The 226,330-nt window shown below is 55.5% G+C and overlaps 7 protein-coding genes and 2 long non-coding RNA genes across 16 annotated transcripts; 6 read left to right on the top strand and 3 right to left on the bottom strand.

Moving 5' to 3' along the window:
- Positions 1 to 2,672: 2,672 nt before the first annotated feature.
- LOC142818828 (uncharacterized) lies at positions 2,673 to 22,524 on the bottom strand. The gene is made up of 3 exons (XR_012896467.1): positions 22,217 to 22,524; positions 17,256 to 17,625; positions 2,673 to 5,972 (listed from the first exon to the last, which is right to left on the bottom strand). It is a non-coding gene; the product is annotated as an uncharacterized LOC142818828 (long non-coding RNA).
- On the top strand, positions 20,480 to 31,206 carry PDYN (prodynorphin). Of its 2 annotated transcripts, none has more exons than XM_014578249.3 (3): positions 20,480 to 20,644; positions 28,906 to 29,053; positions 30,409 to 31,206. In XM_014578249.3, exons 2-3 carry the CDS (start codon positions 28,925 to 28,927, stop codon positions 31,003 to 31,005), a joined length of 726 nt encoding a protein of 241 aa, XP_014433735.2. In that variant the 5' UTR covers positions 20,480 to 20,644; positions 28,906 to 28,924; the 3' UTR covers positions 31,006 to 31,206. The 2 variants fall into 2 exon arrangements, with proteins under 2 accessions (XP_014433735.2, XP_014433733.2); XM_014578247.3 differs by lacking the exon at positions 20,480 to 20,644 and adding an exon at positions 20,879 to 21,578 and having other exon boundaries at positions 30,409 to 31,205.
- Positions 31,207 to 43,630: 12,424 nt separating this feature from the next.
- On the bottom strand, positions 43,631 to 80,232 carry LOC142818822 (tyrosine-protein phosphatase non-receptor type substrate 1-like). 2 transcript variants are annotated; one of them, XM_075900913.1, is made up of 9 exons: positions 79,792 to 80,232; positions 79,596 to 79,686; positions 57,546 to 57,890; positions 53,939 to 54,253; positions 52,460 to 52,810; positions 50,880 to 50,993; positions 47,742 to 47,763; positions 46,938 to 46,977; positions 43,631 to 45,735 (listed from the first exon to the last, which is right to left on the bottom strand). In XM_075900913.1, the coding sequence occupies exons 2-9, from the start codon at positions 79,675 to 79,677 to the stop codon at positions 45,478 to 45,480; spliced, it is 1,527 nt and encodes a 508-aa protein (XP_075757028.1). In that variant the 5' UTR covers positions 79,678 to 79,686; positions 79,792 to 80,232; the 3' UTR covers positions 43,631 to 45,477. The 2 variants fall into 2 exon arrangements, with proteins under 2 accessions (XP_075757028.1, XP_075757027.1); XM_075900912.1 differs by having other exon boundaries at positions 79,956 to 80,231.
- LOC142818827 (uncharacterized) lies at positions 75,916 to 129,738 on the top strand. Its single transcript, XR_012896466.1, has 4 exons — positions 75,916 to 76,141; positions 95,196 to 95,293; positions 126,894 to 128,712; positions 129,348 to 129,738. It is a non-coding gene; the product is annotated as an uncharacterized LOC142818827 (long non-coding RNA).
- Positions 129,739 to 135,557: 5,819 nt separating this feature from the next.
- On the bottom strand, positions 135,558 to 150,543 carry LOC102451216 (tyrosine-protein phosphatase non-receptor type substrate 1-like). Of its 4 annotated transcripts, none has more exons than XM_075900924.1 (6): positions 149,485 to 150,527; positions 146,415 to 146,765; positions 140,972 to 141,124; positions 140,850 to 140,871; positions 139,724 to 139,766; positions 135,558 to 136,006 (listed from the first exon to the last, which is right to left on the bottom strand). In XM_075900924.1, the coding sequence occupies exons 1-6, from the start codon at positions 149,555 to 149,557 to the stop codon at positions 135,869 to 135,871; spliced, it is 780 nt and encodes a 259-aa protein (XP_075757039.1). In that variant the 5' UTR covers positions 149,558 to 150,527; the 3' UTR covers positions 135,558 to 135,868. The 4 variants fall into 4 exon arrangements, with proteins under 4 accessions (XP_075757039.1, XP_075757040.1, XP_014433748.2 ...); XM_075900925.1 differs by having other exon boundaries at positions 140,972 to 141,103; positions 149,485 to 150,526; XM_014578262.3 differs by having other exon boundaries at positions 140,972 to 141,082; positions 149,485 to 150,526.
- A 7,013-nt stretch (positions 150,544 to 157,556) lies between these two features.
- Positions 157,557 to 167,793, top strand: LOC142818884 (signal-regulatory protein beta-1-like). The gene is made up of 6 exons (XM_075901547.1): positions 157,557 to 157,781; positions 157,894 to 158,068; positions 158,965 to 159,315; positions 160,170 to 160,292; positions 161,434 to 166,158; positions 167,134 to 167,793. Exons 1-4 carry the CDS (start codon positions 157,557 to 157,559, stop codon positions 160,286 to 160,288), a joined length of 870 nt encoding a protein of 289 aa, XP_075757662.1. The 3' UTR covers positions 160,289 to 160,292; positions 161,434 to 166,158; positions 167,134 to 167,793.
- An 8,049-nt stretch (positions 167,794 to 175,842) lies between these two features.
- On the top strand, positions 175,843 to 181,514 carry LOC142818826 (signal-regulatory protein beta-1-like). The gene is made up of 5 exons (XM_075900928.1): positions 175,843 to 175,977; positions 177,487 to 177,652; positions 178,193 to 178,543; positions 179,470 to 179,592; positions 180,778 to 181,514. The coding sequence occupies exons 2-4, from the start codon at positions 177,580 to 177,582 to the stop codon at positions 179,586 to 179,588; spliced, it is 543 nt and encodes a 180-aa protein (XP_075757043.1). The 5' UTR covers positions 175,843 to 175,977; positions 177,487 to 177,579; the 3' UTR covers positions 179,589 to 179,592; positions 180,778 to 181,514.
- Positions 181,515 to 195,569: 14,055 nt separating this feature from the next.
- LOC112547376 (signal-regulatory protein beta-1-like) lies at positions 195,570 to 204,498 on the top strand. 2 transcript variants are annotated; one of them, XM_075900920.1, is made up of 7 exons: positions 195,570 to 195,682; positions 197,274 to 197,441; positions 197,990 to 198,328; positions 199,382 to 199,696; positions 200,360 to 200,710; positions 201,353 to 201,445; positions 202,563 to 204,498. In XM_075900920.1, the coding sequence occupies exons 2-7, from the start codon at positions 197,369 to 197,371 to the stop codon at positions 202,706 to 202,708; spliced, it is 1,317 nt and encodes a 438-aa protein (XP_075757035.1). In that variant the 5' UTR covers positions 195,570 to 195,682; positions 197,274 to 197,368; the 3' UTR covers positions 202,709 to 204,498. The 2 variants fall into 2 exon arrangements, with proteins under 2 accessions (XP_075757035.1, XP_075757036.1); XM_075900921.1 differs by lacking the exon at positions 202,563 to 204,498 and having other exon boundaries at positions 201,353 to 201,456.
- A 7,916-nt stretch (positions 204,499 to 212,414) lies between these two features.
- LOC142818823 (signal-regulatory protein beta-1-like) lies at positions 212,415 to 219,617 on the top strand. Of its 2 annotated transcripts, none has more exons than XM_075900914.1 (6): positions 212,415 to 212,580; positions 213,323 to 213,661; positions 214,746 to 215,060; positions 215,738 to 216,088; positions 216,734 to 216,826; positions 217,946 to 219,617. In XM_075900914.1, exons 1-6 carry the CDS (start codon positions 212,508 to 212,510, stop codon positions 218,089 to 218,091), a joined length of 1,317 nt encoding a protein of 438 aa, XP_075757029.1. In that variant the 5' UTR covers positions 212,415 to 212,507; the 3' UTR covers positions 218,092 to 219,617. The 2 variants fall into 2 exon arrangements, with proteins under 2 accessions (XP_075757029.1, XP_075757030.1); XM_075900915.1 differs by having other exon boundaries at positions 216,734 to 216,858; positions 217,946 to 218,084.
- The last annotated feature ends 6,713 nt before the right edge of the window (positions 219,618 to 226,330 follow it).

Here is a 226,330-nt window from a genome sequence, read left to right as displayed (position 1 = left end):
CAGCCGGCTTTTAAGCTAGTTCCTCACGGGCACTGGCTCCCGCTCCCCACCTTCCCTTGCTGCCTCTGATACAGAGGCAGCAATGGTGCGAATGCATGTAGTCGACAGGATTAACGGATAAACCCAGTGTAGTTGTCTATATGCTGACATCCCTAGACTAATACCAGACCATCCCTGATAGATGTTTATCTAACATGATCTTAAATATCTCCAGAGATGGAGATTCCACAACTTCCCTAGGCAACTTATTTCGGTGTTTAACCACCATGACAGAACAGGACACAACTGAGATCTAATCAGCGCAGAGTGGAACAGAAGAATGACTTCTTGTGGCTTGCTCACAATATTCCTGTTAATGCAGCCCAGAATCATGTGGGTTTTTTTTTTTTTTTGGCAACAGCATCACTCATTGACTCATATTTAGCTTGTGGTCCAATATAACCCCTAGATCCCTTTCTGCAGTGTCTTTCCTAGACAGTCGCTTCCTATTCTGACAGAGGCTGTCAGTTCCACATTTAAAAAAGGTAGGGTTGCCAGGTGTCCGGTTTTCACCCGGACAGTCTGGTAATTGCATCTTCTGTCTGGTAAACACCCCCCCCCCATACTATCAGACATGTAAAATGTCAAGTATTTTCTGTTTTTCTCAGACGGAAGGCCAGCGGAGACATTTTCCCCCTGTTGTGTCTGGTGGGGATGGGGAAGTGGGGGAATTTAAAGGTGCAGCAACCTTTTTTTTTTTTTCGCTCAACCAATTTTTTTCCCTGTCATGTTCGGGATTTTTTGTGAAGGTATCTGGCAACCCTAAAAAAAAGGCAAAGGTGGTGGCACATTTCAAGGGAGAATGAGAAGCTGAGTAGGCCCGGGAGGTTCCAGTCCTGGGGGTCGAGGGGACGCAGTGATGTTTGACGAAGGGAGGGGCAGCAGAACAAACTCAAAGTGGAGGAAGTCTCCTAAGAGTGGGATTTCCCTCGAACTTCAGCAGAACATCCAAGAGGATGAGGCAGATTTATCCTCCTGCTCCGAGTGAGGCCGATTCAGGCAGCATGGAACACAATCCTGCGCCTGCCAGGGCCTCCCACGGACTGTAGAACCGCATGTTTTGCCAAAAAGGGAAGCCCGTTCCTGTGCTCATTTTGTCAGAGCTCCCTTTCTGGGGTGAGCAACCAGCCAATGAGGGCTTTTGTGCAAAGCCTTCCCTCGTCCAGCTACTTGCCCTATAATGCTGTAGCGAGAGCTGCCTAGAATTACAGCTGGTCGCCTGTTGTCCTGGCTTACTTTCTGGCCCGGCCTTGCTTTCCGTGAAGCCTGCTAGCGCCTTGTCCTTTATAGCACGTCCTGCAAGTTTACAAATCCTGCCGCAACAAAGCTTCTTATGTAATAAGAAAAGAGAAAAGCGGCTTTTTGCTGTTTTTTTTCATTCCTCTTTCTTTTCTCTCCCCTCCTGACATTGAAGGCCTTTAAAAATGGGCACAGATAGTTGGAGGCAATTTCCTTAAAAGTGAGGTTCAGGGTTGTTATTTTCTTGGCACATTTTTTTTCCCACTTGTTGAAACACTGCCCTCCTGACTAGAAACTCGGGCCAGGGCGCTCGGCCTGTAGCAGCTTTAAAGAGCTACTCTAAAGATGGTGTTAGGCTTCGTTGCTGGGTTCAAACCAGCACTGGCGATCAGTACCTGAGAAAACCAGGTGCACTTGGAAGATGGTCCCTTTGTGAGAGCTGTGGTCCAAGTGTGGTTGGATGGATTTCCGATTGCACAAGCTGTATGGCCAGTGTTGACGCGTGTGTGTGTGTGTGTGTGTGAGAGAGAGAGAGAGAGAGGTGTGTGTGTGTGTGTGTGTGTGTGTGTGTGAGAGAGAGAGAGGTGTGTGTGTGAGAGAGAGAGAGGTGTGTGTGTGAGAGAGAGAGAAAGAGAGAGGTGTGTGTGTGTGAGAGAGAGAGCGAGAGAGAGGTGTGTGTGTGTGTGTGTGTGTGAGAGAGAGGTGTGTGTGTGTGTGAGAGAGAGAGAGAGGGGTGTGTGTGTGTGTGTGAGAGAGAGGGGTGTGTGAGAGAGAGAGAGGTGTGTGTGGGGGGGGAGAGAGAGAGGGGTGTGTGTGTGTGTGAGAGAGAGAGAGAGAGAGAGGTGTGTGTGTGTGTGTGTGTGAGAGAGGTGTGTGTGTGTGTGTGTGTGAGAGAGAGAGAGAGGTGTGTGTGTGTGTGTGTGTGTGTGTGTGTGTGTGAGAGAGAGAGAGAGAGAGAGAGGTGTGTGTGTGTGAGAGAGAGAGAGAGAGAGGTGTGTGTGTGTGAGAGAGAGAGAGGCATGGCAGCCTGGCCCTGCTTGGGGTCTCTCCCTTCGGCTGCCAGGGGGCAAAAGGGGCCTTGCAGGCCCCGTGCTCTTCCCCCTGGCCCTCCCTCAAGCTGGCCCTAGCTCTTGGGCCCACTGCCCCCGCCTCTTCCCCCCCTGCCCCGCAAGGCCCTTGCCCCCCCCCACCGTCCCTGTTTCTTTGCTCCCCCTACCCCTGGCCAGGGGGGACGGGGTGCAGCTCCCAGACTATCCCCGCTCCCCCGGCGAGGGGGTTGGGGCGTGGTTCCCGGACCACCCCCTCTCCTGCCGCAAGGGAGCACGGCCTCATGGCTTCTCCCCCCCCCCCGCTACTCCAGCCCCGGCTGTCCCCCACCCCCCAGCCGCGCCAAGCTCCATGCTCTCCCCCAGGTGTGCTCTCAGAGGAGGCAAGGCCCAGGTCCCCCGCTCACTCCCTCCGCCCCCCCTGCTGGGACGGGGTGAGGCCCAGGCCCCTCACCGGGCCCCGCAGCTGCCAGGAGGGAGAGGGTGGGGCCCAGGCCGGAGGACCACAAATTAAAACTCTGGCAGCCACCCACCATGTGGCAGCAGCCAGCGGTCCCCAGTCCACCCCCGCACCTGCAGCAGACCTCCTCCAGCGGCCCCCCTGTCCCCTCCACCATGGGCCTCACCTCCACCTCCCTGCCACTGCCAGATCATTTTCGGTCCCCCCTTGCAATGGCCCCTACCCTGCCCCCTTCCTCACTGGAAGAGAGGAGGTGGGGCAGCTGAGGGGGGAGGGGCTGCGGGGCGCAGAGTGATGTCATTACCCCGCTCTGTCATCCCACAGGAAAAGTTTTCTTTACTATAGAGAGAGCCGTCCAAGCAGAACTGGCAACCCTACCAGGATGGGGGGGTTGTTCCTTAGCTTTTCTGATGGGAGCTTGAGAAGAAATGGGAAGACGCGTTTGATCTTCACCCATTGAAAAGACATTGCCTGAGCATCTTCAGACCACTTGCTGCTGGACTGAGTTTAATTTGCCTGCACTTTTCATACCAATGTATCTAATTAGTCAGTTGCATGCACAGTTAACTGCTTGGTGTGCACACTAACCAGTGTGTGTTTAAATTGCACATACTGCATTTTGCATGCCTACCTTTTTTTCCTTTCTATAAGATCTAGCCAGTCATGTCCATACAGATTAGCTCGGATCTCTGTGTTGACAGTGTCATCCAAAAGACACCTATGTCGTGAATGACGTCAGCCTCAGTTTATCTACTGCACCGCAGAAGGACAAAGCGTTTTGGAGAATACGCCCAGCCAAGAACTGAATCAGTGGTTTCAGGGAATCTGGGACCAGCCCCACTTAGAAATCCTGCCTCTCAGCCAGCGATAGGCAAAATAAGGCCTGCGGGCCAGATTCGGGCCGCCAAACCGACAGACCCAGCCCGCCACCATCCTGCAGCCCAGTAGGAGCCTCAGGCAGGGTCCCTTCCTGCCCCGCCCCTGCATGCCACTCAAAACAGCTGGCTGCAGGGCCCATGGGCATCTGTGCTCTGGGTTCCCTTGGGAGGGGGCTTTGTGTGCTGCTCCTGCCCCGGCCAAAGGGAGCTGCCTGGGCCGTGCTGGTGGCACAGGCAGCATGCAGGGGGCCCCCATGGGGATGCACATGGCCCCAGCAGCCGGCCCTTTGACAGCGTGCAGGGGTGCAGCAGGCAGGGCACTTGCCCACGTGTCCTGCTGGGCTGCTGGCTGGGAGCCGCCTACGGTAAGAGCATCCTGGTCAGATCCTGCACCTGGCACCTCCCCCTAACTCCCTGTCCCAGGGGGCGGCTCTGACCGGAGTGGAGTGCCCCTGTCTGCAGCACAACCCACAGGGCTGGAACAGCCCCCGCCAGTCGACCGTAACCGGTTAACGGTTAACGTCTCTAGTGGCAGTGACCGCTCGGTGGTTGAGAAGCTTGTGGTCAGTCCCCTGGGTGTTCTCTCGATGCCGTTCCATCTCCACTGAGGCAGCAGAGACATCTCCTCCCTCCATTTCTGCAGAGCACCTCCATAAGGAGGAGTCGTCATGGTTCCCTCAATTCCTGCAGGGCTGCTCTCTCCCCACGTCTTCAAGTCTTCAGACAGGAGACGGCGGCGGTTAAACAAAGACATTTAAAGGCTTTTGAAGTGGAGAGGTTAATGGGGAGGGGAGGATGCTGCCTTAAATCTCCTGATACTTGCCTGCCGGCTCCGTGTGCCTTGGCGGCTGGCAAGGGAAGGGCCTCGCAGGCCTAGTTGCGCGTGTGTGATGCCAGAGCAACCTTGTAATAAATTACAGGGATGCCGGAGCGCCCTGCCAGTGGGAGGACTGTTTATCAGGGCAGGGCATTCTAATTACAAGGCTGGAAGGGCTCGTTGGTGCAGCCGGCAGCGCCTCCGCCAGTTAATGTTATAGGAAGGAGAAAGGTGATGGATGGAGATTGCCGCGCGGTGTCAGATCACTTGGCACAGGCTGTGATGGAAGATCTGATTACGCTTCCATTGGGCTGAAGTTACAAAGTGAGAGGAGGTGGCTGCAGAGATCATCTGCTCAAACTTTTAAACTCAATTCCCTTTTCAACAGAGGCCACTTTATCTCCTGCTTCAGAGTGAGAGGAGCCGCCGTGACTCTCTAATGCAACTAACCACCCAGACCTTGCAGTAATGCCTTGTTAGCAAGGATAAAGTACCGAGTTCAGGGCATGGGAGGCCGGCATCCTTACTTTTAAGAGGCTCACAATATTCTCAGTGACATGTCAGGCGTAATGGGAGTTGTGCGATTCTTTTTTTTTTTCTTTTTTTTTCCGGCTCATCTTTTCAGAGCCGTGTAACACCGCAGCCTGTGTTTTATTGCACATGCGAATTGTGCACTTTGTGTGCACGGCTGCACAAACGATGTATGCACATGGCTAATCAGCACAGGTACGCTACGCGTGTGCGTAGGCACGCTTGTCTTTGCACATTTACGGTGGGTTCTATAAAGCTTTAGGTCATTTTTTTTTTAAACCCAGTCATAGAAACCAGTTGCAGATTCACTTTGAATTTATGGCCCGTGGGGCTGTTTTTATGTGATGTGCACAGAGTCATCACCCTGCACATCCCCTCTCCCTTCTCCTGAAGGAACACTGCCATTTTACTACTACAGGTTGAATCTCTTTAGTCCGGCACCGTCTGTTCTGGAAACATCCATCGTCCGGAATGATTTCAGTTAGCCGGATGTCCACTGTTCTTGGGTGTAGCCAAGTTTCCCAGCAAGCAGTGGAAATGCTGGTAATGCTGCTAGACCATATTGGCCTCCCGTGCTCTGGCAAATTCTGTGGTTCAGAACCGGTCAGGTCCCAAGGTTCTGGACTAGAGAGGTCCGTGTACCGTGTGTGGCTCTGTGGGTCGCATATGGGACTACAAAGCAGAGAATTCTGACTTCTTGCCTCTACTTCTGCTGAGATGCTGAACACCCTCTGCCGGCGCTTCCTGCCTTGCTGTGTGTGGAGGCATTTGCTATATTGCAAGACTGGGCCCTTAATCTGTGTCAAAGGAGGCATTACCCTTACCTCACGGAGCGGCTACATACCCAGTGATGAGCTGGGGGTCCTGGTGGGGAGACAGTCACCTCCCATCTCTCCGTGGCCCTTACAATGGGGGGTTCCTCTCGGTGAAGGACCCACGGCGAAGAGGAAAGGATCAGGCACCTGTGACAAGGAGAAGACAGGAGAAATCTAACACATGGCCACCAGCCTTTCAGGGCTCTTCCAGTATTGGCTTTGGTTCTACAACAAATTCTTTTGTGCAAACACTCATCAGGGATGGGTAGGTTTTGAACCAGACAGTCCAGTGTTTGAGCTTTCTGTCCGGGAAACAAACTGAGAAAATACCGGACATAGAAATGTCTGTTTTTTTCTAATTAAGTTTTTATTATCATCATGAGTATCAGTGCGTAGTTGTGTACTGCCTGGCTGGTAGACACACTCACACTAGGTGAGCATGTCTACCAGCCAGGTAGTATGCGACTACGCAGTAGAGAAGTGGGGGGCGTGGGCGGGGCCGGGGTGGGATGGAATCCCTGGGGCCAGACTCGACCATGCGTCCCACTGGGACTGTGTGAGGGACAGGCAGCACCCCCCGATCTGCATGTGCCCGGGCCAGCCCTGCCGGCTGGTTCTCCCCTGGCCAGCCCTGCTCCCCCCAACACGCTCCTGGCCAGCCCCCTCCCTGCCTCCCCCGCTGCGATCTGAGATCAAGTGTGTCCAGTATTTTTTTTAACCATCTGGTAACCCTCGGGATGGGCTCAGTTTACTTGGTCTCGCCTGAGTGCAGGGAGCTGGACTTGAAGGCCTCTTGAGGTCCCTTCTGGCCTGATCTTTCTGTGGGTCTGTGGCTAGCAGAGCAAGTGGGAGCAACAGGTGTCTTTGCTGATGGGGCCTGTACAGGAGCGGGGAGTGGTCTGGCACGGAGGGCAAGCTGCCCCAGTGGTCTCTGCAGTCAGGGGAGGCCATGCTGACAGGGCAGCGTGGGGGAACCTGCCTTTCCGCAGCAGGGACTCTACAGCTAGGCAGAGGGCTGGGCGCCAAACTCGCCCTCGGCAAGTGAAACCAGCGGGCTTGCACCAGGGTTTAATTTGACCCTTTTCTAGGGCCACCGGTCTGGCGCCTTCCCCCAGTATTGACCTGAAGCGGAAAGGCACCCACGGCTGTTCTCCCCACGCCCGTTAACAAGGCAGCGGCTTGTTTTAGCTGGGCGCAGCCTTGCAGAGTGACATGCCGTTGTGGTAACTAAGGAACCGGTCACTTCTGAGCCTCTTGTGAGGCCTTCGCTTCCTTCATTAGCGGCCGCCGCTCGTTCACGCTCACGTCACTTCATCCCAGGCTCCGGCATGCGAGTGCCGCTGAAGAGAGCCCTTAATGACGGCTCCGAGCGAGGTGTCACCAAGATCCTCCGTTCCCCAGGCTGGAATGAGTCAGTGGCAGAGAGCGCAACGCCGTCAGTGGCTTCATGGCGGCGGCAGGGCAGGAGGCTGAAGGTTTGACTCATCCCAGGGGACTGACCCCTTTGCCTGTGCCATTGTTTCTCTGGGAATTCTCCATCTTGCCCACACAGAGGACTTGCCCATGTGATTGGAGACAGGCTACTTCAGCACTTTCTTCCCTAAATCTTACCACCCCACCCGGCAAGGCTGCCGCGTTCTCGGTTGGATTCCCCATGGCAGCTGAACCAACTCTCCTCCCGTCCCGTGTGTTCATCAGATTCGATGGGAGTCGTTCATGGGCGGTGGGTAATGCAGGCAAGGGAGGGCGTTGCCTTCCCCAAACTGCCCCGGCCGCTGGGGCAGCCCAGCTCTGCAGATGCCTGGGCAGGACTGGGGCCACGGTATGGCAACCCCAGCCCTCCAGGTGGGCAGGAAGGATCAGGCTGGGGTTGGGCGGGCCTTGGTGCCATAGGGAGCGGGAGAGGGGTAGTTAAAGGGGGGGGCCTCGGGCAGAAGGAGCGGGGTTGGTGCTTCCCCAACTGGGCCTGGACCCGCTGCCCACGAAGTCTTTTGACTGACATCAGAGGCTTTCGATCCGTTTTTCAGAGGGCACGAGCGATGCAGCCTGTTCCTTCAGCTGCTCAGCGCCCCAAGGGAGAGGTGGCAGCTCCGGGCAGCTCCGGGTGTGTGTCAGAACTTGGGCCCGCTCCTCAAACGTGCTTAGGTGCCTCGCTCCCATTGATTCTCAATGAGAACTAGGTGCTGAAATACCATTGAGGATCTGGGCAAGGTGGCTGGATTGGCTTGGCTACCAGGCAGCTACCACATGGGCAGCAAGAGGGCGAGTGGCTACAAACCCATCCACGCACCTTAGCCCTGCCAAGAGAGGAGAGATGCCAGTTGTCTCCATTGGCTTGGACTGTCTCGGACACGGTGATGCTGATGCTCCGTGTCTCCCCGTCAGTCCCTGGAGCTGCCTGTGCTCCCAGGAACTCACTCACTTGGGTTTTCTCCCCCCGTTGCCTCTCACCACATGCTGAAGTCGCAAGCAAGTTGGGGCAGGGCCTGTCTTTGTTCTGTCTGGTCCAACGGGTGCAGAACCCTGGCTGTGGCCATAAGATATGCACCCCCCAGTGCCAGCCTCATTCCTCGGAGGACCTCCAAGCACTTGGCAAAAGCCAGGGCAGGCTCAGGCCACACTGGTGAGGCAGAAGCATGTTCCCCAGCCGCTGCCCCAAACAGGTGGTCTGGAAGGAAGATTTGTGCACCCTGCGGCTCCGTGCCATGACCAGTGTGGCAAATCCAGGGGTGCGTCCACGGGCCACTCGTGGTAGCACTCGGAGGCGCTGTCCCCTTTTGCCCCCACCAAAATCTTACTTGCTAAATAGGGTGGGTGCCTCCTCACACCCCCTCTCTGTCCTCGGTGGCCCTCCTTGCACCCCCTCCCTCCACAGGCACCAGTCGCCCATGGGTGCCCACCTGTAGAGTGCGGGGAATCGCTGGCTGCTGAAGCCCACGGAAGGAGGTTCCCTCCCATCCTTTACCGCTGTCCTCCCTCTTCCACCTCTCCCTGTCTAAACCAGCCCCACACCTTCTGTCCTAGGGCCGCAGGTTGCATCTGCTCAGGGACAGCGGGGGGGGGGGGGGGGGGAACCAGCTACTTTGCACAGGTCTTGTCTGGGAATGTGCAGAATGCAGCAGGACTGAAGTCAACAGAGTCCTTTAGCAATTGCTTTTCAAACCTGAGCAGCAGCTCCTTCCTGCTCATCAGCGCAACAGAATTACAATCATAGAACCCTAGGACGGGCAGGGCCCTCGAGAGGTCATCCAGTCCGCTCCCCTGCCCTCTCGGCAGGACCGAGCACCGTCTAGATCATCCCTGCCAGGTGTGTGTCCAACCTGCTCTTCAATATCTCCAGTGATGGAGATTCCACAACCCCCCCCCAGGCAATTTATTCCAGGCTTTAACCACCCTGACAGGCAGGAAGTTTTTCCTAATGTCCAACCTAAACCTCCCTGGCTGCAGTTTAAGCCCATTGCTTCTTGTCCTGTCCTCGGAGGCCAAGGAGAACGATTTTCCTCCCTCCTCCTTGTAACACCCGTTTAGATACTTGTATTGCAGCGGAGCAGCGTTTACTAGAGAATGTAGCTCCCTGCTGTGGAATGGCCTCGAACCTGCACCCCAGCGGTCTCCCTTCCTGCTCAAGCCCACAAGCCTGGACCGGTGGGCACCTGCCTACTGTTCAGTGGCAGCTCCCGCAAGGAGCCGGTTTGCAGAGCCGAGCTGCAGCCGCGGTTGTTTTCTTTGTCTCAAGCGTCGGTGCCGACGGGGTAACTTTGTGGCTTCAGGCCCACGAGGGCTGGGAGGCTCCTAGCCCCAGCTCAGCTCAGCCCGGCCCAAGGGATGGTCGCTGCAGTGGGGAAGGTGGGGGGGGGCCAGGAAAGAGGCCACTTCATTCTGCGCAGAGCCATTCGAAAAGCCGCAGCACGCAGCTCCCCCTGCTGGCCTGTTCCACAATGCCATGGGGGCTTGGCTCCCTATCCCCAGCACTAGCACGCTGGGGTGGCCGGGGGGTTCCCGGGATACTAAGACCTGCCCTGGCCGTGTAGTAACTGGAATATTCTGAGCCAGCAAAGTCTGATCAGCTGCGACTAGACAGTGCTTGGCCCTGCCGGGAGGGCAGGGGGCTGGACTTGACCCTTCCAGTTCTAGTGTCTGTGATTCTATGACCAGTGCTGGGGCGGAGGCAGCCTATAAAGCAGGAGTCTCTCACCTGGCTAGCTTGTGAGCTGGTCCAGTGAGTCGCTGGGTTTCACTGTACAATGGAAAATCTGGCTGGTGGGATCCCAAACCAGCCCAGTTTCTCCAGCCTCTCCCCTCGCCGCCAGACAGATCCGTTCCCTTCTTCCAGGGGAAGAGGGTTGCCTGGTTGCTCCAGAAAGGCACCTCGAGGAGCCGGGGCAACAGGCCCGCTGAGAAAGGAGCAATTTGGCCAGGAGCTGCTGGAATGGGGCTGGGAGAGGCACGGGATGGAGGGGCCCCAGGCTTTGGGGATGTTTCGTTCCACCGATGCAGGGCAGCTTTGCTTGAAAACCAGCCCCGGTGCTGTCCCTCTCCGAGCAGACCCCCTCGCTAGACAATGGACACTGAACGGGTGTTGCGCTGCGTTTCGGATTCCACCAAACCTCCGGGGCCACCAGACCTCTCCAAACGCCTGACTCCTCAGCGTGGCGCCTCCTTGGCTGATGCGACCCGGAGGGGCACCTTGGTTCTCCATTGCTCGAGCTCCATCCCAGCAGGCCTAGATGTGGCTGCTCGGCTCTCCTGTGGCAGCCGCACGGCAGGAGCTCTGTGGATTCCTTTCCCAGGTTGGGTACCGCCCCACTGTGCCCTCGTCCGACCCTAGGAATGACCCCCCCCCCTCCATCCTCCCGGGAAGCGGCTCTGGCTCTTCTCCGGTGTGACACCGGCACTGCCCCAACTTGGAGACTGATCCAGACGTCTCTTCACGCGCTCCTTGTTCTACAGCCCTTATTTCTCCTGCCCTAGGAGTGGACACCAGCAGGGAGGTACCGGGCATGAGACCAGTGCCAGCGGCGCTGTCAGGCAGCTGACAGGGGAACCCACATGCTGGCTGTCACGATCCTTTCCTACACTCTGCACAGCGTGCCCGCTCGCAGCCAGCCCCCCGGAGAAAGTCCTCCGCCTCCTTCCCAAGCTGGACGTGGGCTTCCCACGGAGTCCTTTAACCTCCCTTTCTCTCCCCTCTGCTGCTCCCCTTCCTTGCCAGCTCTCTGCCTCTTGGCGGGGCCATTTTGCCATCCTGGTGCTTAAATGAATCCCTGACCTGCTGCACTGCCTGTCTAAGCGGGGAAGGCGGAGATGAAGGCCGGGGGCCTGGTGAAGTGAAAGAGCAGAGAGCTTGGTGCCAAGGCTCCCTTTTGGGTAGGAACGGTGCCCCTGGCCTCTATTTGTCAGGCCAGGGAATGGGTGACATTGCCGGGACCACTAGGGATTCCCTGTTCTGTTCACTCCCTTTGGGGCCCCTGGCCTGGGCCACTGTCGGCAGACAGGAAACAGGGCTGGATGGACCTTTGGTCTGACTCAGTCTGGCCGTTCTTCTGTTCTTCCTGAGCCAATATTGAAAGATCTTCTGAAGGGCTGTGTATTTCCATTGCCCCCTTAGTCTCGTGTGTGTTGAGAGGAGATCACTGCTCATAGCCTACTGCCTCCTTCTGCCTGTGTGCTGAGGCTGCCAGCCACAGAGCAATTAGGGCCAGTTGTCATCTTTAGTTTTTTGGGGTGTTTTTAATGATACAGGAACTAGGCAGAGGCCACGACAACTCATTTCCCATTCGGCGTGATGGGTGGTTGGATGGTAGCGACTCTGGGTCGGGCTCAGTGTGGACGGGAAGAAAGCCGGCCCTCCAGAGATGCCAGATCCCCATAACGAGGCCTGCGAGCCACCCAGTCTCCAAAGTTTCCGGTACATCCTGCGGTTCCTCTGGGAAGCAGCGGGTCTCTTGAGGACGCCACGTTCTGTCGCCAGGCCTGCCAGCCAGCTGTGCCTCTTGGCTTGCCTGCAGATCGCAGCAGAGACCTCCCTTTCGCGGGCCACTCTTCCCAGAATCGCTCCACAGTCGGGCATGCTGGTGGCTATCGCCTGGGGGCTTGCGGCGGAAAGTTACCCGCGCCTGCCTGGGGGTCAGTGCTGGTTCTGGGGGCTTCATCGGCCTGGGGAAATATCCATCGCCCACAGCCAGCATCATGCACACTGTGGAGCCATGAGATGCAGTCGCGGGAGAGGGCCAGAGGGGCTAGAAGCGCCTCTCTGAACTGAGTCGTTTCCCAGCTCCGATGCCATCCCTGCTTTGTTTAAGGATAGCCTCATAGAACCATAGAGCTGGAAGGGACCTCAGGAGTCATCAAGTCCAGCCCCCTGCCCGAGGCAGGACCAATCCCAACTAGATCAACCCAGCCAGGGCTTTGTCAAGCCGAGACTTAAACACCTCTAGGGGTGGAGATTCCACCCCCTCCCTAGGGAACCCAGCCCAGCACTTCTCCACCCTCCTAGGGAAAGAGTTTTTCCTAATATCCAACCTAGACCTCTCCCACCACAACTTGAGACCATTGCTCCTTGTTCTGCCACCTGTCACTACTGAGAACAGCCTCTCTCCATCCTCTCTGGAACCTCCCTTCAGGATGTTGCAGGCTGCTATCAAATCCCCCCCTCACTCTTCTCTTCCGCAGACTAAACAGACCCAAGTCCCTCAGCCTCTCCTCATAGGTCATGCGCTCCAGCCCCCGAATCATTTTGGTCACTCACTGCTGGACCCTCTCCAGTGTGTCCACACCCTTTCTACAGTGGGGGGCCCAGAACTGGACGCAATACTCCAGATGGCGAGGAGTCCCGCTTTTGCAGATTCAGACTAACACAGCTACTTCTCTGATACGATACTCTAGATGTGGCCTCACCAGGGCTGAATAAAGGGGAATAATCACTTCTCTGGATCTGCTGGCCATGCTCCTCGTAATGCAGCCTAATATGCCATTAGCCTTCTTGGCTACAAGGACGCCCTGTTGACTCATCTCCAGCTTCTCATCCACTTCATCCCCAGGTCCTTTTCTGCAGAACTGCTTCTTCTTAGCCAGTCGGTCCCTAGCCTGTAACAATGCTCATAAACCTCCGTCTATCTGGGTAGATCTGGGAAGCAGCCCCTCGAACTTTGCTGGATTTGAAGTGAACTCACGACAGTAGAACAGCTCTGAGTGCTCTCCCCAGACTCGCTCTCTCCTGTTTCCCAGAAGGCATTGCACCGGCTCGTTCTATTAGACTGGTGCTTCAATACGCTGCCTCCAAAGTAAGGCAGCAGCCCCTTCACGTTGGGCTACACCTGGTGTTGCGTGGGCCTCGGTGTCCACCTCCATTGGCTGCTGGTGGTGGGGGCCTGTTGTCCTAATGGCCACGCAGTGATCCCTTAGGATTTACCAAAGGTGACACTTCCTGTTCTTGGAGGAACCATCTGGCCACCCAAAGGGGAAACTCAGCCAGGAGCCGATTTCTTTCAAGGATATTTGGAAGGTTCTAGGCAAGACCTCAGGGCTTTTGGAGGAGCTGCTGGCTGGCCACGGCGAAGAGGCGCTGGGTGACAGTAGCTGTATTGAACTCCCACTTGCTTCTCCACTAGCCTGCGACTCTTGCGAATCCCTCCTCCCTCCCAACCCGCTTTTAACTGCGCTAGTTAGGAAAACTTAACTTTTCTATTACTGCACATTTGTCTCCCGTACCCAGGTGCTTAATTACCATTGTCCCAGCGAAATGTCAGTGTGAGTCAGAGACAGTCTCCCATTAGGAAGAGACAGATGAATATTAATTACGCTCACTGGTGGGTGGGTTTTCATTTTTGTCATTTCCCTGACTCCGCTGAAGACCCTGCAGCTATTTGTTCCCTGGCCTGAGCAGCGGAGTGGGCCCCAGCTGGTCGGTGACCGGGCAGCGTTAGACGAAGTCAGGCTGCGGGAGATGGAGGGGCACCCGGGGAAGTGAGTCGGGAGGAATTTCAACACTAGCTAGAGCAGAGGCTGTTGAGGAGACGCACACAGGGAGAGAGAGAACCTGGAGCATAAATTGCAGACCCGTACGCAAGAATTTCTGGGAGGGGGGTGTGCCAGCTGTGGGAGGGGCTGGTGGCTGCCCCGCCCCTGCAGCCCTGCCCCGCCCCTGCAGCCCTGCCCTGCCCCCAGCCTCACTCCTGGGGAGGAAAGGGGAATCAGCTTCAGCCTTCCCCCGGAGCACCAGGGAGGGAGGCTGGGGCCTTGTGCTTCCCCTGCCTTCCCCAGGCTGGCCAGAATCGGCCCCATAGCAGACCATGAAGGATGGGGGGGGCTCACACCCTTTGCACCCCTCCCCATACAGGCCTGAATTGAGAGTAATAATAAACTCCATCTGCTCTAGGAACAAAAGCAATTTAACCTTCCCCTCTAGCCAAAGGAAACGAACGCTTATGAAGAAATCTCATTACCAACAACTTTAATCTTTGGGTGACTAACCCGAGCCTGGGACTTGGCCTCCCACAGCTGGCTCTCTGTGGAGGACCTAAACGGGTGCAAAGCAAAGCAGCCGGGAGGACGTTTGGGTGCCCCCGTTTGGGGGCTGGATTCCGCCTGCCCTCCAGGGCGCTCTGTCAATTCTGAGCCGCCCCGTCGTTTGCGGCCCTGACGCGTTAATGGGGAGCAGGCGGCTCCTCTCTCCCTCTTGTCCTGGTTTGTGAATTGCACCCGGCCCGCGTGCATTCGAACGTGTCATGCGTTAGGGGACAGATTGGGAGAAAAAACTCCCTCCCCCCGGCTTCTCGCTTTTGCACTTACGGTTGTGTGGGCACAACAGATGTCATATCGATGTTTGATTAAGTGGTGCGTTACAGTCAGGTAACAATGTATCTGACAGCCGTTTCAGCTCGCACGACAGCTGGTGCAACGTGGAAGGCTGGGGTGAGGTTCTGCTTTGGGCCCGTAGGCAAGGGGGGGCGAAGGGTGCAAGAACAGCCCCCCGTGACCCCCCAAGTAAGCATGCTCTGGCCACCCAGGGGAAGGCAGGAATGGCGGTGCCCGAGCCTCCCCCCCATGCTTGTGGGCTGGAGGAAGGCTGGGGTTGATTTCCCTGCTTACTTGGATGACCATGGGGGGGGTGCATTCACACCTTTGTAGCCCCCCTCCCTCCGAAACGCCTGCGTTCAGGCCTATGCTTCAAGTCAGGCCTCACCTGCTCTGTATTTCATGTCCCGAGCTGTGCAGGGGAACCAGCAGCTGATGTCCTGGAGGCCAGGTTTTAATCTGGGAGAATTAGTTGCCAGAAATGACAGCTTTCCAGATACGGAGACTACGTTTCGGTAGCAGGAGTTATATTCCCACAGGGCACGTCTACACGGCAGGGCCAAAGCCGAAATAAGCTACGCAACTTGAGCAACTTGAGCTACGTCAATTGCGTAGCTGAAGTCGAAACAGCTTATTTCGGCTTTTGGCGCTGTCTCCACCGCAGGAAGTCTGAGTTAGAGACCGCTACCCCCGACTGCCCTTACTCCTCGTACAATGGGGGTCACAAGAGTCGGAGTAAGCCGTCCTCCAGCTGGACATAATGTCGAAATAACGGCTTGTAGTGTAGACACGGGCGATGTTATTCCGGAATAACGCCCGTTACTCCGAAATGGCGCTGCTGTGTAGACGTACCCATCGAGTACATTGAAAATGTGAGTCTTTGGCTTGCCCTCAGTAGCCTTTGAACCACGCCCCTCCTGCCTAGCAGCAGGGTTAAGTCTCTCCGGGGATAACTATGATCTTAACCAGCCAGACCACAAAGTCAGGGAGTTTGTAGTTTGCTGCTGCTTTTTGCTACACTGGTGCCTGAGAACATCTGCGCAAAGCCAAGCAGAAGAATGGGAGGAGTCAAGATAGTGGTGCCTGGTGCTTGTGGGTGGGGAGGGGAAGAGGATGCAGGGAGGGGGCATGTAGGGGCACCCCACGAGCGCCTCCATGGTGCCAGCCTGTCGGTCGCATTCCGACTCAAGGCAGATCTCCTGTCTATTAACGTTAGTCAGTCAGCTGTGAGCAGCAAGCAGGACTCCTCGAGCAGGGGAGGGAATCCGTCTTTCTAACTCCGTAGCCAGAGACGGGCTCTGGTCTTTCCCATGGAGAAATGAACCCCCCTGAGCTATCTCTGAGGACCGTGTTTGGAAACACTCAATGCTTTGCCATACCCTCGGGACTCCTTGCCCCTTTCCCAGAGTATCCATGTGAGGGCATTTGCCTGCTGCCACTTGAAGCATCTTATGGAAAGGTGCAAATTGCTGCTGCCCCTGCAGGACCGCGCTTGGCCTGGTGAGCCAAAGGCCCTGCATGCAAAAGGAGAATCCCATCTTGAAGGGTGGTGTCCCCCAGCTTTCCCCTTCCCCTTGGCTCCTTTGGAATAACAAGACTTGCACCGAACAGTCTTGGAATTCGGTGCCAAGTAACAATTCATCCCCATGGGAAGGGTCAGCAGAAGATCCTATGCCCCGAGTCCGAGTCCAGCAGAACGTAGGTGGTGCATGGGCCTCGTTGCTGAATCTCTGGGCAGGAGAGCGATTGCACAGATGTTCCATGGCACCGGCTCTGAATTGGGGCTGGATTTCCAGAGGGCCTGCCAGCTGAGCACCTGCAAAGTTTGCATGAGCAAAGCTCACGTGGACTCAACCATTGGGTGGTGGTGCATCTAGCAAGCTGACCTCTGTGCACAGATCATAGAATCACAGAACACTAGGGCTGGAAGGGCCCTTGAGAGATCAAGTCCAGTCCCCTAACCTCATAGCAGGACCAAGCACCATCTAGATCTGTGGTTCCCAAACTTTTCGGCATCATGCCCCCTTTTTGATTTTTGAGAAACCCTTATGCCCCACCCCCAAATAGCAGCAAAACTTGTTGAGCAAAAAAAAAGGAACTGACTTGGGCTGAAAAAACACCGGGCTCTTTCTTGGGGGGGGGGGAGAGGTTGGGTTGCCTTACACACCCCCAGTTTGGGAACCTATGATCTAGATCATCCTTGACAGGTGTTTGTTTAACCTGCTCTTCAATATCTCCAGAGCTGGAGATTCCACAACCTCCCCAGGCAATTTATCCCAGTGTTTAACCACCCGGACATGCAGGAAGTTTTTCCTAATGTCCAACCTGAACCTCCCTTGCTGCAATTTCAGCCCATTGCTTTTTGTCCTGTCCTCAGAGGCCAAGAAGAACAATTTTCCTTGATCCTCCTTGTAACACCCTTGTAAATACCCGTCGGCAGTTGGCATATGCAAAAGGCTTGACTTACTGGGGGCAAAATCACCCTCGCTTTGTGCATGTCCCGATAAGAAGCTCTTTGAAAGGATGGGCAGTTCCACTCCTTTTGCTAAAAGCGGAATGTTTCTGAAATCTCATGGGCCCCTCTCCACCCCGCCAAGTGCCCTCCTGAGGCTTTTAAAGAGAACTAAGATTTACCTGCTCTTCCAATCCAACTCCTTGTTCACAGGAAGGCACTTCAGGTATCCAGCAAGCCAATTTTCAAGCGAAAGGGAAAGGAGGGTTGCTGGGAAACGACCCTCTGGAGAGAGAGAGGTGGTAAAAATAGTACATTCTTCAGATCCCGGGTTAGCGCTGCTATTTGGAAGGCAGCATGTGCAGCCCCATGTCAGAACCGCTCCCGTTTTTAAGCTTTAAGCTTTACTTGGGTGCGGGGGGACTTTTCCTGCTTGGACCCAGGTGTCTGTGCTGGGACGAAGAGGATGTTGATTTGCAGCCTCTGGAGCATCACCCGAGTGGGGTGTCTCCTGCTCTGTGGTCCCTCCTGGTTTCTTTCATTGGAGATTTGCTGGGAAGAAAGAGAGAACAAGATGGTGAGTAGATTTCCAGGAGGTTCCCCTTCCCCGCCCCCCTCCCCCGCAACACTTATCAGGAAGAGGTAAAGGACAATGCCCAGGTGTGACGTCGCGTCGGGGTTCCCACGACTCCTGCACCCCCGTGATGGCATGAACAGACTCCACCAGCCAGTAGAACAGAGGGAGTTTATTGCTTCTCCAGGATACAGCACAGCACAGATGTAATCTGGTTACAGGAACTGGGCCTAGGAGGCCTCAGTGCCCCCCCCTTGAGATGGGGGGTGGCTGGCCCCCTAAATCCCAGCCCCCTCCCTAGCTCCTTCTCCCCTGCTTCCCAGACAGAAACTCAAACTCTCTCCAGCCTTGCCCCCCAGCCAGGTGCTGGTCTCCGCCTTCCTCCCTTTGTCTCTTCCTGGGAGGCTGCGCCTGGGTGTCTGGGTTAATCCCCCTTTGGGAGAGTCAGTGAGAATCTCCCATCCCAGTGCAAGGGGCCCCGGGTCACCCAGCAGGCAGCCCCCCCACTACGTCACACAGGTTACCTGCCTGACCCATCAGCTACTCGGCTGGGCCGTGGTACAGACAGCAGCCAGTGGGGGTCACCCACAGCCCAAGCCTAGCAACCAGCAAGGTACCCGCACTGCGTCACACCAGGCACGACTGATGAGCTGTAACTTCAGCCTGTTTTTTGTGGCTCCATTTGCTGCTTGAGATGAAGCATGGCACTAAGGAGATCTAATGATAAAGAAATGCTCCTTGTGTAGCTTCTTTCACCTGATGCTCTTACATGGTGAATGGCCCCTCTCAGATACATTGAATACCCATTTTACAGATGGGAAAACAGAGGCCCAGAAGGTTTGGGTGACTTGCCCGCAGGCCCGGATATTGCACAATGTACTTTAGGCCAGGCTGATCTTCTCAAGCTTAACCCCTGCTCAGTGTTCTCTGTAATCTGTGCACAGGAGAGATTCAAAGGCCGCACAGCTGATGAGCAGTGTCCACAGCTAGGCAGTTTGTTTCCCCTGGTGGTGCACCTTCACACATGCCTTGGTGCACATAACAATGTATTCCGCACATGGATGGAAAAAAATCTGCACATGGGTGGAAAAGATTAGAGGGACCCTTGCCCCGATGCCTGTGTGCAAGTCAAGGCTTGTACACGCCAATCGTAGCTTGTGCGCCCGCCTGGAGGACGGGTGTACATTGAACAATGCCCTGACGCCAGCCTGGGGCCTAGTGAATCAGTATCAGGGCTGGGAATAGAATCTGGGCACGTTTCTGCCCTCCTCCCCCGGTCCGGCCACCTCCCCTTCCCCGCAGTGTTCGCGGTATTCTCATCGCTTTGTCTGTTTTCCAAGGTAACTCTCACTAGCTGGATGTGCCGGGGAAGGGGAGGTGGAGTGTGTGGTAGGCCAGCCCCTGGCTCTGAATAAAGCCCTGCGTTTCAATGGCGAGCGCAGGTGGGCGCTTTAGAACAAGTGAAGAGGCTTGTTCCGTACACCGCCTCGGAAGGTCAAGGTAAGGGACCGCTGCATGCACAAAGCCGGGAGGGAGGCGAGAGCTGAAGCCACCGAGAAGCGCCCCTACGGCTGCGGAGTCCCTTTGCCTCAGGCACACTCGGCCCTGGCTGGTTCCCCTCTGGGTCTTTTTGGAGACGAAGGCTGGAGACGGTCGGTGTCCGAGTACCGCCCCCGGCAGATGTAAGTTCTGGGGAGGGTCTTTTGAGGCCTCCTGGCATTGTGACAAATGTCTCCACCACAGGAAGGGGCTGGGTGGTGGGAGTGGGGTGGGGACGGGGTGGGCAGGAATCGGAATCTACTGGGGAAGACACGTCCAGTGCGTTGAGTCAGGCCTCTCCCCAGAGTCCACGTCCCTGTGCCTGCTCTCTTGTCTCTCCCATCGCCCCAGGAGCTTGACGCCGTCTCCGGGACGTTGCCCATCAGCCGCCGAAGGCTGCCTGGCGTTTGGAGAACAGGTGAGGGCAGGTGGCAGCTTCCTGGGTTTGCACTCGGCCTGGGTGACGTTTGAATTGAGCTGCTGAGCGATCCACAGGCCTGGAGCCTGAATTCCACTATCGAGCCACGGACAAGGGCCACGCAGGGCGCTGGCAGCACCTTCTCCCCGGGCTGCCTCCTGCCAAGATGGCCGCCCCCTCATCCGCAGGGGCCATTTGTGGGGGTGGGTAGGGAGGGCAGATCAGTTCTGGGCGTCTTTGCCAGCTGTGTTCACAGTGAGTTTCCTCTGTCCCCTGGAAGCTGGGCTGAGACCCACCCAGGTCGTCTCACACCAGGGTGGCTTTAAGGGGACTGCCAGTCCAGACTGGATGTGAATCCGCTGCCTGAGGTGAAGTGCGACAGCCCCCCGACAGCCTCCGAGCACAGTCTGACTGGCTCCAGCCTTCTCCCCGGAAAGTTCCAGGCTGCCATGGAAGGGCTTGTCTTTGTGTCTGGCGCAGCCTCTGTCTGGTGGTGCCACAGCCCAGCAGTGTGTGTGTGTGTGTGTGTGTGTGTGTGTGTGTACACACCACTCCCTTTGGCACACTCCTGCCTGGAGCAGGTGCCTTTTGTCGGTTTTGAGGTGTTACTGGTCAAAGGGCCTGCGGATCGTGGGGAGCCCGACTCAGGGAGGCGTCAAGGCGTCTGTGTGACTGATTATTCAGAGCTTCCCTCTCCCCCGATTGGCTCCGGAGAGCCTGTGCTGAGCTGGGGCTCGATGACAGGAGGAGGCTCCGTGTCAATAAAAAGAGGGGGTAGAAAGCGTGGAGCTGCCATTCCAAAGGGGAGACTTGCAGAGCTCGGCCGTCCTCAGTACCGTCGGCTTTCCCAGAGTCGGGGCTGACCGAGCTGAAAAGCGACAACTGAGAGGAGGGAGCAATTTCCATCCACCCCACCCTCACTGATGGCCAGATTCATCTAGAGCCCAGGAGAGCTGGTGGACAGAATCTGCGGAGACCCTCAACTTGCCACAGGAGTCTGCGGCTCCCAGAATAAACTTTCCACCCAAACTCTGCCACAGGTGGGGAGCTCTCCAGGTACTGGGAGGAACTCACAGGTTAGACACGTGTGTGTGTGTGTGTGTGTGTGTGTGCGTGCACGGGCCAGCTCTCTCTCTCTCTCTCTGTGTGTGTGTGTGTGTGTGCACCAGCTCTATGTGTGTGTGTGTATGCACCAGCTGTGTGTGTGTGTGTACCAGCTCTCTCTGTCTGTGTGCCAGCTCTCTCTCTCTCTCTCTCTCTCTCTCTCTCTCTGTGATGCATGTTCCTGAATCCAGCACTTTTTGGAGTTTATTCTTTGCTTTCAGGTTAGCTTTCCCTTTCCTCGCCTTTCAGCTTCTAATAATGATTCACAGGCTGCAGCTTGGCTAGCGACTCTGTCATTAAAACGGCTCTTGATTAGTTTAAAACCCCCTGGTCTGATGGTTCCTAGTGCCAAGTGCCTCTTACCAGCTGCTAAATTATGTAAAGACCTGCAGATGAGGCTGCTTGTCCCCCGATCTTTTTTTCGTCCCTAGAGCTGCCTGCTACCGAGCCGGGCTAGCTGGGTAACGCGTCTTTCCAGAGGGGACAGAATTACTTCAGCCGAAGCCAATGCCCTCGCAAACTAAGCTAGAGAGCTGATGTGGAGGGGAAGGGTAGCGCCTTGAAAAGAATAATCCCCTGATGAAAAGACCCGTGTCCCGCAGCAAGAGCTCCCAACTCGGAGGTGGCGGGGCTGGAAGTTGCGAGGAATGGAGCGGTCCCGTGGAATTGCGCAGTTTTGCTTCCAAAGGGCTGGTGAGCGGGCAGAGCGAACGCGCATTTCCACCTGGTTCCGAAAGAGGCCATGGGGGCGAGCGAGGGGGAGGCGAAACGCGGCTCGAAATGTTCCCAGTCTCCTAAAACGCGTCTAAAACGATCGATCTTCCGGAGAGGAGCCCCTGGCGCACCCGGGCTGCGCACAGGGGAGCCGAGGTAAGAGCGCCGGGTCGGAGCTGCGGAACCGGGCGGGCGCGCTGCCCCTACCCCGGCAGGCGCGCACAGTACGAGCTGTTCTCTGCAGCTCGTCCGCACGTTTGATCCTTGGTCCCGCTGGGCCGCGCCGCCTGCCCACCCAACAGGTCCCCGCCGCCCATATTTGCTCCCCACTCGGCTCAGCGGTGAAAGACTCTGTCCCCGGGGGTGATTCTCCAACCGGCGGCAGGGGAGAACTTTACAAACAATCCACTTTCCATCGGGAGCCAGCGGGGAAGAACACGGGGCGCGGGTAACTGAATTCTAAGGCGCTGCGGGCAGAGGGTCAACCTGTCCCCCCCCCCCTTCCCCGCTGCTCTGGTTTCATCGCTCACTTCTCCGGCTGAGCAGCTAAGCCCGGGGTGGAGCCCTGCTCCCGAATCTCGGGGAGGGGGTCTCGGGCTGCCTGATGTCCGGGGACCGCAGCAGGCCCCCAGCGGGGTGTCATGAAACCCCCCGTCCCCGTCCTCCCTTTGTGCCCGAGCCGCTAGGGTACCACCGGGCAAAGCGTCCCCCTCTGCCCAGCGCGGCTGCAATTTGGCACGTCGGCTTCGAAACGCCCGTGGGCTCCATATTCGCCAGCGGGCCCGGCCTCCCACCTGCCGCAGCGGCTTCTGCTTTTCTCATCTCCTCCCTGCGAGCCAAGGCCAGCGCGCCAGACACTTAAATCACCGCTCGAGCGCTTTGCAAGGGGCTTTACATCATGCGCGTAGGAATCGATATTCTCGGTGGAAATCAATCGCGGGAGCTGAGCGCCAGCCGCGCAGGGACAGATCCGCGCCCGTTCCTGGGCTCCAGACTCAGATCCACGGCGGGGTCGGCGCTGGCTCAGACGAAGGGATGCGGACTCCCGGCCCCCAGGCTGGGTCCTCACCCGTGACGCGTCTCCGAAGCCAAGAGGCGTCTGGCCGCGCCTGGTGTGAACTTAGCCCTTTGGACTGGCTGGGGTGAAGGGAGAGGCAGCGCCGGGACCCACGTGTCCGAGCAGAAGGAAGCGGGGGGAGGCGGGGGGGGAACTGACTTGGTCAAATCAGGATTCGGATCAAGCCGCGTGGAACGGAGCGACCCCGGTCTGGGTGGGCCGCGGGGCGTTCAGTCCCGAGGCTCGGCCAGCCCAAAGGCCCGGCCCTGCTTACAGATGCTCCGCTCCGCGCTGGGCGGCTAAGCCAGCCAAAAGCCCGTCATCCTGCGTCAGGCCCAGCTGCCAAAGCCCCATGGAGATCCCTCTCTCTCTCCCCTCGGCCACAGGCCTTGTCGTGGCTAGGAAACAGGCACGTTGCTGCCTTTGTTCTCTGTGCAAAACCTTCCTCGGTCTTCTGCGCCATGCCAGGCATAGGATCCTGCTAGGCAGGTGCCTGGGGGGCCTTGTGGCCCTAAGGGCCTATAAGAACTAAATGAAATTAATAGGCAGCAGGTTTAACACAAACAAAAGGAAGTTTTTTCTTCATGTAGAGCACAGTCAACCTGTGGAACTCCTTGCCAGAGGATGTTGTGAAGACCAGGACTTTAACAGCATTCAAGAAAGAGCTAGATAGATTCATGGAGGTCAGGTCCATCAGGAATGGTGACCCTAGCCTCTGTTTGTCTGGAACCGGATGACAGGAGAGGGATCACGTGAGGATTAGTTGTTGTGTTCCCTCCCTTTGGGCATCTGGAATTGGCCACTGTCAGCAGACAGGACACTGGGTTAGCTGGACCGTTGATCCGACCCAGTGGCTCTTTTGTTCTCATGCTCGGCCCTGGGGTGAGGAGCTGAACACGGAGCTGTGATTGCCAAATGGCGGATTTGTCTTTTTCTCCCTCTTTTCGTTCACTTCCTCGCCTCCATCCTTTTCACCATTTCCAGGCCGGCCCCCTCTCTTTGTTGCTTCCCTTCCCTTGCGGAGCCAAGAGCACCCGCATTTCAGTTTTCCAGAGGGAGAGCACGTTACATCGCACAATTAACAATCCGTTTGGTTTTCATACCGGACCCGGCTTCCTTGTCCCAGCTTTGCACCAAGCTTGGCTTCTGCAGAGTTCTCTCTGGCCACTGCGCTTTGCGGGACTAGCAGAGAGGCCATTTGGTAGCTAGCACTCTTAATGAAGGGAGAATGACTTAGTGGTTTGAGCAGGAGCCTGGGGACAGGGACTCTTGGGTGCTTTGTGACCCTAAGCAAACCACACTCTCTGTGCCTCGTATTACCCACCTTCAAAGCGGCGATGACGCCTGTCGCAGTCCAGGTGGGAGGTTTCTTGGCGTTTCGAGTGCGTCGACATCCGCAGCTGAAGGGCGCTACACGAGTGCAAAGCATTGTCCTTATTCAGCCACTCATTTACCGAGCGTCCTGGAAACAGCGTTGCGGCTGGTGAATCGGGTGATCTATTAATGCAGATCGTTTGGCATACGATAATGCTGATCATTCAAATGACATTAAAGCGGAGCCTGACTTAATAATTGGAACATTAACATAATTTCTTCATGAGTGCCAATTAGGGTGCATTAACAGCTACTGACTGGGAGTGCGAGCGCCTGCAGTAATCCCAGAAGGGCTGCTACTGGGTTACGCCACTGTCTGGAGGCAAAAGGGGCCACGAAGGTAACAGGACACTCTTATCATGTGCTCACAACCGGTGGCTGGGTCTCCTGTGCGGGAGACAACTAAACTTACACGCCAGGTCCACCGGACAACATTTCCAAAAGCGCCTAACTCCTGTTTCAAGTCAATGGAACTTAGGCTCCCAACTCCCATGGGTCCTTAAATAATGACCGAGGGAAGGAAGGTTCCAGCGTTGGGAGTTGGGTGCATGTACACAGCAGGGCTTAACTCGAAATAAACTCTGCAAATTGAGCTACCTCAATTGCTTATTTCGAAACAGAGCACTCTCCCTCCGACCTCCCTTACTCCTCCTACCATGAAGGTTACAGGGATCGGAGTAAGAAGTCTTTCAGCTGGACGATATGGCTGTCTACACTGGTGTGATCTTGTGCCAGAGATATGCAAATGAGGCTAAGCATGGAATATCGCCAAGCCTCATTTGCATATCTAATGAGCTGCCATTTTTGCGGAAGAGGCTCTTGTGCCAGAAGGAGCTGTCTACACTGCCCCTTCTTGCGCAAGAAAAACCCTCTTACACAATCCTGTTATTCCTGAAAATAATCAGCGTAGCAGCATTGCGCAAGAGGGTTTTCCTTGCGCAAGAAGGGGCAGTGTAGACAGCTCCTTCTGGTGCAAGAGCCTCTTCTGCAAAAATGGCAGCTCATTAGATATGCAAATGAGGATCGGCAATATTCCACCCTTAGCCTCATTTGCATATCTCTGGTGCAAGATTGCGCCAGTGTAGACATAGCCTATGGGTACATCTAAACTACCCCGCTCTGTCAGCAGAGGGATGTAAATTAGATGTATCGAAATTGCAAATGAAGCCGGGATTTAAATGCCCTCATTTTTTGAGGAGTACAGGATCTTTCTAAACAGGGCATTTCTGTCAAAAATGCCCCATCTAAACTGCTGGGCTTTTCTTGAAAAGCCCCATTTCGAAAAAAAGCGGCAGCTGCCATTATGCAAATGAAGCGCGGGATATTTAAATCCTGGCTTCATTTGCACTTTCGTTGTGTCTAATTTACATCCCTCTGCCGACAAAGGGGTGTAGTTTAGACACACCCTATGTTGACATTATTGCGAAATAACAGCCGGCTGTGTAGACACGGAGTAAGTCATTTCAAAAGAATGCTAGTTATTTTGAAAGAATGTTGCTGTGTAGACGTATCTTGGGCTTCTGACCTGCTGTTCTTCTAAACTCTGCAAAAAATGACTTAGCCCAGGACATGTAGGGATCATGTGGTGGAGGGCTGTGGGGATAGTGCAGGTGATCTCACACTGGCTGGGGGTTGTAGGCAGCATGGGTTAAACAGCATATTCCAGCTCAAAGCGGAGTTGTTGCACGTCCTCTGCCTCTCAGGTGGCTGGAAAATAAAGCGCCTCTTCTGTTATTTTCCTCCTTGGTGAGGTGCGGTGGGAGCAGGAACCTTCGCTCCATCCCTTGTCCATTCTTCGCGTAGCCGAGGAATCTAGGCAGGACCCAGGTGTCTCATCAAACTCCCTGCTCCTCTGGGGCAGCTGCTGCAAACTCGTAGGAAGTCCATGCTGACTTCGGCCCTGTCTAGTTGTCACTTCCTCTGTCCCTACTGGGTGTAAGGGCTTTGAATGCACGTCGGGGGGCTGGGGAAGGAAGGTGTTTGGTGGGACGCAGCATTCTGTAGGTATGTCGAGATTGCATAGACTACAGAGTTTATCTGGGATACCGGTGTCCAAGGAACGCATCTGCTTTAAAAAAAAAATTGGAAAAGCAGATGTGTTTTTTTTGGCATCCTTGTAAACCTCGTTCTATGAGGAAGAAGGGATGTTCCGAAAGAAGCTTCCCCCCCCCCCGACATTTGGCCCAGTGTAGATAGACCAATTGTCAGAAAATGGAAATATGGAAATGGAAATTACGGTTCATAATTTGCATATCTTTTTCTGAGAGAGAGAGAGAGAGAGAGAGAGAGAGAGGACACTTGTGGTGAGGACGAGGGGCATCACCAGGCAGGTAGGGGCATTTCTGGGGTGGCACTCTCCAACTGATATGGCTGCTGCTGTTGGCCAGTGCTTCACATGGGCCCTCATCGGATGGATGAGGAATCCAACATGCGACTTGGAGGTAGGTTAGGTTCAGAGCCTGGTTTCCCAAGCCCCTCCCCACCCCTTCGCCCCCTTCCCGCAGGATCCAGGCCCAAGCAGAGGGGATATATTCACCAAGTGGGAAAGGCGGAGGCGGGCGTTGGAAAGGTACTGCCAGAACACAAAGACCTTGAATTCCCCCCTCCCCCTGCTCTCCTGTGATGCATCGCGGCTGTGGATTTCATTGCCTTTCTTTTCCAAGGCCACGTAGGAGACACAGTGATTCACCCTCCAAGCCCCCCGGTAGTGCAGCGAGAACAATGCAGCCCAGAAACCCTTGCAGCTGCTGGTTAAAAACAAAGACTCTTTTTCCAAGGATACAGAAAAGGCGTCGGGATAAATGGGTTCAAACCGCTCTCCCGCACGCACCGGCAGGGGCAGGTTACTGAGCAGCGCCTGGGAGAGCGAGGCCCGCGGCTTCCATCAGAGATGTGATGAGAAAGGTCCCGCTTATGAGAGATGCGCTGTCCCGAGGCACGTTCGAACTGGTCCCTGAGACGCCAGGAACATTGAGAGATGGGGCAGAAGCTGACCCAATCCTGCTAGGGCTTCCTAACATCTATTGGGGCAAAGAGACGGGACCTGGAGGCAGTAGATAAAGCGATCGCTCTATTGACATCTGTGGAGATGTGCAGGATGGGGGCTGAGATTCTGGGCTAAGGGGTGTGGTGGGCCCGTGCCAAAGCTGGCAGCTGGGTGAAAGGGAAGAGCTTCTGAGCTAGATAGGTGGGCAATGTGTGTGTATGTGTGTGTGTGTGTGTGTGCGCATGTCATTGTGGGGGTGTGGCTGCGCAGGAGTGCTGGGAGTGTTTATTCCTGCCTATTTCACGCAGACATATTTTGCAATGCTGCATGGTGCATCAGTGCATCTACACAGCACCCTAAACTCAAAATAAGACACACAATTTGCACTACGCAAATTGTGTATCTTATTTTGAAACTATTTTGAAATTTGAAATGTCTACACAGCACCAAATTTCAAAATAACACACTATTTCTAGCCATTCCTTATCCCTCCTGCAACAAGATTTACTGTGATGGCGAAGAAGTGCACCTGTGTGTCTCCGCTGCACCGTTTTCCCAGAATAATGGCTGTTATTCTGGAAAAACAATACTAGCGTGCACACTGCAATTGCATTATTTCAAAAGAAAGTCAAAATAACGGATGGCTTCCCCCAATGTTGGCAAACCTCATTCCATGAGGAATAATGCCTCTTCCAAAAAAACCCCCAAAAACCTCTTTTGGAAGATGGGGTGTGCGGATGCCCCACTGCTGCTATGTTGAAATAGCTCCTGCCCAGGGCCATTCTAAAGTTATCCCTCATCAGTGCTTCCTGGGGCTCTAAATCGAGGTAGCACGTCTACATTAGGGGAACCTGCCTTGGACTAATTTTGAGGTTTCCCCACAGTGTAGAAAATATTTTCCGGAATGGCTTTTTCTGAAATAAACTTGCAGTATAGACATACCCTGTAGACACGGGGTAGCTATTTTGGGATAGCTCTGGTATCCCATCATAGCCATGCAGTGTAGACGTATCCCTAACACTCAAAGTGAACCCCGATGGTGCTGCTCACGCCCCTGCAATCCCTAAAGCAGCTCAAACAGCCTCCAGAGGAAATTTCTCTGGTGCTGCTGCTGGCCAGCGGCAGCCAAGGCCTGGGCATGGTGGTGTGTCTGATGTGAATGGGATGAGCACAAGCTGCAGGGAGCACAGCTCTCCCCACTCTCGCACAATCGGCTGGAGGGTGTCTCTGGGACAGGCTGCAGGGAAGGACAGCCTCCCAGACCAGGTCCGGGGCAGGGATTCCAGAGATCGGGGTTCAAAGATGCCAGCTCTGCTGCAGATGGCTGTGGTGGCCTTGGGCAAGACACAATCTCGCCGAGTGGCACAGGCCACCGCATTGGGGTCACCTGCACATGGGCGCTGTTGGTTAAGTGTGACATCGGCACAATGGCCTCTCTCGGGACTATCACCTGCCCTGCAGGGGCATTTGCCCCACTGCGTTTTGCTCTAGAAGTGACGCTAGGATCTCTGTACGTCTACACTGCACTATTTCGAAATAAGCTATTCCAGAACAGTTATTCCAAAAGAGCTTATTCCAAAATAGCACGTCTACACTGCAGGGAAGCCTCAAAATTAGTCCCAGGCAGGCTCCCCTAATGTAGATGTGCTATCTCGATTTAGAGCCCTAGGAGGCACTGGGGAGGAATAACTTAGAATGGCCCTGGTGAGGGGCTATTTCGAAATAGCAGCAGTGGAGCATCTACACACGCCTCATTTTGAAACAGCTATTTTGGAAGAGGGGTTATTCCTCATAGAATGAGGTTTACAGATTTTGGAATAAGCCAGCTCTTATTTTGAAATGATTTTGAAATAAGGGAATGGCTGTGTCCACACTCCTATTGTTATTTCGAAATAAGGCTGGCTCTCTCAAAATAACGGTGCAGGGTAGAGCTCCCACACACAGGGGAGGTGGGCGTGGCCAGGTGCTGAGTTGGCTCCCCGGAGGGCGCCCCCTGGCGGCGTGAGTATGATTTGCAGCTGCTGCAGAAGGATCATTGGTCTCTTGCGGTTTCTCTCTCCCCCCAGGCAGTGCCCGCGGGGCAGGATGGAGTGGCAGGTTCTGGTGCTGGCCCTTTGCCTGAGCCTGGCTCATTCGGCCGCTGCAGACTGCGCAGCCCAGTGCGCCACGTGTGCCCTGCAGAGCCAGGATCTGGAGCAGCGCATCAATCCGCTGGTGAGTGCCGGTCCCGCCCCAGGCGCAGTTCGGAGCCCAGAACACACAAGCGCTGTAGCCAGGCTGGCTCTTACTTCAGCCCATTGCCAGGCCGGGGGACACGCTTGCTGCACAGACCCAGATTTTCCAGACGTGGGCCTCTGCGTTTGTGCCTGGTGTGGGGGTGCAGCTGCCATGGGCGGTGCGCGGGTCACGGTGCACCCAGTTCTTCTTGCCTTGCACGGGGCGGGGGCCGGGCTGCTGAAATCCGGCTCGGCGGGGGAGGCTGGGTCCAGAGAGCAACTGCTCTGGGGTCTGAGAGCTCTAGCAGAGAGCGGAGACCAACCCCCCGGGGCCAGTTTCAGGGCCCTACACGTGGTGGGTCCCATGTACGCCAGTGCACAGCGACCGGTCTGCTCGGACCCGGCAGAATCGGGGCCGTGCGGTCTGGGGCGCCTTTGAATCTCGGACGATCTTGCCCAGCGTGTCCCCGCCCTGGGTGTTAGAGGTGGGGAAGAAGCTGCTTCTGGGGGACCAGAGAGCTACGCTCCCCTCTGCACGGGGGTGGGACGCAGGCCCTTACAGTGAGGCAGTTATGGGACGCCAAGAGCTAGACCCCCTGCCAGGGCTGGAAGGGGATCCCCGGAGACTCCGCCCTGTAGAGGGGCGCTGGAGGCCGGGCGGGGCCGGAGATTCCGCCCTCTAGGGGGGCGCTGGAGGCCGGGCGGGGCCGGGGATTTCTCCCTCTAGGGGGGCGCTGGAGGCCGGGCGGGGCCGGAGATTCCGCCCTGTAGAGGGGCGCTGGAGGCCGGGCGGGGCCGGAGATTCCGCTCTCTAGGGGTGCCCTGAAGGCCGGGCGGGGCCGGGGATTTCTCCCTCTAGAGGGGCGCTGGAGGCCGGGCGGGGCCGGGGATTTCTCCCTCTAGGGGGGCGCTGGAGGCCGGGCGGGGCCGGGGATTTCTCCCTCTAGGGGTGCCCTGAAGGCCGGGCGGGGCCGGGGATTTCTCCCTCTAGGGGGGCGCTGGAGGCCGGGCGGGGCCGGGGATTTCTCCCTCTAGAGGGGCGCTGGAGGCCGGGCGGGGCCGGGGATTTCTCCCTCTAGAGGGGCGCTGGAGGCCGGGGATTTCTCCCTCTAGGGGGGCGCTGGAGGCCGGGCGGGGCCGGGGATTTCTCCCTCTAGAGGGGCGCTGGAGGCCGGGCGGGGGCGGGGTTTTCTCCCTCTAGAGGGGCGCTGGAGGCCGGGCGGGGGCGGGGATTTCTCCCTCTAGGGGGGCGCTGGAGGCCGGGCGGGGCCGGGGATTTCTCCCTCTAGAGGGGCGCTGGAGGCCGGGCGGGGCCGGCCGGTGTCAAGGCTCCGCTCCCTTGGTGTGTTGCAGATCTGTTCCCTGGAGTGCCAGGGCGCCCTGCCGTCCCGCGTGGAGTGGGAGAGGTGCTACCACGCTCCGGCGGCGGAGGGCCCGGGCCTGTCCCCGCTGGAGGCTGAGGCGCCGGCAGAGCCAGAGGGGAGCCCCCTCCCCGGCGGCCTGGCCAAACGCTACGGCGGCTTCATGAAGAAGCTGGACAAGAACCGGCTGGTCTCGCTCCTGCGGGAGAGCGCCCTGGGCAAAGGCGGCGCGGCCAAGAAGGACGCCGGCTTCCCCCGCCTGCCGGGCGAGCGGGCGGCCGCGGAGGACTACCCGGCGCTGGAGACCGGGGAGGATCCCGAGGACGGCGAGCCGCGGGACGCGAGGAAGCGCTACGGAGGCTTCCTCCGCAAGTATCCCAAGCGGAGCTCGGAGCGGGCCCCCGGCGCGGAGGGCCCGGAGCTGGAAGACCTGCACAAGCGCTACGGGGGCTTCCTGCGCCGGATCCGCCCCAAGCTCAAGTGGGACAATCAGAAGCGCTACGGGGGCTTCCTGCGGCGCCAGTTCAAGGTGACGACGCGGTCGGAGGAGGACCCGGCCGCCTACTCCGGGGAGGTCTCGGACCTATAGGACCCCGCCCCCCGCCCCTCCCCGCACGGACTGCCTCGCTCACCCCGCCCCATGCCCGGCCCCTGCTCAGCCAAGCGCGCCAGCCGAGGGAGCCAGATGTTTAGCGCCAGCCACCGCCCAGGGTCCTCCCTCGCCCCTGTCTCCGCTCCGGGCCTGCGTCGTTCACCGACTAGTGAGCCCCAGAGAGGAGCCCGACGCAACCCCCCTCCCGCCCCAGCTGGAGTATCCCGAGCGCGGAGGAAAGTTCCGTTCCGGATCCAAACTTCGGGGCTGGCCCCTTTGGTCCAGCAGGGCCCAAACCCGAGCTCTAGGCCCAAATGCTCCCGGCTTTGGGGGAGTTCGGCCGGGACCCAGTCAGCTGCCGCTGTTTGCTGCCGCAGCCCGTCCCCAAAGGGCCGCCAGGCCGGCACCAGGTGCTGCCAGGCGATTCCAATTGAAACGGTCTAATGGAAACAGAGGCACCTGCTCCTCGCCTCGCGTCTTTGCATTCAGGGGGCCGCTGCAGAGAGCAGCCCGGCCCCCCGCGGGACCTGCCTCGCACGGGCTGGCATCCTGCCGGGACGGCCTGCTCTGCAGACCCCCGCCTGGCTCCATGAGAACCCAGCCCTGGCGCAGCTGTGGCCGGCCCCCTGCGCACGAGAGAGGCGCACGTCCCTCGAGGCGATGACATCACAATGGTGTGGCGCTTCCGACGGCGCCAACCTCTCCCTGCTCCCCCGGGGGTTTCTAGGCCCAGGCGCGGAGGGAGGGGAGGGGAGGCGGTGCGCCCCCCCGATTGGCTGGCACAGCCCCGTGCTCTGCGCCTCGGAGCGCCGGCGTGCACAGAATTGCAGGTGCCAATAATTAGGCGCAGGAGCGGGCACTAGCGGTACACGGGGGATCGCGCTCGCCCAGAATGACGGAAAGCAATTAGGAGCCGTTTCTGAACGTTTGACTCCTCGTACAGCTCTCTCGGCAGCTGGCAACGTCCCCCCCCCCTTGCCTCCTCCCCGCTAATGCTCAATTGCAAGAGGCTAGGGAAACCAGGAAAGTAAGCCACCCGGGCTGTGTCTACACTGGCGGGTTCTTGTGCAAGAAGGCCATTCTTCCGCCGAGCATCCACCCTGCCCTTCCGCTCTTGCACAAGAAGATTTACAGTAAAGTGTGTTGAGATTCTTGCACAAGAAATATGCTCTTTTCTAATAAGTGTAAGCCCTCGTGCACTAGAGGGCAGTGTGGACGTGCGGCAGGGGTTTCTTGCACAAGAAAGCCCTATGGCTAAAATGGCCATCAAAGCTTTCTTGAGCAAGGGAGCATCCACACGGCCATGGGTGCTCTTGCGCAAAAACTCATGGCAGTGTGAATGTGTTTTTGCACAAGAGTTCTTGCACAAGAACCTGCCAGTGTAGACATAGCCCCTGAGGCCTCTGGGCTTGGTTCTGAGCGAACGAGCCTCAAACTCACTGGGGGAGGGGAGGTCAGAATTAGGCCTACCCCTTGCAGGGGCATGAATTAAGCAGGACCAGACACTCAAGCAATCCGATTGGCTGCACATCCCTCCTGACTTACCCGGGGAGGGCCCATGGGAGAGTGGCGTTCCCTCTGGCGGCCGGTGACAAGAGGACCCAGAGGCAGGTGGCCGGTGCCAAGAGGACCCAGAGGCAGGAAGGGGCGGGACTTGGCAGCTCATCCACCAGGGGCAAAACTGGGAAACTTTAAAGAAAGATGCCGCCTCCCAGAGCAGGTCTGGCTCCGGCTTGAGGTGCAGCGTTTGGCTGAGCACGGCCCTTCATCAGCCTCCCCTGCTCCCTTCTGTGCTCTGACATGTCCAGGTTGTGCTGGAATCCAGTTACTTTCCATTATCACCTCCACAAGAAGATACAAAAGTCGGGTCTGTCTTGAGATGGGTCATGCTCACCCCCTCCCTTTTCTGTACAGTCAATAAAAAGATGTGAGTGAGTCTGCGTCTGGGGGTGCCTCTGTGCACAGCGCGGGGGCTGGCCAGGAGCTGGGCTCACCGCAAGGCAAAGCAGGGCTGGGCTGGGCAAGGAGCTTGACTAGAAGAGCTCTCGCTGTGGATCCTTTGGCCATACCGGGAGAGCAGCCAGCAATTCACCAGAGGGAGCTCTAGGACCGTGGGTGCTTTTAGTCACACTCCTGACTAGTCCAGGGGAGGGAGAGCAGCACACGTGAGGACAAGGACCCGGAACCCCATGTCCAGTTCCCCCCCAGAGCTGGACCTAAAGCACAGTCCATCAGGGACACAACGAAGGCAGAGAACACCCGGGGGGTTATGGCTCTTGTCCAGGACAAGGGAGGAAGAAGCCCCTACCCAGAGCTCTGCTGCTCCCAGCGGAAAAGGTGTCCATGTCAGTAACAGTAATTCCAGCCTCTCCCCCACACATCAGGATGGGAAATATCAGCAGGTCCTCACCGTCTCCACGGTCCAAGTAGGTATTGGGCTGGGAGCTGGTGAGAGCTCCTGGGAGTTTTGGGCTGATTAATACCGCAGGGCCCCACCTCTGCCCAGACACACCCACCCCTCAGCCTGCCTAGCTGGTGTCCTGCCCAGCAGAGCAGCAGCTCTCTGTGGCGAAGAAGAGCATGAGAACAGCCATACGGGGTTAGATCGAAGGTCTATCTAGCCCAGGATCCTGTCTGCCAACAGTGGCCGATGCCCAGGGCCCCAGAGGGAGGGAACAGAACAGGGAATCAAGTGATCCTTCTCCTGTCAGCCAGTTCCAGACAAACAGAGGCTAGGGACACCATTCCTACCCATCCTGGCTAACAGCCATTGATGGACCTAACTTCCATGAATGTATCTAGTTCTTTTTTGAACCCTGTTAAAGCCCTGGTCTTTACAACCTCCTGTGGCAAGGAGTTCCACAGGTTGACTGCGCTGGGTGACAAAAAGCTTCCTTTTGCTTGTATGAAACCTACTACCTATTGATTTCATTTGGGGACCCCCTCGTTCTTGTGTTATGGATGCACCTTTTCCAGGTGCTTTACCTGCTTTGAAACAAGCCATCCCCCAAACTTTCCAGTTGGAGCACTGTGGAGCTCTGCCCAGCAGAGACAACTCAGTCTGCTGGGGAAGGAACACAGCCCTTGTCACAACAAAGCCAGCAATGTCCTGGAGACCCCGCGCGGGCAAGAGCAGTGTCCTGGAGGGGAGGGAGGGTGGTGTACGGGACAAAGCAAAGGGCTGGAAGGCAGGAGCCCTGGTTCCGCCAGTGATATCAAACGGGAGGTACCAGCCCCATGCAGCAGCCAGCACCTGCTCTAGACGCTGCATGCCACTCTCAGAAGGCCTTTCCCCGGAGGATGGAGGTAGGTTGAATTTCACCGTACACAGCCGTGAACAAAAGCCTTAGCCCCCTGCCCTGCGTCTCTTGGCCCATACACAGCAGTGGGCTCCGGAGGAGTCTCCAGAGGCATCAAGCGACGGGTGAAACGCGCAGAAGTGCCAAGTGTTCATTACAAGGAGCATGAGACAAGGGCGGAGGGGCTCTCCCATGGCTCCCAGCCCTAGCCAGGTGCAGGGGGGCCGGCCCCGCTTCCCCTGGGCCAGCAGGGGGGAGGCTCAGAGAGCTTGACCCTGATTTTTCACCCAAGGGTGACCGCCCCTCCCCCCCAGGAGTTGTTCCTCATTTACACCAGTGAAAGTGGGATCAGGATCAGGCCCCTTGCTGAGGGCTCACCTCCCCCCTCCACCTTAATGACAGAGTAAAGCTAACGCACAGTTCCCATGGCAACAGCTGCCCATCAGCAGGTGTGACTCAGAACAGGAAGGGGCTGTCATGGCCTTCACAAGCCAGCGAACCAAACACCATCGCCAGACGGGCTTTGGGCAGGGGGCCGCTGGGTGAGTGGTCACGGACACCCCCTCAGCAGGAACTCTGTGTGTGCATCATGGAGTGGGCACTCATCCCTCCTTCTGCTCCCAGCACCTCCAGTTAGCCAGAGTCTGTAAGACAGTGCCCTTGGTTGCAGGGGCAGCACTGCCTAGTGGCCAGAGTTTTAAAAAATACCTCCCTGAGTTACAGGCAGCATGGCCTGAGTCTATTAGATAGCCCCCTTGTATCAGTGTGGGTGTGTTTGCATGTGCCCATGTTCTCCACCACACGTCATGGGGCAGCCACTCACCCCCACCCTGTCTCCAGTTGGTCATTCAGGGAAGTTGTTCTCCTACCTCGGTTTGTGCCCTCTGCTGGTCAGGATGTCAGCTGCTGGTGCAAGTCTTCTGCTGGTTCAGTCCAGTGTCCCTGTACTCTGGGGTCCTCCCCTCTCTGGGAATTCCCAATGCCTCAGTGACCCACCACCACTCATCATCTGGCCCCTACCTCAGGGCAAACTACAGCGTGAAATGGCCACTTACCATGGGCAAGGGGTGTGGACCTGCTGCCTTCTGCAGCCCTGGCTGCCTCCCCACAGCCCTAGGACCCCTTAGCCTGGGAGCTTGCCTGGCCAGAGCTCCCCAGCTCTGCCTGCCTTTCCCCAACCTTGTGCTGTCTCAGACAGCCGCTAACTTCCCTAGCAGCCAGGCCCCTTCCGCTCCCCAGCTAGAACAGGAGTGTGGGGTGTTCTCCTTCCCTTCAGGAGCCCTTATTTATACAGGCTGAGCTGGGCCCTAATTGGCTGCAGCTGCCTCAGCTGTGGCTCCAGACCTCTCCCAGGGCTAGGTTTTAATCTTCAAAGAGCCAATGCAGGGCAGACACCCCTCTCAGCTTGTCACACCCAGTTATCCCAGGAAGGCATTAACAGCTTGCAGAGAGAGAGAACAGCTACACCCTGGAGCACCCACCTGGATTGTCTCTGGGGGTGGGTTGGACCATGCTTCAGCTGGGCTCATTAGCAGAGGGGGAGAGGATATAAGGAGAAGGCAGGATCCACCCAATCAAAGCTAGGGTTTCCAGAAAACTGGAGCCTGCTGGGTAAGATGCAACCAGCTGGTCCCCTTGGGAGGGAGGGGGGGGGCAATAATTTTTGATAGAGGCCCCACCCCAAAGTTTGGTAAGTGGTCAGGGGCTGCAGTTCTCTATGGAGGAGGTGCAGGGTCTGGGACAGAGGTTAGGTGCAGGAGGGATCTTGGGGGTGGAGAACTGGGTTGTGGGGTCTGAGAGGGAGTTTGGGTGTAGAAGGGGGCTGTGACCTGGGGCAGGGGACTGGGGGTGCAGGGTTGGGGAAGGGGTGGGGTGCAGGAGAAGATCTGGTTTGGGGGAGGGATGTAGGAGGGGGTGCAGGCTCTGGAGGGAGTTGGGACAGGGGGAGGGTGCAGAGGATTTGGGTGGTGACCAGGGGCAGGGAGTTGAGGGGTGGGCAGGGCTGCGGTGCCAGGTGCAGTCTCAGGCTGGGAGGTGCTTACCTGGGTGGCTCCTGGACAGCAGCCTAGTGGGACCCTCCGGCAGGCCCCTGTCGGCTGCAGGCCTAGGCTCAAAGGAGCCAGCTGCTGGGGCCACATACCTCTGTGTGCCCTGGGCGGGGAGACTTTGTGCCTTGTCCCCACCCAGTGCAATCCTGTGGCTCCCATTGGTCAGCTTCTGGCCAATGGGAACAGTGATGATTGTACTGGGGGTGGGGACAATGCACTCCCTCTCCTCCCCCCCACCAGGGGCCTATGGTACCTAGAGGCACATGGCCACACCTGGTGTCTGCTTTGTGCCTGGGGCTATGGCAAGCAGTAGCCTGCCTGAGCATCCCAGTGGGCCAGATCCAAAGGCTCAGTGGGCCAGCCCATCCCTAGTTTAGTGCCTGGAAGAGCAGCCTGGCTTGGCTGGAGAAGACCCGCCCTGCCCCTGGAGCTCGGCAGTAGGGCCGGTCCCAGGTCCTTGGGGCTGGAGCTGAGGGAGGGTTGGGGGCTGGGTGGGGTTACCTATGCCAGGGTGTGCGCACACAGGGCGGCTATGGCCTGTCATGAGGCTTAGTGGGGTGGCCATTCGGAGCAGGGCCCCGCTGTGTCAGGTGCCCACACAAGCGTGGCTGCAGGCAGGCTGGGGATGAATGCTGGGGGCTGGCCCTGAGAGTTGTGGCTTTCCTGCCTCCCTCCCTCCCTCCCACCCTCCCCGCCATGACACCCTCTGCCGGGCCGCCCAGCTCTCCCGCTGGTGTGATCACTGCTGGGTGGCGCTCTGCCATGCTGCCCGGCTCTGGAGACCGGTTGTGCGGCAGCCCGTTGGGGGACACTCGGTGCCTCTGCTTCACAACCTGGGCTCAGGACTCTGCTGGGGCTGCCCTGGGAGCTAGTCACTGGGGGGGCTGTAGGTGGTGGTGGGACTGCAGGGAGCCTGCAGCTGGTGAGCAGTAACAGGAGCCCAACAGCTGCAGAGTGGGCTGCGCCTTGCTCACGGCCCTGCTGGGAGTGAGCTTCTGTGACTAGCTTGGGCCCAGGGCACCCTGTAACCCCCCTCTCCCCAAGGGGCATGCTGGCAGGGGTGCCCCTGGCAGGGAAGGTGCCCAACCTCTGGAGCAGCACTGCAGGCAGCTGCCAGGCAACTTATCCTGTAGCCTCCGAGGGAGAGAGTGAGTCCAACCTAGGACTGTGTCACAGGGCACGTGAAGGTGGGTCTGACTGAGCCCTCCCCTCGGCCAGGCCGTGAACTGTCCTCCAAGCATTACCGGTTCCTCCAGCGGGGCTGTCGCTGTCCAGCTGTTGTCGGGCTGTCTGCCGACTGATGCCCCGCTTGGTGGCAGTACGTGACCGGAGCCACACGCTGTTCGGGCCCGACCTGCAAGTCACAACAGCAGCACGTGGTGGCGCCTTCTCCCCAGTGAGGACAAGCGCGGAGCTCTCCTCGGCCCTATGGGGAACCCAGCAGGCTGCCAGGGGAAAGCCCAGAGTCAAAAGCTGAAATGCGACAGGGTCCTGAGGGAAGCGAGGGCGAGAGGGAAAGTCTGGCAGAGACAGCTCACGTCGAACAAGGCCGGATTACTGCTACTGGCAGGTAACTTCTTCTCTGCTACCAGTTCTGGGTTCCTGGGATTTCCAGTCCAGCCTCCAGCTCCTCCGAAGAAACGGGTTTTGCCCACGAAAGCTCACAACACTGCGGATATTGGTGTCTGTCTCTAAGGTGCCACCGGGCTCCTCGCTTTTTTAAAAGTTTCAGACTAACCCGGCTACCCCCTGACACCTGGAATAAAGAAACCTCCCTCCCCTAATCCAATGCTGCTTCTTGGCAGGGGTGTGTGTGTGTGTCTGATTGGCAGGGATGTGTGTGTGCTTCCGTGTGTTGCTTCTTGGCAGGGGTGTGTGTGTGTGTGTGTGTGTGTGTGTGTCTGCTTGGTAGGGGTGTGTGTGTGCTTCCGTGTGTTGCTTCTTGGCAGGGGTGTGTGTGTCTGATTGGCAGGGATGTGTGTGTGCTTCCGTGTGTTGCTTCTTGGCAGGGGTGTGTGTGTGTCTGTGTGTGGGTGTGTGTGTCTGCTTGGTAGGGGTGTGTGTGTGCTTCCGTGTGTTGCTTCTTGGCAGGGGTGTGTGTGTGTGTCTGTGTGTGTGTCTGCTTGGTAGGGATGTGTGTGTCTCCTTCAGGAAACCCTGCCCCTGCTTCGAAACACTGCCACTTTCTACTGTTTTGCCCCGACAAAGCAGCAGGGAAGTTTGAGCGTGGCCCGGCCACATCGCTGCAGGGGGACCGGCTCGCATGGGCAGCTGGGTTCCTACTGGGACGTCAGCCCCAGCGTGTGGGCCTCTGGCTGCAGCTCCCCTGCTAACAGGCAGGCAGCCTCTTCTCCGGCCTTGGCCTCAGCCTTCTCCTGGGGGCTCGCCAGGGCTTGCCAGGGGCCGGCTGAATAGCTCGCTGGGTTCAGCAGCCCTGTTTCCCCCCCCCCCCCCCCTTCTGCCAGAGCACTAGGTAACCCCTCTGCCCGGCAGCGCTCAGCTGCAGCTGGCTTCAAGGGCAGGGTCACCCAAGCAGCCTGCCACACGACTGGCATATGATAATTCACTGCTGCAGGGGCCAGATCTCTCTCCCCCCCCCCCTTCTCAGCCCTGCCACTGTCCCACAGTCTCCCTGGGGAAGGAGGCAGCAAGAGCAGGAGGTAGCGATGGACCTGCGGTAGGACAGCAGCATGCAGGAGGGCTGTAAGTAGGCACGTGGCCCTAGGGCAGGGAAAATAGCCCTTGAGGCCTGGCACCCAGCACAGCTGGTCTGGAAATACCTCGGGCTTCATAGCAGCTGGGAGTCAGGGAGCTGCTCTCTCCCCTCCCCTGCCCCAAGACCTGTGGCTGCATTTCTCTCCTCTTCTCCCCTCCCTTCCCCCCAGCTACACCCAGCAGCTTGTCTTGCTCTTGCTGCAGGCCTTCGTATTTCCAGCATCCTGCCTGCCCTGCTCTCTTCCTCCAGGCCCACCTCCCCGACCCCCAGCTAAGGGGACTCCTGCCTGGACTCCTGCTCCCGAATCCTTCTAGAGGCCACACACCAGGGCCAGGTCTCTGCATTCAGCCCCTGTCCCCCCGCACCATGAGCCAGTCTGCTACTGCCTCCTGGGCAGCACTTGGAAAGTTTCCAGCTGCTGGGTCTCTCCACGCCGTGGCCCTGGCAGCTGCATGGACAGGGGAGTGGCGAGCATCAGTCCCCTGCTGCTGAACTGCCCTTCCCCTCATCCTGGGGCTGGCTTGCTTCACGGCCGCCATTGCACCGCGTGGATTGTGGCACCAGCATCTACCACTTCCTCCCTCTCAGCCCCATGCAACGTCCTGGCAAAGCCCCTCCCCAGAGGCCCTGTTCCCAGCCCTCCCCCCGTCTGCCCCACCTGATGCTGCCTCGAGTCCTGGCCCTGCTGAGTCTCTGCTGCGAGGGATGGGCCTTTGCTAGGGTGGGCATGTTTCCCAAGCTGAATAGGGGACAGCTGCCGAAATTACTCCTATTCAAGCCACTTCAATGGCAATCACGCAGAACGGTGCAGCACAGACATTCGCATTCACGGCTGATTGACTGAGAAATGCCACGTCGCTGGATTCTGTAAAAGCGACGAGGAGTCCTGGGGCACTTTATAGACTAACAGATTTATTGGTGCATAAGCTTCTGTGGGCAAAGACCCCCTTCGTCAGATGCATGTAGTGGAAATTCCAGAGGCAGGTATATACATACAGGCATAAGAAAAGAGTAGAAAATGAGAGAGAACAAGGTCAAATCGGGAAGGGACAATGAGGCCCACTTCTAGCTGCTGATGTGAAGATTTCTCCTCTTTTGGGCTATGTCTACACTCGCGGCTTCTTGCGCAAGTAATAGGCAAATGAGGCTAAGCGTGGAATATTGCTGAGCCTCATTTGCATACCTAATGAGCCACCATTTTTTTCAGAAGAGGCTCTTGTGCAAGGAGAGTCTACACTGCCCCTTCTTGTGCAAGAAAAACCCTCTTGTGCAACGCTGTTATTCCTGAAAAGTACTAGGTGTAACGGCATTGCACAAGAGGGTTTTCTTGCGCAAGAAGGGCCAGTGTAGATGCTCCTTCTTGCGCAAGAGCCTCTTCTGAAAAAAATGGTGGCTCATTAGGTATGCAAATGAGGCTCGGTGATATTCCACGCTTAGCCTCATTTGCATATTACTTGCACAAGAAGCCACGAGTGTAGACATAGCCCATATGGTGTTCACACCTTCACATCAGCGGCTAGAAGTGGACCTCATGGTCCCGGACTGAATGACCCTGTTAATTGACTTTATCTCTAGCCTTACTCTTGATTGCTACTCTTTGTGTGTGTGTGTGTGTGTGTGTGTGTGTGTGTGTGCGCGCGCGCACACACACACACACACACACACACACACACCTGCCTGTAGAATTTCCACTAGATGCATCTGATGAAGTGGGTCTTTGCCCACGAGAGCTTATGCACCAATAAATCTGTTAGCCTATAAGGTGCTGTCGCTTTTGCAGATCCAGACGAAGACGGCTACCCCTGATAGTTGGATTCTGTGTTTACCCTCTAATCTCTTGGCTTTTGGAGGTCAAAAGGGGCCCAGTGACACCCCCCCTAGACACACGGGAAGAGGACACACACACCTGTACACCTCTCTCACGTGGCAGGGGGCTAAGTGACCGATCCCACACTCCCTGCCCTGGCACACTCCACACCCTGCCTGGCAGACCCATCACTCCTGGCTCCAGGTCTTCCCAAGGCAACCAGTGGGAAGTCACATGTCTGCTCATGCCAGCCGTCTGCCTCGGTTCCCGCCACGGTGTGGCCAGCAGCGGCCTCGCACCACTGTGGGCAGGAAGGAACAAGAGTTGCTTCTATTCATGGAGGAGGATGGGTTGGCCTGGCCTGTGGTTTTGCAGAGCTCATCTCTTCTTCCCCCGGCCTACGGGGCTGGAAGTAGCTTGGCCTTTCCCACGCAGCGTCGGAGAGCAGCTGACAGCTCCAGGTGGCCACCAACGTAACCCAGCTGCCTCCCGACCCCAAGCTACAGCATGGCCAGGAGGGAGCTGAGCCCCACAGAGGCATGGTGCAGCGGGGCCCAGGGAACCTGACTGCAGGGGCATCCGCAAACCTGGCCAGAGGTGGCTCAGCAGGGGATGGAGCGGCCCTGCACTCCCGCGAGCAGGACTCAAGGGCTAGGTCTACACGCGCAGCTTCTTGCACGAGAAACATGCAAATGAGGCTAAGTGTGGAATATCAGAGTCTCATTTGCATACCTAATGAGCCGCCATTTTTGCGGAAGAGGCTCTTGCACCAGAAGGAGTGTCTACACCGCCCCTTCTTGTGCAACAAAACCCTCTTGCGCAATGCCGCTACACTGATTATTTTCAGGAATAACAGGATTGTGCAAGAAGGTTTTTACTGCGCAAGAAGGGGCAGTGTAGACAGCTCCTTCTGGCGCAAGAGCCTCTTCCGCAAAAATGGTGGCTCATTAGGTATGCAAATGAGGCTCGGCAATATTCCATGCAAAGCCTCATTTGCATATTTCTCGCGCAAGAAGCCGCGAGTGTGGACATAGCCACGGTGGGTCTCTTGCAGACCTGAGGTGAGAACAGGATGGAAATCACTCCCTTGTCCCCGCCCCCCTCCAGAGCTTAGCTGGGGGGCAGAGAGGCTGCTCCAGAGCAGATGCAGGGCTCCACTTTCTGGCCAGCACCCCGGGCCAGAGCAGCTTTGCCTTTCCCAGGGCGCTGACCCCGCCAGAGGCAGTGGGGGAAGGAAGGAGCCTGCCGGCCAGGCTGTTGCTGTGCTCAGTGCTCTGACCAGGGGAGAGGGACATGCTCCCGGGGAGGGGATATGGAGGAGCAGCAGGGTTGGGGGGCTGAGCAGAGCAAAAGGGGGAGCATGTCAAGAGTCAATGGGTGGGCAGCGGAGGCGACGTGTCACTGGCTGGAATTGGGATGGGAGGGCGGGGCTCTGCTCTCCAAAAGCCCCGCCCCCACCACGCAGGCTGTGATGGACCAGCAGGGGAGCAGTCAGCCCTGCATGGCAGCCAGCCTTGCACACCCCCCCCATTGTCGGCCACCGGACGCCCCACTCCCTGCTGGTGGGCAGGCAGCTGGCGAGCAGGGATCCAATCAGCAGCAGACCAGGCCAGTACTGATTGGGGGCAGAAAAGACGGGACACCTGCAGGAGGGCTTAAATACGGGACATCTGGTCCCTCTAACCCAGTGGTCCCCAACCTTTTGGGGCTGCTGGGCATCTGGGAGCAGGGCTGAGTGTGCACCATGTGCCCAGGGCCGCGCGTGCACCACACACCCGGGGCCGCACATGCTCCGCGTGCCCAGGAACGGCTTAGGCTGGCCCTGATCACTCGGCGGGCGCACATCTGGGCCATGGCGCCCGCGGTCACTGTTGGGGATCACTGCTCTAACCTTTGCCACCCTCCAACCACTGGGCTTCCGCTCAAACTGACAAACATGAGCCACTAATTGTGATAACGGGTTTGGGGATTTGGCAATAAGCCACCCCCTCCACAAGCTGCAGCGTCATTTACAAGTGGCCCCACCAGTGTAACCACAGGCAGATGGTGACGGCTACTGGCCTTTGTCTGAGCTCCAAGCACAGAAAGTCGCAGAAAGCTAAACAACGAGAGGAGGAACAAAAGTTTAATGCATCCAGCTTGCTTTCGACACAGGTTTTAACGGCCTCTGTTCCCGTGATTTGATGCTTTGCTGTGGACGGAGCAGGCAGCCAAACCAAACGACCGTCGGGAGGGAGAATGGGGGAAAGGGATGGGAGGGAAAAGGAGGGTGGGCTGGTGTTTAGAGAGGCCCAAGACTGATCTGGCTCCTGAATTCTACCTCTGACTTGGGAGGGCTGCTGTACAAGAGGTCGTGTGCATCTAACTCCCCCCTGCAGCTGTGCGTGCAAACTGGTCGGAGTTGCACATGCAGTTGTGGTAACTGAGCCCAATTGCATGTGCATTTTTGAGGGATGGATTTGTTCAAAAATCCGGCTCTTGGACGCACTGGGGTTTATCCCCGTATGGCCATTGGGCAGCCTAATACTGACCCACCTGCACAGGGACCAGGAGGCTACTCTGTGAAGCCCTTGCAGTGAAGATGCTGGACGTACAAAGCAGCCGTGCTCAGCCCTGCAAACTCTTCTCCGTGAAAGCACCACGCAGGAGAGGGAGGAAAACCCGGCAGCCTACAGACCAGGGCTGAGAACCCGCGTAACTCAAGGTAGCTTCCTCCTGGCACGGAGCACAGCAGCCAAAACTGACACATGGGCAAGAGCGTTGAACTTTTTTATTAAAAAAATATCCTGCAAGCAAACCTGACAGTGTTGCAATCTGTACACGTGGTCACCTTGCTGGTTTGGAACTTCCTGTCGCGAACTCCTGGCTCCTCTACCTTCCCCCCGGCCCTGCGCTTTCAGGATCGCGTAGCTAGCAGATGACCTGGTTTCCAACCTATCTTAGTGCTAGATTTTCCCCCTCTGCCGCCCTCCTTCCCAGGAACGGTACCAGGAGCCCCGTGTGTCCCCACCAGCGCTGCCAAAAGCAGGCAGTGAAAAGGCATTTGGCCATCACAATACCCAGGCAAGAGGGGCCCCATTCAGGCCTGGGGTAAGCAGCTGTAATCCACGGCACGAGAGCCCGCTGCCTAGCCCTGCTTGGTCTTTGGCCCTGGGAATCCTGAAACCCAAATCCTAGGGACACGGTGGAATCCAAAACAGGGCGCGAGCTGCAACCTGCCGCACAGAACAAGAGGAAGACGGCTGCTTCGGAAATGCCGCTTGTGGCCGCGTTTCGGCGCCGTTTGTCTCTCCTCTCTGCCGGGAAGCCGGCGCTGGCGGAAGGTACCTTGCTTCGCGGGACTTCCCGCGGCAGGGCCGGGCGCTAGCATGCCGACTCTCCCACTTGGGCCTCCCACTAGTGATGAACGCACAGCACTCCACCCACGGACGACACAAGCATTGGCGGTTAGCGCGAACGACGAACAGTTACATGTCAAACAGTCAACACAGGGTGGTGGTAACCCTCCCCCTCCCCCGAGCATCAGGCTTTCCTCTTCCGCGGAGGGACGGAAACCGGCAGCGAGGGTCCCGGGGGGGTGGGATGGACTGGCCAGCAGGCAGGGCAGAAAGGCAGCCTCGCCCGGGGATTAGCCTGGGCTCTGGCATGAGAGGCTGGCCAGCCTCTTCCCCCACCTGGCGGCATTCGGAAGCCCCTTTGTGCCCGTCCGGGGCTGGCAACGAGGCTGCTCGGTACCATGGGACCCAGGCCGGGGAGCTGCGGCACCCAGGAGCTCACAGCGAGCGCGACTTGTGATTAGTGCAAAGCTCTGCTCTGCCCAGGGAGTTCTCGTGTGGAGAAACGTCGCTGCTCTCCTTGGAGCGTGAGACACCACCGCCCGGCTCCCTGCCCTCCAGGGCGCGAGGGGGTGATCGGCCTTAAGGCTGGGATGGGCAGGGGGAAGCTTAAGGAATTACTTACGACACTGAGTTTGGGAGGTGGGGCAGGAGGAAGGGGGAAGAGGAGAGGCAGGGAGGTGTCATCCTGGACGGAACAGCGTCCTCTCCTTGCAGGGGGCTGCGACAGGCCAGTTAGCTCGGCTGCTTGGAGAACAGGAGTCCGGAGCCTCCTGGCAGGCAGCTCTCCCCGCCTACGTCGCCTCCCAACACAGCCTCTGTGCCTCAGGTGTCTGATCGCAGGCAGCTTGGCTGGTTCTCCCACACAGGACACACACCACGCTGGCTGCAGGGGAGCGCCAGGGCTCGCTGTGCGGGGGCAGCCCCCGTCTGGATGCAGGGTGGGCCACCGCGCCGGCGGAGCCCTGAAAAGTCTGTCCAGCGAAGACACGTGGAAGCAATCGGGGCACCACGAGCGAGGGAGCGTCCCAGCCTTGTGGTGAATCCCCGGGGTGGCGGGGAGGGGAGGATGTAGCCGAGCCACTGGTCCAGAAATAAAGCTGCACTGTGTGAGGGTCGTGGGTCAGCGGGGGCCTCTCTGGGCCGGCGGACGTGGCTGTTAACTCAAGCGAGGCTGCGGGAAGCATTACAGGCCCCGCTTCCACCGTGGTCCGTGCCGCCAGGGGCCAGCCAGACTCCACGCGCCCCGGCCGGTTAGCCCCGCTCACTTCCTTTGGATCTGGACGCTGGCGTACTCCGAGGCGCCCTCCTCGGGCCAGGGGGCGGGTCTCTTGGGCGCCTTGCTGAGGTGCACCATGTCCAGGTCGGCGTAGGTCAGATTGTTGTCGGCGGCTGCTGGGCGGCCCTTCTGGATGCAGGCGTACTCTGAGGGCGGGCTCGGCTCCGGCGGCTGGCGCGTGCTCCTCTTCTTCGGCTTCTCAAAGTTCAGGTCGGCGTAGGTCAGGTTGTTGGGGTCAGAGTCCTGAGTCGGGAGGGGGGAGAAAACACGGAGTCAGGAGGGAGCCTTTCCACCTGCCACGGGCACCCCGGGGAGACGGGTGCGAAGCCGTTCATCCAGCCTGCGGACGGAGGGGGAAGGGAGCAACGGCCTGTGTCCCAGTGATTTGAAAGCAACCGGGGCGCTTTAAATTGCTGCCAGAGCCCCACTGGCTCTCCCGGGGTGGCACTGAAGGGCTGGCTGGGGGAGACTAGCCCCCACACCCACCCCTTTCCCGAGGCCCTGCCCCATCCCAACCCCCCACCATCCCAGCTTGCCCAGGGGCCCGGCAATTCTCCCAGCCCCTCTGGGTCTCTCCTTAGCGAAGAGCCTGCTTTAGTACCAGACGGCATGTGAAAAGCTAGGTTCTGCTCCCAGCTCTGCTGCTGACGGACCCTGGCCTAGTCACTTGGTAGCCTGGTGCCTCAGTTTCCCCAGCCACACACCGGGAATGCAATTGCTTCATTAATATCTGAAGTGCTCGGAGGTCCTTGCACGGGCTGGGCCAGGGCAGCACAAGGACGTGTGGGGAAGCAGGCTAGGCCTCAGGGCCCGAGACTAGTCAAGGCCTTGGCTGACACCATCAGGCCTCTCCAGCAGCAGAGCGGCCCCAGCACCATCTGCTGCAAGAATTCCCCCGGGCTGCGCGGAGGGAAGAGCCAGCCGGCAGCACCGAGCCAGCGTCTGCACCCCGGGCAGCAGGAGACCCCACTGGAGTCAATGGGATTTCTCCCGCCCTGGAGCGCTGCGAGCGAGAGCAGGGTCCGGGCCGCGAGGCCCTGAACGGACGAGGCCCTGCCAGCTTCGGGCCTGTGCGCGTAGGACAGCGGGTGCATGCGGATGGGGACAGAGCTCAGTTCTGATCGATAAATTACTCACAGCCGCATCCCCAAGTGCAAAACAACCCTTGAAATAGCTTCCCTGGCTTATTGTACAGCTGGCTCTAGTCACCGTCGAGCCAAACGCCCCCTTTGCGGTGGGAGGGGGACAAGGAGAAAGGAAAATCAGAGCGATGGAGGCAACTCGGAGGGAGTGTTTGTCCTAAACGGTCTCCCATCCCCGGCCACAGACGCAGGCTGACCAAGCACTTAAACCGGCCTGGTTTTAGCCCCACGCTCGTACTCTCAAGGCGTTTTCAGTCACTCTCCCCTCCCCGGTTCCCCCAAGAAGCTAGTCGAGGTACGCACCTGCAGAGCTGCACTGGGGCTCTTCTCCGGCTCCTGTAGCCTGCGGAAAAACCAAGAGAACAGTCAGAGCCTGGCTGCGTTGGAAAGAGGCAGCATGGCTTGGCGACGGAGACTTGCAGAGGAGTCGCCGGTTAGGGGGCTGGCTGGCACTCGCAGGACAGAGGGGAGTTTCACTGGGCAGCCTGTGGGATAATGGAGAGCTAATGGCGCTACGCAGAGTTTCACAAAGCCCAGACTTCAACAGCCAGAGGCTGACGACCTGGATTCCCCAGGCTGCCTGTGCGTGGTATGGACAACAGCACCAGGTGGCTGGAGGGTGAATGCTCGGCCAGGAAGCTCAGCTCAGCAATGCTAGGGGAGAACCATGTCCAGCGAGGGCGGCCTGCTTGCTCGTAGCCGTGTTTGTGCAGCGAGTGACTCTACCGAGCCGCGTCTGCAGAAACTCCCTGTAACCGTCGTGCTGTATCACGCATGAGCTATTCCCGACCTTACAACGGCTCGTGGGCATCCAACCCCTCCATGTCGCTAGACCTGGCTCTCCTCTGCCATCCACCCCAACCGAGCATCATGTCAACCCTCGTGTACAGGCAAGGAGCTTTCCAAGTGAGGCATAGACCCCCCCCCCCCCACTCTCCCCAACCACATCTGCCTGCCTGTCGCACGGGGATTAAAGTGAGAAACTTGGAACCTCACTAGAGCTCGACCCCAACTCATCCCTGGTGTAACCGTGACTGCATGGACCCCTGTGGCGTTCCCGCACCCTTTACCCAGCCGTGCCGTGGAGACGTGGAGAGCTGTGCTTACCTTACAGAAGCGGAGCTTTTCCCTGTCCAAAAGAAAAACACGACTTAGAAAACCTTGTTGTACGACCATCCCCCCACATTGGCCATTTCGAGCTGACTGGGTTTGTAGCTCATTTGCACACACTTGGCTTTTTTCTATCTTTGCTGAAGCTGCTAGATCCGGTTTTCTGCAAACCCAATAGCAGCCTCCTCCTGAAAACTCTGCCGGACTTACTGTCCTTTCATTGGAGAACAGCATCTCTCGCAGGGTGGAGTCTGCTCCTGTCGTGTTTCAGGAGTGTCTTGTGCAAGATGGAAATTGCATCAGATACAATATTGTGGGCAGCCTGGGGTTTTTTTTTTAAGAAAGGGCCCAGTTTCGGTCTATAAAGACGGCAGCAAGCTGGAGGAGTGAGGGGGAGCGAGGCCGAAGACCACAGTGTCCTCAGAGTTCGGAGAAGGCCACGTTGCTCTTGGGGTGCATCTACACAGCAGGGCTCAAGTCCAATTAAGCTACACAACTTTTGCTATGTCAATTGCATGGCTGAAGTCGAAACAGCTTAACTCACTTTTAGGGCTGTCCACACCGCAGGAAGAACACTCTCCCTTCGACTCCCCTTACTCCTCGTACAATGAGGGTTACCGGAGTCGGAGTAAGAAGTTCTCCATGTCGACATGATGTCGAAATAACGGCTTGTAGTGTAGATGTGCACTACGTGACTTTGGAACAACATCAGTTACTCCAGTTACTCCTGTGTAGACCTACCGTAAGTTTTTAACCCGTTATCGGGTCCCCTTGATGCATTTCTCCCTGGTAACGCCCCTTATTTTTGTCATGTTCGGGTTTGGGGGGGATCACGCTTCCAGGCACAGGCTGAGCTGTGACTCTTGCAGCAGAAACGCCGGGGGAGATGGGAGCAGTGGGGCTCTTCCCCTGTAGCCTTTTACCCGACCCAGTGGGATAACTCTACTGAGAAACCCTGCGGCCCTCACTAGGGCTGAGGTTCGATGCATTAACGGGGTGCCGCAGCCTTAGGCAAGAAGATGCTGAAACGCCCTGAGCGTACGATAAATACACGACCGCCCAGGGCCTGGTCTGGAACCCGGACAAGGGACTGGCCGGCTGCTGCACCCGGAATGAGGTCGCTAGCGTCCCTAGCCTCTGCCGGAAGAGGGAACGAACAAGGGCGGGATCACTGGAGGATTCCCTGTTCTGTTCCCTCCCTCCGGGGCGCCTGGCCCTGGCCGCTGTCGACTGACAAGACACTGGCTAGATGGACCTTCGCTCTGACCCAGCCTGGGCATCCTTAGCTGGGGCCCGGCAGAGCCAGCTGGAATCCCGCTCGTGGTCCTGCCCACAGGGCAATGCCCAAGTGCCTGCCCTCCTGCCCCAAGCCGGGGCCCTCGGGGTCGGTGCGGTGGCAGGGTCAGAACGTGCTGGTGCTGGTCAGTCTACGCGTGGGCGCTAGTACCTCTCCCTCCCTGCCCCCTGGACGTGCTGCGCCCCTCGCAAGGGACACCCTGACCCTGTCCGCGCTCTGCTTGATCAGGGTCATGCAGCGGGGCCCTCGGGTGGGGTGGGGGGGTGCTAAACCCAGGCTCCGTCTGCTCATCATCAATGCGGGAGGCAGCCAACTATCTCCTGGGAATTCCTTGGGAGCCCCCGGAGAGAGCCCCGGTGTCCTGGCCAGCACGGGCCCCCTCAACTCCCGCCACAGCCCATAGACTCTACAGCCATTGCCGCACGTCGGAGCGGACAGGTTGGAGGGTCCCTAGAGATGATGAGTAGCTGTGGGGTAGTGGGGGGGCTGCCTGCTCTGTGACCCGGGGCCCCCTGCGCTGGGATGGGAGATTCTCACGGACTCTCCCAAAGGGGGATTAACCCAGACACCCAGGCGCAGCCTCCCAGGGAGAGACAAAGGGAGGAGGGCGGAGACCAGGGTGGGGGCAGGGCTGGAGGAGAGTTTGAGTTTCTGGCTGGGATCATGGAGGAAGCAGCCTAGGCAACGGGCTGGGATTTAGGGGCCCAGGCTCCCCCATCTCAAGGGGGACTGAGGCATCCGAGGCCTGCCCTGGAACCAGATTCCATCTGTGCTGTATCCTGGAGAAGCAATAAACTCCCTCTATTCTACTGGCTGGGGGAGTCTGTCCGTGCCACTACGGGGGTGCAGGAGATGGGAAAACCCCAACGCGCCGTCACAGTAACCACAAGAGCAATGTAAAGAGAGGAGCATCAAGTCTGACCAGCGCACACAGCGGCTATTCCAGTGGCTGGTCTCAAGCTTGGTTGATCTTTTCCCTTCTAGCTCAGGGGCGGGGCAAACATTTTGGCCTGGGGGCCACACTGGGTATTGAGATTGTATGGAGGGGCCAGGAAGGCCGGGGGAGGCCCCAAACAGCCAAAAATGCTCATTCCCCGCCCGCTGACCAGAGGTCCCTGTAAGTTGGGTGCTTGTGTGGCCACCCCAAAGAAATTCAAGTGCCTTGCAGATTAGCAGTGCGCTCACTGCTCGGTTTTCTCGTGTCTGGGGTGGTGGTGCACATTCACGCCTGTCTCCGTGTGTGTAACACTATTGTGCACATGGATGGAAAAAATCCGCACGTGGATGGAAAAAATTAGAGGGGACACGGCCCCTGACCACCACCCTCTGGGACCTCCCCCGCCCGCCCGTGTCACCCAGAGCACCGGGGCAGTGCTGAGGCTGTGGGAGAGGGGGCGGAAGGGAAGAGGTTGGGGACTAGCCCCCCCACGCTCGCTGCATTGCCTGGGAGCTGGGCTGGCTCCTCCTGGCAAGACTGTCCCAAACCTGCTCCCTGGCAGGAGCTCGGGAGCCGGGCTGGAGACTGGACGTGGCTTGTGGGCCACGGTTTGCCCCCTCTGCTCTAGCCGCTCGTTTCCTCCCCCAGGACAAAAGCCCTCGGGTGGGCTCGGTCTTTGTCCGCTCGCCTGGTGTAATGTCATTGTCTGAAGGGGGTCGGGATGCTGTGAAGTTTGAGCGCGGCTGGGCTAGAGAAACTGTCCCCCCTCCCCCGGCCGCTCTGTTCATCCCATCGCCGGCTGGCGGTGGCGCATGGCAGCCACCCCGCACAGCTGTTTGCAGCCCTGCCTGTTTGCCTGGGCAGTGGCCAGCAGCACCCATGGAAAGCGATTTGGTTTCACCTTTGCGCTGCCGTACTCGGATGAGGCAGACGACGGCAATCAGCAATATAACCAGCACCACGCACACCACCGCCACGGCGATGTAGATCATCTTCTCCTCGGGCAAGGGGCCTTCTGCAATGAGAATGAATATTCAGACAGAAAAGAAACGCCTCCCCAAACTGTTGGATGGAGAACCTATGGGCTTACGAGTAAAGGTGAAGGCAAGCGTCACAGGAGCCTAAGGGAGTTAGGAGCTCCAGCTGCAGCGATTCACACTCTGAGGCCAAAGGAGACTCTCTCAACTGAAGTCCAGAACCAAAACCTGGTCCACATGGGAACTTCCCTGGATTCTGACTCTCCAGACCTAGGACTCCCGTTGTAGAGGGGACAGGCCCATCCTACAGAATCGCTCGTCTGTTTCACCCCCAGAAGTTGGTGCAATGAGAGATTCCTCCCCCACCTTGTCTCTCCAGGCCTACCCTGTGGGGGTCAGGGGAAGGTTTGGAATCCAGGTTGTCAGGGGCTCCGAGAGGTCTAGATAAAGTTACCGCGCGTGGCTGAAGTTTGGTTGGGCTCGTATTATAAAATGACTTGTGAATTCAGCAAATGCTTCCAGCTGAAAAAACGACAATGCCTTGCTCTGGTCATTTCCAAGCCAAAACGGGACCTTTTGTCTAGGCATTTTGCTCGACCCTGTTCTGCGTAAAACGCAGACCCACCCAGACCACAGAATTTCATTGGAGGGGCCGGAGGGGAATAAACAGTGGTTTGTGTTTTGCCCCTGCAGCAAAAGCCAGGCATTTACTGAACTCTAATACTGACCAGTCTCAGCCCTTCCGGCAAGCGCAAAAGGCAAAGAGCAGGAACTCCATGTTAACGTGTCCCCATTAGACCATCCCATAGCTATAGAATGGGGGGGGGGGGGAGGGCATGGGTCTCGGAGTACAATGTAACTTCCTCTGGCAGCCCTAGATAGCAACCCCCCCGCATATGACACAGCCGGGTCTATAACTGTCCGTCTCAGCCAGCACTGGGCTGGAGAGGGATAAGGGGAGGCCCTTCTCCCACAGACGCACCGTGCAGAGCGTAAGTCAGGCCTTGGATCCCGAGGAAGCAGACAAATTGCGGGCAAGTGCTCAGCTGTGCAGAATGCTCCCCACAAAACCTCCCCCGGGGAAATCGGAACCCACGTCCCCAGCCAAGCCCACCGGGGCTACTTCACCGCCAGCCGAGCGCTAAGGTTAGGGAGCTGGCAGAACCCTGCTGTGTCCACCTGGCTCAGGCTGGCAGCTGTCTGCATACGATACTGGCGAGTCACACAGGACCTCAGCCTCAGCACTGCAGGAGGGACCAGGTCTGAGCCTCTCTCCAAGGGGCCTGCAGGGAGTATCTGCCCTGGCACATCATGCAGCCACAGGGACACTTCCTGCCCTTAACCTTCCCTCTGGCTGCTGGAGAGCAGAGCTAGACCCCTTGATTAAGAGGCACCGGTACCCTGAGGAGCTGCACTGGGGGGCTGGGTGAAATGGCCCCTGGGCTCCGCAGGGGAGACCCGGCGTTTCCTAGCAGGAGCAGGGAGGCGCCAGCTCCACGTTTACCTCCACCAGATGAAGCGGGATCTTTGCCAGGCTCCGCATGCGGCAGGGAGACTCTCAGCGTCGTGCTGTCACTGACGGGGGGCTGGGAATCGTGCACAGCCCGACAGGTGAACACAGACTGGTTCCTCTGCTCGGTTGCTCTGACCTCCAGGAAGCTCTGGAGCGTGAACGTCCCATCTGGATTCTCCGTCGGGCGGGAGGGTTTCCCCGGATCCGTCTCATTTCCATTCTCCAGCCAGCTGAGACTGGCCCCCTGCGGGTAGAACCCCTCCGCGCGGCAGGTGAACATCACAGACTCGTTCCGTGTGACCGGCCCCGCCGGGTCAGAGCTCACTTGCAGCCTGGGTGGAACTGACAACACACAAACACCCTGCGCTCGGCATCGCCTGAAATTCCCCTTCTCCTGCGGGGCTGGAGGGAAATTACAGGGCTGGGCCGATTGACCTTCCCGCTGCGCCCACGTCCCACCTGGCCCCAGGGCCCTGCCTGGAGCATCTTCAGCTCTGACTGGAATCTCTTCCTTAAGCTGGGTTCGTCCACTGCCCCACAGGGAACAGCCAGCATCGATCTGGGCATCCTGTCCTCAACGCCAGCCCCAGGGGCCCCTTTGCCCCACACCAGACAGGGCCTCCTCCAGAGCCCTGATCCCCAGAGGCCCTGCTGTCCCGCACGGGGACGGGCTCCCTGGGACTGTGATGACACTTGGCCCGTCCACAGCACCTCCCCAAACGCAGGAACTAGCCCTCCCCCTTGCTCGGCAGGTGGGTGATCAGGAGCCAGGCAGCCCTGGGACCCCTCCTGGAGGCTGGCAGGCAGATCTGAACAATGATGAATCTATTGCCCACCCTTGGTGCACAGGGACCCCTCCCCCCGTGTCCAGCTGATAGGAGCAGGGGCTGGAGTCCCCATTCCCAGCTGTTTGGGTGGGAGTCGGCATTTGCTGGGTGACATTTTTCCAAAGGCAAAGAACTGGCAATTTCTAAGAACGTAAGAGGGGCCAGGCTGGGTCAGACCAAAGGCCCATCCAGCCATGTCCTGTCCGCCCACAGTGACCAAGGCCAGGTGTCCCAGAGGGAGGGAACACAACAGGGAACCCTCATGTGATCTAAGCTGCCTTCTCACAGGTCACCTGCTTTGGCCCCTTGCAGGAATAGATAGAGGGGAAGGAGGATGTTTTAAAATGAGAATGTGAAAACCCAACCCTAGTGGGTCCCCCATCTCCCGCCCCTTCCCCTGGAAACCCCCAAAGACCTCCAGGTACATAGCAACGGAGAGCGGTGTCTTAGCAGAGTTTAAACCAAGTCACACTTGTTCCAGACCCAGGGGAGGGTTCTCAGTGTCTGAAGGCCTAAGAACAGGAGACGGGCACAGGGCAGAGCTAGATCTGAAGCTGGATTTCAAGGACTGCCCCCACCCCCACCTAGGGCAAAAAGTCCATCCCAGCTCCCCACCAGAGGTCAGCCCCGGCTGGGCTCCTACCTCGCAGGGCGTGGCTGAGGTTGTACGTCCCACGCAGGGGAGCCGCTAAGGCGCTGTGCTCTATCTGACAGGTGAGCTGGGAGCGGACGTCTCCTGCGCTCAGATTCAGCCCCACGGTGCTGGACACGTTGTAGGAGACGCTCTCGTGTTCAGGGAGAACCCGGGTCTGGGGGGCCGGCAGTGGGGCCCCATTTTTGAGCCAGGTCACAGTGATGTTTCTCGGGGAGAATCCTCCAGACGTGCAGGTGAAATTCACTGGGGTGCCCGGCTCTGCCCTGCTGGGAGGGCCGGACACAGACGGGGCCGACGGCCTGGCTGTGGGGAGAAACATCACCAGTCAGATCCCTCTGCTACTAAGAGACTGTTCCTCCTCCACCTGTACCTCCACCACATGGGACTGCTTCCACACAGGGACCGCCTGAGATTGGGGAGCCACAGCCCCGCCTCAGAGCCTGTGCCAAGGGCTGGGGTCAGGGAGGCTAGAGCCATGGGAGGGGGGAGAAAAATAAGAGCCCCCCAAATCCTGGCTAGCTCTGGACCTTGGCGTGCAGGACACAAGAGCCCAGGCCAGGTGGGGAGCTACCCAAGCAAGGCCTGGGGAGAGGCAGAGGACGGGGTGGGAGGGAAGTGATTGACAGCAAGTCAGGCCTGTAGGGTGGCACCCAGCTCTAGAAGTGACTCCTTAATGGGACCCCACCATGGAGTGGGGCAGCGCAGGCTTCCCAGGGGGGCCTGGTGGGGAAGCGCCAGGCAGGGGCTTAACTCCACACCCAATGGGCAATTTTGGGGGGCGATGGTCCCTCCAGCCTGGGCAAGAGCACTCAGCTGGGTGAGGAGAGCCAGGTCCCATCCCCTCGGCCCGAGGGGGAGAGGGGGTGAGTGGGGATCTCTGGGTGACGTGGTCCCTGGTGGATAACTAGTCACAGGGCCAGGATGAGGCTGGAGGTTGCTGGTTCGGGCAGCCAGGCGGGAGACCCAGGGCCCGGGCCCCCTGCTCCACGAGTCTCTGTTTGCCCAGCGGAGCGGCTGGATGCAGGGGCCGAGGGGAGTTGCCAACCCTCCTGGTTTTGCCAGAAAACTCCTGGAACCAGGCTCCATCTCCCAGAGGCTGCGGCAGCCAAACTGGGAGATTTTCAGGCACTGGGCTGCCAGTGGTGCAGTGGGGCTAAGGCAAGGAACCTGCCTGCCATGGCCCCACATTGTTCCTGGAAGTGGCCAGCATATCCCCGGGGCCGCTAGGTCGGGGAGCCAAGGGGTTCCACATGGTGCCCATGCCCCGACTCCACAGCTCCCATTGGCTGGGAACAGGGAACTGCAGCCAATGGGAGCTGTGCGTGCAGGGAGGGGCAGCACGTGGAGCCATTTGTGCCCATCCCCGAGGCTGCAGGGAGGAGCTGGGCATTTCCAGGAGCGGAAGGGAGCCAGGGCAGGCAGGGAGGCTGCTGTAACCCTGCTGCACCACTGACCGGGAGATGCCAGAGATAAGCACTGTCCAGCCACAGCCTGCACCCCTCAGCCCTCTCGCAACCCAGCCCCCTCCCAGAACCTGCATCCTGCACCTCAACCCCCCACCCAGCCCTGAGCCCCCGCCACACCCAATCTCTTAACATATGAATGTAAGAGCAGCCATACTGGGTCAGACCAAAGGTCCATCCAGCCCAGTATCCTGTCTGCCAACAGGGGCCAATGCCAGATGCCCCAGACGGAGTGAACAAAACAGGGAATCATCAAGTGATCCTTCCCCTGTCGCCCATTTCCAGCCTCTTACAGAGGCTAGGGACACCACTGCTGCCCATCTTGGCTAATAGCCATTGATGGACCTAACCTCCATGAATTCATCTAGTTCTTTTTTGAACCCTGTTAAAGTCCTAGCCTCCACCGCATCCTCTGGCAAGGAGTTCCACAGGTTGACTGTGCACCGCATGAAGAAAAACCTTATTCTGTTTGTTTTAAACCTGCTATCTATTCATTTCAGTTGGTGACCCCTAGTTCTTATATTATGGGAACAAGTAAATAACTTTTCCTTATTCACTTTTTCCACACCTGTCATGATTTTATAGATCTCTATCCTATCCCCCCTTAATCTCCTCTTTTCTAAACTGAAAAGTCCCAGTCTTTGCAATCTCTCCTCAGATGGGACGTGTTCCAAACCTCTCATCCTTTTTGTTGCCTTTTTCTGAACCTTTTCCAATGCCAATAGATCTTTTTTAAGATGAGGCGACCACATCTGTACGCAGTATTCAAGATGTAGGTGTTCCATGGATTTATACAGAGACAATAAGACATTTTCTGTCTTTTTCTCTGTCCCTTTTTTAATGATTCCTAACATTCTATTTGCTTTTTGACTGCCGCTGCCCATTGAGTGGATAATTTCAGAGAACTACCCCCAATGACTCCTAGATCTCTCGAATAGTTGTAGCTAAATTAGTCCTCATTGTAATGTCTAGTTAGGATTAATTTTGCCAATGTGCATTTCCTTCCCAGAACTTGCCCCCTCTTCCCCCCCCAGCCCATGTCCCACATCCTTGCCCCAAAACCCGGTGTTTCCTTCTGGAGCTAGCACCTTGCCCCCCCCACCCTGAGCCAGCACTCCAAAGCCCTGGACCCCAGCCTGGTGAGTGAGGGTGGGAGGGGGGATGGAGTGAGCAGGGGCGGGGTCTCAGGGAAGGGGCGGGGCAGAGGGAAGGACAAGGGTGTTGGGTCAGTTGATTAGACAGCTGGCGACCCTCCTGCAGGGACCCCCGTTGGCTCCAGTGGCTTGGTGGTTGAACACTCTCCTGAGAGGGGGGAGATGAACCTGGGTGCCACCTTCCCCGTTTGCAACTCACGGGGGGCTGAGGCATCTGAACGGTCGGCGAGAAGAAGAGGCCAAGTGACGTTCTACCCTGAGCACGGGCACCATGCGAGTCCAGGTGTGTCCTGGGCTTGGTGGGAGCTCTGGGGCCACAGGGGAGCCTGCGTCCGGATCTAGGAGGCCAGGCCCAGCTTAAGGCCCCCACTTGTGGGATTTAGGTGCCTCCGTACCCTTGTGAATCTAACCCCGAATGCCCCGGACCCCACTCCCCGGCCAGAGCTCAGGCTGGACTGTGAGCTCCAGGAGAGGGAACTCACGAATGGGAAAGGGGGAGTGAAATCACCCCAGGACTGCGTCTGGCTGCAGTTCAGTGGGGCAGGCAAGGGGTGAACTAGGGATGGATGCTCCAGCCGCCTAGCTCCTGTGGGCTTCCCTACACTGCTGTAGAGGGCAGGAGAAGGGCCCATGTTACCCTGGCATCATGGGAATGACTGTGTAATTAGCGGGCCAATGTCAGCCGGTCCTGCACTGGGGGGAGAGGAGGCATTAACCTGGCACCCGCTTCCTCTCCCCACATCCGCCCTGGGGCCCGCTGCAGTGTGAGGCCATTTTCAGAGGGTAGGAACAAAATGGAGATTTTGCCTGGAGCCCAGATCCCCCTCCCCCGTCCCCGGCCTGAGTCAGCCACAGTCTTGGTGGGTCCATAGGAAACCCAAATCCCCGGTGACTGTCTGGGCTGAGCCGGGTTTGTTCCCCTCCCTGGTACCGGCCCCGGGTGGAGGGGCGTGTGGCCGGCTGGGAGCTCGCACTCACCGCTCACAGACACGGCCGTGCCAGCGCCGGATCCCATCTCCTCATCGACTCGCAGCCCCTTCTTGAACTTCACACAGCGATAGGTCCCGGCGTCCTCGGGGCGGGTGTCACTGATGCGGATGGTCAAGTCGGTGTCAATGTTGTTCACCTTCGTCACCCGGGGGAATGATCCTTTATCTGATCCCGAATCTGCATAAACCAGCTGGCGGGTGGGGCCCTTGAACCACTTCACGGGTCCTGCCGGAGGGTTCCCAGTGACAGAGCAGTTCAGGGTGAGATTCTCTCCTGCTGACACCGACACGGCGCCCTGGGGCTGCAGCACCTGGAACTCCTGGGCCCCGGCCCCTGGAACAAGAGGGAGTTTTGTAACCAGCCCTTCCTCTCCCTTCAACACCCCCCGAAAGTCGGCTCCCAGTCGGCGGAACCAGGCGCTTTTATCCTCCAGCTGCTTTAAATGGCTTAGAGCGGTGGGGTTATGGGGTGGGGTGTAGTACGATGAGGGCCGTAAACATAAGTCAATGCAGCACAGGTAGGGTCACCAGGTGTCCGGTATTCAGTCCCGTATTTTCGGCTCCTGTCCGGTAAAAAAAATCCGGAGAATACCGGACACCTCTGATGTTCGGTATTTTCTGATTTTTTCCCCAGCCAAGAGGTGAAAATGCCGGGCACCTGGCAACCCAACAAACAAACACTCAGCGCCCGGCCTCCCCAACACCCCAGCCCTCCGATTTCCCTGGTTCCCCAGGGCTGCCGGCACAAAATGGCTGCCGGCCAAAAGACCTAGGAGAAGCAATGCTTTCCCCTGGGTCTTAGTGATCAACCGCTCCCCTGTTCTTATCCCTGCATGAACTCTTAAAGGGGGCATGCTGTTTTAATGCTGCTTTATTTACAAAAAATTTTTTTGCTTACTTGGAGTCCTTTTTTTTTTTCTTCCTTTTTTTGCTTAGCAACTTTGGTCTTCCCCTCATAAGTCATATGCTCCAGCCCCCTAATCATTTTGGTTGCCCTCCCCTGGACCCTCTCCAATGTGTTCACATCCTTTTTGTAGTGTGAGTCCCAGAACTGGACACAATACTCCCGATGTGGCCTCACCAGAGCCGAATAAAGGGGAAAGCCGAATAAAGGGGAACTGCATGGACGCTCTCTTGCAAGACAGCTCTGATGGCCATTCACAGAATGGCCACTAGGGCACCTGTGCATCTTTCGATGGGCTATTTTTACGCAAAACCCCTCTGCTGCCCGTCCACACACACCTTTTTGAGCAATAACTCTTGTGCAACAAGGAGTTATTCCTCGTAGAAAGAGGAATACCTATATTGCAAAAACCCTTCTGTTCTGTTGATTCACTGTAAATTTACTCTCACAAAAACGCACTTGAAGTGTGGATGCTCCGCAGGTTTTTGTGCAAAAACCCTGTAGTGTAGATGTAGCCTTAGTTACAAGTTCTGGAGCTGTAGGACAGAAACCTGGGGCCGTGAGCCCTGATGGGGCAGAAACCCCGAACTCTAGTGCCCCCTGCAGGGCTAAAGTCAGGAGCCCAGAAGTGGAGCTGGGAGGGTGGGTTGCCGGGTGTTCATAAAATACATGGAATCCTAGAACACTAGAACTGGCAGGGATCGGGAGAGAGCATTAAGTCCAGTCCCCTGCCCTCCCAGCAGGACTACGCACCAGCTAGATCATCCCTGACAGGTGTCTGTCCAAACTGCTCTTCAATATCTCCAGTGATGGAGACTCCACAACCCCCCCAGGCAATTTATTCCAGTGTTTAACCACCCTGACAGTTCGGAAGTTTTTCCTGATGTCCAACCTCAACTTCCCTTGCTGCAATTTAAGCCCATTGCTTCTTATCCTATCAGAGGCCAATGAGAACAAATTTTCCCCTTGTCCTTGTAACACCCTTTTAGATACTTGAAAGCTGCTATCTTGTCCCTCTCAGTTTTCTCTTTTCCAAACTAACCAAGTCCAATTCTTTCAGTCTTCTTCCCTCCTAGGTCATGACTTCTAGACCTTTAATCATTCTTGTTGCTCTTCTCTGGACCTTCCCCAAATCTTTCTTGAAGTGTGGTGCCCAGAACTGGACACAATACTGATTGTACACAGAGCTGGACACAATGCCCCGCAAAATCCGGGGCACCAAACTGCTCCACATTTCAGAGCGCCCTAAGCGGTTGGGTGCTATATTTGGGCTCCGGTGGCTTCAATCCCCATCCCCCAGATACCGCCCTCTCAGGCTCTGCACCAGCTCCTGCTAGGGTTGCTGGGTGTCCGGTATTGAACTGGACAGCCCAGTATCTGGACCTTCTGCCCAGTAAAAAAAATTCAGAAAATACCGGACGTGTGAAATGTTTGGTATTTTCTGTTTTTTCCTGGCTTGGGCGTCTACCGGAACACGTGCAGCTCAGGCTGGTTGGGACAGGGGGAGGATGGAGTATCCTGGGCAGGGCTTAATGTAAAAGAATGCAGCATACCGGGACCTCAGAGAACAGACTTCAAAAAATGGCTGCCTCAAAAGGGAAAACTTTTTTTTGTGTGGTCAGCTACTGTAAACTTTTTTTTGTTTTGTTTCTCAACAGATTTTTTTCCTGTTTTTTTTTTTTGCAGGGGTGGGTGGGGGTTTTCGGTATTTTTTGTTAAACCATCTGGCAACCCTAGTTCCTGCGGCCGGCCCCATTCCTCCTCCCGCCCCATGATGAGTCCAGCCCCCACTGATCCGGCAGAGGTGAACAGTCTGAGCTCAGGCTGGAGGACGCAGGGGGAGCAGAGAAGTGGCGATATTCCCCTCAAAATGCCGCTTCTCTCTGGCTGCCCGCTGCGCCTCCTGAGTCCTCCGGCCTGTGCTCGCCCCTCCCTGCTCCACTGAGGCTGCAGTCGAGGCCCTGCACTGCTTCTGCCCCCCACACCTCCTGCCCCTGCAGCATCCCTGGAGCGGTTGCTCCCCACAGGGCGGGTGCTGGGCTGCGTAGGGATTAGCAGGGATGGTCCTGAGCCCAAGCCCTCCAACTCGAGGAGGAGGCTCTCCCTGAAGTAGACGTGTGTGGAGCTCTCCAAACCCAGAAATGTGCAGGTCAAGTAGGCAAAGGAAACCAGCTTGCTGGCTCCCGGTGAGTGGGTCAGCGCAGGAGGAGCCTTAGCCTGTGGGCTTGGAGGGTGGGGAGGGATGAGCCCCTCCCCCAAAGCAGGTTGCAGGGAGTGAACCTAAATCTGGGCTGCATTGCCTGCCTCCAGCCTGCAGTCCTGACAAGAGGGAAGGAAGCACCCACAACCCGATCCTAATTGGCCTGGGGGTGGGGAAGCAGCAGGGCCTCTGTGGGCCAGATCAACCCGCTTGGGAGGCTGGATACGGTCCACGAAAGCCCTTTTGCTCACCACTGGTGTAAGGTGAAGGGAGCAATCCCTGATAGAAAAAAATCCCCATTGCCTTGTGCGTAGCCGGGGGGGGGGGGGGGGTTTAAGGCCAAGGGAGCAATCTCTGACAGAAACCCCTCACTGCCTTGTGGGTGAATCTGGAGAACGTAAGGCTTTGGGACTCAGCAAGTTAGGCTTAAATCAAAGCAAACGGGCAGATCTAAAGTAAAAGGACGCCCTCATATTAACGTCAGTAGACCAAGAAGTCTCAGCAGCACAATAACTCACTACAGCAAGTCCCCGACACCAGTGCTTGCGCCACACGCGCCCACCTGAAGCAGGAGCAGGTGAAGAACCCACTCAGGAATCCTGCTCCGTCAATCGCCGGGAATAAAGAAAACGGACCAATGCCCAGGTTGACACATACTCCGGTGTGTTGCCACCAGTCACAGAGGCCAAATGCACAGCCCAAACCCGTCACAAGAGAGACCCTAATGGGAAAGGCCTTATAAGAGAGGGACAAGAACCAAAGTACAACCAGCAGCCTGATGTTGCGCCAGTGATTAATGGTTGCACGTATGTGAAAGCATCAAAGTGGCAGCTGACATGGGCAACACCGGAAACATGCCTGATGGGCTCACAAAAGACTTGGGTCCAACTTCAAAGATGACAGCCCCATTGAAATCAACAGGGGAAACCAGCAGTGACCGCCCCAAGCAGATGCCTCACAAGGTAGAACGCTACTCTGAGCTTGACTCTTATGGAAAATATCGGCGAGGAGTCCTGTGGCACCTTATAGACTAACTGAAGTGTTGGAGCATAAGCTTTCGTGAGCAAAGACCCACTTCGTCAGATGCATGTCAGTGGGTCTTTGCCCACGAAAGCTTATGCTCCTACACTTCAGTTAGTCTATAAGGTGCCACAGGACTCCTCGCCGCTTCTGCAGATTCAGACTAACACGGCTACCCCTCTGATACTCAATATGGAAAATATCATGGCCAATGCTGCCATCAACGCCGTCGACAGCCTGCCTGCCAGGAACCAAACTGGCGATGGACCAAGTGTCAAGGAGCTTAGCTTTGCTGTCAACAACCTCTTTGGGGGGAAAGGCCTCTGGAAAGATCGAATACCCTCAGATCTCCTAAGGCCTACTTCACTGCAACATCCTTCAGGAGTAGCTTTGCCTGTGCTGGAAAGAAGGCCAAGTACCACTAGAAATGAGAGACGCCAGCATTATCGCTCTGAAAAACAAGGGTGACAGGAACGACTGCAACAACTATTGTAGCATTTCCCTTCTTACTATTAGCGGAAAAACCTTTGCCTGAGTTGTCCGGAACAGACTTCAAACCCTTGCAGACTGAATCTATCCTGGATCACAGCGTGGATTCAGAGTAGGGATGTTAAATATCGGTTAATCTAATAGTCAAGTAGCCTCATGAATTCTTATCGGTTAGTCGACTATTCTATAGTACCCGGGGGTGGGGCTGGCAGCCAGTTCACTCTGGCCCCACTCCCAAAGGACCCCCTGCCACTCCTTGCTGCTTCTGCTCTATCAGAGGCAGCAGCATGGGGTGCCAGGTGGGAGCTGGTCTGCGAGGGGAACCAGTTTAAAAGCCAGCTCCCCTGGCAGACCGGCTGCCTGTCACCCCATGTTGCCTCCGATACAGAGGCAGCAGCGTGGGGTGGCAGCAGCCCCTGTCCAGAAGTAAGCCAGGCTGCCTGCCAACCTAGCTCTTAATACACTTTAAGTGCAGAGCCGCTGCAGGGCTATGTCCCAGACCCGTGGCAAGCCACGACTGAGCCAGGTTGCCGACCAGCCTGCTAAAAGATTTACTTGAGGAGGGGGGAGGAAATGCATGTTGTCTATAGCATTAACCTATAAGCTTTTGCTTATTGGTTGATTGACTACATTGTTACATCCCTAATTCAGAGCTGAAAGGTCTATTATCAATACGATCTTCTCACTGAGACAACTCCAAGGGGAATGCAGAGAACAAGACAAAGCCCCTCTACCCAGCCGCTATCAATCTCACAAAGGGTTTTGACTTTGAGAACAGAAGTGGACTATATACACCATCGCCCCCCCAGCGGGATTCGATCCTTCCCTGACAAGGATTACGGCACAGTTCAATAGGACGGCTCTCTCTGGGAGGCCTTCCAGATTCAGAGCAGACTTACGGAAGGTTGTGTGCTTGCCCCATCTTTGTTTGGGATCGTCTCCCTGCTACTGAACCAAGCTTTGGGTTCCTCAACTAAGCAAATCTACTTGCACATGAGATTTGGTAGGAAGCTGCTCAACCTTCCACTTGAAAGACAACCCAGCACCCGCACTGGAAAAAAGTGCCACAGCGAGGTTGAGGCTGAACAAGAGGCTATGGTAAAACAACGGAGAGAACCCACGAAAATCAGAGTGCATCCAGCTAGGAGTGTGAAAGGTTAACTGGTAAACAGCGGATGCTTACAGGTTCTGGTTAACTGTTCAATGGTGGTGTCGGCACTTCCCGGGGGGAGGGGCTTTTTTGGGTCGGGGGCCACTGACCCACAGAAAAATCAATCGGGGGCTGCACACAAGGGAGAAAAAAAACTACCCCTCTGCAGCGTGGGCTCCCCAATACTGGGGGGAGCCCCAAGCCTCACGGCTGGATCCAGGCAAGCTGGGGACTGCATCTGGCCCCCCAGGCCTTACGTTCTCCACCCCCGCTCTATGGCTAACAGCATGTGGAGAAAAACCCACGGGATAACCAAGTTGTGTTTCAAAGATGCATGCAAATAAGGCCTCCAAAAAATGGACATGGATGTGAACAAATAGGAAGATACACTCCAGAGCGCAACCTTTGGAAACAAGAGCTTCACAAAAGCCTCTGGAGTTATGAGCGGAAGCCACCCAGCTTAGCAGAGAAAAGAGCTCACACAAGACAAAGCACAAAGGTTCAAAAATCACCTTTAAATGTGACAGATGTGGCGGATACTCTCTCTAGAGTGGGTCTCTTCTGCCACCTTTGGGGCTGCCCCAGGGGCACGTACCCACACTCCCTCAAGACCAAAAGATGCCTTTTACTACTGTAGCATTTACAGCGAGCTTTACAATTTCAATGCACTGTAGGAAGAGAATGTGTTGATCCCTGTGTCAGCCCCACGAGGCAGGTTGGTGTTATTTCTTCTCAATCAGCCAAGCTGGATGGGCCATTTAAAAAGACACCCGGCAAACTTAAGGGGTTGTGTTACTATGTTGGCTAACAGGCAGTGATGCTCCTGACCTCTATGAACGTCTTTTTTTTTTTAAACCCAAGTACAGGCAGTGTTTGCGATAAGTCTCACAAAAAACTTGGGACTTACAGTGAAACAATGTAAAGCAGGGAATTTTTTCCCACAGCAGACTTCCATTTGCACAAATTGTTTTGTGTGTGTGTGTGTGTGTGTGTCTTAAAAGTGGGGAATGGGAGGATCTAACATGCATCAATTCCTACAAACGTCAACTTTAATGCAGAACGGATATTTATCGGGGACACCCTGTATATTTCTGCCCTTAAAAATATCCCCTGGCAAAGAGTTCCACAGGTTGACTGTATGCCTAGTGAAGAAATCCCTCCTTCTGCTTTAATTGCTGCCTATTAATTTCAACCTTAACTCTTATTTCCTGCATTTAAATCTTTACTTGGGATTCTCTTGAATCCAAATACTGGATCTTAGAATAGCAGCTCCAGGAAGCGCCATTTGGCACTAAGTAGCCGTGATATTTATGCCGATGCTTCCCAATTAACCAGAAGTTACTACCATTCACTGCCAATAGGCTGTCTGTTCCCTAGGAGACACCCCAGTAAAGCAGCTTCCCAATTAAGCTGAGTATGCTGCCTTAGTTAATGCAAGTGGGCACTTCAGCACAGAATTATCTACTTTGTGAGACTGGGAAGGGGTGGACCAGCTCCGGACTGCGAAAGCTGGGCTTAAACAGGCTTACTTGGCTGTAGAAGCCCTGCTGAGCATGCTCAGACTGCAGCCCGAGTATAAAAGCCTGGAGGAGGCCTGGCCCAGAGAGACCGGGAACTAGAAACCAGCCAGCGAGATGTGAATACCCCAGGTGAGGACCAGGAGGAAGAAGAAGCCACTGGAACTCCTGCAGGAGACCCACCAGAGATGGGCCCAGGAATCCAGGCAGCAGGACACTGGCGCTACAGAAGGGCTGGAGGAAGGACCCTGGAGGGAATTCAGCAGAGTACGGTAGGAAGTAGCCCAGGGCGGGGGATTGAGTCCTGACAAGTTCAGCGTATTTTGGGGGGATTCCCCGCTGAGCGAGCAGTGGCCTATGCCTCTGCTACTAGGGCCCTGGGCTGGGACCCGGGTCTCCCTATGCCCCCCCCTACCTTTGCCTCACCACTCTAACCAGTGGAGTCCGTACCTGCTTTATACTGACTCCAGCTACTAGGCCGCACTGCCTCAGTGAGAGGGGTGTTGAGTGCTAACTGCTGCAGTTAAGTCCTATGATCATAACAGGAGGGCAAGGGGTTTAAGACTGAAGAGAAATTGCTGGACGTGGAGGGTTGCAGTGTAACTTTAAAAGCCGTAGGGACCCCTCCCTGGGGGCGGGGGAGAGGAGAGGAGTGAGCATACAACCCCGTGACAGAGACAAATGTGCATTTTCATCCCAAGGCTGCGTGTGTGTCCACATGCATGTGCAGAAGCAAGTATTTGCACTGGTCAGCTCTGTGGGAACTTTTTCTGAGATCTCCAAAAACATCCCGACCGTTCCGATTTACCTTCCAAAAGGAATGATGATGATGATGATAATAAAGCAGCCTTAGATGAAACGCCATTGTAACTCCGTGGCATTCAGCTACCTGGTTATTTAAAATACATTAAGTGGTGCAGTGCCCAGGCGCAGTGGGGCCTGCAAGGTCAGAGCTCACAACTACCAGAAATCATGAAAAATGCTGTAGTCAAGGAGAACGTAGAAACATAAGAGCAGCCAGACTGGGTCAGACCAAAGGTCCATCTAGTCCAGTGTCCTGTGTGCTGTCAATGGCCAATACCAGATGCTCCAGAGAGAGGGAACACAACAGGGAATCCTCACGTGATCCCTCCCCTGCCACCCATTTCCAGACAAACAGAGGCCAGGGACACCATTCCTACCCATCCTGGCTAATAGCCATTGATGGAGCTAACCTCCAGGAATCTAGCTAGCTCCTTTTTTAACCGTTAATGTCCTAGTCTTCACTTAGTGCAGTCAACCTGTGGAACTCCTTGCCAGAGAAAACGTTGTGAAGAAAAACTCCCTTTTGTTTTCCCTAGTTCTTGTGTTGTGGGAACAAGTAAATAACTTTTCCTTATTCACTTTCTCCACACCAGTCATGGTTTTATAGACCTCTATCTTATCCCCCCTTAGTCTCCTCTTTTCTAAGCTGAAAAGTCCAAGTCTTTTTAATCTCTCTTCATACGGGACCCGATCCAAACCCCTCGTCATTTTTGTTGCCCTTTTCTGAACCTTTTCCAATGCCAATATATCTTTTTTTGAGATGAGGCAACCACATCTGTATTCAAGATGTGGGTGTTCCATGGTTTTATAGAGGCAATAAGACATTCTCTGTCCTATTCTCTATTCCTTTTTTCATGATTCCAAACATTGTTTGCTTTTTTGACTGCCGCTTCACACTGAATGGATGTTTTCGGAGAACTCTCCACAGTGACTCCAAGATCTCTCTTGAGTAGTAGCTAAATTAGTCCCCATCATATTGTATGCATGGTTGGGATTATATTTTCCAATGTGCATTACTTTGTTTATCAACATTAAATTTCATTTACCATTTTGTTGCCCAGTCACTTAGTTTGGTGAGATCTTTTTGAAGCTCTTCAGTCTGCTTTGGTCTTAACTATCTGGAGCAATTTGGTTGACTACGCGTCTTAAAGCAGAAGACACGTAGAAGTAGCAGCAATATAGGTAGAGATGTTTTGGTACCCTACACAGACACTTTGATGTATTAGTTTGGGCAACACTTGTCACGCTTGCTGTGCCAATAGTTTTTGAAACTGAATTGAACAAGACTTCTATACATGCCGTTGGTTAAGGTTACATTTTTAAATGCTGCATGGAGGGAAATGTAATTTAGTTGCACAGCTTCTGTGGATGTTAATGACACTCACAGTTAGAGTAAATCACTGCCTACCACATTATTACTGGGAGTCAACAGATGACACTATAACAAATGGTGTTAAGTTCTGTTTAACCAAATCTGAAAGCAGTTATCGCTTGAGGAAATGCTTAGTGTTAGCTGTGATGAGCTTTTAAACAACATTTCACAGTAAGGTCTGTTCTTGCTGCCTGAATCCAGCAATTGTCTGTCGTGCAGGAACTGCCCACCAGAAAATATCCCCAGAAAATTATATCCCCACCAGAAAATGAAAGACTTGGACTCAGTATTGCCCTGTGAAGAGTTCTCTTTGCATTGCTCCAGCACAGTAAAGGGATTCACAATTGCTGTAGAGGCCAGATGATTTCTTCAGCACAGGGAACTTGCAGCTAGGCTAAAACCAGTATAATGCTAAGCACTTTCCCACCGTGATGTCTGATGATGGCCAATATCAAAATGCTTCAGAGGATGGTGCAAGACACCCTGTGCTAGACAATTATGCAATGATTTACCAGAGGGGAAGTTTACCACTAGACCCTGTTACTTAATGGCTGGTTGAGGTCCTGCCACAACAGGCTTTTTATCGTGAATAATTGGTCTCCTCTACCGTAACCCATTGTTTATGCATCTACAGTCTCAAGCCTTTGACATCTGAGAAATTCTTGGCATCAATATTTCTTGTGACAGTGAGTTCCAGAGGTTATTTGTGTGAAAACAACCATTTTTGGTTGGTTGCTTTGGGTTTGGATGTGTCTAAGAACATCTGCACATTGATATTTCCCCAAAACAGAACGGGGCTGGTGCAGCGTCAGCACTTTGATATTGAGACACAACTGTGTCCAAAACCCACAACGTTTGAAAGGTGGAAACCTCCCATGTCAGCAGATGCTCGTTGGGAATGAAGAATGTGCAAGCTCAGTATGGCAGGCATTTCATGCAGCGGTGAGTGGTGCCAGTCTGGTATTTCTGGGCTCATACAACGTTCAATGTTACTTTGTCGCTGCGTTTCTCAGATACCCTTGCACAGCAGTGTCCCTCTCTGCAGTGTCCCTTTGGGGTGGGAGAGAAATTCTCTAAAGGACAGAAAATTGCTTAGTGGAGAGACTGGGGCACGTATGAGCGGTAAGGAGAGAACATTAATCTCGGCTGTAAATGCCTGTGAAGCAAGACATCACACAATCAGCTGCTCGACTCAGACCCACCTCCCTTAGTAGCACGGATATCACTGCTCCAAAGCAGCCAGCCATTCAGAGCCACGTGAAAATGGATGTTCACAGAAAGCAAATGTGAGCAAGCCGCACGTGTGCTCATGGGCAGAGAGCCAGTTTTAAGCTGGGCGTTTTAGGGATGTTAAATCGGTTAATTGAATAGTCCAGTAACCTCATGAATTCTTATCGGTTAGTCGACTATTGTATAGTCCCTGGGGGCAGAGCCAGCAGCCAGTGCGCTCCAGCTCCATTTCCGAGGACCTCCTGGCCACTCCGCGCTGCTGCCTCTGTATCAGAGGCAGCAGAACAGGGTGCCACGCAGGAGCTGGTCTGTGAGGTGAGCCAGTTTAAAAACCAGCTCCCCTCATGGACCAGCTGACTGTTGCCACATGCTGCTGCCTCTGATACAGAGGCAGCAGTGCAGGGTGGCAGCAGCCCCTGTTGGGGAGGGGTGTGTGGCACTCCCAGACCCATTGCAAGCCAGAGCGGAGCTGTGTTGCCTGCCCACCTAGCTCCTAATGCACTTTCAATACAGAGCCACAGTGGGGGTAGGTCTTGGACATGGCATGAGCCGGAACTGAGCCGGGCTGCCTGCCTACCCGGCTCCTAACACACTTTAATTCAGAGCCGCAGCAAGTATGGGTCCCAGAGCTGTCACAAGCCAGGACTGAACTGGGCTGCTGGCCAGACTGCTAAAAAATTTACTGGCGGGGGACTGGGGGAAATGCATGTAGCATTAACTTATAAACTTTTTCTTATCAGTGAATTGGTTAATCAACTATCCTATTACATCCCTAGTGCATTTGCACAGTCTCTGCAGAAAGAATGCTATAGAATCACAAAACACTAAAACTGGAAGGGACCTCGAGAGTCATCAAGTCCAGCCCCCTGCCCTCACTGCAGGACCAAGCACCGTCTAGAATATCATCCCTGATAGATGCCTATCTAATCTGCTCTGAAATATCTCCCGAGATGGAGATCCCACAACCTCCCTAGGCAACTTCTTCCCGCGTTTATCCACCCTGCCAGGTAGGGAAGTTTTTCCTAATGTCCAACCTAACCCTCCCTTGCTGCAATTGAAGCCCATTGCTGCTTGCTGTATCCTCAGAGATCCAGGAGAACAATTTTCCCCCCTCCTCCTTGTAAGACCCAATTTGGAACAAGTGTTCCTCAAGCCCCAGAACCCAGCTCGGAGGCTGTGAAGAGCTGACACAGATGAGCTGTGCATCTTGGCACTTGATCTCTGAGCGTAGGAGATCAGATAGGGCATTCCTGTAACACCGCCCGCTAAGCAGCCCAGATAAGCATCTCACCACACTGGTCCGTCCTAGCGAAGTCTGCACACAGGCAGTTACTGGTGTGCATACACAGGGAAAGTTACATTTCTGCTCTGCGCCAGTATCTCCGACAGCCTCATTTCCCTGAAGCAAGGCTTGTGCCACCCTGAAAGTAAGAGATCCTCATCCCAAAGCTTTCTGCAGTATCGACTCTCACCCCCACCCCCCGGCTGCCTCCTGCGAGGCAATTCCCCCCACCAGCTTCTCCAAGCCGCCTACAGTCTCCCAGGAAATAGAATCCATGGTGAGCGGCTTGTGACCCTCTGAGCAAACGCAACAGCTTGAAGTTTGACGGTAGAATCCCTACAGCAAACCAATCAATTCAACGAGGAAAAAGCAGCAAGAATCCTACAGCCACCGCGCGCGAGGACATCACAACCGTGTCTGCGAGCACAGGGAGGCCAAGCGCCGCATGTCAACTCTCTGCCATGAAACGGTCACTCAGCTCTGCTGCATATGCAGGTATTGTCAGCGCCTGTTCCATTTCTGTAAATCACGGCACCAACCAATCGCCTTGAAACACAGGGGGCATCTCTCCCACCTCACTAGTGGCTGTTTTTCATGCAGGTCTTTGTCTTACCTCTCTCAAATAATCCCTTTCTCTAGGCATCTCTGTAATGGGTGACACCGGCTGAGTTTCTCGCTGACAGTCACTACATAAGAACGGCCAGACTGGGTCAGACCAAAGGTCCATCTAGCCCAGTGTCCTGCCCTCTTACAGTGGCCTATGCCAGGGGCCCTAGAGGTAGTAAACAGAACAGGGAATCAAGTGATTCCTCCCTGTGATCCATTTCCAACCTCTGACAAACTGTGGCTAGGGACACCATTCCTACCTGTCCTGGCTAATAGCCATTGATGGACCTAACCTCTATGCATTTCAGTTTTTTTTTAAACTTTGTTGCAATCCTGATCTTCACAATATCCTCTGGCAAGGAGTTCCACAAGTTGACTGCACTGCGTGAGGAAAAACTCCCTTTTGTTTGTTTTAAACCTGTTATCTATTCATTTCATTTAGTAATCCTTAGTTCTTAGGTTATGGGAACAAGTAACTAACTTTTCCTTATACACTTTTTCTATACCAGTCATGATTTTATAGACCTCTATCATACCCCCTGTTAGTATCCTCTTTTCTAAGCTGAAAAGTCTCAGTCTTTTTAATCTCTCTTCCTCTGAGACCTGTTCCATACCTCTCCATCAGTTCTGGTGCCCTCTTTCTGAACTAGAGCGATGTGTAACTTGTTGGAGAGTGTAGAAGAGGATATAAATTTCTAGAGAGCATTGGCTTTTAGCTCTGGAGGTCTCTGGTTCACTCCCCTCTTTGTGGTGCAAGAAGTGGCCATAACATACGCTCTCGAGGCATGGAGCTAGGGCGCCCTTGGTGGATGGCTCCCTGCCATGGAGCTGTGTGACGTAGTGGGGGTGCTGTCTACTTTTGTAATCCTATGTTCACTCTGGTGTTGCATTCACCGTTTGTCTTATGGGGTTCTATGTGATCCTACTGTCTTATGCTGCTCTGTAGTTACACTGTGCGGGGGAGTGTGCATGCCTCAGTTTACCCAGGCCCGCAGCACTGGCTGCATGAGGAGGGGGAGGCTGGGTTTGACACACTGGGGAAGTATGTGCAGTCTCTCACCTCCTGAGGCCCAGGCGACAGCACATGGCACCTTGGGCCTGGAAGGAGGATGATGGAGGAGGCGGGGCTGCTTGGGGCGAGTGAGGAGTGGCTGTGGGGGTGAGGCAGGCCCGGCTGGTAGGATGAGGAGAGCAGACAGAGCAGGAAAGGGGGCCTGTGAGTCCCGCCCCTCCCCACCCCCCCCCCCCCGCGAGGAATAAGGCTATCTGCTCTCGGTGTTTGAGCTAACATCGCTCTCATGCTGCGCTGTGTCCCTGAGAAGCAGTAAAACCTACTCTGACTGGCTGAGAGTCACATCTGGCTGAGCATGGGGGTGCAAGGTCGGGGGCTCCCCGACACGCCATCACAAACTGGCACCAGAATCATGCCAGGCTTGTCACTCTGACTACTCATCGGCTGGACTGGAGGCTCATTTCTCAAATGGAAACCTAGAGGCTGGGACGGAGAACTGGGGGGACGGTTAGCACTGCTGGCGAAGAGTCAGGCGTAGATATATGCACTGTTCCCAGAAGCCATGGCAACAAGTCTACAGTTAGTACAATAGAAGTAGTATTAAATTTGGGCCTTAGCACGGCGCACACGAATTGCTTTGAAAACGGACCTCATAGGCTAGCACAGCTGTTCTCTGCCACGATCGTTTGGCAGTAACAAGGAATGCAGCTTCCACTATAAAAACAAGAGTTTCCATCATACTGTCAACTTCTAGGACTAGAGCCTCTTCTTGAAAGAGTTCTAGAACATAGGTGTCCACCTCCCCAGCCCAACGTTCACTCGCACCCCAGCTCAGCAATTCTCCCGCAGGTCTGACTCTCAGCCCTGGTCCGCACTAGGACTTTATTCGAAAGAGCTCCCCTTAGGTCGAATTCTTAAGTGGACTGTCCGCACTACCAAGCCCGTTATTTTGAACTAATGGGCTAATTCATTCGAAAAGAGGAGTACAGATTTCATCAGGAGTCACGCTAATTCCGAACGATTTATTTCAAAATAATGGGAGCGTGGACGCTCCGGTACCACCATTTCAAAATAAGAGTCATTCGAACGAATTACTTCCCAGTGCTTCCTGGGACTCTAAGTCTGAGGCAGTGCCTCCACGTTAACCGAGCCTGCCTTGGACTCATTTCGATGCTTCCCCATAGCGAGGATACGCTATTTCAAATTCGTTAAATCAGGAGTTAGTTAAGTGGAATTTAATAATTTTGAAATAGTTTCCTAGTGTAGACATGTGGCAGTTTGCCTTGGAGATCTTCCCATTTTATCTAGGTTCCCATACTGACAGGCAGCACGGTACAACCTGACCGGGGGACGGGGCCCTGAGGAGAACCCGCCGGAGTGGAACTAAATGCTCGCCACAGCCTGTCATTTGTATCAGCATTTCTCCAACGAAAGTTTGCAGAGAAGAGATTTCCCTTCTGCATCATGCTTGCCACAGCAATATTTGATTCAATCGCATTTGCCAAAGAGGGGGAAGTTTCCAACGTTGCATCAACTGTCTGAAACAGCTTCCTGCTGCTCTCATCAGCCAGCAAAACAAAATTCTACTACATCCAGAGGAAAGATCCTAGATAAAGTTTCCCAGTAGGAATGAACCTGTCGATAGCAGGAGCCCAAGGCAGAGGGAATGTGTAGGCTAGTCGAATGTACAGCGTGTAATGGATTTGAGAGCGCTCTTCTTCCTCCTCCCTCTCACCATCTGTCGATCTCTCGGAAAGGCATGCACTGTACCCAGAGAAGAGGAAGATGGGGGAAGTGCCTGCGCTCGAATCCTGGGGGGGTCTGTGGAGCCCTGAGAACAGACATCTATTGGTCTGGATGTGATTCAGCCAAGTTGCATGTTGCTCATCTCTTTCCCTTGCACAGGCAGACTTCCAGAGGTACATAACCTGATCTCCGGTACACCAACGTAAATCTAGAGTAACTCCATAGATGCTAATGGAACTACTTTGGATTTACACCAGCAAAACTAGGCCTACACCAACAGCAAAACGATAGCCTGGATCAATACTCTGAGATCGGTCCGTGGGTGAGCCATTTAGCAGGTCTAGTTAAGACCCACCAAATCGATTGCAGATCACTCTCCTGTCAACCCTGTTACTCTACCCTGGATGAGAAGAGTAACAGAAGCAGATGGGAGGGTTTCTTCTGTCAACGCCCAGTGGACCGTAGACCCAGTGGTAACTTGACTTAAAAGTATGTTGACTCCAGCTACGTTATTCACATTGCTGGAGTTGCATGGCTTAAGTCAACATACTGTTGTGGTGTAGTTGTAGCCTAGGGAAAGGAACTTGGGCCTTGAACTGTAATTGTTAGGTCACAGTGTGTTGAAACCCACTATACATAATCTTCAGTTGGGATGGCATTTCCCTACCCCGCCCCCCCATCTTCAGGCTACTTGGCATGGATAGGAAGTGGCAGAGCTCTCGAAACTTCCCTTCGTGCTCTGGGAGCTCAAGCCATCTGTGTTTTGAAGTTGGGATCTTCAGGCAGTTAGTCCAACCCCCGTCCAGCCCTATTCTGGCCACACATGTGCATCCGAGTGGCCGTCAGTGTCTAACCGGAGAGAGAATGCGGGGAACGAGTCTGTTCATTGTTGTGGAGTCCGACGGGCGACTCACGTTCTGTCGCGGGACGGCCCATTCTGTTGTCGCAGCTGGCGAGGTCACCGCATGTGATGTGGCTGTTTGCTTCAGCTGGAGCTGGCACTTTGCAAAGAACCATCAGTGTAACTGTGAAACAAACTGCTTCACACCATCCCTGCTGTTGGCTGCCAGGCATTCATCTGGCGGCTTCGGTTTCCTAGTTGTCTCTGTCAACGCAACACAGCCGTGCCCTCTTCGGGAACGTATTTCAAATGTTGCCTTTGCATCTGGCCTTCACCCCACACACAATCTCCCAAATCTGCCAGTTCTCCATCACCTACCATGACCCGGCTGCTCTACAGGTCCAACCCAAGCTACTGCAGATATGAAGATGCACTGCAATGGCTCAGACGCGTTTGCAGGATATGCCTAGCATGCAGGCGTCTGATGTGATCTGCCATGTTAGCATTTCCTAGCTTCAACTAGGCGTATTTACATCACACATCTTACAAGTGCCCAGCTGTCACTGTGCAAAATGGGCCTCTCTCTGTGTGTCTATTGACATAGCCGGCTAATTAATTCCTGGCACAAGTCTAAAGGTGTCAGCGGAGTATTCAGGGGATGTATTTGGTCCAGTATTAGGTCTGGAAGTTTTTGGAGCTGTCTCTGAACTATCAGTGTGAGTCTTTTTCCGCCCTCAGCACTATGAGAAAAGAGGAAGCTGAGCTGAAAACCTCTATGCATACCAGAATAGTGATAGAAATGTAGCCGTGTTAGTCTGGGGTAGCTGAAGCAAAATGCAGGACATTGTAGCACTTTAAAGACTAACAAGATGGTTTATTAGATGATGAGCTTTCGTGGGCCAGACCCACTTCCTCAGATCTTCTAGGGACCTAGTAGTGTAGTTGATTAACCGATAAGCAAAAGCGTATAGGTTAATACTATAGACTACATGCATTTATTCTACCCGCCCCTGGTCGGCAACCTGGCTCAGTCCTGGCTTGTCCGGGACCTACCCTCACTGCGGCTCTGCATTTAAAGTGTATTAGGAGGTAGGTTAGCAGGCAGCCCAACTCAGTTCTGGCTTGTGCCGGGTCTAGAACAGATGACCACCCCCCCCTCGCTCATCCCTCGACAGGGGCTGCTGCCACCCCGTGCTGCTGCCTCTGTATCAGAGGCAGAAGCACGGGGCGACAGGCAGCCGGTCTACGACGGGGGCTGGTTTGTAAACTGGCTCCCCTTGCAGACCAGCTTCTGCCTGGCACCCCATACTGCTGCCTCTGACACAGCGGCAGCAGCAAGGAGTGGCAGGGGGTTCCTCGGAAGTGGGGCTGGAGCGCACTGGCTGCCAGCCCCTCCCTCGGGTACTACAAAGTAGTCGACTAACCAATAAGAATTCATGAGGTTACTCAACTATTCAATGAACTGATATTTAACATCACTTCAACTTACCAGAAAGAAAATGCAAAGTTTAGGCTGGAACGCCATTCCCCGCCACCCCTTGGTGACTGGACATTTTCTCTTCCTCTCGTTATTTTTCTCACTATTAAAACCCACTTCTCCATAATCTCTTCCCCTCTGCATTGTCTCCCCAAAGCAGAACCCAGGCACCGCTACAGGTGAGCTTCTTGAACCCAGCAGGATTTAAAAATCAGGCCAAAATTCACCCCTCCCCGTTCACGAAGGCTCCTACGGCACAGCGCGGAGGCACTGAGTGGGAAGCTGTTTGGAAAGTTTCATCTACTAGTCTGTGCTACACAGCTACTGAGTCAGACACCGATCCTGTGACACGCAGACGGCACAGAGACCGAGATCATGAGCTCCTTCTGCCGCATCACACCCATGCGTGCACACAGCCAAGATCCACAGCTGAAAGGCAAGATGCCTCTCCCAAATGAACACGCAGTCAGCCACAAACCACTTCCCAGGTACACCACTGATGCTTTCCTTAGAAAACCTGTTTTCTTAGGAAACCTTTAATGCCTTTAAAAAAATTAGTATTTAGGGCGAGTCCAGGATCAGGCCTGCCCTTCCCAACAGCTGTAATCTACTTTGCTAATCTTGAAATTTTACATCCTGGTAAAGTGGTTTTTTTTTTTGTTTTTTTTTAAATAAAGCACTACATTGCATCACATTACTCAATATTCTTGTAAGTGTGGAAGAAACCTCAGTTTACTGGCCCAGAACATATACAGGAAAGAATATGTAATGGGGGAAGTGGCAAAGGTTTGAGTGAATGATACTCCTAGCCCAGCAAGGAGACAGCAGTGTGTCCGACACCACGACCTCAGCAACATATCGCCTCATCATGATTTTTGCTTGGCTTAGAAGACCAGTACGTTTTTTGATACCTGAGGTTTAAAACTTCCTGTTTTGTGAGTCATGATTTTTTTCTTTCTCCTGATTTTCAAGTAACGGATGCTAAGTGGGTTGGGATGGGTTAAGCTTTAATTGCTGGAGAGCTGCAGCGACTGTCTAAATTCTGGGCCATAAAAATAGCTTTTCTTCAAAAGCAATTTAAAGCAACACTGGAAGCAGCACTGTGAGTGTTGCTAAGAGAAAGGACCTCACGCTAGTAAAGAAATGCACAGCTGGCTGGAATATTTGCAGTCTGTGTCACTGTCACTAGAAAGAGATAATTTCAACTAGAGAAAGAGCCCAAAAATAATTCCCTGCTACAATGCTTAAAATTTCCCTCTGCAATGAGGCTACACAGCTAAGAAAATTAGCAGGTGCTTGCTATAAATGAGCCTGGCATTTGCAAGTCAGAAAAAGGAAAAGAAAGCTAGAGATATATTTACACAGGGCTATATGGGGCCCCAGACAGGATTGCAGGGTTGCAGGAAGGGTGTATTTCACAGGAGTGGTATGAGCAGAAAGCATGTGTAGTTCATGAGGGCAATGTTCTTCACTTCAATAATTCTTACTTGTGATTCTCCCCCACTCCCTTCTCCACAGCACTGGCAGAACCACAGAAATGTGGATTTGAATCTCTTATGCTTAGATAAATGGGATCCAGAGAAAGCAGCCCGGTTCGGGAAAATTGTTGTTGGGGAGGTGAAGGGCAGTAGTGGCCTTGATTTGGCAAATTTCTAGTTTGAGGGCAGCTTTACTAGCAAGCAGCTGGTGTCACTTTTTGGCAGGAAAGAAATATTCTGGGTTGTGTCTTTTCCCCCCACCCACTCAGAAACCTCGTGGCAGCTCTCCCGGGAACCTGTCTACCTTTGACTGAGCAGTGGCCACAGACTAGTGCATTCAAGTGTATGAAAATGGACAGACACCGTTGAAAGAACCCCTCCCTGAAAAGTTTGCACAGAATCCTCTCGCTGACAGACTAGAGAGAGGTTCTCTCACTGTCTCCTTTGAGTCATGATCAATGACATTGCCTGGCTCATGGACTGGCATTAGAGGTGGCTGGACATTAGTGTGGGCTCGCTACTCCAGCATACAAAGGCTTCCTAAGAAAGCCAGGCCTTGATTTCGGTCACACAAGTGGCCTTCCGTGGTGGATTAACTAACTGCTCAGAGCTGTCAGAGAGGGAGCCGGGTTAAGGAGTGAGTTGCAATTCAAGCTTCTGCCATGATAAAATTGTGAGTTTTGAAGGTGTCGGCAGACTCCTTGTTGTTTTTAATGCTGAGAGATACAGATAAAATTACAGCATTTCAGCTGCAAGCGAAGCACCATCGAAATGCAACAGTAACTACACGGTTCTATTCTTGGTGGAGGAGGGAAGTTTTTACTGACACTGATGGAGGGAAGGGAGTGAAAAGAGGGAAGTGCAAAAGGCAGGAGAAATAAACAAATTGAGTAAAGAAATGCACCATGATAGCGCCGTCCACGGAGCTCAAAAGTCTTTTGTGAGCATTAAACAAATCATCTGACAGAGTCAGTATTGTGAGCCAGGCACAGTACAAGTGCCTAGATTAGGCTTTGTCTACACTAGCAGAGCCCTACACGGATACAAAACTTGTGCTCACATCTGCAAAAATGGTCCAGGGATATCTGCAACCCCCTCTGCGGGTGTGGAGTGGCTATAAAGTGGCTATCTGCAAATTTGCACCATTCTAGAGAAAAAAAATTGTATCCGCAACCATATCCATAAAAACGCGCCACGGATGTCTGCAGCCACAGGTGCGGATGCCCACGAATACAAATTGCAGGGCTCTATACACTTTTGCTGGCAATTTTTTAATCTGTCAGGGTGTGAAAAAAAACCCCACACCCCAACTGCCATAAGTTTTGCTGCCAAAAGTGCCGGTGTGGACAGTGCTATGTTGGTGGGAAAGCTCATTCTGCCAACATAGCTACAACCGCACCTTGAGGGTCGTTTAATTGGAGTGGCTGAAGAGCTCTCTCCTATCAACATACAATGGCTACATAGGAAGCTGTACAGCAGCACAGCTGCGCCGCAAGAGGGTACCTAGCCTAGACCGGGTCAAACTCAGCTTCAAGTCAGTGAGTGCAATTCCCCTTATGATACAAACTTCATGGTGGATTACTAGAGCCAGAAAACGGATGCAAAGTGGTGAAAGTTGCGCTGACTGGGCATTCAGTGATTGTGCAAAGTGAGTGAGATTTGCACACTCTGAGCTGCAAAAAGGAGGGTACGGCTCGCAAAAAGCAACTAGCAGGACTGTGTAAGAAATCAGACAATGACAGCGGTGCCTGTTTTACAGCTTCCTGAAAGGGCTCATGAAAATCAGTTTGGAATATGATAGGATGTATTTAAAGACATTCCCGAATAATTCCCCATGTGAATTCTCTTATTCTGGACTAAGACTATCCACACGTGGAGTTAACCAGGAGCCACGTCCTGCGTATACGTGCCCTCGCGGCTGCCGGTTGGTGTGTAAAAAACACAGTCCGAGTGGCAGATTTGTGCCATTTTGACCAATTCACCCAGCCTGCAGATCGCAGCAGCCATATGCACCAGTGACTCGTGGTAGCATCCCAGTGCCCTCCACCAAAATTCTCACTGCTAAATGGGGTGCCCCCTCCCTGCACCCCTCTCACCTCAAGCACTAGCTGCCTATAGCTATCCCAGCAAGGGGCCAGTTCTAAGCCTGCCCAGTTGAACCCCCAGTGCCCGGTTTTCACCAGACCAGGGGGTGTTTACCTGGTGGCACAATCTCTAGATTACAGAAAAATCAACTCCTCCCCCCCCCACCACCACGCACATTACACAGCGCAAGCCAGACCCCCGTGGACCCAGGGGAGAAGCGCCCAGGTTACTCCCACAGCAGCCCAGTTACAGCCCCCCCCCGTCTTTAATGTGCCCCCTCCCCGGCTAGGGCGCTGCGGCAGCTAAAGATCAACAGACAAGCTTGCTGGGGGGGGGGGGCGCCAGACACTCCCGGGGGGGCAGGGAAGAGTCGGGGAGCAGACACTCCCGGGGGGGGGGCAGGGAAGAGCCGGGGGGCAGACACTCCCGGGGGGGGCAGGGAAGAGCCGGGGGGCAGACACTCCCGGGGGGGGCAGGGAAGAGCCGGGGGGCAGACACTACTGAGGGCAGGGAAGAGCCAGGGGGCAAACACTCCCCGGGGGGAAGATACTCCGGGGGGCACGGAAGAGCCGGGGGGGGGGCAGGGAAGAGCCGGGGGGCAGACACTCCCGGGGGTCAGGGAAGAGCCGGGGGGGGCAGGGAAGAGCCGGGGGGCAGACACTCCCCGGGGGGAAGATACTCCGGGGGGCACGGAAGAGCCGGGGGGGGGCAGGGAAGAGCCGTGGGGCAGACACTCCCGGGGGTCAGGGAAGAGCCGGGGGGAGCAGGGAAGAGCCCGGGGGGGGGGGCTCACGCCAGCCTGCCCACCGGGAGCAGCATCACTTACCGGGCCAGGCGAGCAGGCCGAGGAGCAGCAGGCAGGTGAGCCCCCGGGCCGGGGCGCGGGCGCGGCGGGCGCCGGGCTCCATGGCGGGCGGCTGGCGGGGACAGAAAGGAGGAAGAGTCGCATGAAGGGGCCGGCTCCGCTCGGGCTCAGGGCCGCCCCCCGGAGGAGGAGGAGGAGGAGGCGTCGCGCCCCCCACCTGGGCAGCCGGCTCGGGGGACCGGGCGTCGCTCGCCGGCCCGCCCGCTGCAGCCCGGCCCCTGCGGCGGGTGTGTGGCCGCGGCGCGGGCTCCCGCTCCGGTTCCTGGCGCTGGCAGCCCCCCCGGTTGCCTAGCACGGAGGAGGCGGCTTCCAGGCACGTACCCGGGCGCAGGAACAGCCCCCCCGGGCCGCCCCGATTTAAGGTCGCTCGCCGGGCGGGTGCAGCCCCGGGCCGGGCTCCACACCCCCCTGCTGCGCTACGGTCATCCCGGAGCAGCCCCGCGTTGCCGGCTTAAGGTGGGCCGGGCGAGTTCCCTCCCCCGCGCCTGGCAGCTGCTTCTGGGGAGGGCGCGGAGCGAACCGCGTGCCCCCGGCGTCGCCCTTTGGCTTTGCCCGCTGCTGTCACTTCCTCCGCCAGGGGAGCCCTGGTCTGCCCCGAGCCTGGGGAAAGGCTGAGGAAGGAGGGCGGGAAGCAGAGGGAGTGAGGGGATGGGCTTCCCAGTGGTTAGAGCTCCAGTCTGCAACTTGGTAGACGGGGGGCGCGAGTCCCTGTCGTACCACAGCTTCCCTGCGTGCCTCGATTCCCCCTCCGTGCACTGGGGGTGGCAGCCCTGCCCTGCCCCTCAGGAGGACAAGCAGGTGGAATCACATTCTTGAGGAAGGGGCTCAGAGATGTCAGTGGGCAGCATGGAAGTGCTGTGGGGCAGGGCCTGGCTTGTTCTGTGTCTGTGCAGCACCTATCACAATGTATCCAAGGGGTAGCTCAATGTATCCAAGGGGTAGCTCAATGTATCCAAGGGGTAGCCTTGTTAGTCTAAATCTGCAAAAGCCATGAGAAATCCTGTGGCACTTTATAGATTAACAGATTTATTGGCACATAAGCTTTCGTGGGCAAAGACCCACTTGTCAGATGCATGTAGTGGAAATTCCAGAGGCAAGTATAAATACACAGGCATAAGAAAAGAGTAGGATCAAGAGTAAGGCTGGAGATAACGAGGTCAATTCAGTCAGGGAAGATAAGGCCCACTTTTTTAGCTGCTGATGTGGAGGTGTGGAAAACCAAGAGAGGAGAAACTGCTTTTGTAGTTGGCTAGCCTTTCACAGTCTTTGTTTAATCCTAAATGGATGGTATCAAATTTGCAGATGAACTGTAGCTCAGCAGTTTCTCTTTTAAGTCTGTTCTTGAAGTTTTTTTGTTGCAGGATGGCTACTTTTAAATCTGCTACTGTGTGTCCAGGGAGATTGAAGTGTTCCCCTACAGGTTTTTGTATATTGCCATTCCTAATATCTGATTTGTGTCCATTTATTCTTTTACGTAGCGACTGTCCAGTTTGGCTAATGTATATAGCAGAGGGGCATTGCTGGCACATGATGGCATAGATCACATTGGTAGATGTGCAGGTAAATGAACACTTGATGGTGTGGCTGATCTGATTAGCTCCTGTGATGGTGTCGCTGGTGTAGATATGTGGGCAGAGTTGGCACCGAGGTTTGTTGCAGGGATTCATTCCTGAGTTAGAGTTACTGTGGTGTGCTGTATAGTTGCTGGTGAGAATTTGCTTTAGGTTGGCAGGTTGTCTGTGGGCGAGGACTGGCCTGCCTCCCAAAGCCTGTGAAAGTGAGGGATCATTGTCCAGGATGGGTTGTAGATCACTGATGATGCATTGGAGAGGTTTTAGCTGAGGACTGTAGGTGATGGCCAGTGGTGTTCTGTTTGTTTCTTTGTTGGGCTTGTCTTGTAGTAGGCGGCCTCTGGGTACACATCTCGGCTCTGTTAATCTGTTTCCTCACTTCCTCAGTCAGGTATTGTAGTTTCAAGAATTCTTGGTGAAGATCTTGTAGGTGTTTGTCTCTGTCTGAGGGATTGGAGCAAATGCAATTGTACCTTAGTGCTTGGCTGTAGTAGACAATGGATCGTGTGGTGTGTCCGGGATGGAAGCTGGAGGCATGGAGGTAGGCATAGAGGTCAGTAGGTTTTCGTTGTAGGGTGGTCTTTATGTGACCATCATTTATTTGCACCGTAGTGTCCAGGAAGTGGCTCTCTTGTGTAGATTAAACAAAGGATTAAACAAAGAGGATGTGTCTAGACTAGTCAGTTTTTCCGGAAAATCAGCCGCTTTTCCGGAAAAACTTGCCAGCTGTCTACACTGGCCACTTGAATTTCCGCAAAAGCACTGACTTCCTACTGTAAGAAATCAGTGCTTCTTGCGGAAATAGTATTCTGCTCCCGTTCAGGCAAAGCTTTTGCACAAAAGGGCCAGTGTAGACAGCTCAGATTTGTTTCCGCAAAAAAGCCCCGATCGCGAAAATGGTGCTTTTGCCGCAAAAGTGTTTTTGCCGAAAAGTGTCCTTGCCAATCTAGACGCTCTGTTCCGAAAATGCTTTTAACGGAAAACTTTTCCATTAAAAGCATTTCCAGAAGATCATGCCAATCTAGGCGCAGCCAGACTGTGAAAGGCTAGCCAACTACAAAAGAAGTTTCTCCTCTCTTGGTTTTCACACCTCCACATCAGCGGCTAGAAGTGGGCCTCATCCTCCCTGACTGAATTGACCTCGTTATCTCTAGCCTAACTCTTGATTGCTACTCTTTTCTTATGCCTGTATATATATATACCTGCCTCTGGAATTTCCACTAGATGCATCTGATGAAGTGGGTCTTTGCCCATGAAAGCTTATGCACCAGTAAACCTGTTAGTCGATAAGGTGCCACAGGACTCCTCGTCGCTAGCACAATGGTGTCCTGCCCGGACGGGGACGCTCAGGTGCTACCATAATACACATTTAATAGTCAGTTATTAGAAGTGGTTGGCACTGCCTTAGCGAGAAGGGTAGGAAGATGTGGGGGGCTGGGAACAAATGGGGTGAGAATGGAGGAGTTGTGGTGGAGGGAGGGGGAGTCTCTTTGCAGCCTACTGGAGAGAGCCCCCCGCCACCGGCAGCCTCTTGTTAAATTCTGAGGGGAGAGGAAGAATCCCTGCCCCGATGGCGCTGACCCCACTCTCAGACACACCCACCCGCAGCAGACAAATCCCCGGCACCCCATCCTTCCCCCCCGGTGATAGGTCTCCATCTCCCCTCAGACACCTCCAGCCACACTGCCCGCCCCTCTGACGCCTCTGGAGCTAAGCGGGAACCCTTCCAGCCAGGGCATTCAGAGGCGTTTGGTTGCCAAGTGGTACCAGGTCCCTCCCTGGTGTGGCGATGAGAAGAGCTTTGTGTGAGAGGGAACGATGAACAGCTTCCCAGCTGAGCACCCTGCGACGTGCCGTTTGTCACAGGCCGGCGAGGAACATTGCCCACCAAGGGAACAAAAGCCCCAGGTGGCGAGGGAGAGAAGGGGGGAGGAAGATGGAGGCGCTGGGCGGGTGAAAAGCGGCGGAAGAACAGGGCAGAGGAAGAAAGGGAAGGGAGAAGGCAGAGTCTGGTTTGCTCTTCTCACCGTGCAGTGTGTTTCAGGGTATGTCTACACTGCCATAAAAACCCATGGGGATGAGTCCCAGCGGCTAGGTCAGCTGATTCAGGCTCGGGCTATGGGGCTAAACATAGTGTGGACATGTGGCTCTTAGCCCCACCCGCTTTGGGGTGTCAGACCCTGAATATCTACACTGCAGTGTCATAGCCCTGCTGTCCCAGCCTGGAGAGCCCAAATCAGCTGACCTGGGCCAATGGCAGCCACATCACGGGGCTTTTCTTGCAGTGTCACCACACCCCCAGTGATGCGTGTCCTGCGGGATTCCAGGCCCACAAGCATGGCATTGCTATGCTACCGCGCTTCCGAGAGACCCTCCGGAGTGGAGGGAGGCAAACAGTCTCCACTGTTCAGATCTTGGCTTTCTCTCTGCACTTGGAAAACAAGGGGCCAGTTGTGGCCTGGGCGTGCCTACCTGGAAATGAGCAATGATTAACTCCTTTAACAATGGGCATACCATCTACAGACATGTTTTTGTTAGTCTATAAAGTGCTACCAGACCATTTGTTGCTTTTTTCTGTAACAGATTAACTCGGCTACCCCCTGAAGTTCCTTTAACAATGGTTAGCTGCAGTGTTTCCTCCTTTTCCACCCCAACTTCTTAAAGTTTTCCCAGCTACAGGCTAACTCGGCTCCCCCTCCGAAGCTTTTTTCCACTCATGTGCAGAATACATTTTGTGATGTGCACTGAGGCATGGGCAGATGTGCACCACCATTAGAAGGACACGCTGCTGGCTGCGTGCAGCTGTGCGTGCTCTGCTAATTAGCAGGGTGGCATTGGAATGTCCCCCGGGTGGCTGCCCAAGCACTTATAAGGAACACTGGTCACAGTTGTCATTTGCGACCGATTTGGGTCAGAACAGATGGCGATGTAAGGCTGTGTCTGCCCAGCAGGCCCTGCAGGAATTCACTGCTGTACCTGAACCTATCCAGCAAGCAATATGAATGCACAGCACAGCAGTCATAGGGAATCAAAGCTGGGGAGAGGCAAATATTTGGGGGAGTCTTTGCAGCTGTCTTAGCTGCTTGTCTGAAAAAAAATCCTTGATTAGGGCCAGAGAGACCAAATATTCTTATGCTCACACTGAACACAAATCCCAGCTAGCGACTGTCCCATGCTAGATTTCAGCTAGAGAGTGGCTGCAGACCTTGCTCCATGAGTGCTGTCTAGATCAAGACTAATTCCAAAGTTCTGGAGAAGTTTGCTGTAATTCTTCCAAGAGCCTGGCTTGCAGCCTCCCTCCGCCCCCATTAACCGTAACACTCCCCCTTGGGAGGATGAGAGAGTGCCGCATTTACTCTCTTGATTAGTATCGAGCTGTAAACAAAAAACAAAGCGGTCTCAAGTGATTTGGAACCCCCCAAGCCATGCATATTATGACTTCATGTTCTTACCACCGCAACCCCTCTCTCTGGCCTGTTGTTTGCTACACCCACGGGTTGCATCTGGTCTGAATTTAATTTGCATGCTCTTGAAAATAGGGAACATGTTTTCCGGTGCCTGTGCAGCCCCGTGAAACTCTTCACACCTGATTAATGACTGGGTGCTACCTTAATTATACAAATATGTGTGATCAGTGTTATTCCAGCGGAACCAATCGCTGTCCTAGGTGAAAAGAAACTTGCTCCCACTGTTTTTTATCTCCCCTTTCTGGCAAGTGTGCGCATTGGAAACATGTCCACATTTATGCTCCATTTGAGGCTTTTTGTAAGGGGAGTGGGGAGTGGTCTCTGCTTAAAAGAATTCCTTGTACAGAGATGGGCATGTGGGATCCCACGGAAAGCTGGGTTTGAACTCCTAAAATTGATCCTCCTATAGAAGCATTAGTCAGCCTCGTCCCTAGATTTTGATTCATTGACCTCCACCCCCCACCCCCCCATCCCGAGAACTGAATTCTGGAGCAGTCGTTTTGCTGGGCAGACCAGAAGGAAGGGGGGAAGATAGCGGGGTGTGATGCATACAGCTGTCTGCAGCATTTCTCCGCCCTAATGGTTATTTTTAAATGGAGCCAGAATTCCTGGAGGCCTGTTTGACTTCGGCGTGTCTGGGCTGTTCTCCTGCGCCGTGCTGAAGGTTCAGACAACCTGTTTTGAGGCAATTACAAGGCGGAGACCGCCTGCGTGCAAGCAACCGCTACAGAACAGTTAGGAAGGAAAGTTACAGTGCTAAAAAAAAATAAATAACAAGGGGAAATGTGCTGAAGCAAAGCAGATGGCTGTAGCATGCGTGCTGGTGTTGCTTCCCTAAAAAAGGATAAGGTTGGGGGGGGGAGGGTCAGCAGTCTGCCCCCTCTACTCCCATCTCTCTTGCCCCAGGTGGTTTGGTTTGGTTGTGCCAGAGCCTAGTAAAAAGCCGATGGTGTTTTCTGGGGCCCACCGGAGCAGGGCTGCAGGTTAACAATCTGCTGGCAATGAAAGCGCCATTTCCCCCGGCTGCTGAGCGCCCGCGATGGAGCGGGAGAGCTCGGAGCCTTTCAGGAGACAGAATGCATAATTGGTCGTTTCCTTCGGACGCAAACCCCCACCAATAGCGGGCGGTGTACGGTGCTATTCATCAGGGGTGGGTTGGCCCTGCAGACATTCCAGACTATTATCGGGCAGCCGGGCTCTGCTCCGCAAGGTTAGCTCCGGCGTCCTAATTTAATCTGAAACTGCCACTTGAGTCTGGGCGGAGGCATTCGCGATTAAAGGCCATTTTTGCCTTTGTTGGCCCGGCTGGCCTTTCCTGTCTGCTCCGCAGCCATAGGGCTAGGTGGCTCCGTCATCCTTTGATGTTTAGCTGCTCCGAAGCAATGCGGACCGGGTGCAGGGAGAACTCGGCGCGTTCGCAGCCGCTCTGAGAGCTTGCGATAAGAGCTAACCCACTGCCAGCAAGGTTTGGTTGGCCAGGAGATAGAGTTGCCAGGTGTCTGGTTTTGAACCGGACAGTCCAGTATTTGAGCTTTCTGTTCGGGAGACAAATTGAGAAAATTTCACTGCTCTTTTTTGTGATGGTTCTGCCCGGTACACAGTACCAGCACCTCCAGATGCAGTACCGGCACCTCCAGTTAGAGCTCAATAACTTTTCCACTGGAGTACCGGCACCTTTTTTTTTTTTTTTTTTTTAAACAAAAAAAGCACTGGAAAATATAAATGAGAAAATAGAAATGTCCGGTATTTTCAAAATAAGATGGAATGTCGGTTGTGATGTCATGTCAAGTATGTCTGGTATTTTTGTTGAAACCGTCTGGCAACCCTACCAGGAGAACTGGAGAAGAGGAAGTCCCGGGGTTTCAATCCTTAAGGGGAGCTTTTCAGGAACAGATTCACTTTCGTAGCTTCAAGGACAGGAAGTGGGAGGCCTCTCTGCCTGGGGAATGCTTTAGAGTGATAGAGAACAGTGTACTGGATATTTTGAGCCCTCCAGGTCTACGGCTGGATCACTCATTATGTGCGCATCAAGTCTTAGAGGGTTTTTTTCCGGGGACCCCTGAGAATCTGACAGTCTCCGTTCTCTTTTTAAGAGGTTGGCTGGCATTTCAATTTGTTCCCTGTGACACCAGAGCATGAAGGAGACCCGGTAAATATCTCCAGGGAGGGAGATTCCTCAACCTCCCCAGGCAGTTTATTCCAGTGCTTACCCACCCTGACAGTGCGGAAGTTTTCCCGAATGTTCAGTCTCACCCTCCCTGGCTGCAATTTAAGCCCATTGCCCTGATGCATCTTGGGAAGAGGCAGCCGCAGGGTTCTGAGCACAGAGTTGATCCAGCTGGGGGGACACTGACCCATCAGGCAGCTTGACAGTGACGTGGGGTCCCCTCCCGAGAAGGAGGAGGTAGAACCCTGGCCTGCTGCAGCATCTTCCGCACTGAGTCCCTGCTCTTCCAGGCTCCTGTCCTTTGCCTGCCAGGCCTCAGGCAGCTGACAGCAGATCCCTCCACCCACTTGCCTGCCGGGTGGAAAAGGAGAGCGCCTGTCTGCATGGGCTCACGGCTGGGCCGGCCCCTTTCAGTCTGGATGCATGAGACGGGTGTAAGCCGGAGCTGGCATAACCAGCGGCCCCCAGGCTGTCATAGAGGTTTATTTATTACTGCAAATGCAGACAAGCAGGTGAGGCCAAAGTCACCAGCCATGTGGCGAGGTTGCCAGATGGTTTAGCCAAAAATACCGAACACCCCTCCCCCCCAAAAAAATCAAACCACCAGGGAAAAAATTCTGTTGAGGGAAAAAAAAGGGGGGGGAGACCAAAGTTGTTGAGCAAAAAAAAAAAGGGCTTTTTGCTGGCGGCCATCTTGCTTACTTGGTCGAGCCGGAAGGGAGCTTCCCTGCAGAATCAGGTAAGCAGGATGTAGAAACCGTTTTATCTTTAGCTAGAAGCCATCTTGTATAACAGAAACCATTGCAGCTTTTCTCGCAAGCACGTAGACCAGAGTGAACTTTCTGTCACCCCATGAGAAGAGGCCTACAGGATGGGCTATTGGTATGTGTTAATTGGGCTGGTTGGGACAGGAGATGCACTCCCTCGAACCTGTCCGCCATCTTGTTGATAAGGCTTTGTTGACTGGCAGGGTGCACCTTGCACCCAGACCACTTGTGGTGCAGCTCTGATGGCCGCATTGTTGCCCCAGTGGTCTTGCTACCTCACCTTGCCTCCGTGCTCCCTGGATTGTTGCACGTTGGCAAAGGGGGGGATGGTAGCAATCGTTAAAACAAAATTGGCTTGCTCCCAAATTCTCCCAAGCAGCCAAAGATTACTGTCTGGCTTGCCTTGTCTGCCAAGCCCACAACGTGGGTAAACCTATAAAGACAGTTCCGGAAACCAGACCTCCGCCTTTGGGACCATTTCTGAATTTACGATTGGACTTTATTTAATTGCCTAACTGTCAATCCTTTGAATATGTGCTGGTTATTGTTTGCTTGTTTCTGCGATGAGTAGAAGCTTATCCCTGCAGGAAATTTGATGCCATCACAGTGGCAAAGAAACTTCTAAATCATTACATCCCAGCATGGGGAATACACCTTGTCATCTCCAGTGATAAAGGTACACACTTTACTGGACAAATTGTTCAAAAACTGGCAAAGTACTACTCTATCAGACAAGCACTGCACTGTGCACGACACCCGGAGAGCACAGAAGCAGTAGAAAGATGAAACAGGATTTTAGAGAACAAACTTGCTAAAATATGTGAGAACTCTGGCTTAACATGGGTAGAAGCATTCCCGATTGCCCTAATGAGCATGAGAGCCACTCCGAATTGGAAAACTGGACTCAGTCCACATGAGATTCCATGTAGCCGACCTATGAAACAGTTAAGCAGCCCAGACATTGACCTGGCTGATGCCACACTTGTTAAAGGAAGCATAGTCAAGTATTGACAGGAATTTATGAGGTGTGTACAGTCTTATAATTCACAGGTTAAGGACGCCTTCCCAGAGGCCCCGACTGAGCTGTGTCATAAACTACAACCAGGAAACTGGGTTTGCGTAAAGGTTCACCAGCAAAGGACTGCCCTGGAATCCAGGTAAAAGGGTCCCTACCAAGTCCTTCTGACCACTCATCCTGCTGTAAAGTGCGAGGGATTGCCCGCCTGGATTCACGCCTCCCACTGCAAACCGGTTCCAGCCCCTACAGAGGTTGGCTCCACTAAGGAGCACCGCAGACCTGGTACCAGAGACCCAGGTCCAGAAGCAAACGGGGATCACCGCCGACCTGGTGCCAGAAACCCAGGTCCAGAAATAGACAGGGATCAGCGCAGGCCTGGTACCGGCAATCCAGGCCCAGAAGCAGACGATCCTAAGAGACCGAGGCCAAGGTACCAGCTGCGGCCCAGAAGAACTTGCCAGCGACAGGTGAAGCAAACTACGAAGTCCTGAAGAAGAGCCAGCATGCGGCTGGACAAACAATTCATGTTGAGCTTATGCTTAATCTTGTTTTTAATACCCAGCAGTTATAACCTATATGGTTCAAATGTATTTATGCTTTTAATGAACCAAGTTTCCCAAGAATTTAATTCCACAGGTTGCTGGATATGTGCTCACAGTCCTGTACATTCAGAAGTAGGTATCCCAATAATTCCAGTCCCACTAAACAACACTCAAATATGGCACACTGTTTAGTGAACTAAAGCCAAATGATACTTGGCAGGATAAAGGGTTTACTAACCCAGGGTATATCCTCCTAGCCCTGACCCCAATTGGAAAGTACTGCTGGACATGTAATGGTTCAGGAGCCAGGGTGGGAAAAAGCCAAAACCGAATGGCCCTAGACTACGTCCTAGCTAGTAAGGGCGGGGTTTGTGCCTTAGTGGGAAGAGAATGCTGTGTGTATCACTGACACCAGCAAGAAAGTAAAGGAAGATGCCTCAGAGATTGAAAGAACTGTGGAAAGCCTAAGACAGGAGGAAAACTGGACTCTCTGGGGTTGGTTGGGAGGCTGGTTTGGACATGTGGGAGCTTGGATTCTGCAAGGTGTAGTTTTAGTATTGGCTATATTCTTTTGTGCTTATTGCTGTTTCTTGTTAATCAATTGCTGTATTTCTTGTATTCTGGAAAACACAAGACAGACCCTTACCAAAGGGAATGTGGAACTCATGATGTTAAAATATGATGAGCAGAGAAAGGAACAAGAAATGTACATAAATACTTTAATGGAAATGGAGATGTAAAATGGTTTCACGGTTAGCCTTTAAAAGGCTAAAAGGGGAGAGTTGTAGAAACCATTTTATATTTAGCTAGAAGCCATCTTGTATAACAGAAACCATTTCAGCTTTTCTCGCAAGCACGTAGACCAGAGTGAACTTTCTGTCACCCCGTGAGAAGAGGCCTACAGGATGGGCTATTGGTATGTGTTAATTGGGCTGGTTGGGACAGGAGAGGTACTCCCTCGTACCTGTCCGCCATCTTGTTGATAAGGCTTTGTTTTTCCAAGTTTAATTGAGGATTTCTGTAATTGGATGCCCTGACGTCAGACTGTTTGGTTAAGGGTATAAAGATACTAGGATTGATTGTATTAGCAGCCTTACTGGGCCCGGCTCTGCTGGGACCACGTTTAGCTCATGCTGTGCTTCATTAATTAATAAAGCTGTTTGTTAGCTGCCTAAATAGAGAGGAGCGTTTTTGCTTCGACAAGGAGGTCCAGGGGTGGGAGTTTGGGAGCATGGGGGAAGGGGGTGGGAGGAACTGGGGGCTGGGCCCAGTTTCTGAGTGTGTCATAGGGTTGCCAGTAGGGTTACCAGGTGTCCAGTTTTCTACCGGACAGTCCGGTATTTGCACTGTCTGTCTGGCAGAAAAATTCAGAAAATACCAGACATGTGCAATGTCCGGTATTTTCTGAATTTCCCGCTGGGCGCTGGACGGAACCCTGGCGGGGGACTAACTGGCAGGTGGGGTGCGATTGGCGCTAGGAGCCCTGTGGTCATGCGCAAAAGCCGGGTGGGGCAGGGCGGGGCCGGGACTCCCAGCCACTCCCCCCGCCTGGCTTCTGCACGTAACCAGCGGCTCCCAGCGCCAATCGCAGCCCCGCCTCCCAGCTGAATTTTCTGAATTTTTTTACCGGACAGGAGGCGAAAATACCAGACTGTCCAGGTCAGTACCAGATACCTGGCAACCCTACAATACCGGACTGTCCAGGTCAATACCAGACACCTGGCAACCCAACGCATGGCCAGACCCCACAATGTGGCTACATCTACACTGCACGTTTATTTCGAAATATTCCAGCATAGCTATTCCAAAATAGCTTATTTCGAACTAGCACATCTACACTGCAGGGAAGCCTCAAAATGAGTCCGAGGCAAGCTTCTCTAATGTAGATGTGCCATCTCGATTTGGAGCCCCGGGAGGCACTGGGGAGGAATAACTTAGAATGGCCCTGGTGAGGGGCTATTTGGAAATAGCAGCGGTGGAGCGTCTACACACGCCTCGTTTTGAAACAGCTATTTCGGAAGAGGCGTCATTCCTCGCAGAATGAGGTTTACAGATTTCGGAATAATCCGTCCGTTATTTCGAAATCATTTCAAAATAACAGAACGGCTGTGTGGATGCTCGCGTTGTTATTTCGAAAGAACACTCGCTATCTCGAAATAACGGTGCAGTGTAGACGCGCCCTTTGTGAGCCAAGCCAGTCACAGGGCTGGGTGGGCGGCTGGCGTTACCATGCAGATTACTGGCTCGATCAGCTATCACACTGCAGCCCGCCTGGATTCCTCATGTAAGGGGGAGGGTCGCTTGGATTCATCTGCCTGCCCCTCGTTCATCTCCAGGTTTACTCCCCTGTTTTCTCGGGGGTCAGAGCAGACTGTGGAGTCTTTTTTGCCTAACAGAGAAACACACCCGGGATCAGACAGGGGAAGCATTTCATCCGGTTGGATCCAAAGGTTCAAGTCTTTCAGCACCGGCCCCCACCAGGTTTTCTCATCCCATCTTTGCCACGCACCCCTCACTGGCTGGCTTCAAGCCACCGAGAGAGAACCATTCAAAATTACACCCAGCTGCTGAGAGGTTTTCGATTCTTGCACGGTGGGACCACCCACTGACAATGCCGGCAAGTTCTCCTTCTCTAACCCTGCACGGGTGTATCCCTCCTGGCAACATTCCCGTCAGCCGCACGCCAGGGCTCGTTCCTTTAGCAAGGAATATTTTGCAATCCCATTAGGACAAAGCTATTCATATTATGGTGTACTAGGGGCCTGCCTTAGAGCTGTCAGTCTTATTCTGCGTTACGCCCAGCCTCTACTAAAAGGCACCCGTATGACGCCCCATCACCCAGCCTCTTGGGTCTCACAGTTTCCTTAAGTTTCTCAAAATCGCAGGTCGATGGGAATGTCTCTTAAAAATTATAACCAATACACAAAAGAGGAAAAGTACCACAAGCTAAGACATAGGGCCTGAAATCTAGGAGGGAATCCTTTAAATCAATGCCACAAGAAGGCCTCAGTACAGGATCAAAAGACAGGACTATGCAGCACTTTCAAGACTAACAAGATGGTTTATTAGGTGATGAGCTTTCGTGGGCCAGACCCACTTCCTCAGATCAAATTGTGGAAGAAAAGTGGCATGACCATATATACCAAAGTGATGCAATCAAAAAAAAGTGAACACACATAAAATAGACAAATCAGATTTTAGAACAGAGGGAGGATGTGGGGGAGAGGTTAATGTCTATGAGATAATGATATTAGAGGTGATAATTGGGGAAGCTATCTTTGTAATGGGTAAGATAATTAGTGTCTTTGTTAAGGCCCATTCGTAAAGTGTCAAATTTAAGCATGAATGACAGTTCAGAGGCTTCTCTTTGGAGTCTTGTGTTAAAATCTCTTTGAAGCAAGATGCAGGTAATCAGGTCCTTGAGACCATGCCCATTCTGGCTGAAATGGCAAGAAACTGTTTTTTCCTTGTGAAACTGTCTGATGTCTGTTTTGTGGGCATTGATTCTTTGGCAAAGTGTCTGAGAAGTTTGTCCAGTATACATAGCAGATGGACACTGTTGGCACATGATGGCATAAATTATATTTCTGGAGGAACAGGAATACGTGGTCTTGATCTTATGACTGAAATGGTTAGGATCTGATTCAAAGCCAGAGGAAGTTAAATGAATGATGCTCATTAACTTCAGTGGGTTTTGGATCAGACTCGGGAAAGTTCCTGGACCTCCCAAGCACAGCAAAGAGCGGGCACAGGGACCCCTCCACGATTTAACCATGAGCTCAGATGATTTTAAAGCTAATGTTGACACACCAGGCTCTATTCTCTCTCCTCCCCCCAGCCCAAATTCATGCACTTGCGAAGGAAGTTCACTTTTCCGTGACGGCGTACGACTGTTGGCCACGCTGGTAGTGGGGTGAAGCCCTTACACTCACGCCAGGGCATTTCTCTGTCTGTAGTGACCAGAGAGCTTTTGAACGCTGCCGCCAATCCACTCCAGCATTTCAGGGGATGTTCCAGCCTTCACTGGTCAGGACCCTCTTGGGTTTTGGGCCACACGGCAAACCAGAAAGGGGAAACTGGGGGACGGATGAACCCCCTGCCTGCTCTTTAGCACAGCAGCACCTCAAACCTCTAGCCCAGGGGGTGGGGAACCCACAGCCCAGGGGCTGGATCTGACCCCTAGCTTGCCTGGATCCGGTCCCCGAGGTTTGGGAATCCCCCCCAGCATTGGGGAGCTGGTGCTAGCGCTCCAGCCCTGCAGCCCCCTCCCCTGCCCAGACCCCAGCACCCGCTCGGCTCATCCACACTCCCTCCTGGCAGCTCCCACCCACCCTCGACTCCTCATTTTTGGCCCTGCCCTAGAGAGTTGGGGGGGCCACAAAATCTACTAGCCTGGGCCCCGTAGGCTCTGATGTGCAAGGGGATGTGGGGAAATTCTTGGTTTTTTTTAATTTTTTTTTTGCTTCTCACTTTTGTGTGGCCCCCGACCCAAAAAAGGTTCCCTGCCCCCGATCTAGCTCTTAGGCCTTTGGCTGTAGATCTCCAAGAACTAGCTGGTGGCTCCGGTTCACATCTTCTTGCCTCCGCCTTACAATAGTAGCCTCGCTCATCTCTGCTCATGCCGAAGAGCAGCTCCCGTCAAAGCGCTGCTCTCCCCCACCCCTTGCCTCTCTAACCTCCTGGGACCAGCCTGGCTGCAAGAATATCGGTTCACAGGCTGAAGGAGCCCTCTCCCGGTTAGAAAGAAGAAAGGGAGGAGGGTGCCCAGAACAGGGGACCCTCCTAGGGGAAATGGGGCCAAACAGACCCTAGCAGGGAAGAGACGGGGGAGGGGAATTGCAGGGCGTCTTGCAGACGGGGATGCCCGAGTGGCGCACAGGGAGCTGAGGGGACCCCCGGTGTGCGCAGTAACCTCAGCCTCCATGAACTACTCTTTTCTAGCCATCTCTTCCAGCTCCGGGCACTGCGCAGAGCAGCAGGCCTCTGCCGAGCCCTCACGTTAAATCACTGCTGCGTTTTCCCACCCAGAACCAGGCCGTGTGCTTAGACTAGCAGCTACGCCTCACGCAGCTCCGTCTCCTGCCCTCACCCCCAGCGCCCTCACTGCCTCCCGAGGCAGGAGCCTTCGGGGCAGGTTTTGTCACGAGCCCTTTAAAAACCCGGCACTGCTGTTGCACCATGGATATTTAGCACCTCTCGGGAGCCAAATGTCGCTTCCGCCTTGCTGGGTAGCCTGCCAAATTCAACCAAGACACCCCGTACAGACGGCGCTTAAATTAGTTGTCTCTGATGTTCGCTTGTACTAAACAATATGTTAACGTGCCGATGGAAAAACACCCGGGTGCTGGTTTCGAAGGAGTGATGCGCAGAGCCTGCTGCGGGAGCATGTGATTTGTGGGGGCAGGGAAGGCGCAGGCCTTCGTATCCGCGTGAGGTAGGGTTGCCAGGTGTCCAGTATTCACCTGGACAGTCCAGTATTCGTGTCCCCGTACGGTAAAAAAAAAAAAAAAAAAAAAAAAAAAAACAGAAAATACTGGACATGTAAAATGTCTGGTATTTCCTGTTTCCCTCAGATGGAAGCCCGGCGGGGACAATTTTTTCCTGCCGCGTCGGGCGGGGTAGTGAGGAGCGCAGGGCCATTTAAAAGGGCAACGCTTTTTTTTTTTTTTTTTGGCTTAACAACTTTGGTCTCCCCCCCCCCTTTTTTCCTCAACAGAATTTTTTCCCTGGTGTTTTTTTGTGGGGGAGGGAGGAGTGTTTGGTATTTTTGGTTAAACCATCTGGCAACCCTAGAGTGAGGGTCAGATGTTAGGGTTCCTAAGGAGACAGTGTGGCAGTCACCCATTTCAACAGCCCCGGATCAGACACACCTGGCCTCCTCATCACATGCTCACTGAGTGCAGCTGGCTTGTTTTACACCACAGCAGCAGCCTCTCTGTTCTAATGGGCATCTCCTAAACAAGACTAATTCCAGCAAGAGTCTCTGAGCCTAGGGCTGTGGTTCTCAAACTTTTTTTTCCCACCCACAGGCCACTTGAAACTGGAGGAGGGTCTTGGCAGATCACTTTCCAAGTGTGGTTTGTGCGGTTAGCGAGCGATTACAAAGCCCTCTGGATAAACGTGACAGGTAAGAAACCCCTTATTAATAATCAAAGCTGTTTTGTTCTGCAAACAAAAGCCCACAACCAACAGTCCCGCTAATCTTTTCCATCCATGTGTGGATTTTTGCCATCTATGGGCGGGATAAATTTTTCTGTGTGCACTCAGACATGTGTGAATGTGAACCCGCAGGAGAAACAACAAACCGAGCTGCGGGCGCTCTACAAATCAGCTGGGTGGCATTGGAATTTCTCCTGAGTGGCTGCACAAGCTCCCAGCGGACAGGGAACACTGCTCACAACTCACTCGTGTGCGGTGGCCCAGGTGCATGTCTTAGGCCAGGGCTACTCAACTTTGGAAGCCCCGGAGGCCACAATGATACTCACAGCACATGCTGAGGGCTGCAACTTAAATGTGGTTGCATATATATGCAAATAAATATATGCAAATAGCTTCTTTCACACTTACAGGCACAAATACAAAGATTAAAGCACGACTACACAACAAGCAGGCCCCATTTAAGTCAAATAAAATGCAATATTTACCCAATTTCCACCCATAGGACAGAACTTTTAAGGAGCAATGACAGTCCAGGAACTGAACTACTAAAACACATCTCAACAGAAGACCATCATATTGACTTGCTGTTGGGGAGTGTTTTCCCAGTGGAGGTTCAGAGGATCTAACCCGCAGGCTGTGTGTTGAGCCCCGCGTAAACCCAACCCGCACTGCAGGCCACAAGCAAACGGGCTGCGGGTTGAGTAGCCCTGCCTTAGGGGGAACTATCTGTGGACCACTTGGATGAAGCCTGCGGACCACTGGTGGTCCATGGACCACGATTTGAGAACCTCTGGCCCAGGGGAAAAAAGGGTGAATAAGCTACAGGTGCTGCATTAAGAATCTGTTTGCTCCCTTCCTCCTTCCCCTGCCTACAGCTGCCTTGTGAAGCAGAAGGATTGTCTGATGGTGGCTTTTTTCTCCATCTTTCCTAATGGGCCTTTGCGGGGTTGTCAGAGGTGTCACTGGTCTCTTTATGTAAAGATGAAGGGCAAAGTCAAGAAGCTTGTGTTCTCATCTCTTTGCATGGTGGCCTCACAGGAATTCTCTCTCATCCCTCCAGCCAGGGCTTTTACCACTTGATTTGCTTTTCAGCCTCCCAGCTCCTCTCTGCTGAAGGACTCTGGCAGTCAGTCCTGGGAAGCGGTGGACGGTGATTACCGCTGGAGACTGACACCTGAGCCGTACCACTCCCAAAATGGGGAGGGGGAGGGAAGAGAGGATCCACGCTCCTGTGTCTAGCTGCAAGCGTCCCAAGGAGCAGTAAAACTGGGACGCGGCAATATAGCTCCCTCCGAAGCACCCCCCATGATTACAGCAGGCTAATTGGGGAGCAATCTTTCTGAGCACCTGCCGCTTACTTTTAGTAACACTCATGCTCCCCTAGGTGCATGTGCTCTTAATGCCCCGGGCCAGCGACTTCTGCAGAGCTACCTCCCTCTGATTGCATCATGTTAGAGCCTCTCTCTTAGTTCCTGGAAATAAATCCTCCCCGCTCGTTTGCTGTCCCACCAACTGCAGCCAAAATCCACCTCAGCAGCCAAGCCCACAGAGGCAGCCTTTACTCCATGCAAATCATTCAACCCCCCTGCCACGGTTACTACAATGTTACTCATTGTTTGTGTTGTGGTCGTGCCTGGCGACCCCGGTCAAGACCTCGGCCTGTTGCCCTGGATGTCACACATACAGTGAGCTGTTCCCTGGAGGTGTGACTGGAATCTTAGCTGGGTCGGTGCCTCTCGAGCTGTGCAAGGAGCCGTCGGCCGGGTCAGGCTCTGGCGTTTGCTGGAGGATGGCATTTGCAGCAGGGGAAACAGAGGAATTCATTCAGGCTTCCTTAATTTATTGATGCAAGTTTCCTGCTGGGGAATTCCTATTGGCCTATGTCACCGCAGGAAAGGTGGCTGTATCCTTTTAAGAGGAGCATTGCCAGCAGATCCAGAGATGTCATTATTCCCCTTTATTCGGCTCTGGTGAGGCCACATCTGGAGTATCGTGTCCAGTTCTGGGCCCCCCACTACAAAAAGGATGTGGACGCATTGGAGAGGATCCAGCAGACAGCAACCAAAATGATTAGGGGGCTGGAGCATATGACCTACGAGGAGAGGCAGAGAGGTGGGTCTTTTTAGTCTGCAGAAGCGAAGAGTGAGGGGGGATTTGATAGCAGCCTTCAACTTCCTGAACGGGGGTTCCAAAGAGGATGGAGAGAGGCTGTTCTCAGTAGTGACAGGTGGCAGAACAAGGAGCAATGGTCTCAAGTTGTGGTGGGAGAGGTCCAGGTTAGATATTAGGAAAAACTATTTCACTAGGAGGGTGGTGAAGCACTGGAATGGGTTCCCTAGGGGAGTAGTGGAGTCTCCATCCCTAGAGATGTTTAAGTCTCGGCTTGACAAAGCCCTGGCCGGGTTGATTTAGTTGGGACTGATCCTGCCTAGAGCAGGGGGCTGGACTTGACCTCCTGAGGTGTCTTCCAGCTCTATGGTTCTGATTCTGTGATCCTGCCTGGCACCCTGGAAGCCTGTACGGACTGGGAGTGGGACCGGCGATAGAGGCTGTGTAGAGCCCAAGGCCCGGGGCACTGCTGCAGCCGCGCTGGGGAACATTCAGAGCCAGGAAGGGGCCAGAGGCGGAGGAATTTGTGTGGCTAGTTGCAGGGAGCAGTCTCTGGCTGGGCTCACCTGGCAGGGAAGGCTCTGGGCAGGGCCGGCCTTACCATGAGGCAAACTGAGGCGGCCGCCTCAGGTGCCAGACTGTGGGGGGGGGGGGGGTGCCACTAGGAGCCAGAGTGTATAAAATTGTGTCTGCTGCTGTTAGTTCTCCTTTATTGGGGTCGGTAGCAGAGCAGTGCCCTGAGCGGAGTAGAACAGGAAGAAGGCAGAATTGAGACCTTGCAAAGTTTTGGCCCAAGCGAGGGGGAATGGGGGCGTCATTTGAGCTCCCCGCCTCCGGTGCCAAAATGTTGTGGGCCAGCCCTGGCTCCGGCGTCCCACTCCAGTCTCTCCCCCTGCCCCATAGCGCCCTGTGCGCAGAGCAGAGCATCAGGGCACAGTCCCACCGAACCCCTCAGGCTGGCAGCCGTGCGGCAGCAGACCCTGCGCCTCGGAGTGGGAGCCCTTCACCGCCCCGGGCTGGGCAGCAAACTTCCTGAGAAAACAGCGTGTTTTCAGAGCCGCCTCTGCTTCTGAGCTGCACCTCCTGCCCCCATCTGGCACAGGGACAGGGACCCCACGGCTCCTGAGCGGCCTATGGTGCTCCCGGGAGGCTGTGCGGGGCAGCCATTTTGAATTCCTAAGGCCTGGTGCCATTGGAGGGCTCTGTGTTCTTGTAGGCACGGTGACAGGCTGCTCCTCCGTGAAGATCCCGACTTTATAACTTGGGCTCCAATTTAGATAAATGTGTGAAGGAGACGTCCATCAATGGCTATTAGCCAGGATGGGCCGGGATGGTGTCCCCACCGTCAGTTTGCCAGAAGCTGGAAATGAGTGAGAGGGGAGGGATCACTGGATGATTCCCTGTTTTGTTCACTCCCTCTGGAGGACCTGGCATTGGCCATTGTTGGAAGACAGGACACTGGGTAGATGGACCTTTCGTCTGATCCATTATGGCCGTTCTTATGGTCTTAGGGGCCAGTGTAAACCCAACGGCACCTCCCTGGAGACACGCTCAGTTTTTGCGGGTGTAAAGAAGACAGAGTCTGATCTTAGTTGGCAGGTGTCACACATGGAGGGGCTCTGGGAGCCTGCTGGCGTAACCGTGATCAGAACCTGGTCCAGAAGCTCCAACGAGGCGCTATTCTCAGGCTTGGCTCCGTGCCCACCGCTGGCGCTGCCCTCCGTCGTGTGACCTTCTGCCTCTGGCTGCCAAGACCCAACTCCAGCCTCGCATCCTGTGTTGGGAGCAGACGGTTCCACATTTCTGGACTTTGGGGAACGCCAGTCCCTGCGGAATTTTTAGTGCCACCTAAAAACATCCCCAGCTCTTGCAGGAAAGCTCTTTTGTTCCGGCTAGAGGGAACAGCTTCTGCCATGTGCCCGAGAGCTCTCTGGCTGCTTTACAGCAGGCCTGACCTACTCTCCCTTATCTCCTCATCTATGTGAAGCCATTGTTTCTAAGAGCCCTGCTTGCAAAACAGAGGGACTTCCTGGCTTCCTGTCCTGCTGCGGGTAACCAGAAATGTGTAATCTGCCCTTAGCCACGGGACACTCGGCTGAGGCCAGCTCCGAGAAGTGGTAAATGCTGGGGACAGGAGGTGTGACTGGCAAACATACAGAGAGTCCCCAAGCCTCCCAACTCGGGGTTGCCAAAGAGCATGGAAATCTAACGATCAGTTCCTCGTTCCCACCCTCCCACCCACGCGCAGGCCGAGGTCGTATTCTTGGCAAGCGCGAAAGAGGGAAGTCTGCCTGTGCCAGCAGCCGCGCGCTTGGTGCATGAACAGACAGAGACAAATACTCTTGCCAGGGGTGTAAAATCCTTCACTCCCCACAAGTCCTATTTCCCACCAACAGCCTGTAATTGTTCCTGATGGCTCGCTGGGCTCAGTGTGCGCCGGGAGGGATTGCTAGGCTGCCGGCTGTCACCCGGGGAGCGGGGCTATCCAGAAAGAAAGCCGAGAAGCAGGAGGAAGGGAGGGATCGGAGCCGGCGCCTGCTGTGGTTGGGGCGGAGGGTTATTGATTTCCATGAGAAGGGGGAGATCAGCTGTGACGGCGTAGCTGGAAGGAATAACGCGGCAGGGAATCGGGATTGGTTCGGGAGCGTTCACGTCTGCCAGTGGGCAAATGCGAGCGAGGGTGGCGTGTCCGACTGACTTCCAGCGCCCTGAGGTACAAGCACACCTGCGGCACCAGGGACTGGGGGACAGGAATATCTGCTGGGCTCCGGGGTAGCAGGCAGGGGCCTGACACGGAGAGGAAAGCACGAAGCCGGGAGCTGGGGGCTGTGGCAGAGTCTGGGCGAGGTGTGATCACTAGTATCAGTTCCGGGTGTGTAGGCAGCAGCATCCCAGAGCTGCCCGTCTCTCCTGTGAGGAGTCCTGGTGCCTTTGATCAGTGAGGAGGAGTAACCGGTGCTGCCGGAGCCTTTGATCTTGCTGAGCAGAGTCCTTTTAACTTTCCCTGGCTGCCTGCAGTGTCTCTGTGGCCAGCGTTATTTTATCCCGGTGTTTAGCTTAGTTTTGCAGCAGCGTTCGGCTGTGGCCTGCACCTGACCAGATCACATGTCCCAGTCGCCCTGGACCATCTCTGGGGACGTTGCCAGGCCTGGACCCTCCTCTAGCTAGGCACCATCCTTAGGGCAAAACCAGGGCTTCTGCCAGGAGCTACTCTGCATTTTATAAGGAGGAGTGTCTGGATCCAACCTGTTCCTGGGATTTTGATTCCAGGGGAAGCCCAAGGCCGGGTAGGGGCCTGATTTCTAGGCCAGAGGCAGCTACAGGTTGAACTTCTCTAGTCTGGCACCCTCAGGGCCTGACCGGGGCTGAACCCGAGAATTTGCCAAAGCCTGGGAGGTCAGTATTGTCTAGCAGCATCGCCAACACGTCCATTGCTTGCTGGGCTCTTGAACATTGAGTGGTCAATTAGAGCTAAATAAAGCACAGAACAGGGAGAGCCGGGACTGGGGGCTGTCAACAAACTTTATGGGATTGCAGGAATCTTGGCCACACCCATGATCAGTGGACATCCAGGTCACTGACATGATTCTATGGCCTTATGCTGTGATGCAGCACGTCTAAGGCGAGGGGGAGACTGTCAGGGTCCCAGGAGAGAAATTAAGAGCATTGGCTTGAGGCAATGGGGAGGTGGTGACACGCCCCTGCCCCTTGCAGATGTGCACATTCCACTCCAGTCCTTTGTCTTGCCAGAGTCGAGACGACCAAGCACGTGGCGGACTGAGATGGGGACTAGGAAGAAGCTGCCACGTTCGTTTTCACTCATGACCAACCAAAGGATTTGGGCCCAGTGTCTAGAGATGCTGTACATGGTCAGCAGCATCCTCTCTCACTTCCTCAGATGAAGGAAGTCGTCTCTGGGGTCTAAGGCTTTGTCTACCCGGGGAAGTTTGGCAATAAAAGTGCTGTTGACATGCAAAAGTTGCTAAAAGCGAAACCTGGTCTAGCTAGTTTTTTTGCCTTACATTGTTGACATTTCCTGGCCACATGGCTAGCTCCCTGTTGACATATAGAGCAAAGCATTGTGGGGAAGCATCCCGCAGTGCAGTGCGGTGGGAAAGCAGAGCTGATCCCTGAGCTTCTGAGATTCCCTCATCGCTCTGTGAGCTCTCCGTGCTGAAGAATGTCAAAGCAGCACAGCAGCCTCTCCAGCCTTCTCCCTGCAGCAGCAATCTGCCAGCTGCTGTTTTTCTAGTACAGGGCACAACAGGAACATTCCAGTGGTTTGTTCTTCGTTTGTTCCCCAAACCGAGCAGCTTACTCAGCTGTCAGATACTTCCCAGAGCTTTGCAAGGGGAGGGGGCGCATGCCTCCGGGGCAGCAGAGATCACAAAACACTGAGCCCAGCCATCAGGGCAGGCATTGAGGGATACTGGCAGAAGTCAGTTCTCTGGACAAAACAAACAGCAGAGTCCACGCTGGCTTTTTGTCGACAGTAAAGTGAGGGGACAAAGACAAAAGTCTCTCACTTTTTGTCACCTGAACTGGGTGTTGCGGTGTAAACACTCTCACTAGTTTGCCACCAAAAGGCAGTTTTGTAGACAAGGCCCAAGACACAAGGTTGGATTCTGTCCTCCGCTCAGCTACAAACTGTTCTGGGAGCAGGCACCAGAACAGCTCCACACCTGCCATTTCCCTCTCTGTGAAACAGTTCAGCTCCTGCTTGGCAGTGTCTGGGCAGTGCTTGGAGCTCCTGCGAGATAGGGTGCTGCATGCTGTCCACCCCCTTTCGATGCCTCCAGGTTCTGCAGTGGGGTCCGGCACAGCCCAAGACTGAATGATACCGTCTTGATCCTCTCTCCTCCCTCAGACCCCTTCCTGGATTGCAAAGCATTATCAGGAGAGAACATCCATCGCCAATTGTGCTCTTCCGCGTTCCAGGCCAAGGAGCCTGCAGCTCATGTCTGCCTGGGCTGCCCGATAAGGTCTCGTTGCCGTTGCCGATAACTCAGCTTGCAGCTGCGGGGGCATTTATCACTGTTGATCTCGCTTCCTGCTTGCTAGGGCTCGCTGCTAAAGGGGGCCTGTGGGATTTTGAAGTCCTGGCGTTGAGACGTCTCTGTTCTCGTTGGCATTTTTCAAAAAGAGCCTGGACACCCAGCGGGGGCCACTGGAAGTGGGGGCGCAGCATCCGCTGAGGATGTGGCCGGTGTCCTGGCTGTGTCCCAGGGTGGTGCCAAAGTGCCGGGGGTGGAGCGGGGGGTCAGGCGGAGGCGTGATGGCAGCCACAGTGATGAGAGGCTGCGCTACCAGCTCTGAGGTTATTGGAGGATGCCATGGCACAGCTGTTAGGGCAGGACTTGGGTGCCCATGTGACAGCCAAGCTCCTGTGAAACATGGATCGGTTGTTTTGCAGATTCCCTCCAGGGTCGATGGTGGATTTGCTCCCGTTGGTGCCTGCCTCCACGCTGGGGCGGATGGGTCAGGGACAGGACCCCCAGAGAGATGTGGCGTTCACCCCAAATGCCTGATGCTTAGAGCCTCCAGTCTTGGCGGGCTCAGTCCAAGGCTGGTGTGTAGCAGAAGTGGGGCTTGTGAGCTGTTTGCTTCAGAGCAGGAAGCGATTTCCGTGCATCCCGCTGTCAGGGAGGCTGCTCCTGGCCCGTGGCAGGGACACCCTGCCCTGCGACATCGACCCGCATGCAAGCACTTTGCTGGCATGCTGGCCCCAAGGCCAACAGCTTTCAGGGGCCTGGCACGGCCTAAGTGACATGTCCCAGCTGGCCGACACCACCATGACCCACCACTCGCTTGGCTGGGACGCATGCCCCAGAATGCTGGACTGCAGGCCGCCTGGTGGCAATGGGGATAAGTAGGCAGGGGGTCTGTGCTCAAGGGGGAAGGGGGTTCCTGGCTGGAGGGCTCGGGGTCCGGGGTGCACATGGCCTCTGTGCAATGTGGGCAATATTGACCAGGATTAGCCATTCCCTGTTGTGAGCCAAGTCATTCCAGGTCCAATGTACCCACGGGCGAGCCAGCACCAGCTCCCTGCTTGGGGTGCGGACTGCTTCCAATCAAGAGAGGGTCCGTTCGGTGCGACTGGCAGCTGCACTGAGGCTCCTGCACTGGCAACGTGCTCTGACATCTGCCCCCGGCCCACCCCAACCCCAGGATTCAGACACTGACCGGCTGTGTCTAGACTGACAAGTTTTTCCACGAAATCATCTGATTATGCGGAAAAACTTGCCAGCTGTCTACACTGGCCACTTGAATTTCCGGAAAAGCACTGACGATCTCATGTAAAATCATCAGTGCTTTTCTGGAAATACGATGCTGCTCCCGTTCGGGCAAAAGTCTTTTTCCAAAAGACTTTTGTGCGAAAGGGTCAGTGTGGACAGCATAGTACTGTTTTCCGCAAAAAAGCTCCGATCGCGAAAATGGCAATTGGGGCTTTTTTGCGGAAAAGCCTCCGTGGCCAATCTAGACGTGCTTTTCTGAAAATGCTTTTAATGGAAAACTTTTCCATTAAAAGCATTTTCGGAAATTCATGCCAGTGTAGACGTAGCCACCGTGTGTGTGAGCGTTGCTGAGTGTGGACCCCACTTTCCTCCCACGGTCAGACCCTTGAACCTTGGACACGTCGGCCGGGGAGAAGGGGCCCCCTGTGCATGTGGACAGAGAGCTCTAGTTATGGTGGTGGGGAGTGGACCTCCTCAAACCGCGCTCTCTCCACCCGTGTTATTGTAGTGGGGAATCTTTCGCCGTTCCTGACTGACCGACGCGTCCCTGCTTCCTGCGCGTACACAACCCCTTGCCTGTCGGCCTCTGCGTCTGATGGATTATTTGGCCACGCCGAGGGGGGTGCATTTCTATGCCTGACAGTGACTGGAAGAAACGCCACGAGCAGGCCTTGCTAAGAGCAGTTCTGCACAGTCTCGTCTCTTTCGGCCCCCAAGCTTCTTCCCCACCGGGCAGTTCCGTAACTGACTCCGGTTTAGAGAAGTTGCTGGTGCCCGCTGTTTGTTTACCACGGTGGTCAGTTTTGTGGAAGAAAACTCGGAAGTTCTTCGGGGTTGCTACAGGGTGTGCTGAGCCAGACTAAACTGAAGGACTTCTGCTAAAACTGCGTGGGTGGGGGAATTTTACTTGCCTGCTAACCTTGACTTTCCCTGAAGTGAGGTCCCCTGGCGTAAAAAGCCCTGTGTGAATGCACAAGGTGATTAGGGACTGCGGCCAGGCTCTCTCAAAAGGCAGGAAAACTGGAGGTGGCCAAACAGAAGCTCAGTAACGGGAGAGGAAAAGAAATTCCCTCATGCGAGCCAAGAAAATGCTACTGCGACCCTGCGCGTTCACCACCGCTCCTAACCATGCGCACACATGATAGCTGCCCAATTAGCTACATGTGAACTCTCTGTAGCCTAAAGGATTAACACATGAAATCATCATCTTAATGTGCGCAACCATCACAAAGCATAAGCGGTTCTCTCCATTAATTAGTCACTGCATGAATTCTCACCCAGACACCAAACCTTCCCCAGCACATGGGCCGGGGGACTGTCTGCCCCGGCGAAAAGGGGGAAATGATCGATCATGTGGCCAGCTAGTGTCACAACACACAACGCGTGCACAGCCACTTCTGCGCAGGGCTGGACTTCCTCAGAGCACAACCCGTCACTGCGGAGGGTTAAGAACAGATACGTCTTGGAACGTGGGCAGTTTCTAGTTGATGTGTGGCAACCTGTTATTATCTAATGAAAGCAAACCCATTCTCTCCCGGCCGTCCCTGTCCACATCTCGTCTCCATGAGCATCCTGCCGGTTTCCACTCCTCTCAGTAACTGCCGTGCTTTCCTCAACAAGAAGCGAGAGGGTGGTGTTTTAAAAAGCACTGTGCTGAATTCGTCGCTGGAACTCTCTGCATGGTATATTAGGAACATACAATCACAGAATACCAGCTGATCTAGAGACGTAATTATTCCCCTTCATTTGGCTCTGATGAGGCCACACCTGGATTATTGTGCCTCTGTCCCTACCACAGAAAGGATGTGGACGCTTTGGAGAGGGTCCAGCAGAGGGCGGCCAAAATTATGAGGGGTCTGGAGCGCATGACCTACGAGGAGAGGCTGAGGGACTTGGGTCTGTTTAGTCTGCAGAAGCGAAGAGTGAAGGGGGATTTGAGAGCAGCCTTCAACTTCCTGAAGGGAGGTTCCAAAGAGGATGGAGAGAGGCTGTTCTCAGTAGTGACAGGTGGCAGAACAAGGAGCAATGGGCTCAGGTTGCAGTGAGGGAGGTCTAGGTTGGAGATAAGGAAAAACTATTTCCCTAGGAGAGTGGTGAAGCACTGGGATGGGTTCCCTAGGGGAGTAGTGGAGTCTCCATCTCTAGAGGTGTTTAAGTCTCAGCTTGACAAAGCCCTGGCTGGGTTGATTTAGTTGGGATTGGTCCTGCCTAGAGCAGGGGGCTGGACTTGATGGCCTTCTGAGGTCTCTGCCAGCTCTAGGATTTTATAACAACACTAGAACTGGACCTCGAGAGGTCATCAAGTCCAGTCCCCTGCTCTCACGGCAGGACCAAGTATGGTCTAGATCATCCCTGAGGCTGTGTCTCGACTGCACTGTGAAATCAGAAAAAAGATTCAGTTTGCTGTACCGCAAGTTGCAAATCTGTTTCCAATTTACTTTCGAAAGAAGCTGTTTCGAAATTGGCACGACTACACAGCACCAAATTGCGAAAGGAAGTGCTCTTTTGAGCCACCCCTTATTCCTCGTGGAATGAGGAGTACAGCTAGTTCGGATTAGGAAGCCTAATCCGAACTAGCTAGTCCGTGCCACGTGTAGCCGTGCGGCACGGGGTTCGAACTGCCAGCATTTAAAAATGGCACCGGCTGGCTTCATGCAAATGAAGCCCGGGAAATTCAAATCCTGGGCTTCATTTGCGAGTGCGGTATGCCTACGTTACCCTCCTAGTTCGAATTAGGAGGGTAGTGTAGACATACCCTGACAGACAGGAAGTTTTTCCTTATGTCCAACCTAAACCTCCCTTGCTGCAATTTAAGCCCTTTGCTGCTTGTCCTGGCCTCAAAGGCCAAGGAGAACAATTTCCCCCCCTCCTCCTTGTAACACCCATTTAGATACTTGAAAGCTGCTCCCATGTCCCCTGGCAGACATAAAGAGCTTGATGGGATTCAAAACAGATTAACCATTTATGAGTAATTAAAATACCTGCCATTTTATTAGGCACGAGCAAAATGTATGAACCCACCTAAGCCAAGCACTGCCTTTCACGGCAGGTGATAGCATAAGTGACATAGCACAGATTTTTGTAATTTTCATTTTCATTTGTATTACCCCAGTGCCTAGGAATCACAGCCACAGAGATGGAGTAGGACCGCACTGTGGAAACATCTTGCATTTTCTAGCTCCTTCTGAAGCAGCTGCGACTGCATCAGAAACAGGACACTGGACTAGAAGCAATGGCCCCTCTAATTTTTTCCCCCATTCATGTGCAGAATAAATTTTGTTGGGTGCACTGAGGCATGCACAGATGTGCACCACCCATGCTGTCGGGTATGGGAGGGTGTGGGTGCTCTGCCAACCGGCTGGGCGGCATTGGACTTTCTCCTGGGTGGCTTCCCAAGCACTCAGCTTACAAGAAAAACTGGCCCAGTATGGCAATTCCTGTGCTCTGGACCATGTCCTAACATGAACTAACATGAACATGAACTAACAATGCGTTTAAGGACTCTACTACTTTACATAGTCACTTCCTCCTGCGCCCATGTGCTCATGCAGAGCTATTCTGGTCAGAAGGAAACCCCTAGATCTCAGCAGAGGGTTTCCCCATTGGACTGATAGGGTCTGCCCCATCAGCTTTTTTCTCAATCTGCCCTGAAGGTTGTCACGGGACATATGAGCCATGTGAGCTAAGAAGCTGTTTTTAAATCCTTACATTAAAATCTCCGCTCCTCGAGAGGAACCGTGTGTCGGTCAGTTACACTTTACTCCGGACGAGTGTCTCCCCGTGGAGATGGAATTTCCATGTAGAACAGTCTGTTCTCCCTGTTCTGGTCAGGACCTGCCCTTGTCATCAGGCTAACTGCATCTCTGGGTCTGTTCTGCAGTCTTTCCTCTTCCTTTCCCTCCTGGCTGCCGTGACAAAACCCAATGTCCTTTGTGTCTCACTCCAGTTAGCCCAGCTGAGAGAGAAGGACAAGGATTGATGGGATTGATCACTCCCAGGGTGATTTGCTACGTTCCAGTTAGAAGGCCCGTCAGAGACATTTGTGCAAACCCAGTCAAAGTCACGAATGTCGCACGGGGGTAGCCTGGCGTGTACTTTGACCCGCAGAACCCAGAACCGTTACTAACCGCTGACAGTTTCCAAAAAGGAGAAAAGAAGCCAGCTTGGCTGGCAAAGAGCACCAGCCCCCTTGTAAACTCAGCCCAGCCAGTCTGTCATGAGCGAGAGGGGCCCACCGTGGGAATTCCACAATGCCGTTTTCACGGCGTTGGATTACAATCACCGCGTGCTAAGCACCCTTCTGGTCCAGCCTCTCTTCCCCAACCTGGTCGGCGCAGGGCCTGATTTCTCTCTGCCCTGTCGGAGGACCAGGTCCTACCACAGTGCGTGGGAGGACCAGACAGAAGATGCGCACACGCGCGCCGTGACTGTGCCGGGATGCAAAGCGCCGGGCGCGGAACGGCCGTGGGATGCCGTGTTCTGTGTGGCTCACCTTAGCCCTGCAAGAAGGTGGTTATTATTATTATTACTTTTTTTCTCGTATGTTTCTCTGCCAGAGTGGGCGGGCCAGACTCATCCAGTCTTCTCACTTTTTTGCTCACGAAAACGAGAGAACTGTTTACCGAGACTTGGCTGTGCTCTGGGGTACGTTATTTTTACACGTTGCTATAGTTACCGATACCGTTATAAAATTAAGCTCGAACCTCGTGGTAGAAATGGATCTGTCAGAAGCAATTATTTTAAAAGAGCAAGTTGTTTATTTCCCCCCTATATGCCTCCCCCCAGGTAAGATTGGGCTGTAATGTATGCACGGGAGAGCAGTCTGAGCAAGGGGGGGTGGGAGCAGTGATTCTGGAAGGAGCTGGGTTGAGGCTGAAGTTTGCTGTTTATCCCCAGCGAAGGTGACGCCAAGGCACCAGCTGGGCAAGTCTCCCCTCGGTGCTCCAGGCCTGAGTCAGAGGCATTGTGCTGGGGGGAGAAGCCGGCTCGCTTGTGATGTGCATCGCCGCTATTATTTATTTGCATTACCGCGGTGCCAAGGGGCGCCACACCTGAGCCAGGGCCCTGCTGCGCTAGGCGCTGTACAAACACAGAGAAAAAAAGAAGGTTCCTGCCCCAGGAGCATCATCCGGGGGTTACTGAGCCAGGGAGCCACTCAGATCCCGGCCACCTGGGCTGTGGACACGCCTCACCTAGGCGCTGGATGGGGGATAAGGCCTCAAAGGCCTGTGGGCTCCTGGATGGGGCTGGTTTCGGGTCACTGGTTGTCAGGGGCATGAATCTTAGAAGCAAAAGCTCCTGGGCTCCCCCGTTGCAGGTCCCCTGCTACATTCTCCCTCCCCTCTCCTGAGCGCGCCGGGATGCTCCTCTGGAACGCCGCGTCCGCATGGCCTCCAGGAGGCATTTTGCGTGTGCCCGCTGCCTGCTGCTCGTGCCAAGTGCACCCGCCAGCACTCGGAACCTCCCCAAAGCAGATTGGCTTCTCCCGGGTGTGCTCAGACGTGGCTTTGGGCCCTGCTCTCGGCGTCTCCCAGCAGTGTCTGTGGCTTCCTTCCTGAGTTCGCTAAATATTTCTTCCTTTCTTTTGCACATCCCATGCAAGGGGAGCAGTGACTGCCTGCGAGAGGCGGCTGCCAGCTCCCTGAGGCATGCGGCCAAGCTGAGTTTTAAGGAGGCTCCACGTGCCCAGCTCGAGTAGCCGCTGGGAGGGTCACACGGCGATGGCTTTCGGTACCCAGAGAGCAGCGGCACGGCTCTGCTGCCAGCGAGGGGAACCAGAACGAGCCAATGGCCGGTCTGTGTGGCAGGGCACCGTGGACACGCCTCCCTCCTGTGACATGCGGCGTGGACGCCGTTGTGCCGACACCCGAACCGTGGAAAGAGACAGACCAGCCCGAAATACGCTCACCGCTCCACAGCCCCATGTGCCAGCCAGCCGGCGCCGGAGAGACGGTTCACAAGCAGCATGTAGGGCAGGGGTGGGCAATAATATTTGGCCAGGGGCCAATTCAAAAAATTTTGAAGTGGCCCCGGGCAGCCCCAGAAGGGGCGAGGCCTAATCCAGAAGGGGCAGGGGCAGAATGCTTCTGGTCTTCCCCACCCCCAGACTATGACTGGTCTGAGAGTGGGGGAGCCTCTTTGCCCCCCCTTCCCACTAGGCACTCATGCCCCTGGCAGGATGGGGAAGAGACTTCACACACTCCCCCGCCCCCAGGCCTTGATTGGCCGGGGGTGGTGGTGGTGCGTTAAGTCTCCTCCCGCCATCTTGGAAGGCACTTCCTAGACAGAGGCCGGGCGGGATGGTGTGAAACTCTGGCTGGATAACGTGCAGCTCCCTGCACACCGGCACCTCGTGTCCTGAGCCCTCGCTGGACGCCACCACCCCGGTCTCGGTTCCCTGCTAGGCTTCTGGAGTGCAAGCCGCCTCGCCGCTCTGGGACTCGCCTGCCGCCCCGGGAAGTTGCTGCCCTGGGAGGAAAAGCGCTTACCACCGAGGTGCGCCCATAGTATGGAGCGGGGGCCAGATAAGCATCTGCGCGGGACGAGTGATTACAGCGACCCTGTCCTGCGTGGGACAGACCCCAGGGGCATCACGAACCTGCTGTCACAACTGGACGTGAGTGACGTGTTTGAAAGGGGACTGGTAAAACCCCTGGACCTGCCCCGTCCCTGTCCAGTGAGCGGCCTGGGAACGTGCCTGCCTCACTCGCCTCGCTGAGGGGTGAGCTCTGCCTGCTAGTCTCTCTGCGCAGCCAGTACTGAGCTCCTGAGGCCCGCCCGGCTCCCGCAGCCCTGCCTGCACCAGCGGGGCGCATGGTCGCCTCTCGGGGCTTGCAATTTCCAGAGCGTTAGGGATGCTCTTTGCTCTGTTCCCATGTGACCCTCAAAGCTCTTCTGGTGTAGATGAGACTGCTCAAAGAAGCGCGGAGGGAGGCACGCCAGGGTAGCGCAGACGGGGGGGCTGGGAGGAGCGGGTGGCGGGGTTGTGCCATCCCTGCGCGGGCGTGTGTCTGTGTTCATCTAGTATTTCCCTGAATCAGGCCTTAGGCAGGGAGAGCTGCAGGGAGCCAGAGGCTGCCTGGACTCCCGCAGATTGTTAGAATCAATCATAGAGCCATAGAACGCCAGGGCTGGAAGAGCCCTCAGGAGTCATCAAGTCCAGCCCCCTGCCCAAGGCAGGACCAATTCCAATGAAATCAACCCAGCCAGGGCTTTGTCACGCCGAGACTTAAACACCTCTAGGGATGGAGATTCCAGCCCCTCCCTAGGGAACCCATCCCAGCGCTTCCCCACCCGCCTAGGGAAAGAGTTTTTCCTAATATCCAACCTAGACCTCCCCCACCGCAACTTGAGCCCATTGCTCCTTGTTCTGCCATCCTTGTTCCTATCGGGTGGGGAGATTGGGCCTGTGTGGAACGGGTGCAGCCGGCGTTTCAGGCTCCAAAACTGCAGACGCAGGTCTGGGACCCAGGGGACAGGCATAGCGTGGCCTGGCACAAGCAGCCTGTCATTTCAGAGGCAGGGCCTCATTCTATCCTGCTCCAGTCTTAGGGTATGTCTACACTTGCAGCCTAATTCGAACTAGGGCTGCAAATGGAGGCATTCGGAATTGCAAATCAAGCCCGGGATTTAAATATCCCGCGCTTGATTTGCATCTTCCCGGCCGGGCACCATTTTTGAAGTTGACAAGCCCGGAATAACAGCCCGCGTCTACACGCGGCAGTGACAAGGGCGTTCGAAATAAAGCCCCATTTCGAACTACCTCTTAAACCTCATTGCAGGAGGAGTAACAGGTAGTTCGAAACAGGGCTTTATTTCAAACACCCGTTTCACTGCCGCGTGTAGACACGGGCAGTTAGTCCAGGCTTGACAAATAAAAAAAAAAAAAAAATGACGCCCAGCCAGGAAGATGCAAATCAAGCGCGGGATATTTAAATCGCAGGCTTGATTTGCAATTCCGAATGCCTCCATTTGCAGCCCTAGTTCGAATTAGGCTACAAGTGTAGACATACCCTTAGGTACGGCAGTCCCGGGCATCTTAGAGAAACCTACCAGGGTTGGATGGAGGGGTGAGGGTGGGAGAGGAGGGATACAGAGAGGTATGGGTAGGGGTGGAGAGGTGGGTATGTATGGGGAGGGCTGGCTGGGTGGGTGGGTGGATAAAGGGGTATGGGAAGTTAGGGATGGATAGAAAGGTACATATGGGGAGGGAGGGATGGATGGAGGGACATGTATGGGGATGGCTGGATAGAATAGAGGGGTATGGTATGTATGGGAAGGGAGTGGCAGAAATGGGGCCAGGTGGGGAGAGACAGGTGGATACGAGGGGGATGGGTGGGGAGGGATGGACAGAAAAGAGGGACATAGTAGGGAGGGATGGGTGAATATGAGGGGGACAGATGGGGAGGGACAGGTGGATACGAGGGGGATGGGTGGGGAGGGATGGACAGAAAAGAGGGACATAGTAGGGAGGGATGGGTGAATATGAGGGGGACAGATGGGGAGGGACAGGTGGATACGAGGGGAGGGGCGAGGAGGGACGGGCGGATACTAGGGGAGGGGTGGGGAGGAATGGACGGATACGAGGGGACAGGTGGATGGGGGGATGGGTGAGGCGAGATGGGCAGATACGAGGGGCTGGGTGGGGAGGGACGGGCAGATACGAGGGTTGGGCGGTTAAAAGGGGACGGGTAAGGAGGGTGGAGCGGGGAGGGAGGGGCAGGTACGAGGGGCTGAGTAAGGAGGGTTGGGCGGGGAGGGGGCGGCCACGTGAGGACGGGAGAATCGTGGGCCAGTCTCCATGCCCAGGAAAGGGATGACTGCACCTGTTGAGGCCGAGCCCCAGCCGTGGCTGTGAATGTGGAGGCAGAAGACGCGGCGGCCTGGCCCCATAGCACCTGCTGCTTGTGAGCGTCCGCGCCCGTCTCTGACTCCCAGGGGCCTGGTGCAGGGCTGGGGCTGCCCGAGTGGGTCTCTGTGGCAGGCTCCGGCGCCCGCTGCTGAGGGCCGGCCGGTGGCTGGGCCCTGCTGGCCGGGGCGGATGGAGTTTATTTTGGGTTCTGGTTCGTGTGGTTTCACACGCTCGGGTTTCACTCATTCTGGGGGCCTGAGGCAGGGCAGGGCACAGCTGGGCCTGGCGAGTTTCATGTGGTTTTTGAAGGTAACCTCAGCACTGTTCTTGCCCCTGGAGGAAAGTCCCTCGCAGCTCAGCCCCGGCCCCCCCGAGAGGGCCACGGAGGAGTTGAGTCCTGGGTCCGAAACTGCAGCAGTTTCGGGGGCTGGAATGAGAGGTTCTTGCTCCTCTCGCGGGAAACGTAGAGAAACCAGAAAGCAGAAGTTCCCAGGGCTCATGCAAAGATGTGTCAGCAGGTCGAGGGCCGCGCCGCACACGGACAGGGCCCTGCGCAGGAGTCCCCGCAATGAGGGGCCAGCCTGGGTCCGCCCCTGGGTCCGCCCCGCTCGGTCCCAGCCTCCTGCCAGAGCCAGCTGCCTCCCAGGGAGCCCATGGCAAGAACCGCACATCAGCCAGATATGGGCTATTCCTGCCCTCGTCTGGATACAATCGGTAGCGTAAGGCGGGGGGATAGCTGGGGGGGGGGGGGAGCCCTGAGCCTGGGGGGGGCAGATCCAGACAAGCCAGGGGCCACGTCTGGCCCCCGGGCCTGAGGTTCCCCACCCTGGGATTAGACATTGGCTTAGACCCACAACGTAAGGTTTTTCTCCCTTCCACTAGATATTTCACATTTACTGCTCCGCTCTGGCTATTTCTGTGACCCATGTAACCATCCAGCGAGACAAGATGGAGGGGGACGAGGGGCCTGGGGCAACCCCCCCTTTAGTGACCCAGGTGTGGGGCGTGGGGCAACCCACCTGCTACAGGCCCTGCCCCTCCCCCTCAAGCCCTGCCCTCTTACCCCTCCCCCAAGTAACGCAGCCTGGGAGTTATGGGAGCCGCCCCCGCACCCTGCCCTGCCACACGCCCACCGTGCTGGCCCATTGCACCTCGCTTCTCCACGGGTGGCGGGACCCAGAATGCCCTGGGGCGGGTCGCTCTGCTTCCCGATGCTGCTGAGGAGCCGAGCGCGGCGGGTTGGGAGGGAGGCGCAGTGGGCCACTCCGGCTCCTGCTGCCTGTGTGCTGTGTGTGTGTGTGTGGGGAGGGCAACTCCTGCTGCTGCTGCAGGCCCCTCTGATCCCCCAGTTCCATGGGACAGTTGGGGCAGCCACCGCATGTCCCCTAAAAGCGCCAGACCTGGGCCGACCACCCTGACTCGCCCGATGGGCAGGACGGCTCTGTAACCATCCAATCCCTCCTCGAGGCTTGCTAAGCTCCTGGTGTCAGTGGCATCTTGTGGCCGTGAGTTCCGCAGGCTGGGTGCAAAGTCTTTCCTTTCCTTTCCCCTTGGTTTCATGCTGGGCGAGAGGGAGACCAGCAGCTCCGGATCCGCCTGCCCTGTTCCGTTCATCGTTGCAGGGGATTTTTATTCACGTCCTTGCTTCCTTCGCAAATAGAACAGACTCCACCAGGGGGGCTGCCGTTCATTGTCATGTGTCTGCACATCACGGATGCCTGTGGCCTAATCCAACACCATGGGAGCCTCTCTGTTTGGGGCCAGTGGGCCCTGGGTCAGTTCCACAGGATGAGATTCTCTCCCCGTTACGGGGGCGGGGCAGGCCCTGATGCGCGTTACTTAGGGAGACACTTCCTGCCCAGCCTGCGTACGCGTGGCAGAATCTGGCTGACACTGAGCCAGGAACTAGATGCTCCACCCAGGGAGGCCAAACCAGGCCCTGTGCGTGAGGTGCAGCTGCCAGATTTGGGCGGACGTGGCTTTGGCCGCCCTCTTGCGCGGCAGAGAGCAGCCAGCGACAGATCAAGCGTGAAGCCGAGAGCACAGGTGACAAATATAGATCTGCCAGCCGCAGCACACGCTGGCGCCGGGGAACTTTGAGGTTTGGTGGTGTTTGTTCCTCACGGCTTCCTTTTGCTTCCCTGCTTCCATCTCGGCGCCGACAGAAACGAGAGACGCTCTGCACAGGAGTGGGGGCGTGTGTGTCCTAGAAACCTGCTTTCACAGCTGTCTGTGGGGAGACACATGGGGAACGAGTTTGCCATCCTCCCTCCGCTCCCCAGTAGATGTGCATGCATGACACACCTCACCGGGTGATGCAGCAGGCCAGCCCTCGGCAGCGGAAGTCGTGATGCCGGCGTGTGCGGAGTGCGGCAGGCTGTGATCAGGGTGCATTGATCTTTCTGCCCAATGCAGGAAGGATGCCTGCATCACGCCGGTTTACACGAGGTGAGATTCACCCTCTGTTCAGGAGCGAACCCCATCCATGGCTAGGGCCCCTAACCCGCATTAGCAATCACCTGGCAAATTCTACAGATACAGACAATTCCATTAACCATAGGCCAGGCTCCGGAGCCCCTCCTCCCTGTTTTCTAGTTCCTTGCACATCTTGCTCCGTCAAGGTCAGTTCATTGCACGTAGATTCACAAAGCGGCCGCCCGCTTTGCAGGGGAGTGGGCGGGTTCATTGGCTCCTTTTTGTTCCACCGGGGAAATTTAGTCAGAAGTTAGAACCAAGTGCAGCCCATATCCTGTGTCCAAACGACTGGGCAGCTTAACGAAGAGCTTCTCATGAGCCTGTGTTTTCGCTTCTGTAGACTGCGCCTGTGCAGTAGGGAGGATGGCTGTGTGCTGTGTTTGACTCCTTACCCTCAGACACTCACCCCCCCCCCCATTAGTGAACCAGAGGCACGAGCACGGTACAGAAACTGTTCCTATGACAACCCCAAATCTCTACCCTGCGTATCCCCTTCCTAGAACACCTCCAATAAACCACCCACCGCGCCTTGAGAACTGGCCTAGGAAGGATCAATAATGCCATCCAACACGGAAGGAAAACGCTGCACTCATGAGTAAGCAGCCGAGAGTCATGGCAGGTTCGGGTGCTGAGTCTCTCCCGCCGCCCCGGCGCTTGCGGAGAAAGCCACACTCTCGGGGAAGACGAGTGGCAGTTTAGACACAACTGCATTTCCGTCTGGTGGAAACGCGCGTGTGGTGGCACGTCCCTCGTGCGAGGTTTGGAAGCAGGGGGGAGACACATGCAAACGCACGCCGGTGTCGAGCAGGAGGGTCCCCAGCTGGGCGCGAGCTCGTTATTAAACCGCGAGTAACAAGCCATGGCATGCCGGGCTGGGCCTGGGCCTGGGATGGTGACGAGTTGGGTCCGCGGTAGCAGGGCAGCACGGAGGAATTTATTCTCCTCTGCCTATCGAGGGCTCGCACGGAACAGCGCAGACTCCTGGGCTTGGAGGCTAAACACCTTTCACAAGCACTTGTGTTCCTCTTGAGGGAAAGCGAGACTTGCTGGCCTGGGAAGGCAGCCCTCGCAGCTGAGTGTGCACACGCAGCCTGTCTGCAAATATCAAAGGTCAGCGGTGCTGCTGACCTGGCTGCCTGCAGGGCGCCGAGGAAAGGTCTGCCCTTTATGCTGGAAGAGCAAATTTGGCCTCTGGTAGGGAACAGTTTAGACCCAGGAAGGCTCTGTCCTCATCACACGCTGGGAGGAGGAGGGAGGGACGGCCCGAGCCGCACACAGGCACACGAACGCATTTCTGCCTGGGTGTGAGGGAGCATGGGACTGATCCGGGGCTGCGCACGGGTAGCATTCGGGACAGCTCGAGGCTGTGATCACATCTCCCTATATGCAGGATACAGGACAGCTGGTAAAACTACCCGGCTGTGTCTAGACTGGCCAGTTTTTCCGGAAAATCAGCCGCTTTTCCGGAAAAATTTGCCAGCTGTCTACACTGGCCGCTTGAATTTCCACAAAAGCACTGACTTCCTACTGTAAGAAATCAGTGCTTCTTGCGGAAATACTGTGCTGCTCCCATTCAGGCAAAAGTCCCTTTTGCGCAAAAGGGCCAGTGTAGACAGCTCAGATTTGTTTTGTGCAAAAAAGCCCCGATGGCGAAAATGGCGATCGAGACTTTTTTGCGCAAAAGCGCGTCTAGATTAGCACGGACGCTTTTCCGCAAAGAGTGCTTTTGCGGAAAAGTGTCCGTGCCAATCTAGACACTTTTTTCCGAAAATGCTTTTAACGGAAAACTTTTCCGTTAAAAGCATTTCCGGAAAATCGTGCCAAGTCTAGACGCAGCTCCTGTGTTCAAGCCAGGTCAACGGCAACCAGTCATAGCAAGGCTCCGATTAACGGCAAGCCAGCTGAGCTCCTGTTAAAAAGGAAGATTGTGTAGCTGGGTTGTTCTGATTTACCTTCGCATCGTTAAGGCTTTAGGGTTCAGGCAGGGAGGGGGTGACACACACACACTGCAGTGCACCTCTCTCATGGGGGGGGCAGTGACCAATTGATTCAACCCTTCCCGCCTGGCGCTGTCTACCCTCCACACCTGGCTGAGCCCTCAGGACGGCCCTGCCTCTCCTGGGATCTAGCACAGCGTCTTCCTGGAGGAACACATGGGGGAGCGCACAGGGTCACATGTCCCCCTCTCCAGATTTCTCCCCTTTCAGTGCGGCAGGGAAGGGAAGGGAAGGGAGCTGGTTCCAGCCACAGGAAAGAAGGGGGAAGGATGATCTTGCAGAGTTTCCCTCCCTCGCCTCCACTGCTCACATGTAGCTGGAAGCAGCTTGTCCCACAATGTCAAAAGGCAGCTAACACCTGCAGGCTGCTGCTGGCCACCAGCAGAACCCAGCTGCCTCCTGGCTACAGCGCAGGCTGGAAGGGGTTAAGCCCTAAGGATGCCTTGAGCAGGGGACTGCAGGGGTTTCAGCAAACCCAGCTAGGTGGATGGGGGGAAGGGGGAAGCTGGCATAGGAGATGGAGCAGCCCCTTGCTCCGTGGGAGCGGGACCCAGCAGAGGAGGGGTGGGGTGGGTGAAGAGAGTGCTAAGCCCCTATCCTGGAGGCTACTGTAGAGCCTACAGGTTTGGGGTATGAACAGGATGGAAATCATAGACCTGGAGGGGACCTCGAGCCGGCATCAAATCTAGTCTAGGGATGTAAGTGACTAGTCGAGTAGTGACTCAGTTAGTCACCCTCCCTCCCCCTTGCTGCTTCTATCGGAGAGAGGCCGCAAGGGGGGGAGCAGGAGCCAGCACTGGGGATAAGCCGGCTCACCCCAGCTCTGGTTCCCACTGTGGCTGCTTGTGCCCTTGAAACGTACAACACCCCTGCAGGCTCTGGTACATTTCAAAAGCAGAAGTGCTGCAGGGAGCATGGGGTCCCTGCGGGGAGGGGATAAGGAGGAGCAGTGGGAGAGGAACGCGCCACATGGGGGGGGGACGGGTGTAAGGAGGAGCAGCGGGAGTGGAATGCGCCACACTGGGAGGACGGGATAAGGAGGAGCAGCGGGAGTGGAATGCGCCACACAGGGGGGAGGAGATAAGGAGGAGCAGCGGGAGTGGAATGCGCCACACAGGGGGGAGGGGTGTAAGGAGGAGCAGTGGGAGTGGAATGCGCCACTCAGGGGGGAGGGGTGTAAGGAGGAGCAGCGGGAGTGGAACGCGCCACTCAGGGGGGAGGAGATAAGGAGGAGCAGCGGGAGTGGAATGCGCCACACTTGGGGGAGGGGTCTAAGGAGGAGTAGGGGATTTGAGGGGTGTGTTGAAGGCCAAACCAGGCAGAGAACAGCAAGAGGGTGAATTGCAGGGCAACTCGGAACTGGCAGCAGCCTGGTGCCTGCCTGCACTCACCAACCACTGCAGCCAGTGCTAGCTGGAAATAGGATGGGGAACGGGTCCTGCTGTCTCAGGACTGGCACGCAGCCGGTGCTGCACTGAGAGACCAGCAGGGGGCGCCGCTGGCCCCTTGCGCTGCATCTTCACCCCTCCGCCAGCTTTGCACACTCACCCCTGTTGTCAGCCACTGGACCCCCACTCCCTGCTGGCGGGCGGACAGCTGCTGAGCCAGGATCCAGCCAGTACAGCTCCCTCAGGCAACCTTGCAGCCCCTGTGCCGGGACTATCCAGCAGGACTGTGCCGGCTCTCGGGCTGCTTTCCTGCAGAAGAACAGTGTGGAGCAGCCAGGCCATCCGTGGGATATATGGGCCCTCCGCAGGGCTGATACACTGGCACCCTCCTGCCCATCTGGCAGCGAGGGGTGGGGAGAGGTGGTGATTTTTTAGGGCGGTGATTTTATAATCTTCAGCAACACACTCATGAAATATTAAAGCAAATGTTAAACTGGGGTCCAGTGGACTAACAGTAAATTCAGAAGGGTTGGCCAATGCCTATTAAATGGCTTCATTACCACTTGAATGGCTCTTTCACAGGTCAGATGTTCTGCTAATAGCTCTGGCAGGCATCTCATTTTTAAATTAACTAGATCCTCTCTGGAGGAAGCAGAGCCACAGAACAGGGACAAGAGGAGGAGGATGGGAGGGCATTAAGACCCAGGGGTGCCCCAAATTTTCAGGTGCCCTAGGCAGCTGTGTATTCTGCACCTGGGTAAGGGCGGCCCTGGAGCAGCCAGCACAGGGACCAGAATCTGGCTGCAAATGCTTGAGCCAAAATATAAACACCCAGCCGTGTCCCCAGATGTGTCATGTAACGGAGCCAGCACAAGGCCCGTGTTTCCACGCTGAGCAGCTTTCCTGGGGCAGGCAGCTTTCCTGGGGCAGGCAGCAGAAGAGTCCATCCGTCGCCACAGAGCTTGGAGCAGGGTCAGGTCACCCCTGTGTGATGGAGCCAGCCAAGCAGAGCAGCCTATTCACCCCATCAAAGGGCGAGGCCCAGCCTAGCTAGGAAATACAGACATGTTGGGGACCCTGGATACAGCCTGGCTAGCCCTGAGCCCTGTCAACCCCTGCAGAGGAGCACAGTGAAGGCAGAACGAGGCTCAGTGCGCCTCGGCTGTGACTGGCTGCCTGGGGTAGCAATAAGGAAAAAGCATTTCCCTGTCGCCATGTGTATTTGGTCTGCCACGTTCATTCTCCTCCCGCCGGCGGCAACTTGCTTTCTGCCTTCACATGCGCTTCCCAAGGGAGAGGACAGCGCGTTGGATCTCTTTAGCGGGGGGTTAGTGGGGAAAGGAGTCCAACCCGCACAGAGCCCCTAGACCCATCTTGCCTCAGTGACCCAGTGGTCATCTAGCTCCTTATCTCAGGGGCAAACTGCAGTCTGAAAGGGCCACTTGTTGGCAAGGGGATGTGGACATGCTGCCTTCTACTGCCCTGGCTGCCTCCCTGTAGCCCTAGTACCTCCATGAGCCCCTATTCCTGGCCTCAGCCCTGCTCTAGCCCAGGTATCCTGTGTTACTCCCCCAGGCAGCCAGATTCCTCCTGCTCTACAGCTAGAGCAAGAATCGGTGCCGCTCTGCCCTTGCAGCCTTTTATAGGGCCCAGCCTGGCCCTGATTGGCTGACCGCTCCCCACCCTGATTGGCCCAGGCCCCCTCTGGCCTACTTGTAACCCTCTCCCTGCTGGAGTGGGCTACCGCAGCGCTACACAGAGCGTTGACACGACCCGCCCGAGAACAGGCAGCGGTTCGGTGGCACAGCTGGGAATGAAACCCTGCTGCCCTGACTCTGCTTCCTGTGGGCTCACCAAGACCGCGCTCCCTCCCCTTACTAATTAAATCATCCCCCGCTCTGCTCTCATCCCCTGGATTGGCCTGGCTTACAAATCATGCTCTTGGCACTAATGACTCGGCGTCACTGCAAACATTCTTCCAGCTGGGTGCTTCCCGGAGCTGTTTGCAAGGCCCGTTTTTTCCTGGATGGCTTCTCTCTGGGCTAGGCACTGCCAGTCACCTGGCACGTGTGTCACTAGCTTGGGTAGCCACCGGCCTTTCCCTGGGCACCTGAGAGGCGGTCCCCCCCCCCGTTTGTCTCAGCTGGGTGCATTGGATTGAATTAGCGTCGCCCTGGCAGGGCTGGTCCGAGCTCCCAGCATTTGTCTGCCTGGTGAGAAAGCAGCCTGAACTTTCTGGGCTGGTTTGGAGGGCGCAGGGTCCCCTCTTGTCGGGAAGGACCAGCGTTTGTCCCAGAATACAAACAGGGGCTTGTTAGCAGCAGCAGGAGCTGCTCTGTTTGCTTCGGACCAAGAGGTTCCTGTTTTCTGCCAGGAAGCCCAATTGATGGCGTTTGGAGGCCAACTGGTTTCTCTTTGTCCAAGGCCTGTTGATGGATCCTTAGCGAGGCTTTGTCGGGAAAGCAATGGAGGGCCTGGAAGCAGACTTTGGAGCAGGGCCTGGCTCCGTCTCATTGCCGGGCCTGTTTCCATTTCCCTCCCCTCTTCTGACTCCAGGGCTTTGCCCAGTCTTGCTGCTGAGAACAGCCTCCCTCCCAGCCCGCCTGGGCTTTGCTTTTCTTTCCCTGCTCCCCCGCTGCATCGGAATGAATAGCGAGCTGGCGTCTCCCAGCATATTTCTCCAGGTCACAAATCACGGCGCTGGAAGAGCTTGTGAAAACACCCCGGCCATCTCCTGGAGGAGAAACTTCCCTCCCAGCAGGTCAGGGGTGCTGCCTGAGGGGGAGGCAATTCGGGGGCCTGCTTTGCAGCCCTCAGTCCATGTCTGCGGTCCCTGCCACATAACCCAGCGTGCCCCACAGAGCCCCAGGCCAGACTGCAGGGCACCAACGCTCAGACCCCAAGAAGAGGGCCCCAGATTTAGTGCTGGGGCCAGTGGGGCTTAGTGCTCTGGGACCAGAGGCAAATCCAGAGGGGGTCTGATTTCTCGATGTGGCTCAAGGTGACTGGGGAAACAGACAGACAGACAGGCAGACAGACAGGCAGACAAGCAGCTTGTGACATCTCTGTCAAACTCAGCCCCTCTCTGCGGCTGGGCACTCTGCCTTAAATATGATCTGAAACCAAATGCCACCTTCCTAGCCCATCTCTGATCAACTGGTTCTGTTCTGCTCTGTTCAGGTCTCCTACTGAGTCCATCCCCATAGGCACGGGAACTGGAGGTGCGGGGGGCTTCCCAGCCTAGCACGGGGCACGGGGGGGGGGGGGCTTTTCTCCCAGCCTCAGCAGGGTTGGGGGGACATCAGGGGTAAAGGTAGATCTCAGCACCCCCACTCTTAAAAATGTTCCCGTGCCACTGCCCATCACCATGGTACCTGGTAGCTACTGTATGTATCTGTGCAGCCTGGTTCCTGTAGTGGTACAAGTACCGAGGGGGTCTTGCCAGTTTGCTGAGCGTGCCGCCCCATTGGAGAAAGCTGATTGGCAGTCTCTGGGCGATGGGACACGCTGCTCTCTTGGTCTTTTCTTTGGTGCTCTCCTTAATGCAAAATAAGTCCCCCACTTCCCGTGGTTTGCTCATGAGTAGGGAAGCCGTGGTACTCCCTCTCCAGGTATGTTAGCTGCCTGCTGGATGGTGATCTCCAGAGCCCGGCAAATCTGTGGATATCTGCTTTCTAGCCACAGTTATCCACACTCGCAGATATGGATGCGGATATCTGCCGCTCGGTTTTGCAGATATGGATGTGGCTACAAAGTTTGTATCTGCGCAGGGCTCTAGTGTTACGCAAATGAAGCTACCAACTCCTACCCACAAAGAAATGTTGACCAAGAACTGTCGCCTAAGTCCAGCCAATCTGCCCCACATCCCGCTGCTGTCAGACCCAGTTTGCCGTACACTGGTCTGTCGTGCGCCTGGGCTTGTTTACACTTTTTCAAACCCAAGTTCAACATGATCAACTTAGGTTTGAAGAAAGAGCTCGACTGGATAACGCACTACAAAAGCAACTTCCCCGCCTTTGATATTCGCATCTTCACATCTCTTGCTATGAATGATACACATCCAACCTGACTTAATGAGTGTCATTAACACTGGTCCTACAATTGACAGGTAATGTCTTTTGCTGTTATATAGCCCCTGGATTCTGTAATTGCCACTCCAACTCATTTGAGGAAGTGGGTTTTGTCTACAAAAGCTCATGACCTAATACATTTGTTAGTCAAGACAATAATCAAACCCATCAACTCATTCTGCTTCTCCTTCATGAAGCAGTCCAGGGAGGTTCCCATGCTTCCCCTCACTGTCCGAGGGTCTCCCCTCTTTGCCCCAGGGGCCTGCTACCCCTCCCCAGTTTGAATTGTGCATCTCACTGGTTCTCCATTGTCACCTTTCATTCTGGCTGGTTGCAGGGTCCAGCTCTGGACTCTTAAGTCCTGGCTGTCCGGGGTGCCGAGTGAGTGGCCACGCATTGCAGGTGCCTCAGTTTCTCGGTGCCCAAAGCGAGACATTCCTAGGGGATCTGAGCTCTCCCAGCGCTGATGGCTGCAACTAGAGCAGTGGGTGGCCAGTCTCTGTGCAAGCGAGGGGCTCCCCAGTGTCCCCGCTGGGCCCCACAAACTGCCATGCCTGAAATCAGCGGCTGCTATTGGAACTCTGCCTGGCCTTTCCTGCTACATCAGTGGTTCTCAAATGGAGTCCCCCCCCATCCCTCCCACCCATCCCCCGATCACTTGAAACTGCCTGAGGGTCTCGGCGGATCACTTCGTGATCTTTGCAAAGGCGGGTGGCACGGCGAGCGAGCGGTTGCAAAGCCCTTTGGACAAACGCGCCATAGAAGAAAACCCTTAATAAGAATTACAGCTGATTTGTTCTTGTGAAGGGGTGTCTGCCCTGCACTGGCCCTTTAAGGGTTAAAACCCAGCCCTGGGAGAAGGCTGTGGGGAGAAGCCTGCAGCTGAGGCAGGTACAGCCCATTAGGGCCCAGCTGGGGCTGTATAAATACGGGCTCCTGGAGGGGAGGTGGGACACAGAGTCACTTTGCCCAAGCTGGGGAGCAGGAGGTATCCTGATTTAGAGCTGGGCTGGGGTGCTCTGGCCAGGCAAGCTCCCAGGCTGAGGCCTTGCTCTCAAGGCTGGAGGGCCCTAGGGCTGTGGGGAGGCAGCGGAAGGCAGTGGGTCCCCGCCCCCTTGCCAATGCTGAGTGGCCATTTCAGATGCAGTTTGCCCGTGAGATAAGGGGCGAGATGGTGACTGGCCGTGGGTCACTGAGGCAAACAGGGCAGAGGGGGTGGGGGGTTCTCGGAAGGGAAGGACCCCAGAGTTCAGGGGCCCTGTGGCAGGGCGGTATCCAGAGGGGAGGACGTTGCCGTCTGGGAGGGACATGGGTCCTGACGCAAGGTGGTGGAGGCAATAACCAGTAATAGCAGGCGAGACACCCACCAGAAGGGGGCGCTCCAGGGCTGAAGTGCTAATTCCCAACGTGATCAGCAGGAGGCGCCGCAGCGGTGAGTCCTGCCGTGGTACAGTTCTACAAACAGAAGCCCCCCACTCACTTTCTAGTGGGGGGGAGTGTCTCTCCCTGGTCATTGCAGCCACAGGGCTGGGAAGGAGCCGTCTCTCCCACCAGCCACAGCTGTGGAGTTGGGGAAAGTCACGTCTTTCTCTGGCCGCTGCAGCCCTGCCCATCCCAACCCCCCCCCCCCCTTCTTCTAGCCCCACTGCCCCCTACCCCTCACTCCTCCCCAGCACACCACCTCCCCTTATATGTGAGGGTCCAGAGGCCAGGCACCTAATTAGTGGCGCCACACCTGCAAGCCACTAATTAGGTGGGTAGCCCTTCATTCCCTCGTGTGCGGCTGCCCAGGTTTGCACCTTAGGGAGAACGCCCTATGGACACCTGGATGGAGCTCGCGGATCTGGGGTGGTCCACAAACCACGCTTTGAGAGCCTCTGGACTACACAGACCTTGGACTTGGCCTGGAGCTAGTCCCTCCCCCACACAGACTTTCGCTGCCTCCTTCCAGGACAACCCCGGGCACTGCGTAGCCTGGCCCCTTAGCACTGAGTTCTTATGCCTTGCCTGCCTGGTTTCCAGCCTGCTCAGCCCTGGCAGGCTAACGTGAGGCCTGCAAGGAGTGGGCGGTGCTCCCACCACGGCCCCTCCCCTGGCTGAGGAGCCATGGGGCTAACCAGTCGGCGCCTGGCAAAGTCACCGCAGGGCCCCCTTGATTTGTATTCCTACCTTGCGCTGATTCATTCCAGGCGCTCGCTTTGTGCTTTCCCTGCCAACCGCACGCTGGGCGGCTGGCTTAAAGGATTTGCCCACAATAACCATCAAATCCGCCTCCTGGCCCGTAAGCTGCTGCACTGTTCCCCTCCCCGGTGCACCGCGCTCCTAGCACGCAGGGCGGCCGGCTCTCGCGCTGCGCCCCGGTTCTTTACAACCCGCCGGCGTCTCCTACCTGGCCCCAAAGCCCAAGGAGCCTGGTTTCATTCCCCCCGCCCCCACACTCGGTTTCTCGCTTCCTGGTTTTGGGTTCGGCTCAAGTGCAGTGTGGGCCGCTCCCCGAAGGGGAAGGACCCAGCGGATGCTCTGGGTTGCTGGTCAGGGGACGGGTTTTTTAAAGGAGCAGAATGAAGGAGTGTTGTCTAGGGCAGCAGTTTCCAAAGGGCGGGCCGTGATCCAGCACTGGGGGTGGGATGCCAGGCGCTGGGGCTCCTAGCTGCAGGGGGATCGGCTCCCAGTCAGCGGGGGGCTAAGGCAGCTCCCTGCCTCTCCTGGCCCAGCTCCTGGGGGGAGGGGGAGCACACAGGGCTGCGTGCACTGCCCCTGCCTCCAGCACTAGCTCCGCACTCCCATGGGCTGGGACCCGGCTGCTTCCGGGGGCAGCCTGGTCTACGGCGCCTGGAGAGGCAGGAAGCTGCCTTAGCCCCCCGCTGACTGGGAGCTGCTGGAGATAAACCCCTCCTGCCCCAGCCCTGCCCCCCCAAAGCTGGAGCCCTCTCCTGCACCCCATGGCTCCATCCTCAGCCCCACTCCGCAGCCCACTCTCCCGTCACATGATATTGGGCCCTGGGATTGACGATTTTCTTCCGCTGACCCTACAAGGATGGGGCGGTGGGGCTGCTGTCACAGCGACATCAGCCGGGGGTGTCTGATTTTCCTCCGGACCCTGGATCGACGCAGCTTTGCCGACCTCACTTTCAATTGTAGGCCGAGCCTGCCTACGGCCAGACCATGTGGCGGGCGGAGGCAGAGATGAGAGTAACTTACATTTCTTATGGGTACTGGTGAATCGCTCCCCCGGGATGCGGGTTCGGGGGGGTCGAGCTGAGAGGGGCATTGGGGCTGTTTAGGAAGGGGGGGGTGTCAAGCCCCTCCCCCCACGATTCATTCCAGGAGGCTGCCTGTGGCTCCCTTTTGTCATTCTCAGGGCGCTCAGAGCGTGGGCGACTCACTCCTCTGCCCGAAATGTGCACACGCTGTTCGCTTTGCTCTTGCTCCCTGAGGGGAAGGGGAGCAGCAAGCAGCGTCCGTACAAATCTCTGGTGGCAAGGGGCCCTCCCTACATAATGCCCTGGAGGAGGGCTCGGGGTCCCGGATCGGTGGGGGAGCTGCCCCAGCCGGCCCTTAGCAGGCAGCCCGGGGTGCCCAGCTGGGAATGTGCCACCATCTCCTGCAACTGGGTGCCCCAGCCAACCGGCTCTTTCATGCCGGAGCAGGGCACGGGGGCGCTGGCTCCCTTTCACCCCTGCGTGTAGGACTCCTGGGTTCTGTTCGCAGACCCGGCACTGATGGGTCCTGGGCGACCGAAGGGGTCTGCTTTGCAGGTGAACTTTAGATCCACCAAGTTACATTGCGCAGGGCTGTGAAAAACTGCACATCACTGAGCAGCCTGGCTATGCAGCCTCCCCACAGTGGAGACGCGGCTAATGCTTGTCGCTGGAAGAATGCTTCTGCCCACCTGGCCACCAGTGACTGTGGAGGTGGCGTTCCTGGAAAACCCATTTGTCTCAGCAGTCTGCATCTACACTATGGGTGACAGCAGTAAGCTGAGCGCTTGAGTGGCCACCCAGGAGAGATTCAGGTGCCACCCAGCTGATTAGCAGAGCACCCAAAGCCGGCAGTGTGTGTTTCCACGGGTGGTGCACATCTGTACAGGTATTGGTGCGCAAAACAAAATTTATTCTGCACATGGGTGGAAAAAACACTAGAGGGAACATTGGATGACAGCAAGAGCGCTGTGGTGCCATAGTTGTGCATACAAGCCCTGAGTCATTCAAGGTCTTGTGTCTTGGTTTCTGCCTCCCTCCAACGGGGACAACACTTCACAAGCCCGAGGCGGTTGTGAGCCGTGATTAGTATCTTTGCAAAATGTTTTGCGATCCTCACTTGAAAGGAGCTTAGAGGTGAAAGCATTGGTAGGAGAAGAGTCGAGATGTGGCTCTGCCTTACTCTGAACCTCAGGGTCACGGAATTTCAGAGTTACAGCTTGTCTTTTCGGCTGCTTGTAGGGGGCCTTCTGCAAACCGGAGATCCGGATCTGGGCTCCGACTTTGAAGGAGAGGACAGTTCTGGGATGTTTTGATCTAACGTTCTGCTAAGGGCCTGTCATTCACTTTCAAGCTACTTCACCCTTTGTACCCAGATCCCCCAGCAGCTGCTAATGATCGTCAGTGCGTGGCCTTTGCCGGTGTCTTGTGGGAAGTGCGCAGCCTCCGCTGAATTTCTTGTCTCCCTCATTAAAACAGTTAACTGACCTGCGTTACCAGCTCCCGGAGACAGTCCTTGTGCTAACCTACTGCAGCTGAGATGCTGCTTCTGTGCATGGTGTCAAATTCTCCATGGTCCAGGCTGATGCGATCGTCTGCTGAGGTTGTTTTCAGTGCTTCATTTCACTGCTCTCAGAGCAGCTTGACCGGTGGAACTTCTTTAGCACCCTCACCCTTCGCACCAAGGTGCTGGGGCCTTGAACAGGATGCATGTCCCTGTCCTGCAGCACGAAAGCACCAGCAGTGTCCAGGTTTCCTTCCCAGGCCCTTGACTATCAAAGGGCTTTGCAGTCCTGCAAACAGATTTCCACACGATCCCTCCTCTGGATTACCTAATAATTGTCGCTTTCAGTAGAAACTCAGCCGGCCACGGGAGCCAATGCATGACTAAGCCCTGTTGTCTTGAAACATTTCTCCTGCTGTCTCATTTCACTTCCCTGTTTCAGTCTCTGAAAGGGCCTGATAAAGGAATCTGGAAGCTGGCATCGGCCAGAAACGGCCGAGATTACAGATCCGGCATTGGCACAGAAGATTTTCAGCTCTGTATGGTTAGTGTGTGGTTGGACTTTTCAGTGCTCTCTTTCTAATTATAGATGGTCAAGTGGCTGGCTGTGTGCTGTGGGGCTTTGGAGCATGTCTGTGTCTGGGTGCTGTTGGTGGGTCAGACTGCGCGTCCCGGCTTTGTATCAGGTTGGGTCCGAGTGCTGCGGGTGTGCCAGATGCTCCTTTCCTTCACCCTGTTTTGTAACAGGGAAGAGACAACCTCCCGCTGACCTCCCAGGGGAACATCTGTATCCATATTGCATTTGTCTGCAGGACAGACGTGCACCAGCAGCCTGGAATCGGAGTCAAACCTGCAATATCCCAAATGCATCGACTGCAGCCGTTGGGGGAGGAGGGAAGAAGGGAGGCCTCAGTCTTCCAAGCTGTTGTGGTTCCCAGCTGCAGGCCAACATTGAGATTTTTGAAGGCAGGAAAATCCCCCCTCCCGGGGCCAGTAATAAAAGCTGAAGAAACAAGGCCGAAGATGTCGCTCTGCGGCAAGAATTAGCGACACTTCCCTTTGTATTCCAGGGAGCATTTCAAAGTGCTACAAGTACAGAGGCCTGACATGACTGGAGCTCACAGATCCAGAGCCCGTGAGTGCACCAAGTGTCCATGGAAATGCTCTGAGAGCGAGGGAGGAAGGCAGGCTCTGTAGTGAGAGATTGTGACAGGGCGCCTGCCCTGCACTGGCCCTTTTAGACCAGGACTCAGGCCCTGAGCCAGGGCTAGAAAGAAAGAGGCCAGCTGGAGAGGTTTAGGGCCAGTGAGAGCCCAGCTGGCAACTATCTAGGGCAGCACAATTGGCTTATGGAAGCCAGCTGAACCCATTAGGGGAGTGAGAACCCAGCTGGCAGGTATATATAGAGAAGCACAGGTTGCTTGGGGGAAGGCCAGTGGAGGGCTGACTGCAGAGGAAGCAGGAGTCCCTTGGAGGGAGACTGCCTGCCGAGGGGATGCCGGCCTGGAGATCGCAGCCAGCTGGACAAGTCCAGGAGAAGGAAGCCCGGGGATCCAGGTAGGAAGTGGCCCAGGGCAGGAGCGGGAGCCGCCCCTCCTGGCCCGAGAACCTCGGTGCGTTTCGGCTGGATGGCCCCACCGAGGGAGTGACCCGTTACCTGGTCGCTCACAGGGCCCTGGGCTGGGACCCGGTGAAGTAGGGTGGGCCTGGGTCCCCCTATCTGGGGTGCGCCCCGCTACAACAGTTGTAAACTGCTTTGTGGACTCGGCCTTGCTTAAAGGGCCAGTTATATACTGCGGTGTGCCTATGATGAGCAACCCATACAGACTGTAACTTGCCCTGAGAGGGGCTATATGAGGACAGTCAAGGGGCACTGAGGCACACTGGGGGCATCCACCCCCTTACAGAGATATTTGCAGCAAAGCATGGCGAGGCAGGGAGGAGCAGACCTGCACGGATCCCATTGTGCAGAGGAGCCTGTCCGGAGCCCTAGATATAACCTGGACAGAGAACGATAACCAGCAACGGGCATTTAGGCCTGTTGTTACTTTTTAAGTGGGAGTGTTGCAATATAAATGTGTTAAGGGCTCGCAGCTGGGGAAACAAAGCCCCCGTGAATGTAATTACATGGAAGTGAGATGCTCTGCTAGCCCACCACGGTGCCTCCTGATCTGTTTTTTAAATTTTCCAAGCATCAAGGTGGGAACCGGTATGAAAAAGTACAGCGCACGAGAACAAAGCGGTGAGAGCCAGACCAGGAACCCAGTGACCCCCTGCAGCGTGGCACCTGGGACCCTCACACAGGACTCCCCGTGCTCACACAATCAGGAGCCCAAGAAAACGCTGCACGACTGAGCTTTGCCCCTGAAGGATGGATGCAGGAAAAGACCCAGCTCCTGATTTAGGAGAATTGTGCAGCCAGCCAGGGATGTGGAGGGACCCCAGGGGAAGTCTCTAACGCCGGCTGCTAACAGGGATCATGTGTCTTTAACCAGTGGAGGTCTTCAGAGCATGGCCAGGCTCAGGGGTGTTCAGAGCTAGGGAAGGGTAGAGTGGCTGGTAGGTTAACAACATTGAGGAATAGGAAGGAGAAGAAATAAGGCGGAAAAGGAAACCCGGGATGGGGCGGGGGGTGCGATGAAGTTTTGGAGCCAGGGGATGTGGTGGTGTCATCCGGGTCCTTCTCTCTGGCCTGGTCAGGATGCGTTAGTAGGGAGACCAGCTGTCCCGTATTTTAGACCTCCTGCATGTGCCCCAACTTTTTCTTAAAAATGGACAAATTGTCCCATTTTTCTGTCTCTCCCTCATTAGTACTGGTGGGTCCTGCTACTGGCCGGATCCTTGCTCACCAGCTGCCACCCACCAGTGGGAGTGTGTGTGTGTCTGTGTGTGGGGGGGGTCCAGTGGCTGATGACAGGGGTGAGTGTGCAAGGCTGGTGGTGGGGCAAAGATGCAGCATATGGGGCCAGTGACGCCCCCTGCTGGTCTGGACTTGGACATCAGGGCCCCGTTCCCCATCCTATTTCCAGCTAGCACTGGCTGCAGTGGTTGGTGAGTGCAGGCAGGCACCAGGCGGCTGCCAGTTCCGAGTTGCCCTGCAATTCACCCTCTTGCTGTCCTCTGCCTGGTTTGGCCTTCAACACACCCCTCAAATCCCCTACTCCTCCTTGCACCCCTCCCACAGTGTGGCACATTCCACTCCCACTGCTCCTTCTTACACCCCTCCCCCTAGTGTGGCACATTCCACTCCCGCTGCTGCTCCTTACACCCCTCCCCCCGGTGTGGAATGTTCCACTCCCGCTGCTGCTCCTTACACCCCTCCCCCCGGTGTGGCACGTTCCACTCCCGCTGCTGCTCCTTACACCCCTCCCCTGAGTGTGACATGTTCCATTCCCGCTGCTCCTCCTTACACCCCTCCCCCCGGTGTGGAACGTTCCACTCCCGCTGCTCCTCCTTACACCCCTCCCCCCAGTGTGGCACATTCCACTCCTGCTGCTCCTTCTTACACCCCATCTTCCACTGGGCCAAGGCCGACTCCTGCCTCTGCTCCGCCCTGCCCCACCCCTTCTTCCAAGCCCCGCCCCTGCTCTCCTCCCACCCCTTCTCACCCCCTTGCCCTCTCCCCCAAGCAATGTGAGCCAGAGGATTACCGCGGGGCAGCAGCAGGGTTCGGCCCCTCTCTCGCACTCACCCCAGCAGTGGGAGCTGGATCGCCCCAGCAGCCCGCTCTGCTCCCAGCCCCACGCAGTGTGTATGTGCAATGGGCCAGCAGCAGGAGAAGCAGAGCGCAGTGGGCCGGGAGAGGGTGGCAAGGCACCTGCCAGGTTGCTCTGGCTCTTGCTGCCACTATAGGTGGGGGGGCCGACCCCTATTGCTGCCCCACGCCAGGCCTCCAGGTAATCCCCTGGGCCCCACCCATTGGACGGTTGAGGCAGGGCTGGAGGCAGCCGCTCTGAGCCGTTCTGTGGACTGCACGGCTCTGATTCGGGTACATCTGTAGGCCCAGTTATCACAACGCCCCCACTGAGCGGCTGCACTAGGGCCCAGGGTACCGCTGTCTGGGCCCTGCCTCCATTCTAGAGCTGTTCATTTACAAATGATCGAATGACTAACCAGGGATTTCTGTGCGCCGCAGGTGCCAGTGCTGATGTGGCCTTTCTGCGTGGCAGGCACTGTCAGGGCGCTGGGAATGTTGGCAGCCAGCAGGGGGTGGTAGGACACTGAGGTGGCCCAGGGAGAGCAATGGAACCTGAATTAGCTGGTGCCAGGGGTTAGTCTGCACAGCCTGGGGCCGGGGCCAGCTCCCAGCCCCATGCAGCACAATGCGCAGACAGCGGCCGAGTCACGGATACTGCCAGCCGCCGCCCCTCCAATCTGCCTGGCTCCGGGTGGTGGGGGCAGTGCACAGCCCCTCACCTTGCTCCAAGGGGGCTGTTTGGTGTATGAGGAAGAGACTAATCGTAATCGATACTTTTAAGTTGCTTTTTAAAAGTCGGGTTACTCTGGGAATTTGCAGCTTGACTGTTACGAGCGAAAGCAGCAGCCTCCTTCGACGCCTGTGTGTCTCCTTCCTGACCCGGCCCGTACCGAGGCCCCGTGATGCTGGGAGGGGATTTACACTGTGCTGCTCAACAGATGCTTCCTTAAATGATGCATGTGGGCAGAGGGCCAAATCCGGAGGGGTGCTGAGCTCCCAGGACGGCTGTTGCCGCTCCGGAGTTGGCAAGCCCCGTGCCGCTCCGGATTCGGCCTGCTCGTTGCAAAGCGCGTTGGGATGCTCTGGGAGGAAGATGCTTTACTGAACACCGGCTATTACACAACCTGAGTGCGCCAGAAGGCTGTGAGCGTGATTAAGAGCTAGGGGCTGGGAAGGCAGCTTGAGAGGCCAAGTAACGCGAGGACAGTTCTAATACAATTAAGTAACAAAAGTGCCATAAAAAGACGGCGGGGGATGGACAGCACTTTCCGTGCTGCGCGCTAGAGGGAGCTGTGTGATCCACTGAGGCTCTGGTTTCTGGTGGGGACGGCGAGTTTATTTTGCTCCCACATTTCCGAGGAGTGAATGCAACGGGGCTGTCTGAGAGCAAGGCCAAGGCAGAACGTGGCTTAATGTGATCAACTCATCTCGGTTCCTTGTGCCTTCTGTGGGATCCTGCAGGCCGGGACTTGATGTCAGAGTTCGTTCTAAGCCCTCTTCCTGGAAATGGCTCTGAAATTCGGAAGCACCCAGGGTTACCCAGGCTGCTGGCACGTCCCCTGCTCCCGGCGCCGGATTCCTCCTCCTCTCCACGCAGCAAGGAAGAAAAGGGCGTTCAGATCCGCCGCGGGCAGCGGCAGGGTGGCGTTCAGATCCGTGTTTACTGCTAGTCTAAACTCTGTGCTACAGGCGACGCTTGTCTGACGTGGGGTCATCCGCTTTGCATACCCAGTCCGACACCAGACATGCAAACTGCCCCTCTCATTTCCTGCTCATCATTTGCATGCAGAGGAACTCTCAGGACATTCCTCCTCCTGACGCTAATTAGCACAGCAGGCAGCTGGGGGCGATGCTGCAATCACGTTCCAGCCACTTCTGTGATGAGAACACAACGGAGCACCAACCGCAGCCCCAGCTCGTGGCCTCAGGCCTGCTGCCCATGTCATTTACACAGAGGGGAATCGGGAGTGACTCCACTGCCCCCTGGGGGTGAGCCAAGCGTTTCACCGGCGTAAGGGCGAGGGGAGTCAGGCCAAATGAACCTCTGCTTGTTTCAAGACGTAGCCTTGATCCGAATCTGCCGTGTGCGATGAATATGAGTCATGCAGGGCCAGATGGTGCCTCGCCTTCAGACTGGGCGGGCGGGGGAAGGACTCTTCTCCCCACCCGGTCCTCTGGCATAGTAAGTGTACACAAAATTCCACCCCCCTGGGGCGTGCAGGGGTGGTTCCCTCCTTGCTCCCTCGGGGGTAACGATGCTATGACTCGGGAGTGGGGGGTACCTTGCTGGTTGCTATGCTGGGCAGTGGGTTGTGAGTGACCCCCACTGGCTGCAGCACGGCCCAGCAGGGCAGGGGTGAGTCATTATGCAAAGGGGGCTCTGAACCTGTCTGTCCAGTTATCTCCCGGGGAGCGGAACAATGGGAAGAAGGGGAGTGGAGCCCTGGCTGGCCACAGGGCTGGAAGTGAGTTATTTAGTTTCTGTCTGGGGATCATGGAGGAAGCAGCCTAAGCAACAGGCTGGAATTTAGGGGCCCAGGCTCCCCCATCTCAAGGGGGGCTGAGGCATCCTAGGCCTGCCCTGGAACCAGATTACATCCGTGCTGTGCTGTATCCTGGAGAAGCAATAAACTCCCTCTATTCTACTGGCTGGTGGAGTCTGTCCATGTCATTACGGGGGTGCAGGAGGCAGGGGACCCTGACGCGCTGTCACACTCGGGCATGGAGCAGGGGAGCTGTGTGGGCTTGCAGGGCTTAGCAAAGGAGGCAGCCGGGAGGTGAGTGTCTGCAAACTCTTGTGGGCCGGACCCTGGGCTGGGTCATTGGCGTGGCTTCGCTGCAGCCCGCGGAGCCATCCTGAGTCAGACCAGACGAGGGTCTGGCTCGGTGGGTCGCGTCCCCCTTGGCAGTGCAGCGGATGCCATCCCTCGCTGGGGGCTGTGCCAGCCCGGCCCCATCCTGCCCTTCATTAGGGTCTCGTTCAATCCCCTCTTCCAAGGGGTCGAGAACGCTACAGGCTCCGGCAGGGCCAGGAATCTGTCGAGCGAGGGGCTGAACTGGAAGTCCTTGCCAAATTTAGCCACCCCATTTGTCATCCTCAAACAGGGCATGCTGGCTTTCTAGCTGCTACTGGGGTTATGTCTGCAGCACCGGAGGGTAGGCACCTCCTACCTGGATGGAAGGGAGTTTTCCATTGATGTAGACACAGGAGGCAGGTGTCATAGGTCAGGGGAGCTCAGACAGCCAAGAGTGGCCCTCCCCGTACTCCACCCCTGACCCCCCTCTGCTTGGCCCGGCTCCCTCCAGTCTCCGGGGGTGGCCTGGGCTGGAGCTGTGTTACCCACCCTCCCCACCAGCTGGGCCTGGGTCTGCACCATCCACCCTCCCTAAGCTCTCGGGCTGTGGTTTCACACGACCGCCCTGGTGTGCTGGAGCTGTAGGTTCACATGCCCCCCGTGCTCTGGAGCTGGGGGTTCACACGCTGCCCGTGGGTGCAGATAATCCACTTTGCCAAGAGGGGGAGCTGGATTGGTGGAGGGCCCACCTGCCTCTACAGTGGGGGTTGGGTCGGCCCAACTACATCCCACAAGGAGCCACGTTTTTCACAGCTCTGAGCAATGTAGCTGGTGGTTGAATTTCTAGATGCAGACCAGGCCTGAGGCTCCTAGAGGGCAAGGCTGGGGGGCTCAGGTCTGTTTACAGACCCCAGGACTGCCCTTGATTTAAGAATTGCCAGTGACAGAGACTCCACCCCAGCCCTGGGTACATTGTTCCCGTGGTTAAGTACCCCGCTCTCCAAAGTGCATTGATCTGACTGTATCTGGTTTCATGTCTGGCTTTTGTGATGGCTTAGTTCCCCATGTAGGCACGATACAGCCGGTGAGCAAGTTGCCCTATGGCAGGATGGGTTTTTCCCACCTCCTCCCCCGGTCACGCACTCCTCTGGGCACAATCAGCCTCAAACCATCCACCTATGAGGGTTGTCCAACCTGGTGAGGGGCAGCCCTGCAAAACGGGGGAAGCCAAGCCTGGTGGAAGGTGGCATGTGGAGGGAAGCAGGGCACACTGAGAAGGAGCCGTGGGTCAGGAAAGCTGCTGGAGAGGGAGAGAGGCCATCTGTATTTTGCTTTGCCTCCTCTAGAGCCAAGGGTGCTGAGTATGGGGGGTTAGAGCCAGTGTTCCCTGTACTCTGGGCGCTTGTGCAGCCACTCGGGAGCAATTCCAGGGGTGCCCTGTGGCTAGGTGTTTTTCTGCTGGTGCCTCAGTGCACATAAAAAAAGTATTCCACACGTGGATGGAAAAATTCTGCACCTGGATGGAAAAGATTAGAAGGAACGTTGGTTAGAAACTCAGCCTTCCTTCCCAAAGGCGCTGTGCCTTGTACAGTGTGAGCCCAGGCTCTTTTGTGGGTGAGTGGATTGTTTGGTTTTGTCAGTGTGAACTGCAGCCAGTAGTCCTCACAGTTGTTAGGTGGGAAGAGGTGGGGTGGGGGCGGGGCCTTGGAGAAAAGCAGGGGTGGAGCATCTCCAGGGAAGAAGAAAAGTCAGCCCCGTGTGTGTGTATCCCACTACCGGAAGCCTTTGTCCTGACCACAAGCTCCGAAACCACAGAGGCAGGTCATGGGGTAGCCACAGTAGGTCATGCGATAGCCTGTCATTTCAACTGCCACAGGAGTTCATAGGCAAATCGTCGTCGGCTCTGCTCAGAGATAATACAGCCCATCTTTAATTGCTCATGAAAACAGGAACATGACAGGCGGCTGCTGATTTTCCATGTCACAAGTTTCCCCGGGGCTGAGTCACGCCTGCGCTGGCACAGGCCGGCAGTAGCGTAATAAAGTGCCATGGCTCAATAGGCTTTGTGCCAGTTCATAGCCCCCCAAGGGGAAGACACGGTGGGACCCGGGTGATGGCATTTTACAAGCGGCACCTGCTTCGCCTTTCTCGCTACGCTCGCAGAACGCTGCTATTTCCTTCTCCGGCAACAGAGGTTTGTCCAGACCCGGCTGTCTCCTCGCTACCGGGCCGTGCTCTGGGTTACCTTGATGGCAGCATATTCCGAATGTTCTTCTGGGGCGCTTTGCTTGGGCTTCTGGGGCCGCGCCGAGTGCTGCAGGTCTGCGTAGAGTACGTCGGAGCCCTTCTCCTCACGGGGCTGAAATGAAAGCGTTCACAGATTGCTCTCTGGGGGCGGCAGGGAGCGCTGTGTACACACTGGGCACACCCCCGGGGTGGTGTTACTGCCCCTGTGGTATCCCTCTTACTCCTCGGTCCACTGTGGGGTGCATTGCACCCAGAGAGCAGGCAGGAGGAAAGGAGAAGAGATTGCAAAGCAACACTCAGCCTGTACTGACCTGTTTCCTCCCTGCTTTCCCCCCGCAGCCTCTCTCTGCTCCCAGCACATATGGCTATCAGAGCGGGTGGTACTTGCATGCCCTGCTTTGTGCTGTAAGCTGCGCGGTTGAAACACCCCCACATGGTGTGTAAACTCACGGCTTCTCTGGGCAGAGTCCCGGCCTGGCACCGAAGGGGTTAATGCGACTGTGCTGCCAGTGAATCACACACAGACTCGAGGTTTAGGAAAAGAACGGGCAGGCTCCTAAAACCCCCAGCAGGAGCCTGAGCCTGGCGGCTGAAACGCCCCCAAACCACAGGGGGCTGTCGTGGAAGGAGCCCGGGGCTTGGAAAATCTCCCTAGTGCCTTAGCAACAGCAGGGCTCACCGCCCATACTAGCGCCAGCAGGAAAATCGAGGTGACCCCTGCCTGGGCCAGGTTCTGCTCCCCTGCAGCCCTTTTCCTGGTGACAGACGGGGGGAGTCCGGGTGACGATGGGTACATCTTCTTGGCAGGCAGGAGGTGGGACTGTAGCACACAGCCCTCCCGTGCTAGCTAGCTTGCTAGGCCCGCAGGGTAGAGGAGCTCCCTGGAGGCTTGTCAAGGCCACACTGCTATTGATAGCGAGCTCGCTTGGGGGGTGCACAGGTGCTGCAGCGACACCCGTGACTGCTGCATAGACAGGGACTGGCCCCCGGTCGGCATGTCCTTAGAATCTTAGAACGGGAAGGGACCCCGAGAGGCCAAGGCCCGTGCTCTGCCCGCATTGCAGGGCCAAGCACCATCTAGATCAGGAGTGGGGAACCTAAGGCTCTGGGGCCAGATGCAGCCCCCGGCTTTGCCTGGATCTGACCCCTGAGGCTTGCCCCCTCCCCCCAGTATTGGGAAGCCCATGCTGATGGAGGGTGGGGTTTTTTTTGTGTTGTTTCTTACTTATGTGCAGTCCCTGACTGATTTTTCTGTGGGTCAGTGGCCCCTAACCCCAAAAAGGTTCCCACCCCTGATCTAGATTATCTCTGATAGATGCCTGTCTAACCTGCTCTTCAATATCTCCAGAGATGGGGATTCCACAACCTCCCCAGGCAATTTATTCCAGTGTTTGACCACCCTGACAGGTAGGAAGTTTTCCCTACTGTCCAACCTAAACCTTCCTTGCTGCAATTTCAGCCCATTGCTTCTTGTCCCATCATCAGAGGTCAAGGAGAACAATTTTACTCCCTCCTCCTTGTAACACCCTTTTAGGTACTTGAAAGTTACTCTCATGTCCCCTCTCGGTCTTCTCTTTTCTAAACTAAACAAGCCCAATTCTTTCAGTCTTCCCTCAACGCTCATGTGTTCTAGACCTTTCATCATTTCTGTTGCTCTTCTCTGGATCTTCTCCAATTTCTCCACATCTTTCCTGAAATGCAGTGCTCAGAACTGGACACAATATTCCAACTGAGGCCTAATCAGCGCAGAGTAGAGCGGAAGGATAACTCCTCGGCTACGTCTACACTGGCATGATTTTCCAGAAATGCTTTTAACAGAAGCATTTTCGGAAAAGCGAGTCTAGATTGGCAGGATGCTTTTCTGCAAAAGCACTTTTTGCGGAAAAGTGTCCGTGGCCAATCTAGACGCGGTTTTCCGCAAAAAAGCCCCGATCGCCATTTTCACGATCGGGGCTTTTTTTGTGGAAAACAGTACTATGCTGTCTACACTGCCCTTTTGCACAAAAGTCGTCCGGAAAAAGACTTTTGCCCGAACGGGAGCAGCATAGTATTTCCGGAAAAGCACTGATGATTTTACATGAGATCGTCAGTGCTTTTCCGGAAATTCAAGCGGCCAGTGTAGACAGCTGGCAAGTTTTTCCGCAAAATGAGATGTCTAGACAACCTTTGTGTCTTGCTCACAATACTCCAGTTAATACATCCCAGAATCATGTTTGCTGCTTTTGCAAGTGTCACGCTGTTGACTCATACTTAGCTTGTGACCCACTATGACCCCTGGATCCCTTTTTGCAGGACTTCTTAGACGGTCACTTCCCATTTTGTGTCTGCAACTGATTGTTCCTTCCTAAGTGGAGCACTTTGCATTTGTCCTTCCTAAACTTCCTCCTATTAACCTCAGACCGTTTCTCCAATTTGTCCAGATCATTTTGAATTCTGACCTTATCCTCCAAAGCAGTTGCCGCCCTTCCCAGCTTGGTATCCTCTGCAGACGTTATAAGTGAACTCTTTATGCCAGTATCTAAATTGTTGATGAAGATCTTGAACAGAACCAGTCTCAAAACTGACCCCTGCAGAACCCTGCTTGTTCTGCCCTTCCAGCAGGATTCTGAACCATCAATAACTCCTCTCTGAGAATGGTCCCGTAGGAATAGCTGGGCTAACGTGGCCCTATTCTGCAGAGTTGTTGACTCGAGTCCCACGACTTGAACTCGAGTCTGACTTAAGTCGCCTAGGTGACTCGACTTGAGACTCGACTCGGGTTCGTTGTTTGTGACTTGAGACTTGCTAATTTTGTTAAATCGACGTGGTGAAAAAATTGTCCGAAAATGCCGATATTGATGGCTTGTACAAAAGTGACTTGACATTTTTTAAATTAAGACTCGAGACTCGACTTGGGACTTGACAATGACGACTTGAAGACAACGCTGCTATTCTGTCTACCTTCACAGACCCACTTTCCGAGCATCCCGGGGGCAGAAGGGGTGTGACAGGGTGCAGGGCAGGGGGGTGTTGCTGGCAGGCAAAGCAGCCACCCCCTCCCAGCCCCTGCTTGCTCCTTCTGGGCTTCACCTCCCAAGCCTGCACCCATGTTCTCTGCCCATGTGAATTACTGGGATTCCCTCTGTTCTCTGCTTGCCCCCTGCATGCTCTCACGTGCTGGTCTTGGGTGGGTTGCTGGGTTGGGGGCGGGTGCTGGTGGCCTGTGCCATGCAGGATTGGGGGGGGAGGACGGGCTGGATGATCTGGGGGTCTGGTTGTGGACTCTGTGACTCTGATTCTCCCCTGTTACGTGGGGGTCGCTACCGTGGCCTCAGTGGAGTTACCCCTGACATACACCAGTGAGCAGATAACCTGGCGGGCGCTGATGAGAGATGGGGCAGCCCCCAGGTGGGCTCTTGGGCCACTCGGTGAGCACATTTGGAAGGCCAGAAGGGGAGCTGCCGGGGAGCCCAGCTGTGCCTGCTGGGAGCAGAACCGGATCCCCATGGCCCCTGGGTGTCAGGCTGGAGCCCTACGGGTCTGGGCCCAGGAAGTGGAGAAAGAGGCTCAGGTGGCTCAGGGCAGCTGGGGTGTGTGTGTGTCTGCAGGAAAGCTGGGGTGTGATACGCAGAGCGTGGAGACATGGCGGTGCGAGTGGTGGGCGCGCCGGCCGCCCTGAGAACATGCCTGTGGGCTGAGCCATGCATGCACCCTGCCGGCAAGGCGCCCGCTGTTCCAGCCACACTCTCGTGTTAGCACCCAGGCTCAATGGGAGCCGGTGACATGTCTCCTCCTGCTGGGAACCAGCCCCCACTGGAACCATGCAGAGGGCCACTCTCCCATGTCATACCTGGGTCTGGGTCCTCGTCTTATCTGGCAAGGGAGTTTGAGACCTAAAGGAAAGAGAACCCTAATTAGACACGGATAAGTGGGTCTTGCCCCCTCTCTCCTCCACCACTGAACTGCTGAGAAGGAGCCGAGCCAATCCCAGGACAGAGTCTGGCTCTGAACGCTTGGCTGGGGTCCTTGACCAACATGAACGCAGTTTGTATTCAGCCGTGATTTTGGAGGCTGACATTCTGGGCGTTTGCTTTTTATGTTGCTTTGCTGGACTCTTAAATACCACAGTCGCAGACCCCTGAGGAACGCCTGGGACACAGGGGAGAGATGTCCCAGCAGAGAGACAAACTACTGAGATCTGGCGTTGGGTAGAATTCAAGTCATAGAATCATAGACTCACAGACACTAGAAGGGGAAAAGCCCTCGAGAGGTCATCAAGTCCAGTCCCCTGCCCTCACGGCAGGACCAAGCACTGTCTAGAATAAATCATCTCTGACAGGTGTCTGTCCCACCTGCTCTTAAGTCTCTCCAGGGATGGAGATTCTGCAACCTCCCTAGGTAATTTATTCCAGTGTTTAATCACCCTGGCTGTTAGTACATTTTTCCTCATGTGCATCCCAGGAGCAGGACCAGATCCCCATGACCCCTGTGAGTCTGGGCCTAGGAAGCGGAGAAAGAGGCCCAGGTGGCCCAGGGCAGCTGGAGGGGTGTCTGCAGGAAAGCTGGGGTGTGATACACAGGGCACGGAGACACAGCGGTGCAAGTGATGGGCAGGCCGGCCGCCCTGAGAACATGCCTGTGGGCTGAGATGCACATGCACCCTGCCGGCGAGGTGCCCACTGTTCAGCCACACTCTCTCGTTAGCATCCAGGCTCGACTGCAGGATTAGGTCCAACCTAAACCTCCCTGCTGCAATTTAAGCCCATTGCTTCTTGTCCTGTCCTCAGACGCCAAGGAAAACAATGTTTCTCCTTCCTCCTTTTAGGTACTTGAAAAGTCACTGTAATCAGGCCTAAGCGTTATGTCTAAAAGATCTCAGAGAGATTTAAGCCAGGAGAGTGTTGGGTAAGACAGAGATGAGTGAATGGAATTAGCATGACTAACAGAGTTACTGAATTAATACATTTTATACAGACCTGTCTGGGCTGGAGCTTGTACCTAGATGGGCAGAGGAAAAAACAAGAGTCCGTTAGTCATGCTAGGACTAGCAAATATCCCTAGAGTAAGAGGAACAGGCTGGTTGAAATGCTGCACTTACCTCTCTTCTTTCTCACAAAGAAGTAAACGGAGATGAGGAGTAAGACGACAAGGAGCACACACACTGTCCCAGCTGTCGCGGCCACGGCCACAGATGAACTTTGGGCACTGTCTGGGGAGGGCAAGACACCATCTGGGAGAACCAAATTCCATTCTGCAGAGCGTCAATAACTGACTGCTGGGTTTGTCTCTGATACGTCAGTACCGCATCCCCCAGCCCCCACTCCCCGCCCCATGGCTGCGTAGGGTGGAGCCTGGGAACAAGAGGAATTGGCATTGATCCTTTGTAAGCAAACGGCGCCAAGTCAGGGGGGTTCAAACTTTTTTTCTCGTGACCCAGTTGACGAAAATTGCTGATGCTGCGACCCAGCCTAACGATACCGTTTGACTAGAGTGTGGCTGGGAGTGAGGGGGCTGGAGCACAAGAAGGGGCTCAGGGCTGGGGCAGGGGATTGAGTCACCTCCAGCGACTCAGTCAGCAGAGCAATGGGGATTCTAAGGCTGCTTCCCGCCTGCCCTGGTGTCTCAGCCCACGTGGAAGCAGCCAGTAGTGGATCTGAGTCCTAGGCAGAGATGTGCAAGTGGCTCTGCGCACCATCCTCCCCAGCTCCCATTGGCTGGGAGCCAGCCAATGGGAGCGTGGAGCCGGTGCTCAGGGGAAGGGCAGCGCATGGAGCCCTGTGGCCCCCCCGCTTAGGAGCTGGACCCGCTGCTGACCACTTCTGGGGTGCAGTGTGGTTCGGGGTGCCAGGACAGGCAGGCCGTAGCCACCTGGTCTCCCTACAGCAAAGCGACCCAGTGGCTGGCATTCCACGAGCCAGTGCTGGGTCACGACCTGTAGTCGGAAACCCGCTGCTCTAGCTGGTGTTACTGACACCTGGAGGGGTGATGGGCTCCACCAGCAGGTTAAAATCCACGGCTAACGACCTCTGTCTGTAGGAAGTTTGGAGAGGGCCTGGCACTCTAGCACAGATTGGCGCTGCCTACTTCCAATGTGGAATGCGTATGGATCAGTGGCTTCGTCTACACGCAACAGTTTAAAGTGCAGCCGTGGCAGTGTGGCCATGGCACGAGCGTGGGGCAAGAGATCTCCCAGCGCTCCATGCAAACCACCTCCACAAGGGGAATGGCTAACAGCATGGCTGTCAGCACTGTAGCCTGGTTCACACTGGCGCTTTTCAGCACTGTAACTTGCTGCGTTCGGGGGTGTTTTTTCACACCCCTGAGCCAGAAAGGTAAAGAGCCAGTGTAGACTTAGCCAGAGTCTTACCAGGTAAAGCACCAGCTGGGATATTAGCTGAGACCTGCTACAGACCCCTTCCCCCCCTTAGTTATCCTCAGGAGCAGAATTATAGGCTCCTTATGCACCTTTGTGTGATGTGTAGGAGAAAAAGCTTCATGATCGTCCGTCAGTTCAATTTGAGTGACATAGACCAGTGGTCTCAGTCGATCAGTATTAAAACACCCTTGGAATTGCTAAACATTATCGATGACAATTTCCCAACTTGAAAAGCGGTGCATCCAACACAGGGGAATTCTGTATTACACCTTGTCTGGACAGGCAAAGAGGAACTGAACCCAGAGCTAAAAGCAATGGTATCTTAAAGTGCAAGTCGTGGTGCTTTGAGCAGATTTACGATGTGCAAACAGAATAAAGTCCAGACACGTGCTTTCAGAGGGCCAGTTCCACAAAGCTGGAAACAATTATGAGCCAGATCAGGTGGGAAGAAGAATGTAATCATAAAAAATGAATCATGAGGAATTATTTAAGAACTCTCTGCTGGATGCTCCCAAAGCCATAGTCAATGAAGGCCATGTTGGTTCAAAAAACTACCTGGTTTAGTGAGCAGCGAAGGCAGCTATTATTTATCTACTATATATTTGAGAGAGTTTGTGTATGTGTGTGTGTGTGTGACTGTGTGTCTGTCTGACTGTGAGTCTTTTTGTTCAAGAATGTCTCCTAAACAGTAAGAGCTAGGACCACCAAATTTGGTGTGCAGCTTCCGCTTATCCTAACTTAAAGCAAGGTCACTGTTTGGTTGTGCCAAGACAATGGAATGTGCCTGGAATGTGATTGTTTCTCATGACATGGAAAAGGAGAGGTCTGCTATCACAGACAGTCATATTGTATAATGACCACAAGGGGGCAGCCAGGAGATGGAGTCCCTGACAGCTATAACCTCACTGGGCCAGGAGGAGGCGGAGTGGAGAAAGGGATAACTATCTAGTGTATATTTTCTAGAGTTTGTCTGTCTGTTCCCCAGCCAGGGGACATGCACCTCTCACCTGGTTGTGCCCACTGCAGCTGCAGCAGCCATGGAGAGGTGCTTCTCACCTAGCCCCACGGTACTGCAGTGAGAGAGGACTGGGGTAGTCCACACTCCCTGGGGCAGCCTGCTTCTTCAGCCCCGCCCCAGAGCAATGATTTCAAATGAAGAAAAACAAATTATTTCAGTTTCGGACTGACCAACGCCGGGCAAATCCTCAAATCTATCTATAGAAACAATTGGAAGAAAGAGAAATTGACAGTAATGGCTATAAATGAGAAGCTAGGAATTTTAGAAATTTGATAAGGGAAGCAAAAAGACAGAAGGTGAAATCTAGGACCATCAGATTTAAGAACAATAAGAAGGAATTTTTAAAACATATTAGGACCAAAAAGAATCCTAACAATGGACCTTGTCCTTTACTTGGAAGTGGCAGAATTATCGGTAATAATGGGGAAAAAAGGCAGAAGCATTTGTAAGAAATGTTACTTTTCTATACTTGTGGAAAAACCAGATTACATACTCATGTCATATGATAATCATCTTTCCGTTCCACAAGCATCTCTGGCAGATGTTAAACAGTAGCTACTAAAAACCAGACATTTTAAAACTAGGAGGTCTGAATAACGTTGCATTCAGGAGTTGTAAAAGAGCTGTCTAAGGAGCTCACTGAACCCTTAGCATTGCTTTTCAATCACTCTTGGAACACCTGAGAAGATCCCAAAAATAGAAAGAAAGCTGCTGCTGTTCAATATTTTAACATTTTAACAGGACAAGCCAGGTAATTATAGGCCTGTCAGTCTGATATTGATCCCCTGATTAATAGCAGAGGCTTGATGGAGGCATGAATCATAAAGAATTAAAGGAGGGTAATATAATTAATACCAGTCAGTGTGAGTTTATGGAAAATAATTCCTGTCAAACAAACGTATCTTTTTTATGAGAGTCCAAGTGTGGTTGATGAAGATAACAGTGGTCACACTTCTGTAAGGCATTTGATGTCGTAGCACAGGATGTTTGGATTGAAAAACTAGAAGGATCTAAAATTAACATGGCACATTTGATGGATTGAAACAGGAGTAGGCAATAGGCAGCCTGTGGTTAGCCCCTGGTGGGCTGCTAGATGCTTTGTTCACCCCCACGTTTGCAGATATGGCCACTCCCCGTGGCCTCATTCACCATTCCTGGCCAATGGGATCTTTGGGAAGCGGTGTCCTGGTCCACGCCACTTCCCCCAGTTCCCAGGGGCCAAGAACAGTGAATGAGCCACTGGGAGATGGGAGCGGCCGGATCTGCGGACACACAGGTAAACAAAGTGCCACGCGGCCCGCCAGGGGCTAACCCTGATGAACCCTTATTGCCTGCACCTGGATGAAAAGCTGGCGAACTGATAGGTCTCAAAATGTAACTGCAGGGATGAGTTCCTGGCTCTGTGCTGTTGAACATTTTTATTAATGACCTGGTCAAGCTTGCAGATGACACACAAATCGGGAATGATAAATAATGAAGAGGCCAGGTCACTGATACAGAGCGTTCTAGCTTAATTGGTAAGCTGGGCACAAATAAATGCTGCTTTTTAGCATGGCTAAATGCAAATATATACATCTAGGAACAAAGCATGAGCCCAAACTCACCCTGGGGGGGACTGGGTGCTGGCAAGCAGGGACTGTGTAGAAGATTTGGGGGTTGTGGTGGACAATCAGTGGAACATGAGTTCCCAGCCTGAGGCTGTGGCTGAAAGAGCTAATGGGATCCTTGGCTGCATAAAGGGGAGAATCTCAAATAGAAGTAGAAAGATTATTTCACCTCTATTTGGCCATGGTGTGATTGCTGGTGGGATCCATCGTTCGAGTCTAGGGCCCCACAGCATGGGAAGGATGCAGATCAGTTGGAAGGGGTGCAAAGAAGAGCCATGAGAATGATTAAAGGCCTAGCAAACCTGCCTGCCTTGCTAAACAGTAGAAACTCAATGGCTGTGTCTACACTGGCGTGATCTCGCACAAAAGCGGCCGCTCTTGCGCAAAAGCTTGCTGCTTGTCTACACTGGCCGCGTGTTCTTGCGCAAGTAAACTGACATTCTAATGTATGAAATCAGGGCTTCTTGCACAAGAACTCTTCCAGAAGAGGCCAGTGTAGACAGGCAAGAAAGCCCTATGGTTAAAATGGCCATCGGAGCTTTCTTGTGCAAGAGAGCGTCTACACTGGCACAGATGCTCTTGTGCAAAAGCACATGCTAGTGTAGATGCTCTCTTCTGGAAGAGTTCTTGCGCAAGAAGCTGCCAGTGTAGCTGTAGCAATCTGTTTAGCCCAACTATCTGGGGAACAAATATTTAACAGCCTTTTCAGTCTCGCAGAGATATGATCCAATGGATGGAAGCTGAAGTCACCCACATTCACATGGGAAGGAAGGCATTTTTTTAACAGTGGGAGAAATTAGAAACTGGAACAACTTAAAATGATAGAATCATAAAAGAGGAAGGGAGCTCCAGAGATCATGAAGTCCAGTCCCCCGCCCTCATGGCAGAGCTAAGCACCATCTAGATCATCCCTGACAGATGTCCGTCCAATCTCTCTTAAATATCTTAAATATTCCACAGCCTCTCTAGGCAATTTGTTCCAGTGTTTAATCACTCCTGACAGTGAGGAAGTTTTTCCTAATGTCCAACCTAAACCTCCCTTGCTGCAATTGAAGCCCATTGCTTCTCGCTCTATCCTCAGAGTCCAAGGAGAACAATTTTTCTCCCTCCTCCATGTAACACCCTTTTAGCTCCTTGAAAAGAGTCGTGATGGATTTTTCATCACTGACCAGTTTTAAATCACGACCGGGTTGTTTTTCTAACAGCTCTGGGGATTGGTTGGGGCAGTTCTCTGGTCTGTGCTATCCAGAACAGACTCGACCCAGCGGTCCTGTCTGGCTTCTGGCCATGGAGTGTCTGGGGACCCCCCAGGCCAGGACTCGGGGCGCTGAGTGGTGACAGCAGGCAGCACAGGCTGCTTAGTCTGGAAGCGGGAGAACTGCGGGCTGGCTAAGATTTCGCTTTATCTCCCTTATTGCTGGAACTGGAATCTTCCCTGCTGCTCAAGGGATGTTACAGCAGAATGGGCAGAGAGGGTCTGAGCCGGGTGTGCTCCCCCGGGGGGGAGGGGCGTGTAGCTGGGGTGGGAGCTCGCACTCACTGCTCACAGACACGGCCGTGCCAGCGCCGGATCCGATCTCCTCATCACCTTTCAGCCCCTTCTTGAACTTCACACAGCGATAGGTCCCGGCGTCCTCGGGGCGGGTGTCACTGATGCGGATGGTGAAGTCGGAGTCAGTGTTGGCCACCCTCGTCACCCGCGGGAATGATCCTTTAGCTGAGTCTTTATCTTCATAAACCAGCTGGCGGGTGGGGCCCGAACCCTTGAACCACTTCGTGGGTCCTGTCGGAGGGTTCCCAGTCACAGAGCAGGGCAGGGTGAGAGTCTCTCCCGCTGACACCGACACGGCGCCCTGGGGCTGCAGCAGCTGGAACTCCTGGGCCCCGGCCCCTGCAGCACAGACAATGTGGGAGCTTTGGTTAATGACCTGGATAACAGCTTGTTATTGTTCCTTGTATTGTGCATTATTTGCAGATGCTCACGGCCTGGTCCCTGGGATCTTCCTCCCCGCCCAGGAGACACTGGAGACTTGGGTTTGGTTGTTTAACCACTGCCAGGTTTAACCATTTGCCCCCCTGCACTCTGCTCCATCCTGCTTTCACCCCTCACTGCTAAGTCCTGGGCCAGCGAGATGGGAGGTTGGTTCCCCCCCACCCACAACTGTTCAAGTTTCCCTTTGTGCTGTAAACAAAACACAAGCTACACAGGGTCTCCGCACTAGTGTCTTAAATCAGTGAATACAGACAGGCATTTGTCATGGGAGACTGGTGGTTGGGCACCAAGTTACCCCATTCATGTGCACAACTCTGGGAGTGTGTGTGCAAAGGTGGAGGGGAGGGGGAGTGTCCGATTTGCACTCCCTTTCAGATGCTTCAATGAGATTGGCTGAATGTCTTATTGCCTCTGTATAAATCCATGAGATGCCCACATCTTGAACACTGCGTGCAGATCTCAGAAAAGATACATTGGCATTGGAAAAGGTTCAGAAAAGGGCAACACAAATGGTGAGGGGTTTGGAGCAGCTGCCATCTGAAGAGAGATTAAAAAGACTGGGACTTAGAAAAGAGGAGGCTAAGGGGGAATATGATAGAGGTGTGGACATGACAGGAGTGGAGAAAGTGAATAAGGAAAAGCTTTAGTTACAATAGTTCCCGTAATGTAAGAACTAGGCGTCACCAAATGAAATGAATAGGTAGCAGGTTTAAAACAAACAAAAGGAAGGAAACAAACACAGCGCACAGTCAACCTGTGGAACTCCTTGCCAGAGGAAGCTGTGAAGACCAGGGCTTTAACAAGGTTCAAAAAAGAACTAGATACATTCATGAATAATGGATTTCTCAATGGCTAATTGCCAGCATGGGTAGGAATGGGGTCCCTGGCCTCTGTTTGTCAGATACTAGGAATGGGCGACGGGAGGGATCACCGGATGATTCCCTGTTCTGTTCACTCCCTCTGGGGTCTCTGGCATTGGCCCCTGTGGGTAGACAGGACACTGGGCTAGATGGACCTTTGGTCTGACCCAGCCTGGCTGATTTTATGTTCTTATGTTTGGCCCACAGGCCCAGTCTCTGCTTTTGGACTGGCTTGTGTTGGGATTTGCATAACGGGATTATGGGATTATGTCCCCTCCAAACCCTGTGGTGATGCTTCCCAGAAGCCCCATGCAGCCTTTTCTGCAGGTCCATTCCATGCCATCGGGACCCCGCTTCTGGGCATCCTGGAGCAGCTGCCGGCCGAGGCAGCCTTGGCAGTGGGGTTCCATGGGGCAGTGCTGCCAGGCGCTGAGAAGATCTGACAAAGGCCCTGTGGTCGGCAGGAAGGTGCAGAGCTTGGCGGCTGGTGGCCACAGTCTCTGGTGGATCCTTCAAGAGCCGCCACGTTCAGGGCTAGAGCTGCTGCAGGGGTAGGACCAAGCCTGTCCTTTGGAAAGACTTCAGAGAGCCCCTCGCCCACACGCCTCCCCTGGCTAATGCTGCAGAAAGATGGAGTCTGGCTCTTTCTGTGTGGGTTGCCACGTGCGTGGCTGGAGGCTGGCGAGGGCCCCTCCCCAGCTGCAGCAAAACCAGCTTCTGCTGTGGCTTGGGCAGAACATTCCAACCTGGAAAAACCCGGCTGCGCAGAGACACACGGGGCCCGTGCAGCGCTCTTCCCCTTTTTCTATTTATACACTGGGGCGGTTGCATGAAAGCACGAGCGCTGTCTCTTTAAGAGGCCAGGCGCTGTTGCTGGCGATTCCCCACCTGGGGTAGCTGGCCTGGGAGATCAGCCAAGCTGTGATGGCAACGGGAGGGGGAGGGAGAAGTGGATGGGTCAGATGATCCCAGCACAGACCAAGACCCTGTTCTCTTGCTGCTCTCTTGGCGACAGGGAACACGCCCCTGGAAACCCAGCGAATGAGGGGGAGGAGGGAGGATTCGTTCCTAAGCAAAACACTTTTCAGGAGTAAAAAACTTTTCAGGAGTTTTCTGTCCCACGGCGGCCGCTCTTTGAGAAGCTGGGTCCCTGCTGCTCTCGCAGGATTGACAGCCTGGGTGACGTGGGAGCATCTCTGCTGCCGGGACCCCACGCAGCCCAGCTCTGCTGGTGGAAAGTCACAGCAAAGCGGGGCTGGGCGCCCGGAAAGTGCACCAGACAGGAGTGTGCTGTGTGCCTGTACCTGGCGGAAACGCCTGGAAAAGCGTCCCAGGGCTGTGCTGTGTTGCAGCTCGAGTCCTGCTCCCTGGGCAATGTGTGGAAATAGATTTAGCCTTGCAAGGCCGTGTCCCGGCCTCCGTGGCTGGTTATTTTAACCACGTTTGTTACCCCAGCGCTCACAGGCCCAGTCAAGGTGGGCACGACTAAACACTGTACAAAGACACGGGGACGACGTGATCCCTCTCCAAAGAGCCTACAGCCCAAAAAGACACGTACCGTGCACAAGGGAAAGGAAACCATTAAAGAGAGATTTCGACACATATGCCCGTGATTGCACACTCACTCACATTCTCTCTCTCTCTGCCTCTGTCTTCTCCCTGCACCGGGATCCCTAAGGCGCTGATTTCTTTCCCTGTGTGTTAGCCCTGCCAAGCAGCATCGCAAAGCTCCCATCGCTTCCCCATGTTGTACTCACCTGCGTTGTTCATGGACGAGAGCCCAAGCAAGAGGCTCAGCAGCTGAAGCCGCACCGAGGTGCGGAAAGCCATCTGCAGGCTGCCGGAGGCTGGGGACCCGTCAGCGCTGCAGGGTTCGAGCTCAGCCAGCTCAGCTGGCGAAGGAAAATGAGAAGTCACAACAGGAAACAAAAAGCCAGTGGCACATGCGTGATTAACGTGCTCGGTGCCTGCCCTGTCGGCGGAGGAATCGCCCAGGAAAAGAACTGGTGGTGCCCCGAGGCAGGAGGAGTTTAAACATGGACCCGACGTGGCATCTCAAACCAAAACCCAAAAGTGTCTTGTTTTCGTCACCCCAGCCGCTTACTGCTTTATTTTTATGGCAGAGGCTATGGGACACAACAGTGACTGGGCCCATGGTGCTAGGCGCTGTACATACACCCGGCAAGTGGCAGTCCCAGCCTTACAGAACTTGCCATCTAAGAAGCCAAGAGAGGCAGGAAAAGGAAGGTGTTGGTATCTCCTCTGCACGGCTGGAGAGAGACCCGCAGAAGCAGTGATTTGCCGAAGGGCACAGAGGTGCCGGCGTAGCCCAGCGGTTTTCAAACTTTTTTTTCTCATGACTCGGTTGAAGGAAATCGTTGATGCCGCGACCCAACTTCGTGTGACTGGAGAGTGGGCTCCGGGGAGGGGCTGAGGATGGAGCTTTGGAGTGCAGGAGGGGGCTCTGGCTTGGGGGGGGCGGGCTGGGGCAGGAGGGGCTTCCCTCGAGTGACTCCCAGTCAGTGGTGCAGTAGGGGGGCTAGGGCAGCTTCCTGCCTCTCCTGGCACCACATTCCATGCTGCCCCCAGAAGCAGCCGGCAGCAGGTTCCCAGCCAATGGGAGTGCAGGGCTAGTGCTCGGGGCAGGGGCAGTGCATGGGGCACTGTGCTGCACTCTCCCCCCCGCCCACCTAGGAGCTGGGCCTGCTGCTGGCTGCTTCTGGGATGCAGCGCAGTCAGTGGTGCCAGGCCAGGCAGGGAGCTGCTTTAGCCCCCCACTGCTCCCCCGATCCCCCCGCAGCAAGGAGACCAGCGCCTGACATCCCACCCCCAGTGCTGGGCCGCGGCCCGGCGTTTGTAAACCCTGGTGTAGCAGATATGGTGAAAGAGTCCAGGTCACATGTGCTGCAGCCACAAGAGCTTCCTTTCTCACCCTCCAGCCGGGGCCGGCTGTATTGGCTCCCAAACCGGAAAAGGCCCAACGCAGGCGTCAGGTTTGGCTTGTCTGAGAAAAGCTGATCTCATAAGATCTCCACCCTCGAACCCAACCCCAGCCTGGACCCGTTCTAGATCCAGCCCCTCCCCTTCCGGGGCCCACCTCTGATCAGCCCGGTTCGGGTGCAGTGCGGGTGTGACGTAGTGGGGGTACCTTGCTGGTTGCTATGCTGGGCAGTGGGTTGTGAGTGACCTCCACTGTCTGCTGTCTGCAGCACGGCCCAGCCGGGCAGGGGATGAGTCATTATGCAAGGGGGCTTCAAACCTGTCTGACGAGTTATCTCCCGGGGAGCGGAACAATGGGAAGAAGGGGAGTGGAGCCCTGGCTGGGGGGCAGGGCTGGAAGTGAGTGAGTTAGTTTTCTGGCTGGTATCATGGAGGAAGCAGCCTAGGCAACGGGCTGGGATTTAGGGGCCCAAGCTCCCCCATCTCAAGGGGGGCTGAGGCATCCTAGGCCTGCCCTGGAACCAGATTACATCTGTGCTGTGCTGTATCCTGGAGAAACAATAAACCACCTCTATTCTACTGGCTGGTGGAGTCTGTTCGTGCCATTACGGGGGTGCAGGAGACGGGAAAACCCCAACACGCCGTCACAGCAGAGCCGAGGGATTGACACCCACCCCGATGAGTGTGAAGGCAGCTGGCGGAGTAACTGTCCTAATAAGGCAACAGCTGGAGAGCAGGGCTCTCAGGGTGTCGCTTTGACTCTCTTTGGGCAGGTTTCTGAACATGCCGGGGCTGGTAAATTCTCTGCTTTGATTCTGGGGAGGGGAGGACATGTCCTTGGCTTACTGTCGGGGGTCCCTTTCCCAAAGAGCAGCACCCTCCAGCCTTGACCCCCCCCCCAGCATCATTAGCACGGGTGCTCTATCTCAGGGGTGGGGAACCTTTCTGGGCTGGGGGCCCAGGCTAGTCCATTTTGTGGGCTCCCCTACACTTTGGGGTGAGATAAAAATGGGGGGTTCAGTGTGTGGGAGGGGGCTGCCAGGAGGTGGGCTTGGGGTGTGGGGTCTGGGAGGGAGGGGGAGGGTCACAGGGCTGGAGTGCCAGCTCCCCAATGCTGGGGGGGGGGGCAAGCCTCGGGGGCTGGATCCAAGCAAGCCGGGGGCTGGATCCAGGCCCTGGACCATCAGTTTCCCACCCTTGCTTAAGCTCATGGCGATCAAGGGGCTGGGCTAGCGGAGGGGTCATGAGGGAACCGGGACACCAGCTGCTTTGCTGTGAGAAGTCACATTAATAGTGGGGGGACAGTTTAGCTTGCTCCGGTGCCAAGAGGAAACGTCTCTCATGCAGCCCACTTCCTTCTGCTTTAACGCCCATTTCTCAAGCTGTGCTGAGCCCAGGGAGAGCTGGCACAGGCTGCGGGGTCGAGGGGCTCACCCCACTGCCGCTGGGTCTGGATTGTCCTGTCCATGCCTGGGGCTGCTGCCTCTCCTGGAAATCCCTGGAAGGTGACACACGCATTGCCCACGTGGGCGCAACCCTGCTCTCCTGCGCCGTGCCATGGGGAGACATTCCAGAGGTGTCGGTGGAAGTTCTAAGCCACGTCCCAGGAGAGGAAACATCGTCCTGAGCCCAGCTGGTGATCAGCTGGGTGGTGGCAAGCTGCTCTCTGCCTCCATCCCATTGCAGTGGGTGTCTGGCTCCAGGAGCAGGGCTGAGACCCTACGGTCCAGCCCCATTTTCACCGATCCCTCCCTCTCACTCTCCTTCTGCAGCTCCCGTATGCTGAGAAATTGTCCTCGCTGAGCTACCGTTGGCGCTGCCTAGGCCAGCGAGTTCAAAACTCTTTTTCTTGCCACCCGGTTGAAGAAAACGGTCGATGCCGCAACCCAACATCATGTGACTGAAGAGTGGGCTGTGGGGAGGGGCTGAGGAGGAGCTTTGGGCTGTAGGGGGGCTGGCTTTGAGGGGGGGCAGGGCTGGGGCAGGAGGGGCTCACCTCAAGCAGCTCCCGGTCAGTGGTGCAGCACGGGAAGCGGGGGTAGGGGTGGGAGGCTAAGGCAGCTTCCTGCCTCTCCTGGCATCTCAGACCAGGCTGCGCCCAGACGCAGCCAGCACCAGGGTCCCATCCAATGGGAGTGGGGGGCTAGTGCTCGGGGCAGGGGCAGTGTGGGGAGCCCCCCAGGAGCCGAACCTGTTGCCATCCACTTCTGGAGCGCAGGGCAGTCTGCGGTGTCAGGTCAGGCTCTGGGGCAGCCTGCAGGGGGTGCTGCGGAGGGACACAAAGTTACTCCCCAGGCAGCGAACGCCCCTCCCTGGGCAGGTGTGATAGGATGGCTGCCCTGCACTGGCCCTTTAAGGGTTAAAACCCAGCCCTAGGAGAAGGCTGGGAGCCTGCAGCTGAGGCAGATACAGCCAATTAGGGCCATAAATTAGGGCTCCTAGCAGGCAGACCATGCACTTTTGCAATAGCTGGGAGCAGAAGGGACTTGGCTGCCAGGGAAGCTGGTGAAGAGCAAGAGCAAGAGCAAGAGCAAGAGCAAGAGCAAGAGCAAGAGCAAGAGCAAGAGCAAGAGGGAGGGGAGGGGAGGGGCTGGGCTGGGCTGGGCTGGGCTGTGAAGCTCTGATCTGACCCAACCCCATTCCCAGGCTGCAGGGCCTGTGTGCCCTAGGGCTGTGGGGAGGCAGCAGGTCCCCACACCCTTGCTAATGGTGAGTGGCCATTTCAGACTGTAGTTTGCCCCTGGGGCAGGGGCTACATGGTGACTGGCGATGAGTCACTGAGGCAACAGGGGCAAAAGGGAATTGGGGATTCTCCTGGGAGGGGAGGACCCCAGAGGGCAGGGACACTGACCTAGGGCAGTGCTAGGAGGGAAGGGCACCGTAGGCAGGGTGTGGAGCTGAGCCAGCAGACAGCCTGCACCAGAGGGTCCTCTAGGGAGGCAGAGCTGGTTCCCTGAACCTACTACAGCAGGTGTCATCCCACAACAGCAGGGCTGGGAGCAGGATTCAAGGAGCGGTGCCCTGGCGGGGGACTCAGCCCCCTGCTGCTGCGGGATGGGGCTTGTCAAACAGCCTCCCCCAGCCCGGCCTGTTCTCTCCTTCCAGGGGTCGGGGCCCAGGAGTTCCAGCTGCTGCAGCCCCAGGGCGCCGTGTCGGTGTCAGCGGGAGAGAGTCTCGCCCTGATCTGCATGGTAGGAGCCCAGCTGGGACTCACCACTGGGGGCTCTGCTAGGCCCTTGGGGCTGGGTTTTTAGATGGGCCCTTCTCCCACATAACCAGTCTTCCAGCAGGGTGGGGTGGATGGTGTTACGTCGTGGGGAGTTCCACAGTATAGGAAGAAAACAGTGGAAAGGCAGAGAGCTTGAGTGGGTGCAAGTGTCTGTTTTATTGCATAGCACAGAACTCACTACCACAAGCCCAGACTAGCTGGGCTGACCCCAGTGACCTGCTCAGTTACTATAACAAGATCTATATCTACAACCCAATATACAACATATTCCTCCCTCCTTAGTTTTTGTTTTCTTAAGGGGACGTTTTTATTAACTAAGAAATGATGGTGACCACCTCAAGTTCCCACTAACCCTGGGGATTATTTTGCCCCATCTGTGAGTTAATCTCAACTAAAGGTCCAGCTGCTGAGGAGGCCTCTTTTCTCTGGGTGGATGACGGCGGACATCCGGCGTTCTCGCACCCGAAGATGTTCTGGGTGCAGGCCTGACACTGGGCTGGGAACTTGAAGTGTAACCAGGTGAGGCTGTTGGATCAGCCTGCTCAGGGAGGGGGTTATTGTTCGCCGCTGGTGGTGACGGAGGAGAGTCAGGAGCAGGTGATTCTTGACACGGTAGCTCACCTGCAGTGGGAAGGACGGGCAACTCAACTGGAGATGGCCTTGGGGGCAGGAATAACTTGTCAAGAACTGATCTGCATGCCACCGCCAGATGAGATACTTCGCAGTCCGGACAGTATAGGAAACAGGTCCTGTTTGAGCAATAGTAGTGGCAGGGACCCATTTAGCTCTAGGAGCATAGTTCCGAGCCAAAACTGGCTGTCCAGGACTAAAGGTTCGATCTTTTGCTCTGGATGCGCCTGATGACTTGACCTTGCTGCTGACGTTGCACAATTTGTCGCGGTTCTGAAGGTTTCAGCAAATCAAAGCACGTGCGCAGCTGACGTCCCATCTTTAGAAAAGCCGGGGGCGCTTTGGTTGTAGCATGAGGAGTGTTTCTGTAGGATAGTAAGAAGGTGTCCAGTCTCTTTTATATGAGTGAATGTCCTGTAGCCGATTTCAAAGCTTGTTTCATTATCTGAACAAACCATTCAGCCAATCCATTTGTGGCTGGGTTATAGGGTACTGAAGTGATGTGATGGATCCTGTTTGCCTTCATAAAATTTCCAAACTCCTGAGAGACAAACTGTGGACCGTTGTCACTCACAAGTTGTTCAGGAAGACCAAAACAAAATATTCCCTGTAGTTTTTGGATAGTACTCTCAGCAGTAGTGGAAGGCATTATATAGACTTCTGGCCATTTGGAAAGAGCATCTACCATCACCAATAACATGCTACTTTCAAATGGGCCAGCAAAATCAACATGAATACATTGCCATGATTTTTCAGGCCAGTCTCATCGGTGTAGAGGTGCCAATTGAGGTGCATTCCTCATACCTTGCCAAGAAATACAAGCTCTTGCCTTCTCTTCAATGTCACTGTCCAAGCCAGGCCACCAAAAATAGCTTCATGCAATTTCTTTCAGGCGCACCATTCCACAGCCGCCTGAATGCAGTTGCTCTAACATCTGTTGTGTCAGTATTTTTGGAATAATGACATGCATTCCCCACAACAAGCACCCCGAATGGGTTGATAACTCTGTTTTCCTGGACACGTAGGGGTCAAGGTCAGGTGAGACCTGAGAGTTCCATAGAGATGTTCCATGCATCACTAGATCCATAACTTGGGACAGTGCTGGGTCAACACGAGTTGTTCTCTTAACTTGTGCAGCAGTGATGGGCATGTTCTCTACCTGTTCAAAGTAAAAGATTTCCTTCTGGCCACTATCTTGATGTTTGACTGGCAAAGGCAGCCTAGAGAGACCATCTGCATTGCCATGTAGAGTGGCTTTCCGATATCTGATCTCATATGTGTGTCCTGAAAGCCACAATGCCCATCGTTGCATACGACTAGCAGCCATCGGTGGAATACCTGAGTGTGGACCAAAAATTGCCATCAGAGGTCGATGGTCAGTGAGAAGTGTAAACTTCCTTCCAAACAGGTACTGGTGAAATTTCCGAATCCTAAAAACGATTCCCAATGCTTCATGTTCAATTTGCGCATAGTTAGTTTCAGCCTTGATTGGAAGCAAAAGCAATTGGTTTCTCCTCTCCTGAAGGCATAACATGTGACAAGACTGCTTCCACTCCATATAGGGAGGCATCACAAGCCAACTATAAAGCTGAGGATGGATTAAAATGCATCAGGACCTCTGCGTTTAGCAATGCACATTTAGCCTTGTTAAATGCAACGTCACAGGCGTCAGTCCACTTCCAGAACTTGTTCAGGCCAAGGAGCTCGTGAAGTGGTTTTAATAGTGTGGCTAGCTGTGACATAAACCTTCCATAATAGTTTAATAATCCTAAAAATGAGCGAAGCTGACTAACATTTTGAGGGGGTGGAGCCTCCACAATAGCCTTAACTTTTGAAGGGAATTTATGAAGGCCAGTAGCATCAATGATGTGTCCCAAATATTCAACAGAGGGCTGAAAGAATGCACACTTATCTTTACGGACTCGTAGGCCATACTCTTCCAGTCTTTGCAGGGTAGCCTCTAAGTTCTTAAGGTGATCCTCCTCGTTCCCGCCTGTGACCAGGATATCGTCAAGATAGCACTGGACTCCTGGCAAGCCACACGAGATCTGGTCCATAGCTCTCTGGAACAAAGTGGGGGCAGAAGTTATTCCAAAGGGTAAGCGACAGTAACGATAAAGCCCTTTAGACTGGTCTCTGAGGAGATCCAATGTGGATCCCTAGGTCAAGGGTCACAGACTCCACTTTGGTTGTCCCAATTACCGAGGGAGCAAAGTAATAGCTTCTTTCTAAATTTGGCGCTGTCTACACAGTGCCAAATTTTGAAATAAAGTGCTCTTCCGGCAAGTCTCTCAACCCTCGTGGAATGAGGGTTATAGGGACACCAGAACAGAGCACCAGAATGATTAGGGGGCTGGAGCATATGACTTATGAGGAGAGGCTGAGGGACTTGGGTCTGTTTAGTCTGCAGAAGCGAAGGGTGAGGGGGGATTTGATAGCAGCCTTCAACTTCCTCAAGGGAGGTTCCAAAGAGGATTGAGAGAGGCTGTTCTCAGTAGTGACAGATGGCAGAACAAGGAGCGATGGGCTAAAGTTGTGATGGGAGAGGTCCAGGTTGGATATTAGGAAAAACTATTTCACTAGGAGGGTAGTGAAGCACTGGAATGGGTTCCTTAGGGGAGTAGTGGAGTCTCCATCCCTAGAGATGTTTAAGTCTCGGCTTGACAAAGCCCTGGCTGGGTTGATTTAGTTGGGATTGGTCCTGCCTAGAGCAGGGGGCTGGACTTGACCTTCTGAGGTCTCTTCCAGTTCTATGATTCTATGACCTGTTGTTTTGAAATAACAGGCGCGTTTAAAGACACGGAATAGCTATCGTCAGGTACCTCCAGTATCCTGAAATAGCGCTGCTGTCGAGACGTAGCCTGACTTACACGCTGTCATAACATTACATTTACGGAGAAAGAACAATCAAACCATCCATAAACAAATCGCTCTCACAGGAGCGGGAGATGGGCCGTGGGGCAGGGCTGTTTCCCAAGTCTCAAAATATCACTGGGAAGCAGTGAAAAAGGAGCCTTTCCACACCTAGAGATGTCCCCAGCGTCGATTGTTCCACCCAGGCTGCGAGTGGGCTCTGACCCGGCGGGGCCGGTCACACGGAACAAGTCTGTGACGTTCACCTGCCGCGTGGAGGGGTTCTACCCGCAGGGAACCAGTCTCAGCTGGCTGGAGAATGGAAATGAGACGGATCCGGGGAAACCCTCCCGCCCGACAGAGAATCCAGACGGGACGTTCACGCTGCAGAGCTCCCTGGAGGTCAGAGCAACCGAGCAGAGGAACCAGTCTGTGTTCACCTGTCGGGCTGTGCACGATTCCCAGCCCCCCGTCAGTGACAGCGCCACGCTGAGAGTCTCCCTGCCACCCACAGAGCCCTCAGCCCCGGGTTCTCCCCGAACACGAGAGCGTCTCCTACAACGTATCCAGCACCGTGGGGCTGAATCTGAGCGCAGGAGACGCCCGCTCCCAGCTCACCTGTCAGATAGAGCACAGCACCTTAGCGGCTCCCCTGCGTGGGACGTACGACCTCAGCCACGCCCTGCGAGGTAGGAGCCCAGCTGGGGCTGAGCACTGGGGGCTCTGCCACTGGGTGGGGGAAGGGCACCGGAGATGGGTCTGCTGCCCTCTGGGGTCCCTAGGGCTGGGTGTTTAGTGGGTGTCAGACACTGAATCCAGATGTGGGTCCAATCTCTGCCCCGGGCCCGTCTTTCATTCTAGGGCCCTGAGAACGCAGAGACCTTCCCCCAATCTTGGCGAGATCCTCTCCCCCTGATGAAGTTTCCCAGCCGCAGGGCTCTTTCCTAAGGTGGTGGAAGGGGCGGGGGGAGGGGGGGGGGGGTTGGGGGTGGAGCATGTTTGTGTCCAACTAATTCTGGTGGTTTTTATAGAATCGCCTTGAGAGCCCCCACAGCCCCATCCATGACTGGGGCTCTGTCCTGAGCACCGGGGGGCAGGGCCAGGGATTTATTTACCATCCACGACAGCCTCCAGGAGGGGTCCTGCCTGGCTCCTGCTCACCCATCCGCCGGGCAATGGGGAGGGCTAGTTTCTGCGCTGGGGTGATGTTTTGAGATCCTCAGAGGGGAGGTGCTGTGGACCAGCCAAGTGTCATCACTGTCCACAGGCAGCCCCTCCCCGTGTGGGACAGCACGGCCTGTGGGGTCAGAGAGGACCCTGCTCAGCATGGGACAAAGGGGTCCCTGGCACAGGGGAAAGGATGCCCAGATACATGGCGGCTGTCCCCTGCTCCCTGGCAGGATTCCCTGGCTTAAGGAAGAGATTCCAGTCAGAGCTGAACACGCTCCAGGCAGGGCCCTGGGGCCAGGTGGGACGTGGGCGCAGCGGGAAGGTCAATCGGCCCAGCCCTGTAATTTCCCTCCAGCCCCGCAGGAGAAGGGGAATTTCAGGCGATGCCAAGCACAGGGTGTTTGTGTGTTGTCAGTTCCACCCAGGCTGCGAGTGGGCTCTGACCCGGCGGGGCCGGTCGCACGGAACGAGTCCGTGACGTTCACCTGCCGCGCGGAGGGGTTCTACCCGCTGGGGGCCAGTCTCAGCTGGCTGGAAAATGGAAACGAGACAGATCTGGGGAAACCCTCCCTCCAGGCGGAGAATCCAGACGGGACATTCACGTTGCAGAGCTCCCTGGAGGTCAGAGCAACCGAGCAGAGGAACCCGTCTGTGTTCACCTGTCGGGCTGTGCACGATTCCCAGCCCCCCGTCAGTGCCAGCGCCACGCTGAGAGTCTCCCTGCCACCCACAGAGCCTGGCAAAGATCCCGCTTCATCTGATGGAGGTAAATGTGGAGCTGGCACCTCCCCTGCTCCTGCTAGGAAACGCCGGGTCTCCTCTGCAGAGCCCAGGGGCAATTTCACCCAGCCCCCCCAGTGCAGCTCCTCAGGGTACCGGTGCCTCTTAGTCCAGGGGTCTAGCTCTGCTCTCCGGGGCGAGGGGAAGGGCAGGAAATGTCGCTGTGGCCGCTCTCTGTGCCCAGGGCTGATACTCCCTGGAGCGTGTGAATGTCCCATGGAGGGGAACTCAGACCTGGTCCCTCTGCAGAGCTGGTTCCCCAAGGACTCCCCCAGCTCAGGGATGTGGCTGATTTGAGGCTCTCAGATAAAAGTGCAGGTGGCTCCTGAGCCCTTGTCCTCCTGCTCTGCAGAGCCCGAGGGCCCCACGCCAGAGTCCAGGCTCCCTGGGGCACGGCCCTTCCTCCCTCGGCACGGGCACTGGGTGCAGCTGGGGGAAGGACTCAGGCACCAGCCTGACTTTGATCCATGTGAATCTTTGGGGTGAAGCTGCATGAGGCTCCCCAGCCCAAGGGTCCACTCTGCAGCCAGGGCAGGCCTGGGATCAGCCAGTTGTTACTGGAGGAGGCAGGTGCTGCCCGGCAGAGGGGGCAGGCTCTGCTGGGTTGAGCGGGCCCATGGCTGTTCCCCAGCGAGACGCGAGAGGCTCCGCGCCATGGCAGAGCCAGTGCCTGTGAGCACATGAGCGAGCGCGGGAAGTTTGGGAGCCGGCAGGTGTCTGACACAGGGGATGGGACGTGCATGGGGGGGGCCAGCCCTGAGACAGGCCGTGCTCACGGGAGAGAACAGACTCCCCACTGGGGTCCCCTCCATTCGCTGAGCGGATGCGTTTACTCTGCAGACCCAGCGCTCCCTACATGGGCCCTGTTCTCCAGCCCCGCTCTCTGGATCGGCCTCGTCCTGGAGAAGGTGCTGACTGGAGCCTTCCTCTTCTTCCTCTTCCTGAGGAGCAAAGGCTAAGCAGGTAACGGCTTCTCTCCTGGGGTTATGGCTGGGCAGAGCTCCCCGGGAGCAGAGCAGGAGGGGCTAGCGCAGGGCTGGGCAAAATACGGCCCAGGGGCCAGACCCAGCCCGTCAAGCCACAAGACCCAGCTGGCCCCACCCCTCTGCACCAGAAAAGCTGCTGCGGGGCCATTTCTCTTTCACAGTTGTGAGCCCGGGGGGGTGAGCGGATAGAGGCTGCGCCCGCCCCCAGCACAATCCCATTGGCCCTGGGTCACAACCCAAAGCTCTGCACCCCAGGCCAGTGCCCCCGGTCACAACCGCCTCCTTCAGCCACAGGCCCTCCTGCACCGCAGTCCCCTCCCCAAGCTCCCTTCTGCCCCCAGCCTCCCTCCCAGCCTCCTCCCCCACTGCCATTCCTACCCTGGGGGATGCCGCCCTCGCCCCCTCTCCACAGTCCGGGGGTGGCGCCTCATTAGCAATGATCGCCCGGCCCTGGGGCTGGCGCGTTGTCCCAGGCATGTTGGTGCTGGAAATCCTGCCGCAGGGTCGTCACCCCCTAACAGCAGCCCCACGCCAGCCTGAGCCAGGCATTGCCGGGTCCCTGACCCTCTCCTGCACCGGGTTTGTACAGAGGGTCCCAGCGACCCACTCGTGGCTACGCTCCGGGCTGCTTAGCTCCAGAGCCCTGTGACTGCCGGGGACCCCCCCCAGCACTGCTGCCCAGCTCCCTGTGTCTGTCCCCAAAGAGACAATCCCCCAGCTCGTCCCACCCCGCTCAGCTTCCCTGAGCCTCACCCCCCCCAGCTTGTGACACCGTCCTTCGGGGGTGCTTCAGTTCTGGCCTGAATCCTCTGCAGCCTCCGGCTCTCTGGGCTCCTTAGCACCAAGCCCTGCCCTGGAGGAACCCTCCCCGTTCTAGGCAGGGGGAACTCAGGTGCTGAGTGAGCTCAGTCACGGGAGAGCCAGGACCCCGAGTAAATCTCCCTCGGTTTAAGTGGGACATTCCTGCTCCCTGCCCGGTCCCCAGTTCAGGTTATCCTGGCGCTGACGGAGCCGACTAGAGCAGTTTCCCTGGGGGATATTCCTGGGCTGGGTCACTGCTAAGGGCAGGGTCACTGCCTGGCCCTCCTCACTCACCTGTTGGATTCTTTCCTTTGCAGCCCCTGGTCTGTTCCCCGATGTTCTCCCCCTCCCCGCCTGCCACCCGCTCTGTCTGCAGCCCGGAGACCAGCCCCCAGATGGTGGAGCTGCAGCGCCCCCTGCTGGCCTGTCCCATGGAGCCCAGGCTTAACAAAGCGAAGGTTAAGAGGTGACCAGTTTCCAGTCTGCAAGTACCAACGTGGCCTGGGGAACAAAGGTTTAATAGCGGGATCGTCAGACTCGCCAGTACCAGGGTGATGCCCCGTCTGTGTCTGGACCTGGAAACCAGCCAAATTCAGCCTGGAAATGAGGCCAAAATGTTCCTGGAGAGAGGAACTAACAGGGGCCGTTTGCCAAGGGCCGTGGTGGATGCTCCGTCAGTGACGCTGTTTCAGCCCAGGCTGGATGTTTCTCTGAAGGAGCCGCTGTCGGGATTGTCCAGGCAGGTCTCTGGCCTGTGCTGCAGGGAGGGTCAGAGCAGAGGAGCAGAACGGCCCCTCTGGCCTGGGAAGCTGAGTCTCTGATGGACGCACCCACCGCTCACTGCCCTCCTGCGGGCACAGCCTCTGGCAGGACCCCGACTCGGCTCCCTGCCCCCTCTCGCCCTCCCCTCTGCGCTGTCTGACCTGCCCTTTCCTTCAGGGAACCAAACAATATATACCCCAGGGAGTAATGTCGAAATAATAAGTGGAGCGACTGCACTGACTCGCCTGTATTAAAATAAGGGGATTTCTTTTTCAAAATCTGTCCTGCTTTCCTTGGGGAGAACTCTTATTTCAAAATAGTTAAATCGTGATTTCAAAGTCACGGTCATGTGGACGCGGTGCCGCTGCTATTTCAGAATAACGACTCCCCGGGACAATTCGAGCTAATGACTCCCCAGTACTTCCTGGGGCTGTAAGTGGCGGTAGCGTGTCCACATGCACAGAGCCTGCCTCGGAGTCCTGGTGAGGCTTCCCCACAGTGGGAACAGGCTAGTTCCATTTAGTTATTTTGAAATAATTTCCCAGTGTAGCCTTGGGCTGATCTGCCCCAAGCCGCTGGCCTGTCCCACCTCAGGGAAATGCACAGAGAAGGGGACCAATCTGCGGGCCCCTGGGCACAGTGTGAGGGGTCCCCATCTCCACCCCTTGCTCACACTCTTCTTGTCTCGGTGGGGTACCAGCATCGACACAAAGATCAATTTGTGGCGTCTAAGCAGACGCAATAAATCGACAGCCAGTGGATCGATCGCTGCAGCATCAACACATGTCTCAGTATAGACAAGGCCTAGGCACACTACAGACGGACAGAATTCCTCCTGGTTAGGGCTTTTTGTTCCTCCCCTCCTGCTTCAAGTCTCAAACTTAGCTAACAGGAGGATTTCACTCCTCTGTCTCTTATTCATGGGTTGTAGCGATCAGCAAAGCCCTTTGCCCTTGGATGGGTCTCGGTATTTTGTCAACTGTCAATGGACCTGTGCTGTTGACACTTGCTTTTGGTTACTGGTATTTCACTAATTACTGCTTAGCTCTTGCCTGCTGATTTGCATAGTTATCGAAGCTTCCAATGGGAACGCGCCACTCTTACTAGTCACTCTGGGCTGCAGCTGTTATAAATGAGACAGACCCAGGCAGTAAAATTTGAACAGGAAGCAAGTTTGTATAATTTAGATCCTTCGTGTAACAATACCAACACCAGGGCTGCATCTAGACTGGCATGATTTTGCACAAATGCTTTTAAGAGAAAAGTTTTTCCATTAAAAGTATTTGTGCAAGAGAGCGCCTAAACTGGCATGTGCCTTTGCGCAAAAGATTTGCTTTTGCGCAAAAGCATCCGTGCCAGTGTAGACGTTCTCTTGCGCAAGAAAGCTCCTATGTCCATTTTAGCCATCGGGCTTTCTTGAGCAAGAAATTAACGTTGCTGTCTACACTGGCCCTCTTGCACAAGAATACTTGCACAAGAGGGCTTATCCCTGAGCGGGAGCATCGGAGTATTTGCGCAAGAACCAGTGATTTTGTACATTACAAAGTCAGTGTTCTTGTGCAAATACTTACGGCCAGTGTAGATAGGCGGCACGATTTTGCACAAAATCATGCCAGTCTAGATGCAGCCCAGGTGAAACAGCCTGGCTCCCTTTTGGGCTTGGCCAGTGTTCAGTGGAGGCAGGGGGCCCTTCCCAGCTGGTTTGCTGGCATGATATCCCCATGAACAGCCGGAACATTACCCCTTCCCTGAGTGCAGTGTGGGTCACTGAATGGGGATGTAGAGGCTCCTGTGTTCTCCCTGGTCTTTGGTGGTGTCACTGCTCATTGTTACTCATGTTATTCATAAATTCCCTCTTAAAGCTCTTCCCTACTCCGACCAGAAAGAGGGAGCCTGCAAAGACCTTAAAATACTTTGCCCCTCCTGGCTTCTTTGAAAAAAACCAAACCTCCCCAAAGTCACAGACTCCCTGCTGTTGCCTAGTACGCTGCCACCACCCAAATGCACAAAAAACACGGAAGAAAACCCCAAATTTTGGAAACGAGAAAGAACCACTTGGGAATTTCCTCCTTTGGGGTCATCCCAAGGCCTTTAACTCTCCCTTAGGAGAGAGCTTGAAAACCAATTGTAATTTCTTAATAGCGGACCTTCAGCCTCAGGTACGTACACACAGAACCCCTTCCTTTTTATTTTAGGATGTAGGTATTAAAGCCTAGTCTTAAAAAAAAATGTGATTTTAACAACAAAAAGACGACCAGATTGGAAAGGCACAGTCCTTCCCAGGTGTTAGAGCAACTGGAAAAAAGACTAAAACAGAATTACTTCCCTGGGATTCAGTTTGTTACAGTGTGCAGGGGGAAGGGGTTAGCACAGAGGAGTTTAACCAACCAAAAAACAACGCAAGTCACCTGATTCCATCTAACTATACACATTCCCTGTTCTACTTAAATGTCTCTTGTTCCAGAGTTTAGGTGTCTTTTCTTAGACGTGGATATTGCTGGGACATCGGTGCCTTATTATTGTGGAGTCCATTTCTCTCCTATCTCATGCTCTGACTTGCACACAAAGGGAACTGAAAGAGACAAAACATGTTTCATTTAAAAAATCTTTCCCTCTCTTCCCATTGGCTCTCCTGGCTCCCTGCCAGCACTTCCTGGGTCCCCACTGCTCTGGATTTAACCCTTTAATTACTGACCCATTGCACTAGGTGGGTTGATATTCTAGCCACCACTCTGGAGCCTTTTTGTGCCACTCACGGTTTATCTGGCCCCTCTGACGCTGGCTGGATTTAACTGTTCACTCCCTGCCCCCTGCTTTGTCCCATTTTACCCTCCTTTCGGAACGTCCCTTTTCTGGAGTTGTTTTCCTATCGTTCTTTATTGTTTCTTGCACTGGAAAGAGACGTCCCAGTCAAGCACCAGCTCTGCTTCCCTGGCCACAGGCAGGGTGAGAATGAACCCAGCTGGTGCCAGTGTGACACCAGCAGCGGATGGCTGAGCACCAAGCAACCCCTTTCCAAGTCAGGAACCCGGCTCCGGCCATCAGAGGGCAAGGAGCTAGGAATGTGCATGTGGATCTCCCAACGCCAGAGTCAGGCCCCCTGAGAGCCGTGGGCTGGGTCACTGGTGCTCTGGGCCGGGTTCTCTGGGAATTGTAGCCCCGCGCCCAGCTGGGTCTCTGTTTCCCACAAGCCTGCAGGTGCTGTGTCATTGCGCACGGCTCACTCCCCACAGTCAGTCTCTCGTCCTCCCCCTGCAGACCAGGGATCCGGTGCAGGCACCCTCCCAGCAGGGAGCCGGAGAGCGCTGCAGAGGGCCCAGAGCTGGTGCAGATTTATGGCACTTGCAGGCTGCTGGCCATGGATTTCCATGGGTCCTACAAGCTCCATGCTCTTGTGTCCAGACCATGGGTTGTGGGTAAAGGCACAGTTGGGGAAGGCAAGCCTGAGGCCCCGCCCCTTCCACCTGGGGCCCCGCCCCTTCTCCAGTCTCCCTCACGTGGAATCAAGCCCAGCCCCACCCCAGGTTACTACCCCCAGCCCCAGCGAGTGGCATGGCCCCCCCTTCCCAGGTGGTGAGAGTTCCTGGGGCAGCCGTGAAGCAGCCTGATCCTTCCTGGCTGCCGGGCAAGCCAGACTGCCATGCCGCAGCCCAGCCCTCCTGAGCAGTTGGAGGAGAATGGGGAGCGTGGGCAGTCTGGGGAGGGCAAAGCCTTCCTTGGCCTACGTCAGCCGTGGTGCAGGCCCCATGCTGCTTCTATCTGGGGAAAGGCCACCCTTTCCCCTCCCCCTCCCAGCAGAACTGTGTGTGCCCGGCTCACGGGTGTCTGTGTGTCAGCGAGTCCCATTCTGACGGTGCAGTGTCTGGGGCGGACATGGGCTGAGAGGCTCTGGCTGGAGGCTGGGCGTGTGTCTGTTGACAGTCATGGATCTTGCACAAGACTTGCAAAATGAAAAGTTCTTGTCGTTTGACCGTGGCCACTAAATGGGGGAACCGTCCAGTTCAGAAAGCTCCTGGCATCCGTAGCTACATTTCTCTTCCACTTTTGCTTTGTTTGCAATGGCTGGACAATTGCATGAAAGAGGAACTTTGCCCACTTCCTTCTGCATTAAGGGGAAGGTCTGACCCTCGACCTTGGACTTCTCAGTGTCCGTTCAGGCAGAGCTGGCAAAGGCGGCCGTGCTGTAAGGTCGCCCCCTGACAACTACATGGCTACGCTGACCGCTGGCTCTGGATTGTCTCTACTGTGCTTGGTGCGGCTGCTTCTCCTGGGAATCCCTGGTGAGTAGCGCACAGACACTGCCCATGTGGGCGCAGGCAGGCGAGTCTGTGTCTGGTCATTCCAGATGCTTTGAAGGGAGCAATAATCTCTTGTGTGTTTTGTGTCACAAGAGAAAACCTTCCTGACCCCAGCTTGGGATCAGCCTGTGCTCTAGGATTTGCCGACTGGTAACCCAGGGTCTCACAAGACAGTTGTTGGTGTCCTTAGTGTGGAGCCAACAATTCTGGCAGGTGGTGGCTTTACTGATTTCTCCTCAAGTAGGGCTGTAAAAAAATTCAAAATGAAAAACCAGATAACTGATAGAATTTCTGTCACTTGCTTCGTGAATTTTGGCTTCCAGGGGCTGCTGTGGCTCCCAGTCCCTTTTGGTCACCACGGCTCCCGATCTCACGGGGCTGCTGGGGTGGCTGCGACTCATAGGACTGCCAGAGCTCTTACAGCTCCTGGCCCGGTGGGGCTGCCATGGGTCCTGGCAGCCCTATGAAAAGTTTAACTGGTTAACGAGTAAAACTGTGACATCCCTGTCGTAAAAGACTTGATTAGCTCTAGAAAAAACACACAAACAGGCAGCTATAAATGTCTCATTCATTGTAATTCAGCTGTTTTTTATTGCAGACTCTATAATAAAATTAATGTTGTTGACTCTGTACTACTGGGCCTAAACAGGAGAGAAAGAAGTCATGTGCTTTGTGTGTCCCTGTCATCGTCTTTTTACTGTTGCCTTTTTCAGGTTTGCTGGCCAGTGAGTCTTTCTCTGAAAGGGGATATTTATATGTGTAGCAAAAATGTATATTTTAATATTGGTTATAAGATTATAAGTATGCATAATGATTTGATGTGATGACTTGCTTAGAAGTTCTCTTTCTCTGTCACTCATAATTGGATAATGTTACTGCAAGGCCTTGCTCCCTGTTAAGTATTGCAAATTCGGTTGTACCCCTTGTAGCTATTGATCTTCTTTGAAAACTCTATAGGATTGTTTGGTGTGAATGGAGGGGGGTGTGAGTGAAAGCCATCACAGATGCCCAGGTGATTAAGAAGTGGAAACTTTGAAACATTGAGTCTTGAGGCTGAATTGAATTAGCAGCATTGAAGAACCCTGGAAACAGGCAGAGACTCCCCCAAGAGTGAGAAACAACCATGGAAACCCTGAAACCATCATCAAAGGAACACAGATTAACACCTGCTAAGGGCGGATGACAGCAGCATGACACTGGAAATCCCACAGACTCCAATGGGAACCGACATATAAGAAGGGAAGCTCTTGCCATGGGACTCTGGGTTCAGCCCTGCAAGCCAAGCCTCAGAGGAGTCTCAGAGGAACCCCGACTCCTCACTCAGTCAGCCCTGCCTGGCCAGTAGGACCGACTTGAGCCACCATGGACAGGTAACTATGCACCCTCTGCAGGACTTGTGTGTGTGTCTGTATGTGGGCTTGTCTTCATACAGCATGTGCTACCTGCTTTTCTACTGCTTCTGAGGGTAGCCAAGTTAGTCGGTTACAGCAACAAACCAAAAAAACCAACAAATGGTCTGGTAGCACTTTATAGACTAAGAAAACATGCAAATGGGATCATGAGCTTTTGTGGGCACAGCCCACTTCTTCAAATGACCAGAGTTATGAATTTGGGATGTGAACCCCCCAAAATAAAAAGGAGAGGGGAAGGGGAAAGGGGAGGGAAGAAAAAGGGAGGCGGGTGAGTGAGAGAGCATCAGTAAGTATCTGAAGACTGGATAGTTAAACCAAAGCAGATAACAATCGAAGTCAATAGATAGACTCCCATGTCAGGAAGGATACAACACAGAGAGCAATCTCCTTCCTGACATGGGAGTCTATCTATTGACTTTGATTTTTATCTGCTTCGATGTAACTATCCAGTCTTCAGATACTTACTGATGCTCTGTCTCCCACCCCCCTTCTTTTGTGTTCGCTCCACCTCCCCTTCCCCACTATTTATTTTGGGTGTACACATCCCAAACTCATAACTCTGGTCATCTGAAGACATGGGCCATGCCCACGAAAGCTTGTGATACCGCCTGCATGTTTTCTTAGTCTATAAATTGCTACCAGACACCTTTTTGTTGTTTTTCTGCTTTTCTGCTATATCTCATGGCATGGCCATGGGGAAAGCCCATTGGGGCTGCATGTGGCCTCATCTGAGACATGTCAGCTGGAGTCACTGCCTGGGCTGTTCTTCTTCCTACCAATGGCCGAGCTTTTGTAGAACCCCCCCAGAGCAATTAGCCCCCCCTGTGTCCGGCTGCTGTGAATGCCTGTGATGGCATGTTGGGGTTTTCCCATCTCCTGCACCCTCGTAATGGCACGAACAGACTTCACCAGCCAGAAGAATAGAGGGAGCTTATTACTTCTCCAGGATACAGCAAAGATGTAATCTGGTTCCAGGGCAGGCCTAGGATGCCTCAGCCCCCCTTGAGATGGGGGAGACTGGGCCCCTAAATCCCAGCCCGTTGCCTAGGCTGCTTCCTCCATGATACCAGACAGAAACTAACTAGCTCACTTCCAGCCCTGCCCCCCAGCCAGGGCTCCACTCCCCTTCTTCCTATTGTTCCGCTTCCTGGGGAAGAACTTGTCAGACAGGTTTGAAGCCCCCTTGCATAATGACTCATCCCCTGCCCGGCTGGGCCATGCTGCAGCCAGCAGCCAGTGGGGGTCACTCACAACCCACTGCCCAGCATAGCAACCAGCAAGGTACCCCCCACTACGTCACAATGCCACAGGCTGGTGAGATGGGGGGTGAATATTTCTCTGTCTCCCTTCCCAGCCTGCTGCGTTGAGTCTCTCAGGTTCCCGTCCCTGCTCTCCTATGGGAAAGGGCAACCAGCGGTACCAGGCCCTGCCCCCTTGCCCTTTCCCAAGAGCTACCTCTCATGTCAATAAAAGGGGTAAAATAACCCCAGGGCATTGGCAGCAGGTGACACGCAGCAGCCCCTTTCCTATGGCTGGAGCAGCGCAGCCGCTGGGGCACAGGCCACTGTCCCTGCGGGTGCCCAGAAGATTCTGTCTCTGCCCAGCCCCCTGCTCACACTCAGCTCAACAGCTGCCTGGTCCCTGCTGCTCCCAGGAGTGGGGCAGAGCTGTGGAAAGGCAGCTCTGGGGCAGCCTGCAGGGGGTGCTGCGGAAGGACACAGAGTTACTCCCCAGGCAGGGAAAACCCCTCTGGGCAGGGTCTGGCTCTGGGCAGGGCTGGGAACAGGATCCAAAGAGCAGTGCCCTGGCATTGTAGGGATAACATATTAAAGTATTAAAAATGATTCCCCAAAGTGGAAGTGACTCCCCATAATTTGTTTCCCACAACTAAAAGTCTAAGTAGCATAAGCATATAAGTGTTTAGATTTATTATTATTTTATTTTATTATTTTATTTGTTAAGATTGTTAAATGTTTAGATTTATTATTATTACCTCTTTAGAATATAATTAGTTAGGAATGTAATATTAGGTCATGTAACTTAAAACTGTTAAGAATATAATCCTATGTAACCAGAAACAGCTCCCCTCTGTGTCCCAGGGCATGCTCAAGCTTTTGCAAGGAGCTGCTTGAAATTGACATTGCAGGGATACATTGTAACAATGCATTGTCAAGCCACTAACTCTGCTCTGGGAGCCAAGCCCTGTAATCGACTAAGGGCATTGTTACATAATTGATGCCAGTTCTCTTCAAAGCTTTGTGAAGCAATTAACCCTAATCGCAAAGTGAAACATTGTAACTATAACGGTAACTACTCAGCACTCAGAGAGAGAATGTTTTAAGAAATGCCACCCAGAAACTTTGTGACTTTTTGTAACTACAACTCTTGTCTATGTAAAGTTATTATTATACAAAATACTGTATGTGAAACATTAATTAGGGAATGTATGTAAAAGAGAGTGTGCTTGGACAATGAATGAATGGTTTTGAGAGGTGCCAGCCTGAGAATGCAACAACAAAGGGCTGAAAAAGGCGTCAGGTGCCAGTGCAACCAAAAGGTGTCAAGTGGAGAAAAGCAAGTACTGGAGATCCACCCCATGAGATCACTGACGAGCACCTGACAGCCACCCCGGACATCAGCATGATGCAGCAATTCCCATAGACTGGCATAGGAAGAAATTCCTATAAGAACTGGACTAAAAGACTATGCAGTCAGAGTCCAAGGTTCTGCTGCCAGCCCAACAGGGGCTTCAGATGCGCATCTGATCAGGACTTCGCTCCCCACTCCCATCACTTGTGTACAGAATACCTGGCCAGTGTTCTGGCACAAGCAACTTCCAGGCTGGTAACTATAACAAATACACAGAACCTGAATGAATGGATTGAAGGAATGTTTATATATATATAAAGTGTAGAAGGGTTAAGTAGTGATAGGAATAAGTAGCTAAACAATGTTGTTTGCTTCTATCTTTATTCTTTATTATTATCTTTACAATAAATGTGGCTTTTTGCCTTGTCCCCCTCATAAGATCCTGCTTGCTTTTATTGGTACAAGAGCATGGGACTCAGCCAACAGCTTGTCCAACAGCCTCCCCCAGCCCAGCCTGTTCTCTCCTTCCAGGGGCCGGGGCCCAGGAGTTCCAGCTGCTGCAGCCCCAGGGCGCCGTGTCGGCACGGATGGGGATGTGCATCCCGTCGATGGCCCCCCCGCAGTTGGGGAAGCCGAGGGCGCCGAATCCCCGGATGACGGCGTCCGGGTCGGCGAGGTGGACCACCCTGCGGAGCAGCACCCGGTTGATGGCCTTGACCACATGCGGAGAGAGACACAGCAAAGCGCCAATCAGTGGGGCGCCCGGGTGGCTGGGAGCATTCGTGCCCTGGCAGTGCCCCGTGCCCCACTCCCAGAAGCAACCCCCCTGGTGGCGTGTAGTACAGCTGGGACAGACCCCCCCCTCCAGTGCGGGGCGCTTTCACCTCCTTCCTCCCCCCCTTTGTCCCTGGGGTGGCCCATCCCCTCCTTGCAGCCCCCCTCTCCCTCCGGCGCAGTGGCTGACGAGTGCCATACCTGCATGAGCACCGCTCCGACGGTGGATCTCCCCATGCCGAACTGGTTCCCGATGGTTCAGTAGCTGTACGGCGTGGAAAGCTTGCAGAGGGCGATGGCCACCCGCTTCTGGAGGGGGATGGCGGGCCTCATGCGAGTGTCCCTTCTGCACAGAGCAGGGGCGAGCCACTCGCAGAGCTCCAGGAAGGTGTCCCTCCTCATCCTGAAGTTCTGGGTCCACTGTCGGTCTTCCCAGTGCTCCAGGATGATGCGGTCCCACCAGTCACTGCTGGTATCCAGACGCCAGGTGCGGCGGGGCACACCAGTGCTGGGGCGCCACCGCGGCTCCTCCACGGCCCCAGGGCGGCCAGGTGGAGAGGTGGAGAGGCAGGGGGCTGACGTGCACCAGGTGGTGCCAGGCAGCCTCCAGCCATTGCTGGCAGGCTTGCAGCACCAAGTCCAGAAAGTGCACCAGAAGGTGCAGGGCGAGCTCTGGCTCCATGTTGCCACCTGTGGCGGCGTCCCCGAAGGGAAGCACCGACCCAGACGGGCACAGACACCAACGCTTTGCTGTCCCTTGGCGAGGTTGGCAAGGAAGCAGGAAAGGCTGAGAACTGGCTGTTGGGGGGGTTCCCTTTAAGCACGAGCCTCAGATAGCCTCAGACAGCAGCCACACAAAGCAGCTACTGACCTGATGCCCTGCCAGAACCGGTTTCAGCCACCCTTAAATGCGCCCCGGTGTCCAATCAGTGTGGACGCGCTAGTTCGAATTAGCAAAATGCTAATTCGAACTAGTTTTTAGTTCTAGATGCATTAGTTCGAATTAGCACTGTAGTGTAGACGTACCCTCACAGACACTGGGCTACTATATATATATATATAAATGATAACGACTCCCCAGAGCAATTTGAACTAATGTCTCCCCAGTGCTTCCTGGGGCCGTAAGTTGTGGTTGCACGTCCACATGCACAAAGCCTGCCTCGGACTCCTGTTGAGGCTTCCCCACATTGGGGACAGGCTTCTTTGATTTAGTTTTTTTGAAATAATTTCCCGGTGTAGCCGTGTCACAAGGCTCATATGGGAGGCGATGCAGTTGTGATGTGACACCCACAGTTTGTCTGAGAGCCGGGACCCCAGAGCAGCTCCCCTGAGCCCTGCAGGTTTGGCCAGAGGCTCAGACTCTCCCTCCCTGGGCTGGCAGGAGTGGGGTGGTTTGTTACTTCGACCTGACTGGAGAGAAACAGTCTCATGCTGTTACCTCTGGCTCTGCCCTGGCCAGTCACCAGGGCTCAGCGTGAGCATCCCAGAGGGCAGGACCGGTTCTCATAGGTGCCCATGCTGCTACGGGGACTCTGCCTGCAGCCTCTGCTCAGTGGTGAGGAGGCAGGAGCTATCTGTGTGATACTTTGTGTGAATATAAACCGCCCTGGCAATGCTTCAACTGCCCCTGCCCTGCAGAACCTCTGGCTGATCTGTCCCTGAGCCGCTGGCCTGTCCCATGTCAAGGGAAATATACAGCAAAGGGGACCAACAGAATCTGTAGCCCCCTGGCAAGGTGTGAGGAGTCCCCATCTCTACCCCTTGCTCACACTCTTCGGGTGTGTCTAGACTGGCAAGATTTTGCGCAAAAGCACTTGCTTTTGCGAATAAACTTGTCACCTGTCTACAGTGTCCTTGAGAATTTGTCCAAGAACACTGACTTTGTAATGTACAAAATCAGAGCTTCTTGAGCAAATAGTTTGATGCTCCCACTCAGGCATAAGCCTGAGTGTAGACACTCTCTTGTGCAAATAATTTTAATGGAAAAACTTTTCCGTTAAAAGTATTTGCACAAAATCATGCCAGTCTAGACGCAGCCTTCTCGTCTCGGTGGAGAAGCAGCCTTGATCAAAAGATCAATTTGTCACATCTAAGCAGACGCAATTAAATCAACAGCCAATGGATCGCTCGCTGCAGCATCAACACTCAGCATAGTACAGACAAAGCCTCGGCACCAGCACATTAGAGATGGCCAGAATTCCTCCTGGTTAGGGCTTTTGTTCCTCCCCTCCTGCTTCAAGTCTTGAACTCAGCTGATGGGAGGATTTCACTCTGCTGTTTTAGTCATGGGATGTGGCGATCAACAGAGCCCTTTGCTTTGGATGGTGTGACGTAGCGGGGGTACTTGCTGGGCTGTGGTGACCTCTTCTGTCTGGAGCAAGATCCAGCAGGGAAAACCTTATTATGCAAAGGTGACTCCATACCAGTTGAACCAACCCCGCATGGGGAGAAACAAAGGGAGGTGGAATGCTGCCCTGGCTGGGGGCAGGGCTTGGAGAGGTGGAGTTAGTTCCTGGCTGGAAAGCAGGGGAGAAGGAACTGGGGAGGGGGCTGGGATTCCCCTATCTCAAGGGGGCACTGAGGCCTCTTAGCCCCAGTTCCTGTAACCAGATTACATCTGTGCTGTATCGTGGAGAAGCAATAAACCACCTGTATTCTACTGGCTGGTGAAGTCTGTTCGTGCCATTTCAGGGTGCAGGAGACGGGACCCCCAACGCGCCGTCACAGATGGGTCTCAGGATTTTGTCCAATGTTGATGGCCCTTCGCTGCTGAGCACATACACCTGCTTTTAGGTGCTGGCATTCCACTAGGTACTGCTTCTCTCCTGCCTGCTGATTTGCATAGTTATCGAACCTTCCAATGGGAATGCTCCATTATTACTGCACACTCTGGGCTGCAGCTGTCATAAATGAGACAGACGCAGGCAGTAAAGTTTAAATACAAAGCACATTTCTATAACGTAGAACCCTCATCTCACGATACCGACAGCAGGTGAAACGGCCGGGCTCCCTTTCAGGCTGGGTCAGTGCTCGGTGGAGGCAGGGGGCCCTGGCAGCTGGTTTGCTGGTTTCATGGCCCCCTGAATAGCAGCATCCTTACCCCTCCCCCGAGTGCAGTGTTGGCCATTGAGTGGCGATGTAGCGGCTCGTCTGTTCTCCCTGCTCTTTGGTGCCGTCACTGCTCATTGTTACACGTTATAAGTTCTCTGTCAACGCTGTCCCCACTCTGGCACTGTGAGCACAGAAAGTGGGGACTTGCAGAGACCTTGAAATACCTTGCCACTCCTGGCTTCTTTTAGAAAAAAACCTCCCCAAGGTCACAGACTCCCTGATGTTGCCTAGTACGCTGCCACCACCCAAATGCACAAAAAAACCCAACCAAAAAATATCCAACCCTGAAAACCTTGGAAGCCAGGAAAAAACACTTGGGAAGTTCTTCCGTTGGGGTCATCCCAAGCCCTTTAACTCTCCCTGAGGAGAAAGCTTGAAAATCAATTGTGATTTCTTAATAGTGGACCTTCAGTCTCAGTCTCAGGACGCAGGAATGAAAGCCGAGACTTAAAAAAGGTGATTTTCACAGCAGAACAAAGACGACCTGCTTGGAAAAGCACTCTTGCTTGCCAGGTGTTACAGAGCAATTTGGAAAAGAGATTAAATCAGAGAATATCTGCCCTGGGATGCAGTTTAAGTAACAGTGTCCAGGAGGGAGGGGTTAGCACACTGGAGTTTAACCAAGGAAGAAATAAAGACAATAACCTGATGGCATCTGGGACAGGGCATTTGCCCTGCACTGGCCTTTTAAGGGCAAAACCCCAGCCCTGAGCAGGGGCTGCGAGTAAAGCCCCAGCTGAGGCAGTTCTGGCTAATGAGGGCCCAGCTGGGGGCTATATAAAGAAGGACCCCTCGAGGGAGAGGGATTGCTGCTGCAGTAGGGACCTGACCGCCAAGGGAAACAGGTGCCTTTTAGGTGGGGGTGGTGCAGGGCTGGGGAAGTAAGACAGGGTGGGGAAGCTCTGGCCATGCAAACTCCCATAAGGCCTGAGGCCACTAGGGCTGCAGAGAGGCAGCTGTGGTAGGCAGGGGCAGCATGTCCACACCCCTTTGCCAGTGATGAGTGGCCATTACTGACTGCAGTTTGCCTTGAGGCAGGGGCTAGGTGAAGGCTGGTCGTGGGTCACAGAGGCAAGGTGGGGACAGGGGAAGTGGGTGTTCCCTGGGAGGAGAGTAGGGTACCCCAGGGTGGGGAGGACCCTGGAGTGCGAGCAGGATAAACATCAACCCCCGGAAGACTGACTTGGACACCGCAGTGGGTACTGCTGGAGGGCCGTGTCCTGAAGAGGATGCCGTGGTCCAAGAGGAACACGGGGAGACCTCTGCTAGAGGGAGGCGTGCAGTGAAACAACAAGCTAATTCCCAGAACAAATGGCTGGAGGTGCCGTGGTGGGGCGTCTCCCCCGTGACAGTATCGACCTAGAAACATTCTGGCTGTGTCTAGACTGGCAAGATTTTGCGCAAAACAGTTTGCTTTTGCGCAAAAGCTTGCCGCCTGTCTACACTGGCCGTGAGTATTTGTGCAAGAACACTGACCTCGTACTGTACACAATCAGTGCTTCTTGCACAAATACTCTGATGCTCCTGCTCAGGGATAAGCCTCCTTGCGCAAGAGGGCCAGTGTAGACAGCAAGTTAATTTCTTGCGCAAGAAAGCCCGATGGCTAAAATGGCCATGAGAGCTTTCTTGCACAAGAGAGCGTCTATACTGTCTCCTTTTGCGCAAAAGCATCTGTGCCAGTGTAGATGCTCTTGCACAAATACTTTTAACGAAAACCTTTTCCGTTAAAACTATTTGCGCAAAATCATGCCAGTCTAGAGGCAGCCTCCCTGTTCTACTTACATCTCTGTTGTTCCAAAGTTTAGGTGTCTTTTCTCAGACATGGCTATTGCTGGGACATTGGTGCCTTCTTCTTGCTGAGTCTGTTTCTCGCCCAGCTCCTGCTCTGACTCACAGAGGAAGGGAACAGAAGCAGGTAACATTGTTTCAATTAAAAAAACTTTCCTTTTCTTCCCATTGGTTCTCCTGGCTCCCTGCCAGCACTTCCTGGATCCCCACTCCTCTGGGTTTAACCCTTTAGTTGCTGGCTCCTGGGATGTTTAGAAAAGGGAAGTTAAGTTCCTTTCCCATCCATCACCACCCCATTGGACTAGGGCGGTTTGACATTCTAGCCACAACTCTGGAGCCTTTTTTTGGGACCCATGGTTTATCTGGCCCCTCTGACACTGGCTGGAATTAACTTCACTCCCTTCCCCCTGCTTTACCCTCCTTTGGGAACGTCCATTTTCTGGAGTTGTTTTCCCATCATCCTCTATCATTTCTTGCACTGGAAAGAGACGTCCCAGTCAAGCGCCAGCTCTGCCTCCCTGGCCACGGGCAGGGTGAGTAGGTGAGCACCAAGCAACCCCTTTCTGAGTCAGGAACCCTGCTCCGTCCGTCAGAGGGAGAGGAGAGGAGCTAGGAATGTGCATGAGGAGCTCCCAACGCCAGACTCAGGCCCGCTGGGTCACTGTTGCCCTGGGACAGGTTCTCTGGGAATTGTAGCCCCGCACCCAGCTGTGTCTTTGTCTCCCACGAGCCCGCGGGTGCTGTTTTACATTGCTCATGGCTCACTTCCCCCCCGCCTCCCAGTCAGTCTCTTGCCCTCCCCTTGCAGGCCACGAATCCGGTGCAGACACCCACCTAGCAGGGAGCTGGAGAGCGCTGCAGAGGGCCCAGGGCTGGTGCAGACCTATGGCACGCGCTGGCTGTGGATTTCCATGTCTCCTACAAGCTCCATGCTGTTGGGTTCAGACCATGGGCAGTGGGTAAAGGCGCAGTTGAGGAAGGAAAGCCTGAGGCCCTGCCCTTTCTGCAAGTGTAAACACCACCAATGCAGATTTGAACCTGGGACTTGAACCTTGGGAGCTGACTGACTCTAGGAGCGTCTACCCTCTGAGCTAAAAGCCAGCTGGCTCCCAGCCCATGCTGTAGAGGTCTCTTGAGCTTAACTGTGGCAGTGTCTAGGTGTGTGGGTTACCCAAGCTCCCTCACATGGAGTCAAGCTCAGCTCCCACCCCAGGTTATTGGCCCCAGCCTCAGCGAGTGTCATGGCCCCTCCTCCCCAGGAGACCAGAGTGCCTGGGGCAGCCTTGCAGCAGCCCGATTCTTCCTGGCTGCTGGCAAGCCAGACTGCCATGCCACGGCCCAGCCCTCCTGTGCAGTTGGCAGAGAACGGGGAGCGTGGGCAGTGTGGAGAGGGCAAAGCCTCCATCACCTGTGGTGCAGGCCTCATGCTGCATCTATCTGGGGAAAGGCCACCCTTTCCCCTCCCCTGCCCAGCAGGATTGTGTGTGCCCGGCTCACGGGTGTGTGTGTGTGAGCAAGTCCCGTTCGGACGCTGCAGTGTTTGGGCCGGATGTGGGCTGAGGGGCTGTGGCTGGAGGCTGGGCTTGTGTGACATTTGCCTGAAAGAGGAACTTTGCCCACTTCCTTCTGCATTAAGGGGAAGGTCTGACCCTCAGCCTCAGCCATCTCAGTGTCCGTTCAGGCAGAGCTGGCGAAGGCGGCCGTGCTAAGGTTGCCCCCCGACAACTACATGGCTACGCTGACCGCTGGCTCTGGATTGTCTCTTCCATGCCTGGTGCTGCTGCTTCTCCTGGGAATCCCTGGTGAGTAGTGCACAGACACTGCCCGTGAGCACGAGGACCAGCGAGTCTGTGTCTGGCTGCTTGCAACAGAGGGAAATTGCAGACGCTTTGGAGGGAGCAAGAAACCCTTGTGTGTGTTCTGTCCTGTCCCTCCTCTCCTATGGGAAAGGGCAACCAGCAGCACCAGGCCCCCTGCCCTCTTGCTCTTCCCTATGGCTGGAGCAGCGCAGGGGCTGGTGGTCAGGCCACTGTCCCTGCGGGTGCCCAGGAGGTTCTGTGTCTACCCAGCCCCCTGCTCACACTCAGCACAACAGCTGCCTGGTCCCAGGAGCTGGGGCAGAGCGTGGGAAAGGCGGCTCTGGGGCAGCCTGCAGGGGGCGCTGCAGAAGGACACAGCCCCAACCCTGGCAGCGAAAGCCCCTCTGGGCAGGGCCCAGCTCTGGGCAGGGCTGGGAGCAGGATCCAAAGAGCGGTGCCCTGGCGGGGGACTCAGCCCCCTGCTGCTGCGGGACGGGGCTTGTCAAACAGCCTCCCCCAGCCCGGCCTGTTCTCTCCTTCCAGGGGCCGGGGCCCAGGAGTTCCAGCTGCTGCAGCCCCAGGGCGCCGTGTCGGTGTCAGCGGGAGAGACTCTCACCCTGCCCTGCTCTGTGACTGGGAACCCTCCGGCAGGACCCATGAAGTGGTTCAAGGGCTCGGGCCCCACCCGCCAGCTGGTTTATGAAGATAAAGACTCAGCTAAAGGATCATTCCCCCGGGTGACGAAGGTGACCAACACTGACACCGACTTCACCATCCGCATCAGTGACACCCGCCCCGAGGACACCGGGACCTATCGCTGTGTGATGTTCAAGAGGGGGCCGGGAGGCGATGAGGAGATCGGATCCGGCGCTGGCACGGCCGTGTCTGTGAGCGGTGAGTGCGAGCTCCCAGCCGGCCACACGCCCCTCCCCCCGGGGCCGGTACCAGGGAGGGGAACAAACCCGGCTCAGCCCAGACAGTCACTGGGGATTTGGGCTTCCCACCGAGCCTGCATTGAAGTGAGTTCGTGGGAGATTTATGCCCTTAGGTGGGGGGGAGGGACTCGCTGGGCAAGGGGGAGAATTTCTTTTCTACCCCTAGGAATTGCCCCCAACCAATGAAATGAGCTGCCAGAGGGGCTGGGTGAGACCAGCAGGGGGTTTGCACAGGGGTCTCCTCAGCTTCCTCTTCAAGAGCTGCAGGTGCTGCTGGCCCATCCAGTGACTCCAGCTGAACAGGGGGGTCCTTCCCCACCCTGCTCCGCCCCTCAGGAGATGGCTGCGAACACTGCAGGGCTCTATTGCTCTGCTCCTCTCTCGTGTGACCGGCAGGGGCAGAGGATGCTGTGGGGCAGGACGTGCTGCTCTGCCCTGCCCCCCTCCCCAGGCACAGGCACCGGGTGCAGCTGTGGGGAAGGACTCAGGCACCAGGCCTGACTTTCATCAATGTGAATCTTTGGGGTGAAGCTGCATGAGGTTCCCCAGCCCAAGGGCTCCACTCTGCAGCCAGGACAGGCCTGGGGCCAGCCAGCTGTTAGTGCAGGAGACAGGTGCTGCCAGGCAGAGGGGGCAGGCTCGGCTGAATTCAGGGGGCCCATGGCTGTTCCCCAGCAAGATGCGAGAGGCTCCGCACCATGGCAAAGAGCTGGTTCCCGTGAGCATGTGAGTGAGCGCAGGATGTCTGGGAGCTGGTAGGTGTCTGACGGGCGGAGGGGACGTGCATGGGGGGGACAAGCCCTGGGACAGGCCGTGCTCATGGGACAGAACAGACTCCCCACTGGGGTCCCCTCCATTCGCTGAGCGGATGCGTTTACTCTGCAGACCCAGCGCTCCCTACATGGGCCCTGTTCTCCAGCCCCGCTCTCTGGATCGGCCTTGTCCTGGAGAAGGTGCTGACTGGAGCCTTCCTCTTCTTCCTCTTCCTGAGGAGCAAAGGCTAAGCAGGTAACGGCTTCTCTCCTGGGGTTATCACTGGGCAGAGCTCCCCGGGAGCAGAGCAGGAGGGGTTAGCGCAGGGCTGGGCAGAATACGGCCCAGGGCCAGATCTGGCCCGTCAAGCCACCAGACCCAGCCCGCGGACAAGGGGGAGCCTCCGGCACATCCCCTGCTGGCCCCACCCCTCCGTGCCAGAAAAGCTGCTGCGGGGCCATTTCTCTTTCACAGTTGTGAGCCCGGGGGGGTGAGCGGATAGAGGCTGCGCCCGCCCCCAGCACAATCCCATTGGCCTTGGGTCACAACCCAAAGCTCCGCACCCCAGGCCAGTGCCCCCGGTCACAACCGCCTCCTTCAGCCACACGCCCTCCTGCACCACAGCCCCGTCCCCAAGCTCCCTTCTGCCCCCAGCCTCCCTCCCAGACCCCCCCCCCGCCGCCATTCCTACCATGGGGGATGCCGCCCTCGCCCCCTCTCCACAGTCTGGGGGTGGCGCCTCATTAGCAATGATCGCCCGGCCCTGGGGCTGGCGCATTGTCCCAGGCATGTTGGTGCTGGAAATCCTGCCGCAGGGTCGTCACCCCCTAACAGCAGCCCCACGCCAGCCTGAGCCAGGCATTGCTGGGTCTCTGACCCTCTCCTGCACCGGGTTTGTACAGAGGGTCCCAGTGACCCACTCGTGGCTACGCTCCGGGCTGCTGAGCTCCAGAGCCCTGTGACTGCTGGGGACCAGCCCCCCAGCACTGCTGCCCAGCTCCCTGTGTCTGCCCCCAAAGAGACAATCCCCCAGCTCGTCCCACCCCGCTCAGCTTCCCTGAGCCTCACCCCCCCAGCTTGTGACACCGTCCTTCGGGGGTGCTTCAGTTCTGCCTGAATCCTCTGCAGCCTCCAGCTCTCTGGGCTCCTTAGCACCGAGCCCTGCCCTGGAGGAACCCTCCCCGTTCTAGGCAGGGGGAACTCAGGTGCTGACTGAGCTCAGTCACGGGAGATGCAGGTGAGCCAGTATCCCGAGTAAATCTCCCTCCGTTTAAGTGGGACAATCCTGCTCCCTGCCCGGTCCCCAGCTCAGGTTGTCCTGGCGCTGACAGAGCCGACTAGAGCAGTTTCCCTGGGGGATATTCCTGGGCTGGGTCACTGCTAAGGGCAGGGTCACTGCCTGGCCCTCCTCACTCGCCTGTTGGATTCTTCCCTTTGCAGCCCCTGGTCTGTTCCCCGATGTTCTCCCCCCTCCCCGCCTGCCACCTGCTCTGTCTGCAGCCCGAAGACCAGCCCCCAGATGGTGGAGCTGCAGCGCCCCCTGCTGGCCTGTCCCATGGAGCCCAGGCTTAACAAAGCGAAGGTTAAGAGGTGACCAGTTTCCAATCTGCAAGTACCGACGTGGCCTGTGGAACAAAGGTTTAATAGCGGGATCGTCAGACTCGCCAGCACCAGGGTGATGCCCCGTCTGTGTCTGGACCTGGAAACCAGCCAAATTCAGCCTAGAAATGAGGCCGAAATGTTCATGGGGAGAGGAACTAACCGGGGGCCATTTGCCAAGGGCCGTGGTGGATGCTCCGTCAGTGACGCTGTTTCAGCCCAGGCTGGATGTTTCTCTGAAGGAGCCGCTGTCGGGATTGTCCAGGCAGGTCTCTGACCTGTGCTGCAGGGAGGGTCAGAGCAGAGGAGCAGAACGGCCCCTCTGGCCTGGGAAGCTGAGTCTCTGATGGGCGCACCCACCGCTCACTGCCCTCCTGAGGGCACAGCCTCTGGCAGGACCCCGCCTGGGCTCCCTGCCCCCTCTCGCCCTCCCCTCTGCGCTGTCTGACCTGCCCTTTCCTTCAGGGAACCAAACAATATATACCCCAGGGTGTAATGTCGAAATAATAAGTGGAGCGAACGCACTGACTAGCCTGTATTAAAATAAGGGGATTTCTTTTTCAAAATCTGTCGTTCTGCTTTCCTCAGGGAGAACTCTTATTTCAAAATAGTTAAATTGTGATTTCAAAGTCACGGTCATGTGGACGCGCCACCGCTGCTATTTCAGAATAACGACTCCCCAGGGCAATTGGAGCTAATGACTCCCCAGTACTTCCTGGGGCTGTAAGTGGCGGCCGTGCGTCCACATGCACAGAGCCTGCCTCGGAGTCCTGTTGAGGCTTCCCCACAGTGGGAACAGGCTAGTTCCATTTAGTTATTTTGAAATAATTTCCCAGTGTAGCCTTGGGCTGATCTGTCCCAAGCCGCTGGCCTGTCCCACCTCAAGGGAAATGCACAGAGAAGGGGACCAATCTGCGGGCCCCTGGGCACAGTGTGAGGGGTCCCCATCTCCACCCCTTGCTCACACTCTTCTTGTCTCCATGGGGTACCAACGTCGACACAAAGATCAATTTGTGGCGTCTAAGCAGACGCAATAAATCGACAGCCAGTGGATCGATCGCTGCGGCATCAACACATGTCTCAGTATAGACAAGGCCTAGGCACACTACAGACGGACAGAATTCCTCCTGGTTAGGGCTTTTTGTTCTTCCCCTCTTGCTTCAAGTCTCAGACTTAGCTAACAGGAGGATTTCAGTCCTCTGTCTCTTATTCATGGGTTGTAGCGATCAGCAAAGCCCTTTGCCCTTGGATGGGTCTCGGTATTTTGTCAACTGTCGATGGACCTGTGCTGTTGACACCTGCTTTTGGATACTGGTATTTCACTAATTACTGCTTAGCTCCTGCCTGCTGATTTGCATAGTTATCAAAGCTTCCAATGGGAATGCGCCACTCTTACTAGTCACTCTGGGCTGCAGCTGTTATAAATGAGACAGACCCAGGCAGTAAAATTTGAACAGGAAGCAAGTTTGTATAATTTAGATCCTTCGTGTAACAATACCAACACCAGGGCTGCATCTAGACTGGCATGATTTTGCGCAAATACTTTTAACAGAAAAGTTTTTCCGTTAAAAGTATTTGTGCAAGAGAGTGTCTATACTGGCATGTGCCTTTGCGCAAAAGATTTGCTTTTGCGCAAAAGCATCCGTGCCAGTATAGACGCTCTCTTGTGCAAGAAAGCTCCTATGTCCATTTTAGCCATCGGGCTTTCTTGAGCAAGAAATTAACGTTGCTGTCTACACTAGCCCTCTTGCCCAGGAATACTTGCACAAGAGGGCTTATCTCTGAGCGGGAGCATCGGAGTATTTGCGCAAGAACCACTGATTTTGTACATTACAAAGTCCGTGTTCTTGTGCAAATACTTACGGCCAGTGTAGACAGGCGGCAAGGTTTTGTGCAAAAGCAACTGCTTTTGCCCAAAATCATGCCAGTCTAGACACAGCCCAGGTGAAACAGCCTAACTCCCTTTTGGGCTTGGCCAGTGTTCAGTGGAGGCAGGGGGCCCTTGGCATCTGGTTTGCTGGCATGACAGCCCCCTGAACAGCCGGAACATGACCCCTTCCCCCGAGTGCAGTGTGGGTCACTGAATGGGGATGTAGAGGCTCCTGTGTTCTCCCTGGTCTTTGGTGGTGTCACTGCTCATTGTTACTCGTGTTATTCATAAGTTCCCTCTTAAAGCTGTTCCCTATTCCAACCAGAAAGTGGGAGCCTGCAAAGACCTTAAAATACTTTGCCCCTCCTGGCTTCTTTGAAAAAAACCAAACCTCCCCCAAGTCACAGACTCCCTGCCGTTGCCTAGTACGCTGCCACCATCCAAACGCACAAAAAACACGGAAGAAAACCCCAAATTTTGGAAACGAGAAAGAACCACTTGGGAATTTCCTCCTCTGGAGTAATCCCAAGCCCTTTAACTCTCCCTTAGGAGAGAGCTTGAAAACCAATTGTAATTTCTTAATAGCGGACCTTCAGCCTCAGGCACGTACACACAGAACCCCTTCCTTTTTATTTTAGGATGTAGGTATTAAAGCCTAGTCTTAAAAAAAATGTGATTTTAACAACAAAACAAAGAAGACCCGATTGGAAAGGCACAGTCCTTCCCAGGTGTTAGAGCAATTGGAAAAAAGACTAAAACAGAATTACTTCCCTGGGATTCAGTTTAAGTTACAGTGTGCAGGGGGAAGGGGTTAGCACAGAGGAGTTTAACCAACCAAAAAACAATGCAAGTGACCTGATTCCATCTAACTATACACATTCCCTGTTCTACTTAAATGTCTCTTGTTCCAGAGTTTAGGTGTCTTTTCTTAGACGTGGATATTGCTGGGACATCGGTGCCTTCTTCTTGCGGAGTCCATTTCTCTCCTATCTCATGCTCTGACTTGCACACAAAGGGAACTGAAAGAGACAAAACTTGTTTCATTTCAAAAATCTTTCCCTCTCTTCCCATTGGCTCTCCTGGCTCCCTGCCAGCACTTCCTGGGTCCCCACTGCTCTGGATTTAACCCTTTAGTTACTGACCCATTGCACTAGGTGGGTTGATATTCTAGCCACTACTCTGGAGCCTTTTTGTGCCACTCAAGGTTTATCTGGCCCCTCTGACGCTGCCTGGATTTAATTGTTCACGCCCTGCCCCCTGCTTTGTCCCAGTTTACCCTCCTTTGGGAACGTCCCTTTTCTGGAGTTGTTTTCCCATCGTCCTTTATCGTTTCTTGCACTGGAAAGAGACGTCCCAGTCAAGCACCAGCTCTGCTTCCCTGGCCACGAACAGGGTGAGTAAGAACCAGCTGGTACCAGTGTGACACCAGCAGGGGATGGCTGAGCACCAAGCAACCCCTTTCCGAGTCAGGAACCCGGCTCCGGCCGTCAGAGGGCAAGGAGCTAGGAATGTGCATGTGGATCTCCCAACGCCAGAGTCAGGCCCCCTGAGAGCCGTGGGCTGGGTCACTGGTGCTCTGGGCCAGGTTCTCTGGGAACTGTAGCCCCGCACCCAGCTGGGTCTCTGTTTCCCACAAGCCCGCGGGCGCAGTTGGGGAAGGCAAGCCTGAGGCCCCGCCCCTTCCACCTGGGGCCCCGCCCCTTCTCCAGTCTCCCTCACATGGAATCAAGCCCAGCCCCACCCCAGGTTACTACCCCCAGCCCCAGCAAGTGGCATGGCCCCCCCTTCCCAGGTGGTGAGAGTTCCTGGGGCAGCCGTGAAGCAGCCCGATCCTTCCTGCTGCCGGGCAAGCCAGACTGCCATGCCGCAGCCCAGCCCTCCTGAGCAGTTGGAGGAGAATGGGGAGCATGGGCAGTCTGGGGAGGGCAAAGCCTTCCCTGGCCTACGTCAGCCATGGTGCAGGCCCCATGCTGCTTCTATCTGGGGAAAGGCCACCCTTTCCCCTCCCCCGCCCAGCAGAACTGTGTGTGCCCGGCTCACGGGTGTGTGAGTCAGCGAGTCCCATTCCGACAGTGCAGTGTCTGGGGCGGACATGGGCTGAGAGGCTCTGGCTGGAGGCTGGGCTTGTGTCTGTTGACGGTCATGGATCTTGCACAAGACTTGCAAAATGAAAAGTTCTTGTCGTTTGACCGTGGCCACTAAATGGGGGAACCGTCCAGTTCAGAAAGCTCCTGGCATCCGTAGCTACATTTCTCTTCCACTTTTGCTTTGTTTGCAATGGCTGGACAATTGCATGAAAGAGGAACTTTGCCCACTTCCTTCTGCATTAAGGGGAAGGTCTGACCCTCGACCTTGGACTTCTCAGTGTCCCTTCAGGCAGAGCTGGCAAAGGCGGCCGTGCTGTAAGGTCGCCCCCTGACAACTACATGGCTACGCTGACCGCTGGCTCTGGATTGTCTCTACTGTGCTTGGTGCTGCTGCTTCTCCTGGGAATCCCTGGTGAGTAGCGCACAGACACTGCCCATGTGGGCGCACGCCGGCGAGTCTGTGTCTGGTCATTCCAGATGCTTTGAAGGGAGCAATAATCTCTTGTGTGTTTTGTGTCACAAGAGAAAACCTTCCTGACCCCAGCTTGGGATCAGCCTGTGCTCTAGGATTTGCCGACTGGTAACCCAGGGGTCTCACAAGACAGTCGTTGGTGTCCTTAGTGTGGAGCCAACAATTCTGGAAGGTGGTGGCTTTACTGATTTCTCCTCAAGTAGGGCTGTAAAAAAATTCAAAATGAATAACCAGATAACTGATAGAATTTCTGTCACTTGCTTCGTGAATTTTGGCTTCCAGGGGCTGCTGTGGCTCCCAGTCCCTTTTGGTCACCACGGCTCTCGATCTCACGGGGCTGCTGGGGTGGCTGCGACTCATAGGACTGCCAGAGCTCTTACAGCTCCTGGCCCGGTGGGGCTGCCATGGGTCCTGGCAGCCCTATGAAAAGTTTAACTGGTTAACGAGTAAAACTGTGACATCCCTGTCCTAAAAGACTTGATTAGCTCTAGAAAAAACACACAAACAGGCAGCTATAAATGTCTCATTCATTGTAATTCAGCTGTTTTTTATTGCAGACTCTATAATAAAATTAATGTTGTTGACTCTGTACTACTGGGCCTAAACAGGAGAGAAAGAAGTCATGTGCTTTGTGTGTCCCTGTCATCGTCTTTTTACTGTTGCCTTTTTCAGGTTTGCTGGCCAGTGAGTCTTTCTCTGAAAGGGGATATTTATATGTGTAGCAAAAATGTATATTTTAATATTGGTTATAAGATTATAAGTATGCATAATGATTTGATGTGATGACTTGCTTAGAAGTTCTCTTTCTCTGTCACTCATAATTGGATAATGTTACTGCAAGGCCTTGCTCCCTGTTAAGTATTGCAAATTCGGTTGTACCCCTTGTAGCTATTGATCTTCTTTGAAAACTCTATAGGATTGTTTGGTGTGAATGGAGGGGGGTGTGAGTGAAAGCCATCACAGATGCCCAGGTGATTAAGAAGTGGAAACTTTGAAACATTGAGTCTTGAGGCTGAATTGAATTAGCCTCAAAGAGGCTCTGGGAGACAGACCCATAGTCTCCTATAGACAACCACCTAACCTCAAGATGATTCTTACCAACCACCACAGGACATACCACACTAATACCAACCCTGGTACCTTCCCTTGCAACAAACCCCGTTGCCAGCTTTGTCCACATATTCATTCTGCTGATACCATTATTGGACCTAACCAAGTGAGTTATAAGATCAAGAACACATATTCCTGCGCATCCAGAAATATAATCTACGCTATCATGTGCCGAAAGTGTCCGTCTACTATGTACATTGGACAAACATCTCAGACACTTCGCCAAAGGATTAATGCCCACAAAACAGATATCAGACAAGATCACAAAGAGAAAACAGTTTCTTGCCACTTTAACCAGAAAGGACACTCTCTAAATGACTTAGCCACCTGCATTCTGCTACAAAGACCTTTTACATCTGCACTTGAAAGGGAATCCTCTGAACTGTCATTCATGTTAAAATTCGACACTTACCAACAAGGACTTAACAAGTCTTTGAACTTTCTCACCCATTACCAAGACAGTTTCCCCAATTATCACCTGTAATACCATTAACTCACAAACATCCCACTCTCCCTACCTTTAATATCAGCAATTCACAGACACTTACCTTCCTTCCTCCCCCTTCCCAACCCCCCGCATCCCCCTTCTGTTCTGCAATGTGATTTGTCCTTTTCATATTTGTTCATTTTTTTAAATTGTATCCTTTGGTATATATGGTTGTGACTACTTTCTTCCACTATTTGATCTGAGGAAGTGGGTCTGGCCCACGAAAGCTCATCATCTAATAAACCATCTTGTTAGTCTTTAAAGTGCTACATTGTCCTGCATTTTGCTTCAGCATTGAAGAACCCTGGAAACAGGCAGAGACCCCCCCCAAGAGTGAGAAACAACCATGGAAACCCTGACAACCATCATCAAAGGAACACAGATTAACACCTGCTAAGGGCGGATGACAGCAGCATGACACTGGAAATCCCACAGACTCCAATGGGAACCGACATATAAGAAGGGAAGCTCTTGCCATGGGACTCTGGGTTCAGCCCTGCAAGCCAAGCCTCAGAGGAGTCTCAGAGGAACCCCGACTCCTCACTCAGTCAGCCCTGCCTGGCCAGTAGGACCGACTTGAGCCACCATGGACAGGTAACTATGCACCCTCTGCAGGACTTGTGTGTGTGTCTGTATGAGGGCTTGTCTTCATACAGCATGTGCTACCTGCTTTTCTACTGCTTCTGAGGGTAGCCAAGTTAGTCGGTTACAGAAACAAACCCAAAAAACCAACAAATGGTCTGGTAGCACTTTATAGACTAAGAAAACATGCAAATGGGATCATGAGCTTTTGTGGGCACAGCCCACTTCTTCAAATGACCAGAGTTACGAATTTGGGATGTGAACCTCCCAAAATAAAAAGGAGAGGGGAAGGGGAAGGGGAGGGAAGAAAAAGGGAGGCGGGTGAGTGAGAGAGCATCAGTAAGTATCTGAAGACTGGATAGTTAAACCAAAGCAGATAACAATCGAAGTCAATAGATAGACTCCCATGTCAGGAAGGATACAACACAGAGAGCAATCTCCTTCCTGACATGGGAGTCTATCTATTGACTTTGATTTTCATCTGCTTCGATGTAACTATCCAGTCTTCAGATACTTACTGATGCTCTGTCTCCCACCCCCCTTCTTTTGTGTTCGCTCCACCTCCCCTTCCCCACTATTTATTTTGGGTGTACACATCCCAAACTCATAACTCTGGTCATCTGAAGACGTGGGCCATGCCCACGAAAGCTTGTGATACCGCCTGCACGTTTTCTTAGTCTATAAATTGCTACCAGACACCTTTTTGTTGTTTTTCAACTTTTCTGCTATATCTCATGGCGTGGCCATGGGGAAAGCCCATTGGGGCTGCATGTGGCCTCATCTGAGACATGTCAGCTGGAGTCACTGCCTGGGCTGTTCTTATTTGTATCAATGGCTGAGCTTTTGTAGAACCCCCCCAGAGCAATTAGCCCCCCCGTGTCCGGCTGCTGTGAATGCTTGTGACGGCATGTTGGGGTTTTCCCATCTCCTGCACCCTCGTAATGGCACGAACAGACTCCACCAGCCAATAGAATAGAGGGAGCTTATTACTTCTCCAGGATACAGCAAAGATGTAATCTGGTTCCAGGGCAGGCCTAGGATGCCTCAGCCCCCCTTGAGATGGGGGAGACTGGGTCCCTAAATTCCAGCCCCTTTCCCTAGGCTGCTTCCTCCATGATACCAGACAGAAACTAACTAGCTCACTTCCAGCCCTGCCCCCCAGCCAGGGCTCCACTCCCCTTCTTCCTATTGTTGTACTTCCTGGGGAAGAACTTGTCAGACAGGTTCGAAGCCCCCTTGCATAATGACTCATCCCCTGCCCGGCTGGGCCGTGCTGCAGCCAGCAGCCAGTGGGGGTCACTCACAACCCACTGCCCAGCACAGCAACCAGCAAGGTACCCCCCACTACGTCACAATGCCACAGGCTGGTGAGATGGGGGGTGAATATTTCTCTGTCTCCCTTCCCAGCCTGCTGCGTTGAGTCTCTCAGGTTCCCGTCCTTGCTCTCCTATGGGAAAGGGCAACCAGCGGTACCAGGCCCTGCCCCCTTGCCCTTTCCCAAGAGCTACCTCTCATGTCAATAAAAGGGGTAAAATAACCCCAGGGCATTGGCAGCAGGTGACACGCAGCAGCCCCTTTCCTATGGCTGGAGCAGCGCAGCCGCTGGGGCACAGGCCACTGTCCCTGAGGGTGCCCAGAAGATTCTGTCTCTGCCCAGCCCCCTGCTCACACTCAGCTCAACAGCTGCCTGGTCCCTGCTGCTCCCAGGAGCCGGGGCAGAGCTGAGGAAAGGTGGCTCTGGGGCAGCCTGCAGGGGGTGCTGCGGAAGGACACAGAGTTACTCCCCAGGCAGGGAAAACCCCTCTGGGCAGGGTCTGGCTCTGGGCAGGGCTGGGAGCAGGATCCAAAGAGCAGTGCCCTGGCATTGTAGGGATAACATATTAAAGTATTAAAAATGATTCCCCAAAGTGGAAGTGACTCCCCATAATTTGTTTCCCACAACTAAAAGTCTAAGTAGCATAAGCATATAAGTGTTTAGATTTATTATTATTTTATTTTCTTATTTTATTTGTTAAGATGGTTAAATGTTTAGATTTATTATTATTGCCTCTTTAGAATATAATTAGTTAGGAATGTAATATTAGGTCATGTGACTTAGAACTGTTAAGAATATAATCCTATGTAGCCAGAAACAGCTCCCCTCTGTGTCCCAGGGCATGCTCAAGCTTTTGCAAGGAGCTGCTTGAAATTGACATTGCAGCGATACATTGTAACAATGCATTGTCAAGCCACTAACTCTGCTCTGGGAGCCACGCCCTGTAATCGACTAAGGGCATTGTTACATAATTGATGCCAGTTCTCTTCAAAGCTTTGTGAAGCAATTAACCCTAATCGCAAAGTGAAACATGGTAACTATAACGGTAACTACTCAGCACTCAGAGAGAGAATGTTTTAAGAAATGCCACCCAGAAACTTTGTGACTTTTTGTAACTACAACTCTTGTCTATGTAAAGTTATTATTATACAAAATACTGTATGTGAAACATTAATTAGGAAATGTATGTAAGAGAGAGAGTGCTTGGACGATGAATGAATGGTTCTGAGAGGTGCCAGCCTGAGAATGCAGCAACAAAGGGCTGAAGAAGGCGTCAGGTGCCAGTGCAACCAAAAGGTGTCAAGTGGAGAAAAGCAAGTACTGGAGATCCACCCCATGAGATCACTGACGAGCACCTGACAGCCACCCCGGACATCAGCATGATGCAGCAATTCCCATAGACTGGCGTAGGAAGAAATTCCTATAAGAACTGGACTAAAAGACTATGCAGTCAGAGTCCAAGGTTCTGCTGCCAGTCCACCAGGGGCTTCAGATGCGCATCTGATCAGGACTTCGCTCCCCACTCCCATCACTTGTGTACAGAATACCTGGCCAGTGTTCTGGCACAAGCAACTTCCAGGCTGGGAACTATAACAAATACACAGAACCTGAATGAATGGATTGAAGGAATGTTTATATATATAAAGTGTAGAAGGGTTAAGTAGTGATAGGAATAAGTAGCTAAACAATGTTGTTTGCTTCTATCTTTATTCTTTATTATTATCTTTACAATAAATGTGGCTTTTTGCCTTGTCCCCCTCATAAGATCCTGCTTGCTTTTATCGGTACAAGAGCGTGGGACTCAGCCAACAGCTTGTCCAACAGCCTCCCCCAGCCCAGCCTGTTCTCTCCTTCCAGGGGCCGGGGCCCAGGAGTTCCAGCTGCTGCAGCCCCAGGGCGCTGTGTCGGCACGGATGGGGATGTGCATCCCGTCGATGGCCCCCCCGCAGTTGGGGAAGCCGAGGGCGCCGAATCCCCGGATGACGGCGTCCGGGTTGGTGAGGCGGACCACCCTGCAGAGCAGCACCCGGTTGATGGCCTTGACCACATGTGGAGAGAGACACAGCAAAGCGCCAATCAGTGGGGCGCCCGGGTGGCTGGGAGCATTTCTGCCCTGGCAGTGCCCCGTGCCCCACTCCCAGAAGCAACCCCCCTGGTGGCGTGTAGTACAGCTGGGACAGACCCCCCCTCCGGTGCGGGGCTCTTTCACCTCCTTCCTCCCCCCCTTTGTCCCTGGGGTGGCCCATCCCCTCCTTGCAGCCCCCCCTCCCTCCGGCGCAGTGGCTGACGAGTGCCATACCTGCATGAGCACCGCTCCGACGGTGGATCTCCCCACGCTGAACTGGTTCCCGATGGTTCAGTAGCTGTACGGCGTGGAGAGCTTGCAGAGGGCGATGGCCACCCGCTTCTGGAGGGGGATGGCGGGCCTCGTGCGAGTGTCCCTTCTGCGCAGAGCAGGGGCGAGCCACTTACAGAGCTCCAGGAAGGTGTCCCTCCTCATCCTGAAGTTCTGGGTCCACTGTCGGTCTTCCCAGAACTCCAGGACGATGCGGTCCCACCAGTCGCTGCTGGTATCCAGACGCCAGGTGCGGCGGGGCACACCGGTGCCGGGGCGCCACCGCGGCTCCTCCACGGCCCCAGGGCGGCCAGGTGGAAAGGTGGAGAGGCAGGGGGCTGACGTGCACCAGGTGGTGCCAGGCAGCCTCCAGCCATTGCTGGCAGGCTTGCAGCACCAAGTCCAGAAAGTGCACCAGAAGGTGCAGGGCGAGCTCTGGCTCCATGTTGCCACCTGCGGCGGCATCCCCGAAGGGAAGCACCAACACAGACGGGCACAGAGACCAACGCTTTGCTGTCCCTCTGTGAGGTTGGCAAGGAAGCAGGAAAAGCTGAGAACTGGCTGTTGGGGGGGGTTCCCTTTAAGCACGAGCCTCAGATAGCCTCAGACAGCAGCCACACAAAGCAGCTACTGACCTGATGCCCTGCCAGAACCGGTTTCAGCCGCCCTTAAATGCGCCCCAGTGTCCAATCAGTGTGGACGTGCTAGTTCGAATTAGCAAAACGCTAATTCAAACTAGTTTTTAGTTCTAGATGTGTTAGTTCGAATTAGCACTGTAGTGTAGACGTACCCTCACAGACACTGGGCTACTATATATATATATATATATAATGATAACGACTCCCCAGAGCAATTTGAACTAATGACTACCCAGTCCTTCCTGGGGCCGTAAGTTGCGGTCGTGCGTCCACATGCACAGAACCTGCCTCGGACTCCTGTTGAGGCTTCCCCACTTTGGGGACAGGCTTCTTTGATTTAGTTTTTTCGAAATAATTTCCCGGTGTAGCCGTGTCACAAGGCTCATACGGGAGGCGATGCAGTTGTGATCTGACACACACAGTTTGTCTGAGAGCCGGGACCCCAGAGCAGCTCCCCTGAGCACTGCGCGTTTGGCCAGAGGCTCAGACTCTCCCTCCCTGGGCTGGCAGGAGTGGGGTGGTTTGTAACTGTGACCAACAGAATCTGTAGCCCCCTGGCAAGGTGTGAGGAGTCCCCATCTCCACCCCTTGCTCACACTCTTCGGGTGTGTCTAGACTGGCAAGATTTTGTGCAAAAGCAGTTGCTTTTGCGAATAAACTTGTCGCCTGTCTACAGTGTCTGTGAGAATTTGTCCAAGAACACTGACTTTGTAATGTACAAAATCAGAGCTTCTTGAGCAAATAGTTTGATGCTCCCACTCAGGCATAAGCCTGAGTGTAGACACTCTCTTGTGCAAATAATTTTAATGGAAAAACTTTTCCGTGAAAAGTATTTGCGCAAAATCATGCCAGTCTAGACGCAGCCTTCTTGTCTCGGTGGAGAAGCAGCCTTGATCAAAAGTTCAATTTGTCACATCTAAGCAGACGCAATTAAATCAACAGCCAATGGATCGCTCGCTGCAGCATCAACACCCACCATAGTACAGACAAGGCCTCGGCACCGGCACATTAGAGATGGCCAGAATTCCTCCTGGTTAGGGCTTTTGTTCCTCCCCTCCTGCTTCAAGTCTTGAACTCAGCTGATGGGAGGATTTCACTCTGCTGTCTTAGTCATGGGATGTGGCGATCAACAGAGCCCTTTGCTTTGGATGGTGTGATGTAGTGGGGGTACTTGCTGGGCTGTGGTGACCTCTTCTGTCTGGAGCAAGACCCAGCAGGGAAAACCTTATTATGCAAAGGTGACTCCATACCGGTTGAACCAACCCCCCATGGGGAGAAACATAGTGAGGTGGAATGCTGCCCTGACTGGGGGCAAGGCTTGGAGAGGTGGAGTTAGTACCTGGCTGGAAGGCAGGGAAGAAGGAGCTGGGGAGGGGGCTGGGACTCCCCTATCTCAAGGGGGGCACTGAGGCCTCTTAGCCCCAGTTCCTGTAACCAGATTACATCTGTGCTGTATCGTGGAGAAGCAATAAACCACCTGTATTCTACTGGCTGGTGAAGTCTGTTCGTGCCATTTCAGGGTGCAGGAGACAGGGGACCCCCAACGCGCCGTCACAGATGGGTCTCAGGATTTTGTCCAATGTTGATGGCCCTTCGCTGCTGAGCACATACACCTGCTTTTAGGTGCTGGCATTTCACTAATTACTGCTTCTCTCCTGCCTGCTGATTTGCATAGTTATCGAACCTTCCAATGGGAATGCTCCATTATTACTGCACACTCTGGGCTGCAGCTGTCATAAATGAGACAGACGCAGGCAGTAAAGTTTAAATACAAAGCACATTTCTATAACGTAGAACCCTCATCTCACGATACCGACAGCAGGTGAAACGGCCGGGCTCCCTTTCAGGCTGGGTCAGTGCTCGGTGGAGGCAGGGGGCCCTGGGCAGCTGGTTTGCTGGTTTCATGGCCCCCTGAATAGCAGCGTCCTTACCCCTCCCCCGAGTGCAGTGTTGGCCATTGAGTGGCGATGTAGCGGCTCGTCTGTTCTCCCTGCTCTTTGGTGCCGTCACTGCTCATTGTTACACGTTATAAGTTCTCTGTCAATGCTGTCCCCACTCTGGCACTGTGAGCACAGAAAGTGGGGACTTGCAGAGACCTTGAAATACCTTGCCACTCCTGGCTTCTTTTAGAAAAAAACCTCCCCAAGGTCACAGACTCCCTGATGTTGCCTAGTACGCTGCCACCACGCAAATGCACAAACAAACCCAACCAAAAAATATCCAACCCCGAAAACCTTGGAAGCCAGGAAAAAACACTTGGGAAGTTCTTCCGTTGGGGTCATCCCAAGCCCTTTAACTCTCCCTGAGGAGAAAGCTTGAAAATCAATTGTGATTTCTTAATAGTGGACCTTCAGTCTCAGTCTCAGGACACAGGAATGAAAGCCTAGACTTAAAAAAGGTGATTTTCACAGCAGAACAAAGACGACCTGCTTGGAAAAGCACTCTTGCTTGCCAGGTGTTACAGAGCAATTTGGAAAAGAGATTAAATCAGAGAATATCTGCCCTGGGATGCAGTTTAAGTAACAGTGTCCAGGAGGGAGGGGTTAGCACGCTGGAGTTTAACCAAGGAAGAAACAAAGACAATAACCTGATGGCATCTGGGACAGGGCGTTTGCCCGGCACTGGCCTTTTAAGGGCAAAACCCCAGCCCTGAGCAGGGGCTGCGAGTAAAGCCCCAGCTGAGGCAGTTCTGGCTAATGAGGGCCCAGCTGGGGGCTATATAAAGAAGGACCCCTGGAGGGAGAGGGATTGCTGCTGCAGTAGGGACCTGACTGCCAGGGAAACAGGTGCCTTTTAGGTGGTGGTGCAGGGCTGGGGAAGTAAGACAGGGTGGGGAAGCTCTGGCCATGCAAACTCCCATAAGGCCTGAGGCCACGAGGGCTGCAGAGAGGCAGCTGTGGCAGGCAGGGGCAGCATGTCCACACCCCTTTGCCAGTGATGAGTGGCCGTTACTGACTGCAGTTTGCCTTGAGGCAGGGGCTAGATGAAGGCTGGTCGTGGGTCACTGAGGCAAGGTGGGGATAGGGGAAGTGGGTGTTCCCTGGGAGGAGAGCAGGGTACCCCAGGGTGGGGAGGACCCTGGAGTGCGAGCAGGATAAACATCAACCCCTGGAAGACGGGCTTGGACACCACAGTGGGCACTGCTGGAGGGCCGTGTCCTGAAGAGGATGCCGTGGTCTAAGAGGAACAGGGGGAGACCCCTGCTAGAGGGAGGCGTGCAGTGAAACAACAAGCTAATTCCCAGAACAAACGGCTGGTGATGCCGTGGTGGGGTGTCTCCCCCGTGACAGTATCGACCTAGAAACATTCCGGCTGTGTCTAGACTGGCAAGATTTTGCGCAAAACAGTTTGCTTTTGCGCAAAAGCTTGCCGACTGTCTACACTGGCCGTGAGTATTTGTGCAAGAACACTGACCTCGTACTGTACACAATCAGTGCTTCTTGCACAAATACTCTGATGCTCCTGCTCAGGGATAAGCCTCCTTGCACAAGAGGGCCAGTGTAGACAGCAAGTTAATTTCTTGCGCAAGAAAGCCCAATGGCTAAAATGGCCATCAGAGCTTTCTTGCACAAGAGAGCGTCTATACTGTCTCCTTTTGCGCAAAAGCATCCGTGCCAGTGTAGACGCTCTTGCACAAATACTTTTAATGAAAACCTTTTCTATTAAAACTATTTGCGCAAAATCATGCCAGTCTAGAGGCAGCCTCCCTGTTCTACTTACATCTCTGTTGTTCCAAAGTTTAGGTGTCTTTTCTCAGACATGGCTATTGCTGGGACATTGGTGCCTTCTTGCTGAGTCTGTTTCTTGCCCAGCTCCTGCTCTGACTCACAGAGGAAGGGAACAGAAACAGGTAACATTGTTTCAATTAAAAAACTTTCCCTTTCTTCCCATTGGTTCTCCTGGCTCCCTGCCAGCACTTCCTGGATCCCCACTCCTCTGGGTTTAACCCTTTAGTTGCTGGCTCCTGGGATGTTTAGAAAAGGGAAGTTAAGTTCCTTTCCCATCCATCACCATCACCACCCCATTGCACTAGGGCGGTTTGACATTCTAGCCACAACTCTGGAGCCTTTTTGTGGCACCCACGGTTTATCTGGCCCCTCTGACACTGGCTGGAATTAACTTCACTCCCTTCCACCTGCTTTACCCTCCTTTGGGAACGTCCGTTTTCTGGAGTTGTTTTCCCATCATCCTCTATCATTTCTTGCACTGGAAAGAGACGTCCCAGTCAAGCGCCAGCTCTGCTTCCCTGGCCACAGGCAGCGTGAGTATGAACCCAGCTGGTGCCAGTGTGACACCAGCAGCGGATGGCTGAGCACCAAGCATCCCCTTTCCGAGTCAGGAACCCTGCTCCGTCCGTCAGAGGGAGAGGAGCTAGGAATGTGCATGTGGAGCTCCCAATGCCAGACTCAGGCCCGCTGGGTCGCCGTTGCTCTGGCAGACTCAGGCCCGCTGGGTCGCCGTTGCTCTGGGATGGGTTCTCTGGGAATTGTAGCCCCTCACCCATCTGTGTCTCTGTCTCCCACAAGCCCGCGGGTGCTGTATTACATTGCTCATGGCTCACTTCCCCCCCAGTCAGTCTCTTGCCCTCCCCTTGCAGGCCAGGAATCCGGTGCAGACACCCACCTAGGAGGGAGCTGGAGAGCGCTGCAGAGGGCCCAGAGCTGGTGCAGACGTATGGCACGCGCTGGCTGTGGATTTCCATGTCTCCTACAAGCTCCATGTCCTACAAGCTCCATGCTGTTGGGTTCAGACCATGGGCAGTGGGAAAAGGCGCAGTTGAGGAAGGCAAGCCTGAGGCCCCGCCCTTTCTGCAAGTGTAAACACCACCAATGCAGATTTGAACCTGGGACTTGAACCTTGGGAGCTGACTGACTCTAGGAGCCTCTACCCTCTGAGCTAAAAGCCAGCTGGCTCCCAGCCCATGCTGTAGAGGTCTCTTGAGCTTAACTGTGGCAGTGTCTAGGTGTGTGGGTTACCCAAGCTCCCTCACATGGAGTCAAGCTCAGCCCCCACCCCAGGTTACTGGCCCCAGCCTCAGCGAGTGTCATGGCCCCTCCTCCCCAGGAGACCAGAGTGCCTGGGGCAGCCATGCAGCAGCCCAATTCTTCCTGGCTGCTGGCAAGCCAGATTGCCATGCCACAGCCCAGCCCTCCTGAGCAGTTGGTGGAGAACTGGGAGCGTGGGCAGTGTGGAGAGGGCAAAGCCTCCATCACCTGTGGTGCAGGCCTCATGCTGCATCTATCTGGGGAAAGGCCACCCTTTCCCCTCCCCCGCCCAGCAGAACTGTGTGTGCCCGGCTCACGGGCGTGTGTGTGTCAGCGAGTCCCGTTCGGACGCTGCCGTGTTTGGGCCGGACGTGGGCTGAGGGGCTGTGGCTGGAGGCTGGGCTTGTGTGACATTTGCCTGAAAGAGGAACTTTGCCCACTTCCTTCTGCATTAAGGGGAAGGTCTGACCCTCAGCCTCAGCCATCTCAGTGTCCCTTCAGGCAGAGCTGGCAAAGGCGGCCGTGCTGTGAGGTCGCCCCCTGACAACTACATGGCTACGCTGACCGCTGGCTCTGGATTGTCTCTTCCATGCCTGGTGCTGCTGCTTCTCCTGGGAATCCCTGGTGAGTAGCGCACAGACACTGCCCGTGAGCACGAGGACCAGCGAGTCTGTGTCTGGCTGCTTGCAACAGAGGGAAATTGCAGAGCTTTGGAGGGAGCAAGAAACCCTTGTGTGTGTTCTGTCCTGTCCCTCCTCTCCTATGGGAAAGGGCAACCAGCAGCACCAGGCACCCTGTCCCCTTGCCCTTCCCTATGGCTGGAGCAGCGCAGGGGCTGGTGGTCAGGCCACTGTCCCTGCGGGTGCCCAGGAGGTTCTGTGTCTACCCAGCCCCCTGCTCACACTCAGCACAACAGCTGCATGGTCCCTGCTGCTCCCAGGAGCCAGGGCAGAGCGTGGGAAAGGTGGCTCGGGGCAGCCTGCAGGGGGCGCTGCAGAAGGACACAGCCCCTCCCCTGGCAGCGAAAGCCCCTTTGGGCAGGGCCCGGCTCTGGGCAGGGCTGGGAGCAGGATCCAAAGAGCGGTGCCCTGGCGGGGGACTCAGCCCCCTGCTGCTGCGGGATGGGGCTTGTCAAACAGCCTCCCCCTGCCCGGCCTGTTCTCTCCTTCCAGGGGCCGGGGCCCAGGAGTTCCAGGTGCTGCAGCCCCAGGGCACCGTGTCGGTGTCAGCGGGAGAGACTCTCACCCTGAACTGCTCTGTGACTGGGAACCCTCCAGCAGGACCCACGAAGTGGTTCAAGGGCTCGGGCCCCACCCGCCAGCTGGTTTATGAAGATAAAGGATCATTCCCCCGGGTGACGAGGGTGACCAACAGTGACACCGACTTCACCATCCGCATCAGTGACACCCGCCCCGAGGACGCCGGGACCTATCGCTGTGTGAAGATCAAGAAGGGGCTGGGAGCCGATGAGGAGATCGGATCCAGCACTGGCACGGCCGTGTCTGTGAGCGGTGAGTGCGAGCTCCCAGCCGGCCACACACCCCTCCCCCCGGGGCCAGTACCAGGGAGGGGAACAAACCCGGCTCAGCCCAGACAGTCACCGGGGATTTGGGCTTCCCACCGAGCCTGCAGCGAAGTGGGGCTGGAGGAGTCCTGCCCCCAGATGGGGGGCTGTGGATCTTTGGGGGGGGGCGATTTCTGTCCCCCGGGCTGTGCAGTGGGGGTGGGTTTATCGTTCTGACTCAGTAGCCAGACTAGGGGGCTTAGGGGTTACAATCACTCAATCCCTTTGTTCCGGGTCCGCACTTCCTGGCAGCCAAGGGGAGCTGCGGGGACGGTGCCTGCAGGTGGTCGTTGGGCGGGGGGAGGAGGGGAGAGACAGGTGGTTCCACGCGACCAAAAGAAGCTGCCCGAAGTAAGCGCCCCACATCCCAACCCCTGCCCCAGCCCTGCACCCCCTTACACATTCCAGCTCCCTCCCCGAGACAGCACCCCCAGCCCCTCCCACATCCCAGCGTCCTAATCCCCCTGCACCTCCCACGCCCCAGCTCCTCCCTGACTCTGAGCCCCCAGCCGAGCTGCTCCCACCCCCTAACTGGTGATCTAGGGCCACTCCCCCACGCCAGACTCTTGGCACCAGCCTGCAGACCCTTCCTGAACCCCCCCACACGCCTCATCCCCAGCCCCACCTCAGAGCCAGCACCTCCAGTCAGAGCCCTCCCCCTCCACTCCCAACCCCCACCCACCCCACAGCCCCCCTCACTTGTCAGGGCTGAGCTGGGGCCAGACACTGTCCTGGGGTGTCTCCCCTCCCCCTGCAGCTCTCTGCCTGTGGGCCCAGGGCTCGGCTGCAGCCAGGCAGTGCCTGGGGGGTTCTTCTGCCTTGGCTGTGACCCAGCAAGGACTCTCCTAGCCTGGCCCCGTCCTCCTTGGCATGAGCTCAGGGGCGGGGCTGTGGCTCCCCCATCTCAGGCTGTCCTGTGGGGAGCAGGCCCCGTGGGGTGGGGGGAGGGGCTGTCAGTCACAGGGGGCTCTGCCTGGCTGATAAACCCTTCTCCCCACAGCCAGGCCGTCGGCCCCGTCTGTGTCCGGCCCCCCCAGCAGGGCAGAGCCGGGCGCCCGAGTGAATTTCACCTGCACGTCTGGAGGATTCTCCCCCAGAGACATCGCTGTGACCTGGCTCAAAAATGGGACCTCACTGCCGGCCCCCCAGACCCGGGTTCTCCCCGAACACGAGAGCGTCTCCTACAACGTGTCCAGCACCGTGGGGCTGAGCCTGAGCGCAGGAGATGCCCGCTCCCAGCTCACCTGTCAGATAGAGCACAGCACCTTAGCGGCTCCCCTGCGTGGGACGTACAACCTCAGCCACGACCTGCGAGGTAGGAGCCCAGCCAGGGCTGAGCACTGGGGGCTCTGCCACTGGGCGGGGGAAGGGCACCGGAGACGGATCTGCTGCCCTCTGGGTGCGTTTTGGTCCCAGCTAATTCTGGTGGTTTTTATAGAATTGCCCTGCCAGGCCCCTCCCCCCATCTGTGAGTGGAGCTCTCCCCTGGGCAGCAAGGGGCAGAGCCAAGGGCTCATTTACCAGCCACCACAGGCTCCAGGAGAGGCCCAGGGCCACCTGGATTCTGGTCACCCACCTGCCGGCCAATGGGGAGGGCTAGTTCCTGCGCTGGGGGAGATGCTTAGAGATCCTCAGAGGGGAGGTGCTGTGGACGGGCCAAGTGTCATCACTGTGCACAGGCAACCCCTGCCCATGTGGGACAGCTCTGGAGAGGGCCCTGCCCAGCAAGGGACAATGGGGCCTCTGGGACAGGGGAGAGGATGCCCAGATACGTGCCTGGCAGGATTGGTGGGATGAGCCCGGCTTAAGGAAGAGATTCCAGTCAGATCTGAAGATGCTCCAGGCAGGGCCCTGGGGCCAGGTGGGACGTGGGCGCGGCGGGAAGGTCGATCGGCCCAGCCCTGTAATTTCCCTCCAGCCCCGCAGGAGAAGGGGAATTTCAGGCGATGCCGAGCGCAGGGTGTTTGTGTGTTGTCAGTTCCACCCAGGCTGCGAGTGGGCTCTGACCCGGCGGGGCCGGTCGCACGGAACGAGTCTGTGACGTTCACCTGCCGCGCGGAGGGGTTCTACCCGCAGGGGGCCAGTCTCAGCTGGCTGGAGAACGGAAATGAGACGGATCCGGGGAAACTCTCTAACATGACGGAGAATCCAGACGGGACGTTCACGCTGCAGAGCTCCCTGGAGGTCAGAGCAACCGAGCAGAGGAACCAGTCTGTGTTCACCTGTCGGGCTGTGCACGATTCCCAGCCCCCCATCAATGACAGCGCGACGCTGAGAGTCTCCCTGCCACCCACAGAGCCTGGCAAAGATCCCGCTTCATCTGATGCAGGTAAACGTGGAGCTGGTGCCTCCCCTGCTCCTGCTAGGAAACGCCGGGTCTCCTCTGCGGAGCCCAGGGGCCATTTCACCCAGCCCCCCAGTGCAGCTCCTCAGGGTACCGGTGCCTCTTAGTCCAGGGGTCTAGCTCTGCTCTCCGGGGCGAGGGGAAGGGCAGGAAATGTCCCTGTGGCCACTCTCTGTGCCCAGGGCTGATACTCCCTGTAGCGTGTGAATGTCCCATGGAGGGGAACTCAGACCTGGTCCCTCTGCAGAGCTGGTGCCCCAAGGACTCCCCCAGCTCAGGGATGTAGCTGATTTGAGGCTCTCAGATAAAAGGGCAGGAGGCTCCTGAGCCCTTGTCCTCCTGCTCTGCAAAGCCCGAGGGCCCCACGCCAGAGTCCAGGCTCCCTGGGGCCAGGCCACAGTCTGAGAGGGGCGGGTGAGTGTGTGTGTGTGTGTGTGTGTGTGTGTGTGGCTGCCAGGCAGAGCTGCACAAACTGCAGAGGCCATTAACAAGTGGCTGTTCCCAGGGGAGAACTCGCCCAGCCCATGGAAGGTGCCTGGCGCGAGGGCGGGATGGCCAGGAACCAGCTGGGCTGTTGGCCGTGTGAGGCTCCTGCCCATGGGCTGATCTGAGGCATTTCCACTGCAGGTCAGAGCCTGTTCTCCAGCCCGGCTCTCTGGATCGGGCTTGTCCTGGAGAAGATGCTGACTGGAGCCTTCCTCCTCTTCCTCTTCCTGAGGGGTAAGGAGTAACCAGGGAAATGCAGCTTCTCTGTGAGTTGCTCTGGGGCGCTAGAAAGGAACCAGAGAGAACTGCACTTAATGCTGCAGCCCGGGAGCAGAGCAGGAAGGTTCAAACCTCACAGGGAGTCGGTGTTGCTGGAGGCCTCTGGGGCTGCTCATAGGACACAGATCTGCCCTCCCGGTCCCAGGCTGGCCCTGATCACTAGTGACCTGGTGGGTTTCCCAGTCCTGTTCCTAGAGGCCAGGTGGCCCCATCACCAGGAGACCATGTGACCAGGCACTAGCTGCTGCCCTTACCAGGCATCAGAGGCCCTGAGGATTAGGCACAAGGGGGCGATGAATCGCTCTGCCCCAGGGAGTGGGTGCTGCTGGTTTGGGGGAGGGGGGGCTCAACGGAGAGCTGGCAGGGCTGGCCAGCTGCTGGGAATCCTGCCCTGGGGTATTCCACCCTCCCTCACTCCAAAACGAGGGTCCCACTCCTGTCCGAGCACCAGGCATTGCAGGCCCCTGGCTCTGTCCTGTGCCGGGTTTGTACAGAGGGATCGAACCAGCCATTCAGGGTACCAGCTAGGCTCCTTAGTTCACGGGGTCTCAAGTTGTGCTCTGAACCTCAGTTGGTCTGCAGCCACCTTCAGGTGGACTCCAGCTTGACCCTCAGTGCTGCACGCCCAGCTGGGAGCCGGTTGTGGAAGCCCAATGGACCTTCCTTCATGAGACTCCAGCTCTGGCTTCCCCAGCTTGTTGGGGGGAGCACAGTGTGGGCTGGGGATGCAGGGTCTTGGCAGGAGGGGTCCATGAGGGCGATGAAGGTGCAGGGTCTGGGCATGAAGGAATTGGAGGATGCTCATCTGTCCGTGCCCCTCCCAGCCACCATGTCCCACAGCCAATGGGAGCAGTGGTGAAGCCTCCTGGGGACGGAGGGGGGCGGGGGGAGGAGCAGCGCACTGGGAAGCCGGTGCTTGTTCTCCCACCTTGCTGGGGGTACCGTGCAGGCTGCCAGGTGCAGGGGAGTTGGGAGCTGAGCCTGGAGCAGCAGCCCCCCTGCAACCACTGGGCTAAGGGCAGGGTCACTGCCTGGCCCTCCTCACTCGCCTGTTGGATTCTTCCCTTTGCAGCCCCTGGTCTGTTCCCCGATGTTCTCGCCCGCTCCCCGCCTGCCACCCGCTCTGTCTGCAGCCTCTGCCCGCAGCCCGGAGACCAGCCCCCAGGTGGTGGAGCTGCAGCACCCCCTGCTGGCCTGTCCCATGGAGCCCAGGCTTAAGAAAGCGATGGTTAGGGGAGGACATGACCCAGGAAACAAACATTTAATCACAGACTCGTCTAGCTCGCCAGTACCAGGGTGATGCCCCATCCGTGTCTGTAACTGGAAACCAGACCAAGTCAGCCTGGAAATGAGGCCGAAATGTTCCTGGGGAGAGGAACTAACCGGGGGCCATTTGCCAAGGGCCGTGGTGGATGCTCCGTCAGTGACGCTGTTTCAGCCCAGGCTGGATGTTTCTCTGAAGGAGCCGCTGTCGGGATTGTCCAGGCAGGTCTCTGGCCTGTGCTGCAGGGACGGTCAGAGCAGAGGAGCAGAACGGCCCCTCTGGCCTGGGAAGCTGAGTCTCTGATGGACGCACCCACCGCTCACTGCCCTCCTGAGGGCACAGCCTCTGGCAGGACCCCGACTCGGCTCCCTGCCCCCTCTCGCCCTCCTACCCCTGTGCTGTCTGACTGAATTCATGGCCATGTAAAACATGTCACAGACCATGAAATCTGTCTCCCACCATGAAATGGGGTCTCTTGTGCACTTCCCCCCGTACTATGCAGATTTCACAGGGATGAGATGAATTTTTCAATTTCAGGGTTCTCATTCCAAAGAGAATTGCAGGAGAGTTGCACAGTTATTGGCGGGGGGGGGGGGGGGGGGGGCGGGAGGAGCATGGATTCCTGTCCTTCCTTCTGTGCTACCTTCACAGCCGGGTGCCGGGGAGCGGTGTGTGTTGGCTGGGTGCCCAGCTTTGAAGGCTTCACCCCGGCAGCGGCACCAGCAGCAGCACACAAGCAAGGGTGGCAATAGCACACCAGGCCACCCTTATTGCTGTGCTGCTGCTGCTGGCTCTGCCTCCAGAGCTGGGATCCTGGCCAGCAACCCTGCTCTGCAGGCAGCTCTGCCACCAGCAGCAGGGCAGGGGATTAGCCGTACCGCAACTCCCACCCACCCCCAATAATCTTGCAGCCCCCCCACTTTGTTTTGTAGCAGGACCCCTACAATGACAATGTTGTATAATTTCAGATTTAAATAAAAGCAGTAATGAAATTTACCAGTTTCAAATCCAGACAATCATGAAATGGACCAAAACGGACTGTGAATTTGGCAGGGCCCTTGCTAGGGAGCAGGTCAGACTAGATGAGCACAACGGTCCCTTGGGGGCTTTGCATTTCTGGATCTATGACAGGACCGTGTCCAGTGATGGTGCAGCCCCCGCTGCTACGTGGACACTGCCGGCTGCCTCTGCTCAGCGGTGAGGAGGCAGGAGATGTCTGAGTGATACTTTGTGTGAAAATAAACCGCCCTGGCAATGCTTCAACTCCCCCCGCCCTGCAGAGCCTTGGGCTGATCTGCCCCTGAACCGCTGGCCCGTCCCACCTCAAGGGACACATCCCGCATTCTCTGTGTGGGGCCAGAGGGAGAGGAGGGTTTCAGGGAGCATGTCCTGGTTTCCTACCATGGGAGGGGATCGTTTGACGTCCTGCATCTGAGAGGATGCTGGAGCCAGAAGGCCCTGCCCGCTGTCCTGCAGTGACTCAGGCTACCGACCTCAGGGCAGACTGTTCGGAAAAGGCCCAAAGCCCAGACTAGCTGTGAGTTCTCTACATAGGTTTCCCAATCAGTTATCCAGTGTGAACTCCTCAGTCCATAACGCCGTAATCTGGAGTCAGAGAGAGTCCCCCTGGGTATTCTGGTCTGTTTCGCTACCCGGGTGATCCTCCTTCTGTGATAGATGGTCCCTTGCACCAAAGAGCCCAGCAATATTCAGGTTATTCCCAGTCCCAAAGGACCAGTCAAATGCACTTTACATCTCACACCAAAGACAATATTTGTAGCCAACCCTGAAGTGAGTTCATTTCAGGACTGGCTACAAATATTGTCTTTAGTGTGGGATGTAAAGTGCATTTGCCCTTGAGGCTCACTGGAGATCAGTGGTCACCAACCAGTCGATCGGGATCCACTGCTAGATCTTGGAGCCTCTGACAGGTGATCTTGACTGGTTTGGCCAGGAGGCTACCAAGTGCAGCACTTCAGCTGCCCTTCCCTGCACTGCTGCTTGTCTCCTGCCCTTTGCCTTGGAGCTGCGTCCCCACTCCCCCGGGAGCCTCCTGCTTGCTGGGCAGGGAAAGTAGAGGAGGGGGTGCAGATGTCAGGATCCCCCCTCTTCCACCCTATATTCTATCTCCACAGAAAAGGTGGGGACACAACAGGGCTTGCAATGGGGCGAGTTTTCTGGCTGCTTTTGAGAGCAGTGCAGGGCCAGGGCAGGGGTCATCCTGCTTCATTCCCACTGCACCACCACCCAGGAGCCACCTGAGGCAAGCAGTGTCTATCTGGAGCCTGCTCCAAACCCATGCCCCAGTCATGAACCCCCTCCTGCACCCCAACCACCTGCCCTAGCCCTGAGCCCCCTGGATGCAAACTTCTTTACTGAGCCTGTACCCTGAACACTCCCCCCTCTGACACCTCAACTCCCTGCCCCTGGCTCAGCTCAGAGCCACCCTCACACTCCAAATCCCTTAGCCCAAGACCAGAATCTGTGCCCCAACCCTCTGCCCCTGCCTGGTGAAAGGGAGGGAGAATGTGGAAGGGAGGACCGAGTGAGCAGGGTCAGGACCTTGGAGAAGGGGCACGAAGGAAGTGGGGCGAGGATTTTGGGGTTTGAGGTAGATCTTACATTGCACTTAAATTGAAAAAGTGATCTTGTACTTAAAAAGGTCGGAGACCACTGGGCTGTGTCTAGACTGGCCAGTTTTTCTGGAAAATCAGCCGCTCACTACCGGGCAGGTGGAGCCGCTTTCAACAGCTTGAAGCTAATTGCTCTGCAGTCTGTGCAGGGAGGAGAAAGCTTTGTGTGCTGTCCCCGCCCACTAGCAAAATCCTTCAGCTCCCATTGGTCAGTTTCCAGCCAATAGGAGCTGAGAAATTTTGCTGCCAGCAGGGACAGTGACTAAAGCCTCCTCACTCCCAGCTTCTCTCCCTCCTACGGAGCAGAGCCATGGGAGCAGCCCACAGGCATGGAGTCTGTTTCAGGTTCCTGCAGGGCTGCTGCCTGGGAGTCACCGAGGTAAGTGCTTCCTAGCCAGAGCCTGCCCCTAGCACCCTCTTCCCCTGCAACTACCTGCCAAAGGCACCCACTTTCTCTGCCCCCTCTTCCCAAGTCACAACTCCCTCCCAGACCCTGCACCCCCTCCTATATCCCTGCCCTAGGCCAGACTCTGCTCCTGCACCCTTCCCCCATCCTGGACCCTGCACAGCCCCCTCCTTCACCCAAACTCCCTCTAAGGCCTCGCAAGCCCTCCTGCACCCCAGTCCTCTATCCCAAGCTCCCTTCCTGCTGTCCCAGACCCGCATGCCCTCCACAGAAGTGTGGCCTTTGGCCACTTACCAAAATCTTGGAACAGCCCCTCAGTAAAATTATTGGCCACAGCATGGCAGGGGAGCCTGGTGCCCACTGCCAAGTGCCCTGGCCCGCACCCACCAGGGGAAGCTCTAGGGTAGCTCTGCTGGCTGTGAGGAGGGGAGAAATTGGCAGTGAGTCTCAGGCAGTAGCAGCTGGGAGCCGGGGGAGGGAAAGAAGGATCCAGGTGTCTGCAGCAGACATAAGCCACAGCAGAAGTTGGGGGTGGGGAAGGTTGGCCCATGAACGGCCCAAGTGCTGCCTCTGTGGGGCAGGCCGTGGGCTGAAGGGCTGTGGCTGGGGCTGCTGCGCTGTCTGGTTACAGTAGCAAATCTTGCCTAAGGGCTGCAGAACCAAAAGCATCTGTATGTCGCCCTTAGCCACTGACGTGGGGGAACAGTCCAGGTCAGAAAGCTCTCGGCATCTGTGCTCCCCGTCCCCTGGGGCATTCCCCTCCCCCTCTTCATCTACCAGCTCTGGGTATTGGCTTGAAAGCAGGAACTGTCGCTTTAAGAATGCCTGGACTTCAGCAATCTAGCCCACAGCTGTGGCAATTGGTGGGGAGCCCCTCAGAACTGTGGGGGGTTGGGCCACATGGTCCCAACCCAACCCCAACTGGAAGCCCTGCTTCCTGCAGAGCTCCTCAGTGACGGGAACTAAGGCAAAGGAGACTCAGCAACAGAGACAATGGGGGGGGGGGGGGATGGTGGGGATGGTTCTGGAGCTTTTCAAGAGGTTCCTGGCCAGTGACCACTGCTGCTGTGTAAGAAGCTGAGCCCAGCACAGGGGTGGGCATTAATTTTGAATGGGGGGGAAGAGCATGCCAAGATTGTGGTAAGTGGTCAGGGGCCACGCTCCTGTGGAGAGGGTGTGGGGTCTGGGACAGTGGGTGGGGTGTAGAAGGGAGCATGGGACAGGGGACTGGGGTGCAGGAGGGAGGTTGGGTGAAGGAGGGGGCTGTGATCTAGGCCAGGAGCTTGGGGTGCAGGGTCCAGGATGGAGAGAGGGTGCAGGAGAGGATTCTGGCCTGGGGAAGTGGTGTGGGAGGGGGTGCAGAGTCTGGGAGGGAGTTGTGACCTGGGAGGAGGGGGGTAAAGAGTGTGTGGAGAGTTCGGGTGGTGATGCAGGGCAGGTAGTTGGGGGTGGGGGTGGGAGAGAGAGAAAAGGGAAGGGGGTGCCAGAGGAAGACTCTGGCTGGAAGGCACTTATCTAGGCAGCTCCCAGCCAGCAGCTCAGCAGGAACCTAACACAGGCTGTGGGCTGTTGTGCTCCAGTGGGGGGGAAAGAATGGTGTGTGTGTGTGTGAGGAGGCTTTATTCCCTGGCCCTGCCTGCCGCAAACTTTCTCAGTTCCCATTGGCTGGAAATTGACCAATAGGAGCTGAGGGATTTTGCTAGGGGCTGGGGAAAGGGCTCAAAGCTTTCTCCTCCCTGCACAGACTGCAGAGCAATTAGCAGCCTGCTGTTTAAAGCGTCTCCACCTGCCCTGTAGTAATAAGGCTGGATCCGGCCCATCACTCCCTCACCGGCACACTCCCTACCCCTGGTCTAGGGAACACCACTGAGATCTAGGCCTTGCTGCGCTAGGTGCTGTACAACACCGTGTAAGTCAGTTCTCTGCCCTGAAGAGCTTCCCATTGAACTAGCAAACCCAGGCAAGGGCAATTTTCATGTGGGAATGGAGACCCTGATGGAGCATCTTCCCGACAGTCACTTCTCATTGAACCCAGATCTCCTGGGTTCCAGTCAGGTGCTTCTAGCTCAGACCTTCTTTAGCCAACCCTCTGCCTCCCCATGAGCTAGAGCAGACTTCTCAGCATCTCTTTGGTCAGAGCTGAGAGGCTGCAGTGTTCGAAGCTCACCCCTCTGACATCAAACTGGGCTGGTTATGTTGTCCCCTGGCTCTGGATTGTCTCTTGCATGCCTGGTGGTGCTTTTTCTCCTGAGAATCCCTGGTGAGTAGCGCACAGACACTGCCCGTGCGGGTGCAGGCTGACAAGTCTGGCTGGCTGCCTGCAACAGAATGAAATTCCAGATTTGAAGAGGGGAATGAACCCTTCTGTGTCCTTTGTGTCAGTAGAGGAAACATCCCTGACTTCTGCTTGCGATCAGCTTGTGATCTGGAGTGTAAGAACAGGTGTCAAGTCTGTTCCCCGCTCTGGCACTCCGACTGCAGAAGGTGGGGACCGGCAAGAGACATTAAACACCTCACCTCTACAGGCTTCTGCTTAAAAGCTCCCCAAGGTCGCAGACTCCCTGGCCTTGGGTAGTTGTTGCCACCACACAAATGACGGGGGGAACCTTTGTACTCAGAAGGAAAGCAGTTGGGAACTTCTTCCAGAGGGGTACCCCAAGCTCTCTTACCACAAGAGGGCATGGGGAACCCTAATCTCTGCTAGCTGACCTCTCCATCTTGGGCGTGCATACGGAAACCCCAGAGAATTCCATCCCTGGAATACATCTTAGTCACAGCATTGGGGCGGGGGGGGGGGGTTGTTTGGTTAACCTGATCATGTCTAAATACATATTTCCCCTCTTACTCACATACCTGTACTTCAAGGTCTAGTCCAGTTCCATGCCCAGTATACTTTCTAGTCATGGTAGTCCTGCCTAGTTCTCCCTTTTCCTGACTTAAAATGCTCTCAAAAAAAAGCAGGCAGATATGTCTTTCAATACCAGTTTCGATACTTTCTTTCCCATTGGTTCTGCTGGCTCCTTGCTGATACTTTCTAGCTACTTTCTATCTAAACCAAAGGTTTAACCCTTTGGTTACTGAATGCTGGGATGTTGAGAAAAGGCCAGCACTCCTCCTATCCATCACGAGAGGCAACAGTGTAACTTGTCCAGGCTGGTGTCACTGTCCGGGCTGTTGTTTGTATATCTAGCTGATCTTTAATAGAAACCTTACTGAGCAATTAGATTCAACAATATCCTGCAGCAGTGAATTCCACAGGTTAGTTAGATGTGGGTTGAAATATTTCCTTGTACCCCTATAAATCATGTTGCTCAGATTGCATCAGGTGCCCTTTCCTCTTTCTGTTACGGGAAAAGGGCAAGAGCAGCGTCCAACTCCCCGTCCTTTTCCTGTGGATCGTGGAGTCACCTCCCACCTATTTTTCTCTTCCAGTCCATCTGTAGCCCCCACTCTGTCACCCTGTGTGACGTAGTGGGGGTACTTGCTGGGCTGTGGTGACCCCTGCTGTCTGGAGCAAGACCCAGCAGGGAAAACCTCACTAGGCCAAGGTAATGCCAAACTTGTTGAACCAGTGGCCAGACACCCCCCATGAAGAGGAACAAAGGAAGGTGGAATGCTGCCCTGACTGGGGGGCAGGGCTGGAAGGGGGTTAGTAGTTCCTGTCTGGAAGGCAGGGAATAAGGAGCTGGGGAGGGGGCTGGGACTCCCCTATCTCAAAGGGGGGGCACTGAGGCCTCTTAGCGCCAGTTCCTGTAACCAGATTACATCTGTGCTGCGCTGTGCTGGAGGAGCAATAAACCACCCTCAATTCCACCGGCTGGTGCAGTCTGTTTGTGCCATTTCGGGGTGCAGGAGACAGAACCCCCAACGTGCCGTCACACCCTGCTGTACAGAGCTTCCCTCCGGGACCTGTGATCCTGTTGGTTGGTCCTAGGGACCTTGCCTCTTTCAGCACAGTGTCCGTGTTGAGTGGGGAACACGCTCTCCATGTACAGCACCCCACTGTAGCATCTCTGTGGAAGGACCTGATCTTGCAGCTGGCTCAGAGCAGGCTGCCCTGTCCCCGCCCGGCATCCCATCACAGGGCATGGGGCTCTGGGCAGTGCAGGGGACTGCCTGCCTGTACCCAGGGCCAGGACTGAGACCCCATTTTCACATGGTGTCAAGTATCAGAGGGGTAGCCGTGTTAGTCTGAATCTGCAAAAGCGACGAGGAGTCCTGTGGCACCTTATAGACTAACTGAAGTGTAGGAGCATAAGCTTTCGTGGGCAAAGACCCACTTCGTCAGATGCATGCATCTGACAAAGTGGGTCTTTGCCCACGAAAGCTTATGCTCCTACACTTCAGTTAGTCTATAAGGTGCCACAGGACTCCTCGTCGCTTTTGCCCATTTTCACAGACTCTCCTGGCTCATCCCTTTCCTTCTGCAGCCCGTGAGCTGAGAAACGTCCTCACTGAGCTGCCCACGGTGCCGCCTCGGTCTGTGTCCTGAGCAGCTACAGGGACCATCAGCTGCTTTGCTCGGCATCCCCCACACGGCCCCCAGTGCTGAGTGATCAGCAGAGTGTTATACTGCCCCCTGGCTGTGCAACTGCTCCTGTGGCTCATTCATTAATCTACAGCTACCAGGAGCACCTGCCATCAGTCCTGAGCACCCCGCTGTTAACTCTTTCCATGCTTGGAGCTGACCCTTGGTTCTTACTCTATCCCCTCTCCTCAGTTCTTGTCTCCTCTGATGGGGGTTCCCTGGCTGGTGAGCATCTCTGTGTGCAGCACTTTGCTGCAGAGCTCTGCCCGGCGGCTGGGGCTTGGGAGCTGCCCTGTGAGGGGCATCAAGAGGCAGAATGACCCCAGGGCATTGGCAGAAGGTGACACGCAGCTGCCCCTTCCCTGTGGAGTGTGCCAAGCAAATCTCGTCCATGAAGGGATTTGAGGAGTTCTCTACAAAGAAATTGATGGAAAAGTGTCTCACAAGGAAAACCCATATAAGGGAATGTGTGCAACCATAGCCACAGCTGGCTGAAGCCAAAGTGTGGGAATACTGTAGATTTTCTTGAAAAATTCTCCAAATACACTTCACTGCTGAGGGTAATTGGTGGAAGGGATGGATGTGGCTGAAAGGTTCTTCTCCGACATAATGAAGGATACGTTTTTCTGAAGGTAAGTGTCCCAAGCAAATCTCATCGATTAAGAGATGCGAGGGGTTCGCTACAACGTGTGTCAGGATTTTGATGTGTTTCTGAGGCAATATTAGAAATTAAGCGAAAAAGGGTCTCGCAAGGAAAAGCCACATTGCGAAATGCTGAGGCAGTGCTGTGTACCTGCATTCACATCTAACCAGTAGATCTTTGCTGCAGTGCTCTGCCCGTCAGCTGGAGCTGGGGAGCTGCTCTGTGAGGGGCGTCAAGGGGCCCCTAGATGACCATTGAGTTGGGGTGTTTCCAGCCAGGAGTTTTAGAAAGGTTTGAACACAGTTATACACCACAGGGACTAACCTGTTAGTTATGGATTGCTGGGATGTTTAGAAAAGGGAAGTTCCCTTCCCATCCATCACCACCCTGTTGCACTAGGGGGGTTTCATATTCTATCCACAGCTCTGGACCCTTTCTGTGGCATCAACGGTTTATCTGGCCCCTCTGACGCTGCCTGGATTTAATTGTCACTCCCTGCCCCCTGCTTTGTCCCATTTTACCCTCCTTTGGGAACGTCCCTTTTCTGAAGTTGTTTTCCCATCATCTTCTATCGTTTCCTTCACTGGAAAGAGACGTCCCAGTCAAGCGCCAGCTCTGCCTTCCTGGCCACGAACAGGGTGAGTATGAACCCAGCTGGTGCCAGTGTGACACCAGCAGCGGATGGCTGAGCACCAAGCAACCCGATTCCGAGTCATGATCCCGGCTCCGGCCGTCAGAGGGAGAGGAGCTAGGAATGTGTATGTGGAGCTCCCAACGCCAGACTCAGGCCCCCTGAGAGCCGTGGGCCGGGTCACTGCTGCCGTGGTCCAGGTTCTCTAGGAATTGTAGCCCCGCACCCAGCTGGGTCTCTGTTTCCCACAAGCCTGCAGGTGCTGTGTCATTGCGCACGGCTCACTCCCCACAGTCAGTCTCTCGGCCTCCCCTTGCAGACCAGGGATCTGGTGCAGGCACCCTCCCAGCAGGGAGCCGGAGAGCCCTGCAGAGGGCCTGGTGCTGGTGCAGATGTACGGCGCTCGCAGGCTCCTGGCCGTGGATTTCCATGGGTCCTACAAACTCCACGCTGTTGGATCCAGCCCATGGGCAGTGGGTAAAGGGGCAATTGGGGAAGGCAGGCCTGAGGCCCCACCCTTTCTACCGCCCCTTCTGCAACGGGGAGTGTGGGCAGTGTGGGGAGGGCAACGCCTTCTCTGGCCTACATTGGCCGTGGTGCAGGCCCCATGCTGCTTCTGTTTGGGGAACAGCCACCATTTCCCCTCCCCTGCCCAGCAGAACTGTGTGTGCCCGGCTCAGGGGTGTGTGTGTGTCAGCGAGTCCCGTTCGGACGCTGCAGTGTCTGGGCCGGACGTGGGCTGAGGGGCTGTGGCTGGAGGCTGGGCTTGTGTGACATTTGCCTGAAAGAGGAACTTTGCCCACTTCCTTCTGCATTAAGGGGAAGGTCTGACCCTCAGCCTCAGCCATCTCAGTGTCCCTTCAGGCAGAGCTGGCGAAGGCGGCCGTGCTAAGGTCGCCCCCCGACAACTACATGGCTACGCTGACCGCTGGCTCTGGATTGTCTCTTCCATGCCTGGTGCTGCTGCTTCTCCTGGGAATCCCTGGTGAGTAGCGCACAGACACTGCCCGTGTGCACGAGGACCAGCAAGTCTGTGTCTGGCTGCTTGCAACAGAGGGAAATTGCAGACGCTTTGGAGGGAGCAAGAAACCCTTGTGTGTGTTCTGTCCCGAGAACCTTCCTGTCCCCAGCTTGGGATCAGCCTGTGCTCTGGAACAGGACAGCTGGTAACCCAGGGTCTCACTAGACAATTGTTGGTGTCCTTAGTGTGCGGGCAGCAACTCTGGCAGGTGGTGGCTTCAATGATTTCTCCTTAAGTAGAGCAGTAAAAAAAATTAATAATGAATAACTGAGAAAATGTGTCTGTTCCATGGTGAACATCGGCTCCTGTGGGACTGCTGTGGCCCCCAGCCCCTCCGGGCCACCACGACTCCTGGTCCCACGGGGCTGCTGGGGCGGCTGCAACCCATAGGTCTGTCAGAGCTGTCAGAGCTGTGTCTACCCAGCCCCCTGCTCACACTCAGCGCAACAGCTGCCTGGTCCCTGCTGCTCCCAGGAGCCAGGGCAGAGCGTGGGAAAGGCGGCTCTGGGGCAGCCTGCAGGGGGCGCTGCAGAAGGACACAGCCCCTCCCCTGGCAGCGAAAGCCCCTCTGGGCAGGGCGCGGCTCTGGGCAGAGCTGGGAGCAGGATCAAAGAGCGGTGCCCTGGCGGGGGACTCAGCCCCCTGCTGCTGCGGGATGGGGCTTCTCAAACAGCCTCCCCCAGCCCGGCCTGTTCTCTCCTTCCAGGGGCCGGGGCCCAGGAGTTCCAGCTGCTGCAGCCCCAGGGCGCCGTGTCGGTGTCAGCGGGAGAGACTCTCACCCTGCTCTGCTCTGTGACTGGGAACCCTCCGGCAGGACCCACGAAGTGGTTCAAGGGCTCGGGCCCCACCCGCCAGCTGGTTTATGAAGAAAAAGGATCATTCCCCCGGGTGACGAGGGTGACCAACACTGACACCGACTACTCCATCCGCATCAATGACACCCGCCCCGAGGACGCCGGGACCTATCGCTGTGTGATGTTCAAGAAGGGGCTGGGAGGCGATGAGGAGATCGGATCCGGCGCTGGCACGAACGTGTCTGTGAGCGGTGAGTGCGAGCTCCCAGCCGGCCACACGCCCCTCCCCCCGGGGCCGGTACCAGGGAGGGGAACAAACCCGGCTCAGCCCAGACAGTCACCGGGGATTTGGGTTTCCCACCGAGCCTGCAGCGAAGTGGGGCTGGAGGAGTCCTGCCCCTGGATGGGGGGCTGTGGATCTTTGGGGGGGGCGATTTCTGTCCTAGCCCAGGAATTGCTGCCCTGAAAGAGGAACCCCCGGGCTGTGCAGTGGGGGTGGGTCGGGTGTTGACTCAGTAGCCAGACTAGGGGGCTTAGGGGCTACACTCACTCAATCCCTTTGTTCCGGGTCCGCACTTCCTGGCAGCCAAGGGGAGCTGCGGGGACGGTGCCTGCAGGTGGTCGTTGGGCGGGGGGAGGAGGGGAGAGACAGGTGGTTCCACGCGACCAAAAGAAGCTGCCCGAAGTAAGCGCCCCACATCCCAACCCCTGCCCCAGCCCTGCACCCCCTCACACATCCCAGCTCCCTCCCCGAGACAGCACCCCCAGCCACTCCCACATCCCAGCGTCCTAATCCCCCTGCACCTCCCACGCCCCAGCTCCCTCCCTGACTCTGAGCCCCCAGCCGAGCTGCTCCCACCCCCTAACTGGTGATCTAGGGCCACTCCCCCACGCCAGACTCTTGGCACCAGCCTGCAGACCCTTCCTGAACCCCCCCACACGCCTCATCCCCAGCCCCACGTCAGAGCCAGCACCTCCAGTCAGAGCCCTCCCCCTCCACACCCAACCCCCACCCACCCCACAGCCCCCCTCACTTAGCAGGACTGAGCTGGGGCCAGACACTGTCCTGGGGTGTCTCCCCTCCCCCTGCAGCTCTCTGCCTGTGGGCCCAGGGCTCGGCTGCAGCCAGGCAGTGCCTGGGGGGTTCTTCTGCCTTGGCTGTGACCCAGCAAGGACTCTCCTAGCCTGGCCCCATCCTCCTTGGCATGAGCTCAGGGGCGGGGCTGTGGCTCCCCCATCTCAGGCTGTCCTGTGGGGAGCAGGCCCCGTGGGGCGGGGGGAGGGGCTGTCAGTCACAGGGGGCTCTGCCTGGCTGATAAACACTTCTCCCCACAGCCAGGCCGTCGGCCCCGTCTGTGTCCGGCCCCCCCAGCAGGGCAGAGCCGGGCACCCCAGTGAATTTCACCTGCACGTCTGGAGGATTCTCCCCCAGAGACATCACTGTGACCTGGCTCAAAAATGGGGTCCCACTGCCGGCCCCCCAGACCCGGGTTCTCCCCGAACACGAGAACGTCTCCTACAACGTGTCCAGCACCGTGGGGCTGAACCTGAGCGCAGGAGACGCCCGCTCCCAGCTCACCTGTCAGATAGAGCACAGCGCCTTAGCGGCTCCCCTGCGTGGGACGTACAACCTCAGCCACGCCCTGCGAGGTAGGAGCCCAGCCGGGGCTGAGCACTGGGGGCTCTGCCACTGGGCAGGGGAAGGGCACCGGAGACGGATCTGTTGCCCTCTGGGTGCGTTTTGGTCCCAGCTAAGTCTGTTGGTTTTTATAGAATTGCCTTGCCAGGCCCCTCCCCCCATCTGTGAGTGGAGCTCTCCCCTGGGCAGCAAGGGGCAGGGCCAGGGGACTCATTTACCAGCCACCACAGGCTCCAGGAGAGGCCCAGGGCCACCTGGATTCTGGTCACCCACCTGCCGGGCAATGGGGAGGGCAAGTTCCTGCACTGGGGGAGATGCTTAGAGATCCTCAGAGGGGAGGTGCTGTGGACGGGCCAAGTGTCATCACTGTGCACAGGCAACCCCTGCCCATGTGGGACAGAAGGGCCTGTGGGGATCAGAGAGGGCCCTGCCCAGCAAGGGGCAATGGGGCCTCTGGGACAGGGGAGAGGATGCCCAGATACGTGCCTGGCAGGATTGGTGGGATGAGCCCGGCTTAAGGAAGAGATTCCAGTCAGATCTGAAGATGCTCCAGGCAGGGCCCTGGGGCCAGGTGGGACGTGGGCGCGGCGGGAAGGTCGATCGGCCCAGCCCTGTAATTTCCCTCCAGCCCCGCAGGAGAAGGGGAATTTCAGGCGATGCTGAGCGCAGGGTGTTTGTGTGTTGTCAGTTCCACCCAGGCTGCGAGTGGGCTCTGACCCGGCGGGGCCGGTCGCACGGAACGAGTCTGTGACGTTCACCTGCCGCGCGGAGGGGTTCTACCCGCTGGGGGCCAGTCTCAGCTGGCTGGAGAATGGAAATGAGACGGATCTGGGGAAATCCTCTAACATGACGGAGAATCCAAATGGGACGTTCACGTTGCAGAGCTCCCTGGAGGTCAGAGCAACCGAGCAGAGGAACCAGTCTGTGTTCACCTGTCGGGCTGTGCACGATTCCCAGCCCCCCATCAATGACAGCGCCACGCTGAGAGTCTCCCTGCCACCCACAGAGCCTGGCAAAGATCCCGCTTCATCTGACCCAGGTAAACGTGGAGCTGGCGCCTCCCCTGCTCCTGCTAGGAAACGCCAGGTCTCCCCTGCGGAGCCCAGGGGCCATTTCACCCAGCCCCCCAGTGCAGCTCCTCAGGGTACCGGTGCCTCTTAGTCCAGGGGTCTAGCTCTGCTCTCCGGGGTGAGGGGAAGGGCAGGAAATGTCGCTGTGGCCACACTCTGTGCCCAGGGCTGATACTCCCTGGAGCGTGTGAATGTCCCATGGAGGGGAACTCAGACCTGGTCCCTCTGCAGAGCTGGTGCCCCAAGGTCTCTCCCAGCTCAGGGATGTTGTGATTTGAGGCTCTCAGATAAAAGTGCAGGAGGCTCCTGAGCCCTTGACCTCCTGCTCTGCAAAGCCCGAGGGCTCCACGCCAGAGTCCAGGCTCCCTGGGGCCAGACCACAGCCTGAGAGGGGGGTGTGTGTGTGTGTGTGTGTGTGTGTGTGTGTGTGTGTGTGTGCGCCAGGCAGAGCTGCACAAACTGCAGAGGCCATTAACAAGCGGCTGTTCCCAGGGGAGAACTCGCCCAGCCCATGGAAGGTGCCCGGCGCGAGGGCGGGATGGCCAGGAACCAGCTGGGCTCTTGGCCGTGGGAGGCTCCTGCCCATGGGCTGATCTGAGGAATTTCCACTGCAGGTCAGAGCCTGTTGTCCAGCCCGGCTCTCTGGATCGGGCTCGTCCTGGAGAAGATGCTGACTGGAGCCTTCCTCCTCTTCCTCTTCCTGAGGGGTAAGGAGTAACCAGGGAAATGCAGCTTCTCTGTGAGTTGCTCTGGGGCGTTAGAAAGGAACCAGAGAGAACTGCACTTAATGCTGCAGCCCGGGAGCAGAGCAGGAAGGTTCAAACCTCACAGGGAGTCGGTGTTGCTGGAGGTCTCTGGGGCTGCTCATAGGACACAGACCTGCCCTCCCGGTCCCAGGCTGGCCCTGATCACTAGTGACCTGGTGGGTTTCCCAGTCCTGTTCCTAGAGGCCAGGTGGCCCCATCACCAGGAGACCATGTGACCAGGCACTAGCTGCTGCCCTTACCAGACATCAGAGGCCCTGAGGATTAGGCACAAGGGGGCGATGAATCGCTCTGCCCCGGGGAGTGGGTGCTGCTGGTTTGGGGGAGGGGGGGCTCAACGGAGAGCTGGCAGGGCTGGCCAGCTGCTGGGAATCCTGCCCTGGGGTATTCCACCCCCCCTCACTCCAAAACGAGAGTCCCACTCCTGTCCGAGCACCAGGCATTGCAGGCCCCTGGCTCTGTCCTGTGCCGGGTTTGTACAGAGGGATCGAACCAGCCATTCAGGGTACCAGCTAGGCTCCTTAGTTCACGGGGTCTCAAGTTGTCGTCTGAACCTCAGTTGGTCTGCAGCCACCTTCAGGTGGACTCCAGCTTGACCCTCAGTGCTGCACGCCCAGCTGGGAGCCGGTTGTGGAAGCCCGATGGACCTTCCTTCATGAGGCTCCAGCTCCGGCTTCCCCAGCTTGTTGGGGGGAGCACAGTGTGGGCTGGGGATGCAGGCTCTTGGCAGGAGGGGTCCATGAGGGCGATGAAGGTGCAGGGTCTGGGCATGAAGGAATTGGAGGATGCTCATCTGTCCGTGCCCCTCCCAGCCACCATGTCCCACAGCCAATGGGAGCAGTGGTGAAGCCTCCTGGGGACGGGGGGGGGGGAGGGGAGGAGCAGCAGCGCACTGGGAAGCCGGTGCTTGTTCTCCCACCTTGCTGGGGGTACGTGCAGGCTGCCAGGTGCAGGGGAGTTGGGAGCTGAGCCTGGAGCAGCAGCCCCCCTGCAACCACTGGGCTAAGGGCAGGGTCACTGCCTGGCCCTCCTCACTCCCCTGTTGGATTCTTCCCTTTGCAGCCCCTGGTCTGTTCCCCGATGTTCTCGCCCGCTCCCCGCCTGCCACCTGCTCTGTCTGCAGCCTCTGCCCGCAGCCCGGAGACCAGCCCCCAGATGGTGGAGCTGCAGCACCCCCTGCTGGCCTGTCCCATGGAGCCCAGGCTTAAGAAAGCGATGGTTAGGGGAGGACATGACCCAGGAAACAAACATTTAATCACAGACTCGTCTAGCTTGCCAGTACCAGGGTGATGCCCCATCCGTGTCTGTAACTGGAAACCAGACCAAGTCAGCCTGGAAATGAGGCCGAAATGTTCCCGGGGAGAGGAACTAACCGGGGCCGTTTGCCAAGGACCGTGGTGGATGCTCCGTCAGTGACGCTGTTTCAGCCCAGGCTGGATGTTTCTCTGAAGGAGCCGCTGTCGGGATTGTCCAGGCAGGTCTCTGGCCTGTGCTGCAGGGAGGGTCAGACCAGAGGAGCAGAACGGCCCCTCTGGCCTGGGAAGCTGAGTCTCTGATGGACGCACCCACCGCTCACTGCCCTCCTGAGGGCACAGCCTCTGGCAGGACCCCGACTCGGCTCCCTGCCCCCTCTCGCCCTCTTACCCCTGTGCTGTCTGACTGAATTCATGGCCATGTAAAACATGTCACAGACCATGAAATCTGTCTCCCACCATGAAATGGGGTCTCTTGTGCACTTCCCCCCGTACTATGCAGATTTCACAGGGATGAGATGAACTTTTCAATTTCAGGGTTCTCATTCCAAAGAGAATTGCAGGAGAGTTGCACAGTTATTGGGGGGGGGGAGCACGGATTCCTGTCCTTCCTTCTGTACTACCTTCACAGCCGGGTGCCGGGGAGCGGTGTGTGTTGGCTGGGTGCCCAGCTTTGAAGGCTTCACCCCGGCAGCGGCACCAGCAGCAGCACACAAGCAAGGGTGGCAATAGCACACCAGGCCACCCTTATTGCTGTGCTGCTGCTGCTGGCTCTGCCTCCAGAGCTGGGATCCTGGCCAGCAACCCTGCTCTGCAGGCAGCTCTGCCACCAGCCGCAGCGCAGGGGATTAGCCGTACCGCAACTCCCACCCACCCCCAATAATCTTGCAGCCCCCCCACTTTGTTTTGTAGCAGGACCCCTACAATGACAACGTTGTATAATTTCAGATTTAAATAAAAGCAGTAATGAAATTTACCAGTTTCAAATCCAGACAATCATGAAATGGACCAAAACGGACTGTGAATTTGGCAGGGCCCTTGCTAGGGAGCAGGTCAGACTAGATGAGCACAACGGTCCCTTGGGGGCTTTGCATTTATGGATCTATGACAGGACCGTGTCCAGTGATGGTGCAGCCCCCACTGCTACGTGGACACTGCCGGCTGCCTCCGCTCAGCGGTGAGAAGGCAGGAGATGTCTGAGTGATACTTTGTGTGAAAATAAACCGCCCTGGCAATGCTTCAACTCCCCCCGCCCTGCAGAGCCTTGGGCTGATCTGCCCCTGAACCGCTGGTCCGTCCCACCTCAAGGGACACATCCCGCATTCTCTGTGTGGGGCCAGAGGGAGAGGAGGGTTTCAGGGAGCATGTCCTGGTTTCCTACCATGGGAGGGGATCGTTTGACGTCCTGCATCTGAGAGGATGCTGGAGCCAGAAGGCCCTGCCCGCTGTCCTGCAGTGACTCAGGCTACCGACCTCAGGGCAGACTGTTCGGAAAAGGCCCAAAGCCCAGACTAGCTGTGAGTTCTCTACATAGGTTTCCCAATCAGTTATCCAGTGTGAACTCCTCAGTCCATAACGCCGTAATCTGGAGTCAGAGAGAGTCCCCCTGGGTATTCTGGTCTGTTTCGCTACCCGGGTGATCCTCCTTCTGTGATAGATGGTCCCTTGCACCAAAGAGCCCAGCAATATTCAGGTTATTCCCAGTCCCAAAGGACCAGTCAAATGCACTTTACATCTCACACCAAAGACAATATTTGTAGCCAACCCTGAAGTGAGTTCATTTCAGGACTGGCTACAAATATTGTCTTTAGTGTGGGATGTAAAGTGCATTTGCCCTTGAGGCTCACTGGAGATCAGTGGTCACCAACCAGTCGATCGGGATCCACTGCTAGATCTTGGAGCCTCTGACAGGTGATCTTGACTGGTTTGGCCAGGAGGCTACCAAGTGCAGCACTTCAGCTGCCCTTCCCTGCACTGCTGCTTGTCTCCTGCCCTTTGCCTTGGAGCTGCGTCCCCACTCCCCCGGGAGCCTCCTGCTTGCTGGGCAGGGAAAGTAGAGGAGGGGGTGCAGATGTCAGGATCCCCCCTCTTCCACCCTATATTCTATCTCCACAGAAAAGGTGGGGACACAACAGGGCTTGCAATGGGGCGAGTTTTCTGGCTGCTTTTGAGAGCAGTGCAGGGCCAGGGCAGGGGTCATCCTGCTTCATTCCCACTGCACCACCACCCAGGAGCCACCTGAGGCAAGCAGTGTCTATCTGGAGCCTGCTCCAAACCCATGCCCCAGTCATGAACCCCCTCCTGCACCCCAACCACCTGCCCTAGCCCTGAGCCCCCTGGATGCAAACTTCTTTACTGAGCCTGTACCCTGAACACTCCCCCCTCTGACACCTCAACTCCCTGCCCCTGGCTCAGCTCAGAGCCACCCTCACACTCCAAATCCCTTAGCCCAAGACCAGAATCTGTGCCCCAACCCTCTGCCCCTGCCTGGTGAAAGGGAGGGAGAATGTGGAAGGGAGGACCGAGTGAGCAGGGTCAGGACCTTGGAGAAGGGGCACGAAGGAAGTGGGGCGAGGATTTTGGGGTTTGAGGTAGATCTTACATTGCACTTAAATTGAAAAAGTGATCTTGTACTTAAAAAGGTCGGAGACCACTGGGCTGTGTCTAGACTGGCCAGTTTTTCTGGAAAATCAGCCGCTCACTACCGGGCAGGTGGAGCCGCTTTCAACAGCTTGAAGCTAATTGCTCTGCAGTCTGTGCAGGGAGGAGAAAGCTTTGTGTGCTGTCCCCGCCCACTAGCAAAATCCTTCAGCTCCCATTGGTCAGTTTCCAGCCAATAGGAGCTGAGAAATTTTGCTGCCAGCAGGGACAGTGACTAAAGCCTCCTCACTCCCAGCTTCTCTCCCTCCTACGGAGCAGAGCCATGGGAGCAGCCCACAGGCATGGAGTCTGTTTCAGGTTCCTGCAGGGCTGCTGCCTGGGAGTCACCGAGGTAAGTGCTTCCTAGCCAGAGCCTGCCCCTAGCACCCTCTTCCCCTGCAACTACCTGCCAAAGGCACCCACTTTCTCTGCCCCCTCTTCCCAAGTCACAACTCCCTCCCAGACCCTGCACCCCCTCCTATATCCCTGCCCTAGGCCAGACTCTGCTCCTGCACCCTTCCCCCATCCTGGACCCTGCACAGCCCCCTCCTTCACCCAAACTCCCTCTAAGGCCTCGCAAGCCCTCCTGCACCCCAGTCCTCTATCCCAAGCTCCCTTCCTGCTGTCCCAGACCCGCATGCCCTCCACAGAAGTGTGGCCTTTGGCCACTTACCAAAATCTTGGAACAGCCCCTCAGTAAAATTATTGGCCACAGCATGGCAGGGGAGCCTGGTGCCCACTGCCAAGTGCCCTGGCCCGCACCCACCAGGGGAAGCTCTAGGGTAGCTCTGCTGGCTGTGAGGAGGGGAGAAATTGGCAGTGAGTCTCAGGCAGTAGCAGCTGGGAGCCGGGGGAGGGAAAGAAGGATCCAGGTGTCTGCAGCAGACATAAGCCACAGCAGAAGTTGGGGGTGGGGAAGGTTGGCCCATGAACGGCCCAAGTGCTGCCTCTGTGGGGCAGGCCGTGGGCTGAAGGGCTGTGGCTGGGGCTGCTGCGCTGTCTGGTTACAGTAGCAAATCTTGCCTAAGGGCTGCAGAACCAAAAGCATCTGTATGTCGCCCTTAGCCACTGACGTGGGGGAACAGTCCAGGTCAGAAAGCTCTCGGCATCTGTGCTCCCCGTCCCCTGGGGCATTCCCCTCCCCCTCTTCATCTACCAGCTCTGGGTATTGGCTTGAAAGCAGGAACTGTCGCTTTAAGAATGCCTGGACTTCAGCAATCTAGCCCACAGCTGTGGCAATTGGTGGGGAGCCCCTCAGAACTGTGGGGGGTTGGGCCACATGGTCCCAACCCAACCCCAACTGGAAGCCCTGCTTCCTGCAGAGCTCCTCAGTGACGGGAACTAAGGCAAAGGAGACTCAGCAACAGAGACAATGGGGGGGGGGGGGGATGGTGGGGATGGTTCTGGAGCTTTTCAAGAGGTTCCTGGCCAGTGACCACTGCTGCTGTGTAAGAAGCTGAGCCCAGCACAGGGGTGGGCATTAATTTTGAATGGGGGGGAAGAGCATGCCAAGATTGTGGTAAGTGGTCAGGGGCCACGCTCCTGTGGAGAGGGTGTGGGGTCTGGGACAGTGGGTGGGGTGTAGAAGGGAGCATGGGACAGGGGACTGGGGTGCAGGAGGGAGGTTGGGTGAAGGAGGGGGCTGTGATCTAGGCCAGGAGCTTGGGGTGCAGGGTCCAGGATGGAGAGAGGGTGCAGGAGAGGATTCTGGCCTGGGGAAGTGGTGTGGGAGGGGGTGCAGAGTCTGGGAGGGAGTTGTGACCTGGGAGGAGGGGGGTAAAGAGTGTGTGGAGAGTTCGGGTGGTGATGCAGGGCAGGTAGTTGGGGGTGGGGGTGGGAGAGAGAGAAAAGGGAAGGGGGTGCCAGAGGAAGACTCTGGCTGGAAGGCACTTATCTAGGCAGCTCCCAGCCAGCAGCTCAGCAGGAACCTAACACAGGCTGTGGGCTGTTGTGCTCCAGTGGGGGGGAAAGAATGGTGTGTGTGTGTGTGAGGAGGCTTTATTCCCTGGCCCTGCCTGCCGCAAACTTTCTCAGTTCCCATTGGCTGGAAATTGACCAATAGGAGCTGAGGGATTTTGCTAGGGGCTGGGGAAAGGGCTCAAAGCTTTCTCCTCCCTGCACAGACTGCAGAGCAATTAGCAGCCTGCTGTTTAAAGCGTCTCCACCTGCCCTGTAGTAATAAGGCTGGATCCGGCCCATCACTCCCTCACCGGCACACTCCCTACCCCTGGTCTAGGGAACACCACTGAGATCTAGGCCTTGCTGCGCTAGGTGCTGTACAACACCGTGTAAGTCAGTTCTCTGCCCTGAAGAGCTTCCCATTGAACTAGCAAACCCAGGCAAGGGCAATTTTCATGTGGGAATGGAGACCCTGATGGAGCATCTTCCCGACAGTCACTTCTCATTGAACCCAGATCTCCTGGGTTCCAGTCAGGTGCTTCTAGCTCAGACCTTCTTTAGCCAACCCTCTGCCTCCCCATGAGCTAGAGCAGACTTCTCAGCATCTCTTTGGTCAGAGCTGAGAGGCTGCAGTGTTCGAAGCTCACCCCTCTGACATCAAACTGGGCTGGTTATGTTGTCCCCTGGCTCTGGATTGTCTCTTGCATGCCTGGTGGTGCTTTTTCTCCTGAGAATCCCTGGTGAGTAGCGCACAGACACTGCCCGTGCGGGTGCAGGCTGACAAGTCTGGCTGGCTGCCTGCAACAGAATGAAATTCCAGATTTGAAGAGGGGAATGAACCCTTCTGTGTCCTTTGTGTCAGTAGAGGAAACATCCCTGACTTCTGCTTGCGATCAGCTTGTGATCTGGAGTGTAAGAACAGGTGTCAAGTCTGTTCCCCGCTCTGGCACTCCGACTGCAGAAGGTGGGGACCGGCAAGAGACATTAAACACCTCACCTCTACAGGCTTCTGCTTAAAAGCTCCCCAAGGTCGCAGACTCCCTGGCCTTGGGTAGTTGTTGCCACCACACAAATGACGGGGGGAACCTTTGTACTCAGAAGGAAAGCAGTTGGGAACTTCTTCCAGAGGGGTACCCCAAGCTCTCTTACCACAAGAGGGCATGGGGAACCCTAATCTCTGCTAGCTGACCTCTCCATCTTGGGCGTGCATACGGAAACCCCAGAGAATTCCATCCCTGGAATACATCTTAGTCACAGCATTGGGGCGGGGGGGGGGGGGTTGTTTGGTTAACCTGATCATGTCTAAATACATATTTCCCCTCTTACTCACATACCTGTACTTCAAGGTCTAGTCCAGTTCCATGCCCAGTATACTTTCTAGTCATGGTAGTCCTGCCTAGTTCTCCCTTTTCCTGACTTAAAATGCTCTCAAAAAAAAGCAGGCAGATATGTCTTTCAATACCAGTTTCGATACTTTCTTTCCCATTGGTTCTGCTGGCTCCTTGCTGATACTTTCTAGCTACTTTCTATCTAAACCAAAGGTTTAACCCTTTGGTTACTGAATGCTGGGATGTTGAGAAAAGGCCAGCACTCCTCCTATCCATCACGAGAGGCAACAGTGTAACTTGTCCAGGCTGGTGTCACTGTCCGGGCTGTTGTTTGTATATCTAGCTGATCTTTAATAGAAACCTTACTGAGCAATTAGATTCAACAATATCCTGCAGCAGTGAATTCCACAGGTTAGTTAGATGTGGGTTGAAATATTTCCTTGTACCCCTATAAATCATGTTGCTCAGATTGCATCAGGTGCCCTTTCCTCTTTCTGTTACGGGAAAAGGGCAAGAGCAGCGTCCAACTCCCCGTCCTTTTCCTGTGGATCGTGGAGTCACCTCCCACCTATTTTTCTCTTCCAGTCCATCTGTAGCCCCCACTCTGTCACCCTGTGTGACGTAGTGGGGGTACTTGCTGGGCTGTGGTGACCCCTGCTGTCTGGAGCAAGACCCAGCAGGGAAAACCTCACTAGGCCAAGGTAATGCCAAACTTGTTGAACCAGTGGCCAGACACCCCCCATGAAGAGGAACAAAGGAAGGTGGAATGCTGCCCTGACTGGGGGGCAGGGCTGGAAGGGGGTTAGTAGTTCCTGTCTGGAAGGCAGGGAATAAGGAGCTGGGGAGGGGGCTGGGACTCCCCTATCTCAAAGGGGGGGCACTGAGGCCTCTTAGCGCCAGTTCCTGTAACCAGATTACATCTGTGCTGCGCTGTGCTGGAGGAGCAATAAACCACCCTCAATTCCACCGGCTGGTGCAGTCTGTTTGTGCCATTTCGGGGTGCAGGAGACAGAACCCCCAACGTGCCGTCACACCCTGCTGTACAGAGCTTCCCTCCGGGACCTGTGATCCTGTTGGTTGGTCCTAGGGACCTTGCCTCTTTCAGCACAGTGTCCGTGTTGAGTGGGGAACACGCTCTCCATGTACAGCACCCCACTGTAGCATCTCTGTGGAAGGACCTGATCTTGCAGCTGGCTCAGAGCAGGCTGCCCTGTCCCCGCCCGGCATCCCATCACAGGGCATGGGGCTCTGGGCAGTGCAGGGGACTGCCTGCCTGTACCCAGGGCCAGGACTGAGACCCCATTTTCACATGGTGTCAAGTATCAGAGGGGTAGCCGTGTTAGTCTGAATCTGCAAAAGCGACGAGGAGTCCTGTGGCACCTTATAGACTAACTGAAGTGTAGGAGCATAAGCTTTCGTGGGCAAAGACCCACTTCGTCAGATGCATGCATCTGACAAAGTGGGTCTTTGCCCACGAAAGCTTATGCTCCTACACTTCAGTTAGTCTATAAGGTGCCACAGGACTCCTCGTCGCTTTTGCCCATTTTCACAGACTCTCCTGGCTCATCCCTTTCCTTCTGCAGCCCGTGAGCTGAGAAACGTCCTCACTGAGCTGCCCACGGTGCCGCCTCGGTCTGTGTCCTGAGCAGCTACAGGGACCATCAGCTGCTTTGCTCGGCATCCCCCACACGGCCCCCAGTGCTGAGTGATCAGCAGAGTGTTATACTGCCCCCTGGCTGTGCAACTGCTCCTGTGGCTCATTCATTAATCTACAGCTACCAGGAGCACCTGCCATCAGTCCTGAGCACCCCGCTGTTAACTCTTTCCATGCTTGGAGCTGACCCTTGGTTCTTACTCTATCCCCTCTCCTCAGTTCTTGTCTCCTCTGATGGGGGTTCCCTGGCTGGTGAGCATCTCTGTGTGCAGCACTTTGCTGCAGAGCTCTGCCCGGCGGCTGGGGCTTGGGAGCTGCCCTGTGAGGGGCATCAAGAGGCAGAATGACCCCAGGGCATTGGCAGAAGGTGACACGCAGCTGCCCCTTCCCTGTGGAGTGTGCCAAGCAAATCTCGTCCATGAAGGGATTTGAGGAGTTCTCTACAAAGAAATTGATGGAAAAGTGTCTCACAAGGAAAACCCATATAAGGGAATGTGTGCAACCATAGCCACAGCTGGCTGAAGCCAAAGTGTGGGAATACTGTAGATTTTCTTGAAAAATTCTCCAAATACACTTCACTGCTGAGGGTAATTGGTGGAAGGGATGGATGTGGCTGAAAGGTTCTTCTCCGACATAATGAAGGATACGTTTTTCTGAAGGTAAGTGTCCCAAG

The sequence above is a fragment of the Pelodiscus sinensis genome, chromosome 18 (assembly GCF_049634645.1).
Source record: "Pelodiscus sinensis isolate JC-2024 chromosome 18, ASM4963464v1, whole genome shotgun sequence".
Lineage (NCBI taxonomy): Eukaryota > Metazoa > Chordata > Testudines > Trionychidae > Pelodiscus > Pelodiscus sinensis.
The sequence above is the reverse complement of the archived record's forward strand: the minus strand, read 5'-3'. Positions and strand labels throughout refer to the sequence as shown.

Coding starts and splice junctions, on each gene's coding strand:
- LOC142818826 (XM_075900928.1), top strand. CDS start 177,580: ATGGCTACGCTGACCGCTGGCTCTGGATTGTCTCTTCCATGCCTGGTG. Junction 177,653..178,192: donor GCTTCTCCTGGGAATCCCTG/GTGAGTAGTGCA, acceptor CTCTCCTTCCAG/GGGCCGGGGCCCAGGAGTTC. Junction 178,544..179,469: donor CACGGCCGTGTCTGTGAGCG/GTGAGTGCGAGC, acceptor TTTACTCTGCAG/ACCCAGCGCTCCCTACATGG.
- LOC112547376 (XM_075900920.1), top strand. CDS start 197,369: ATGGCTACGCTGACCGCTGGCTCTGGATTGTCTCTTCCATGCCTGGTG. Junction 199,697..200,359: donor CCTCAGCCACGACCTGCGAG/GTAGGAGCCCAG, acceptor GTGTGTTGTCAG/TTCCACCCAGGCTGCGAGTG. Junction 201,446..202,562: donor CCTCTTCCTCTTCCTGAGGG/GTAAGGAGTAAC, acceptor TTCCCTTTGCAG/CCCCTGGTCTGTTCCCCGAT.
- PDYN (XM_014578247.3), top strand. CDS start 21,451: ATGGGGGCGAGCGAGGGGGAGGCGAAACGCGGCTCGAAATGTTCCCAG. Junction 21,579..28,905: donor CTGCGCACAGGGGAGCCGAG/GTAAGAGCGCCG, acceptor CTCTCCCCCCAG/GCAGTGCCCGCGGGGCAGGA. Junction 29,054..30,408: donor AGCAGCGCATCAATCCGCTG/GTGAGTGCCGGT, acceptor GGTGTGTTGCAG/ATCTGTTCCCTGGAGTGCCA.
- LOC142818823 (XM_075900914.1), top strand. CDS start 212,508: ATGGCTACGCTGACCGCTGGCTCTGGATTGTCTCTTCCATGCCTGGTG. Junction 215,061..215,737: donor CCTCAGCCACGCCCTGCGAG/GTAGGAGCCCAG, acceptor GTGTGTTGTCAG/TTCCACCCAGGCTGCGAGTG. Junction 216,089..216,733: donor TCCCGCTTCATCTGACCCAG/GTAAACGTGGAG, acceptor TTTCCACTGCAG/GTCAGAGCCTGTTGTCCAGC.
- LOC142818822 (XM_075900913.1), bottom strand. CDS start 79,677: ATGGAGCCCGGCGCCCGCCGCGCCCGCGCCCCGGCCCGGGGGCTCACC. Junction 52,811..53,938: donor CCTCAGCCACGCCCTGCGAG/GTAGGAGCCCAG, acceptor GTGTGTTGTCAG/TTCCACCCAGGCTGCAAGTG. Junction 47,764..50,879: donor CCGAGTACGGCAGCGCAAAG/GTGAAACCAAAT, acceptor TCTTTTGGACAG/GGAAAAGCTCCGCTTCTGTA.
- LOC102451216 (XM_075900924.1), bottom strand. CDS start 149,557: ATGGCTTTCCGCACCTCGGTGCGGCTTCAGCTGCTGAGCCTCTTGCTT. Junction 141,125..146,414: donor CACGGCCGTGTCTGTGAGCA/GTGAGTGCGAGC, acceptor GACGCTCTGCAG/AATGGAATTTGGTTCTCCCA. Junction 140,872..140,971: donor CTTTGTGAGAAAGAAGAGAG/GTAAGTGCAGCA, acceptor CTGCCCATCTAG/GTACAAGCTCCAGCCCAGAC.
- LOC142818884 (XM_075901547.1), top strand. CDS start 157,557: ATGTCCCCAGCGTCGATTGTTCCACCCAGGCTGCGAGTGGGCTCTGAC. Junction 157,782..157,893: donor CGCTGCAGAGCTCCCTGGAG/GTCAGAGCAACC, acceptor TGCCACCCACAG/AGCCCTCAGCCCCGGGTTCT. Junction 158,069..158,964: donor CCTCAGCCACGCCCTGCGAG/GTAGGAGCCCAG, acceptor GTGTGTTGTCAG/TTCCACCCAGGCTGCGAGTG.